At 47.1% G+C, this 273,600-nt stretch overlaps 1 protein-coding gene across 3 annotated transcripts; it reads right to left on the bottom strand.

Moving 5' to 3' along the window:
* Positions 1-39,227: 39,227 nt before the first annotated feature.
* On the bottom strand, positions 39,228-235,011 carry ZBTB16 (zinc finger and BTB domain containing 16). 3 transcript variants are annotated; one of them, XM_004052158.5, is made up of 7 exons: positions 234,684-235,011; positions 230,001-231,358; positions 138,514-138,611; positions 107,899-107,985; positions 52,550-52,720; positions 47,517-47,684; positions 39,228-44,867 (listed from the first exon to the last, which is right to left on the bottom strand). In XM_004052158.5, exons 2-7 carry the CDS (start codon positions 231,266-231,268, stop codon positions 44,638-44,640), a joined length of 2,022 nt encoding a protein of 673 aa, XP_004052206.1. In that variant the 5' UTR covers positions 231,269-231,358; positions 234,684-235,011; the 3' UTR covers positions 39,228-44,637. The 3 variants fall into 3 exon arrangements, with proteins under 3 accessions (XP_004052206.1, XP_055212542.1, XP_055212543.1); XM_055356567.2 differs by having other exon boundaries at positions 234,424-235,005; XM_055356568.2 differs by lacking the exon at positions 234,684-235,011 and adding an exon at positions 233,984-234,340.
* Between the last annotated feature and the right edge of the window lie 38,589 nt (positions 235,012-273,600).

Raw genomic sequence — 273,600 nt, 5'->3', positions numbered from 1 at the left:
TTTCTTTTCTCCCTCTCTTTGTTTTTTGGTTGCTATTTATTTTTCTTTTTAAAAACTTTTTGTGGGTACAGAGTAGGTGTATATATTTATGGGTTACATGAGATATTCTGATAGAGGCCTGCAATACAAAATAATCACATCAGGGTAAATGGGGTATCCACCACTTCAAGCACTTATTTTTTGTGTGTTACAAACAACCCAATTATACTTGTCTAGTTATTTTTGAAGGTACAAATAAATTATTTTTTACTATATTCACCCTGTTGTGCTAGCAAATATTAGGTCTTATTCAATCTTTCTAACTTTTTTTTTTTTTTTTTTTTTTGAGATGGAGTCTCACTCTGTCACCCAGGCTGGAGTGCAGTGACGCGATCTCAGCTCACTGCAACCTTCACCTCTTGGGTTCCAGCGATTCTCCTGCCTCAGCCTCCCAAGCAGCTGGGACTACAGGTGCACACCATCACGCCCAGCTAATTTTTGTATTTTTAGTAGAGACGGGGTTTCATCATATTGGCCAGGCTGGTCTTGAACTCCTCAGGTGATCCGCCCACCTCGGCCTCCCAAAGTGCTGGGATTACAGGCGTGAGCCACTGCGCCTGGCCTCTAACTATTTTTTATACCCATTAATGGTCCCCACATCCCCCCACCCACCTCACTACCCTTCCCATCCTCTCGTAACCATCCTTCTACTCTCTATCTCTGTGAGTTCAGTTATTTTAGTTTTTAGCTCCCATAAATAAGTGAGAACATGCAAAGTTTGTCTTTCTGTGCCTGGTTTATTTCACTCAACATTATGACCTCCAGTTCCATCCATGTTATTGCAAATGACAGGATCTAATTCTTCTTTATGACTGAATAGTACTCCATTATGTGTATGTACCACATTGTCTTTATCCATTCATCTGCTAATAGACACTTAGAGTACTTCCAAATCTTGGCTGTTGTGAACAGTGCTACAATAAACATGGGAGTGCTGATAGCTCTTGGATATACTGATTTCCTTTCCTTTGGGTATATACGTGGCAATAGGATTGCTGTGTCATTTGGTAGCTCTATTTTTAATTTTTTGAGGAACATCCAAACCGTTCTCCATAGTGGTTGTACTAATTTACATTCCAACCGTGTACAAGGGTCCCCTTTTCTCCATATCCTTGCCAGCATTTGTTATTGTCTGCCTTTTGGATAAAAGCCATTTTAACTGAGGTGAGATCATATCTCGTAGTTGAGAAATGCAAATCAAAACTACGAGATATGATCTCACCTCAGTTAAAATGGCCTTTATCCAAAAGACAGACAATAACAAATGCTGGCAAGGATATGGAGAAAAGGGGACCCTTGTACACTGTTGGTTGGAGTGCACACAGCTCTATTCTGGCAATTCCAAATGGTAGCCTCTGCCCTTGAACTTAGATCAGTCATTGATCCTGCTCACCAAGTGTGTTGGGGTGGGGAAAGGGAGTAAAGGAAACCTGTGTGGTATTAAGAGTGCCCATTGCAAGAAGTTGCATGTAGCAGGCAAATTGTCTCAGATTATTGCAACTGTTGTATCTTCAAATGTCAATTCACAGACCTAGGAGATGTAGAATGGAAGCAGGGTGTCTTTGTGGACTGACCCCAGGCACTGCTGCTGGAGCACAGACACTCCCTGCTTCTGCTGACTGCCCTAGTAATGGAGCACAGCAGGAGGCATCCAGAAAGTCCAAAGACATAAGTTGTTATCCTGGTTTGCTACTAGCAATTTGTAAAATGGACAGCTGGAAAAACTAACTTTTGAGACTCTTAAGCCTCAGTTTTGGTGAGTAAAATGGCCTTAACAGTATGTATTTTACTATTCAATCTGAGGTATTGAGGAATTTCAATGATAGCTTTCCTTACATTGAATCCTTACCTTGGGAAATGTGCCTCATTCCCACTCATGGGTCAATTTACCAGGGAATTTTAGACATAGTGGTGATATAGCATATATGTGGCCTTGATATTGTACCCCTTTCCCCTCACTCCATCACTAATTTTTTTCTACCCTCTCCAGAAATTTCCAAGATTTACAGTCAGAATCAGATTTTTTATTATAGATAGGAATCTGTTTCCTTGTAATGACCCTCTACCCACCCTTAAATAAATGTTTGTTATAAGTAAATAAATGCACATATAAGGGAAGAAACAAAGAGTGAGAAGGAAGGCAAGAAGAAAGAAAAACATGTTATTTCCATATTGTCTGGGTATTTGGTTCACTGGTGGCTGTTCTTCCCACATGGTCTGCTGGTAAATAATTTGATTCATCGTCCCAGGCTATGACCTCATGAGAAAATAGTGCTACAATACTTAATGCACAAAAAATCAATGTAGTGGGGCATTCTCCTAGAAAATACCTCACTCTAGACTCCAGAGATGCTACATCAAATCCATTGCTAGAAAATACGATACAAACCAAAAGTGTAAACACCATCATTGTTTATGTTTGCTGGAAGAAAAGATTCCAAATATTGACATATCAGGTTCCAGTAATATGTCTGGCTAACTCTCAAGATACACCCTTTTCCTGAAAGCCTAAAATGCTAAAAAGCTAAACATGCTGATATATAGATATAAAATACCTTGTATATATTAGCAATAGAGGAGTTTGACAGAATGTTATATGTAATTGAATAGATTTGTAAATAGGAAGATATGCTAAAAAAAATTATCCAAAATGTAACAGAGGGCAAAAGAGAAATAGAAAAAGTGAAAGAGAAAGCTAAGAGACATCGAGCATAGAGGAGAAAGATCTGCTCTATGTCAGACTGGAGTTTCTGAGAGATAAGAGAGATCAAATGGACTAGAATAATATTTAAACAGATAAAGACAGAGAATTTTCCAGAACTGATGACAAATACTGTATCAGAATCCAGTCAGGAGACAGAAACCCACCTTAAACTTGAGTCAGAAATTATTATTATTATTATTTTTTTTTTTTTTTGAGACAGAGTCTCGCTCTGTCGCCCAGGCTGGAGTGCAGTGGCGCGATCTCGGCTCACTGCAAGCTCCGCCTCCCGGGTTCACGCCATTCTCCTGCCTCAGCCTCCCGCGTAGCTGGGACTACAGGCGCCCACCACCACGCCTGGCTAATTTTTTGTATTTTTTAGTAGAGACGGGGTTTCACTGTGTTAGCCAGGATGGTCTCGATCTCCTGACCTTGTGATCCGCCCGCCTCGGCCTCCCAAAGTGCTGGGATTACAGGCGTGAGCCACCGCGCCCGGCCAGAAATTATTAATATAAAATTTAGTATAAAGAATTGACTAAGTAAAAAGTGGTTAACAGCTAAGAGAGTAAAGGTGGACTCTGGAGTGTAACAGAGGTGGCAAATGCAGAAACTCACTGGGCTGACAGAACAAGGAAACCAGGAGAAACTTAGAAACTTAGAGGACGAGTCCACAGAACCAAGCATCAAAAAGCTCTGATGAGAAAGCACAGCTGCTGCGGGAATGCTGGACACCTGAGGAACCCAAGGAATGCCACTGCAGAGATGAGCCGTGCATTGAGCCAACAGCTGCATGAAGACAACCATTGCCAAGATTGCTCACAGGATCATAAGCCCACAACCAGACCTCAGAAACAAAACAAAACAAAAAACAAACAAACAAAAAAACAGGACATGGTAAGTCCCTTCCTCCTCCTCAAGCCTTGCATGTCCCTCCAGAATCTCTCACTGGTGGAACCAACATAGAGGCACTGGCAAAGGAAAGTTGTGTGTGCAAAATCCAATTTGTAAATCTGTCCAATTTGCAATTGGAGGATAGGCTAAAAGAAATTATGCAAAACGTAGCAGAGGGAGAAAGGGAAATGGAAAAAATAAAAGAGAAAGCTAAGAGACATAGACTAGCTCTCACACCACAGAGTACAGAAGGGTGGGTTGGAGCTATGAAGGAATGTATTAAGAACTGACACAGACATCAATACTCAGAATCCAAAATAGGTAGTATTTATTGAGCACTTATTTGTGCAAGTACTGTTCTATATGTGCTTTACACGTATTAACTCATTTAATCATTGTAACAGTCTAGGAAGGACTATGTTTAGAAGTCCAGTGAATCACAAGCAAAATATTTGAAAAGCAATTCCCTCCTAGACATTTTACTGATAAAAAACTGCAACATCAAAGACTACAAAATATGTTAAAAACATCTAGAGAAAAAACACAAGTGATAGTTACACTAACAGCTGACTTTGCAGGACTAGGAAGGAATGAAGAATTAACTGAGAAGGCCAACATGTGGGTGATTCTAATAGACATAAAAAATAATGCCATGTGTGGTTAAAAATAAGAAAGATAGAATTAAAGTGGCTGAGCCCTAGTTTTCCACATTAATCCCCCCTGCATCAGATTGCTTGCTTTCCGGGTCTCACTTCCCCATTCCCTCACTGGTGCTTAGTGGGATCCAAAATAAAATACTTACCCTCCAATTTCAGACACCACAAAATAATATAATCAAAGTGTATTAACTTCCAAATTAGTAGAGCAGAAGAACTAGAATGACAAAATACCATCAATTCGAAAGAAGATAAGAATGGAGAGAAAAAGAAACAGCTCTTTAAGGACAAATACAAAGCATAAAATAAGAAGATATTTGGTTGAGGATTAAAAACAGACAAAAGCATCAGGTAAAATATGTATTACATGAACAGCAGGATTAACCAACTTGATTTAATGGACATATACAACATAATGCACCCAAACACCCACTGCTATGATTTGAATGTTTGTTTCCCATCAAATTCATATGTTAAAATCCTAATGCTCAACATAGCAGTATTAGGAGGTGGGGTCTTTTGGGAGGTGGTAGGTCATGAAGGTAGAGGCCTCATGAATGGGATCAGTGCCCTTATGAAATAGGCCCAAGAGAGCTCATTCACCCTTTCACCACATGAGGACACGGTGAGAAAGTGCTATCTACGAAGAAGGAAACAGGCCCTCACCAGACACTGAATCTGCTGGTGCCTCAATCTTGTACTTCCCAGCCTCCAGAACTAAGAGAATCAAATCTCTGTTGTTTACAAGCCACCTAGTTTATGGCATTTTGTTAGAGCATCCCAAATGGTCTAAGACACACATTTGTTCCAAGAATACATAGGCCCTTAATAAATTCTTACATACTAGCCCATTAAGCAAGCCTCAACATATTTCAAAGGGCTGAAATGATATAGAGCTTGCTGTTTGACCAATGCATTTAAGCTAAAAGTAAAAAATAAAAGATAACTAAAACACCCTTATTTGTTTGGAAATAAAGAAACAAACAACCTATGGGTCAAAGAAGAAATCATAATGGAAATTATAAAATATTTCTAACTGAGTAGTAATAAAAATACTACATATAAAAACTCATGAGTTGCAGCTAAGGCAGGATTTAAAGGGAACTCTAGTCCTCAAATATGCATACTAGTAAAGAAGAAAAACTGAAAGTTAATGAGCTGAGGAAGTTAAGAAAGGAGCAGCAAAATAGACAAAAGTAGAAAGAAGAGAATCCTGCAGAGCACAAAAGCTAAGAATTAATGGGAGAATCAACAGGTCCAAAAGTTGGTTCTCTGAAAAGATAAATACAATTAACAAATTTCTAGCTAGAATGATCAAGGCAAAAAAGAGAGAAGGCTCATATGCCCAGTGTCAGGAATAAAAAGAGGAACCTCATGGCAGACGCTGCAGACATTTAAAAGATAATAACAAGATATTACAAATAACTTTATGCCTATACACTGGAACATTAAATTTAGAAGTTTCCAAATAAATATATAACACATATAAAATCTGAATTGCCTTATAACCATTAAAGAATTTAAATGGAAAATTAGTTTCATACAAAATCTTCAGAGCAGATGGCTTTACCAGTGAATTCTACCACATATTCAAGTAATCAATAATTCTAATCTTACACAAACTCAGAGAATAAAAAAAGAGAAAATACCCCTCAACTAACTTTATAAGTCTAGCTAAAGCCTAATATCAAGGTTACTTATGAGAAGAAAAAAATTACAAGCTAAAAATCACCCATGGGCATGAGTATAAAAATCCTAAACAAGTTATTGTCTGGTCAATAAAGTAGCAAATATGTATATGGTGCTTACTATTTTTCAGGAACTGGTTTAAGCATTTTGGACATATTACTAAAATTTACAGAAGTTTTGTGAGTTAAGGGCTATTATTATCCCCATTTCAGCATATGAGAAAATCAAGGCACAAAAATGTAAAGTAAATTGCCCAGGTCACACTGCTAGACTATAGCCAAGTTTTAGACCCAGACAATCTAACTCAAGAGCCTAATTTTCTAGCAGCTATACAATGGCCAAGGTGAGTGTTTCCCAGGAATACAAAGTGATTTAACGTTCAAAATTCAATTAATACAAATCATCACATGTACATGTTAAAGGAAAAATACCTTCTGATCCATTCAACAGATGCAGGAAAAAAAAAGAAAAAGCTTAAATTCTATATCCATTCACAACAAAAACAATTCTTGCCAAACTGGGAATAGAATAAGACTTCCTTAATCAGATAAAGATTACCTACAAAAACCTCAACAAACATCACTCTTCCCGATGACCCATTTACAAGCTTTCCTTTCAAGTTGAACAGAGACAAAAATGTTAACAAGTACCAATTTCATTCAACATCCTGGACTGCACAGCAGGTTAAAAAAAAGTTAAAAATGTAAGTATTGAGGAGGAAAAAGAAAAAACTGTTATTATTAGCAGATAACATGATGATATAGAGAGAGAATGAGAAATAATCTACAAGTAAATTATTACAATATAAGAGTTTAGGAAAATATCTGGATATGAAATCAATATAAAAATTAAATTCATTTCTAATCAGCAACAGCTATACAATGAAATTTAAAACAGACATTGCCCACAATAGCACTGAAAAATATGAAGTACCTAAGAATAAATCCAGCAAACTATGTATAAGACATTAATGCAGAAAATAATAAAATTTTATTGAAAGACATTAAAGAAGACCTAAATAAATGGAGAAATACGCCACTTCATGGATGGGGGGACTCCACATGGTAAAGATGTCATTTGTCTCCAAATTGATTTATAGACTCAGTAAAATCCCAATTAAAATCCCAATAGTTTTTTGGTGAAACTTGACAAGCTGGCTCTAAAATTTATATGACAGTGCCAAGGGCCAAGAGTAGTTACTCTTAAAGAAGAAAAATAAGGTGGGAGGACTTGCTCTACCAGATATAAATACTTATTATAAAGCTGTAGTAATTAAGACAGAGTAGTATTGGTAGTAGGATTGACAAATAGACCAATAGAACAGAGTAGAGAGCCCATAAACAGACCTGTACTTTTATGAACAGTTGATATATGATTGAGGTGATAGCTTAGATCAGTGGGGAAAAAGATAGACCTTTCAATAAATAGCGCTAAGATAATTGGGTATCTGTAGGGAGGAATAAGGAATTAGAACCCCACCTCACATTATGCACAAAAAACAATTCAGGCAGATTAAAAAACTAAATATGAAGGGCAAAACTCTAAAGATTTAGAAGGTAATGTAGAAGAATATCTTTATGACCTTGGGTGCAGATAACGATTTCTTATACCAGACACAAAAGCCATGAATCATGAATAAAAGATTTGTAAACACTAGTATATTACAATTAAGAACGTCTGTTCGACCAAAGACACTTTAAGAGAATGAAGAGACACTCTACAGAGTGGGAAAAGATACTACAACACATAAAACTGACAAGCAAGAATTTATGAATTCTGACAACAGAATTTACAAAGAACTTCTGTGAATCAATATGAAAATAAAGAAAACAAAAAACTTGAACAGACCCTTTCTGAGAAAGGAAATCCAAGTGACCAATAAACCTAGGAAAAGATCCTTAATCTCATCAGTGGAACGCAAATTAAACCACAATGAGATACAATTATGCAGCCATCAAACTGGCAAAAATCACATCTGACCAGCACCAAAGGCCTTGACCAATAGATGTCCTTGTGTATTTCTAGCAGGCATGTAACTTGGTGCAGCATTATGGAAAACAGTCTGGCATTGACTGGTAGAGTTGAGTTGCTGCGTACCCTATGCCCAGTAATTACAGTCCAGGTACACACCTAGAGAAAAATCTGGCACATAAACATGAATGTTCTTAGCAGCATTGTTTGGAACAGCCCCCAACTAGAAACAACCTAAAAGTCCAACAATGGTAGAATAAATTGGAGTGTACAGCAATGAAAATGAACCAATTAGAACTACAAGCATCAGCATGGATGATTCTCCAAATGATGTAGGGCGAAAGAAGAAAGTCCCAAGAAAGATTTCCTTTTTATTCAATCTATAAAGTCCAAAAGTCCAAAACAAACAGAAGTAAATTTTATTATTTAGTGATGCACAAGTGGGTGGGAAAACTAAAGAAAAACAATGAGATAATTACATTAGATGCCAGGATAGTGGTTGCCTGTGGGTGACTGGGGAGGACGAAGTTGTGCTCAGGTTACAGAACACAGGGGGAAAAGGGTGCTTCAAAGATCCTGCGATGCTAACCGGTGCTCATGCATTTTATATTAACCTTTATGTTCTATGTAAATGTTCTATGAACTTTTCTGTAGATGCATCTCACAATTTAATAAACATCCTGCATATCCAGATGCAGAGTCCCTCGAAACATGCACAAATTTAGAGATCAAGTCTACCTGATAATATTGGTCTTCCCAAGTTTCCTCTCTGAGGCAGGACCTAGTGTTTCTTTTTCACTCAATTTTACCCAGTGGGGCTAAATGGTACTCAATGGTACTAAAGGATAAACAACGATCTCTGCAAAATTGGGGCAAGGATGGAGGAGAACATTACAGAAACTGCAGCTGAAGCTTTCCCTCCAAGCTTTTCTTTCCAATGCTGGAAGAAGTCCTTCTGTGCCTCAGATGACATCAAGGCCTACTGTAGATCAGAGGGCCCCAGGATGCTTCAGAGATGACACAGACTTCTGTAGGCAGTGATCTCTCATTTGACACTCCTTGCCTTCTGCTTATCTCCAAGAAAGAAATGTACCCCTGGGTACGCCACAGCAATTAGGAGCCTGCTCCCTTCACCTCTTCCTGCTGCAATTGTGGGTGGGGTATTCCCATATGTTGCAGAGAAGCAACTACTGAGCCTCTTCCTCTTTCGCTGCTCAAACCATACCTTGTGGCAGGCGTGAGTCCCCAGGAAAGAATTCCAAGGCAGAGCCAAATTAAGCAACTCCTGGAGTAAGAGGCATCAGTAATTTGGGAGCATTTCATGTGCTTGGTAATTAATAACAAATAAACAAAATTATCACCAAAACTATAACCCATCAAATTTGATGTGCTCCCGCAGGGCCTGCTCTAGATTTTAGTGGATACATATGGTGAGTCCAAGGCTGATTAATATGAGCCTTAATTGCAGGAGGTAGAGAACCCTTTCTTGGAGTCCACAACCTGTCAGCTTCTCTCTTTTGTCACTCTTAAGTCATGGCTACCTTTGGGGTAAAAATGAGGCTGCAGACCATAAGGGCGTCACTGTATGTACGCAGAGGGCTGCCTTCTGCCTGGTTCTCACAGTGTGCCCTCTCGTAGAGCTTTGGGTTGAAAATCCATAGCCACAAAGACACTGATTCAGCCAGAAACTCTAGTTATCTAATTATCTGGGTATCAATACTCCAGCATCTCAAATATTATCACTGGCTTCTAAATTCATTGTTCAGGTTACAGAAAGCTTTGAGAAGGATGCCAAGGAGGGAGGGAGAGGAAGGGTGTAAGGTGGCAAGCTTCTTGGCTAAAGGAAGAAGAAGCGTGATGGGAGAAAAGACATGTTGGGGCCAGGCACGGTCGCTCACACCTGTAATCCCAGCACTTTTGGAGGTTGAGGTGGGCGGATCAGGAGTTCAAGACCAGCCTGGCCAACATGATGAAACTGTCTCTACTGAAAATACAAAAATTAGCCAGGCACGGTGGTATGCACCTGTAATCCCAGCTACTTGGGAGGCTGAGGCAGGAGAATCACTTGAACCCAGAAGGTGGAGGTTGCAGTTAGCAGAGACTACACCACTGCACCCCAGCCTGGGTGACAGAGCAATACTCTGCTCAAAAAAAAAAAAAAAAAGATGGCCGTGCACAGTGGCTCACGCCTGTAATCTCAGCACTTTGGGAGGCCAAGGTGGGCATATCACAAGGTCAGGAGATCGAGACCATCCTGGCTAACATGGTGAAACCCTGTCTCTACCAAAAATACAAAAATTAGTCGGGTGTGGTGGCATGTGCCTGTAGTCCCAGCTACTTGGGAGGCTGAGGCAGGAGGATTGCTTGAACCCAGGAGGCGGAGGTTGCAGTGAGCCAAGATAGCATCACTGCACTCCAGCCTGGGCAAGACTCCATCTCAAGAAAAACAACAGCAACAAAAAACAAAAACAAACAAACAAACAAAACCATGTTGGGGTGAAGGTGGTTGAGGACTACTTGGAAAGGAAAGCAATTCCTGAGCCTCAGCCAGGACCAGTTTCCATAGTCCAGCCACGAGGTGTCCAGCCCTGACCCACCCCTCCTACACAGTTTGTAAATTGCAGGCAGATGGCATCCGGGGTGATAGGGCCTTTGGCAGAGCCAGGTACCAGCAGTGTTGCTGTGGCAGGTGGCCAGCTTGCTGGAGATCCACATCTGCCTGGCACAGGGAGGCTGGAAATCAGGGTGGAGCCTCCCCAATATCCTGCTGGCAAAAGCTGAAAACCTGAGTGGCTTCTGTGCTATTTGCACTATTTTGCTTTGTTTCCTTTCCTCCTCGGCTTGTTGCTCCTTTGTCACATGCTTACTTACAAAACTTACTGGGACCTGATTTAGGGCTATCTGCTCTGTTCCATTGATTTTTCTTTGCTTCCTACTAATTGCTGTAACGGTACGATACCTATTTAGGACATCTGTCCTATCACTACTAATGCTATACAAATATCAAGATAATGAAGTTCACTCTTCTCCCTCTGTTTATTACCTATGTAAAAAGCAAATCGTTTTATGTTCAGGGTAAAAGATGTTAGGACTAAGATTGGATCTTGTAATTCTCTTCTTCCTTTATTGTTTAGTTTAGTTTTTGAAAAAGCATGAGGTCAGGTGGTTAAAAGAAAATGCTTATTAAATTGAAAAAAAAGCAACAAAGGCAGAATATAAGCTTTTTTAAAAATTGAGGATAGATGTAATAACCTCATGGAAATAAGATTCTGTAAAGAAAACTAAGCCTCGGAAGTAAAACAGCTGTGATTGTCAGTCTTCAGTCTCTTGTCAAAACGCTTTCGGAATGAACTGAGAATCTGTACAGTGGAAGGAAATTCACTCATATGATTATATTTTCTTCCTCCCCTTTTATTTTCCACTCTCATTTCCCTTTCATAGACAACCATCCCAAGGTGTTTGATGTCTATTCTTTATGTGCATTTTGGTAAAATGTGTGCCGCTGTTGTGTATGCATATATTTGTATTTGCATCATTTTCACTATGCATTAAAGCCCTATCACATTACGTGTGTATGTGACCCACTGCTTCATGCCACTGCATCGTTCTTCATGATTTGCACCCCTCATTTATTTATCCACACCCCCAGGAGCAGATACGCAGATTGTTTCCAACTCCCCAACACAATGATTCCAGAGACATCCATGTCTCCTTCATATAGAGACCTGTGTGAGAATTCCTATGGGGTGCATTCCCAGGAGTAGAACTGGTGAATCCTAAGGTATCCACATATTTAATTTGAGTAAGAACCACCAGATTGCCCCCAGCAAGGCTATACCAGTCTACACCCCCATCAGCAGTGCATGAGGTTCCCTGTATCGCCACACCCACTCCCATCCCTACCATCAATTTTTAGAATGATCTGCTATACTAATTTTTGCTAGTCTAATGAGAATAAGTGAAGTTGTACACTTTCTCTGATGAGTTTGAGCACTTCTAAACATGCATATCAGTATCAGTGAGATAAGCTAAGTGATGTAACAGACCTCAAACCTCAGTGGCTTAACAAAATAAATGTTTGTTTTCACATCACAGACCATGGTGGGGGGCAAGGGAAGGGTACTCCCCCAGTGGTCTTTTGGGCATTCAGACTTCTTCCATTGTGTGGCTCTAGGGCCCCAGAGCCTTCCATTGGATTCTCTGCATCCAGCCCGCAGAGGAGGGGAGAGAGCTCTCGGAGGAGATTGGAACGCGAGGGTTTTGAGGACACAGCCTAAGTAGTGCCATACATTAATCTGTTAATATTCTTTGGGTCAGAATTCCATCACATGGCCTGAGGCAAGGGGGCTGTGAAATACAGCCTGGATGTGTGCTGAGAAAAGGACATGCAAACTGGGGAGGAGTTAGACAATCTCTGTCACAAAATACTTGCTAGCTTTTGGAGTTTCCTCTTCTATACATTTCCTGGTCATATTCTTGCGCCTTTTTGTCTTTAGACTTTTTCCTATTGTTGATTTGCAGTAGTTCCTTGTATATTCTAGAAAATATCTGTCCCCTGTCGGTTTTATTCACTGTAAATATTTCTTCCAGTCTGTCCACCTGATCACTTTAGCAGGAATCTAATTATCAAGCAGGAATCTAATTTTTTTATTGTTTTTGTATTCGTTTACAATTCTGGGGGATTTGTTTGTTCGTTTGTTGAGACAGGGTCTCACTCTGTGGCCCAGGCTGGAGTGCAGTGGTGCAATCACAACTCGTCGCAGCCTCGACCTCCCAGGCTCAAGCCATCCTCCCATCTCAGGCTCCTGAGTAGCTGGGACTTCAGGTGCATGCCACCATGCCTGGCGTTTTTAATTTCTAGTAGAGTGGAGATCTCACTACATTGCCCAGGCTGGGGTTTATGATCTTAATCTCTGGATTCCTCTTGAGTGTACTTTGTATCAGGCACCGAAGTCTTTAGTCACTTTACCTTCCTTTGTCAATTTCCTCATCAGTCTCTAGTTCGCAGAGGAGTCACTTGTTCAGGCACAGCGAAGAAGACATTCCCCCAGAGAAAAAGGCCTGCCAGAAAGCTAATTTCCCTGCCTCTAATTCTCTTTTTTGGCATCCAATTTCCCCTAATCCTGTAGTCCCTAGCCTAGAAAAACTCAGTTCTCCAAAGCCCCTGTGGAAATGTGCAAACCTGTTCAAGAAGCCCTTTCAACTGGATGAAGAGGGAGACAAGAGCCAGCTCATGGAGCGTGTATCTATTAAAATGGTTGCAACAGTAAACAGTGCCAAACTGGAACTTTCTCAAACACACTGGAACTTCTAATCCCTCTCATGTCGTGTCTTGACTTTGATTTCTTGCTCACACTGTCTGACCCTTTGCCTGAAAAGCCCTCCCTCCCTTTGCTTGTCTAAATTCTTTTATCTTTAATAGTCAGCTTGGGCATGAATTCCAGGAAGACTTCATTGACCTCCCTCCACCATACCCCCAGGGCTAGGTTAATGGACCTCTTCTATACTCCCCAGTGCTCTGAACATCTCTCTCTCACTAAACTTGCCACATGATGCTGCAATGGCCATTTGTCCACTAGAAGGTAAGCTTTTTGGAAGAGCCTGAATCCCATTCATCTTTGTATTCCTCCCACTTGCATGGGCCCTAACGCAGGGAATGGCCTTAATAGCCATTGAACGGATCTAGTGAGCTAATTGTGCCCCATCTGCTGCAATTGGTCCTACTGCCCCAGCTTCATGGGCTTTAAGGAAGTTTTTACTACAGCAGAGAGAGGCTGGAAGAATTCTCCTCCAGAGGCCAGCTAGTGTGCCTCTCCCTTGGTCTGTCATCCAGGCAGCATATGGGCTAGCCTATGTCCCTAGTGGGACCCTGGGCCAGCAGGTCTGGGTTGGCTTTCCTGGGCCTCAGCTTCTGTAGTGGAGGTGAGGCAACATGTAGAATACATGGCCGGGTGGAGGTCAGGACACTCTGCGCTGGCTGCGGCCTTCCTCTTCCTGGTTCCCGCATTCAGTGGTCAGGATCTGGGAGAACAGGAGTGCAGGCTGCAGGCAAATGAGCAGGCCGTGGATAAGCAAAGGAGGGAAGAGCCCTCCCACCCCACTGGCCCTGCAGCCCGCCAAGCTCAAGACTTGGCTGCCCTCTTGTGCTCAGAGAGCGAAAGACAAGGGAAATAATCCAAAAACAGGTCTTGGTCAGGTGCCTGCAGCCATCCTGCTGTCCTTGTTCCTCTTTTTCCCAAAGGGCACATCACAGAGACACACATTCAGCAGGATGACCTGCCTTGTCCCCAAGAATGGACCGCCCACCCCAGTCACTGCCTGTACCTTCCCCTGAAGGTCTGAGTACCTAAGACCCTTCTCTGGAAGGGAAAAAGGAAGGGTTTGAAAATGAATAAGGGGATTCTCTGGGGCAGGGCGGGCAGACAGGGTGTGCAACCGGCAGGATCAGCTCCTGTCTGCCTGTAGATTCTGCTTTCAGAGGTGTTCTCTGCTCCACCTTTGGAGAGCTCTGGTCCAGTGAAAGGGTGACTACTGGGCTTAGCACCCTTGCCCCAGGGGCTCCCGGCTCACACACCACCATCTGGCTGTGTGAGCCCAGCCCAGGTCTGTCTATCCCAGGCACTTGTACTCAGCCCTCCCTCCAGCCCTCTGCCCCAGGTACTCTCCACAGTGCCATGCTTTCTACTTTTAGGGCTTCTCCCATTCTGAAAGTCATAGCCTCATCTTTATTTTATTTTTTCATTGTCTGCCTTCCCTTCCCTTCCTAACTAGAATGACAGCAGGGCCCTCCCTGTGTGACTCATTCTCCGTGGCCTCAGAATGCAGAATGGGGCTTGGCACATAGCAGACTCTCAGTACATGTTTCCTGATCGAGGTTTCCCAAACACGCTCAACATCCTTCCATGACCCCACCTTTGTCACGTGGCTTCTTCCACCTGAAACACCTTCGACACCCTAGTCCACCACCACCTTCATCTCACCACCTGCCTGGCAACCTGCTAGTTCCTGTTAGTTCAAACTCAGTGTGGACATGTTACCTCTTTGTAAAGACTCCATTATCTCCCCCAAATTAGGCATTTCTTTCTGTGTGCTCTCACCTCCTATAAACTGCTGCCACTACTGTCTGCAAGCCCAGCGAGCGCAAAAATTGTTATCCTCACATTCTTAGTACCTGGCAAATGATATATGAATACTTATTGGTGAAGTCTGATTGCGGGGGCTCCTAGAGCCACGCCTGAGCTACCTTCCTAGCACTGTCTCCTTCTGCTCTGGCATAGGGAGCCCACCCTTGAGCCAAATGAAACATCACATCATTCACCCAGCATCTTCCTAAACTCCCCTTGGATGGGATTAACACTCAGCCTCTGGTCCTATCTGCTGCAAGCTTCTTCTGGTATCCAACTCCTGATCTGACCCCAGCACCATGCTTTTAGCATGTTGTTTCCTCTAGCAGGAATGCCTTTCCAACCATCACCCTCCTTTAAGATTCATCTTCGCTGCAGCTTCCTCCATGAAGTCTTCTCCGGTTCCGCAGCAGGAACTAATCCCTTCCTCTTCTGTGCTTCCCATCATCCCCTTGTATTAGAATTAGCAAATTCTGCCTTGTAGTAGAGTCCCATGCCTACTCAGTGGGGACTTAATAAAAGCACGCTGTGTGTTTTTTAATAAATTCAGTGAATTGTAAGCTCTTCACTGTCACTAGCCGTGCCTTGTACATGTCAGTATCACCCTCTCTCCCGTGAGGCCAATAGCAATACCTACTCACACTGGGCCCACGTGTATATGGTGACTTGAGGATCAAAGGAGCCAATAGTCTCCCAATGTGAATGTTCACATAACTAACACCAGGTCCTTAGAAGAACCTATCGCAGGACACGCACCCTCGTCCTGGGTGGCCCAGGCTGGTCCATCCTACTTTATGCAGCAAGGGGAGCACCAGGCAACCCAGTCTTGCGTAGGGCACCTGCCCTGGAAACCCTGCACATGTGCCTGGCTGCCTTGTTCTTTGCCTTATGTCTTCCCATCCCATAGCAGCTTTCTGGCTGCACACTCCTGTATACACTTGGAGCTCCCCTTGGACGGAGTTAACACTCAGCCTCTGGTCCCATCTGCTGCAAGCTTCTCCTGGTATCCAACTTCTGATCTGACCCCAGCACCTGGGATACAACCTCATTCATCACCCATGTGGTGACACCACTGACAGATCTAGCCACTCTCCACTACCTGAATCACCACACATACATGTGCACACACTCACATATGCACACATAATACACACACACACACACACACACACATATGAGTATTAGGTCCACCTCCCACCCCTACCAACAGTCACCTCTGGTACTCTCTGCCTGCTTGGAGCACTGGCCTGTTCTATCACACCAGCTGCCCAGAACATTAGTAGGGCCTTCTAGGGACAGTGCCACAACCTTTGTACCTAAGTACAAAGAGAACATTCTTGATGTAGCTGATATAATTTGGATATTTGTCTCCTCCAAATTTCATGTTGAAATGTAATCCTTAATGTGGGAGGTGGGACCTGGTAGTAGGTGTTTGAGTCATGGGAGCAAATCCCTCATGAATGGCTTAGTGCCATCCTCACAGTAACGAGTGAGCTCTTTCACAAGAGAGCAGCTCGTTTAAAGAAGCCTGGCACCTCCTCCTCTCTCTTGCTCCCTCTCTCGCCATGTGAAATGCCTGCTCCTCCCTTCCGCCATGATTGTAAGCTTCCTGAGGCCTCAACAGAAACTGAGCAGATGTTAACGCCATGCTTGTACAGCCTGCAGAACCATGAGCCAAATAAAGCTCTTTTCTTTATAAATTTACCCAGTCTCAGGTATTCCTTTACGGCATTGCAAAATGGACTAACATAGCAGCCAACATATTTCTTCTTTTAGTAATGGGTAAAGGATAAGGTAAAAACTACCGATGTCAGAACTAACGGAGAGAAAAAGAGGCAGAGTAGGTGCATGAGGCAGAATGTGGTCAAGGGCTTACGTGTTGCAACTATGTTTAGCATGAGGACCAACCCTGGGCAAAGGTTCTGATGCTGAGCTTAGCACTGAGCTTTACAGAGTACTCCACAAATATTTGTTGAATGAATCGATCACTTACCTGCCCACCACCCATGCCTATCAACAGTTACCTCTGGTCCTCTCTGCTGGCTTGGAGCACTGTCCTGTTCTACCACAGCCTTAGTAGTGCCCTCTAGGGATAGTGCCACAATTACATCTAAGGTTCTTTCACTTTTCTTGAAGTTCACCTAACATAGTATGTTATTTCTTCTCCAGGTCTCAGCATGTAGGAATTCCTGCTCTTCACCCCTCAACCCCATTCCTTCACGTGGCTTACCCTTAAATATCCTTTACATCTCACCAATGTGCTGCTACTTCCTTCAAAAAGTCTTTCCCCAAGTGCCTCCTCCCTGCCTCAGACTGGGTTAGATGGTTTGTGTTGGATCAAGAAAGAAGACAGCTTATCCAGCTCTCTTTAGAACCACTCATTTCATGCATATATATAAAGTCAGCCAAAACTCTTACATACCACATCACACACATAATTATTTACTAAGTGCATTCCTATTATATCTTTGGGGTCTTACGATAACCCTGGAGATAGGTATTATTATTTCCATTTCTTTCTTTCTTTTCTTTTTCTTTTATTTATTTATTTACTTTTTGAGACAGAGTCTTGCTATGTCGCCCAGGCTGGAGTGCAGTGGCACGATCTCGGCTCACTGCAACCTCCACCTCCCGGGTTCAAGAGATTCTCCTGCTTCAGCCTCCCGAGTAGCTGGGATTACAGGCATGAGCCCCAACGCCAGCTAATTTTTGTGTATTTCGTAGAGACGGGGTTTCACCATGTTGACCAGGCTGGTCTTGAACTCTTGATCTCAGGTGATCCACCCGCCTCAGCCTCTCAAAGTGTTGGGATTACAGGCGTGAGCCACTGCACCTGGCAATTATTTCCATTTCAGAGATGAGGAAACTGAGGCTCTGAGATGTTAGTGACCCACCAAAGGTCACAGAGCAAGTAAGTTAGAGAGCCAAAGAGGAAAAGCCATGTCTCCTGATGCGGAAACCTGTGTTCTTCTCATTTCATGGGGTAGGGCTGCAGTATTCGCAGGGGTGAGGATGGAGGTGCTGAATGGGCTCAGAAGTTGTGTGGTGACAAATGGCCTAAACTAGGAGATCATGGGGGGCTCTCCCCTCTTCTCTCTATGCAACCCTGCAGAGCCCTTGAAACAAGAAGAAGCACAGCTTTATTTCTCTGGTCTCATTCTTTCTCTCCCTCCCTGGGCCATGAGTGGAGCATATTATAAACCTCTCTGTTTGAGATCAACATTCCTATTTACCTGGCAATCATGTATAATAAGACTCTAAAAGCATTTGCTGGTAAGGTTTCTAAATAAAACAGACTAAATGAAGAGGAAAGCAAATGAGGTAGCAGGATGGCAGCTGGAAATCCTGCCCCTGTGCACTCCCAGCTCCCACTAAGTCTGCTGCATCAGTCGCTTTGCCGGGCCACAGAGAACATCTCTGGGTCAACTGGGCAGTCGTGGAAGTGGCTCTCAGCTGCCTGCTGAGCCTTCTCCAACTTCTCCAAATCCAAGCCTGTCTCCTTCAGGGGCTCCTGCAGAAATTCCTCTCTAGGGGCAGTGTGGAGAACCTCTTGTCCCCCACCATGTAGACGCTGGTCTCAAAGCCTCTGCTTGCGGCATACGGTCCCTGGGTTGAAGCAGGGTCCCAAGTTGGCACAAGGTGTCTTGGCAGGTACCCAGGGTGGGTGGGGGGGGGGCAGCCAGAAACCACAGGGAGAAAACAAGGCAGTCGGCCAGGGGCAGGACTGCAGGTTTCAGAGGCCATTCTTTCCAAATATCACATGCAAGCACATTTGAGTAGCTTTCCTTAAACACTCCTCCTTTTCAGCCCACTTCTCTCTGGAAAGAAGGAAATGGAAAGAGTGGCCTGCTGGGTCAAGCTTACCTCATGGGACATATAGATCACTCCTGGTCATTTTCTGCATCTCATACACACACTTGCAGGATAACAGAATATTCTAACCCTAATCTTAACTGTAACCCTACCCTTAACATATACACAACTCACAGGATATCAGAATATTCAAATCCTAACCCTAACCATAACCGTAACCCCTATACACTCACAAGATATCAGAATATTCTAACCCTAACCCTAACCCATACACACACTCGCAAGATATCAGAATATTCTAACACAAAACCTAACCATACCCTAACCCCAAGCCATACACAAACTCACAGAATCTCAGAATATCAGAATCAGGTCGCTCCTTTTACAGATGAAGACACTGAGTCCTGGAGATGCAGTCATGACATCAGCTATTGGCACGGGCAAGCCTAGGGCCCGCCAACCCTGCAGTCAGTGCTCTTTCCACTTGCCGGCTGTCTCTGCAATGTGCTTCTCACATTCAGCCCATTCTTTCTCTGCCTGGTCCATGACTTAAAACAAGTCAGGCAAGTGCAAAGGGAAATGGAAAGTCTGCCTGGAACCAGCAGAGCAAAACTGTCAATGCAAAGTGAGCTTGGTAGATGTTGTTGAGGACATCCAGTACCTCCATCATCTTTCCCTTCCAGTGGCTCCTGGCTACACACTCCACTCAGTTGTCACATTCTCTTCTTAAATACCTATTATAGGCTATGAGGCTCATTCATACTGAGGTATGAATAAGGACTAGCACTTAAAGGGTTACTCTTTACAGCTCTTCAATAGTGTATTACAAATGTTATTGTCTTAAGCAAAATGAAGAAGGACCTAATGAACAACTTCAACCTTCTTACTTAACTAGGATGTGGGGTATTTTGGGAGTGAAGATGCTATGGAGAACTTTCCTGGTGCCTGAAATTACTCAAGGTAAGTAAATTCTATTCTGCCTCAAAGTTAGATTGGTCTTAATTCCATTCCCAACTCCAATCCCAGCGATGGCCTTCTCTGTGTTTCCCTGTTCCCAGCGGTGAGAGGTCACCTCAGGAGACCCACAGAAAGCTTCCACAGTTTTAGGGTCAAAAGTCTGGAGGTTGCAATTGGAACAACAGGAACACTGACCAGTCAGAACAGTTGCCTGCCATCAAAAGCCAGCTGACTGTCATCCTGCCTGTTATGCATATGCTTGGGCTCAGATGTTGGCATCTGGGACAGTTTCTTTCTGGCTCCAGGCTTGTCTCTAGCCATCTACTTTGGTTCCCTCCTTGGGGCTTTATAGAACTCACTCTTCCTTTCTTCTTCCTGCAGTTCCACTGACATCCTTCTTTCTTAGTCTCCATCTTTCTTGCCATTTCTACATGAGCCCCACAGAAAATTCTTAGTTCAGAGAGCCACATGAAGCTCTGGCATCCTCAAGGTGCAAAAACAAACACCGAACTCCTTGCCTAATCCCTTCAAGCTCACATACATATTTTACCACTGGAGACCAGTCAAATGACTGCAGCCTCTGTATCTGCTACCTGTTCAGCTCCAGGCCATTCTTGTCCATGTAGTTGGAGGCAATGGTCTCCTAGAAAGACTCACAGGCAGAGAGGAGCTGATAATGGTGGCCTCAGGGCCAATGCCAATTAGTCACTTTCCTATCAGCCCACCTGTTTTAGAACAAGAATATTTCTAAATCGTCAGTATCGAAGCATGGCTCTGAGGTCCACCTTTCCCAAAAGGTTCTACTTTCTCTAAACTTCTTAGAGAGACACGCTTGTTTGGGGTGTAGAGAGTCAACCACTTCAGAATGCAGACTCTAAGATTTGGAATTTTATCTGCACTAACAGCCTTAGACACGACTGAGCACAGTCCCCAGCACTGAGCAGGGGTAGGAGGGGAATGTTAGGAGCAGGAAGGCACTGAGGGGTGTGGCAGCAACTAGTAGAGAACAAGCTTTGTCACTTCAGCTGTCAATTGACCACTGTAAATTACCTGTTCAGAGATAACTGGTCACATTCATGAGGACACTGGCTTTCCTATTCCAATCGTTCTTCACTGAAGTGCTGTATGGCCCCACTGAGACCATCTGTAACATGGTCTCAAACTTTTTTTTTGAGATGAAGTCTCACTCTGTTGCCCAGGCTGGAGTGCAATGGAGCGATCTCAGCTCACTGCAACCTCCGACTCCTGAGCTCAAGTGATTCTCCTGCTTCAGCCTCCCGAGTAGCTGGGATTACAGGCACATGCCACCATACCCGGCTAATTTTAGTATTTTTACTAGAGACGGGGTTTCACCATGTTGGCCAGGCTGGACTTGAACTCCTGACCTCAGGTGATCCACCCACCCGAGCCTCCCAAAGTGTTGGGATTACAGGCATGAGCCACCGCACCTGGCCTTAAACATTTATTAAGCATCAACTGTGTTCTAAGAATCTTGCTTGGCAGCATGGGGACTAAAATGAGAATATAGGGTCTGCGCACAGAACTCTTGGTCTCTTATTCCTATCTTGACCTCTCTCCAGCTAGGGAGAGACTGGGTTGACACAAAATAGCAATATCATTTGGACTCTGGCAAGGGGCTTCCAAAATGAACAAGGCAGTGAGGAGAGAAAACAAGCTGAATCTGTTATAATTCCTCCTCTGGCCCAGCCTCTAACCTCTTGTTCAGCAAGAAGCGCCTCTCGCCATCTGCCTAAGCTGGAAGCTTTCACCCTCTTATCCCTGAGCTGTAACTGGTCTTTAAATGTCTTCAGATGGCAGAGCACCTGGAAATCTTGGTCCTTTTTGTAGAACGACAGGAAATAGTCATCTCTTTAATTCTAATACACAAATTATGAACAATTTTGCCAGCAGGAAACATACCACACTACAGTAGTCAGGTCCATAGGCAATATAAAATCAGAGGCACATACGTGCAGATCCAGGAAAACACAGAAACACAGGCTATTGAACTTAGCATGCTCATTCACTCCTGGGTTCTGCTGCTACTCTTCATTTGCTCCCTGCTCATTTGTTTTATCTGTAGGGTACAGTGGCAGATAGGTTGAGGCAGGCATCAGAGGTTTAAGAAAAGTTTATGGCAGAAAAATTGTAAGTGGGAAAAGTCTATCTAGTGGGTTATGTTATTTTTTCTCCTGTTAATCATGAAAAGATACCCATTATTTGATTTCAACGGTCTAACCTGGCTAGTACCATTGTTTCCCTAGGAGCAAATCTGGAAGCCATCCACAACGATGTTTTCATGAGCCACAGTGGTGATGGGCAGAGCAGTCAAGGCCACCCTGCAGGTGGAGAGAGGCTTCCTACTTTCTGATGCCTTCGCAGCTTCACTCAGGACCATCAAAGATACAACTCTTAGACTTTATGGGGGCAGGAAATCTCGACCTCAGAAACCTCAGAGACTTTGAGGGTCTCCCACCATGGACCATGTATCAAGTGGAACTAAAATTTTCCCTTAGGGCAGTTCCACACACTCCGAAGGTCCAACATGTCTGTCAGTTACCTGGTGGCTCTCACCCACCTCCCTCTCTAACCCTGCCCCAGGGTTGAAGTAGAGCTGCACCTGATTTAAAGTTTTCACAGCTACCCTGAGCACCCACAGACCTCCTTCAAGGTTGGAGGAGATCAGCATCTGACTTAATCATGTCACTGTAGTCCTTCCACAGGAAATGGAGGAATCCATTTCCCAAAAGATTCTGGCTGGATTTGAAGTAGTCCAGGCGGGCTATGGGCTCACAATCCACCCAAAAGATGTCAGGTGCTGTGGGTTCCTGAAGAGTCATGGAGGGCAGGGAGTTTGTCCAGGAAGGAGCAAACCATCTGATCCCCCGGGCCCTTCTTGACAGAGTTCAGACTCAGTAACCATCCCCGCAAGCCCAGCTCCACCTCTAGACATTTAGGTGAAGAATTGAACAGCCAATGAAGGAAGTTTCCTGAACCTTCCTCTCCCAGGTATTCACCTCTGCCACAACCACCTCTCCCTCCTTCCAGTTCCTTCTCTGCACAGATGCCCCCCTCAACCAGCCCCCAGGCTTTTTAGCAGCTTAGGGTTTCCCGTGTCTTCTGCTCCACTGTACTTGCACTCTCTTCTACAGTGGGTTTTTAAGTAGCACACCTAATTAATTTTTAAACAAAATCTCCTGTGAACCCCCAGGAGCTGTGAGATACTAGGATGAAGATGTCTTCATTGGGTTTTAGTCTTTAGTGTTTTCAGCTCCCGAACACAACACCCTGGTTTCTGTCCCAGACCACTGAGTGGATGCTGGTAATTCATAAAGTAGGGAACACAGGAAGAAGAACAGGTTGAGATGAGGGCGAAGAGGGTGACATGATGAGAAATGAGGAGTTGCATTTGGAGCATGCTTGGCTTGAGGCTAAAAAATTGAATCTAACCCAGATGCAGGTCAAAAACTCACAGAGAGACCTGAGCTGGAGCCACACATGTAGTGGGGATAAGTGTGCAAAAAGCACCTGCTCTATAACTGCACTGAATTTCTTCTTCAAGTCCTCATTCAAATGGGTAGTAGACATTAAATCTCAGTCATTTAGAGGCTCCCATCACTGGGGCTGGGGTGGGTGGTACTTAGTGCCAGACACGAGGGCTGACACTTTTCCCTACTACTGGCACCTACTGAGATTATATTGTATAATTTGGTCTGAGATCACAGATTTTAAAAGGTTGCAACATCCCCTTTACACAATCTCAATGTCTTTCTCTCTTTTAAAACAAATTTCCCTCTTTCTTCTATTCCCATTCTCTACTTTTATGGACTGAATTGTGCCTGCCTCCCTGCCCACTCCCAAAATTCATATGTTGAACTCCTTGGCCCCAATATGACTACTGTATTTGGAGATAGAGCCTTTACAAAGGTCATTAGGAGCCGAGCATCGTGGTTCATGCCTGTAATCCCAGAACTTTGGAAGGCTGAGGCAGGTGGATCACTTGAGGTTAGGAGTTAAAGACCAGCCTGGCCAACATGGTGAAACCCTGTCTCTACTAAAAAAATACAAAAATCAGCAGGGTGTGGTGGTGCATGCTTTTGATCCCAGCTACTCAGGAGGCTGAGACAGGAGAATTGCTTGAACCTGAGAGGCAAAGGTTGCAGTGAGCTGAGATCGTGCCACTGCACTCCAGCCTGGGCAACAAAGCGAGACCAAAAAAAAAAAAAAGAACTAAACAAAAAGGTAACTAGGGTTATATGAGGTCACAGAATAGGGCCCTAATCCAGTAGGATTGCTATCCTTATCAGAAGAGGGAAACACATACAGAGAAAAGGCCATAGGAGGACACAGTGAGAAGGTGGCCATCTGCAAGCCAAGGAGAGAGACCTCACCAGAAACTAACCCTACTGGCACCTTGATCTTGGACTTCCAGCCTCCAGAACAGTGAGAAAATAAATTTCTGCTGTTGAAGCCGCCCAGTCTGTGGTCTTTTTTTATGGCAACACTAGCAAACTCATACACTCACACGGGAGTAAGGGAAATCACTCTCCCTCTGCTTACGATACTCTGGGCTGTGAAACAACCATCAAAGCATTGCTTCTGCTCCAGCACCACGTTGAGAATAGAGATGAGTCTGGAGTCTTGACACTTTCTAGGCTATGCCCAGGGAAAGGGCACAGGTTTCCTCTGTTCACACGTTCCTAAGTAAATGAGAATATAGAAGATATTAAAATGTAATTAATAATTCAAATCTAGTTAATTCACGTATTGAATGCTCTAATCTAAAAATAGAAAATATACCTTTTTTTCAAGGTACCCATGGAATATTCACAAAAACTGACTATATAAAAAGCCTCAAAGAAATTGTTTAAATTCTCAAAAAGTAGAAATAATACAAAATATTCTCTGATCAAATTGCAACAAAATAAATATTCATTACAAAAACAAAAGACTCTACCACCCGGAAATTTTAAATTTTTTTCTTAAATATTTTTGGACCAAAGAAGAAACCAAAAAAATTGAAAATTATCTAGAATTTTTTAAACTCTACACATAAGAATCTATAGGACACTAAGGAGAGGAAAATCTATGACCTTAATTAATTATATTAATAACAGAAGATAATTAATACATGAATTAAGCATCTAAACCAAGAAGTTAAAAAAAGAATAACAAGTACATTTAAATAACATGCAATGACAAAATTAATAAAGATAAAAGTCGACACTAGTAAACGAATAAAGTAATGAGTACAGAAGCCAGAATGCAGTGATGGAGTGAGCTGGAGGTGAGAGAGTGGTGAGAAAGTGCAGACAGAAAATGCAAACAACACCTCTGAAAGCTTGGCTGTGAAAGGGAAGAAAGACAGGGCAGTAGCTAAAAGTGGATGAGCCTCTGATAGAGAAACACTAAATATTTTGACAGTGGAGGAAAGGCAAGGACAGATGCCAAAACAAGTCAAATTTATAAGGGATGAGTAGAAAACTGAGCTGAAAATGATGTTTTTCCTGAAAATAATGAATAGGGAGTTGCAGGTGTTTGAGATTCGGACAAGAACTCTATGGAAAACAGAAGGCAAAAACTAGGGAAATACAGAATTATTAGGGATTGTTGAGAGACCAGATAACTTGACAGGAACTCAGTCTGCCCAGAAGTTGGATTTTCTGCAGTGTGCTGAGACGTCTTGGTGCAGAAGAGAACACAATTGATTAAGGTAAGGTTGAGACTTTTCTGGCAAGGAGAACAGAAGTTAAATGGGTAAGAAAGATAGAAGAGAAAGCCTTCACTGCATTTATCCAAAATACATTAATTAAGCAGCTATTATGTAAGATAACAGGTTGATGTATAAGAGCACAGAGTCTGGAGCTAAACGGCCTAGATTCAAAATCTGGCTCTAGCACTTACACAATGTGTCCATGGACAAGTTATTTAGTCTCGTTTTGCCTCAGCTTTTTTTTTTTTAAATGTGTGAAAACACAAGGATAATAATCTACCTCTTAGAATTGGTGAAAGGATTAAATGAACTAATTCAAATTTAAAAATCAGAACAGAAATTTTTCTTCTGGCCATGACAGAGTAACAATTACTGGAATTGCCTTTCACCATAAACAACTACGAAACTGGACAAAACCGGACAAAACCTATGACACAGCTGCTTTCAGATTCCCAGGTAGCATGCCCACAAATTCTCATTCAGGAGCTCTAAGGCAGGGAACCAGCTGTTTCAGTATTTTTTTTTTTTTTTTTTTTTTGAGATGGAGTCTCGCTCCGTCGTCCAGGCTGGAGTGCAGTGGCGCGATCTCGGCTCACTGCAAGCTCCGCCTCCCAGGTTCACGCCATTCTCCTGCCTCAGCCTCCCGAGTAGCTGGGAGTACAGGCGTGTGCCACCACGCCCAGCTAATTTTTTGTATTTTAGTAGAGGCAGGGTTTCACCTTGTTAGCCAGGATGGTCTTGATCTCCTGACCTCGTGATCGGCCCACCTCGGCTTCCCAAAGTGCTGGGATTACAGGCGTGAGCCACCGCGCCCGGTCTGTTTCAGTATGTTTTTAAGCAATCATAAGCTTGGTTGCACGGCTGGTTTGGGAACCATGGTAAGTCCCATGTATGGAGGCTGACCCTCTCCTAACAAGCTCCAGAGGATGCAAGATAAAGAGGGAACTTTGTGAACAAGTGGGAGGACTGTACAGATGTTCTGCCTAGCTGGGAGAGGCTGGAAAAGGGACTAAAACAAAAGGTACAATTAGCGCATCTGTGAGGTTCCTTTCACTTGTCACACTAGGGACCCTGTAAGAGGGAACAAGGCCACTGTTGATCTTGTAGCTCCCAGGTGTCTCAGAAAGATCAGCGATGTCGCCACTCCACTGGCCTAAAGCTGGGTTAACCAGATGACTCTGCTCCATAAGGTCTCTTCAGATCGTTTCCTCCTTTTACTCCTACTACCCAGCCCCATTTCAGGCCCTCATCATCTCATAACTGAATAGATAATAATAATCACCCCTTTCTACAACAAGTTAACAGCATGGGGAAAATGAAACTTAAGAGAAATAACAAATCGATGCAGTATGTGGGTATGATTTGGCTCTTCATTCAAATAAATCAACTTTAAAAAGTTATTTTTGAAGCAATCAGGAAAATCTGAATACAGACTGAGTGAGGATATGGAGGAACCATTCCTAATTTTGGAAAGATATAAATGGCACTGAGGTTAAATGAGAAAAATTCATTTTGAAAAATGCATGAATTGGAGTATGTCGTGGTGAAACAACATGATGTCTGGGATTTTCTTTAAAATATTTCAGCAGAAACAAAAGACAGGAAAAAGAAACGAAAGACAGAAAAGGAACAAAAGACAGAAGAATAGGTGAAGCAAGTGTGGCAGAATCTGGATGATGTTGAATCTGGGTGATGAGCATTATGTGGGGTTCATCATATTATTCTATTTTTATGTATATTAGAAATATACATAATTCATTAAAAATATTAAAATATTTTTAACAACGAACTAATACGGTGGCTGGCATACAATGAGTATTATGTAGGTATTGGCATTTGTAGTCATAACAATTGTGTGGCAAGCACAGTTCATAACATCAAGGATATGGTGGCAGACAAGGCCCTGGCTCTCACAGAGTCCACATGCAGGAGACTAGGACATGAACCATGACAAGTAAACAAATAAAGAAGATCATATCAAACAGTGGTAAATGCTAGGAAAAACAAACTTGATTTTTATTTATTTGTTTATTTATTTATTTGAGATGGAGTCTCACTCTTGTCACCCAGGCTGGACTGCAGTGACATGATCTTGGTGAACTGCAACCTCTGCCACCTGGGTTCAAGCGATTCTCTTGCCTCAGCCTCCTGAGTAGCTGGGATTACAGGTGTGCACCACCACGCCCAGCTAATTTTTGTGCTTTTAGTAGAGATGGGGTTTCACCATGTTGGCCAGGCTGGTCTCGAACTCCTGACCTCAGGTGATTTGCCTACCTTGGCCTCCCAAAGTGCTGGGATTACAAGTGTGAGCCACCATGCCCAGCTGAAAACAAACTTTAGATGGGATGGTTTCTCAGTCTATTTTCTCTTGTTATAACTAAATATCATTTTTCAAAGAATAAAAGTTTATTCAGCTCATGGTTTTGGAGGCTAGGAAGTCCAAGGGCATGGCACCAGCATCTGGTGTGGGCCTTTATGCCGTGTCATCACATGGTGAAAGAATTGCATGGCAAGACAGAGCAAGCAAGCCAGAGAGAGCTTGTTTTTCTAACAAAGCCACTATCAAGGTAAGAAACCTACTCCCATGATAATATTAATCCATTCATGAGGGCAGAGGAATTAAGTTTCCAACACATAAACTTCTGGGGGACACATTCAAACCATAGCAGACGGTCAGGTAAGACCCCACTGAGAGGCAATATTTGAGCTGAGACCCAAATTATATGTGAAGGAGGCAGCCATGCAAAGATATGGGGTGGGACTGGGGGTGGGGGTGGGCAAGGAGCTCTTGGCAGTGGGAACAGCACATGCAAAGGCCTGTCCTGTTCTGGAAACAAATGAATCACAGTGAGCCTGGGTATAGAGGTGGGAAAAGAGTGGAAGAAGATGGTCAGAAAGGTAGACAGTGGCAGGTTTATTTAGAGCCTTTGCTGGCAGAAGAAGAGCAAGATAGCTAGTTAGAAAGAGCCCTGTGATAGGCATAAGTAAAACATTTAGGAAAACTCTTGAGTGCAACAACTTAAAAGGTAGACTAAGCCAAGTATATACAAAGCCTATAGCTCTAAGGGAAACAGCGAGGTGGGGTGGGGGACATAATATTAGTACGTGTTGATTGCTCCTCAGCGTTTGTAGCAAGATATTACTATGAAGAGATGTGTTCAGGTAATAACTGACAATTTCCCGAGAAGAAATGAATGTAAGTAGGAGGAATCCAAAAATTTGGGTTTTCTTGGATATAGGAAAGCTAACTGCTTCTGGACCCTAAATTACAGGAATGAAACTGGAAAAGGCTTCAAGCATTAAAGGCTCATTATTAAAAATTCTCTTACAAAGAGACTCAGTACTGTGACAAACATCAGATTAAAGGTGTTGCTTTTCCCACCCAAGCTGACTCTCAGATGACCCCAAGGTAACCACCAGGAAGTTGACAAGGAGACTTGGTGGTGCAGAATAATAATAATAATAATAATAACAGATTGGACAACTAAGTCGAGGAAAGAACTTTAATTGTGGTTAATGGGTTACTGGCGTAAGAAATCGATTGGAAGCAAATACAGCAAAAGGCTATTTTCGGAGAAATTGAATTGCCAAAAGTCCACGAATCTGGCCTGATAACGTCTTTGACTCTCAAAGCTTAAAACCACACTCAGTCTCCCAGACTTGCACAAGCAGGAATTGGGCTGGTCCTGAAAGCCACACTGTCCCAAGGCAGACTCAATCCCAGGGCTCACTTCAAACGTGGCCAGGGAACAGTTAAGGAATAATCTCCCAGAGGTATACCCTAAAAGCAACAGAAATAGATGAGACATCAGGGTGGGGGAGAATGTAGCTAGACAAAGTAAAAGCATCAAGGAACTTTTCAGAGACTGTCTAATATCCAGAGCTCCAGCAGAAGAAGATGATGGGGTGAGCCAACGAGACTGAGAAGCAGCAGCCAGTGAGGGAAGGGAAACCAGAAGTGTTTCCAAAAGGAGCAAGTCAGTTGTGTAGAAAGCTGTTGGGAGATCAAGGAAGATAAAGCCAGCTGTGATATTGTGAAATATATATTTGGTCTTCGTCCCTGTCTCTTGGCGCACAACTCCTAAAATCCTTGAAATCTTCAAAGTGATTTTATGTTAAAAAGTGCCTTTTCATATGCGAATGAGTTTACTGAGGGGTTGGCAGCCCATAGGCAGCTTCAGGATGGGGGCTGGTTGCTGGAAAGACCAAGGCAGAATTAGAGGGTTGGGACTTTCAACCCTACCCTGCAACATCCAGGGAGGGGAGAGGGGCTGAAGGTTGAGTTGATTTCCAATGGCCAGTAACTTAATCAATCATGCCTATATAATGAAGCTTCCATAAAAACCCAAAAGGACAGGGTTCAGAGAGCTTCCAGACTGCCACATCCCTGTAAGTTCCTGGAAAGTGGCACACCCAGGGAGGGTATGGAAGTGCCAAGCCCCTTCCCATACTTCGCCCTATGCATCTCTTCAACTGTATCCTTTGTAATATCTTTTATAGTAAATAGGTAAATGTAGATGTTTCCCTGAGTTCAGTGAACCACTCTAGCAAATTAATCAAACCCAATGAGGAGGTTGTGGGAACCCTGATATATAGCTGGTCATCAGAAGCACGGGTCAAACAACCTGGAGCTTGTGATTGGCATTGGAAGTGGGAGGCGCTTTTGTGGGACTGAACCCTTACTTAACCTGTGGGATCTGATGCTATCTCCAGGTAGGTAGTGTTGGAATGGAATTGAGTTAGAGGGCACCCAGCTGGTGTCAGCTACTGGAGGAGTGCTTGCTTGGCGTGTGGGGAGAAGTCCCCTACATTAGGTGTCAGAAGCTGTGTGTGACTATGTTGTGAGAGGGTGGCAGGAAGAAACTGAGTTTGTTAATCCTATATTTTCAGATCAGCAAAGAAGCCATTGCATTTTGCATGGTGGAACCACTAGTGAACTTGAAAACACAATCTTAAAGGAATAACAGACATAAAACTCAAATTGGAAATTGTTGTAAGAAAAAGGAAGGAAGACAGTGTCTGCAGACAGCTCTCTAGAATTTTGCTCTTCCAAGGAAGAGAGAAATATGGGTGGAAGCTAAAGGGGGATGTGGGCTCAAGGAAAGGTTTGCTAAAATGGGAGGTGTTCTATGCTGATGTGAATAATTAGGAAGAGAGGGGGAAATGGATGTAGCAAAGAGAAGACAAGCACAGGAGCAAAGGCTTGGAAAGACTGAGAGGATATGATCCAGAGCCCAAGAGGAGGAGCTGACTTTAATAAGAGGATGGACACATAGTCCATTAGAAACAGGAAGCCCACGTCACTCTGGGTCTCACTTTATCAGGCTTGTCAGTGGCAGGGATTAAAGACAGGCCCTGTCTCCTGAAAGCAGGCAGAGAACCAGGCAGGAAGGCATGATATGGGAGGCCCATGCTGCTGCCTGTGAACCAGATGATCTAATGTTATGCTGTTCTTGGTGTAACCAAAATGGAGGTTCAGTTGCTTGCCACTTGTAGAGTTCAACTAACAAGAGGTCTGGTATAAAGACACTGACTTTATTCCAAAGTTTAGCTTAGGGGAGGAAGTCCAGGCTTCTGCCTTTAAGGCTAGCACTTCACTTTTGGGGCAGAAATTCAGGACTTTTAAAGAGGGACTTGATTTGAATGGCATACAGGGGAGGGAGCGAGCAGGTGTGGGGTCTACGTGGTTTGTGCGTTATCTACAGGTGGTTGAGCTGGTGCCATCGTGGGCAGAGCTAGGTTATAAAGTGGCCATGATTTTGAGATACTCTTCAGGTGGGAAAGAGTTTTGTAATGGGCACCCTTCAGGTTGTAAATAATTGACTGCTGTCTCTCGACGCAAGCTCCTGGTAGGAGAGAGCTCGGCTCTGGAGCTGCTAAGTAAGCACACAGTCAGATAAGCTTGCCCAGAAGGGAGTGTCTGGTGAAGGGAAGGTAAAGGTTATAACCATTTCTAAAGAGTTAAGTAGGAAGCAGGGAATAGGAGAAAAGAGAAAAGAGAAAAGAAAATAATCATAACTGTAAAAATTAACTTTTTTTCTCTTAGAAACAGGAGGGTACTCAGTTTCATTGGTGCTTGTTTTCTTTTGCCATCCTTGAGACTTCAGAGAAATCTAATTTAAATATCCCAGGCTGGTCTCAGCTGTGCCAGAGAATTCAGGAAAAGCATTCAGCTGGTGTCAGCTGTGGAGAATTCAGGAAAAGGTCAAGTACCCATGCTTGGGATGGGGGTGAAGGAGGAATGGTAATCGACAGATTTCTGAGAGTAAGGTGAGTATTCCTCAAGTTGAGCTGGTGAGGGCCAGTGTCCCCACCTCCCCTGCCATTTGTGACTCCCTCCTTTCCAAATGGAGAGTTATTAGGGAAGATCTTTCCCTTACCTTGTCCATTGGACGAGCCGTCATGATGCACTTCCTCTTTCCCTCCAGCTCGTGTCACTAGAAGCTCACTCTATGCTGAAGACCACACTGGTCGGCGTGGAGGGGAAAACAAAGTGAAATGCTGCTGCTTTAAAAAGTGCTGACAGGTGATAGGGAGCCAGGGGTATGTGTTTTTCTGAGGATCTTTATAGTTGGCTCTATAGTAGAGTCCCAGAGTCCCAGAATCCTAGCAGTTTTGTGTTGGAGGGGTTTTCCAAACCATTTAGTTGCATCCATTTGAGATGGCTGGAAGCGCACAGAGGCAAGGAGAGTGAAAAGATGACCTGTCCTAAGATCACTTCCAGTCAAATCATCTGTAGGCCGAGTGCAGGGGTTGGCTGGTCAACTGGTTCTGAGAGCTGAAAGTGGGGTGTGGAGGGTTTAGGACAGGCACCAGTCTCACTCACTGCATTAAAAGGGCAGTTCGACAAAAAACCAAACACCGCGTGTTCTCACTTATAAGTGGGAGCTGAACAATGAGAACACATGGACACGTGGAGGGGAACAACACACACCGGGGCCTGTGTTGGGTTGGGGGGTGAAAGGGAGAGCATGAGGAAGAATAGCTAAGGAATGCTGGGCTTAGTAACTAGGTGATGGGATGATCTGTGCAGCAAACCACCACGGCGCGTGTTTGCCTATGGAACAAACCTGCACATCCGGCACACGTACCCCTGAACTTAAAAGCTGAAGATAAAAAATAAAAATAAAATTTAAAAAGGGCAGTTGGATTTAAAGGCAGGAGCTGACTTCAGCGACCCTCCATTATGGGTTTTCTAGGCTTTCGGAAGGTTCAGGACCTCAGGAAGTAAGAGTTTGTCCCATTGCCCTGCAGCCTGTTACTGTCACGTCCCAGGGTCTCAGTGACCCAGCCCTAGGGGCACTCTGGGCTCCTTCTGCAAACCCTTCGAGGCCTGCCTGCTTCTTAACCAGTCACAAAGCTTTCGAGAAGCTGAATTCCATCTGAGGTTGTTCTTCCCTCAGTGCAAGATGAGGCCTCGCGTATCCCTGGGGTTAGGGCTGACTGACAGCAGCTTCCCATTCAGCTTTTTAGGGATGGGAGGAGTTGGATTTGATATGGCCAGTTGGTGGATGGGAGAAGAAAAGTCAAGAAAGAACTATTGACTCAGGAAGACTTCTGGAAAGGCCCAGCGGAACACCGTCCCCCAACCCCGAGTAGTTTAAAGCGTTTCTTCTCTGGCACAAATCTGAACCACATTCCCTCCTTACTCAGCCCTACCCTGACCTCGGATAGCAGGGGACCCAAAGGAACCAAGGCAGCTTTTTGTTTGTTTGTTTGTTTTGAGATGGAGTTTCGCTCTTGTCGCCCAGGCTAGAGTGCAATGGCGCCATCTCGGCTCACCGCAACCTCCATCTCCCGGGTTCAAGCGATTCTCCTGCCTCAGCCTCCCGAGTAGCTGGGATTACAGGCATGCACCACCACACCCGGCTAATTTATTTTTATTTTTAGTAGAGATGGGGTTTCTCCATGTTGGCCAGGCTGGTCTCAAACTCCCGACTTCAGGTGATCCACCCGCCTCGGCCTCCCAAAGTGCTGGGATTACAGGTGTGAGCCTCCAGGCCCGGCGGAACCAAAAGGCAGCTTTTTTTTTTTTTTTTTTTTTTTTTTTTTTTTGAGACGGAGTCTCGCTGTGTCGCTCAGGCTGGAGTGCAGTGGCGCGATCTCGGCTCACTGCAAGCTCCGCCTCCCGGGTTCACGCCATTCTCCTGCCTCAGCCTCCCCAGTAGCTGGGACTACAGGCGCCCGCCACCACACCCAGCTAATTTTTTGTATTTTTAGTAGAGAAGGGCTTTCACCGTGTTAGCCAGGATGGTCTCGATCTCCTGATCTCGTGATCCACCCGCCTCGGCCTCCCAAAGTGCTGGGATTACAGGCGTGAGCCACCGCGCCCGGCCCCAAGGCAGCTTTTAAGGGGATGTGCAACCCCAGTTGCTTTCCAGGAGGCCTTAGCAGCAGAAGCACCTGCAGTCAGTGCCCACTAGGTGGAGACAGAGTCCCGGAGATGCCGGCAGCAGCCTCACTCACTCCAGAATCTCACGCTCCTGGGTCCCCGGCTCCGTGTGCTCCTGTTCTGGAAATAAATGTCTAGGACCCCAGCTCCCCTTCCAGACCAGCCAGAGCCTGTCCCCATTGATAACTCACGTTTATAGCATCGTGGTGTTTAGAAAGCTGATTCACGTCGTTACTCTAGTTGGCTTCACAATTGTCCTGAGGATGGGTGGGCTAGGTATTTGCTGACCCCAGTCTTATGGTTGAGGAAGTGAGGCCTTCGGGAGCCTTTGAGATGCAGTGAAGGTCACGCGGTGCACAGCAGAGCTGGCCTCAAACCCAGGTCCCCTCGACTGAATCCCAGATTCTGCCAAATCTCAGCTGCCCCTCTTCCTCTGGGGTGCACCGCACGGCAGCCACCAAGCTATTTGGCATCAGAGTAGAGCCTGGGTACTTGGTTCCGTGGGTCCGTATGCTGCACCCTGATGGGGCCCATCTGGCCTTCAGAGAGCTGCTGTGCCCTAAGGCCAGGGCCCAGCTCTGCCTCAGGGGATTTGAGGGCACTCAGAGATGCAGGCAAGGACAGTGTTTATGGGCACCTCTGTACCCCAGAATGGGAGAACCAGCGGGGCTTGACCACACGGGAGCCCGGAGCGGGCCTCCTCTCCCCAGACATCCCTGGATGTGTGAGTGCTGGAGGGAAGTGGGGATTGGCATCGAAGGTCTGACTTAGACCTGCTTGGTAAAGGCTGAGAATGAAGGAAAGGCTCTATTCCCAAAGTTGCCAGCAAATTCTGGACAAGCAGGTGAATGAGGCAGAAAAGCTGAGAGCAAAAAAGCAGTTTCAGTTCCACATAGGGAAGGGCTTCCTTTCTCGTGGCAAGGGGTAGAAGTTATGGGAACACACAACAGAAATTGTCAAAGCTGGCTGGGTGGGGACAAGTGGGGCGGCCATCTCCTCAATGGACAGCATGCCTGAGATACCACCTACCAGCTATGGAGTCACAGCCTCAGTTTACCCATCTGTAAAATGAGGCCAGCGCTCAGCATCTCATCCCACAAGTGAAGGCTGAAAGGCAGCATTCTGAGTGTGCTGTGAATAGCAGACCCCTCTGTTTGGTGAGCTGTTGTGTGTTGTATGTTCCCACTCTGTCACAGAGTCAGAATAAGAGGAGCCCCATCGGGTCCCAGAGTAGGTATGGATGAACTCAATGATTTCTCATGTTGTCTGGCCCTGGAGATTCAGTCAGGGTGGTGGGTAAGGGGGCCTTATGCCAGGCTGCATCTCTCCACCCTGCCTCCCTGGGAAGACATGAGGGAACGGGTGCAGCCAGCCGGTGTACAGTTGGGAGCGGCTGAACGCAGCGTGGCTTTGCCATTAATGTAGTCAGTAAATAAATAAAGGAGGGCTTAAGCTTAGTGTACAGCAATCAGTTTAGAACTACAGGGTAATTAGCGCTGCAGGGGGCTGCAGGGCGGCAGAGTCAGGTTTAAATGAGAGAGTTCACTTTCACTGAGGCACCCCCTGGGTGCAGAAAACGCAGCCTGGAGAGGAGCCTGCCCTCCTGCCAGCCCACGAGTGGAAGTGGGGATGGCGGCGGGGCTGGGCCTGAAACCACACAGAGAGCTGGGGGATGGACCTGCCCCCATGGGCCAAGGACCAGGTGCCTACATATGCAACCCCCCAGCCCCTCTCCTGCCCCGCATCCTGCCCAGCAACACCCAGGCAGCTCCCAACTATGAAGCGCCACTGCCCTGTTGCCTCCTGCTCCTTCCTCTGGCATGTGGCAGGCACGGGTCAGGTGGTCTATGAATCGACATGAGCACAGGTGTGGGGATGCAGAAGCCCCCCCCACCGGGCCTCTGCGTGTGTGTACACGTGTCCTGGGGAGGTGCCCGAGTGGGCATGTGATGTTCCTCCTTCCCTGCTCTCACGTGCCCCTGACAACTGCAACATGAGCCCTGGAGTGCTAATTACCTCTCTGTTTCCCTCCTTCTCCCTCTCTTTCTTTCATCTATTTATACAACAAAGATTTACCGGGTGCCTATCATGTGCCAGGCAGCATGAAGCTCTGGGAACACAAAGATAGACAACACACAATTCCTGACCTCAAGGAACTGACAGTCTGGTAATGGTGACAGTTAAGGAAACAGGTGACTAAATGGTACTATAGAGACTCTATGCCTAATTCAGCTTCAGGGGTCCAGGGAAGGCTTCCTGAGAGAAGGTTTGAGCTGAAAAGTGAAAAAGGAGAAGTTGAGAGAGCCAGACAGAAGGGGTGTGTGTGTTTGTGTAGCTCTCAGAAGAGGAAACAGCACACGCACAGGCCCACAGGGGAATGGAGCTCGGTGTGGCCCAGAACACCCATGGTCCCATCGGCTGGAGCAGAGTAGGGGTTGGCCAAGGGGCTCAAGAGTAATCTTAAGACGAAGTTGGGTGCTGAGCAGGGGCTCTGTCACTCAGGGTGTCTTGGAACTTTGTTAAGGAGTTTGAATTCCATCCTCAGAGTACTGAGGAGTCACCAGGGACTCTCATCCAGGGAGCGACATGACGCTATTTGCATTTTTGGAAAATCGCTCGGGCAGCAAGCAAAGCAGAGGATGGAAGTGAGAGAGGGTCTGGGCTGAAGCAGGGCACTGAGGCCAGTCATCTTCAGATCCCCAATCCCCTCCCTTCCTGGTGCCAGGGGCGTGAGGGGCTCCCACATGGGAAGGCCTGGCCGTGCTGAGTGGAGGGAGGCGGCCTTGGCCTTGGCTTCCCTTATGCCTCTTCTCACGGGCTGCAACTTGCCTGAGTCTTCAGCAAACCTGTACTGGCGCCGGGCCTCAGCTCTCCACTTTGGTCAGGAGAGGAGTTCCTCAGAGTCACTGGGAGGAGAGCTGCTAAGGCTGAAATGACCCAAACGCCTCCTTGAACCCAGCCAAGACTACAGGGCATGCGGGGAGCTCCCGCTTAAGGTCCCTGGAGAACACCCTGCAGCCCCATGGCGGCATCCTCCCAGCCCCTGCCTCGGTGCCTGTCCCCTCTTCTGACCCCAGCAATGTGCCCTCCTGGTGAGTGTGTTCTGGAGGAGGCTGCCCACAATTGCCAGGGTTGGGGCAGAGGGCAGTGGCAGCCGGGGCTGGCAGGGGGCGGCAGTGGGGCCGCCTGCCCCAGGCAGGGAGGAGAGGGGTTGAGTCAGGCCACGGAGGGAGCATTCTCAGGCTGGCCTGGCCAGGGCCCCTTTCTCTCCATGAGATCATATCTGGGTCAAAGAGCATGTAAAGCTGGCAGAGCTGGCGGTCACACAAAGCCCATTCAGCCCAGCCCCTATTCACTCACCTCCTCTCCCCCAGCGCCCGCGCCGCCGCGACCCCAGCACAGCGCCTAAGCCCCAGCTTTGATGTCCAAGAACAGAAAACGGCGATTAAATGTTGTTTTAAAGAGGGAGTGCTCACTGCCCTCCCATCTGTCAAGAGAAAGCTGAGGCCTGAGGGAGGGGAGGGGAGCTGGGGGAGGGGCGAGGAGGCTGTGTGTGTGTGTGTGTGTGTGTGTGTGTGTGTGTGTGTGTGTGTGTGTGTCAGGGAGTTGGAGTAGAGTGTGGGGGTGAGTAAATAGGCAGGGGCCCAAGAAAAGCCAGGATCAGGACGGCTTGGGGGAATGGTGGCAACCGCTCAAAATCAAAACACAGAATTTGGTTAAGGACTGGTTTCCCAGATGAGAAATATGTGGAGAGGGAAAATAAGGTGGGACAGAGAAACAAAAGCAAAAAGAAAGGAGAAAAGACCACAGATGAGGAAGAGAGGGGAGGAGTGGAAAGGAGAGAAAAAAGATTGGGAGAGAGGAAAAAGATGAGGGGCAGGAGGGTTGAAGAAAGCACAGCAGACGGCAAAGAGGGAGAGGAGAAAGCAAAGACAGAGAAGCAACTTCTAGGGGCTGGAGGCCCCCAGGCTGCACCTGTTCCTCCTCCTGGGAAGATTGTCCGGCGGTAGGGGTAGCTCCAGGTGGTTTCTGCTCAGCAACCCCAGGGTCAGACAGACGCGGGCCTTGGCCCCAGGAGAACAGGGCTGAAAGGTAACCCTCCCAGTGCCACCCCTGGCAGGCCAGGCCTTGTTTGGCTCCCCAGGTGGGTGGCGGTGGCGCGTGGGGTGATGGCTCCCTGAGACTCCTGGTGATGCTGGAGGCCAGGCCTGATGCTTGGTGTGGGTTTACCATACCGGAGTGACCCAGCACGACAATCATGGCTGTGTCCCCTGGGTCTTGAGGAGGAGAGGGGTTATTTTGGTCAGAGACAGGCAGTGAGGACGGCCTCAGGCAGAGGTGCTGAAGCACCATGTCTAGGATTGAGTGGCTTTGGTTTTACAGCTAAAGATAGGGTGATGCTTCTATCCCCGATAAGAGGAACGGGGAAAGGGCCAGAGAAGAGGGCTTGGCCCAGACACAGGGAGATGAGACAGGGAGGGAATCGTACCCATTGAGTGTTGTGGAAATCCTTTATTCTGTCCATGACAATGCAGAGCTTGCACGGCCACCTCCCACCCATCCCCTCCCCTGCACAAGGCCACCTGCTCCAATCTCCTTTCTTAACAGCTCTTGGCTGCTATAGACGCAGGCAGGGACCTTTGATTGTGTGGAAGCTTCTTGTTGAGAAATTTCTGAAGCTTGCTTAGCCGCTAAGGAGTCAGTTGAAAATGTCTCTCTAAAGACTAAAGAAGACGTGAGACCCCCGCTTTGAGAGCTCTGGAGTAAAGGAACCTGGCCTGGTGTCAGGAGAGGTGGATGGAGTTCTGACTGCTGCTCACCAGCCGTGCAATCCTGAGCAAGTTATCCTAACACAGCCACGGATTCCGACTCAGCGGCCCGCTAGCATGGTAGCCCCAGGGCGGCCAGGGTTTGTCTGTTTTGTCCTTTGCTGTAATTCCCAGCGCCGACAACAGTAACTGGTACATGGTGGTCTTGCTGAATAAGTGAACAAGTGCCTACCTAGCACATTGTACCAAGGATCATACGATATTAACGTATTTAACATTTTTTAACTAAAAAGTATTAGAAAAATGTTATTCAGTGCATATGTGCCTTGTAAATGTGGCATAAAAGTGACACATAGATAAGTCTAAATATGTGTAATACAGAGCTTTCTTTTTCCCAGTCCCCACACAAAAATCTTAATTCCTCTACCATGCTCCCCACACAAGAAAAGGCAAAAAAAAACAACAACAACAAAAAAAACCAAGTACTTCAATAAAAAGGTGGGACGCTTCAAGCGAGAGACAACTGAATTAACTTTATTCTCTTCTAACTGCAGATTCAAGGTATACAACTGAACATTGCTATTTTTCTTATGAGACTTATAAATAAAAATACAAAAAATGTTCACTACAAAAAAATCTACCGTTAGTAGGATGTAAAAAATATTCTCTTTGCTATAGAAGGCACAAACTTCACTTAGTGACACATGGAGAGAGAAAAAAACCTGCAGCAGTAAATTCATTTTTTCTTTTTTTTTCCTTTTTTTTTTTTTAAATCTTGTCAGAAACACTGAAATTACAAAGAAACGCGTCAATCTACACGAAACGAAGGCAGATGCGGAAAGCTGCAACCAGGACTGCACAACTTCGAGTGAAACTGCTTCGGAACTAGAACAGATAAGGAGCAGCAAGCACAACTTGGGGAAGTGGGCTGGGGAGGGGGCAGCAGGAGGCAGGAGAGAGGGAGAGAGAATGATGCTGACAGAAATGAGACGGGGAGCCAGAGGGAGGAGGGGAGGGCGGGAGCGGGAGATGGAGAGGGCAAGGGTGAGAGGTGGGGAGGAGAGAAAGAAAGAGATTGATTTGTACAAAAAAGTAACCAGTAAAATTGAAGAAACAAAATTGGGCAACCCCCTAAAATTAGGCTAAGAGGAGGTGCTGAGGTAGACATTAACTAGAACATTGATGAATTAAAAACACTATTCTGTAATACAGAGCAATCCGACTGGCACTTGTGCTGTCACGACATAAGACAAGCCACAAAAACAAACAAATAACAAAACAAAACATAATACCCAAACCAAAAGGCTTAGTTTTGCTTGGTCCAGCAGGGCAGCAGGGCCCTCAGTGCTATAATTTACATACATATATATATATATTTATCTTTATATATATGGGTCGGATGTCATGGTGCACCACCACGGCTTCTTAACCTTACGAAGATCATGCATAACACTATGTGAACAAATCCTATGATACACACCAGGAGGCTGGTACCCTGTCTGCGAAGTTGGATGCCAAGGGCCCGGGGAGGCCGCAGCTGCTGGCTAACCGGCCTGCAGGGCCTGCACCCCTCTTTCTCCCCACCCTTTTCCCCTGACCCAACCTCTCTGGTTTGTCCTGCGCCCCTCGCCTGGCCATATCTGCCTTTTTCCTCTCCCCATCTGTCCCACCGCATAGGGTGAGTCTCGCCTTTCATCCTCCCACTGAAATATCCAGGTAAGTGCCACCATTACAGCCAAGCCGGCAGAGGCTCCAGGAAGGAGGAGGTATGATGGGAGGGGGAAAGATGACCACAGGATGGGCCTAGGAAAAGTGAATGAACAGAGTCTCATCTTCTGCTTTTCTGTTTCACATCCTGGTGCGTCCCCAGTTTTCACCCTAGCTCGGCTTGCCGGGAAACAGGCCCAAAAACTACCCTGACCCTGCCACCCCTCATGGACAGAGTCGAAAGGCTGCCCCACCTCTGCTCTCTCCCCTATAGGGAGGTAAGCTCAATGGCCCTCTTTCATCCACAGCAACTGTACCAATAGCATCCAGAAAGGTACCATACACTTGTGAAAAATTGCAGCAGTTTTTTTTTCTTTTTTTTCTCAACATGGAAAAACTGTTCAGGCACAAAGATTAAACAAGCCCGCGTTGCATCCCTTGGATTGTACTGAATCACTGGGTCCCCCAGCCTCCCTACCCACCCCTGCACCCCAGATCTGCCTTCCCCATATTCATGGCCTCCTCCTCCAAAGCAGCCCAAAGCAGCAATGATATTTACTATTTTATATCAATCTCTTGCTATATATATATATCTATATATCTATATATTTGTCTATCCTATATATACATAGGATTTTAATGCTTTGAATGAGTGAAGGAGTGAATAGGGAAACAGCACATGAGTGAGGTGTAAATGTCACCAAATGCATTAAGGGACATATTTGTAGGAGCTGGACATGGGAAAGGGACTATTAACCAACGTGGCCTTGCCAGGCTGGAGAAGTTTTTCACTGTGCTGGATAAGGCAGTAGCAAGCAGTTGTCAGCAGTACCACAGCTAAAGGCAGCCAGGGGGCCGAAGGAGTCAGGTGGCATGAAGAGGGGAGGACAGATATTCAGATCCCACCTGGGGAGAGACCCCTGTCTACCCTCCTCCTCTCCCCTTAACTCCAGACACATATAAAGCCTCCAGACAGCCTCTTAGCTTGCCCCCTGGCCACTAGGCCGTGCAACATTAGAACTGTTCTGTTGTTGTAGGTAGGAAGTTGGAGAAGAGGCATGTTAGACTCTATTCAGGTGTCTTCATGGGGAGAGGAAGGTACAATAAGTTCAGAGGTGTCCCCAGACAGTAGCCCTCAGAAACCACACTCCCCTGAGCTCTCCCCATACCTCCCTACTGGGGTCTGCAGGGCCCATGGGGTTGGGTGGGGCATCCAGGTGCTGATTTAGTACCATCCAATGCTGCAACACCAGATTACGACAATACTGCATGATTTAACACACAACCACACACACAAAGCACACACGCACACGCACACACATGTACAAAGGGATATTTTGGTGGTGGTGGATTTTTTTTTGTCTTTTGTCTTCCTATTCACATTACAAAAGGAAAGGGCAAGGTTCTGCAGAACTGACGAAGGAACTAACAGATACTACAAAAATATTACAATTTGTAAAGATTAGCTCAACCCTCTCAGCTTTTATGAATGGAGCTGGGAGGGGCCCAGGCTGAGTGGGAAGGGCACGGGAGTGAGGGGGCCAGCTAGTTCTATGGAATAGTTTGATTTTTTTCTCTTCCTTCCCCACCAATGTTGAATGACATCTTGCTGTTTAAAATACTGTTTTCTGGGATTTACAGATCCCCTGAGGGCCAGCCAGTCCCCGCTTCTTCCCAGACCAGAGGAGGAAGCCATAGTGCATAATGATTTCTTACAGACGGCCCCTCCCCCAAATGATTTCACCCTTTTCACATTATAAACATGACAACTGTTCTAGTCACGTATTTCAAGTTTAACTTCTTTTCCTTTCCAAAACACTAAGTCGTTACTATAGTTGCAAAATAGCATCCTCCCTACTTTACCATCCCTAATCCACAGTCTAGTGACACCGTCCTCCCAATTCACATCCTCCCAACACACAATTTTAAGGCCTTCAGATTTGGTGGATGAGATTGAAGGGGAGGGCAGGAGGGCTGGGGCCGAGGGACGGGGGGTCGTCGCAGCAGCACCCATCCCTCCGGCTTCCCTGCATTCCTCGTGATCCTTCTCCCCAAAACCGCTTCCCTAAACCACTTTGTAAAACCTAAGATCAAAACGCAGCCACAACTTTCTCAGAGAGAGAAAGGAAAGAAAAAATAATAAAAAACTCTTACACATAAAGCATGAGATGAAACGGAGGGTCCGTCCCAAAGCAAACACAAATATTGCAAGTGTGCTTTCCAAAATTCAGGAGGGCCGGGGGAGGTTGGGGAAAAGAGGGAGGAAGAGCAGCAGAATGGGAGGCGGGAAAGGAACAAAAGAACAACTGGACAAACATAAGAGGTAGCTTTTAGAAAAACAACACCCCCACCCCAACACAACAAAACAAAGGCTGGATCCCGCCCCCCTCCCCAAAGACCAGCCGTGAAAATAGACCAATTCTGGCAATGAGAATGCACGCACAGAGGTGAGACCACACAGTTGCAAGGATCCAAACACAGGCCCTCAAACCTCAATGGCCCAGCAAATTGTAAGAAAGGTGGGATTCTCTCCAGAGTGTTTTAGGCGGAACGGATGGTGGCCACAGGTGACTTCATGCACCAGCGGAGCCAAAAGTGACTCCCTAGTGCCCTTTGGGGACCATGGACCCCAATGCAACATCCCCTCCCCACCCACGCTCTTCGCCCTCCTCGGCCCTCACATTCAGATCCTGAGTATTAACTCCTCCTGCACAGTTCCTGCCAGCTGGGAGGCTGGTCTCCAGGGGCACGGGGAGGGTCTTGGCCAGCTGAAGTCTATAAAAACAACTATTAATTTACACAAGAAACAGAAAAGAACACCCTCCCCATTCCTCCAAGCCCCAACCGAAAAAGAGATACAGAGGTTAAAAAAGCTCATGAGGTCACAAAAAACTGAGGTAATTCAAGTACAATGTGCTAACAGGGGACACAGAAAAGAAGCAAAACATAACACAAGGCCAAAGCGCTTTCAACTCCTCCTCCTCCTGCAGCTCCTCCCCCTCCTGCAGCTCCTCCTCCTCCTCCTCTCCACTGTGGACCGAGGGGCGCTGTGAGTCAGGAATTCTGTGCGACTCTCTCTGGACCTGGCTTTTCTTTCTGAGCTCACTACATCTGGGGTCCCCAGTGTGACTCAACAACTTTCTCCCTTGCCCAGCTTCCCTCACCCCACGGGCTGGGTGTCCTCTTTTCCAGGTGTGGGGCCCCTCTAGAGAAAGACATCCACAACCTACCCTTGGAACCTCAGCCCATTCATGGATTCCTTCTCCTGGGACTGAAGTAGGGCTACGTAGGGACTGTGGTTTGTTTGGTAGGATATCAGGTATTTAGTTGTGATGCTTTTCCATTTTGGAAGCAGCGCAGCAGGAATCTTGCTCACGATGGTGCTGGACTAGGGTGGGGTATTGGATTTGTTTTGTGTTCTCAGAAGGCTGAGGGTAGGAGGGGCCCTGAAGTCAGAGGCAGCTATCCCACTAGGGAACCGGAGAAGGATGGAGACACCGCCAGGTCCCTGAGGGGCCGGGACTCCCCTGGGACTTGGAGGACAGGAGTCAAGGGGAGGCTGGCAGCAAAGAGCTGGGGGAGGGGCAGGGGTCCTGAGGCTCTCAGAGACCACCAGGGGACACCCAGATGTGGCAAAGCAGAGGAAAGCAGCAGGTGGGCTGAGTGGTGGGAAGAGAAACAGAGCCCTTCCCCTCCCCAGTCAGCCGCCAGCAAACTAGAGCTGCCATTTTGAGCAGCTAGAGACCCAGCCCAGACCCATCAGCAGGGGAGCGCCCTTCTGGCTCCCCTCCTCCCTCCCTTCATCTTCTGGGGGTCTTGGTGGAGGAAGGCCGGCACAGACCGTGTGGCTCTGACCAGAGGACCTCTCACCTGCTTTCTAGCCTCCATTTCTGGACACATAAAAGAAGGTCTGGGTGAAGGGAGGAGAAAAATGTGCCACCATTTGAGTGAACAAAATACCCCACCCCATCCCAGAAAATCAGGCAAACCTCCAGCCGGGAGAGGAGGGTGGAGGCCCCCAGAGGAGGGGCAGTGGCTTGGCATCCAGGTCATCTGGAGCCCAGAGAGAATCCAAGGCCAAAAAGCTACCAGGTTTCCTTTTCCTTCTCTTTTTTTTTTTTCTTTTCCTTTTTTATTTGTCATAGTCCTTCCTTCATCTCGCTCCAACTCTTCTTTCCTGGCTCCCCGCTTGGCTCCACCGCCGCGGGCCTCCCTTCACACATAGCACAGGTAGAGGTACGTCTTCTCTATCCTCCAGTCGGGTGGGATCTCCTCGGGCTTGTGGCCCTTCATGTGCTTCTGCATGGAGGAGAGGCTGGGGCAGTACTCTGTGCAGATGGTGCACTGGTAGGGCGAGGCGCCGTTGTGCGTTCTCAGGTGCTTGATCATGGCCGAGTAGTCCCGGGAGCGCTGGTGGCAGAGCTTACACTCAAAGGGCTTCTCACCTGAGGGCGGAGGGACAGGGCAGGAGAAAGTGAGGACAGACAGAGGGCGGTGAGGGCACCATGTCACCCTCAGGCGTGCCAGGGAAGCTGGGTTCCTCCAGCTGGGCTTGCTCCAACAGAACTTTCTGGGACAATGAAGGCACCACCCAAGACGGCAGCCACCAGTCACACATGGCTATGAATGAGGCTGGTGCGACTGCAGCTCTACAGTTTTCTAATTTTATTTCATTGTAACTAATTTAAATAGCTACACATAGCTAGTTGACTACTGGATTGCCCAGCTCCTTGTCTTACTATTCTTAACTCTCCCAAGGCCACAGTGTTTTCCCTTTCTAATTAAGAAAATGGGTGTCTAGAAAGAGAAAGGCCCCAAAGTCCTCAGGAATGGCTCTTCAAGCCACAGTTCCATCCAGAGAGCAGGTGGATCGAGACCTTTCAGGGCTACAGATGGTGGGGAGCAGGGGTGGGGGAAAACTGAGGGAACCCAGTCCTTCAAATATGCTGCACCTGGGGACACCTATCCTGCTAAAGCTCTTTTTTTTTTTTTTTTTTTTTTGAGATGGAGTCTCACTCTGTTACCCAGGCTGGAATGCAGTGGTGCAATCTCAGCTCACTGCAACCTCTGCCTCCCGGGTTCAAGTGATTGTCCTGCCTCAGCCTCCCAAGTAGCTGGGATCACAGGTGCCGCCACCATGCCCGGCTAATTTTTGTATTTTTAGTACAGACAGGGATTCACCATGTTGGCAGAGCTGGACTTGAACTCCTGACTTCAAGTGATCTGCCTGCCTCGGCCTCCCAAAGTCCTGGGATTATAGGCATGAGCCCCCCAACCCGGCCTATCCTGCTAAAACCGCTAAGACCTTGCCCTGGACCCTGCCTCCCTCCTGAGGCTGGAATTGGGGGTGGGGTGGGATGGGAGGGATAAAGAACCTGGGAGTACACAGCCACACCCTAGCGTTCTATACCCCAACTTTCCTTCCATAGACTCCCCTAGAGCTGAGCAGAGGATGTAAGGGAACCTTGTTTCAATACAGTAATTAACTGGCCAGCCATCTCGCTATCAATACTCCCCCGCACACAGGCCCCAGCAAATAATGAAGTAATGAACAGCCAAAGTGATCTAACTATCGACCAGCTATTTACAATAGTCACTGCCAATACAGTTAATGATCCACCTGCCAGGTCACATCCCCAACAAGGGGCTAAGGAAACCCCAGGGCTCTGGGAAATCCTCTCGGCCACTATAGTTGTCATCAACGGACACCCAACCCTCTCCTTGTGGGCTCAAACTGGGGCACGAAAACCGAGCTCTGACAACACATAGCTCTGCTTACTGCTCCTTCTGTCCACCCTTCCCCTCCAAAGGCAACGTACTCTCCTCTAAGCCAGCAGGACCTGCCTGAAGCCACCTCTCCCCCTTCCTCTGGACAGGACAGCTGTCTCCCCTGATCAGAGGGGGTGTCTTTGTTTTCCAGCTTCCACCACCTCTCACCCTTCTGTAAATCAGCCTTCCCCACAACCAGCAGTGTGCTGGTGGTAAAGGTTTCATGACTGGCTTTCCAAAAAGCCCTGGTTTGTAGCATCTGCTGATTGCTATGATGTGAATACTCCTACAGTGGCCAATTTTAAGCAACTAAGGTGGTGTCACTGAACTTGAAGTTGTGAAGAAATGTGAAAAATTAGCTTTCACAAGCAAGCTCCAGGACTTCACTGCCCCCAACTTGGGAAACTGTGGAAGACCCTTCACTTGTTTTGTCTTTTGACCTCAGGGAAAACAGTGGCCCACATTTCTTTTTCCAATACAAAAAATAATGTGGACGGGCACGGTGGCTCACGCCTGTAATCCCAGCACTTTGGAGGCCAAGGCGGGTGAATCACTTGAGGTCAGGAGTTCGAGACCAGCCTGACCAACATGGCAAAACCCTGTCTCTACTAAAAAAAATACAAAATTAGCTGGGCATGGTGGCACACGCCTGTAATCCCAGGTAATTGGGAGGCTGAGGCAGGAGAATCGCTTGAACCCAGGAGGCAGAGATTGCAGTGAACTGAGATCGTGCCACTGCACTCCAGCCTGGCCAATAAGAGCGAAACTCCGTCTAAAAAAAAAAAATTGTGAAGGCACTCTGAAATGGTAAAACATCATATGCATACAGGGATTATTAAATATATCTGCTCTTCTAATCTCAGAACCAAACACAATCTAACTTTACAATTTCCCAACCTTCATAACAACCTAATTCAATGTATCCTAATTCTTACTCTAACCCTTGAGTAACATGAAATTACCCTAACCTTCACTTTCAGCTAATTGGACCAACTTACCCCTAATTCAGGACTCATATACAGACATCATTTTGCATGTCACCTCTGAACTATTGGTATAGCTGCCTGGAGGGCTGATGGGGGCTCACTGGGAAGTGTGCTGGGATTGATTAGTAATGTCTGCCTTGGCCTTGACTGGTGGCCCTCAGGCCACCTTGACTGGGGTGTGGTGGCCCTCAGGCCACCATACCAGCTCTTAATAGAACCTCTTCTACTCTTTGATTCAGCCTGGGATCATCCTCACTTAGGCTTCTCTAGGAGACTATCTGCTTCCCACCTCCGCCCAGGTCCCAGAGCCAGCTCAGGCCCCTCCCTGGCCTTCGGTACCTGTGTGCACCCTATAGTGCGTCTCCAGCTGATGCTTGAGGCTGAACTTCTTGCCACAGCCATTGCACTCGTAGGGTTTCTCACCCGTGTGGATGCGTTTGTGGCTCTTGAGTGTGCTCTCATCCCGGAAGCAGCTGCCACAGAACTCACACTCGTAGGGGTGGTCGCCTGTGGAGACAAGGGGCTGGATCAGGCCTTTGCCTCTCCCTGCCCCCTCTTCAGGGGACAGTAGGGCACATTCTGTGCATGAGAAGGATGAGACGGCCTGTATTCACCACCTCCAAAGACAACTTAAGGATCCACGGCCACACCTCCATTGAATAAACAAGCAATACCTGTCTTCACACATGACCATACTTTACTGTGGCCCCATAATCATCTGTGGGGCAAGGGCCAGTCCTGGGAAAAGAGAGCCCATTTGGTTCAGGGATAGACAGCAGTCCCCAGAAAGCAAGCCCCCTTGTGGATACATGAGACCTCACCATCTTGCTTCTCAGATGACCTCTTCTCCCCTTCCTTTAGGTTAAGGGTGAAAGTCACTCCAGCCTGACTCCCCAACCTTCAAAGAAATCTCTCCAATTTGGGGAACTTCACATTGTCCCCCAAACACCTTCTACAGTCCCCAATTTCCTTCCTCCACAGTCTTACATAGCTGTTTCCTCTGCTCGATTTCTTCTTTTCTCCCTGGTGAACTCCTAATCATCCTTCAAAGCCCAGCTCATATGATACCCCCCGGTGGACGCTTCCCTTTAGTTCCCCAGGCAGAATGAATCACACTTTCTTCTGTGTCCCCAAAGAGAAGAAATGCCCAGAATTTTGTTCTGTTATTAGTGTGGTATCATTTTTATGGCACTTTCGCATTAAAATGGGCTACATTTCCTGAGCACTCAGATGTGTGATGTGATCGCATCAGATGATCATGGCGACAAACTTAAAGAAATATATTAGTCTCATTTTACAGTTGAGAAAAAATGAGATGCTTCCACGTCATCCCTAAGGTGAAACAGCAAGTAAGGAGCTGAGATGGGATTCAGGTTTGGGTCTGGCTCTAGAGTCAGGGTACCATATACTTGTCAGCTTGCTGACACACTATGCTGTATCTACTGGCTTGCCCACCATACCTCTAGCATGGAAGCACCACCAGGATAAGAAGCAAGCCTCACCCATCCTTGTAGCCTCAGTGCATCGCACAGGGAGGATCCAGAACAGACCCAGGAAATGGTGGGTCTATGAAACTTGGAGAGAACTGCCTTTTCTTTTTTGAGGATCCCACTCTTAAATCTCCAGAGCATGAGAGGTTGGGGTGTGAAGAATAACCATCTTGCCTTTCATATCTGAAGTGGGGGGCTTGGGGGATGAAAGGTGAGGACTCCAGCTACTTATTTATTACAGGAGTGAAGGCACAGACAATAAAGATAGATTGATCACCCCAGACTTTGTTCATGAATATTTAAATATCGCTGATTCATCTTGTCACTGTAATTACAATTTCTCTGGGCTGCATCTCCAACAACCACAGTTTATGGTAAAGAATGGCCCACTGTATTTCACTTGTCCCTCTGCAGATGTGCGGGGCTGCCAACCGTGTAATGTCCTCTGCATTTCATACATTTTCTTCAGCTGCTGAAGGTTTAAGTCATCCACAATGACCTACGTTTTTTCATTATCCCCATGTCAAACTGCGCTCGTGCCTGGGCATAAATTGTCCTTCTCGTTATAGACTCGCATGCCTGTGCCTTCACTTCCTTTTTAAAATGATATTTTACTCTCTCCTATCTCTCCCCTCCTCGGGCCACTAACCAAAGCTCCCCCCTCCCAAAGTTAGGCCCCTGTACCCACATAAATTCTCATCTGTTCTGATGGCTCTGAGGGGTTCTTAGGGCTCTGAGGGGAGCGGATGCTGGGGTCTGATCAGTGACTTTCTCATGGGTGGAAGATTTGCAAGAAGCACCCACGCCATGAGAGGGGCACTTCCATCAAGGAATCAGATGGGAGAAGCTCAAAGAGTGGCATCGTGCCTTGACACCAGTTCACCCCAATCTATGGGGTGTTGCACTGGCTCAGAGGCTCGGCCAGCAAGTCCCTCACCTGCAGATCTGGGGATGGGCCAAGGCCCAGGGTTCTCAGCTGGGGAAATTGCTACCTGCCCATCCTCACTGTCAGAGCCATGGGGACTGCCTGGCCCCCAGCCCCATCAAACTCAAGGGAGTGGAGGCCTGTGCAGACCCTGGTACTAATTAGTTGTGTGTCTAACACAGTAAGGGCCAGTCTGCGTGTGCACCTGAACCCACTCTCTCCGTGTGTCTGCACTCACAGCCCTGTCTGGTCTGACATCCAACTCCCCCTCCTTACTGAATCGGCAACGATTACGACTTTAATCAAAGATTCAGTATCCTCATTAAGGTATAAATAAATAAATAAAGCCAAGGCCACGTGAGACTTCAGCCGGAGCCGGTAATTAAAACGTACATCGGCAGCCACCCAGCCGGGTGGGGGGGAAGGCGGCGGTGGGGGGGAAGGGGGCGGCTGCCTGTGCCTTTCCCCTCCAGAGGGGTCCCTAACAATTTAAAAAACAAAGGGTTAAGACAGAGGAGTTTGTTTGATCCGATTTTTAGGAATTTAATTATGAAGTGGAGCACATGTTATATGAGTTTAAATAGGAAATTCTTGAGTCTGCCCAGGGAAAAGAATAAAAAGAACTTAGAAGGAAAAACAAACAACAACAAAAAAAAAAGAAAGAAAAAGTCACCAACACACACGTATCCCCATCCCGATTTGGAAGCACGGTGCGCACCTGGCGTGAAATCCTCACCCTGAGAGCTGATTGTGTCAGTGTGGCCATAATGTACACAAAACTGGCTGCAGAACTCAAAATCCAATTTGTGGTATGTTGATTAACTCTGTAGCCTCTTTAATGAGCTTGACATTAAGTGCAGGACAAACGAGACTAATTAGAGCCCCCTCCAGCCTGCCCGGTGCACCTGTGACCCCCCCCACACCCCCCCAATCTGTCCTTACTTGGTGCTTTCTCTGGCACCGGCCAAGCCCAGTGTCTGTCGTCCTCCCCACCCCAGCCCCATCCTGCTGGCTCCTCAGGCCCCTCCCTTCCAGCCCCTCCCTTCAGCACAGCTGAGAGTTTATTATATGATGAGCCGTGTGAATCAGGGATCCATCAATGCCAAGAGCACGGCTGGACTAACCTACCAAACACAGCTGCTGATGCTAAACACCCGGCCCCAGCAGCAAATGGGCCAAGAACAACGGAATATTAATGAGGCATTGTGTGTGGGGTGTGCACAGCCTGTATATGGCTTGTGTGCACAGTGCCTCGCTGGTGTGAAAATTGATGGGTGTTTCTCTGTGTGTGCATAGGCAGCACACATGCTCCGTGTTTCCTAGAATAAGCAAGAGCTTCTCCCTAACTCTGGAAACAGCCCCTACCCGTGGATCTGAGCCATGACTGACACAAGAGCATGTGACATTTTCATATCTGAGCTCTGAGAAGGTGGCATGGTCAGAGCAGGGCATATCCTGGGTGGATTTAGCAGGACTGAGATCATTCAAGTCACATGAAGCCAACTGATTGGACCCAGTGGCATGCTCAGAAGTGGCTGAAAGGTATCTAGCCATCTTTCATAAGACCGAATCAACCTGGGGACCTGTTGAGGGAGGCGTTCATAGGAAGGTGCATATAGCTGCAGGGGAAATGCTTACGCAATCGCTGTAGAGAAAGTCCTTGTCAACATCCCACTCTCCTGGGCCCTTCTTATTGAGCCCACCTCTCTGGGCCCTACCTCCGTCCTGTCCCAGAAATTTTAAGTAGTTCTGTGCAAATCTAGTGATGCTAAGACAATGTGCTCCCCTGAACAAAATGGCATCCAGAAGTGAGAGCCAGGAAGGCTCCTTAATGAGGATACCTGCTGCTGGCTGGCCAGGCCAGCTCAGTCCATGAGAAGTAAAGCTCTTCCCTTATTTAGCAGAGCCTGCCACCCATGCAAGACCTGGTCTGCATACTCAATCTCTGAGCTGTGACAAGACTCTCAAAATGAGGAGAGGGCCTACTGTTCCTTTACGTGGCATGCAGAGGTTTTTACAAGTATACGCTCTGTTACATACCCAGATAGAGACCTGACCCCAACCCTCCCTACAAACACAGCACACAAACGCAGACTCAGAAATGGGCATTCCTTTAACCAGGTAGTTTCAGCAGAGCCCCAGTTTTGTCATAGAGAAAATAAGGAATTTAAGCCATCCACTCCCCTGTTAGGGAAGACTGGGAGCTGCTGCAGGAAAGCAAATGCCTCTTGGCCATCAGGGACCAAGTGTCCCCATCCCTGAAGCCCTAGAGGCTGGTGGCAGGGAATGGCCAGCCCCTCAGCACCTGGCCCAGCCTCCTTACCTCGTAACCCCTCCCTTGTCCCATCACCTGGAACTGGCTGAGCAGCGATATTTCATTGCTCATCGTTTAAATGCCCTCCTTGTCTTCCCTAAACAGGGTTAAGGTCCAAGTACAGGCCTTTGTTACTGTGGGGAAAGTAGGATCACTGCTTCAACTTGCCCTCAGAAGCCCGAAGCTGACTTCAGAAATGTGTATGGATAGAGCGGCGGGGCATCAAGAGTGGTGGGAGGCAGGGCAGACAATGTTAAGAGACCCAGCAGGTCAGTTTTTCTCAAAATTCATTTTGGGTCTACCTACATGAGAATCCCTTGGGAATACATATTAATAATGCTGAATCTGGGACCCCACCCTGGACCCATGGAATAAAAGGTTCTGAGAGTGGGACCCAAGAGCCTGCCTTTTTAATGAGTATCCTGTGTTGAACACGGAAAGACTTTGAACCGACAGTCCACAGGAGGGGACTGGGAGAACTGTCCACATTTACCCGCACGACAGGCAGCCTCTGCACGTCCAAGCCTTGAGCAGAAGGACTGAGGGCTGACTCAGCCCACCACCTCCACTTTACGTCCTTGGAGGTAAATATAGACGCTGGCTCCCAGAGACCCAGATCCACCCATCAGCTGGACTGACCTACCTGTATGTGAGCGCAGGTGGCGTTTGAGAGCCGTGTGGCTGGGGAAGGTGCGGTTGCACTCACTGCAGATGTAGCTGCGCACACCCGCGTGGACCTCCATGTGCTGCTGCAGTGCGCTCTGCGCCTGGAAGCGCTTCCCACACAGCAGACAGAAGACGGCCATGTCAGTGCCTGTGGGAGACAGGAGAGGGGGTGCCTCAGAAAGGTGGGAATACAAGGTGCATTCTTTACCCATCTGGAGTGAGAGCGAGTGTCGGGACTCACACCTCCAAATCCCCATGCTCAGGGGCAAATCCAGAGTGGGCCCAGGCTATGCAACACTGAGCACCCAGTATGTGGCCCCAGTGATGGGCAAAATCGACGTCGTTCCCGAGCTCTGGAAGCTAAAGCTAAAGGATAGACATTGATCAAATACATCGCAACAGCAAGGGTAATGTGCAACTGTGTCGGGTGGTATGTAAAAGGCGGCAAGGTACTAAGACAGCATATACCAGATGGACTTCACAGAGTACAGGGCAAAAAGTGGGGGAGGCAAGGTAGACCCTGTGAGAAAAAACAATAACAAAGATACTATGGGCCAGCCATTGTTCTAACATAACTAATATAAATCCAAAACTCAAAAAGCTAGCCTCTGTTATCCTCATCCCTTAGACAAGGAGACTGAGGCACAGACAGATTAAGTACTTTGGCCAAAATCCCACAGAGCAGTGGTCCCCAACATTTTTGGCACAAGGGACTGGTTTCATGGAAGGCATGAAACGTATGGTGGGGGGATGGTTTTGGGATGATTCAAGCACATTACATTTATCATTAGACTCTCATAAGGAGTGTGCAACCTGGATCCCTTGAATGCACAGTTCCCAATAGGGTTCATGCTCCTGTGAGAATCTAATGTCACCACTAATATGACAGGAGGCGGAGCTCAGCTTCACTCGCTCACCTCCTGCCGTGCAGCCCAGCTCCTCACAGACCATGGCCCGGGGGTTGGGGACTCCTGCCATAGAGTTCGTAAGTGGCAGGGCTGGGGTTCACACTCACACACCCTAGATTTTAATGCTTTCCCAAGACTAGCTACAGATCCTGTTTTGTTTTGTTTTTTTAACTACTTCTCCACTCACTAAAGCATGAATCTTAGGTCCATTCACTCAACAAGTATTATTTGGTGCCTTCTACAAGTAAGGCTGTCTTTTTGGCACTGGGGATATAACCAAGGAAGAGCATGCAAAGTCCCTGCTCTCATGACCGACGTTACCCAGAACACCAGGTGAATGGCGGAATCCGGAAGATGGAATAGTGTCTGTGCACACTCTGGGCCAGGAGGAAACATGGCCGGTGGGAGGATCAGACAGAGGAATGGTGTAGTGCAGCTGGGGAAGAAGAGGAGGCTCAAGGGAAAGGCAAGGGCCAGGCCATGCAGGTTCTTGCAAACCATGTCAAGAGATGTAGTTCCATCCTAAACCCGATGGGCAACTGTCAAAGGATTGAAAGCCAGCGAGTGATGTGAGATTTTCATTTAATTCTAACTGGCTGTTCATCCCCAAAGTACCCCACACATACAGGCTGCCCTTTTCTGTTTGTTACCAATCCCTTTCTGACACTGCTCTGGAGCCATGGCCGAAATTTCCAGCTGAAGCACCACAGGAGGAAGTATCTGACCTTGTGTCTGAGTCCTAACTGGCAGCTCAGTGCCCACCCTTTTGGGCTCTGTTTTCCTGGGCACAGGAGCTCCCCAGCAGGCCCATCTGTGTGTCTCTGTGCTGGTGCCTGGGCAATATCACCTGCACTTGGCCCCACACCACTGTCTCCTGTGTGGGAAGGCACAAGCAGGAAACGTAAGTAGGCCTAGCATCTGTCAGTCCAGTCCAGAGTGGGTGGGGGGAGGGGGTAAAGCTTTGGCTGCTGGAAGCCATGGGCTGCTCAGCATGGAATCGGGAAGTGTCTGGTGGAAGGTAGGGGGAAGAGAAGGGATGGCACGAAGAACCTCCCTGCCTTCCTGGCCATCAATGGAGATAGCAAGTGAGAGGTCTGGTCCTCACCACCTCCGTCCCACTCATGGCTGGGTTAGGATGGACTAGTAGGCAGGCAAGGCCCACCTCTCACTGTCCCCCACACTTCTGTGCCCCTCACACCCACCCTGATATCCCTTCCCTTTGCAGACACTGAAGTCTAAGCACCTGGAGCCACGCCCCATCTCACCAGCAGTCAGGAAGGCTGAGCAGGGAAGGAGAATAACAGCCAGCACTGGATTTTGCTCCTGGCCAACAAAAAGCAGGAAGGAAGGGGAGCAAATCTAGGCGTTATGCTAGGTGCCTTATCTATGTTGTCAGTTCATTTAAAACTTGCAATCCTACAAAGCAGGCATTCTTATCCCCCTTTTTACCAGTGTAAAAGAAAGATTAAATAACTTGCCTAAGATCACACAGAAAGAGGCAGAGTTGGGATCTGAAAATATCTCGGTTTGTCTTTCAGAAACCACGGGGCTGGACTCAATGCTACCTCTGGAGCTGACTGCCCGCCTGTCTGGGCTTACACTGGAAGAGGCCCAGTAAGGACGGTACAGAGGACTCCTGCCTCTAGTACAGCTCCAGCAATGGCTAGAGAACCCCTGGCCGGGAGTGGGCAGTAGCTGGAGCTGGGTCAAGGCATAGCTCTCTGAGGCCTTCCAATCCCACTGGGAGCCACCAAGGTCTCTCAGAAATGCTGAGTAGTCTACTCAGCTTCACTTGCTGGAGGGAGACATAATGAGAGATCTATCTTTCCGGACAGAAGCAATGCCAAGAGTTGACAGTGAATCTTCAATGTCCCTCCCTGCTTGGCCGACGTACACAGGAGGACAGTGCATCTGCAATGTGTTCTGTGCCCGGTGGCCCCCACTCCTTCAACTTGAGAGCCCCCAGCATCTACCCCCTCTCTGCCCTTAACCCCCACCCCACAGAGAGCCCAAATTAAGCCAGGTGTTCAAACAGCTACCTTAAATCAGTAGGGTTGAGTAGGCTTTGGAGGCCAGCCATGCCCTTTAAGAGCCAAGGCTTCTCCTTATGCATCCTCTGAGATCCCCCGCATGGAAGGAACCTGGGCAAAGGGAACATGAATGGCATTCCCAATAGGACATCTCAGCCTATACAGCCAGACCCACAGGTGCTCTGAGTGTCAATACCACCCAGCAAGGCAGACCGCAGCACTCTGCCCCCTTGGTCTTCCCAAGGCCCCTCGATGCTGCCCCACTATGCTGTCCCTACTTCTCAGGGTGGCCTGAACCCACTTCATGTCCATTCAGCCAACTCACTGAGCCACTACCAAGTGCAGGCACTGTGCTAGGTGACCAGGGGCAGGCTAAGGCTGAGCAGAGAAACTGGGTCCCAGACTAGTGGGAGATGCCGAGTTAACAACCACCCAGAGGGTAAGGCAGGGCGACTCCAAGAGCTCCTGAGATTTTGAGTTAGGCTTTTAAAAGTTGAGTATCTAAGAAGCAAAGGACAAGAAGTTGGGACACATGTGCCAGGCTAAGGAGAGAGACACCACTGGCAAATGTCAGAGCAGATGGGGCCAAGGTCAGGCCCTGGGGATGGAGACAAGCTGGGAGGGTGATGGGAGTCAGATCAGAGGGCTGCATATGCCAGGCAGGACAGGTTGGACTTTATTCTACAGGCAATGCAGTGCCATGAAAGGACCGAGGGTTGCTATGATCCTAATGTCTGGGTCCCCCTCTGATTCCTTTTTTGAAATCCTAACCCCTAAGGTGATGGTATTAGGAAGTGGGGCCTGGGAGAGATAATTAGGTAATTAAAATGGAATGAGTGTCCTTGTAAAAGAGGGCCCAGAGAGCTAGCTAGCCCCTTCCACCACGTGAGGACACCGAGAAATCAGCAGTCTGCAACCAGGAGGAGGACCCTCACCAGAACCTGAACATGCTGGCACCCCAATCACAGACTTCCCAGCCTCCAGAGCTGTGAGAAATGCATGTCTGCTGTGTATAAGCCACCCAGTCCGTGGCAGTTTGTTATAGCAGCCTGAATTGACTAAGACGAGTGGTGCTAGCACAATCTGACCTGTGTTTGAAGCCAGTGACTCTGGGCACACATGGGGACCAACAGCAGCAGCAAGCGGTTAGAAGCAGTGAGAGGGCTGATGGGCCACTGGAGGAGGGTAGGGACCAGACCAGGGCAGAGGCTGCCAGGGCAAAGGGAGAGAGAAAATCCTAGAAAGGTGGGACAGCAAGGGAGGAGTGGCACGCACAAAATCCCAGATGGCCAGTTCCACAACTGCCCAACAGGCTGGAAGTTATATGGTCACCAGCTGGAAAGGAAACGCTATGATGTCCCTACAGTGGTCTCTCTCCCTTTCCTGGGACATTCCACAAGGTGCAGGGGTGCTCCTTGGTCACGTATCCACCAACCAAGGCTCCCAGGGGAAGAAAGGGGAGCCTCTGAGACTCAGCATCCACTTTCCCCATTTTTCTGCTTAGAAACTAACAGCTATGATGATAGAAAAGTATTTTTAAAAAAATGGAAAAGGGGGGGGAGATGTGGATGAGACACAAGAAAAGCTATTGGTGCATGCGAGTTAAAAATCTAGAGACTAGATGTGAGTTATTAAACAATTTGCTGGCGTTTCAGCCTAGCTGATTGTTCGCATGTATGATGAGTCAGGGCAGATTCTATTACACTGGGAGATTAAGCAAATAAATGCTAGCTTTTGGAAACACATTAAAATGTGGGACTATGGAAATAAAATTATCTAGAAAATTGTATTAGCAATTCATTAGCTGCAGTGAGATGTGCGGCAAGGCAGGGGGGCCCGGCAGCACTGGAACGCTCTGCTCCCTACAACGCCTGGGTTCCGTCCTCTGCTATGGAGAGACGTCAGGCCTGGTACCACCGGGGAGAGGGGAGGTGCTCTGACTGGATAAACGAGACCCTCAGAAGTCAGATGGTCCACACGACACAGGGGAAGGAAAAGCAGCACAGGGGTCCCAGCTCTCCCACATACTTGCCTTGTGGCCCCGAGTAAGTCATTCTTTTCACCAGATCCATTTGCTCCTTATCTGCCATTGTGGTTATCAAGAACATCGAATGAGATATCCACACGAAAAAACTTTATAATGTGGTCACAGAGCCAAAGACGGCCAAACAACACCTTCATCTGAATTAGAAAATCACGTCTCCTCCTCTGGCCAGCCCCACAGACCTGGCTGCATATTTATGGTGAGTACAGAGAGGGCAGGGTTTTGGGATCTTCCCTCCTCAGCTGGGTACCCTTGTGCAGTGAACGACCTGGATCATGAGTCATGGCAGCCCTGCACAATACACACGCCTAAGCTGTTTTGTTGTCTTTGGGCTGCTACTTTCTGGGAAGCTGACCCTAGAGAAGGCATCTTTGAGGAGTTACACCACTTAGGATTCAGTGCCAACAACACCATCTTCCTCTGAGCTCTGTTATATCACGTAAAGCCCTGTATTGCACTTATTTTGGACTTTCAGCTCTGCCTAATAGATTGTAAGCCTCCAAAGTAGGAACTATTGTATTCATCTTTATATTCCCCAACACACAGTACACAGCCTGATATAGAGTAGGCACTTAATAACTGCATGTTGAATTAGAAAATAAATAAGGGGTTGTGAGACAATCACAAAGGGTAGGGGAGGAGGTATGAGGAGAGTCATGGTACAGACAGAGGGCTAGGGATGAGGAAAGTTCAGACTACAGTCCACAAATGAAACCACTACTAAGAGCATCCAACAAGACTCTCCTTGGAAATCAGTAATGACAAGTGACCCACAGGCAGCGGATCTCACTGAGGCCCCCCGTGTCTGTCTGGTGGGCTGGACAGGACTCCTTCGTTGTCACTCCATGTCTGAGCTCTGTTGCTCAGAAGCAAAAACCCAGACCATAGAAGGATCAGTTTTGCCATATTACACAGTGAAACAGTCCAAAGATCCCAATTCTGGCCCAGAGGTACAGCCCTTCTTGGATTTGTGATCCTAGTCCAGGCAGCGGTTGTCCTTAACCTTGGTTTCTTCATCTAGGATAAGAGAATTCATAACTAACCTGCCCTTTCCAACCCTAACTTCATAGCCCTGTTATGATGCAACTGACAAATGTTTTTGATTACGTAAATCCTACAAATGTATTGTTTTCTATCAATCTGTACATTTCAATGTAAATCAGATATATAAGTCAGCTTTGACCCAAGAAAATAATTTTTCAGGTCAAGGAATTAGCACCTCTGCTCTTCTGAAGAATGAATGGGACTCAGTCTTAGCCTGGACTCCCAGGGTATCTGCTCAAAGGGAATCTGAAGTAGGAAAAGGGGATGCATGTAGAAAGGATGATGCTATCAAGACTCAAGGAACATGACTCTTAGTAATATGGGCAGGATCCACGCAAATATCTGGGACCACATTTGCATCAATTCTATCTCCAGAGAAGGTGAGCCACACCAGACCCCCCAGTGGCAACACTGCCAGTTTTGACTACAGGGCATGTATGACTCAAAGTCTTCCAATTTAAAACAAGCTTAATTTTAGAAAAAAAAAAAAAAAAAAAGGAGAAGGAAGGAAGGAAAGAAAAGAAAAGAAAAGAAAAGAAAAGAAAAGAAAAGAAAGGGAGAGGGAAAGAAAGAAAGAGAGAGAAAGGGAGAAAGCCAGGCCAGGGTGGAATAGTAGGCAGAAGGGGTGACACAGACCTAGGGTATTTCACCCAGGTGATGACGGGGTCTGAAATTATGAAACACAAAACCCCTCATGTTTACACCTGTGCCATTTCCATACCAATTATCTCTTTAATAGGTGGGAAGGAAGAGGATCAGAGGGGTACACAGCTGGAGAAGATGTTCAGGTGCTACACCTTCTTGGAGCAAAGCTCTTATTATCTCCTGCTATAAGCAGTTTCTTAATCAAAGGAGCAGAGGGATCTAAATATACTCCAGCTTTTTTTGGTAAGCAGGCTGGGACTGCTGTGTGTGCATGTGCTGGGGTGTGTGCATGCCCGTGTGTGCTCGTGCATGCACATGTACCCCGGAGGGGCTTCTCACGTCCAATCCTACCCAACCTCACCCAACAAAGGAAGGACTGCCTCCCCTGCCACCCCGAAAGCTTCTTCTCCCCACAGAAAGAAAATATCAAATTTAGGAGGGTGTGAAAACCTTGATTTAAACTAGAAACTTCCCCCTCCCTCCACCCCCAGCCCCCAAATCCTTCAGATATGTCTTTCTGCTCCCTCTGACATCCTGGGGGATTACTCTTTACTAAGACACCATCTCCAGCATGGGCAACCTTCGTGACCACACACTCAAACCATCATATAAACTGATGCCTTTTCCTTTCGCCCATCTTCTCCTCCCTTTGCCCCCAGGTTGCTGCTGAAAAAGGTAGCAGGGCTGTACCATCCACTCTGCAAGAGAGAAAGAGAGGCAGAGACAAGCAGCACCAGGCTGACTCCCACCCAAGGCAGGAAGGCTCTGTCTGCATCTTAAAAGGATGGAGAAGGCTGGGGTGGGGTGAGGAATAGACAGAAAGGAACAAAGTCCAGCCCTTGAATCTGAGTGGCTCCTCCATTTTGACTTCCCCTGTGCTATCATTTAGGGCTCACCTCCTTTTCAAGGAATCTACTGGACAAATGGCCAAGAGCCCTCTCTTTAGTTCTCTAGTTTTCAGGATCATTAGGGATGCACTACTGTACTCCTGGCGTTCCTCAGAAGGCTAGCTATGTGGGCAATGAAGGCCAAATCAGCCCACCGAACCCTGGAAACTCCAATCAGCTGCTGGTGAGTGGGAGACAAGTTCCCCAGTTCCTTTTACTGGGGTAGAATACACAAAGATACCATCTTCGAAGACTTGTCTCAAACTCAATTAGCTTTGAGCTCATGCATGGGTGTTTGTCTCCTGCATATAGAGTCACCCACTGCTGAGGCGTTCAGTTCCATCTTCCCAAACCAAGCTAAGAGCCAAAAACCTTAGCATCACTTGTCAATTTCATCCTTGTCAATTTTAGGTCTCTTTATCCAGCCCTCTCTGCCCCTTTTTCCTTCCTTTCTTATCTGCGTAGAATCATGGAAGGCATCTATACATCTGTATGACATTCCATTTCCACAAGAGAAAAAGGGAATGTTATGGTTTCAATACCGTCAGTCAAGGGAGCAAAAGCATCTTCATTGCATAACAAAAAAGGGGAGGAGTTTGAGCAGCTGATTCAGATTTGTTTTAAAACTAAGCAATAGATGAGAGAGTGATTACATTTTTCAAAACATATGCACACATACAACTTTCAGTCTCTTGGGTAATGTGGCTGTGTCCTCAGGCAGCAGCAGCTAGCAGAGCTGGCTCCCGGAAAACCATGTATTTGTTTAGCAGTGAGCTGCAGACACAAGTGCATTTCATTACTCGGCACCTCCAGCTACAGTAAACAAATTTGTCAGCTCACTAGCTCATTAAGGTGCGCCCTGGACATGAGGGATTTATTGAGACCTGCACAATAAAAGTAACATGAATGGATTTACTAATTTTGTCAATCACTCCAACAAACCAGCCCAAGAGGGGGAGAAAATGAGGGAGGGGGACAAGAAAAGGGGTGGATAAAAAAAGGAAGGAGGTTTTAAAAAAAAGGAGGAGAGAAGTTTGGTTTGCAAGAAGAGAGAGAATAAACAGGTTAAGAGGGGACAAGATCTGCATTTTCGTACTGGGCTACAAAACCACCTTCACATTCAATCTACCTCCTACGCTGCGTTGCCCTTTCTAGGGTGCAGGGGCCTCTGGCAGGAAGGGGGCATGCTAAGTTGCAAGATGCCAAATCAAGTCCTGGTTCCCTGGCAGTGCCACACCGACAGCAACATCCTCCTCCCTTCCTCCCAGCATCAGATATGGAACTAATGAATCCGAGGATTAAAAACCACATTCCGGGAAGTAGCTGCTTCCAAGCACATCAGCAGAGACTAATATCCTCGGCTGGTACCTCCCACCTGCCCCAGCAGCTCCTTCTTCTTGGTTTCCAGTCCAGTGGCTGGACCCTTCCAGACATTCCAGAATGAATTAAAACTTCTCCAAGAGCAAGCAGAGGAAGAAGGAAAGGGAGTGCGTGTGTGTGTGTGTGTGTGTGTGTGCGTGTGCGCGCGTGCGTGTGTGCAGTAGAGCGGGTGGGGGGGATGAGTTGGGGTGGAAAGTAAATCCGGAGAGGTATGCAGCCCTCTGGTCTGTAACTTTCAAAATGACAGCAGGACTAGGGCAAAGGTCACGGGGTCCAAGGCCTTAAGCACCTCCGCCAGCTGTGGCAGAGAAGCCTGGAGCCCGCAGGACGCCTGCCCGTATAAATCAGCAGTAAGCAGCACCCGCTGGGGGTGAGGACAATGGGCCCACACGGGGGTGGGAGGCAGAACAATGGGGCCTGGCCAGTGCGCAGGCCCGGAACAAATGTGCCCTGGCACCACGGGGGCCCCCATTTGTGAAACTAATTGGCCCATGATTGAAAAATCGGACCAACTTCAACAACCCAGAGAGGAGAAGGGCAGCTTGCAGTAGCCTAACCTAGCCCAGCTCTGCAGAGCAAGCCTAGCCTAGCCCAGCCCAACCCAACCCAGCCCAACCCTGGGTGGGGCATCTGATGTGGAAGCCTCTCTCAGGGACTGCCCGTTCTGGCAGAGAGGTGCCTCTGAGATGGGATCAGGCTGGGAGAATGATGGACTGTGGGATGGAGCAAGTAGGCAGGGTGCCGACTTGAGGGCCCCGTGCTCAACAACTTCTCCCAAGATGCAGAGAACTGTTTTCCTCTGTTTCTCTACACTGCTTGTTCTGTAGAAATAAAGTTCAAAGGAGAGAGACAGGCACCTGTTTACTCTCAGGGTTCCTAAAGCCAAAGGGCTCCCTACTTCCTGCATTTGGGGGTAGGTGGGTAGCAAATAAACCAAAAGCTACAATCAGTTTCTTCCTAAGTCCATTCCCTGGCATGTATTCTGCCTGTAACCCTCTGCAAGGTTGCATGAGCACTGCAAGAAATATGGGTCCCTTGGTCTCGAATTCAGCTGATCTTAGAGGCTTCCAGGAAAAGAAGCCCCAAAGCGGGTGGGGGAACATCGTGATGGAGCATGAAAGGGCAGGCCAGGATCTTCACATCCCAGCCATCCTCTTGCCCTCACGTGGCTTTTTACTGCAGACTCCCAACTGAAAACAAGAGTAGAAAACCTGGCCTCAAGTCCTGGCTCAGTGACTAACTCGCTGTGCACTCCTGGGTGGGTTACTAGACCTTTCTGGGCCTCAGTTTCCTCATCAGTAAAATGAAGAGGGATATAAGTGATCCTTAAAGGGTTTTTCTCCACTCCAATATTCAACAATTCTATTGAAGAGGGTGCTGGCGGGTTGAATGGTCCTTTCTCCCACTGAGATGGACGTCAGCATTTTCTCTTTCAAAGTCAGACTTCACAGCCTTCTTTTAGCTAAAGAGAATCCCTTTAACTAAAAGGAACCACATTCTTAGGCTGACAGAGGGACAGTCACAGACAAGGCAAAGAAAGGATCCAACATTGACTGGGCACCTGCTGGGTGCCAATCTAGGTTCAACCTTTCTCAAGCAGCACTGTGAGATGGGGATTTTTAGGAAGATGGGAAAATTTCACAGGACTTGGGAGAACCTCTAGGTCCCTTTTCTAGGGGACTACCAGTTAGCAGCTTAAGACCTCCTAAACTGGCTGAACACTCACAGAGGCAATTATTGAGTAGCTGGGTCTGAGAGTACCTGAAGCCTCTCTGTGCCAGGTGAGGGCTGAGCAGTTGGGATGGGGAATATGGAGGGGGAGCTTTCTCTCCCAAGCCCCCAGCAGCAGAATGATAGAGAAGACCCCCAAGAAAGCCCATATAGAGAGCAAATCAGAGAACCAGACCCTCTGAATCTAGCAGTTTCATTACAAGAGCACAGTGTCCAACACATAGTAGGCATTTACATTCTGGCTGTGTGTCCAGAGCTTAACGGGAGGCACGGAGCTTCCACGTGAAGGTAAGACCCAATTTCCTTGTCTGAACAATAAGTTATCCCCAGGACTCTTTCATCTCCCGTATACTTCACGTGTAAAAGATGCTTTCTATAGATGGTCACTCTCTCTAGTTTCAGACATTCCCAAAGTAATCCTGAGGCCCCTGCAGAGAAACTGCAGCCCAGGAGTAGGTTCTCTGGGGAAAAAAACCCAAAAACCTCAGCTAGGCTCTCATGTAAAATTTCCAGTAAACCCCAATGTATTCCAGAGATAGGGAGGTGGAGGCAGAGGCAGGAGGCAGGAGGAGACCCAGACAGAAAAGAGAGAGAGACAGAGGCAAGACAAAGGCCCAGGGAGACAGAATGGAGTGGGGAGGGGAGCAGGGGTTGGGCGAGACAGAAATTCAAAATAAAACGAAATACTGATTGTTTCAGCGCCATTTAAATATCTCCCAAACACTTGGCAATGAAAAGAAAAACTACCCCATATAAATAAGCAAAACAAAATAACAAAAAAGGAGAAGATGTATTCATTTTACTGACATTTTAATGGCTCCTCTCCTTCCCCCCCCCGCCCCCCCACAGAAGATGATTACAAATTAAGCAGCATTTAAACGCTTTTTACTGTCAACAATTAAAAGGAGGGCTGTGGGCCTGAGAGTGTGGTGGCCATTCATTCCCACGGTAACCAGGCTATCAATATCAGAGACACCATGCGGCCTTCCCGTACTGTACGGCACACAATAGCCAAAAAGGGAAAAGTGCAGACAGATACTGTTAATTCTGCAGGACATTCAGAAGCAAATTAAAATATAAAAAAGCGCCCAGCGCATACACAGATACCAAGAACGAGGGCAGGGCTCATGGAGTTGGTCTTAGCAACGGCAGAATGTACGCACAGCCTGATTACACCTGATTCAGGGCTCCTTGCGTTTGTTTCATGTACCTGCATGTGTGTGCATCTGTGTGTTGCACATGCACATTACAGGAAGGACCAAGGACAGAGGTTGTTTTGCCTTCCTAGGGTCAGAGGAATAAACAATAAATCGAGCCCAGGAGCTCTACGTCAGACCCAGAACCAGCCAGGGAGTAGAAAGAGGACACACCCACTGCCCCAACCTGGGCTTCAACCGAGAGGGTGGGACCACCAACATTCACCCTTCCAACACCTGCCCCACGGCCTTCTCCGCTGGGCCATAGGTAGAAATCAGGTGATTCCGATTTCACTGCGTTCAGAGGAAAGGATTTCATCATTCCAGGTGAACCAAAGGAACACATTTGATTTTTCAGAAATTGACTCTTTTTTCACAATTCAAACTATCATTACCAATTCATGCCCAACCCCTGCCTGCCCCGGCCCAATACCACCCATCTTCACATCCTTCTAAAAGGCTAAAACCCAGTCTGTGTTAGGTCCTGGTAAATTCTGTTGCCAGAACTCTCTTTTAGCTAACTCAATATAGTTTCTAAGCATCCATGTCATCACAGGTATCTTTGAAAATAATGGAATAATGAAAAGCCAATTCCAGAATAAAGGGGAAGAAAAGAAGAGGGTTAAAAAGATAAAGGAGCAGAGAATGCAGCTACCAATTTCCTTTCCAGTCCTTCAGAGAGGGAGACGGAAATCACAGAAAGTGAGAGTGGGCTACCAGGTGGAGGGTGAGAGGCTGGATTTAGAAGCAGTCGGGTATACTTCTGTACCGTAAAGTTTAATATGCAGGAGGGATGACAGAGAAATAAAAGAGACACGTCCCCTTTAAAAGGAAATATAATTTACAGTGTGCAGCCAGGCGGCCCATAGTTTCAATCTCGTTTACTATAGAGAAAACTCTGCTAGCTGTTCTCTATCCCACAAATCCGATTTAATCAGACAAGCCAGCTAGCGTGGCTTGGAGTAAAAACGGATAATTAGTAAACAGAGAGCTACTCCAGTGCTTCATTGGCATTCGAGTTGGGCTACTGTGTCGCATTTAAAATGCAGTCTGATGAAGTTTACAAAATCAAACCATTTGTTACTCCTATTGAAGAGGCTTCAGGCCACTTGCAATTAAATTGGAATTAGTGCTCAGAATGAGACACAGCAAATTCATACTAAAAAGGGATCTGACTTTGAGACATTTGACTTCACTTCAACAGTTTTCTGTGTGAGTGTGTGTGTGGGTGTTACTGAAAGACTCCTTACTCACCCCGACTCTGCAGGGCTCCCCGACTCCCCACAACCTGCTACTCTCTGGGCTGGCTATGGGGGATGGGGCGCCAGGGAAGGGGAGGGACAGCTGACACCAGGGCGCCCGCCAGGCCTGCATTCACACCAGGAAGATACTGTACTAGGGAAAATGTGTCCACAAAGGACCATATGGCTCCCTTCTGCATTGAGCCCTTGGACAAGAGGGTGGAAGGGGGTGGGGGAAGCTGCCAGAAGGCACACTTCTAGGGGGCACCGGCCCCGCCCACCTCAGACAGCAGGCTGGCGGCCTGGGGAGAGTGGGGGCACCTTTTCCCCTTGGCTGGGCTCCTGTGATGCCCTGCAAAGGGACTGCTTCACTCACGACATCCTTCGGATCAGCACGCTCCCAGCCCCGTGCACTGTGCACTGCCCCTCTAGGCAGAAAAGGGGAGTGAGCTCAGGTCTAGGCACGGCTTCTTAACCTGGAGTCCACGGAACCCCTAAGCTGTCCAGGGACAGAATTCAGGAGATTGGTGAACTCAGAGAGGGGAAAAAAGTGACATCTTTATTTTCACCAACCTCCAACTGAAATTCAGTAGCTCCTTCCATTAGGAATATAAGCAACCAGCCAGTCATATGGGCAGTACTGGTAACTACTTGGTCACCGGTAGACATTACAGGTATTTTCACACTGCACTAGAAATGTTGCAGTCATCTCAAAATATCATCTATGCAAGCCACTCCTGCAAAAATATGGTAGTTATTCAATTACAGCCTGATGTTATTGGTTAATGGGATAACAAAGAATCACACATATTACTATATTACAAATGGTTTTTAAAAAATATTTTGATATTTGTATTTCAAGTTTCCATGACAATTCTATGTATTTTACTTTCTGCATTTAGAGACCTGATTCTGAGGAAGTGTTCAGGGGTTTCGCCAGACTGCCCAGGGAGCCAATGGCACAAAAAAGTTAAGAATCCCTGTCTAGGAGCCAGGGAAGGAATGGGGAGTTGGTGTTTAATGGGTACGGAGTTTCTGTTTTACGGGATGATAAGAGTTCTGGAGATAGAGTGTGTTGATGGTTGCATGACAATGCTAATGTATTTAATGCCACTGAATTGTCCTCTTAAAATGGTTAAAAACGCAAATTTTGCATTACATATAATTTACCAAAATTAAAAAATCAAAAACCAATCCTGGTCTGAAACTACCTGTACCCTTCTGCCGCCCAGAAGTATCTAGTCCAAACTGATACTTATTCCCTCAAACTTCTCCATCTGCAATGGAGAGCCAAACTAAATGCTTGGCCTCCCGGGAAGCAGGGAGTATGGGGCCTTGCAAAGGACACTACAGGAGGCCCAGCCTTAGTCTTCAGCTGTGACACCCAAAAGACTTAGAGACTTGCTTTAAGTTCAAGGTTTACTGTCTTCCCCACCTGTCAGAATGAAAGCTGCATGAGAGCTGCGACCTCACTTCTCTTATACAGCACTGTATCTCTTGGTTCTGACAGGTGTTCAATGAATATTTATTGGATGGAGAGAAGGACGAATAGATGGATAAAGGATTGCACAAATGAATTTGATTTCTCTGGACTTCAACTCGTCTGTAACATGAGGGGGGATAGGCTTTGTGATCCTGTGAAGCTCCTATTGTTCTAAGGGGCTCCGTCAGCATGACATCCTCCCCTGTCTGCTGACCACACCTTCCCCAGCACATGGGGCCCAGGAGGTGGATGGTGGGGGTGTGCATGGTGCACACAGGTGGGGGACACCTGATGTGCAATACCGGGGGTGATGGGCCACTGTCCTCCTGGGCCCCAGGACTTTCCTGCAGACCTCAGGGACAGCGCTGCTCCGGGGGCTGCACAAAGCAGTATCCACCTTGCTGCAGTCCTGCTGGAGTCCACTGGGCTCACCAGGCCACCTTCCCTGCCACAACAGGCTGGTGGTGATGGTGGTGGACAGGGGACAGTAAATTTATAGGCTTACTGAATAGGCAAGCAATGAGAGGGAGTCCGTAGGCCTGAGGGAGAGGCTTTTAGGCAACGTCAGGCGGCATGCAAGGGATTTTAAAGCCTGGAAGGAAGATACTGTCCTTCTTGCTATTTGGGGAGGGAGAGAGAGGAATATGATTATGATAAAGAAAAATAGTAAAATAAAAGACCACATTGCCCACTAGCATTTCCCATTACCCCCACATCTGGAACTACCCTCCTTTCAAGTAGGTTGCTCTCCTGATTCTATAAATCAGTTTCAGGGAAGGAAGACGAGTGTCTGGTAGGCATCTGGCTGGAGTTCAAGGTCAGGTTAGGTGGTATGCATGCTCCTCATGGGCAGCGTGGTCCCTCCCAACACCCTCACACGTTCAGACACGCCAACCCTGGGCACTCTGAAGGAGGGTCTGGAGAGAAACCCCAGCCTCAGATGCCGACACTAAAAGGAAACGTGAAGTAGAATGTCACTTCGTGGTTTGGGGTTCTCTCCTCCCACGTGGGTTTTGTTTCTTAGGTAACTCCCCTTTCAGCTCCTCCTCTGGAGTTTTTGGGCCACTGCCTGACAGCTCTGGAGCCTGGGGTTGATGCTGGGGCAGATGGAGGCCTTAGGGCTGACTCTCTCAGGCCAACCACAGGCTGTCCAGCACCCTGGTTAGAAACAGTAGTGAAGAGAGACACCTCTGTTCTAGCTACCCAACACCAGCATCGCTTGATGGCCAAATCTTTCTGCTGTTCCTTTCTTCTGTCCAGTGCTCTTCATTTCTCTCTTTGGGTGATGGTGCTTTATTTCCCCTGGGGAACAGCATTAGAGAGTTACTTTATGTACCCCTCACTCAGTTACTCACTGACTCACTGACTCACTCATGCACCTCAAATTTCTTGAGTCCCAATTCTGTATAGGAATCAAACCCTGAGGCTACACAATGATAAGAAAATACTTCTTGGCCCCAAGAAGCTTACAGTCTGAGAAGTACAAAGCAAAGAGCCTCGGCGTTGAAGTCAGACCACACCTGGGTTCAAATTCTGACTCTTCCATTTATTTACTAACTACATAATCATATGCAAATTACTTAGTATCTCTGGGTCTTAGTTTCCTTTCTGTATTAGAGTTATAGTACCCACCATGCAAGGTTGCTGGGCAGATTAGAGATAATATATGAAAAATGTCTACCACAGTGACACATGATTAGGGGACGGAGAAACAGTAGCTGCTTAGAACACTGATCCAGTGGCTGGGTGAAGAAGGGTGTGGGGTACAGATATTTAAATCAGTGGGCTGTGGTGTTTTAACTTAGGTACTTCTACGGTTTAAATGTGTCCCCCAAAGTTCCTGTGTTGGAAACTTGATCTTAATGCAGCAGTGTTGGGAGGTGGGGCCTCTTGGGAGGTGTTTGGGTCATGGGGGCTGTGCCCTCACGCGTGGATTAACGTCGTTCTCGAGGGAGTGGGTTCCTTAGGAAAAACTGAATCTAGTCCCCTCTTGTGCTCTGCTCTCTCTTGCCCTCTCGCCTTCCACCATGGAGTGGTGCAGCAAGAAGGCCCTTGTAAGACGCTGGCACCCTGATCTTGGACTTAGCCTTCAAAACTGTGAACCAAATACATTTTTGTTCTGTATACATTACCCACTCTCAGGCATTCTGCTACAGCAGCACAAAACAGACTAAGACAGGTACCATGAGCTGCACTTAGGCCCCCTCTAGGAGGTGCTTATAGAGAACACTCCATGTCTTTCATCACCAAGAAGAGCTCTATCTCTACAGTGTTATATTCAAACCTCATTCCCACCTTTTAAATTCTCCCATCCAGTTACTCCCACCAAACCCATTATTTGATCTTCAAAAATCTCCCTAGCATGCCTTTCCTTTCCTTACTTCTTTCATATTCGGCCCACACTTCAAGGCCCGTCGTCTAACTCCCCACTGACTTCTGGCCAATTCCTGAACTCCCCTGCCTGGGATCCTTCAATTTCACCAGCCTGCTGTACCCTAAGCTTGGATCGGTCTAACTAACCACCTCCTCCACTCCTAGAGCTGCCTACCCACGTTGCCTCTACCTCCCAATTGCTCACTAACTCCTCAACCCACTGGAATCCCACTCCTGCTTCTATCATTCCACTGACACCAAAACTGTTTGCCTTTGATACCCAGTGACTCCCATGTCACTAAGAGCAACAGACATTTTTTAGTCTTCCTCTTAGGGGACTTCTCAGCACCATCTAAAACTGACTGCTTTTTTCTTTTTGAAACCTCTTCCTTTAGCTTCCGTGACACCACACTCTTCTGGTGTCCCTCCTATTTCTTCCAGCAACTCCTCAACCTCCATTGTGGATTGGGATTGTTCTGGAGGGGTGGAATATGTTGGGGTTCCTCTGGATTCTATTCCAAGCTCTCTTCTCTTTCTATACTCTCTTGTTATATAAACTCACCCAGTTCCAAGGGCTTCAATGATCATTTATATGTTGATGACAACTCCAAAATGGACATATCCAGTGGGTCTCTCTCTTCTGAATTCCAGATACGTCTGTATACCCACATTCCTCCTAGGCACACCCTACCTTTGGATGTCATGCACACCTTGCTACTGTAATATGAAAACTGTTCAGTATCCTAACGATAACAATAAAAAAAGCTCTTTTTTCTTGTATTCTTCATTTCAGTAAAGAACTCCACTATCACTCAGTTGCCCAAGCAAGAAAAGCAGGCATTATCCTAGATTCCTCTCTCACCTCTCGAAAGAGATCAATTACCAAATGTTTTCGGATTTCTAGTATCTTTTTGTGCATTTATTTATCCACCCCCTCATACAGCGACACTGGTTCAGACTACCATATTCTTTGCCTAAATGATGGCAATATTATCCCAATCTCCCTGCCTTCAGCTTAAACCCACCAGTTGAGTCAAAACCAAGTAGTCAAAGTAACTTTTCCATGACATCACCTGATGTCCCTCCCTTGATTAAGATCCTTTCGTTACTTCCCTATTGTCCCCAGAAAAAGGCAAAAACTACTTAAAATGGTTTTCAAGGGCCTTTCACCATTTAATGCCCATTTACTTCTCCAAGTTCAGATCTTAGCCCTCCTCCCCACTCCCATTTTCAGTTCCATTAACTTGTCTTACTCTCTCCCTACTCTGGACATTTACCTACGTTGACTCTCAGCCTGGCATTCTTCCCTTTCTCCCCCATTCCTTCATTGTCTTAACTTCTTCTCATCCTTCCGATGACAGCTTAGATGACACCACCTCCAGGAAGCCTCCATCCAAGTTGGAGGTTGCTCACGTGTGCTCTAATAACATCCTATACCTCCAATATAACAATATTTATCCTGTATATGACTTGCTTATTTTCTTATGTGTCTCCCTAGAAGGCATGAAACTCATGAAGACATGGGTTCTGATTTGCTCACCACTGTATTCCCAGAGCCTAATATACTACTAAGTAAGAATGGGTGTTCAATAAATATTTACCGAATGAATTAATAAACAAATAAATACATTAAAAATAATCTATTAATACTTCTGCGTGCTTGAGCCAGAGCTCCAGGCAAGTCACAATTTTCAGAGCCTACACCATTAATATCTGACTCTGACCAACTTCAACTCAAGTAAACATGCTGGCTTACTCTCCTCTCTCAAGCCACCCACCCACTCACCATCCCCAATTCCCTATGAGTTGCAGGCTTCTGAGTCCGTATATTCCCATATCTTTTAATACGTGCGATTGTTAGGTGTACGCTCATATCCACATGTGTTAGGAGCAGGGCACAGGCTTTTGTGGGTTTGGTTTCTCCTCTCAACCTGGAAGTATTCATTCATGTGGTACTCAGTGCAGTGCTACCCAGATGTCCCTTCCTGATGAGGAGTCATTCACAATTGAAGACACAGATCTCTAGAGAGGCCTGCAGAATGGCTATCACTCTGTGGCCAAAGCTGTGAGATTGCAGCCAACGAGCACCTACAGTTTGGGATCTGAAGTCAAACCTGACAACAACTTCTGGGCACTGGTGGAACATGTAGATGTCTCCTGGTGCACACTTCCTATCTCTTTCTCCTCCAAGACCAGGGCAGGCTCTCAGCTATCCCTGCAGGGCCTGCTGTGAGCTGCCCTCAGGCACACAAGCTGACCTCAGAGTCTGAGCCCTCTAAACTCAAGCAATGGGCCCCCACAAATCACACTCTTGGTGGGTTTTTGTCCCTCCTCAGATGGTGATATATATGATATACTGTTTTGAGATCAATTTTCACAGCATATGGGGATTCTCTAGAACAGGCATGCTAATGGAAATGCCAAAAGCCATGTCACTAGCATGCTCAGAAATCATGACCTCCAACACCCCCCTGCTAGGAAAATAAAAAGGGGCTTCTTTTAAGAGGTGAACAGGCTTTTGTCAGATGTGAGTTGCTCTCAGTCCTGGCCAAAGATCCTGGTTCTTGTGGATCTAGAGATGATCTGGCGGTGGTGGATACAATGCCAGGTGTCCTCGAAAGCAAATGTGACAATACAGGCAGCCCCCAGGGATTTACCAGCTCCCGGACAAAGGATCCCTCGTCCTTGTCGTATCCATTCAGGTTTCTGCCCAGAATCACTTTGCTCACTCCTACACTTCCTGATTCCCCCTCTCTCAAAGAGCCCCTAAAAATAAGAAAGACAAGCCATAGTGTTTATTCAATCACCTTCAGGCTTCTTTCTTAACTTATATTTTGGGGGTTGGGGGAGCTGTGACTTTCAGGCTAGTCCAAGAGGCCACTGAGAATTAAACAGCGTGGATGGGCCGGGCGCGGTGGCTCACGCCTGTGGTCCCAGCACTTTGGGAGGCCGAGGCGGGCGGATCACGAGGTCAGGAGATCGAGACCATCCTGGCTAACACGGTGAAACTCCGTCTCTACTAAAAATACAAAAAATTAGCCAGGCGTGGTGGTGGGCGCCTGTAGTCCCAGCTACTCGGGAGGCTGAGGCAGGAGAATGGCGTGAACCCGGGAGGTGGAGCTTGCAGTGAGCCGAGATCACGCCACTGCACTCCAGCCTGGGCGACAAAGCAAGACTCCGTCTCAAAAAAAAAAAAAAAACAGCGTGGATGATACTTTCTGTTCATTCAGGTTAGAGTAATTGTGGGCTTGGAGTCTTCGGGCAAAAGTCATTGAGAGGAGTGAATTTGAAGAACTTTCTAAATGTCCCCATTTGAACCCAGATGGAAGTTCTGTGAAGTTTTCAGCGCCTCAAGGATCAGCATGAAAGACCCTGTGATTCAAAAGATGCTTCCATCAAGCACGATTCCACACCACCCCTCACCCAAGACTCACTTGTTTCATTAGTGTATTCTCTGCAGGCGACAGCAGAGCCAAACTGGATGGTCACTGCATGATCATGGACACTCTGTAACATGGGTCTCCTCTTGCCACGTACCCATCCTTTATTCCTCCTTGGTTCTTCCAGATTCCAAAAGCTCCTGGGCCATACATTTCACTCATCCTATTCCCCTTTCCTTCCTCTTCCTGAGTCATTCAGTTGCAGTTGTTTTCTGAAATTGCCTTTTAAGAGAAGACTGTTGTTTCCTAGTAATACCAGCACAGTCAGAGAATGCTAAAGACTACCTCCCTCTGACAGGCCTGGGAAATGAAACACCCAAGAAATGGCCCAGAGGACCATTCATGATCTCAGACATGAATGGGAGAGAAACAACCCCCAAGTCACCCAACTCAGCCACTCTGGCAGCCTGAGTCTTGGGTCTTCTGAAGCACCTTACAGTGAGTGGAAAGTCAGGATGGCATGACAGTGGGGTGGAGTGGAGAAGGGGAATGTGTGTGGAGTCCCTGCAACCAACATTCTCTAACTGAAATGCTTCCAGGCCTAAGGTGTCTTCAGTGGCCTCCACTGTCATTTGCTTAATATGCACTTAATTTTAAATTTTAAGACATGGCAACTTATTTAATCTCCCAACAGGCAAGATCTGGCTTGATTCTCCAAAGGAGCTTATTCCCCAAAGGATGAAAGACCCCAGTGATCTGATTTAGGCAGAGCTGGATCAGCAGTCACACACGGTTGGTACAGAAAGTCTGCCTCAGAACACCAGGACAAAGCGTTCATATTAATTAAGATCTTCATAGAAAGAAAACTCTCTCCAGGGAGTATCTGTTTGATTATTCCTATTTACTCAGCGATATTGCTGCTTGGCTCTTCCCTACCCTCTTTCCTAAGAAGCTGAATGGGTTCTGAAGGGAAAAGGAACTAGCACAGCCTTTGAATGGAGACTGTGGGGCATCAGGGGGAAGTGGGTAGGCTCTTCCACTGAAATGTTGGCCACCATGCCAGAAAAACCACCACGGATCACCGTGATGCTCACACGTATTCTACGACCTGCACATGCCTGCATGTCTTCAACCAGGGAAACTAGGGAAGCTGTCTACCTGGAAAACTTTTATGACAGAAAGTCCTGCTTCAAAGCCACATTATCTGTGGAGTGTCCCAAGTACAGAAATAAAGGACCTGCACCACCCAAAACTCTATGTAACTGCTGTGGTGTGCATCCCCACCCCAGCTCACTCTGCCCTCATGACCGTCCCTAGAGGGAAGTCATGAGAGGAATAGCTGATACATTCATTTACTTATATACTACTTAATTAACGGGGGCCGTGACTGCAAGGCAATGGAGAAAAATAAGAATGTTGCTACAACTTTCCTCCATCTATGTCTATCAAGCATCCATCAGCACCTGGTCTGGGGAAACACTGATGAATCAGACTGACACAGTCCCTGCCCTGGTAGAGCTTCCCATCTACTGAAAGAGACATTAATCAAATGACTCCAGTACTTACGCAGCTTTCAGGGTTGGAATTTAAAGTTGAGAAGGGCTCCAAGGTAAAAATCTCCCTGTACCAGCTCCTTACAACACAAACACTCATCCACTCTTCTGTAACCATCGGAGGCTAGAACATGACATATTTACACACACTCACATGCATGCATTGCACACACACATCCCCCACTCCAACACCACCGTGGAGGCCTGAATGGCTGCTATTCAGGGCCAGGGGCCTGGGCTATGTCATTAGAGAATAGCAGGCAAGCAGTTGCTCCTACTTCCTTGTACTGGAAGTCTGCTTCTGCCTGAGCTGATTTATTCCAAGGACCATCTGGGCCCAGAGAACAATGTGCTCTCCTATCTGAATGACCAGCCTATTAGTCATACCCTCTTAACTCGACCCCTCCGTCCACTAATCTTCACACTTTCCTTCATTCCCTTTGACGGAGGCCAAGGACTGGCTCTCTTTTCTCACCTCTCTCTAGGCTGGAGAAGTTCGTCTGGGACAAAGAGCTCTGGCCTCATGCCTGTGGGTCCAGCAGTCAAACTGGGACAGGCTATGTGAAAAGGGACCCGCAGCATTCCCCCTCACTCTCCCAGTCCTGTGGCCTGGTTTAGACACGGGGGTGAGCTCACCCTGACAGTGTTCACCCCAGGCTTTCCAAGGCTTCCAGACCCCAAGCCCAACAGACTGGAGAATTAGTTCAAGGCAACTCAGGCCTAATAGCGCCCCTTGAACTCACCCCACACCACTCTGCACGCTTCCCAGAATGTCTGCAAACAGCTTATACAATGCCATCACATCCTTACTCACATTTGTCTTAAATTGTCCTCTGACTGTTTAAAAGACTTTTTTTTTTTTAAGCTTTTTTTAAAGTTCCTCCAGAGCAAGAAAAAAAACAATCAACTTTTATCTCCCTCACAGCCCAGGACATAGCTAGGCCCAGAGACACAACTCGATTTTGCAGTAAGAATGAGTGACTTCAACACAGAAACCCTAAATCTTCTGATTGGAATAAGGAGCCTAAGATGCTTCCCATCCCACTCCCCAGCACTCCATCCAAAGGCGGGGCATCTCTGGAATGGGAAAGACCCAGCCACCCACTCAGACCCCTAATCCAGCATCACACACTTGCTCAGGGAATTCTTTTTTACATTTTAACTTGGATGCTACAGGTTGCTGTTTATGCTCATGTCTGTGACCTGGAGTGTTCTGTTGGTTGGTTGGTTGGTTGGGGCTTTTTGTTTTGTTTTTGTATTTAACTAGAAAGGGTGATGAAAAAAGGGAACTCTGACCCATGGGGATGTAATAGTCTTCAATTCTTCCTTCCCTACCCTGGTTCCCACATGATGCCTCCCTACTGTTGTCTCCTCCATTCTAATGAGGTGGAGGTCAGTGAGTGCATCCACCACTCTGCCCCAGCCCCACTATACATATACACGCACGTACATGCACACACATGCCAGCACATGGGCGTGCACGCGCACACGCACACACACACACACACGGCTCTCACTTTACGCCTTGTGCCAAGATAGAATTGATGGTGATGAGCAAAAGAGACAGGAAAAAACTCAAGCGGACGATTAGCTGGGTGAGGTTTATGGCAACAGGCAACAAACTCACTCATTTCATGTTTTGCAGAATATAAAAGCACTGAAACATTTTAATTTTAAATTCTTATCATTGAATTTACTGCTTTTCTCTCGCAATGATTTGTGTTGCTTTTTAATTTTTACAGTCTCTACAGAAGCCAGATGCTACTGCCTGAGGACAAAATAATAAAAACCTACTGCAGTCATGAGTTACAGAACAAAAAAGAAACAAGCAGTTGACAGAAGTTAATATCTCAATTTAACAGTGCTGCTTTGCTAATGATCCTTTGATATGTGTTTATTTAGAAAGGTCTGATCTTGACCTTGAAGGCAAACTCAACCACAAAGTCTTTATGAGAAAAGAAAAAGACTTTATTTATAGATTGGCTTTATGTCAATCACTCCAGCAGCTGGTCCCGAAGTGCCAAGCCACTGGAGGAGGGTGTAGAGGGAGAGCGGCCACCCATCCCAAATGGAGTGCTCATTCCAGGATCAGTGTGGGACAGGGAAAGTGGAAGAGGGGTTTCAGGAAATGTAAAGCCCCAATGGGGCAGGACCCAGGGCCCTGAGCTCCCCTTCTTTGGAAGGAATCAGGGTGCTTGTATTCCCTCCAGACAATGAGACAGAACCAAGCATGATGAACCTCAGAAAAGAGACATGTGCAAAGGGATGGTATGTGCAGCAATGGAACCAGCAAGAAGGGTTCACCTGGGTTGGACTTCCAGGAAGGTCCGTGCAGCAGAGCAGGGCCTTCTCTGAGAAATTTCCAACAGCAGCCTGGAGGACTGCCCATCCAATCCCCCTGGAAGCAAGAGGGTGGATCTGCAATCCCCTAAGTCCCCACCAGTTCTGAGATTATTCTTCAGCCTGTCAGCCTCTTCTCTCCTACCCCAGGGCCAGGGCCCTGTTCACAAGAGATCCCTGGGATTTGAGAATGCCAGGAGCTGGGCCAGGAGAGCGCTCCTCACCCTGGAGAGACCCATCTATCTGCAGGGATCCCCACACCAGGCCATACCTTGAGAATCCGCCTCTGAGAAGCCCTCTGCACCTGAGGTCCCATGCTTCCTGCCTTCCTCACCTTCCAGGGAACCTAAGGAGCTGGCTGCAGGAGGCCCTTCTCTGCTGAGCAGTGCCCTTTGCCCCAACTCTCATCCCCACCATGGTGTTCTGCCCTTAACTCATGACGCTTCATGCCCCGCCATCTGTCCAGGTGAACTCTACTCTCACAGTCTCAGTGACCACCAGGAAGCCAGGAGGCCTCCAGCCTGGACTTCTCTTCTGGGCACAAAATCCATACACCTAGCTGCTCCCTAGATGTTCCGCAGACATCTTATATTCAACCTGAATATCCAAACCTGGAACCCACATCTTCGCCTCTCAAACCTGCTTGGCCTGGATCTCCATCTCAGCTGTCAGCACTAACATCCTCTTGGTCACTCGAGCTAGATGCCTGGACGCCACCCCGAAGGCCTCTAGGTCCTCTTGCCTGACATTGGGATTGAGATACCCCAGTCCAGCTCATTTTCTATCATGTAAGCATCCCTCACCAGGATAGCCACAAAAGTCTCCTAAACACAGCTTACCTCCCTCTGATCTCACCTGCACAGCACCGCCAGTGCGACCTATCCAAAATGTATCTGATCTCATAACTTCCTTTTTAAAGGCTTCCAAGAACTCCTTGTCATCTGTGGATAAAATCTAGGCTCCTAAACACAGCCTAACAAAGTTCTGTGGCCTGGGCTTGCCTATGCCTCCAACTGTATCCGCCACGTTCTGTCTCAGCTGAGCTACTCAGGCCACAGCGTCACTGTTTCTAAACACATACAGTTCCATTTCTTCTGTCCTTCTCTCCCTTCATCCTGGCTACTTTCTACTTCTTGAAAACATTGTGGTGTCTTCCTTTCTAGAAGCCTTATCTGTCCCCTGGGTATCTGCTGAGCACCCTTCCTCTGGGCTACCACAGTATCCTGTGTATAAATATCTCTTATCGCTGCACTCAGCATTCTGCATTATAATTGCCTGTTTATGTGTCTGTCTTCCTCTCAACTCTGAATTCCTTGAATCAAGAGACTGGGTCTAGTCATCTTTCTATTCCCAGCATTTAAGCACATAGTAGATATGCAATAAATGTTGAATGAATGAGTGGCAAGCCGTCTTGGTTCTTCTGAAAATGATAGGGAATAGGGGATCTTTTAGTGGCATGCCAACTCAGTGAGAATAGGGGGTAAGGGGAGGTGACTTCTTATTTCCCTCCATCTCCAGTCTCCTGTAAGTCAAGAGAAATGTGTATGTGCCGCAGGCTGCGTCCGGTGTGATGAGTTTAGGCTGATAGCACTGTCTTGCCAGAATGTTCCTCTGGGCCCCAAACCAGCTGGGTGTGCATTCCCCCACAAAAGGTTACCAGTGTCCAAAGGCTGGGCTTGTGCAGCAGCCCCTCCCCCTGTCCTTGTCACCAAGCCTCCTTCTGACCAAAGATAAGGGCTGGGTCAGAGCCCCTGTTGACCAGAACAGCAATTTATCAGCCTAGTAAGGGTGGGACAAGGCAGAAGATGGCCCACCAGCCAGTCTGAGCACAAGGCCAGCAGAGGTAAGACTCAGATCATGAACGACAAATGTGCCAGTCCACCCCCCAGCTCTGCTAGGAAGTAATCAGCACCCAGAACAGGGACACTTCTGCATTTGTCCCCACTCATCCAATAGACCAAAGCTGCAGCCTTTACAGGTGCCTGTGTGTGCAAGGGAAAGGGTGCACTGGGAAGAGAGGATAGGAGAGCTCGTATATGTCCTCTTCACAGCTCAACAGCCCCATGGAAAGGTTCGCTCAGAGCTGTAGGGCCTGTTCTCACTCAAGATAAGCAGGAGAGGTGGTAACAAATGAAAACCACAGCCTTATCTTGGCCTTCCTTCATCAACGCTCCCACACCCCTACCCTGTCTGCTCTGTTCAAGAGCTTCCCTCCTCCAAAAGCCCTTCCATTTCTAGGCTGTCTCCCTGAGTGCTGTACTGGCCTGTGAGTCCAGGCTCCTGCCCCTGACTATTGCAGATGGGAACAGCCAACCTTTCTCAAATAGCCATCAGAGAATGCCTGAATTTTGCACCCAACATCTACCTGTAAGATCTGTAATCACAAAATAATTCAAATTAAACTTTCAAAACATAAAAAAAGACAAAAGCTATAAAAAGATAAGGGCATCTATATATGTGCCCACTCACAACTGAAGCAGCCCTAGAGATGGACAGTTATCAGTCTCTCTTAGGAACATCTTTGCAACTCAGGAAGTTCTCACCAATGTCTAACCTAATGCGGCTGCTGCGGCTGTAAAGCTCTTTACCTCTCGTTGTAGGGTAAAGACAAAAGGAGTCTTTCTCTTAATTTCTCTTTTCTTCCTAGCACACCGGGCAACTTCTAGGTAGAAGCAATATGCTGCACCAGAGAGACATCTGAATGAGCCGCCATATCTTTCCCTTCCCCTTTTTGGAAAGAGCCAATGAGATGTGAGGTCTTGGTCATCCTGGACTGGCAGCGAAAGTAACCCATCTCAATCCACCAGAATGAAGAACCCGAGCCTGATCCTCAATGAGAAGAGGGAGCAGAGAAGGGAACAAGTGAATCCCTGGGCCACTCAAGAGAAGCAAGAAGGCCAACTTCTAAAACAAGTTATTTTACGGCAAGCGGCCAGTGTAGGTCCAGACTGAGTTATGTGTCCTTTGTGTTGAACAACTACTAGTTATCAGGTAAGTCATAAAGGAACATTCGTAAAATTAGATTCACCACTCGTTTTTATAGCACTCATTAAGGGACATAAAAGACAATTCTTTTCAGTGTTTTGGTGCTGAATTATAAATTCAATTAACTGGACACAGTTAACCTCATAGATCCAGAAATCCTTATATTAAAGAAGCAACTTCCACCTATAAGCAGGAAAAAAAAAAAAAAAAAAAAAGATTAGCTCCTCTCTCTGGCTTCCAAATCCCTCCACCCCAACTGAGCAGACTTTCTGCCATTGTCACTCACGTGTGCCTTTTCTCCTTCACTTGTGCCTTCTTCTCTGCTTTAGGAAAAAAATAATTTCAAAATCAAGAAAAAACAAACAAACAAACCACCACAGGCTGGCCAACATGGCGAAACTCCGTCTCTACTAAAAATATAAAAATTAGCTGGATGTGGTAGCACATGCCTGTAGTCTCAGCTACTCACGAGGTTAAAGTATGAGAATCGCTTGAACCCGGGAGGCAGAGATTGCAGTGAGCCAAAATTGCGCCACTGCACTCCAGGATGGGCGACAGAGCAAGACCCTGTCTCAAAACAACAACAACAAAAAAGCCAAAAAAAAAACCCCCAAATAACACCAACCACCCTGAGACTTTAAATCCTCCAGCATGATACAGAATCTCTCTTCAGCCTAAGTTTACTCCAGGGATCGTAATAGCCATAGGGCTGCTGTGAGAGTTAATACAACATAAATAATAAACTTAGCTGAGTACCTGGCCAGTATGCCATAAAAGGTAATGCCATTAATATCATTTTCAAAAAACTTCACGAATATCACAGTTATTAATATCATTTTCAAAAAACTTCAAGTCCCATCTCCCCTACTAACTCTTTCCCAGTAATCTAATCAGTACTTATTGAACATATAATGTGTACCAGGCCCTGAGTTAGGTCCCAGAGATGGAAAGATGAGTAAGGCACTGTCCCCTTACTATGGGGGTCCAGACATGAGACTAAATACTGTGTCCTCGTTAACATATTCCTTCTCTAAATTCCTCTCCACGCACCACCCAGGCTGGCATCTGATTACACAGTGACCTTTTGCTGGTCTCTGGCTGATTTATATATGTCTATATATAGCGTCTCCCCAGCAGATTTATGTCAGAATAGTAGGAAAAGACAAAACAAAACATGAGCGCCAGCATCAGGAAGCTCTACAACTTAAAGAGGTGGAGCAGCAAGTAGTTCAAGTGTCAACTCTGCAGTCATTCATGGTGGATCAAACCCGACTTCACCACTTACTACTGCTGTGTGACCTCAGGTAAGTTACTTAACTCCTCTGTGCCTGTTTCATCTAAAACCAGGATAACAACAATCCCTGTCTCACAGGGATTTTATGTGGATTCAATGAGATGACGTGTTTAACATGTTTAATACTACTTATCTTAAAGCAAATTATACCCCAGAGAAGGCTACCTATGTCTAGCCCTGATGTTCCTCATCTGGACACAGGAATGTTCATCTTGGAAAGTTAATATGAGGACCAAATAACACAGTCTGAGGTAAGCACTGGCACAGTGTGTGGCACCCAGAGACTTCAGTGAGAATCTAATTACTGCTGGGGTCTCCTCCCATGAGCAAGAAGCAGATCTTTCTTCACACCTTTTTCACAGTGGTGCCCTATCAGTCCAAATTAGCATTCGCTAATCTAATTTGAATGGGAATGGAGGGAATGGAAAGGAATGAGGATTTCTAAAGCTATTCTTTAGAAGACAATTCTTTGTATTGCATTTTTTAAATGAGGAGGTGGTGGGATAGAGAAGACAAACAACACAGGATACAGGACACGTGAATTTATGCGAGTCCTACAAATACCTATCTCTTGGCAAATGATTTTTCTGCCCAGTGTCCACCTTGGTTCAATGAGTTGGAAGCGATGGGCAAAGCATTTCATCAAGGCCTCACGTCACTGAAAGCCTGGGTGAGAGTTAAGAGGGACAATGTTTCCCTACAGCAGCCAGGCCATGGTGGAGCAGCACAGTAGACTGAGGTGTCCTGGCCAGTCACAGCTCTGGATGGCCTCCTGTGGGCACACAGGGGGTCAGGGGGATGGGGGAAGAGACAGACAAGCTTCCACGGGTGGGCCACTCCTGAGCCACAGAAGGAAGAAACAAAGTCAGCTGTTCAGAAGGATGTCCAGACCATCCAGTGATGAAGGTTGAAGGAGGGGTGCTGGCATTTTCTACCAAGCAGAAAACATAGAGACTTCCTCTGCAGATTTTTAGAAAAGGGACCCACAGCAATTCCTCCGGGACACGTGAGCACGGACTGCCTGCTCCGAGGCAGGCGATGGGGGATGTGGGGATAAGCCAAGTGGTCCCTCAGGGACCCTTCCAGCCCAAGGAATTTAAGAGTGGTACCCAAGTCTCAAACATCCAGGACTGAACGACAGCAAAGGTATCATTACGTTTATCTTCACTTGGCATCCAAAGCAGCTTCGGGAAGCAACCTGGCATGCTCAAAGGAGCACTAGGAAATACAGAGAATCAGAGCCCAGTGCCTGACTCTGCAACCGTGTAGCTGTGTGACTCTATAGTGAAGTCTTTTCACCTGTCAAGGCTCAGTTTCTTCATCTATAACAGGAGAAAACTGGAGCAGAGAATCCCCAAGTCCCTTTCTAAATTTGTGTGGCTATGTTAAAGGAGAAGAATGACCTCTTCCCTTCCTGCTTTCCCAAGCAGGGTCCACACCAGACAGGAGTGGACAAGAACTCCAGGAAACTTTGAAAATGCCTGGGGGAGGGGGAGAGGCACAACAAAGCCCCTTACTTACTTTCTTTCTTTCTTTCAAAGTCACTCCCAGCTTCTTGGGACACAAAAGTATCTGTTAAGGTAAGTTAAACCTTCTCAAGATGAATTTTCCTGCTACTTTTAATTAAAAGTTCTTTAGAATTTAAAGAACACTATTCAGAAAAGGCTGAAAAAAAAATTTCATTGACACTCCCCCCTCCCCATCCCCCCTTTCCCAAGGAAAAGAAAAAGCTGTTTTGTGCACAGCTCGCCCGGTCCACACTGTACAAAAGGAGGTGGGCTGGCGGCAAGACACATGAGATGACCCTTTGACCCCAGACCGCTGACAAGTCCTCAATGGCATAAATACCAGATAATCAATCACATGCCAGGAGGGCGAGTCCCCCTGCCCTCGCCCCAGCGTTGGGGTTTATGAGAGATACACTGTAAATAGACACTGGCTTCTTAAAAGAGGCCCCCCTCAGCATTCCAGGGGCCGGCCATAATCCCGAACCAGGCCTGGCCAGATCCTTGACCATCTCGTTTTACAGCTTTCATCGCGAGCTTATAAAGCGCTCTGCCCTCCCAATCCCCCACTGCAAGCTGGCCTTCCTGGTATGAAATGAAGTCAAACTCCCCACTGCGAACACAAACGGGGACTCCGAAAATCACTGCAAAGAAGGTGAGGGCAGAGGACAAGCAGGAAATGGGGCAGGTCGCCAATAACACCCCAATGCGGGGGAGGGGGAAGGGAGCCAACCAGGACCTGGGGAAGTGACGAAGAATCAATAAGGATGATACTGATGACAATGGTAACAACTGTGGTAACAGTAGTTAGTACTGGCTCAACACTTAGTAAGCACCGAACCCCACAGTAAGCACTTCATGTGTATCCTGTTATCTATCCTCAAAAATAACTCTAGGAGGCGGGCACTATTATTGCTATGCCCATTTTACAGATAAGGAAGGTAGGTGGGGGGCTCAGAGTTCAAATAATTTGTCCAAGGCCACAGTGACAGTTAATGACAGGGAAGATGAGATTTAAACCCACAGAAGTGGCTCAGGTCTAGATATACCTCCACCCCACACCACCAAGTCTATGGATTTCTGCCTGGAAGGAGAAGAAGCTAGAAATCAATCTGCACTTCTAGGTCACTCACTTGGCTCATGCCTGTAATCCCAGCACTCTGGGAGGCCAAGGAGGGTGGATGAACTGAGGTCAGGAGTTTGAGACCAGCCTGGCCAAAATGGTGAAACCACTGTCTCTACTAAAAATAGAAAAATTAGCTAGGTGTGGTGGTGCACACCTGTAATAATCCCAGCTACTCGGGAGGCTGAGGCAGGAGAATTGCTTGAACCCAGGAGGCGGAGGTTGCAGTGAGCCGAGATCAAGACACTGCACTCCAGCCTGGCGACAGAGTGAGACTCCATCTTTAAAACAAAACAAAAAAAAAATCAACATATCATCTGAATAGTTAAATCTCCAAGACAGCCAGAAACTAGGCTAGTTTCAGAGGAGAAAGAGTTTTTACATCCAACTCACAAATTTTGAACCCCACTGTGGTATAAGATTCTCACTGCTGTCCTTTAACCCACCTTAGACCCCAAGAGCCCTGGCAGTGAACACCAGGCCTGGGATGTCTCTAAGGTAATGATGGCCTTCCAAAATTTTGCTCTTGCTCTGAAGAAGTTTACCAAGATTCTAAACTAGCCCCGGCAAACAGGGAAGTGGGGGTGAGGAGAAGAAGACAGACGCTCTTGGTAAATAATTTTGATAATGCTTTTGTTTCGGGGTCAAAGGTTAAATATGGCCACACTAATCCGCTTCTTCCAAAATTAAAGCACAAGGGAGATTTTTCCGTAGCTTAGCAAGAGGGCTTTTTCTCATTGCTGGGGAAATGGTACTGATCCCGCCCACTGAACGGGGATGCTCGGCTGTTGCAGACAGAGATTTGTGCTAATTTGGACAGAACATCCCAGCTCCTGGCTGCAGGGTTAGAGTTATTTATTATTAAGACCAAAGTGAAAGAAATGCAAGGTGATTCTTAAAAATTTTAATAGTCCCTCTGTCCCACCCCACCAGCTTTTGAATAATGCTTCCTGAAATGTCCTAGAAAGGAGAGAGGAGAGTAAATGCTTGGGAACCCGACACTCACAAACTGTGTGCGCGCGCACACACACACACACACACACACACACACACACACACACACACACTAGCTTTGGCTGTAAGAGAAAACATTAATGATCAACCCGCACATTTGCAATGTTTCACAGAGTGCAAAGTACGCCTCCTTCATCTGCTCTTCTCAGCAGGCTCACCGGGCAAGTGGCTTTTTGACCCTCTTCTACCAATGAGGAAACCAAGCTTCTGAAAGGACAAGCAACTTGTCTGAAGTCTTGCTCCTAACAAGTAGCAGCACCAGGGCTAGAAATTTCTTTGTTCCTGTGGCTGCATTCCTGAGACTGTAGCAGACATACAGATATCCTTCATGAAGAAATATGGGGTCCCCTCAACAAACATGAGACCCACAGCAGGATGCCAGAAGGAACTCTGATCAGAAATGCCTCTCCCGAACCCATTTTCCTGAAGCTTATCCCTGGGCTATGGTGTACTCCTGAAGTGGCAAGTGAGAGAGGGGTGAACATGCCTGGGGGCCTGAAATTGAGGATTCTCTATCCTTGCCTCCTGCTCTGACCAACAGTTAATTTTTCTCTTCCTTAACCCTGGTTGGGGGAATAGTCACCACCCTAAGGCAGAGGAGAGCCCCCCAGGGAGGCAGTTGCCTTGCAAGAAATGATTGTCCAAGTGTCAACAACCTGCTGCTTCCCAGAGCCTCAGGGTCAGAGGCCAGGAGGGAGCACAATGGCTTTCTGGAGCTGAAGGGTCTGGGGAGAGGGGCCTCTGGGGATCTCCGGAATGTGAAGGCTCTGAATCCAGGCACCGGGGTCTCCTGTTTTTGCCCTTTTATATCCTTCCTCCCTCCACAAATCCCAGACACCACTAACCTGAAAAACAGTAGATCAAGAAAGGAATGGAATTAGTAACAGCCTACATACACATGCATACACAAAAAAGTTTATTTCACAAGAAATGGCCAGCAAATCCTTCTCCAGCACACAAAATAAGTGCACCCCAAAGCAGCTTTGAGTGTCTCCTCCTCCTGCTTCCAAACCTTCCCCGCCCACTCACCCCACCAGAGTTGGGTTATCCACCTTTTCTGCATCCATGATGCAAGCCACAAAGAGACCTCCTTTGTCTCTGCCCTCTTCTTATCTGCTGTCTCCTGGGGGCAAGTTATCTTCGGATGCGGGCACCTGCACAAGTGGTTGGTTCTCAAATCCCATTGAATGAATGAGATTTACAAGGGAATTACACAGTTTGGGGAATCTCTTCCTTCTGAAACTTTCTACTCTAGAGGTTATGGATCTGGAATGGTTTGCCTGTGGAATCTGTCTCATTGATCCATTCGGATGACGCCTAATCAAAAACCTTAAGATACCTCTCTTCCTAACTTCTGCCTACCACCTAACACTGAATACTTAATTACTGAATACTTAATCACTGAATGGACCAGTCTGTTTCCCTCATTATTTTCTCTATCATTCAAAACAATAGTGGTTAACTTGCTCTTGTACAGCATTTGTGGTGGTGGTACGTGCAGGGAGAGAGCAAGGTAGGTGTAAGATTAAAGAAGCCAACAGAAGAAAAGGGCCCAGAAAAGCTGGGATGGGAGGCTGTGCAGAGGGCACAGACTGGGGTGCATTGGCATTGCAGGGCACCCTGAAGCCAGAGCCCATGACAGGAAACCACAGCAAGAGGAAACATCACAATGACATCACCTTACATCTGAATCATGCTTTACTGCTTGCAAAGACCCTACCCTGTTCTAAGACCATTTTGGTCCTCACATCCCTTTTCGAGGTATAAAGGGCAGGTATGGTGTCCTAATTTTTCAGACAAGGAATCTGAGACTTGCAAAGGTTGAGTGACTCTTCCAAGGTCCTTCACCTGGCAAGTGAAGAGCAAAAATCTGAAGCCAGACAAGAACAGATTCTTCATTCCTGCTTCTAATCAGGAAGCTCCCTTTTCTGTTTTTGATTAATCATGCAATAAACATTTATTGAATGATTATTTGAACTAACACAGTAGAAAGGCCCAAGTCCCCAAGGTGGTTCAATCTTCACCCTAACTCACGGAGTGGCAAGATAGCTAAGGGCAAGTGGTGTACATCTATGGTGCTGGAGACCAGAAGGAGGGTCAACTGTGAAAAGGGTGTCATAGAGAAGACAAATGAGCTGAGAAGACTCTATTAATACCAGGCAGGCAAGGCCAGGCGTGGTGGCTCACACCTGTAATCCCAGCACTTTGGGAGGCCGAAGTGGGCAGATCACCTGAGGTCAGGAGTTCGGGACAAGCCGGGCCAACATAGTGAAACTCCATCTCTAATAAAAATACAAAAATTAGCTGGGCATGGTGGCACACGCCTGTAATCCCAGCACTTTGGGAGGCCAAGGCAGGAGGATCACTTGAGGTCAGGAGTTCGAGACCAGCCTGGTCAACATAGTGAAACCCTGTCTCTACTAAAAATACAAAAATTATCTGGGTGTGGTGTCTCATGCCTATAATCCCAGCTACTCAGGAGGCTGAGGCAGGAGAATCGCTTGAACCCAGGAGGTGGAGGTTGCAGTGAGCTGAGATCTTGCCACTGCACTACAGCCTGGGTGACAAAGTGAAACTCTGCCTCAATGTGTGTGTGTGTGTGTGTGTGGGTGGGTGTGTATCAGGCAGATAAGACACATGAGAGTGTGGGGGTTAGTGGAAGATGCATGGAGGAGAAAAACAGCCAGGAGAGTCTGGGAAATTCTAAGTGGCTCAGTGTACATGCATCATAGGGGGTGACAAAAGATGAGGCCTGTGACTCTGATTGTGAGGAACCTTCTGGGCCATGCAGTAGAGTCTAATCTTATCCCATCTGGAAATTCTAAACCCTGGTTATCCATAGGAATCTCCTGGGGAGCTTGAAAATACATCCATGTCTGAGCCCCATGCAGGAGGTTCTGATTCATCCGGGTTGAGGTGGGAGCCTTTGCTTGCTAGTAATACTTTTTTTTCATAAAGTTCCTCTAAATGATTTCACTGTATAGCTGGGGTAAGACAATGAGGATCCTTTGAAGGATAAGAGAGAGAGATGCAAGAGCAGGTATGGGTGTTAAGATGGCAGAGACATCCTTACCTAGGATGTAACACATGAGGCCAAGCACCAAAACTTGGGCTGCAGCCATCAACTCTGCATCCACCCTCCATTGCCACCTTTGTCTTACAGGAATGAGGCAGTCGTTCAAAAACAGAGCAGGCCGCCATCCTGGGGTCTTATGTGATAAACCTCTCACTAGGGTCCTTTCCCAGTGTCACTTACCTTCAGACCAACAAGCTGCAGCTGTCAAACCAAGGGCACCTGAGAGATCAAACAGAGAAGTAACATGGGGGAAATGCTGTGTGCAGAAGCCATAGGTGTCTAGCCACAGCAGACTGGATTTTGGGCAGACAAAGGGATGGGGAACCTAAAAACATCACTCCTCAATTCTTAGTGCAGGTATATCACATCCAATTGCCTTGTTTTATTACTTATCTTTTTAGATATGTATGTTTTCCTCCCTAGCAATAGTTAGCTTTCTGAAAGCAGGCTGAGCCCTAATTTTCCTATTTTGTAAAAATGTACAGAATGCTTAGAACAGCACAGCTAGCAGGCAAAGTGAGGTTTGAGGAACTCCAGGCCATCAGCATCAGGCTTGCTATGGGGGCTCCTCAGGCCCATACAGAGCCCTGGTGCAGACCCTGACTCACAGATGGCCAAGGAGGGCTGCCTGAGGGCAGAATCTCCTACTCTGGGGATTTCCAGGAAAGGGAAAGAGGAGCTTTTCTGGAGATGGCACAGAGTTGTGGGTAGAGGGACAGAAGCAGTGGTCTAAGACCAGGGATTCCTGGGTTCTAGCCCACAGTGTGTCTCTCTAGCCTGCTGTGTGATCCCAGACAAATCACAGAACCCCTCTGAAGCTCAGCATCATGTTCCCTAAAGCCCCTTGCAACAGTTCTGCAGTCTAGGAGTCTACAGATTTCAGAATTCTAGGACCCCTAATTAGTGTCTCCCGATGTGAAAACACCCCAACACTGGGCTCAGTATATGTAAATGGCAATTCCAGACTCTACTTTTGAAAGGTTGGCGATATGGCACCATGACTCGGTACTAGATGAGACAAGTCCTCTTTCTGAGTAGCAGCAGGCTCCCTCTTCACATCCAGGAGCTTAAGATTTGGGGCCCAGTGGGTGTCCCAGAACAAGGAATCTAAGCTAGGGAGCCAGATTGAGGTCAGTGGCCAAGGCCTTGCCCTCTAGACCACCTGTCTGGAGACAGGGGATCCCGAGCCATTTCAAAATAGAAAAACCCTTGGTGCTCATTCATTTGTCAAAAGCCTCAAGTGTGTTCCCCAGAGGAGAGCAGTCAGAGTGACTCTAGGGCCCAAGGGGCAGCTTTCAGATGCAGAGTCTCCCCCTTGTCAATTCCTGTAACTAAAATGAATATGGAAAAGATAATTACCTTTAAAACATACTTAATACTTGAACACATTATCTCTACCTGCAGAAAAAGGATGTTATCTGATGGGATCTTCCCCATAAGCTTAATCAAATTGCTATCTTAAAACTCTCTGGAGTCCTGTGAAACAGTAATAGAAAATCCGAGGCAGAGGCTGGAAGCATTTTATATTTGTTTGGTTGAGGGGAACGTGCGTCCCATCTGACAATGCACACTTAAGAGACAAAGTCATTTCCAATCTGTAATGGATCTTCTCCTACTGGGGGCAGGGAACATTGCGTCTGACCCAAACCTACAATCCCTCTGTTAGCTAACTTCTCCTAAGGTTCAGAGAAGAAATTGTTTTTTGTTTTTTGTTTTTTTTTTTTGAGACGGAGTCTCACTCTGTCACCCAGGCTGGAGTGCAGTGGCGCGATCTCGGCTCACTGCAAGCTCCACCTCCCGGGTTCACGCCATTCTCCTGCCTCAGCCTCCTGAGTAGCTGGGACTACAGGTGCCCACCACTACGACCGGCTAATTTTTTTGTATTTTTAGTAGAGACGGGGTTTCACCATGTTAGCCAGGATGGTCTCGATCTCCTGACCTCGTGATCCGCCCACCTCGGCCTCCCAAAGTGCTGGGATTACAAGCATGAGCCACCACGCCCGGCCGAAATTTTTTTTTTAAATGCCTATTTCCTAATGCCTGGTTGGGGCTCATCAGCTCCAGGAAATCTTCCCTAGTTGGGCCTGGGATACTTAATGTATGGAGATGCTTAACTTGTTACTTAACTCTGGGTTTTAACGTGGCAAATGAATTGATGCCTATATTTTCCTCAGTCTGCCCGACCTCAGGGCAGTGCCATTCGTTAAATTAGTAGCGGAAGTAAATCACCTGCCCAAATCCAGCTCAGGGCGAGTGACCACTTGCAAGCCTAGAGAAAACCAAAAGGGAAACAGTTTCTAAGAAGACTGAATGTGGGGACTGGATATGTTCCCAGCATCTCAAGCTTGCCTGGGATGGTCGAGTAAACAGCTACTGCAAAACTGCTTGGCGGGCCCAGTTTATCTTGTGGACAGAAGCAGCAATAGGTGAGAGGTGGTAATGAGCTGCATCTCTGTTAGCCACTTCTCCTGCCTGGAGCCCCTGAAAGGTCCTCTGGATACAGGGTCTGGTCCCTGGTGCACAAGTAAGAAACATCAAAGATCATGGGGAGAAAAAAACGAATGGGTGTAGGGAGAACACTGGGAAACCATTAAAATGATCATCAAGACATAGGTCTGTTGGTAGGCAAATCACAGATTACAAAACAGCATGCACTGAATATCATAGCCCCATTTGTGAATAAAAGAAAAATGAGACCGGGTGTGGTGGCTCACACCTATAATCCCAGCACTTTAAGAGGGTGAGGTGGGTGGATCACCTGAGGTCAGGAGTTTGAGGCCAGCCTGGCCAACATGGTGAAACCCCATCTCTACTAAAAAATACAAAAATTAGCCGGGCGTGGTGGTGCATGCCTGTGAAGGCTGAGGCAGGAGAATCGCTTGAACCCGGAAGGTAGAGGTGGCAGTGAGCCGAGATCGTGCCATGGCACTCCAGCCTAGGTGACAAAGCAAGACTGTGTCTTGGGAAAAAAAAAAAAAAAAAAAGATAGTGGGACACAGAGAACATATTTCTTTTGTTTGTAAGTATTTTCTAATTTCCCCACACTGAAGCCGTATTACAGGTATGATTTTTCTTAAAATGGGGTGCCTGGGTCAATACCATCCATGTCTTGCTTTTGACAAGAGTGACTCCTCCCAGGCCAGATGATGGCTGGCTTTTCTTCTAGAAATCTACACAGACGCAACCAGCCCGTCTCCTCCTGACTTTGCAGATGTCAGACTCACTACTTCACCAGATCAGAGTTCAGACCTGATCCTTCCTTCCTGTTTCTGAAAATGGAGCAATGGGGAGGGCAAGGAGGCATCCCAGAGCCACCCCTACTCCCTGCTGCCTTCTGTGAATAGAATGATTCTAAAGGTGCCACAGTCTCCTGCACTGTCTGAATGGTCACTATGATGCAAAGTGTTACCTGCAGTCCTGTGATGCCGCAGGTATAGGAGATTGGGTTAAGTCTGTAAGAACCAACAACATGCCTGGAAGTTGTTTTTTATTTTAATTGAAATATAATTGATGTACCATAAAATTCCACCCTTTTAATGTTTTTGTTGTTGTTTTTGCGGGGGAGGGGGGTGGTGTTTTTAACAGGCAGGGTCTTGCTCTGTTACCCAGCCTGGAGTACAGTGGTGCCATCAAAGCTCACTGCAGCCTCAAGCTCCTGGGCTCAAGTGATCCTTCTGCCTCACCCTCCCAAAGCATGAGCCACTGTGCCCGGCCCTTTTATTGGTTTTTAATGTATTCATAAAGCTGAATACCATCACCATCACTATCGAATTCCAGAATATCTTCATCACTCCAAAAAGGAACCACATACCCATTAGTAGTCACTTCTCATTTTCCCCAAGCCTGTGGCATCCACTAATCTACTAACTGTCTAGAGCTCTCTGTTCTGAACATTTTCACATAAATGGAATCATCTAATTCATGGCCTTTCATGTCTTGCTTGTTTCACTTAGCACGGGATTTCCAAAGTTCATCCATGCTGTAACATGCATCAATATTTTACTCTTTTTATGGCCAAATTATAGTCCATGGTATGGATATACCACATTTTGTATATCCATGCATCAGCTAATAGGCAATTGGGTAGTTTCCACTTTTTGGCTATTGTGAACAACACTGCTATGAATGTTCATGAGTAAGTTTTTATGTGGACACATTTTCAATTCTCTTGGGTTGCAAGTTACTTTTTGAAAATAAATTCTTGTTATTAGGTTGTCATTTGTCTCTCTCCCACATTAAAAACAAAAAGAGCACAGGATAGTTAAAAAAAATCTGAGACTTCCAACTACTTGGGTTCCAAATAAGTGATACCTGCCTGTCCTTGCCACACTCCAATCTCACACACACACTTTTACTGCATTCCCCTCTGCCCCCTCACCCCGGGGCTCCGCAGGACTGCATCCTTAACCCACAACCCTCACCAGCCCAAATTATGCCTCTAAGCAGGAATCTTCACTGCAGCACATGAAATATTTAAGCTGCTTTTCTAAATATATACATTATTTAGCCTACAGTCTATAAAATATTGATATTATTTGTTTCTCCCACGCCCAAATATCTGCATTATTTACGGTACAGTTGGGGAAACATTTTTCCTATTCCCTGTGTCACTGGGGCACACACATATTGGAGAGAGGCAATAGTGACAGTTCTCTCGCCCAGGTCACACAGAAGGCCCTGGGAATGCAGGAGATAACAGTGTCCAAAGCCAGATGGACAGCACTGTAGTCACCTCTGTGACCTCGTGGTACCATGGGAACAGGGAGCAAACACCCCGTTATTTCTCGAGGGCAGTTTTGTAATCCAAGCTCAGTGCCCCACTACTGTTGATATTTAATTGATCCCCAAGTCTCCCACATGGGGAGTCACTCCCACTTCCAGCTGAGCTCATTCTTATTTGTGGCCTCTGTCACCCCCTCCAGGTGTGACCTCAGTCCTTATGTCGGTGTAAGAAAAAGCTCTCTTCTTACTCACTTCCTCTGTCAGGCCCATAGTGAACAAGACAGCAGCCCTGACCTCTGAGTGCTGGCACAGGCCCATTCCCCTGTGCTGCATTCTCCATCTGGCATTTATCTGTTCTAACAGTGGGAAACTGAGGCACCTGCCAGTGTGGCTGAGATACTGATGTCCATGAGCGCTCCCAAAACTCATTTATTTGTACTTGCAGCCTTTTCTTTTTAGAAGTCCTCCTTCCATACACAGAATGAGACTTGAAGGTGATATTTTTCTTATTTATAAAGTGACTTTAATTTTTAAAATTATGTAAGTGATATGTGCTTGTAAATCATCATTATTATTACTCAAAAATAGATAAAGCAGAAAGTAGAACACCTTTGCCCTATAATCCCACTTCTAAAGATAATCATTGTTAACAGGTATAGAGCATTACAGAGTCTTATAGGGTGGCTTCAGTATTTTATATGAAATGGGACCACACTATATAACCTGATTTCTCTAACCAGCTTTTATTATGCAAAACATCATGGACATCTTTCCATACCATCATTAACAGATTCCTTACTTTTGGATATTTAGGTCATTCTCATTGCTTTGCAATTATAAATAATGTTGCAATCAGCATCCCTAAGGAAAGCTTAGAAACTTTGGTACATAAAGGCCAAAGTCGGGGATGAAACGCCAAGGGTTTCTGAGCATTTGCCACACTGTCTCAGGGGCCTGCTGATAACAGGCCCTACTGCCACAGCGGTCAGTGGTTGAGACACTGGATTCCTCAGGGAGCAACCCTGGGCCCAGCTTGGTGGCACGTACCTCCTTAACTTAGACACCTCCAATGAGATGCCAAGGTGTGCAATGAACTTTCTCCTCTCCTGGCTGTCTAACTCAGAAGAGGTGGTCTCTTTCTCCTCCTCCTCCTCCCCCTCCTCCCACCTCCACTCCCTTTGGGTACCTCTACTTACCCTGCCTCTGTTTTGAATCTCTAAAATAATGTGACAAGTTAATGATGGTACAATTATCTAAATGTTTAACAGACATGTTATCTAAGTGAGTCGGATTGAGATTCCATCCTGCTGACAATAAACATCAATGGTGGAGCAGAAAGCGATAGGCAAATTATAGCAAACCCTGCAATTTCAATGCTATTAACTTTGGAGGAATAACAGCCTTGAGGCCTGTAAACTCTGAATAAAATAGGCCCTTGTGTTTGTCCAACTATTAAATCAAAATGCTACCAACATCCTAGAAAAAACAAGGCGATTTATGGCCTTTCAAGTTTCAGTTACACATTGGTTTTTATTAACTCCTTTCTGTCATTGGGCAGCCATGGCGTCACTAAGGAGAAGGGTGAGAAGTCAGAGAGGAAACACAGGAGTGGACAGTGGGAGAGAGAGGGATAAAGGAGAAGCTTGAGGGGCTGAGCATGGGCACGAGGGGAGACGAGTGGAAACCTGAGATCAAGAACTGAGGTTGATTATTCAGGACTCGGATGTGGGGACAATTCTGAGAGTGAAGGGGCAACTCAGACAAGTGAGGACGGTGAGTCCCGCCAGATCACCCCAAGAAAACACCAACCTGGAATCCCAGTCCTGCCACTGGATGAGTCGTATTATTTAAGCCTCTCTAAGCCTGTGATTCCTCATCAGTGATGCAGACAGTGAAGCCCCCCTTAGTGGTGTCCTGATGACTATATTGGACCATACATAAAAAGCCACAGTGCTGGGCACAGACCACGCTCTGAATAATAGTCCTCAAAGATCAGACTTTATCCTTTCCCTCCAATTTCTAGAACAGTTTTTAAGAGGCAAAAGATCTTCATCTTTAATCCCTTCTTCAGACACAGTAGGTATTTAATACACTGTTACTGAATAAGCTACTAAATAAAGTGGAGGAATTCTTGTCTACTGGTGAGGGACAGAAACCACAGGCCTCTAAAAATAACAGTAGCAAGCAGCTACCACTTATGCATACATCAGTCCTCCTTCCCAGGGCTCAGGGCTTCACATGTATGATTTTTTTTTCTTTTTTTCTTTTTTTTTTTTTTTTTTTTTGAGACGGAGTCTCGCTCTATCCGCCAGGCTGGAGGGCAGTGGCGTGATCTCTTCTCACTGCAAGCTCCGCCTCCCGGGTTCACACCATTCTCCTGCCTCAGCCTCCCAAGTAGCTGGGACTACAGGTGCCCACCACCAAGCCCGGCTAATTTTTTGTATTTTTAGTAGAGACGGGGTTTCACTGTGTTAGCCAGGATGGTCTTGATCTCCTGACCTCATGATCCGCCCACCTCGGCCTCCCAAAGTGCTGGGATTACAGGTGCGAGCCACCGTGCCCAGCCCCACATGTATGGTTTTATGTAGTTCTTACAGCAACCATTCTGATTATTAATCATAGTTTGCAAATGTGAAAAACTAAGGCTGAGAAAAACACAGACCATCAATGCAAGATCAGAATCTTAGGCTGTCCTTGGAACCACAGAACCCCCCAAACAGCACTTTTCTTGCCCAATTCCTACACCCTACCTTTGAGAGAAGCAAGGAAACGAAGCCATTTGTCCCATATGAAGCAAGTCCATAGCAGAGCCAGGATAAGAACCTAGTTCTCCTTCTCCTAATTCATTATTGCTTCCAAACACCATGCTGCCTCCACATCCCCAATGGTAATTTGCAATCACATTTCCACTAGGGTGGGAGGCCGGGGAAGGGCAAGGTCTGTGTCCTGCCCACTGCCCAGCGGCATCCATGGCCGGCATCCCCATCCCGGGGCCCAGCATCCATGTCCAGCATCCCCGTCCTGGGGCCCAGCGGCATCCATGTCCGGCAGCCCCGTCCCGGGCCCAGCGGCATCCATGTCCGGCATCCCCGTCCCTGGGCCCAGCGGCATCCATGTCCGGCATCCCCGTCCCTGGGCCCAGCGGCATCCATGTCCGGCATCCCCGTCCCGGGGCCCGGCATCCGTGTCTGGCATCCCGGTCCCAGGTCCCAGCATCCGTGTCTGGCATCCTGGTCCCAGGTCCCAGCATACATGTCCAAAATCCCTATCCCAGGACCCAGCATCCATGTCTGGCATCGAGAAACACTCAAGATGTCTGTGGAGGAAATGAGCTTCAGCCCTTTCTAATCCAAACCTGCCTTGCTTAAATTCTCCTTCTCCAATCCCAAAAGAGCCAAACACCACTGATCCCCTCAAATCACTGTCCAGGGCAGTGATGCTTCATATAAAATGTGCTGGGGTGATGAAAGGGCAGAGCACAAAGGACTTTCAGGGCAGTGAAGCGGCTATTCTGTATGATACAAAAATGGTGGATGCGTGTCCTTACACATCTGCCCAAATCCACAGACTGTACACCACCAGGAGTGAACCCTCATGTGAACTGTGGGCCCTGGGTGACAATGATGTGCCAGCGTAGACTCACCAATTGTAACAAATGTACCACCCATGTGGCGTGGGATGTTGATGGTGGGGGAGGCTGTGCACTTGCGTGTGAGGACGGGGGTACAATGGGAACTCTATACTTTCCATTCCATTTTGTTATAACCTAAAGCTGCTCTTAAAAAAATGAAATTTATTAATTTAAAAAAGAGTATCGGGGGCCCCTCCAGAAGGTGGCCAGAGGGGCCCTGGGAGCCACTAGGGTGAACAATGGAGAGAAAGAATAGCCGGTCTGGGCCAGCAGGAGATGGCTGGGTTGTTCCTCCCTACTCTACAGCAAGCAGCTCCAGCACAGCCGAGAGCCCTGTGCCTGGAAAATAAAACTCTATATTAGGCATCAAACATGCCTTTATAGTAACAGCATGAAATTAGGTCAAGAGTAAATCTATGCTGGGGCACTGACTGTACAAACAGCAGCACATGACCCTCCTCCCAAAGTGCCTATGACGTTCCGTGGCCGTTCTTGAGCCTGAGCTTTCTCATGTTAAATTCCTTGGAACAGAATGTGAAATGCTATACAAATCACCTCTGATATTTATAAAAGTCAAATGCTATTATGTTTTCAATGGGGAGGTCACAGCAAACCACATGGAGTCTGCCTGTCCCTCTGATGACTCACTGTCCTGTCTTCCCCGATACCCTCCACCTTGGACAGAGGTTTGAGGCTCGTTTGGATTTTTTGTTTTTTCATGTAAAGTTTAGGTAGATTAAGTTATTTGTCATCATCTGGCCCCCTCCCAGCTCCTCTGGGACCAGCCACTGGGAGGCTGTTCTTGAGAGCAGGAACTAGAACAGTTGCCAGTTTTCCTATCATTACAGGACTCCTTGGTGCCCAGCACTGTCCCTCGTGCCAAGCTCAGGGCAGGAGGGGGCAAGGCCAGCAGCTATCCTGAGGGAAGGAGCGTTGCTGCTCACCCTTTTAAATCCTCTGCCTTCTGCACTCCAGCCTGGGCGACAGAGCGAGACTCTGTCTCAAAAATAATAATTAAAATAAAATAAATCCTCTGTCTTGCCTGCTACTCCCACCCCACCCCCTGCCCCCACCATGATCACCCACTACAGAAAATTCTCCAAACAAGGACTTCATTTTCTACTCTGAAGTTCAGAGCCAGGGACTGTCCCTGAAGCTTCCTCCAAATATTATTAACATATCAGGAGAGAGGGGCCAGTGCAAGCAGGCAGCCAACGCCAAGGTTGGAGAGACAGTTCTGCACCTCCAAAGGGGGAGGCCACACAGTGCAAAGAGAGAGAGAGAAAGAGAGAGAAACAGAGAGTTGGGGGAAGACAGAGTATATGCCTCCTAGACTCCTTCACACTGAAACGAAGAGGGCCCTTTGGGTGGGGTTCCCTCCAATGCCCACTCCCTGCTAGAAGGGAAGGGCAGAGTCCACAGCATGGACCCTCAGCCGCCAGAGGTATGCTGTTTCTGGACTGCAAGACTCTTGCAGCCGACAACACAGTGGATGAGAACCAGCATCTCAACATTTGCATCTGGTTGAGTGGCTTCCCCTGTGACGCAGTAATGTGGAAACGAAGCAACTTTTTCTAGGCCAGTAAAAGAAAGTACTTATTTTGTAGTCACAGTGGAGAGAACCTTGGGCTGAACTCGTGGGCCCTAATTCTAGTTTGGATTGTGTGTTCTTAACTGACCCCCTTTTTCAAATAGGGGCTTTGATCCATTGATCCGCACATGAGAGCTGATGCCCAGGCCCCCACAGGGAGGGAAGACAATGCTAAAATGTGGGCTCTGGGGTACAGAAGCCCAAGGCACACATTCAAGTCCTGCCCCAGATTGGTCTTCCTTAACCTTTCTGGGACTCAGTTTTCTCTGGCAAAGATTAGGGAGGAAAAAAGGTCTATATTTTTGGACTACAGTGAAGACTTAATAAAATAATAACTCAAAAGTATCCAAAAGAGTACAGCTATTGAATTATCTGTACCTAAGGCAAGTTCAACCTACATGCTCATTTCCTTCACAACACCGTAACCTTCAGGAAGGCAGGGCCCAATTTCTGTTCACTATTATGTATTAAGTCCACAAAGCACAAAGCACCTAGCATACAGTAGTACTTAAAAACTCAGAGAATGAGGAAATGAAGGAACTACAGGATAAGCCAGCTACACAGGCTACTCTCACAGCAAACTTGAGTCACTAACCTGGCAGACCTTGCAGGGCAGGTTGAGGGCTGGAGGAGAGAGCTGAATTCCTCCAGGGTAAGTCTAGGGTCTAGTTCAACCTAGTACCCTGGGCCTGCAGAGGGTGCCCTTAAGCTTCCCAGCCTCAGTACTTCTAAACCTAGGAATGACCTTAGCTATCTTTGTCTGTTTCTTTGCCTCTTTTTTCTTACTGGCGAAAAGGTAGGATGAGGTGGAAGGTTCTATTTGAAGAAGTCAAGAGATAGGGAATACCCAGGTTCCTGGTGATAGCAGACATGGTTCAGGACCCTACCAGGAACCCAAAATTCCTGAGCCTTTGAGGGCACCAGTCACTGAAGCCTCCTCTTAAGATGTGGAAGGGCACAGGCCTGGTGCTCCTGGAGGCTGGTACACCTGCTTAGTCTCGATTCCAGTTTTGCGGCCTGTCTGGCCTGGGTTTACACATCACCTGTTTAGACACCAACAGGGAATGGTTCCTTTGGGACGCTTTGGGCATTCCAGACCTCAGGGCCTTAAGATCTACCAAATCTGCTCCCTGAGATTGCTCAGAGTGTGGAGCTTCAATCTGCCCTCACTTCTTTCAACTGCACTGAGAGGGCCCCAGTGGCTGTTAACTCAGTGGGCACATTGCAAATGTCCTCTTGGCCGGAGGACATAGTTAGGGATCCTGGAAGACCTCACCATGGCCTTGCAAAGCAGGTGTATACTGTTCCTATTCCTCCAACACCATCCTCACTGACTTGGCCCCGTCAACCTACCCAGTGGGGGAAATCCATGTTCTCAGAGGCCTCTGAGGAAGACCAGGATGATGCGATGAGAGAAACTGGCACCTCCATTTCCTGAGCACTTACTCCATGCGAGGCCTATATTGAGATTATCCAATCTGTGATGGGGCTGGAATTGGAATCTAGATAGTCTGACACCAGATCCCAAGTTCTGGGTCACTGTGCACCAAATACCCTGCACTTGACACTCTGACTTTAGGCTTCATGGGGTTCCTCTTCCCTGCAATCTGCATGACAAACCTGCACCACTCTGTTAGGGCTCAAACTTTCCTAGGAAGTAATGTCCTCTAGAGATCATCCCATCCACTTCCCTGCCTTCAGGCAGGTCTCTTGTCCCCAGGCAGTCATTTGCCCATCCCCCTTTCCTGCTCCCTGACTCCCTCAGTCTCTCTGGCCAGGCCCACACAGACCAGCCCAGGTCCCAACTCCCCCATGTTCACATTACAAATAGGTGGCTGCTCTGGGTCCCCTATAGATGGACTGAAAGAGTTGAAGGTTCCTACAGGTCACCCTCATGGCCTCTTCACTCAGACCTCCCATTTTCTCCCGAGGGCATGCTGAAGACTGCCCCGCCTCCTACCCTGGAGCTCAGCAGCCAAGTTATCTCGCTGCCCTCTAATTAACACCACCGGATCCTGTCTGTTGCCCCCAGGCCTGTTCAAGTCCCAAATGGGGATGTACAGTGGCTTGAACAACATTATGATTTGTAAAACCCACTCCTAATTAGTTTGACTTTGAATAAAGAGGGTAATTATTTTTAAATTTATTAACTGCTGCCTGGCCAGAGAAGTTTCCAGATCAAATGACATGGAGAAGCTATTTCTGCTCAGTGATGCAGCAATTTATATTACTGATCGGTCATTAAAACCTCTGGCACAAAACCACTTGTGTTTCCTGAGCCAAGATAGTGTCCGTGTGTCAAATTTCAAACCCAGAGAATAAATTAAGCCATTAATGGTATTTATCAGTTTATCTGGACTTAAAGAACTACTTACTAATTTAAGACATTCCTGATATAGAAGCCAGGTGGTGCACTGGGTGTGCATGGGGGTGTGCACGTGCACGTATGTGTGTTTTCTCACTTTTATTTTACTGAACAGTGTAAAAAAAATTCTGATGTGTAAATGAAGTACAAGCATCTCGGGAACTGCCTAGCTGTTAATTCCTCACTGCTCTGCAACCCAAACATTTTGGAAGCAGCAGTGTTTTGCAATATGTATTTGTCATAATATAAAAGGTGTAAAATGATCTCTGTTTATCTCCTCAAAGCCTTCGTTGTACCAAAACAGAAAACTGAATGTGACAACAAAGCCTGAGCCCAGCCCAACCATAAGCGTGGCCTCCTAGAACACCAGCTTGAGCCCGTCAAGATCTTGAGGGCAGGGGGCAAGGAGGGGTCACACACACCAGGACAGAAATCCAGGTCAAATAGGGTCAAAAGGGTGAGATGTGAACATGCCATTCTCTTGGATAGGCTGGAATTGGAAATAGTTTCCATTAAATTCATTTTCCAGTTTCAAGAATACCTGTACGACACCATAACCACCTGCCCTATGCAAAGCCACACGTGAGCTCCATGAACTCCCACATGGCAGCCTTGGATATGAAACTGATCTGATTCAGGCAAACTGTATCCTACTCCAGGAGGAGGATGTGCACATCAGGGTGTTGGGGCTTCTTAGTGCAGTGGGGCCCAGGGTTCCAAAAGAGCTCTTCCCAGGCAGGGCCATGAACTCAATGACCTCTAAACAGGGTCACCCTGAACCAATCAGCCTACAGACTCCTGGACAACACTCAGTCAGTGCGGAGGCAGCCAGGGAGTAGTAGAAAGAACACTTGAGTTGGAGTTGGGTCAAGTTCCAGTTCTCCACTTCCTAGTGGGTAGTGTCTAGGCCCCCATGGTCTCATCTGTTAAATGGGTGTAATCGAGGAAATCGTTTTATAAACTAAGGTAGCAAAAATATCAAGTGGCATTGGCAGTATTTTTACTGTCCCAGGGTCTCCATTCCTTCTCTTTTTCAGAGCTCTTCCCTACCTACTCTCCCGTTGGCTTCCCAACGGTACCTGGTCTCCCACCTGGCTTTTCCCACTCCAACAGCTTTAGTGACATTTTCAGCGCTCCCTGTCATCAGGCAACTCCCTTCCTCCTGGGACCCCTTTCCTGGAACAGAGAGGGCAAATAGATTTCAGATTGTATTCTCTCATTGATTATTAGGGGAACTAAAAATCCACCTGAGTTCAGCAGGAAGTAGTGCTATGAGTGATGAATGAGCTCTGCCACATGTCAGAAAGAGTCACCATGGTCACACAGGACCCCTCTTTGCCAGCCCTATCCTGAGGGTAAAACTGCTGTCGTATCTCCCCTCGGCACTGAGCACGACACCTGCCCCACACAAGGAAGTGGCTCTTCCCTGCTGGGGGAGCTAGCCCACAGCTCACACTAAGGCTGGCAGGGAGCCCTTCTCAAAGCATCCACCTTGGTCTCTCACCCCTAATTTGGATTCATTTTCTCCATTCCCCATCCTTTCAAGAGCTCAGTTTACTCAATCTTTATTGAGCACACCACATGTGGCCTATTGAGCAAGCCACATTTTACCTCAACATCAGCAGGGGGCACTCAGTAGCTGACCTCTCCCTCCTCCAGCTGAGGAGCCCCATCCACAAGATCTCTGGGGAAAAAACAAAAGGCCCAGACCACCACATTCAGACCTTCATCTTCTTTCAAGAACAGGGCATGTGCCTGAGTTGGTCACCATCATATCCCCAGCGGGTGCCAGGCACACAGGGGGTGCTCCATACGTCTGGGGTCTGCCTAGGAACAACCTCCACAGCTGCTCATCCCTCGGGGACTCAGCTTGCTCCCCTGCCCCTGGCTGAGAGGGCAGCTGGCTCCCTGCTGCTGCAAATTTAATCTGGATGGACAGAATTAAGCTGCTTGGCAAAGCTGGCTCACAGCTCATTCCCCCAGATTAGAACTCTCAGAGTGGGATTCTCAGTTACATGCGGTCTAGCAATAAGAAAATGGCTGGGACCCTGGGAGACCCGGTTCTCCCCTTGCTTTCATGACAACCACCTCTGGAACCCTGGGCAAAATAACCTAGCCAGGTCACTTTCTCTATAACTGAGCTAGGGAGATGCTGACTGGAATGACAGCTCACCCGTAAAGCTCCCCTCCCATCATGACAGGGCAAGGCCCCTCCAGACCAAAGCTCAAGATGCGAGTCAGGAGGCATGTTTTCCACTCAGAAAAGGCAAGGACAAGAATGCTGAAATATTGACGACAATAATCTTAACAGGAGCTGACTGGTGTTCCTCCTTCTTCCACTTTAGTCCCCTGTGGTAGCTTGTTTCCAAAGATGACTGCCATCAATTCCTCCTTCCCTATAGGTTTCTGTCACTTCCCTACTGAGAAGGAGAGTCCAGCCTTCCACCGCCTTCAATCTGGGGCTGACCTATGACTATCTGATTGATGAAATATGGTAGAAGTAATGCTGTGTACTTCCAGCCTAGCTTTTAAGAGGGCTGGCAGTTCCTGTGTCCTGACTCCTGGAAACCTGAGCTGTCACACAACAAGTCCAGGTTACTCTGCTGAAGAGAGAAGCCATGCAAAGGAAAACTAAGACTCAGATAATTGAGTGAAGGAGCCATCTTGGACATCCAGCCCAGTCGAGTCTTCAGATGACACCAGCTCCAGCCATTACCTGATGGAAACCACATGAGACCCCAAGTGAAAACCACCCAGCTGAGCCCAGTTACCCAAAGAACTGTCAGAGACAATAACACTTTATTGTTTTAAGCTACTATTGGAGTGGTTTGTTACATGACAACACTCTCTATGGTCAGTCCTCAACACAAGAGCCAGAATAATCTTTTAAACACATAAATCAAGTCATGTCATTCTCCCAGTCAAAACCCTCCAATGGACTACTTTTCCCCCTTCTCTATAAATGCACATCTGTGTGTGTATATGTATTATATCTCAGTAAAGCTACGTATGCGTGTGTGTGTGTGTATGTGCATGCATGCATGTGTGTACAGTCAAATGTCACTTAGTGATAAGGATATGTTCTGAGAAATGTTTCATTAGACAATTTTGTCTTAAATAGGGCACAGGGAGCCAAAAGAGCCCTGCCCATGACGAGGCAGTGAGCTAAATGATCCTGAGCCTTTTAGCCCATGGACAACACTCAGTCAATGTGCAGGCAGCTGGGGAGTCATGGAAAGAGCACGTGAGTTGGGTCAAGTTCCAGCTCTCCACTTCCTAGTGGGTAGCTTCTAGGCTACACCCTAGAGCACACTTACATAAGCCTAGATGGTACGGCCTTCTACACACCTAGGCTATATGGGACAGCCAATTGTTCCTAGACTTCAAACCTTTACAGCATGCTACTGTACTAAACACTGCAGGCAATTATAATACAGTGGTAAGTATTTACATATCTAAACACATCTAAATGTAGAAAAGGTACAGTAAAAATATGGTATTATAATCTTATGAGACCACTGTCATATATGCAATCCATTGTTGACCAAAATGTTATTATTATATGGTGTAATATAGTTTGGATATTTGTCCTGCCCAAATCTCATGTTGAACTGTAATCCCCAATGCTGGAGGTGGGGCCTGCTGGGAGGTGACTGGATCATGGGGGTGGATTTCTCCTGAATGGTTTAGCACCAACCTCTTGGTGCTATTCTCATGACAATGAGTGAGTTCTCTTAGACAACTGGTCATTTAAAAGTGTGCAGCTGCTTCTCCCTCACCCAACTCTCTCTCTCTAGCTCCTGCTCTGGCCACGTGACATGCCTGCACCCCCTTTGCCTTCCACCATGATTGTAAGCTTCCTGAGGCCTCCCCAGAGCCTGAGCAGATGCCAGCATCACGCTTCCTGGAAAGCCTGCAGAACTGTGAGCCAATTAAACCTCTTTGTAAATTACCCAGTCTCATGCATTTCTTTACAGCAATGCAAGAACGGCTTAATACACGGCACATCACTCTGTTTGTGTGTGTATGTATACACATGTGTGTATATATATGTGTGTGTGTATGTATACACATGTGTGTATATATATGTGTGTGTGTATATATGAGAGAGAGGTGGCATGAGTGATGCCAGTGACTCTTCCTGACACTGGCAGAGCTCATTTATATACATGTACACACCCTCGCCGCTTTTCAGAGACCTAATACACATACCATTTAATATAAAATTCATGTCTTTTAAAGTGTACAGTTCAACTAATACACAGAATGGTCCCCGACTTAGGATTTTTCAAGTTTATAATTGTGGGAAACCATCACAGTTTCGAAGTAATGTACAGGATATAATAAATTCCATGAGATCTTCAACACTTTTATTATAAAATAGGTTTTATATTAGATGATTTTGCCCGACTGTTGGCTAATGTAAGTGTTCTGAGCACATTTAAGGTAGGCTAGGCTAAGCTATGATGTTCAGTAGGTTAGTTGTATTAAATGCATTTTCAGTTTATTATCTTTTCTACTTATGATGGGTTTATCAGGACACAGTCCCATTGTAAGTCAAGGAGCCTCAGTATTCGAAGCTGTGCAAACATCACCACAATCAATTTTAGAACATTTTCATCACTCCATGAAGAAACTCCAGCTCCATCAGCAGTCACTCTCAATTTCCTCGCAACTTCCCCAGCCCCTGGCACCTACTAATTTACTTTCTGTCTCTATAGATTTGCCTATTCTAGATATTTTACATGAACAGAATCATTTTGCATCTGGCTTCTTTCACGGAGCATGTTCAAGTTCATCTGTGTTGTAGTATGTATCAGTGCTTCATTCCTTTTTAAGGCCAAATAGTATACCATGGTATGAATATACCACACTTTGTTTATCCATTCACCAGTTGATAGACATTGGGTTGTTTCCATTTTTTGGCTATTATGAATAATGCTGCTATAAACATTCATGTACAGGTTCTTGTGTGAACATATCTTCTCAGTTCTCTTGGCTATATACCTAAAAGAAGAACTGCTGCGTCGTATGATAATTCTGTTTAACCTTTTTTTTTTTTTTTGAGACGGAATCTCACTCTGACGCCAGGCTGGAGTGCAGTGGCTCAATCTCAGCTCACTGCAACTTCCGACTCCCTGGTTCAAGTGATTCTCCTGCCTCAGCCTCCCAAGTAGCTGAGATTACAAGCACATGCCACCACACCCAGCTAATTTTTGTATTTTTTTAGTAGAGACGGGGTTTCACCATGTTGGCCAGGATGGTCTCGATCTCCTGACCTCGTGATCTGCCTGCCTCAGCTAACCTCTTGAGGAATTGCCAGAATGTTTCCCAAAGTGGCTACACCATTTTACACTCCCATGAGAGTTCTGGTTTTTCCACATCTTTGACAACACTTGTAACTATCTGTATTTTTTATTGTAGCCACATTGTAGTGGGTGTGAAGCAGTATCTCACTGTGGCTTTGATTTGCATCTCTCTGATGGTGAATGCAGTTGAGCATCTTTTTCATGTGCTCATTGGCTATTTGTCTATCTTTGGAGACACATCTGTTCAGAACCTTTGCCCATTATTTAATTTGATTATTTGTTTATGTTTTTTGAATTATAAGACCTCTTTCTATTTCTAGCTATAAGTTCCTCATCAAATATATGATTTGCAAATATTCTGTCACCCTCCAAAGGACTCAGCACATGCAGAGTAAAACCCAAATCTTTTACCAGGGCTAAGAGACTTGACAGATCCTGTCCTCATCCCTCACCACTCTCTACACGTCACTCCCAGCTCTCTGGCCACCACTGCTCTGCGTGTGGGTCCTTAAACTTGTCAGGCTTGATCCAGCCTCAGGGCTTCTGCAAGTGCTCACTCCCTTTGCTTAGACATTCTTCCCAGAAATTTTTGAGTGGCTCACTCCTTCACTTTTTAAGACTCTGCCCAGATACCACCTTCTTGGAGAGGCCTTCCCTAACCATTTTATCCACAACATTTCTCCCTAAATATCCACAATATTTCTTTTCTCCCTATTATTCTCTACTCCTTATCCTTTTCTAGTAGCACTTAATATGTATAAGCAGACATGATATCGTATATTTATTTGCTGATTCTGTCTCCCAGCTAGAAGCTCAGTTCCATGAGAGCAGCAATGTCGTCTGTCTCATGCATTACTACATCTTAAATGCCTAAACAGTGCCAGCACCTTGTAGAAACTCAATAAATCTCTATTACATTAAATATACCTACTACTATTTATTGAGTGCTTACTATGAGCCAAACACTCCATGAAATACTTCAAATAAAACACCTTATTTCATCCCCACAACAACCCTAATGCTATGAGGTAGACACTAATATTACTCCACTTTTCTAACAGATGAGAAATCTAAATTAAGAGAGTTTAAATAATTTATCCATGGCCCCACAAATAGGAAGTGGCAGAGTCAGGATTAAACCCATGCAGTCTCAGCTCTGAACTATAAGACTCTACCACGCCTGTCCCCACTACCAACTCCAGCAAGTCACTTTCCCTCCTTTCAGCCTCCGTTTCCTCATCTATGACATAAGAGTAGCTTCCAACCTTACCTTACAGGGTTACTGAGATTGGCCAGATGGGATCACATAAAGCAGTGGTCCCCAACCTTTTAGGCACCAGGGACCAGTTTTATGGAAGACAACCTTTTCACATACAGCAGGGTACAGGAGGGTGGTCCTGGGATGATTTAAGCACATTACATTTATTGTGTACTTTATTTCTATTATTACATTATAATATATAATGAACTAATTATACAACTCACATAATGTAGAATTAGTGGGAGCCCTGAGCTTGTTTTCCTGCAACTAGATGGTCCCATCTGGGGGTGACAAGAGACAGTGACAGATCATCAGGCATTAGATTCTCATAAGGAGCATGCAACCTTGATCCCTTGCATGCACAGTTCACAGTAGGATTTGTGCTCCTATGAGAATCTAATGCTGCTGCTGCTGCTGCTCTGACACGAGGAGGAGCTCAGGTGGTAATGTGAGCAATGAGGAACAGCAGTAAATACAGATGAAGTTTCACTTGCCTGCCCACCGCTCGCCTCTTGCCATGCAGCCTGGTTCCTAACAGACCACCACAGACACCAGTCCATGATCCCAGGGTTGGGGACCCCTGACATAAAGCACTGAGAACAGTGCCTGCCTCACTGTGAGTGTTAAGTGTGAGCTGCTGTGATGATGTGATGACAACGACTCTGATCACAATGATCAGATGACTTTGGTGCGGTGAAATCAATCCCTTTGAAATCAAATAAAGCTCTATCATCGTGAGTTAATATTGTTCAAATGCATCCTGCGTACACGCTGATTTTAGACAATGTCTCAGCTCTCGCAGAGGGAGGACCAGCCAACTGTGGCCACACGAGGGTTTCAGTTTCATCAGATGGGTGTGAGAGATTTCCTGACCAAGGGAGGAAGATGTTTTGATAACAACACAGACTAAGGCCTCAACAAGAGCATACTAGATACCTCCAAGAACATGAGCTCTCAGTGGCTGGTTAGAGACAGATCTCGGCCTAATCTAGGACAGCCATTCTCATGGGGCCATGTCATACTTGTAAACTTCTGCTGGGCCAGCCACACAGACAAGAGTAGCTGAACGTGGCAGAAGCCCATCCTACTCACAGCTCCCCCAGGAAATTACTGGATGTCACATTTGCTAAAAAGAGGTTGCCACCCAGACAGTTCATGTCCATGTGCTACCAACACTGTGGAAAACCTGGAGAACAGGAATCCAAGTCAACTCACCAGTATGGGTCTGTCTGTGTGTCTCCAGGGCATCCTCCTTCGAAAATTGTGCACCGCACTGATCACAGACAAAGGCTTTGGCACCCGCTGAAAGAAAGGAGAGGCAGTTACCACTAGAGCAATAGTCCACTGGTGAGCGGGGAGGTCCTGGGCCACAACTGTGCAGGTAGACACTAGGGGAGGGGACTGGACACTGCAAAAATCCTGAGTGAGGGATCATCCATGGCTCAGACCCTCCTCCAAGAGGTGAGCATTCACCCAACTGAATTCTGAATGCCCTTGTCTAGGGCTCTTCTAGAGAGAAGGAGAAACAAAATCAGAACAACCAACATAAACAGAAATGGGTTCCAAGTTAGATACCTCAAGAAGAAGGAGGATCTGAAGACCTAGCTCCAGGTGATGGGAGGACAGGAGAAAAATGATACCAACACAGGGAAATGTGCCCTGTTGCCTAAACTGTACTTTATGGGAAGGTAAGAATTGCTGACATACCTCAACCTGGATGTCCATGGGGACCTCTGACTCGGTGTGTCCAAAACTAAACTCATCGTCTGTCCCCCAACTGCCACCTGCATCTGACCACTTAAAACCCCTGAATGGCTCCCCAGTGCCTGGAGAACAAGGTCCAAACTCCTTACTGTGACTCACAAAGCATTTCTGGGTGTGCTCCTCTTTCCTGCTTCGTCTCTCACACCTCACTCTTGCTCTCTTTTCTCCAGCTACACTGAACCACGCGGGCTGCCTGGAGGAACCGTGTTCTTCCTCATTGCTAGGCCTGTGCACATTCTTCTGCATGTCCTCTGCCTCTGACATTCTCCCATGCTTCTCTGGCTGCTGTGGTGCAGTTGGAGCTCCTGTTCGTCATTCATGCATCAACTTCAACCCGGGCCCCCGACTGTAGGTGAGGCAATGCTCCTTTATGCTCCCATAGCACCTGATATATTCCAGCTCTCGGCCCTTTATGTGCTCCATTTTAAATGCCTATGGCCCTGTCTTTCTCTCTCACCACACCGTAAGCTCCCTGGAGGAGGGACTGTGTCATCTTGTGCACAGCTGCATCTGCCTGACACACAGTGGAAACCTATTACTATACATATTTGTGGAATAAATAAAATTAATTCAGTGCAACTCAATTTAATAAACTTTCTCAGAACTGTTATTTGGAAGGCTTAAAGTGATAATGCCACCATGTCAAGATGAAACAGTACTTTTTATCATTGGCTAATAGTCTTCATGGCTCTACTATATTATCTGATCCAGGGGTCAGCTGTCACAAGTCTTGGCATTTTTCCTTCAAGATGTCTGGTAGATGCATTCTTCCACTGCGTTGGGTGCAGTGATTCCACTGCAATCACCACCCCATTCAGGCCCTTGCTGCGTCACACTCAGAACACTGTAAGACGCAAGGTGGTTTCCACACCACCAGCCACCCGCAATCTACTCATCAGATGCAGGTTCCTCTACAGCCACCTGATTCCTCACACGTTCTTACTCAAGAAGATACAACGCCTCCCAATGTGTACTGATTCTAAATTCCTCTACTTGGCTTCAAGGCCTTCCATAACCTGTCCTGGTTAGCCACCCACCTCCATAGGTAAGCTGTCCTCACCGGCCCTCTCTGGGCACCACTTACCTTCCCAGAGTCTCTGTGCCTGAGCAATGCTCAGTCCCATTCCTCCATCTGTTCGAATCCCACTTCATTTTCAAGGCCACAGTTTGTGGACATCAAGCACTCCAGTCCCTTACTCTTCTGTCCTTTCCAATCTGCCACTGCACTCTGTTCCTTTCAACACGTCTTAGCACTTTGTTGTTGTTGTCATTGTTTTTGAGATAGGGTCTCTGTCTGTCACCAAGGCTGGAGTACAGTGGTGCCATCATAGCTTATGGCAGCCTCAACCTCCTAGTTTCAAGTGATCCTCCCACCTCAGCCTCCTGAGTAGCTGGGACTACAGGTGCACGCCACCATGGCTGACTAATTCTGTTTTTTTGTTTATTTTATTTTATTTTATTTTATTTTATTTATTTATTTTAAAGAGATGAGGTCTCACTGTGTTTCCCAGGTTGGTCTTGAGCTCCTGGGCTCAAGCGATCCTCCCACCTTGGTCTCCCAAAGTGCTGGGGGATTCCAGGTGTGAGCCACTGTGTCTGGTCATCTTAGCTCTTCTTCAAATATGCCTGTGTTTTAGTTTTGTATTGGAGCCTCGTACGAGCCAGAACTACTTGTTACACAAATTTGTAGCCCACAGTGCTGTTTCAAATCACCTCAGATTTCCTGAGGCTTGACTATATGCCAGGCATGACGCTAAATGCTTAATATGTATGGTTTGTCCCAACAACCACCATTTATAGTACATGCTATCATTACCTCCATGTAGCAGATGAGTAAATTCAAGCTCAGAGAGGTTAAGCACTTTGCCCAATGCCACACAGTGGTTAACATAGTAAAGGTGAATTCAAACACAGGCAGCCTGATTTCAGAGCCTGATTTCAGAGTAATCCTCGTACCCTTCGGCCTCCCTGGGGTTCCATCTGCAAAGATGTTTTGTGGATAAGACTCCATGGGTGGGGTCTGAGCTCCCATCTCTGAATGAAAATTCAATTTACCTGTTTTACACATCAGGGCTTTGGGGTTGGAAAAATGACTCCACTACTTTTCTAGAAATTTGAAAACCTCTGCCTTGGAGAATCAGCACATACTGAAGGAATGTAACTCCAAATACAAGCTGTTCCAACACAGGCTTCAATACCAATGAATGCTTCTTGCAGTGAAGAATATGAGGACCCTAGGGAGGTCTAGAATGTGGGGTCCTCTGGGGGTATCGACTTTCTCTATCTCACTGACACCTATCTTCTACTGATGAGCAGGATATACTCTAGTAGGTGCTCAATAAATGTGAGTCGACTGGCTGGATAAGTGGGTGATAAAGTACCCCAGGGAAGATATGAACTCACTTTTCCTGAAGAGCTTTAAAAATAAATATTGTCATTTGCCTTAAGTGGCTGGGGTTGAATCTCACCTGGAGGCAGGGAGAATCCCATGGTGACCTCTGGGTGTCCCTTCACGCCACAGGGCATCCTCAGGCCAAGCACCTGGTACACGGCTTAAGAGAGCTTTGAAGAAAGAGCCAAGAAAACTTCTAGCCCCCAGTGACAGCAAAGCAGTCACGACGTGTGTTCACAGGGGTAGCAGCCAAGACTACCTTTCATCCATTTACACTGGAAATGCAGAAAGCACCTCCAAGAGCAGAGTGGGCCTGGATGGGAAAGCTGGGGCTGGATGAAGTCACAGCTCCCTCACAATTAGAAACTGCCCCCAGTCCCAAATCATTAGCCATCAGTGATTTTTCTGTGGATCTGTAAGGAATCTGATTTTAATTGTATTTCTTCCTTGGGTTCTATCTGCTCTCACAGCTCCCTAAAGGAGAAAGGGGAAGCAAAGGCCCGAAGAGGGAAGCACCAGCTGGGAAGGGGAGGGCACTCCAATCGGCGAGAAGCCCACCATGCCACAGGCTTCCAAGGGATGTGGCGCGGAGGGTTCTTAGAAAACAGCCATCTCTGTGGGCTAGAGGAGCTTCTCGCTTTAATGACTGAGAAGCAGAGAGAAAGGAAGGAGGCCAGGTAGGAAATAAAGGGCCGGATGTGTACCATCAGACAAGTACAGAGGAAGATGACGACAGATAAGCACACATGATCTAGTAAAGGCGGCTGCCTCGGCCCAAGCCTGACCACATCTGCTTGCCTTCAAAGTCCCACCACTCCACCCCCACCTCGCTGAAGTCACGACACTGAGCTGAGCATGTGAAAGCCCCTGTCCTCAGTGACTCTGGGCCAGGTCCCTCCTTACACGTGGATAACACAAACGTCAGCTCCCATTGCTAGCCCCCACTCACGAAGCCCCAGTACTCCCACGCCCACCCGGACAGGCTCTGACTTCCCCCCCAACTCTCCAGGGTGAGAGCAAAGACAGGCAGTTCCATGGACACGTGAACGGAGCAGAGCGAGACAGACAAAATCCTCTCTCCTGAGGAGGCTTGTGCCTTTAAATTGCCTCTGTAATGGCTGGCTCAGAGGCAGAAATATTTGGCAGCCCTGAAATTAAAAGTGATAAATTTCCTCGCCAAGCTTTGATCGATAATAGAGGCCTCATCTGTTAATCAATAAGACAGTCTCTGCCTGTTTACTGTGCATATGTTGTTCACTGCTGCCTTCAGTATGATGTCAGGTTTGCATTCAAAGCAACTCAAGTGTGTATAAACCACATGGCTATTCCCAAAATGCATTACGGTGACATCATGCAGCCACTAATACATTTATAAAGCATCAATGGGAGGGGGCGAAGTGGGAGGGAAGAAGGTCACACCAGCTGAACACAGCGGGTGTGCATGGACCTAGCAGCAGCATTTACACCCACAAAATTTCCTGGGGCTCAACCTGGAGTAGGGAGAACTCCAGGGACACAGCTCCGGGATGGCCATGACTTGCCATATCCTTCCTATACACGGGGGCTGGTTTTTGAATGTCCAGTAACTATAGGCCGAGAGGTGGATTACAGGAAATAAACAAAAGAGACGAAATCCCTGCCCTCAGGGAGTTTATGTTCAAGAGGGGAGGGCAGATTTTTAAAGAGCGAGTAAATACAAAACAGGCCAGGTGGTGCTAAGTGATAAAAAGAGAAATAAATTAAATGAAGAGGGCCGGACACAATGGCTCACGCCTGTAATCCCAGCACTTTGGGAGGCCGGGATGGGTAGATCACTTGAGCTCAGGAGTTCAAGACTAAGCTGGCCAACATGGTGAAACCCCATCTCTACTAAAAATACAAAAATTGGCCAGGCATGGTGGCTGATTTTAAATCCCAGCTACTCAGGAAGCTGAGGCAGGAGAATAGCTTGAGCCCGGAAGGCAGAGGTTGCAGTGAGCTGAGATCACACCACTGCACTCCAGCCTGGGAAACAGGAGTGAAACCCTGTCTCAAAACAACAACAATAACAACAACAAAGCATTGAGTAAAGATAAACAGAGAGTGCCAGGGGCTGTTCTTTTACACAGCGTAGTCAGGGAGGCCCTCGCTGATGCACTGACGTCTGCATAGAGCAAGGCCACCACGTGAGAACATCCACGCCAGGCAAGGCAAGAGGAGCAAGGAGGCCAGCTGCACGGGATGGAGTGACATGGAGGTGGGAGATGCGGGGCTGGGGGAAGTTAAGGGATAGATTGCGGGAAAGAAATTAAATAGCAGAGGGAGAATAGCAGAAGATAAAGTGCGCTAGACCCTTGCTAACCACAGCAATCACAGATCCAAGCAAACCGAGAACAATAGCAGGATCTAGAGGTGCAGGCACGAGATCCCACGCCTAACTTGGCCACTCACAGCTGTGGGCATCACACTAGTCATCACACCTTGATGAAATGATTTCCCAATCTGTAAAATGGGCATAAGCCTATCTGTCTGCCTCCCTGAGGCTGCTGTGAGGAGCAAACAGGATAATAGACATAAGTGAATACAAAACTCCTTGTCAATCACAAAACATTCTGTGGATAGCAGAGGTCCTTGGTGCCATTTATACCTCAGGAGGCAGTGCAGTGTGGTTAAGAACTCAACATTTGGGTCAGACAGATCAGAGGTCAAATCCCAGGCAAGCTAGTCACCAGCTGTGACCCTCAGCAAGCTGCCAGTCTCAGGGAGCCTGTTGCCTCAGCTGTAAAATGGAAGCAGTAAGGGGAGGTCCCTTGGAGAGCTGCGACAAGGTGGGGAAAGTGCTCCACCCTACAGCTGGTGGGTAGATATACAGAACCAGTAAGTCGCAGCTACCATCTTCTCCAGTCACTTTTCCTTTAAAGAAAGAGCTCCCTTCATGCAATTAAAGTGTGACTGATTTTACTGGAATTGGATGTACAGTTATTTGGGGGCCATTTATCTTGTGTAAAGTGAGTCTCACATTCATAAAGACGTACAGTACCACACGTGCACATACATGAACGCACACACGCACACCCCACCTTGTTCCTCTAATTTAAAGATGAGTGATTGTTTTGTTGAGGGGAGCAGAAAAATCTGCCATCGAACCAATATGTCAGTATCAGCAGCTATTCACCAACCTGGCTCTGAAATCTTCTCTAGACAAGCCCCTGGAGCCCCATTCAACTGTCCTGTATTTGGAGCTCTCTTCCATCTTCTCAGCGGACTGTAAGCTCTGTGAGAGCAGGTTCCCACCTGTCTTGGGCTTTACCATATCCCCGATACCCTGCGCCATGCCTGGCATACAGTCTGTGCCCACTAAATGCTTGTTAAACAAAGAAAGACCCAGGCAGGTTCCTGGGTGCAGAACTCACCTGGGAAGGGCGCAATGGCCACTCAGGGCACTGCCAAGCTGTCTGTCCCCTAGGGGGTGGCAGAGTCCTTATTCTACACACTCCGTTCTCTACTACCCCCTATTTAAAACTCAAGGACATGGTCTCTGGCTAGGTCTCAGGTAGTTGAGAGGAAAAGGGAGGAAAGGTTAGGAAGTGGGGCTGTCTGCTTCTTCTGGTGTGAGACCTCCCTCTCATCAGCATGTCTGCTCCCAACCCAGTCCAACACTCACTGTGGCAGCCAACAAACAACCCTTCCCTCCGCTACAGCCAGTGAGCCTCCTGCCCCCAGGCAGTGATCTGCCGAGTGACTACTCCCTACCCCAGGCACTGAGTTTATCTGAGATTCCAGGTACCCAGTTGTGAAAGAGACAGGCAGACATCCTTGCCCCTGCCAGTCTCCCAGGTACCCTGCAGATGAGGGCTTTGGGATGTTCTAAGCACCACCCTGTAGGGAGCTCCCTGACCATTTTGGGTTCTCCAGACCCCTACTCTTCTCCCTTTTTTCCCTGACTTCCCAACACCTCCAGAAGGTTGGGGATAAAGGAAGGAGGAAGGTTCAAAGCCAGTTAAAGTTTGGTGGAAAGACAGGACGCACATGCCACAGGCGGGACTGAGGCCTCCGTGTGTGGGAGCAGCTCTCCCTCTGTGCCAAGGATCACCCCAACTCACAGGAATCAAAGGAGGGAACAGCCAGCAGGGCACTTTCAAAAACATAAAGCTTTCTCTAAATGCCCAGGATCCCAATGACAATAAAGCTGAAATCCAGTGGAAGCCATGACAAGCTCCCTGCAGCTGCCCTCTCCCCCTTGTCAAAGAACCTCCCTCCCTACCTGCCCTAACCAGAAATGAGGCTGAGGGGGTCCCGGCATCCAGAAAGGAAGCAGAAGACACTGAATGCAATCAGATATGGGGTGGTGTCTCTCTGAAGGAAATAAGGCAGAAGCCAATGAGGGAAGAAAAAAAAAATCCAAATCCCTCCCTCTCCAAAGCCTCTCCCACCCCCATGCTAATAATAAGAAAGGAGAAAAAAAAGAACCACTGAAAAAACACCTAATGTTTGCCAGCATCTAATGTTGAGTGGTGTGTCCTTTTTTTCAAAATTCCTTGAGATTTTAAAATAAACATCTTGAATGTTCTGATGAGATCTGCACGCCTGCTTACATAAGGAAGTACAGAGTGTACCAAAACAGCAGACCCAAAAAAAGCATAAGCTGTCAGAACAATGAGTACAGACGCAGGGCATTTTACAACAGGCCATGGTGTACAGTTTTATTTACAGTACCTCTTATCAGACGGAGAACAGCACACTGGCTGCCAATTCCAAAGGCCGGCACTGTGTGTTCTTTCCCTCAAGGAGATGTGTACTCCCAGAGAGGAGCTTGAAGGCTCTCTCTCTCTCTCTCTCTCTCTCTCTCTCTAGCTCTCTCTCTTGCTCTTTCTCCTTTGTCAACAAAATAAAAAGCTGATCCAGAACCAGAGTTTCTGGAAGATACACAGATTCAGGGAAGAGGGAAAAGGGAAAGCAGGTGAGCAAATCCTGGCTGAAAGAAAAACAACCAGCCCCATTGATAGGTCCAGGATATGGTTCAAGGGTAGCTGTGGTTGACAAGGCTGTGGGGAAAGATCCTCAGAGTTCGGCCTCACTCACTACAAGATGGGAGGGTGAATGAACTAATGATACAGGATCCCACATAAATATAGGATGGAGAAAGACACCAGGAAATTCTCCTGGGCTGAGCAACAGAACAACAGGAGTCACCTGGGATTGAGGACAGGTGGTTTTTAGATCTCCAAAAGCCAGTGTCCCACCAGTGACCTGGCAAATGACTGACACCTCATGTGTGGCTAAATATCCACTCTGCAGAAGAGGAAACCCTGGACTGGGTCAGGAGGAAATGCTGAGACATCTCTATGGCTGAGGGAACATTTCTTATCCTACCTAATAAATGTGATGCTACTAGGAAGCTGCATGGTGCCCTTGTCTCTTACTGGGATCCTGCAGTTCCTCTCTCAAGTCCCACAGGGAGCACACAGGTCTACCTTGTCCCTTATCCCTGCAACTCAATTCTCAGCCAGAGTGGCTTGGAAAGCTCTTTTGTTACCCCTTTTAGCACCAGCGGGTAATCCAATAGGCTTAGAAACACTGTCCACAGCCAGAACACACACATGCACTCAATATTAAGCTGCACAGTAAGGTAGTGAAGAGCACGCTCTCTGGAATCAAACAAACTCTGGTTCAAGTCCCAGTTCTACCATGTCTAGCTACCACCCTGCAGAAGTGAATTATCTCTTCTGGGCCTGTTTCTTACCTAGAAAACTGGGCTCAGAGTGTTTATGCCACAGGGTTGGTTGAGGGATTATTAATTTAAATAATATATGTAAAGTGTTTAATACCCTGTCTGGCATACAATAATAGCCCAATAAATGCTAGTTGTCATTAAGACCAACATCATCATTGACATCAGGAGATAAAATAATAGCACGGTATAAGACACACACAAACATCAAATGCATGCAAGAGATATATCACACGATTTAAAATATTCTTACCTCTCCAGCCAAAACACACCAGTAAAGATGGGGTCAGATCATTCTTCCCCAGGAGGAGATCAAGGAAATGACACCCCTACCGTCTGCTCCCATCATCACTCATGGCCAGTGTTTAATGGTATTATTACCCTCCTACTGCCTACCCAGAAGGGAACCAGGGAATGCAAACCAGTTTGAGATGATTTATGTTTTTAAAAATACATGAGTGAATTATTTTAAATAAAATGCAAGTAGGATAGTAAATTTGTTGCAGATTTTTTAAAAATACAGGCCAGGTGCAATAGCTTGTGCCTGTAACCCCAGCCTGGGTGACAGAGTGATACTCTGTCTCCAAAAAAATATATAAATATTCCTGAAGTCTAAGAGTAGTGACTCAGGGGTTCACCTTACCATTGCTTCTAATCTCTTTCTTCTCCTGGCAACTTCTATGACTGAGCAATCATGGTATTGTGGTAGTCAGCACAAGGGCACAAAATCTCTCTTACTACAGGAATGTCAGTCCCTGCTGTGATGAACCAGACTTCCTTCCAGACATGCTTTGCCAACTGAGAGATCTCTCGGAGGTTAACGGTCAGGCCCCCTCAAAATGAAGTCCCGGGCCGGGTGCGGTGGCTCATGCCTATAATCCCAGCACTTTGGCAGGCCGAGGCGGGCGGATCACCTGAGGTCTGGAGTTGGAGACCAGCCTGACCAACATGAAGAAGCCCCATCTCTACTAAAAATACAAAATTAGCCGGGCATGGTGGCGCATGCCTGTAATCCCAGCTACTCGGGAGGCTGGGGCAGGAGAATCGCTAGAACCCCGGAGGCAGAGGTTGTGGTGAGCCGAGATCGCACCACTGCACTCCAGCCTGGCGACAGCAGCAGCTCAAATCCAGAGACGGCTTTAAGGTTCTACCGGTACGGTACCAGCATCAACTTCGCAGCCTCACTTCCCTCCTGAAAATGTAGCTATTCACCCTCATATGATAGCTTAAACAAGAAACTATATGAAGTACCTGGCACATAGCAGGTGCTCAAGTCACAGTCATTATCATGATTATAGAATAATTTCACTTCATCAAGCTGATGAGCTCCAGGAGGACAGCTCCTGGCCACAGCCTACAGGGTATGCAGCCCATAGTATTTCCAGTCCCACAGCTCTGGGAGAAGCCCAATCGCAATGAGTAAATGGCCTGCATAAATGAGACACTATGTTCTCTAAGGCTCTCGTATACATGATATTATGCTATCTGGAATGGGAGACAGGACCACCCTTAGGTAAGACAGGGTAGATAATTGGCTCAAGGAGGGTTCTGCTGGCCAGCGCACCCAAGATTTTCAAAAGTACCAAAAGAAACTGACTTGGGGTCCTGACTGTCACTGCCTAAGCTGTGTAACCCTTGGTGAATCCCTTTATCTCTCCATCTTGAAATGACAAGTTTTAAACTGGGACATCTCTAAGGGAGAAAGGATGAACAGGTGTTCATGAGAAGCTGGGCGCTCATGGCAAAGAAAGTTAAACGTGGCCGTACACGAGAGCTCAAATGCTTACAACCCTTGGTGTTTGGAAGGTGCTGTTGAGACCAAGCGAGGGCTGGGTTCCCCGGTTCAGCCAGCAGAATCCTTCTCAAGGTGAATATTCTGCTCTATCACGCAGGTAGAATGGAACAGAGAGTCCAGACATTGGGAGAATCATTAGCCAGAGTCAGGCTGGGCCAGCGCGGCTGTGCCAAAGACTGACCCAAGTTCCAGGGAATACCTGGGCTTTCAAGTGTTCATAACTTTGTTTTGTTTAAGAGAGATAGATAGCTTTGCAACCTTGGCATTTGTGAGAGGCTGGATAATAAAGCCAGGGATATAAGAGTAAGGGTTTCTGCCATGATTTTATTGGACATCTCCGCAACTCCTAAACACCAACAATCACCCTCCTCCCAGGTCTCCCCTTGGGGATTCTCAGGAGAGAAGTTCAGAATGAAAAGAGAAGTTTCTGTTGGCCCCCAGCAGTCCCAAAGCTCAGCCTGTGATCTGAGCCTTCGGTCTCCTCTCATCCTCATCTATTCTGCTCCTTTCTTCTGAAGCAACTTCAGAATGCTCCGTCACAGGCCCCCACCCTAAATATGGCATGGAGGATTTTACACACACACACACACATGCACGCACACAAACACACACACACCTCTCCCCTGAGTAGGATTCACAATACTGGTTGGGCAATGGAAAAAAGAAAACTAAGACCCCTCCAAGGGTGGTGGCCGGGATCCAAGTGCCTACTCCACCCATTTCAAGCTGATACCTGGCCCTGCCCCGGTCCCCCAGCATCTCCTGACACTCCTGCCAAATGACATACCTCATTGGAGGTATTTTAAAGGGAATAGGAGGCAGCATTCCTCAGTCTTGATGGCATTCTTGGCCTCCCTCACTTTCTCCAGGCTGGTCCCTGCCTCCCTCATTTCCCACTGACTGAAGAGAATGCCGAGTCCTCTCACAATGCTGAGATCTCTTTGGCATCTCAATATTGATAATTCCTTCATTGCTTGGGTCTCAGAATCCCCTGTCCCCTCCCAGCTACTCGGGAGGCTGAGGCGGGAGAATCATTTGAACCCGGGAGAGGAGGTTGCATTGAGCTGAAATCGCGCCACTGCACTCCAGCCTGGGCAACAGAAAGAGGCTCTGTCTCCAAAAAAAAAAGTTTGCACATGTATAAAATGGGGGGTAATCTTAGAGTTGTTGGGAGAATTAACTGGTATATTGCATGTAAAGTAGTTAGCACAATGCTTGCATCATAACGAATGGGCAACACATCTTATTAGTATTTTTATTGTGATGACTGTCAACACTATGGCAGCAGCAGCATTGTGACTCCTCATTGCAGGGCAGCCTTTGTAGGATCCCTGGAAGGGAAGGAGTGAAAGTATTGGTGTTGTGTGCCTGTTGAGCTCCACTTTCTGTGCTGGGCACCTTCATGTGCATCATGTTGTTTAAACCTTCAACAACCTTACAGTCCCATTTCTGAGTGAGTGGTGTCACTGCTGTTGTACAACTTTGAAGTCCTGCTTTTAGGGTAGGAAGTATGTATCATCATCTCTTTAACAGGTGAAGAAACCAAGGCTCAGAGAGTTAAGCTGCTAACGCTCCTGATTTAGCTAGTGGGTAGCTGAGCTAACATCTCAGTTCTGTCAACATCCAGCCCAGGTTCTCCACTAAACTGCCTGTGATGGGAGCACGGGCCCAGCTTAGACAGCCTTCTATGCCTACTGAACCCTGCCTCTTCCCTGCAGCTTGACCTGGATGTCTTTGGGGTCTATGGCACTGCTTCCTGGTGGAGTTTCCAGGAAAAGAGAAGCTCTCATCTGCAGGGCTTGTACAGCTTACAGCCAATTGTCAGCAGATAACTTGCATACAGAGCTCTGCCAATTGGTTTCTTGAAGAGTGCAATGATTATCACATTTGTGACAGCATCAGGAGCCTTCTAAAAGGCTTTATTTCTTTCATTTGTTGAAATATTACCTAGAGATGTTTTATCTTAGAAACAAAATACACACATACACACTACAAACACAGTTGCAAGTGGCATTGGAGAGAGATGCTAGGAGGTTCATGCCACCACACCCGGCTAATTGTTGTATTTTTAGCAGAGATGGAGTTTCACCATGTTAGGCAGGCTGGTCTCGAACTTCTGATCTCAGGTGATCCGCCCACCTTGGCTTCCCAGAGTACTGGGATTACAGGCAGGAGACACCATGCCTGGCCTTAGATATGCAAACTGAAGTTTAAAAAGCTTAGTTCTCTTGCCCAAGGTCTCATAGCTAGTAAGCATAAAAGAAAAAAACAAAACAAAACAAAACAAACAAACAAACAAAAACCTCAGTCAGAATGGCAGCACGGGAAGCCCACCTAACTCTCTTCTCTGAGTCCTTTGCCTATTAAGAAAAACTCTCACCTCCTGGTCCAGGCACGAAACAACACTGTCTATCCGACAGAGCCTGGGCTGGGAGCAGCACAGGGTCTAGACTTGCCTCTGCGCAGACCTCAGTGTATTCTAAGATCCTACTTTTCTTGGCCTGTTTCTCCATCTACAAAGTGGAAGTCACGTTCCTTGCCCCTCCCAGCACTTAAAGCTATTATAGAGAGGAATGAGTTCAAAGGTATGAAAACATGTACGAAGGAAAAGGTACAAACGATCTTCTAGAGTGACTTATAATAAAACTCTAGGCATATACCTCCATGCTTAACTCCCTTCTTAGGCATTCTCCTTTTGACTTCTAAGCAGGCAAGATGTTCTATCATAAAAAGACAATCAGTTGCATTCACTGAAAGTAGAAAAATGGACTCTCACATTGATGAATGATAGCAAACGACAAAGGCCGATATAGACAAGGTTTCCTGGTTAACCTCCAGTTCACCAAAAAGTCCTTTGATTGCATCTTCTCTGAGCATCCTAGTTAATCAAGGCTTGCTGAGCAGATCCTCACTCTCGGCTGTAAAGGCCTCTGCTCTTCCCCATGTCCCTCTTCTTGTGCCCCTTATAGTCTGCCCTTTACTCACTGCCCAGATTGGACTCCTTCTCCCAGAACAGCAGGTAAATTCAATTATCTTGGGGCTGCGTACGTAAATTTTAGGCCTAGGCATCCCTCCTAGAGACTCCGGAGTTGTCAGTTACTTTAAAGTCATTAATACACATATACGGGTACGGATGTGCTTCCACTGCGATTCCACTCTTGGTGACAGCTGGGAAAGAGGCCTCACCACCTGACCCACCCGTCACAACACCCACCATCCCCATCTCAGACACGGAGCTCCAGAGACTGCCACCCTCCCTTTCCCTCCCCTGGGCCCCTCAGTGGTACCTCGATGCTGCCAGTCTCTCCAGGCCTGCTGTGGCTTTTAGAAAGCAGAGCATGTCTATTTTTAGCCCTTCTCAGCCTAATAATACTCCCCAACACCCATTCAGCTTAATCACTTTATTGAGGACAAGAAGCGGGCTCTCTAGCCCGGGTGCTTCTGATGTTAGGAAGTAGTAAAATTTTCAAACTGGTTAAAAATGACACTCATTGGCTTGCCTTTGGTGTTTCTGAAACCTTAATTGTGGCTCAGGCTGTGGATCTAAAGAGCCTTGCAGGTTTCAGAGTCTGGCTTCCTTACCCCCTGCACCATAATTGAGGTGTTACATTACAACTACGGCACTGACATTTGCAGGCTCAAAATTCAGCAGCCTTAAGATGCCACACTTTTCAAAACAGAAATATTGCCTGCCACACTTAATGCCTATTCTAAGTACGAACCACCTCCCTGCCGGAAAAAAACAAACCAAAACAAAACAAAACTCGTCTTTTCTGGCTCCTGCCATGCCAGAGGTCCAGGTGGGAAACTATTTGCCATATTAAGCCCATAGCTGCTTGAAAACAGAAAGGTTTGTTTGGTGTAATTAGAAGACCTGCGAGTTTGGCGTGTGCAGGAAATAGACTGTTGGCAGCTCTTCCGCGTGCACCTTTGAGACCGTGACTTCCAAAGCTTCAGGGTGAGCATCTGCAAACGTGCAATCTGTACCACGTGAGCTGTGGGCTGGGAGAAATGGGCAGCCTGGAAAGGGGATGGAAACAACTTTGCCTCAGAGGTTAAGACCAGGGGCTTCAGGGTCAGGCGGCCCTGGGGTCACAGCGCAGCTCTGTTTCTTACTTGCTAGGTGATCTTGGGCAAGTAAACTCAGTCTCCTCATCTGTAAAATGGACGTCCTAACAGTACCAACTTGAAATGGGTCTTGTGAGGCTCAAATGAGATGACGAAGTAAAGCAATCTGGCACAGTACCTGGCACCTGTAGGCCTCCAGGAAATGTCAGCTGCCACTGTCATTATCTCTGGTTTCCTCCTTTCTACCATGGGCTCCTTCTAAGGCAAAGTGTTCAGTTTTTGTCTCTTCTGCCTTGCCCAGGACAAAAAGGAAATCTGGGCACTAGAATGGCTAACCATGGCCAGCTGTGTGCGGTCGCGGGACATTCTTGGACATGTAGTAGGGAACTCCTATGGACTCGGAGTGGGTAGATGGAGCTGGACCCACAGCAGGAGGATTGAAGGGATGATTTCTCAGGTTCCATTCAGCTAAGTGAGTGAAAGGCACGTCCAAGGCCTGGAAACTCACCTGGACCAGGCTCTTCTACACCCCTGGGCAGCTTCCCCTGCTGCTCCTGTCTCCCTTTCCTTCCTTCTCAGGCAGGGTGCTTTGAAGCACCTTCATAAACGTCCTGCTCTTCAGCAGGCAGAGGCGGAATGCCTCATTAACTTTCCTAGCTAATTTTACAATTTAACCAAACACCACATTCCTGCTTCGATTCAGCCAGCCTCTGACTGTGACAAACTTTTATAATGTTGAGATGGAGGAAGGAAGCAGATAGTCCGTGCCAGAGACTGAAGATAAAGTTCTGAAAACTAAAGTGGGAGACGGAGAGTAGGAAAAAAAAATAGCTCTGTGAACTCTATGTATGCTCCCAAAGCAGAATTCTAGGCTGTGCAGGGCTGAGCAGTAGGGAAGAAAGCCACGCCAGCCTTGTGGTGTCAGAAAGATGGAGTACTCCCGTGACAATGACTCTTCCTGTCACCTTGGGGGGCCGGGGGCTATATCGGGAAGCACAGTTACATGCTGTCCTCTGAGGGGCATGATTCAATGCTGATGGGCAGCAGGCCAGAGGTGAGGCAGGCCACCCAGAGGACACGTTCAGCTTGGCAAGGCCCCAGGGCCCCTTCCAAAGGGCACTGAAAGGCCCTTCCCAGCCCACTGAGCCGGCTCCTAGCTCCTGATAGAGATTCTGGATGGGGGTGGAGTTCAGTGGGAGGACTGTATGTCTAGGAATGTTTCCCCATCAAGAATCCTATGGGCTAGAAAAGATCCCCAGGGTTGTCATCACAGTCCTACATACGCTGGTCCACGCTTTGCTCGGCCAGGACAGACAGGACCTCATTAGAGACAGAGAGTATCATTCGGCCTCATTATCTATAATCAGACCCTGCTCTTGGTGCATAGATAAGTAATGAAGACAGTGCACTGTGATTCTCTTTGCTCCCGGGTCAGCTTCAAAGGCTGCACCTGTCCCTCTCGAGCCTATACTCCAGAGCTTCTGACTCCAGACCCCAAATCTCAATTAATGCAAAACTGGCCCCCCAGCAGTGCTCTCTCAGATGTGCTGGATTATGTCCATTAGGCCCCACTGAAGGCACTGGGAGATCTGGGATATTCAGGCAAGATAGTAGCCTCCCAAAATATCTGGTCTCTGGGCCTTTATCCCGGGCTCATATTAGCAAAGGCAACTGAGGAAGGAAGACTCCTGCAAATCCAAAGTTTCAGAGAGTTCTGTCTTTACCCGGAGTTACCTCGTTATTGAAAATGACTGTGGTCTTTCATAATTACTCCAACAAAAATGCAGCCGCCAATGAGCTCCCTGTGCTCAATTAGCTTATAATAGTCAGTAAGAGAGCTGCTGAGGTTTAATCCAACTACCCCAGAAGACTTTTTATCCCAACTACCTAATGAAAACTTTAGAATTTGCTTTTTTTTTCCCCCTTGTCCCAGGCAAGTGAAAGAATTCCAATCAAAACGGGACTGGTTTGGGGCAAGGAGGAGGGAGTGCGTTAACTACTGGGGAAAAGTCTGGAAGACATGTCTTTGTCAGGTTGAATCCTGGAGAGAGCCAACAAAAGGAGCCCCTGACTACAGAGGCATCCGCCCCTCTCTCCCACTGGCTTCCATCTATGCGGTGAACAAGCTCAGTCTTCACTAAAGGCATACACAGGGGCTTCACCCACATGGTCCGAGGAGGTGGGCTGGGGCACGTCCTGAGACAGTCCTCGGATGCTTCCTCCATTGGCCCTCCAGGGTGGCCAACTCTGTCCTCAGCCTCACCCAGAGGCAGCCCTCTGACCTGTCTTCTCAACCTAGGCTTTGTGGGGTTCTAGGTACTCGTAACATATTTTTTAGTCCATCAAGTCCTATATGAGAAATTTACAATCTTCTGGGTCTGCATCCAATTTTAAGCCTTGCTTTCACATGTGTTTGTTTTGTGGATGCCTCAACTTGGAGGGGCCCCCTGAAGTGGCAGCTTTTCATCTTTAATGCAGTGTTTCTCAACCTCCAGGCCAAGGAGGCCCACAGCCATCACAGGGATTGGAGGACTCCCAAGTGAAAGAAACTGGGCTCTAAGTCTCTGCCAGGTGGCTATGGGCGGAGGAGGATGAGGAGGAAAGAGATGCCTGCCTGGATGGTTCTAGCTCACAGAAGTTCTTGCTTCCTCTTGTCCAGAAAGGTAGGCCACTCCCACCACAGCACTCCTTCTGGATACTCCAGCAGCAAAGACCTCATCAAAATCCCATGAACCTCCTTCCCGAAGCTTTCCTCATCCCCCTGGTTCTTAGGAGCTTCTCCCCACTCTAAATGCCTGCAGCACTCAGTCTTTCCTCTTGCGGTCACAATGAGCACACCCAGCCTTGCTCAACGCCTTCTCTTGCCAGGGGGCTCATGTCACCCTCTCGGCCAGACCACCAGCTTCTTGCAGACAAGGACACTGGCTTCAACCCCTCTGTCCGCCCTGCCAAGCTTTGCACACCACTGGCCCTAGGTTCAGTTGCTAACTGATGAATGACTTCACAAACGATTTCCCGCAAAAGAGGGCCACACGTGTGACCCAGAGTAGTCATCGAGGTTTCTCTGCTGCTCAACCTTCACCATCTGGTTCCCATTTGGCTGATGTTTCGCTCCCCAGAGAAAGCTCCAGCATCCCCAGCGCATGCCTGGGGAAGATGAGGCTGTCAGAGAATGGACACAACCAGCCTCATGTCAAGTGGTCCAGCTTCACTGGACATAATCTGAAAGGTCAGGGAGGCCCAACCTTCCTGATGCATCATACTCCAAGACGCTTGAAGTCTAAGGCGCTAGTAATAGCCCAAGTGGTCACAGCTCTCACATTTCTGGGCTGCAGCACAGGTCGGCTGCCCCTTTCACCCCACCCCAGCATCACAGGGTGCATCTACCAGAAGCAGAGCACCCAGTTGCGTCGCCATGCAGGAGGGACCACAGGCAGCTCTCTCCTCCTACCCCTCCTACTTGGCAGGATAGTGGAAAGGAGGAGTGGGGGGCATGACACAGTCAAGCTCTCCCTGGGTGGGAGGGCCACACACTAACCCACAGACCCTCCTGCAAGGCTCCCAGAACCCTCCTATCCCCAACCCTACAAGGCACTGAGGAGAAGTCATAGCCACAACTCACAACCACTGAACACATGCTCCTCTGGCAGAGCAGGAAGAGGCTAATAAGCCACACCTGCTCCTGGTGGCACAGGTGCAAGGCACTCAGGCAGCAGCCAATTACTATGCCACCCTCCCCACCCCCAGGACCCTTGGGCACAGGGCCTTCCTGGTCTCAGCTCACCAGTTTGAGATTGGTTAGCTCTACAAACAGAGAAGCAGGCATTTAGGCACTCAAACAGCACAAGGCCAGGGCTAGGTATAGCAGCATGCTATACTATAATAGAAAAGCAAGACACAGGGTGGAAGGAGAGAGAAAGAGAGGGAGATTGAAGTCCAGCTCTGCTACTTTCTAGCTTTATGATCTTAGGCAAGTTAACTCTTTACTGTCCTCATCTGCAAAACGGAATCAGCATATCTGTCTTCCAAAGTTGAAGAAAGTTTGAGTTCAGATATGCAGAACACACAGCACTGTGCCTGGAACACAGCAAGTTTCAATAAATGTCTTTCTCTCCTTCCTGCAGCCAAACCATGCATCCTGAGCCCTTCACTTCTTCAACAGATATTTCCTGAGAGCCTGCTATGTGTCCGGCTGTGAGGATGCAACAGAGCACACTACTGACAAGGTCCCCGCCTTCCATCCTTGTCTTCTCATCCAGATTGCTGACTCCTGGGGCTGGAGGGAAGCAGGCAGCACCTCAGGTCTGTTCCTTACCATGTGCCCATCCGCATGCCTGCTCACTCACCCATTAGGTTATTTTTCAAATGACTGAGTTATAACCACCATTCAGGTTACTAAGCGAGTTAGTATAGGGGACACAAATAAATCACATGTTCTCAAGAAGCTTACAGTCTAGTAGGCAAAAAAGGCCAAGCAAATAAATAGCTATGTAACAAAGAAGGTGACAGGTGCCATAAGAGGGGATAGATAAATGGCTAAGAGCGATCAGATGGAGGGCGGCCTCTTGTCCTGCCCAGACAGACACATCCTAGGGCTGAGTCGGCTGACTTTGCAAAAGAGAAGAGAAAAAGGAACACTCGCCGGTCGGGCACCAGTCCTAGCATGGGAAACAGGCAGGACCTATTTAAAACAACTAGAGCCAGGTTAGAGCCTTTTCTGGCAAGTCCCAAAACTCCTGGAGCTAATCAGATAACCAGATAGAACCAATACTGTCAAAATCCTATGGATTTTAAAAAATCATTTAGCTGTTGCCGGGATGATAAAAGAATCTTGCCATTCAAAGGGAAGGTGCAGGCTCAGAGGAAGGAGGGGTTGCTGGGAGAGCAGGAGGGGGCTGGGGAGAAAAGGGAACGCCCTACAAATACAGATCAGGGTTAGGGAGAAAAACCAGACGGCCAAGGACATTTATGCACTGTAGTTCCTTTACTACCTAATTAATTCAGTAATTTCAAAAACAATTTTATTTATGTTCCATTTACCACATCAAAGGTGAAAAAAATCCTACTGATGCTAAAATAATACCTCAAGGCATCTATTTTTAATCAGTTAAAAAAAAAAAAAGCAAGGGGTAGAGGGAGAATTTAAAAAAAAAAAAAACAAACTCGCCCTGGTTTCTATACAATCTCTCCTGGGCAGACCACCAACCCTGAGAGAGAGAGCGAGAGAGAGAGAAAACACAGCCAAGCCCTCTCTGAGAGCCTTCCTGGCTGCTGAAAACCAAGCTTGTCAAAAAAAAAAAACAAAAAAAAACCACAAATCCATAATGGCCCGAGGCTCCTCTCCAATCTATTTTCTGCTCAGCTGGTTTTAAATGAAGTTATTATGAGTCATTAAAACACCCGCAAGCCAGTGGAAGTCAGCCAATTACAATTTTAAATTTAGCCTGTTCTCTGCCCCATTCTCTTGTTTTCTTCCTTTGCCCACAGAATGCTGCTGCTGTTATTTTTTCCCTCCCTTCCTTTACCCAAAGTGAAAGAGACAGTTATGAAAATGCATAGTATTGCACGGAGCACAGAATCATTCATATGAAACTCAAATTATTAGACAAAAAAATGCAAACTTCTGCCCCCTCCAAAGTCAACCCAAGCCTTGCCTCAGCCCGCTGGATTCCTCGGAAACTCCAGTCTGAGCCCTAAAGGTCATGGGGCTATTTTTAAAATGAAAAGGTTCTTCAGTGGGGTCTTGTTGAGAAATGTTCACATCCATCACACAAAATCAACATTTTCATGGCTGAATCCAAAAGGTAGAAACACACCACCACCATCTGAGAATTAATAACAAACAATGAAGTTGAAATTCAAAGGTAAAGCAGGCTTTGCAATCAAGCATGAAATGTCGGTAGAAGTCACTCGATATGATGAGCTCATTTAGTTTTTAAATCTTCAAGGTAATGGTCTGTGCGGGCCCATTACAGCAAAGGAACAAATTTGAGTATTTCATGTAAATGCTTCTTCTCAATCTCTTTTTTTTCCCCATGCTTGGACACACAAACACACACATGCACACATGGTGTTCTGATTAGGACTGTGTCCTTGATTTCTAGGAGACACTGTAGCTTTTCCATACCCTCCAACAAGTGAGTCCCTCTACCCAAAGGACTGTCCAATCCTGCAATCTTCACCAACCTCACTTAATGGATGAGTCTGCAAGCTCCACAGAACAGATGCCCAGATGTCTGCAAACACCTTCCATCACCTCCAGGCCCCCTCTCCCTCATGGTTACACACACACACACACACACACACACACACACACACACACGTAGACCAGTCCTCTGCCCCACGATACTTGCAGTTCTATGCCCCAAGAACACAGGAGAGCCACAGCCACAGACCTAGGCAGTTGAACACCTGGGAGAGGAGTGGATGCCATGCCATTTCACTGACAGTCACCGAGGGTTAGTGTGGAGGCCAGGATGCTACCAAGAGTGGCTGCCTACCTGGTGGCTCTGGGTGAGCTGGAACTCAGGGTCCATCCCTACCAAGCAGCCTCACTGAGAAGAGCATGTGAAATACCATGATGTTTCCAGGCCCATTGCGACCTGCAGCCATTTACCAAAGGCAGTAGGATTTGGCTTGACCTCTATGGAACATAAACCTGAGGCCTGTGAGCACAGATGTCCCAGGTTCTGAAGGTCCCCAGAGCTGGGCAGATGTCACCCTCCTATCCTCAGCCCTGAGCCACCCCACTAAGTAGTTCCAAGTGAGACCCCTCAACAGCAACCTTTCAAGTGGTTCACCGAGGCCTGTTCTCCCGGAAGCCAGTAAAGCTGAAGCTTCAGGCCTCTCCCTGGCACTGACCCCTTTCCTGGGAGAGGCTCTAACACCTGGTATTTATAATCCTTTTCTGAGAGACAGCACCCAAAACTGAGTACGCTTCAGGCCCCACCAAACCCAGATCTGCCCTAGTAGTACAAACACTTTTATAACAGGATATTCATTTATTTGACAAATACTATCAGTGCACAACACTCCTATGTACCAGGCACTTTGCTAGGGCATGAGTATGTGAGGGCAGCTGCTGAGTCCTGCACTCAGGTGCACAGTACTGGCCCAGGAGAGCACAGTACCAGCAAAGTCCAATAAGGGCCTTGTAAAGCCTAACCCTGCTAAACTACTTGCCCATTCTCAACACAACTGGGATTTGGGGGGAACATCCAGGGACCTAGGAAAAGCAGGGGCCAAGCCAGAGAAGCCCCACTCTGGCCCCTGAGAGGCAAGGGACAAGAGCACATGAGATTCTAGGTGCTGGGAGCATTCTAGGGACACTGGCTCAAGAGTCCTCCCCTCTGGGGAGACCTCTGGGCCAGAGTGACATTTTGTTTTCCATTCCAACCACTGCCCAGCTTCCAAGCTAAAAAAAACTTTGAGGTGGTGGGTTAGGACAGGGAGACAGGGAGGCAGGGAGAGACAGAGACAGAGACAAAGACAGAGAAAGAGAGAGACAGAGAAAAGACCAACGAAGACAGATGGAGACAAAGACAGATGAAGACATAAGAAGGAAGACAGAAAATACACAGGAGTGTCAAGAAAAGGCCGAGGCTGACACAGACACAAAGGACAGGGACAAAGAGATGAAGTGAGATGAAAGCAGATTGGGGAGAAATAGAAGGAGAAGAGAAGAGCTGAAAAATAAATACCTGCCACCACAGAGACCTGGACGAGAGCACTGAAAGTAAGGGCCGCAGTAGCATGATGGATGCCTAAAGCAGGGTGGGGCCCCTCAGGCACAGCCCCGGATACAGATACCCAGGCCCAGCCTGGTTAGAGGGCTAGGGAATGGGGCTGAGGGCAAGAGAAAGCACGGCCAGGCCTCCTAAGAACGATTCCGGCAGGGTGTGTGTCTGAGAAGCCAAGGGAAGACGAAAGGTCCTGGAAATCAGAAATGGCATTGCCATTATCAGGTTGATCCCATGTAAATATCCCTCCCCAGTAACCCCATATCTATTCATCCTCAGACAATAACAAGGACCAGCAAGGCAACCCAGAACGTAGGAAGGATGGCAGGAGCAAAGGAGAGGAAAGGGAGACTAGGAGAATAAATGGCAGACAGACAGATGTCCCAGCATCCATCCCTCTAGGGCACCATTCATTTCCTAATAAGACCGTCATCCTCTAGCTGTGCAAAATCATGTGGTGGCATGAGACAGGGTATGTGTGGAAGAAACCACCCTATGCTGAGATAGAAAAATCATCGAGAGAGGGAGAAGGAAGAAGGTTATTACATAATTTCCACTTTCTTCCCTCCACCCTCAAAGTAATGTTCTATCTGACAGGCTCCTCTCTGAGGGGGGAAAAATGACAAATCCAATCCAAAATTCAACAGCCTGTGTTCTGTTCAGAGAGCACACAGTGTACTGTACAGCCCATAAAACTCCAAACAGCCTCCAGACACTGCCGCAATCGTCCTCCATCAAAACACTTTGTCTTGCATACAAAAATAAGATACAGCGCTGAACAGAATACAAAATCAGCCCATTACAGTACAGGGAGACTGCTACTTAGCAACGAGGGGGCTCTAAAGCCTCGATGCTCTACAGGAAGCAAAATCTGTCGAGCCTGTTGGGCAAATGATAAACATTAGCAGTATTAAAAAACACAAAAGCCATGTAAATGGATAGACATAATGTGGAAACGAATTTATAGAATAAATTGGGATGGGGGATTTGCGGGGTGGGAGGAGATGCTGGGATCCAGAGGGGTAGATGGAACGAGCTTCCCCGACCCCTGCTAAGGCACCATATGGAGACAGAGACATGTGTATTTGGGGACAGGGACATGTGAACCCCCTCTTCACGCAGGGGCTTTAGGTGAAGGGGTGGGAGAGAACTGGTGAAAACACTGTTTAAAACCATGACCTGCAATGAACTTTCCCAACTTTCTCGGTTCAGCTGGCCTGACTAGGGCCGGGGGACCCAGGCACGCAAAACCGCAGCACTAAGGTGGCAGTTATGTGGGGGATTTATCTGCCCTGGGGCCAGCATCGCACCCAGCACCATCATGGAACCTGATACTTGCTGTAAACAAAATCCCTGGCCAAAAAACAAAAACCAAAAAAACAAAAACAACCCACACAACAAAACCAAAAACACCCCATCTGGGCTGGAAAATCAGTATATTTCATCAGGTAAAGGGGAAAAATACTCTGGCTGTGAATCAGCAGCAGGGTTTCGGATCCCAGCCAAAACAGGAGCTAAAAAGCAAAACCATATTCTTCTGGTCTCCGTTTAGGCTCTTGAGGCAGAAAGCGAGAAGGGGTGGGGGTGGGGTTGGGGGGGACTGAGGACGGGTTGGGGGGAGAGTAAAAGGGGAGAGGAAAGAAATGTATTTTTCATCAGCCAGTGTATAATTTATAAACAGCATTAAACAGTTTTTGTTTTCTTTTTCCTCTCTCCCGTGTACAGGCTTGGACGGTAGTCAAGCCTGCATTAATTTCTGCTTTGGGTACAGTGTGTTCTTGGAGGCGCATCTGCAAGCGATCATAAACTCTCTGGAATGCTGGCAGAACATCCAGACCTGCCGGCAGGCCAGTGACGACACCACTCTGGGAAAAAGTTCGGGAAGCAAGCCAAATTCAGAGTAGGGAGAGAGAGAGAAAGAGAAGTGTGTTCAAGAGTGAGCTGGGGGAAAGTGGCTCCCTTCACCCTTTCCACTCTCTGCATCCGCATCACCCATGTGGACCGAAGGGAGGGCAGCCTGGCCTCTGAGCCACCCCCATCTGATCTTCTCCACTTCCTTGACCCAAAAACCAAAGGCGCCCCCACATAAGGAATGTGGAGGGAGTCAAGGAACATGAACGAAGTTTCTTCCTGGTCATCTCCCGGGTTTGCCCTGATGGTAGGAAGCTAACCAGAAGGGAAAGCTGGTATTGACTGGAGAGTGGGCAGAGGGTGCATGGATTGGCCATGGGCTCTCACAAGCCTGGGCAGCCCCAAGTCTCTTGCTCTGAGCAGATACCTAATCTGGGAGGAGAGAGGTGAATGGGAGGAGAGACAAGGTGAGGGGAAGCCATCTTTGGACTCAAAGGCACCTCTCCCATCATCAGCGTGGGGACCACCTCACACTGTCTCCTCCCAGTCACAGGGAATTTTCCAGCAACCTCTCTTCCCCCATCTTCTCTGTCTTTGAGAAGAAGAAACTGAAACCCACAGCTCAGTGCTCCAAAAAAGAATAAATAAATAAAACAGAACAAGGACAAGCCACAGATCTTTGCCATCTTGTAATGCTTTTCTTCTTCCATCCAACCGCGACAGAGGAAAGCCTAAGAGATCCAATCTGAAGGACTCCTCCAGCCCTTTTCCCTGCCAGGAGGATGACCCAGGTCCCAGGTGATAAGCCCCAGCCACTCCATGCTGCTGCTGAAATCAGAAAATCTATCAACGAAAGCCTTCATTCTTTCCCCATGGCTCTAACTCTGGGGAAGAGCCTCGTCTCAGGGATGCTTCTCAATAGCCAGGGCCTACAGTGCCTGACAAGGGCAAGAGAGGAGTGGAAGGATGGGGCCTCCCACCTGGCAGAATGGGGCCACATGGCCCTAACCAGCACAGAAGGCACAGGCCTCTCAACACTCCAGCCACACCCCAACACAGACGGCCAGTCTTCACGTTCTCCAACAGGTTTTATTCACCTTATATTCTAGCCTAGTCTACATAAAAAAAAGCCCAACAGTCCCTTCTATTCCAGACACAAAAATATGTCACCCTCTTACTCAATCCTTCAGTGGCTCTCCAGTGCTCCAGGGAGAATGCAGATCATTTTGCTATTCCTTCCACAGATGTATCTCATCCATCTCTTCTAAACCCTGCACTCTGCTCTCTCCCTGCAGGTCCAGCCTACACTCGCAGGTTACACCACCCACTTCCATAGGTGGCTTGGGCTTCCCCTCACCGAGTCCTTTCAAAATGCCGTTCTGTTACCCTCTGGCACAAAACACTCTCCTACTCCGAATTTCTCCTAGATTTCTTAGCACTTTGCACACATTACCATCTTGTATGATGACTGTATAGTCATACTCATCTCCCACTCTAGACTTAAGCTCCTTGAGGGCAGGGATGTTGTAGCAGTCTTCACTGTTAAGTGCACAGAGCCTGACACACAATTCGTGCTTATTAAACATCCTCTGGCTCCAAAAATGAATGACACTCCCAGAATAGGAGCAGGCCACATGAATACTCAAACCCTAATCGTATGCAGCCGAGTCAAAAATAGGGACAAGCAGTTCTAGGCATGCTCACTTATAAGCCACCAGGATGTTAAGCCAAGCTGTGGGAAATCTACCTAATGGGAAACCTTACACTGGCCCATCTCAGAACCAATTTGATTCACTGCATGTGTCTGTGGTCTCTGCATGGACACCTCAGAGCTAGGAATCACTTCTCGTGTTACGACAAGGAGTGGCGAAGAGACAGTGGATCAACAGATGCTTCAATGCCAGATCCCCAAAAGGGGTAAGGTAGCAGAGGGTGAGGAGGGAGGTTTCAGAGTCTTCCTGGGACACAGGAAGGGGAAGGGCCACAGTCCTACACCCAAGCTTCACCCTCCATCAGGGCTAGCTTTGCAAAGCCTTGGAGGTCATCTCTCTTCCCACCCCAAGCCTCTTACCCCAACACGCAAACCCTTCTGACCCCCAAAACCACCTCTGAGAATGCAGGGCCTGGCCAGATCATCTCATTAGTTAATGAGTTTGGTTACTCATAGTTAGTTTAAACTTATTGTGATCATCAGGTATAGCCCATAAACACTTGATTAATTCACACATTCGAACTGAAATTAAAACTTCAATTAAACTGAAATTCACTACTACCATTTAGGGTCTTTTAAAAACCCTTAAAACAGAAAAGTAAGGGAGAGAGAAAAAGGGAAGGCACTGTCTCTCAGAAGGGCCTCCTACAGGGCAAACTTCTAATTAAACAAATTGTCAATTTCAACACAATGAAAACTGATTTAGCAGTGTAAATTTAGTATTCTAGTCACTGAAAATAAGACCTGCATTGTCGATCTCCTGCAGGCTGATTTCGCGTGATAGGGAAATGAAGAGGAGAGGAGGACGACAGAGAGAGAAAGGAGGAAAAACTGTGAAGGAAGAACAAGCCGGAGCTCCGTCTCCCTTTCAGAAATGACATCTCTGCGGAATTCAATGCGGCCTATTCTCAAGCATCGGAGAAACTCTTTTCTTGCCTCCTCCTTCACCCCACCCCAACCAGATTAGAAAAAAAAAAATTAATCGTGTATGATGACAAACTTGGCTCAGCACTCACTGTACATACTGTACCCACAAGTCTGGCCCGCAGCCAGGCCTGGCCTGGAGCCAGAACTACAATAACAAACACAGGCGATGCTCGCCAAGAGGGGGTGGGGCAGCACACAGAGCTAGCCAGGAAGTGAGAGCCGTTCAGCTCCGCCGAGCAGAAGAAAACAGCAGGAATGTGCCAGTGCAAGGGCGGCAACATTTAGGGGGGCAACCACAACCCCTATCCAGATCCTGGACTCACTTCTCCACAGCCTGCCCCTTTTGAAAAAAAATGCTCGCCCCCCCGCCTCTCCCGCCCAGGGTTCTGGAGCAACTACTGTTCTTCCAGGCTGTAGGCTGCTTGAACCCTTGGTCATCTTCTGTAAAATGGGTCTACTCTACAGACCTGGCGCACCCATTCTCACTGTCAGCTTTCTTCATGGAACCTTCAAAATAGAGCAGCAGGAAAACCTCACATCATCTAATTCAATGTCTCTTCTAAAACATCACCTAGTTCTGTTTTCAGGCATCAGAACATGTAAACCACTACTGGAATCTGTAAGAAGACCCAGCGCCACCAGCCCAGCCCTCTGACCCCAACTCCCCAACAAGTCCAGGTCACTCCAGAGGCCCCCAGGGCCTGTTTAACAGTGGCCAAACAATTCAGGAAATGGTCTAGCCTCACTAAGCCCTTTGTGCTATTTTATTTTCAAGACCTCTCAGCACGGAGGTGAGGAGTATGCCGGACAACAGAAAGAAAAAAAAGAATAGAAGTATCAGAATATAGGCCGTGAGCTATCTGCAAGGGTGAATTAAAACACTACTATGACTCATCACACCTGCCTAATCATCAAATCATCCTTTCCAAGGGCATTGGCAAGTGACTAGCAGAGGGACAAATCATTTGACACAATCAGCCTTCAGTGCCCAGTAAGACAGGCACGGAAAGGAAAAACTAGGAAAACAGGACCCAACTCCCAAAGCCTGTGGAGCAGCCATATGAGATCAGGGGACCTGGAAGCAGCATCTCAGGTGGGACCAAAGTCAGCTTCCCCAGGGAACCGCCAGCTCCGCAGGGCAGTTGCACAGTCACACTCTTGTCTGAACTGGGGACACCGGGCCCACCTGACATGAGTATGCAAGCAACCCTTTCTTTTCTGCAGCCGCTTCCACCAGCCCCACCAATGCTGCTGATGTGTGATTCACAGCAGAGACACTGGCTAACTCACACGGGGTCACACTGCCTGGAAGAGGGATACAATATGAGCCAGGGGCTCCTGGCTGCCCCCTCCAGTGAGTCCTTAGGACATAAACAGTTCCTACCACAGGAGGGACTTGTCCGGAGAGAGGAGTGTCCCTGTTCATCGGCATCCCAGGCTGCATCATTCACTCAACAAATACTTCTTGGCACCAATAATGTGCCAGGCAGTGTGCTGGACATAACGTGGACAGGATCTAACCCCATGACATGTTAGGTATGGTGGTATGTATTCAAGGTGAGCCTCACAGCTTCTCTGAGATAGCGTTAAATATTTTCATTTTATAGATGAGGATACTGAGGCTGTAAGAGCTTACGGTTCTTGCCCCAGATCACATCAGCAGTAGGTACGTGTCCAAATTCCTTCCACCATGTAACCCCGCCTCCCAAGTAAGAGAGATAAGTCCATAAATAACTGTAACACAGAAGAAAAACTGCACCCAAAGATAGCTTCAAATAAAGAAACATGGGCACAGAAAAGGCACGACTGCTTCTGGCTGGAGGTGGGGAACAGCTGGGGATGGCATCATGGAAGGGACCTTGGAAGATCTGGGAAGATGGGAGATGGGTTATTCCAAGTAGACAGAACGGGGCAAACAAAGCCACAGAGCCCAGAAAGCAACAAGCCCATAAAGCAAACCAAGAAAATGAGTCTGGCTACAGCACTGGACTCAAGGAAAGAGCAATAAGAAAGGACGCTTACTGCGGCTGAGAGGGCAAAGATGCTTTACCAACAGGCTAGAAGTGCACTGCCCCAGAAGTGCCCAGTGCCACACAGGGGTCTAGGGCAGGACGCACCACACTCTGCAGTAAGGCAGTGGTGGGCTAAAGCAGAAAAAATCAAGACCAAGAAAGCAAGGGAAGGGTAGCCAACCTGGTAGGCAGATAGTTCATGAAACCCGCCACACCCTGAACCTTAAGTAGCGTACAAAGCTGAAGGGAAGCATGAAGATACAAGGTGTAAGTCCCTAAAACAGAAGAAAAAGTATACGTGAGTGTCAAGCAGATCTGGACGCAGAAATGCCTGGAAGTTAGGGCTCTGGGCTGAGGTGAGACACATGGGCAGGAGGAGGATGATTCAGTGGAGCCAGGGGCAGGGTGGGGAGGACCCACAGTAAGGAAGAACAGAATGCATGAAGACATGGGGACAGTAGATGCGCTGAGAGAGATAGCTGCCAGCTGCCTGCTGTGGACAAATCCGTGCGCCTGGAAGAGGGAAGAATGGGAAGTGAGAAGGAGTTAGGACACTTTAGGAAGGGCCATGAGGGCCGGGGGAGAGACCACATCCAACACAATGCGGAACCACATGGGCCCTGCAGCAAGGCAGTGGGGAGCTGAAGCAGAAAAAGCGAACGAAGAGCACTTCCACGACTGTACCCATGACGGGCTCGGGGGAAAGAGAGTACTAAACAGCCAGGCAGGCAGGGAACGAGCGGATGGGGACACGCCCCCCGGGGCAACAGGCTCAGAAACAAGGATGAGGGAGGAAGGTGCAAGCAGAAACCATTAACATTTATTAAATGCCAACTGTATGCCAGGGGCTTACTACAGATGCCTTCAACGTATATTCTGTCACTTAATCCTCCAAAAAATTATGTAAGTTAACAACACCAGCACTTGACAGATGCAGAAACTGAGGTTCACAAGATGAATGTTGCTAAGGTCACACAGCACATATTACAAACAGGATTTGAACCTTTGTCTGCCTGACCCCAAAGCCCATTTCTCAAATGCCAAACTGCCTGGAGGGCCAGTTTCTGGAGCCAATATGGGGAAAGGAGAGGCAGGCCTTGGCCTACATGAGGAGAAGACAAGACCAAATGAAACAACAGCCCTCTCCTCTCCCCTAAAAAATGACTCCAAGGTTGGAAGGCAAGGGAATTAAAGGGAAGAGACTATGCACCTGGCAAAGAAGAGTTGAGGCCTCCACAACTAAAGTCAGGTGACCTAAGCCTCAAAGCCACCGCATCAGACCTGCTAGATCCTTCCCTCCACCAAGAACACTCGGGCCTGCCAAATGTCAGGTGCTTCTCCCCATTCCATGCCTCGTGGGGCAGAGCAGCTTTGCCCAAACATGAGCAAAATTACCAGCAGCCACACAGTCGACCTCAATAGAATTGTATAAAATTAACTTGCAAAAGACAGCACGCTATAACTAGCTTTGTGTTCCAACCTTTCTATATCTATTTAATTAAAGGCTCCTGTATAATGTGAACCCAATAGTCAGATTCATTAGACAGCGAGAACCTAATTCCACAACTGTTCCACTAATGAAACTGCAGTCTACTTTGGAAGGTAGATCACACGGGGCACTGGTTGCCACTGATGCCTGGGAAACCCAGGAGAGCTTGAAGGTGGGTTCATCCAAGTGGCCCCGCCATCAGGATGGATCTTCTGTGTCATAAGCCTGGAGGGAGGGTCCAGGGAACAAGATGGACCAGGGCCCCAGCTGGCAGTGGGGACATGCAGGCCACAGCAGGCTCTGAGTAGGGGTAAAGGCAAGCAGGAGATGGTTGCCTGTATCTGAACGGGCCACTAAGGCGAACTTGCCTACCTGAATGAGCCAGTAAGTGCATTCTCAGCCGCAAACTATCCAGGAACCGCTTCCCGCAGAGCTCGCACCCGTACGTCTTCATCCCACTGTGCAGCTTCCTGTAAGGGAAAGGAAAAGAGAGGTTGCTGCTGCTCTGGCTGGACAAGAGGCAGGGCCATCCCCTACCTGGGGGCTTGGCCGCCATCCCTCTGGCAGGTGACAGGCGGAAGGGAACAGGAGGGCACCGATGGAAACTCATCCCTGGATCCTCAGAGAGCATAAATCACGCCCTCTGCCCAGGGACTGCAGCCAGTGAAGCACCCATTCCTGGTCTTGTCCACGGGCTTTACCACTGGCACATGGACCAAGAAAAAAAATCAGATCCAATTCCAGAGGGAGGAAGGACGAAACACCCAGGACAGTCAGACAGACATAATGCTCACTGTCAAACTAGCACAGACCTCACAGGAGGCCCACAGCCTCTGCTCACCTCTGTGTAGCACTGCCTTTCCCAGGTGGTGACTGTGAACAAGCCCATTGGACCCAGGAGGGCTACACCTGTATCTTTTCTCTCTCCTACCTCCAACTTCCACTACAGTGACTGACACAAAGGAGGCTCTGAATAAGCCTATGAATAAATTGATGCCCTTATAGACACAAGATACTTCTCTGGCATAGAGATGTTCTTAGGACTGCAATCACCCACCCCAACATGCACACCTTTCCCCTAAGGCCCAGCTTTGGAAGTGTCTTCCCTCTGTCTTGCCCCAACAGAAAGCAAAGTTTCAAGAAACTGAATAACATCATTCTATAAATGTAGGGTGGTCATAGTCATCTGCAGCTCTTCATACACATGCTCTCATTCTGCCATTACTGTGATTCTGTGAGGTGGGCTGGGCCCATGTTATCACCCCTGGGAAGACCAAGGTCCCAGTAACAACCGGTCACAGGCCCAACCTACAGCAGTGCTCCCATCCCAACTCCCAACCCGGGGCCTCTCCCACCAGACCCCTGGCTCAGTCACGAGCCAGCACGGGAGCTGGTAAGATGCAGGGAACCGGGTGGGCTAGCAGGGAGCCGAGCACTGGGGAGAGGCTCCAAGCTGCCGCCCACCCACACTCCTGTTGTCAGGCCCATACATGCTATTGCCAGATCCAGGATCCGGCCTCCACCTCCGCCCCAGTCTCTGCGCCATCCCCGCAACTTCCCCAGGGGCCTTGGCCCTCAGGACAGGGCAGGCGTGGCAGCCAGAAGCCGGATCTGTGGGCGGTGGGGCAGGCAGAAGGGAAAACAAGGCCCTCTATCTCCAACAAAATGTTGATGTGTTAAGACCATAGTAAAAGGCTGGAGAGCTGGTATTGACAACAGATAAAACTGCAGGTGGGGAGAGGGAGTATTACACACTCAAGCTGGCAGTATCTAGATGGTAGCAAAACCGAGCCACCCACCCTTCCAAGTCCCAGAATGAGAACCCAGCAGTGTGTCAAGACCATGTGGTGGACCCAGGTGAGCCTCCTTAGCGCCATAGTCAATGGGCTCCCACAGCATGAGGACCAGCATATGGTATCCACCGTGTATGGCCTTCTGATAGGGATCACACAAAGTTCTCTCAGCAGAGCTCTTTCTCAATCACATTGTTTTGTTTGCATGCTTTCCCTTTCCCCACTTGCCAAAGACAAATGATTTCTCAATCACAAACATACACACACACACCCTTATCTATGACACTGTAGGGGTACCACCCCCCCCATGTTCTCTTGCTCCTTACCATGCTGATCCACCCAAATTGAGAAATATTAACAGTACAGAACATTTTAACTGAACATTCTTAACTCTAAATAGATTTCACAATGTTGGGCACTGGGACATGTCCTAATAGCATTTTGGACAAAGTATCTTTTAAACTACGTACCTAGGTATGTGAGTGCATGCAAACACACATGATGGTGGAGTATTCCTGTCACTTGCCCGGGTATGACAGATACTTGCTTTTCTAAGAGATGTTCTATAGAGTGGCAAAGGCTCTATTCATAAGGGGTTTGGCAGGTGAACTCGCACACAGTCATGGTAAAATCTGGTGGATGGCAACGTAAGGGTTTCAGTTTATTTTCATCCTTTTCTTCACCAGGGGTTTGTTAGCTCCTGGAGTGCCCACTTCTCAAGGGTGGCTGTCAAGAGGAATAGGAGGATGAACACCCATTTGGATTTATTTTCCAAAGGGACACTAGAGTGACCGGTCTTCAGATTTGGGAGCCACCACCAGGCTAAACTCCCCTCTGGGGCTCCCATCTCTTCTCCATGAGGGTTCCAAATCAAATCCCTCACCATGATAAACACTCTTGGTTTGGGTAACACCACTGCCTTTTCTCTAGGTATGAATGGATTTGCTTGGCAGTTGGTGGAAGTGGCTTATCTTGGCCAACTGGATTGGCTTGGTGTGAAAGATGACAGGCACTTGCCCTTTTACTAAAGAGGTGGCAGGGTACAAAGAAGAATGCCCAGCCAGCAGCCAGAAGACCTGCATCCTCCCACCTGACTCGGCCATTAACCTTGGACAAGTCATGCTATCACAATCTCTCTGCGTTTGATCACCTATAAAGTGATGAAGATCACATCAAATATTTTGAATAGAGACAAAATTTTATCATTCAAAAGTCTTACCCATATCCTTTTACCTAGCCTACCAGGTGGTCCTCTAAGGGGCACTATTATTCTCCCTGAGCCACGTCCCACTTCTTACGGTGCATTGTGATGTCCTCTGACACTGAGGCAGCCAGGCTAGGATCGCCCAAGCAAACCTCTAGACCCAATCCCAGCAATCTAGTCATTTAAAATCTAATCCAAGTGGCCTGAGTTTCCTCCTTTACTCACTTGCTATTTATCTTTCAGTGAAAGAAACTTCCAGAAGTTACCACCAGCCTGTCCTCGGAATGACTCTGTTGTCATGCATTTCCCTGCCTTCAGAGACCCGGATGTCCTATCCTGTCTAATCCTCAGGGTAAGGTCACTGCCCTGCAACTGACCCACTAACTCAGTGCCCCATACAGGTTACCAGAGATTAATATGGTGTCCATGTGATTTCACATGAAGTACAAGGGCAAAGGTCTTTCCTCACTGGCAGAGAGACCTGGGCAAAGCACATAAAGTTCATTAGAGAAAAAGGGAACAACCTCACAGGCCTGGGAGTTCAACAGAGCCCAGCACTGGTTTGCTCATATCTTTAATTCTTGTTCATCTACCAAAGGAAGAATGTGGAAAACTGAAGGCTTCTCCTAATTCAAAGAAAATAATGGTGGAGAATTTCAGTACATTTGAGGGACCTGGCTACCAGTAGACTCTCCATGGCACAGTCTGCAGAACAGCCAATGTGGAAATAGAATTCCAACCGATTCCTGGAGCAAAAGTGCAAATTTGTGTGAACTCACAGTCTATTCCCTCTTTAGACCACAACCTCCCACCACTACCATCACCACATTATGCAACTGCAAAGCATTTAGATCAAAATGGAAATTCTATCCACCTCCTTCTTCCTTACCACACACTCACATCTTCCCAATCTAGTCCTGTCTTTTCATAAGGTTTAATTGCACGTGGCCATCTGAGATTATCAGCCTCCACTGTGACAGGAAAGGAAGGAAGACATCTGGGGACATTTTTGCACCTTTCTGCACACTGCCTTAGTTGGTGGTAGAGTTTTCACACACTCTTCTCTGAGAAGAAGCTACCTTGCTGAACACCATTTTGAAAGTAACCCAGTTCTAGTACAGCCCACGCATCTCCATCCTATACTCAGTGGAGATTCCATTGCCCCATATGCTTCAGGTCCTCACTCTCCACTCCTGGGGAACAGACTCAAGTTCTCCCCAACTCTTAGTCGCTCATTAGGTAAACTCACCTTGCTTGTAACAGATTTTCACTTATGTCCAAAAAGACAAAGAACACATTAACCTCTAACAAGTTTCTATTGTCTCAAGAAAGCTGAATCATTATGAGAAATTCAAGCTAAACAAATCTGAACCTCTTGACAAGAAACTGAAGAGAAGAATTCATTCCTTCTCACTGGTTTTCAACCAAACAACTCTCACTAGTAAAACGAAGCTAGCAAGATACAAGCTCATCTTTTGAACCATTTCTGTGCTATTGTTGAGTCTACAAACTCATGAAGATTTCATCTGGTTTAGAGAGCAAACTCCATAATGGCAGAGACCGTGCCTATATTTCCTTTCCTCATGAGGCCTCATTCAAAAGGGATTGATCAAGGATGCTGGAGAAATCCCTCTCTGTAAAGTGGCATCTATGGCATTCCTTTGCTCATCCTAACAATATTCTAAGTACAACAGCTTCATAGACGGCCTCCAATTCAAAACTGGACCCTGTCCTGTGGCTCCTAAAGTCCATACAAAGAAGGCTAATGGCTACTGCATAGAAGCATGAAGCCATTAGACCAACCTGTCATCTTCAGGGTAAGCCTTTCTCAACCTAGCCTACCTAGAACAGCAACAGCAGCATAAAGGGCAGCAAGGAGAGACCCAAGCCATACTCCATCCTCCCTACCTTCAGCTTCCAGAGAGAGCTGACCACAACAGCTGAGCCCCAAGGGGGCATCCACCATGTCTACTCTCTGCAGGGTAAGCTCGGCCCACTTCCATCCTATGCAGCCAGGGACCAAGGGGGAAAGGCTATGAGAAGAACTCACTGCACTAGCAGATGTCACAGGGAAAAGCCCAGGAGCACTACCTAACTGAGAGAGAAGGGTTCATGTCCCAGCACTGCCAATGTCACATGTCTTCCCAGGTTCCTGAGCCCAGAGGCAAATGCTCAAGTTGGAGCAGACCAACAGGCAGGGAAGGTTTAGAGAAAAAAACCTCAGTTCCAATAATCCAAGGGTTGAAATTGTCTGACCTGTGAGTTTTGCTGGAAAGACCAGCATGGGGAACTAGGACCTGTAATTGGGAAAAGTGAATGGGAGGGCTCCACAGCTGGACTACCCACTGCTCTCTCCTGCCTTTGAATGAGGAAAAATAAAGTGGGAAATCCATCCTGTAAGGGCATTTATAAGACGATGTTGTCCTTGTTTTAAGCCTAACTGAGCCATCCTCCGAACCAACACTCAGACCACATCAATGCAGTAGTACATAATCCTTCCAAACTCACCCTATTGTAGGTATGAGGCCACTCCACATGCAAAAGTCACCCCAATGCTTTGGGTTTTTGCTTTCTGATTCTATGACCATCAATTTGACCTCATCAGTGCAAAAGTCACCCCGATGCTTTGGGCTTTTTGATCCTATGACCACCCCTTTCTGATCCTATGACCATCAATTTGACCTTCTCAGTGCTTCAGAGGGGTACTCAGAATAGATAGGAAGCAGACGGGAGATTCTGTAAGATCCCAGCCATGACCTAAATGATCCTCTCTTCTCCAAAAAGTCTGCCGCCCCCATGAGAACCAACACTCTCCAAGATCATCTACTTACCCAGCCATCATGCAAACTTCCTGGTCCTGTCAAGCAGGACCTGGGCAGTTGGTGCTGACATGCAGCCTTGGGCCCCATGTGGGGACAGCATAAGGTAGATCCCTTTATGGAGCTCTGCCAATGCTCTCAGCCTCAAAAGCAACTGACTCTTAAGCTCGGTGATAAGAGAACCTTGCCCTAGCCTCATTCACCTTTCCAAGTAGACACAGAATTGAGTAAAGGGAAAGCTTATGTACTTTAGCAATGGGCTCACTCTTCCTCCTTAGACCTTTAAGTCAAAAACACACTTTCAACGTCCATTTACCTTTAATTCAAATGACAAAGGAAAGGTGAAATAGTCAATGGCATTCTGTGCTCTAATTTTAAGACGAAGGGATGAATGCAAAGTTATGAGGCTACCAGTATTTCCTCCCCAAAGCAACTTCCAGGGAGACTGCAGAGTGTTTCCATATTCAGTCCATTCTCCTGTACTTTCTTTTTTAAATAATTGTTTTTAATAGAGACGAGGTCTTGCTATGTTGTCTGGGCTGGTCTTGAACTCCTAGGCTCAAGTGATCCTCCCATCTTGGCCTCCCAAAGTGCTGAAATTACAGGCATGAGCCACCACGCCCAGACTAGTTCTCCTGTACTTTCTATGTGTCTTTTTGTGTAAAAGGAATACTCTAAACAGAGCCTGTTCTACTAGCGGCCTCTACCCTAAGCCAGACCATGTTATTCATAGGGCATCAGGGATACTCTGGGGAATGTTCCCTTCCTTCTAAGGGTGACATCATGTCTTCCCAAGGAACGTCTCTTCATGCCACCAAAAGTACCACATTCCAGGCTAAGTAGGCCATTAGTCACACCCAGTGTCATTCTCCTTATGTATTTTGTAGGAATATTAAGTTCAAGATTCAAGACTAAGCCATTTATAAGTTCCTTAAGACTATATACTCTGTGGGGGCAAGAACTATGTCTTTATCTCTGTCTTTTATGGCCTCAGCACAGATCCAGGCAGCCAGAACAGACATATGAGAAGCTATTGCTAATAAGGCAATTTCCAACCACCCTAAGACAAAGGGATACCTAACCACTCAAATCTAGCCATGGGACTGCCTGGAACCAGAAAGGAGGCCTGGTATCCCAGGGGAGAAAAAGAAGCAATCATTCTAATGTTGGCTGGGGAATGGGTCACTTTCATTTTCTCAAGGCATAAGGGAAATTACCCTTTTGCCCACTTTTTTTTAATGTTGAGATTAGACAGTCATTTGACAAGCTGTGAATGCTTAGCGGGTATTACCACAAATTATCCTTCTAGCAATAGAGTTCGTTGCTCCCTGACTAGTCAATATTAATAAACACTACCGAATGCTTTTACAACACAATTTATTTTTTAATACAGCTCTTTATGTATGCCATAAAGTAAATATACCAATAAAAGCCAAGGATTTCAAACAACAGATTAAGAAAAACAACCAAGAACTAACTGAGTGCTAGTTAACACCTTCCATGCTGCAGGTTTTGGGAGCACACAGCAGGTGCCTCTCTGCTGGGGATCCAGACCAGGAGAGTTAGGGAAGACAGTGGCCATTTGGTTGTTTTGGAACCGTTTAAAGGGAGAGAGAGAAAATACCAAACCAGCTGTGTTTTCTTAAGAATCACCTTTAAAACAGTGGTATATTGACCACGTATATATGTGTACATATATATACATCGGGCTGAGTGCAGGGGACCTGGCTCTGCAGATATCCATTAAATAACATTGGCCAGACTACTTAGTTTCTCTAGATTTCACTTGACACCTCTGCAACAATGCAAAGGTTGAGCTAGATGATTTCTTAAGTTCTTTCCAACCAGGTTTACAAAACTGAAAGGCTGTGGGGCTGACATGGGTCTGTGCTGGCTGGATTATATCTCCTGCATAAGGGTCCATACCAGATTCATCCTCTCAGTCTTCATCACTGACCTCAGAACATGGCAGGGGCTCATTTTTGTTGACTGAATGAGCAAACAAACAAGAAAGGGAATCGGAAGAGAAAAATGTAGAGGTGGAAAAAAACTCACCTTGTCTACACACATATGCGGATGCACACACACACACACACACACACACACACCAGTAAAAAACAGTTGCCCCTACTGTCCAAAAGAGAAGCTCTCTATGGGGTTCTTAGAAAGAAAGCCATGCAGGCGGGCGTGGTGGCTCACGCCTGTAATCCTAACACTTTGGGAGGCTGTGACCGGCAGATAACGAGGTCAGGAGATCGAGACCATCCTGGCTAACATGGTGAAACCCCATCTCTATTAAAAATACAAAAAATTAGCCAGGCATGGTGGCAGGTGCCTGTAGTCCCAGCTACTCAGGAGGCTGAGGCAGGAGAATCGCTTGAACCCAGGAGGCAGAGGTTGCAGTAAGTCGAGATCGTACCACTGCACTCCAGCCTAGGTGACAGAACGAGACTCCATCTAAGAAAGGAAGAAAGAAGAAAGAAAGAAAGAAAGAGAGAGAGAGAGAGACAGACAGAGAGAGAGAGAGAGAGGGAGGAAGGGAGGGAAGGAGGAAGGAAGGAAGGAAGGAAGGAAGGAAGGAAGGAAGGAAGGAAGGAAGGAAGGAAGGAAGGAAGGAAGGAAGCCATGCATCCTATGCATCCTGCCTTGGCCTGGATGAAGGCCAATCTGGAGCTGACTGAAGAGTGGAGGGAACTGTCCTGAGCCTTGAAAATATGAGGAAGGACAATGGCATTCCCTGGGGCCATGACCACACCAAATACAGCACTTGCAGATAAGGCTGCCTGCGAGTGCTAAAACACAATGTCAGAAATGACAAAGGGGCACACTAATCTCCCTGCAGCAACTGCTCAAGGAGGGATCTTCGTGGCTGTGGAGAACCAAGAGGCCTGGGCTTCTGGCTGTTATGTAACCGGTCCTTTGTTTTAAAATACTAAGTTCCCCTAAGTCATTTGTTTGAAATATCTCTATCAACAAATTTCACCAAGAACAAAAGTTTTTCATTTGTGCACTGGGCTATAGGATGATCTTATCGCACACAATCTCATACAGTCTCTTTCAACAAGGTCTTAGCGTGCTTATCTGTGAAGTTCCTGGTAGCCAAATATGATTGAAATGTTCTATTTATGCTCACTGGATTAAGGAGATGTTGCAAAACTGCACAAAAACCTGGCAGATGTAAGCAAGGTATTACAGCCAGGGCAGTTAAGATCCTAGGGGAAGAGATCAATACGTACTTTTGTAGTTTTTTCTTTTTCTTTTTCTTTTAAGAGACCAGAAAAGTTGTGCTTTTAGAAAAGGAAAAGAAAAAAATAGTAAAATGCTTTAAGATTTATAGCTTCTCTGAGCTTTTTCCAAACCCAAAACAGGGCACCATGATGCATGCTTGATGATGTCAGCCCAAGGGAAACAAAAATAAATCCAAAACATTCTCTCCAGATCCTAAAAGGCCCTATAAGGGAATTAAACTATGGTTATGGATGAACAGGGTTTTTGTTCTCCCTCTCCCGTACAAGGCTTTTAACCAGCACAAATAACCGATTTCTGGGAAAACAGTTTTCAAAAAGCTACAGACTTTTCCTTTATCTCCTTGTTCTGCCTGGATACATGCGAAGGAAATGTTGTCTCCTGGTTATCCAGGATCATTTTTATATGTTTCCACTCTAGCCAGGGAGACACAATGCTACCTTCAGATCCCATGGACCAGCCATGGAAACTCAGAGATTGTTGAGAATAACTGAGGTTTATTAAAGGCCTAAGAAGAAAGTTCCTCTGGAATTAAACCATTCTGAAAACGTTTTTAATGTATATTGCCTCATTCTTTCTGCTTTGGTACACTGAAAATTAAATTACTTTTCTATGAGGATTCTGAGCTGGAGAGCTATCACTCTAAACATCAATTATGAACACAAGATAAGAGATTGAACGGATTACCTGTACGGGTACCAAATCACATTGTAAACATTATTGTCATTTTAATGAAGAAAAAAAGCAAAAGCCAAACAGATATTAGCTTCTTTACTGGTTCTTTCTTCCTTTCTTCTAGAAAAATGCAAAAAAGAACATCTAGTCAACCCAGGTTTTGGTTTTTTTTTTTTTGAGACAGAATCTGACTCTATCGCCCAGGCTGGAGTGCAGTGGCGTGATCTCGACTCACTGCAACCTCTGCCTCCCAGGTTCAGGCGATTCTCGTGCCTCAGCCTCCAGAGTAGCTGAGACTACAGGCACGAGCCACCATGCCCAGCTGATTTTTTTTTAATTTTTAGTAGAGAGGGGGTTTCACCGCATTGGTCAGGCTGTCTCCAACTCCTGACCTCAAGCGATCCACCCGCCTCGGCCTCCCAAAGTGCTGGAATTACAAGTATGAGCCTCCGTGCCTAGCCCCAACTGAGGTTTTAATGATAAAGAAGGTAATGCATTTATAGATCATGTCTGACTTTGAAAGGGCTTCCTGAGGATCATCTCAACCACCCTGTGGCTGACATGGACAGTATAGAGCCCATTTTGTGGATGGAGAAAGTGAGGCCACATGACTTACTTGCCCCTATAAACAGGCAGACTTCGCCAGACTTCTCACCTCAGGGTCTGCCTTCATATTCCTACCTAAGCCAGAGTCTTTCCCTGAAAGGGGCAGGAAAACCAGCAGCTAAAAAGGAGTCACCGAGAGCATTCCTGGGATTTTCTCCATCTAATTGAATAGAAGCAAGAACAGAGAGGCCTCTAAGAAAAAAAGTAAATTGAATGATGGTACCCAGAGTCTACTGACAGGCTGTGGGTCTCACAGGGACTTCATAACCTTCTACAGGGAAGGCAAGCCGACTCATGCCCCACTGCTACTCACCCTATATCTGTTAAGCGCCTACTGTATGCTGGACTCCAGTAAAGTCAGGCTGCTCCTGACCCACAGCCCGTCTAGGTAGGTTGTCCATCAACGCAATTTTCCATCATTGCATTTTGTTGATTTCCTTTATAACATTTAACACAATTTTCAGTTATATATTAGCTTTTTATTAGCATTCTTTATTTCTACTAGACTATAAGTTACATTAAGGCAGAAACCATCCACTATAACCTCAGAGTATGCCAGGGTGTGCTGTACAGAGTAAGCATTCAGTACACTTTTCTAAATAGCTTTACTGAGGTATTTTCCACGTACCACAAAATTTATCCTTGTCAAGTATACCATTCACTGGTTTGTAGCATATTCATAGAACTGTGCAACCATCATCACTATCAAATTCCAGAATATTTTCATCACCCTGAAAAGAAACCTCGTACTCATTAGCAGTCACTCTCCATTCCTCCCCTCAACCCCCAGCCTTTGGCAACCACAAATGTACTATCTTCCTCTACAGATTTGCCTATTTTGAACATTTCATATAAATGGTATCATACAATATGCACCCTTTGGGGTCTGGCTTCTCTCACACAGCATGTTTTCAAGCTTCATTCCTATCATAGCTTGTATCAGTACTTTGTTCCTCTGTAGGGATATACCATATTTTGTTTATCCATTCATCAGCTGATGGACATTTGGTTGTTTTGACCTTTTGGCTATTACGAATAATGCTGCTATGAACATTTGTGTACAAGTTTTATGTGTGGACATATGTTTTCACTTCTCTTGGGTATATACCTAGGAGTGGAATTGCCAGCTCATATGGTAACTCTATGTTTAACCTTTTAAGGAACTGCCAGACTGTTTTCCAAAGCAGCTATACCATTTTACATTCCCATCAGCAATGTATGAGGTTTCCAATTTCTCAATACATTTTTGGACTAAGTGAATAAATGAATAAAGATTTCCTCTGCTGTAAAAGCCCCCAAAAAAGGGGATACAGTTCTGAGGCTTCTTTGGTAAACTAGCATCTTCATCTGCAGACATGACATGCTACACTCATGTTTAACAGAAACCCCAAAGAATGCTATTTATATGTAGTTGCTTTTAGAGAATCAAGTGAAAAATGAAGAAAAGGAAAGAAAAACACCAGACAGCTCAAAGTGGGCACTAATTTCACGTATGTGATTTCAACCCCTACCCTCCAGCCCACGTCTAAACTCAATAATTTAATAATGCACATCCCTTGAACAGATTTAGTTGAAAATATAAGAGGGATCCCAGCTCAACTGAAGCCAGCTTTGATTTGGTCAACAGTGAGGGAAACATGATTTGACAGCCCTGCTGTCTCTGGTAGAAAGCTTGAAACTATACTTAATAATAATTAAAACATAAACGCATGAACAAAAATATCCCAGGCAAGCTCCAGGAGTGGGACCCACGGTGCTGGAACCTGCTGAGAAGACAGCCAAGGGCGAGAGCCTCTCTTCCTGGCCTTGTTAGAGTGGGCATGGTGTCCCACAGCAGGCTGCGGCAAGAAGCTCTGTTAAGGGCTCCCCAAACTTCTTTTTCTACCCCCTTTTCTTTTTTGTAAAAGAAGTCAGCCGTATTCCTTTCTGCACAGACTCCTTGCAAAGAACAAACAAACAAAGGCTGGGACAGAGCAAGGCCCTTTGCAAGCTGCAGGTAATTAAAACGGCCTGTAAATGCCCCAGCAGAAAGCACTTCAAAGAGACAGTAATTCCAGCAATGGCCAGTCAAGGCTGTGTGGTGTAAAAATTATGAGTTTTCCCAACAGGCAGCTTTGTGTGAAAAGGACAGGGGTTGGTGGCAAAAGGAGGGTGAGCCACACAGACGAGGTTTACAATTGGTGTCCATGCCCAGTGTGCATGGGAGTGTGTGTGTGTGTGTGTTTGTGTCTGGCAAACCCACAGGCCAGAGAAAGGGGATTGTGTGCATGTTTGTGAGAGCACACATTTATCAATGCTGAGACGGTCCAAGCGTGTGGGCATGGAGATAAAAGGAAAAATAAAATAAAAGCAACAAATACGAATCCTCTTCCCTGCTGGGCCTCATTTTCATGGGGAAAAGTACCAGGCAGCTTGCGTGCTCCTCTTGCTCCTTACATGCAAGGCTCCCGAGCACACAGGAAACGCATAATACCAGTGACTCGAGGCCCAACGAGCACAGAGGCCAAGCAGCGGCTCTCTGGAAACACCCACACTTTCAGTCTCATGGTGCAACACAATACCCAACAACATACTGCATGCTATGTAATCTTGAAACAGAATGAAGAGATCGATTCTTAACCTTGACTCTGACTGCATTTGCTAAGCCACCTGTGCTACCTGCCTGGGTGCCCTGTGCTTAGATGATGCAGCGACGGTCCATGGCATGGAGGAGAAGAGAGGCTGGAGCCTCAATGCACAAGGACGTTGGCCCCACTCTTACAATACACTGACACACATCAGTGATCACCTGACGACAACATCACACATCTGGGATGGAGGGAGGACCTGTCACTAGCGTATTTTTTCTACATTTTTGTGTAATCTCCCTGCGGGAACCTGATACTTCCAAAAGGACATTTCACTAGGCAAGAGGGTCAGTACCATCCCTAGAAGCCTTCCCCAGTAGCTCCCCTCTGTCCCTTCTCAAAGCTGACCCCCTTTCCCCCCCAGCCTCTGTCTTTTAAGTGTGTTTCTGTTGGAGCAGATGTACTCACTAGGGTGCATCTGCTTGTTTCTCTGTCTCTCCAGCTGGATGGGCAGCTACATGAAGACAGGGCTTTGCCTCATTCATCTTGTATTCTCAAGCCTTGCAAAGGGCACAGCATTAGTGGATGGATGAGGGGCGGATGCATCTTGGCTGTACAGTGGGTAATAAATCAATCGGGATTTGGATGGAGTAGAACATATTGCTTAGAGCCGTGCACCCACCGCTCCTCACCCTCATCAGCCAGCACACATTCACCGTGTGCACAGGAGCCTCGGAACCTGGGAGGGTAGGTGGGAGCAAGCCCACGCTCACCAAGGCGGCAGAGAAACCAACGCTGGCCAGGGGCTTTATTTCCCCATAAACAAAATCCTGTTCTGCCTCCCTCATAGCCCCACTCACTAACTCCTCCCTGACATTGCTGGTTTTAAGCCCACACATAAAAATGTCCTTTACTATTTTTATTTAATGAGCTTTCATTTTTCCTCCCCGTTTTTGTAAATGAGAAAGGAAAGCCCACCTCCTAATGGGGATGGGGGAGGAAGCAGAGTGGAATCTTTTTTAAACGGGCCATAACTTCATGAAAAGCTTTCTCCTCCACAATCCCCTCAGCTCCCCCTCCCCAAGGCCCCATGCTCCTCCATCCTCCCTCCATCCTCCCTTCCCACCATTCAAAACAAGATGCATGGATTTTGGACATTTGATTACTTTTAAGTATATATTTTTCCCTCAAATAGACTGAATACAATGGTTAGGAAATGTGACAGAAAACTATTCTGAGCCATTTATTGCCTTAATACCCACCTTTGTCCAACAGGCAGTTTTGACAACAGCGATAAATTCCAAATTTATGTCAACAGAGCATATGTTGAACACCTCATTTCTGAGCTAAAGCGGCATGCTGCCCTATAAATCACCGTTCTGTTTGAAATGAAAGTAGATTACAGGCCTGTGTTATTGAGCAGTTAGAGCTATAGTCATATAAATCAGAACTTTTAACTCTAGGCAATCCGTTGTGCAATTAACTAAAGGGTGCTTTGTCATTTCAAGGCTTGTGCACAGACTTGGCAGGGCATAGAGCTACCGGGGAAGGGGGTGGGAAGGAAAAAAAGTTTTTAGGCAACAGGAAGGTTGTCGGCTGCAGCCTCCACCATACTCCACACAATGCCTTAATCCCTAACCACCAGTGCCACAAGAACCTGCCAAGCCTGAATATAGGCAAAGACAACCTCATAATGAGCATCTGCCACAAAGACAACATCACACTGAGCATTTGTCACCAAGTCACCTCCAGAAGCCCAAGGCCTTTTCAGTCATTCATTAAGCATTTCCTGAGCACAAGCCAAGAGCATAACCTCATCTCAGGTGCTAAAATGATGTCAGAGACACGAAAAGTGATAACTGTAATACCAACAACATTTAGATGATATTGGTGATGAAGAAGAATTAGAAGCAAATCTGTACAAGACATATGTGAGCACTTACAATGTGCCAGGCACTATTCTGCGCATTTTCATGCCTTATCTCATTCAATCCTCAGGACAACTCTATGAAGCGGGTATTTTTATTTCTATTTCTTTCTGAGGCACAAGGAAATAAACAACTCACCCAGGGTCGTTAAGCTTGTAAGTGGCAGAGCCTGATAACAACTAGTTAGTAGAACGGGAAGTTTAAGAACTTAGGCTGACACAAGCCCTGTCTGCCAATTCCCGACCTACAACTTGCTAGGCTCTAAGACTTTGGGATCCTCCAAGTCTCAGTTTTCTCATCTGTCAAGTAGACTAACAACACTGTTACCTCAGAAGGTAGATAAATGAGACTGTGCATGTAAAACAACTTAGCACAACACTGAGAACGTAATGTCTTTATGATAAATGTGTAGCTAGTGTAAGACTAAAGAAGAGAAAGGCCCCTGTCCCTGGCCAGTCCATAACCTAGTGGACAACAAGACAGAGCTGGAGAAAGAGACAGAGGAGGATGTGGTGATGTGCCAATATGTCAACAAATGACTATGGGTGTGCAGAAGAGGAGCAGATCAACAGTAGCTGCTGTCACTGCAGACGGTCTGAGGACATGGTGAGATTCAGTTGGTCCTTTCGGGGGCTCTAGAAGCTCCGAAGGGTTCTAGCTACCCATGTTTGGAAATGTTAAGAATGGAAAAGCCTTGGATGAGACGGGGAGCATCATGTGATGGAGGCATCACACGAGCCAAGACTTGGTGTTAGAAATGAGCATACCCTGCCGGGCAAGCCTTCAGGAGGCTGGCCTGGCTTATCCACAGTGGGCAGGTGGTGAAGACAGCGGCGAGGAGCCTGTGGAGGCGGTAGAGTGGGCTGATGATGCGGAGTCCTGAGACTGATGCTGAGGACTTTGGTCCTAGTGCTGCAGTCATCGAGCAGCCCCAAAGCCCTTCTTGAAACAATGGAGCTGGCTGGGTGTGGGAGGCTCAGCGTGGGCAGGAACCATGGAAGGAGACAGACAGAGAAAAGGGCCTAAATTCTAAATTGAGAAGGAGAATGTTTCCAAAGACAGTAGTTAGGTCAGCCTTCCAGAACAAAATGCCAACATGGTATCACTGTCACACATCTACAGGACATTGCTATTCCCTAGGAAGGTACAAGAAAAGAGAGACTGGAACAAACCTCCTATCTCTATCTGCTCCCGAGCACAGGTGCCTGAGTGACTCCATGGAGTATGAGTTACCATGGCAGGGAACTCAAAAGAGCTGTTGCTTCTGTTTGTTACCTCCAACCAACTAAACATGCCATCTTCTACTCATCAGAATGCAGATGGCAGCAAGAATGGGCAGCCGAGGAGCTACACTTCTTTCCTTCGGCACCCTGCACTGGCTACCAACTCAACATGGCTAGGAGACAGGTCTCCTCTGTTCTGGGCCTAGGCAAGTTGAGAATCCATTGACTGATTGATTGATAGGTATTTATTTGGCATAGTGAAGGATACAACCAAAGCACAAAACAAAAACCTACCCTCCTAAAGCTTTAGTTGAAGAGGGAAGACAATACACACTATAACAGAAACCAGTACTTACATGTGCACGTCAGGTCCTGAGGACAATCTCAACACCCAGCCTGAGTGGGAATCAAAAGCTCAGGCCTCCCCAAGGAGGGGGGATCATGCCTGGGCTTAGAAGATACCAAGGAGGCAGCAGACATAGAAGAGGAGGTGGTTGTTTCAGATGAGAGGAAAACAGGCACCAAAACAGCATCATTCCAGAAAAAGGGGCAGCCAGCCTGGGGCCAGGCAAAGGAGAGGCGAGGTGAGTGTTGTGGAGGGGTGTCAATAATGAGTTTAGACCAGAAAGCTAATGGAGAAAAGAGGTGGGGCTGAAAAGCAGACAAAGAAGGAAGCATTGTTCGTTCTTGACCGAGGATGGAAGGGGGCATGAGGATTACAGAGTTCAAGAGCTGAGGTCTGACATGCTCTAGGAGCCCTCGGTGCCGTCCTTCCTATCCTGACATATGGTACTACAGAACATCTGGCCTTGGAGGCTCGCCAGCCACTTGCTCCCCCGGCCTCCTCCACAGCCGCCCATTCACGGATAAACAGATTCTTTGCGTGAATATCAGGGTGACGGGCCTTCCGGACACTCACTCTGTTTGGTCACTTGCCAGGAGGCTCTGTCTTGCTCCGTAGTTGGATGCCAAAAAGGCAAGAGGATGCTGCAGAAACTGGCACCTTCCATAAGAATCCCCTACTACACACACACACACACACACACACATACACGTGGACCGCGGGCACATACCCACACACGCCATCTCTCGCCATCTGTTAGAGCAAACTGCTGGTCTTTGGGCAGGGGGAGAAGGAAACCTCTTAGAGATATTTGTTTAATATCTGAGCAGTGGGGGAGCAGATGAAGTATGCGAGTTTCATTTAGAAAATCGTCAAGAAACTATTATAGTAAAATGAGGCTTCCAGTTTCCAAATAAAGCTGAAATGATCACATGGAACAAACTGGCGAAGCCGGAGAGTGAAGAAGCAGGAAGGAAGTACAATAAAAATAATAACTGGAGGAAAACAGGAAGTCATGAGATGCCAGGGAATTAGCGGCAGCCCTCATCCCCTTCAGGACTGGGGATCAGTGTGAGCAATTGGCAATGGGAAACCCGCAAATCAAAAGCGACAGCCTGGAAAAGGGTCTCCTTCCATCTTCAGAAGTGTGGTCTCCATGCTCCAGCAATTCCTCTGTTCCTAGATGTCCATTTGCGTCTCAAGACTTGCATTGTACAAATCCTCACAAAATCACTTTGGAGGAGAAAGAGACTGGCATCCATCTCTTACCTCTTTTTTTAGAAAACTGGGCTGAGAGAGCAGGTGAGGCGCAGGAAATGAGTAAGGAGCCTTGTAAGAGGAAGGGAGTAGGCCGGGCACAGTGGCTCACGCCTGTAATCCCAGCACTTTGGGAGGCAGAGGCGGGTGGATCACTTGAGGTCAGGAGTTCGAGACCAGCCTGGCCAACATGGTGAAACCCCGTCTCTACAAAAAACACAAAAATTAGCTGGGCATGGTGATGCATGCCTGTAATCCCAGCTACTCAGGAGGCTGAGGCAGGAAAATCTCTTGAACTCAGGAGACAGAGGTTGCAGTGATCCGACATCGCACCACTGCACTCCAGCCTGGGCAACCGAGCAAGACTCTGTGTCAAATAAAAAATAAAAAATAATTTAAAAAATAAAAATAAATTTTAAAAAAGAGGAAGGGAGAAAAGAGTGGTAGTTGACTGAAAACTCAACACAAACTTATTGCCTACTAAATGCAGGGCATAGCATTAGCCACCACAGAGAGATTCAAAGAAACAAAATACACAGGCAGTGCCTTCAAGGAGCTTACAATTAAGCAGGGAATGCAAGACATATGTATGTAAAAGACTTTAAAACAGTGCACACTAATAATGTATGACAGGAATAAGGGAGATGCAAAACTTAGTGCTAGATGAAGAGGACTAAAAGTTTGGAATGTAGGCTCCAGGCAACCTAAGTAGAAAATAACCTCTCCTCTCCGTGAAGTTGATTGCCATCGGGGAACACCACAACCACCTCCAAACACCTGTGCCTCTGTCCTGCAGCTCTCACATCCTCTCCTGGCCTCCATTGCAAAATTCTACATCTACCAAGCTCAAAATATGAATAATATGAATGCTACCTGCTCCTCAGTCACATGGCCTGTTTTACTCTAAAATGGCAACCCCCATAACTGTCATTTTGCATCAAACCCATGACCGGTCCTCCTGCCCTCCCTCCCTCACCACTTGCCTCTCTCTCCAGCTTGGGAACAGAGCCTGGCGGCTGGGGCTGCCAACAGGTCCTGTGCACCCTTTCATCCCACTCCATGACAGACTCTGCCCCAAGGGCCCCACAGCCCACACCTTGCTTCTTGCCTTCCTAAGAAGCTGCCAGCACAGCAACACCTGCCTGAGCGGTCCTCTCACCGATGCACAGCATGGGGCTGGCCACACTCATCACCAACATGCAGATGTGCACAGAGCAGTCAGGCAGCACCTTTCCCACCTCTGTCCTATTCCCTAGGGGAGGAAGGAGACTCTGTCCGGGTCCCAGAAAGCCCCTTACTCCAGTGTGGACATTTCTCCATTGCCTTGCTACACTGTTTTCTCCAGAGAATCCATCCTATTCCCTCTGCCCAAAGAAAAGGGCATGGTCAACCTTAATGAAATAAACTTGTAATAGAGTAGGCAGGGAACTTCATCTCCCTTCCAGAAGACACAATCTAATTCACACTCTAATTGTCTCGCTGGAAGCCTCCGGGCCTCTCTCCACAAGTGGGCTGGAAGGATTTGGAAGTGTCATGGCCTGGAACTCCTCGAGTCTAGTCATATAAATACTTAATTGCCACTGGAACATCCACATTGTGTCACTTTGGTATACCCAACCAGTGTGTGGCCAAGTTCCTTCTCCGGTGAGGCTGAGACACGGGAAGTGCCATTGGCGGCCTTTTCATCTTTCTCTTTCCACTTCCATTTCTTTCCCAAGACACTTCCATCTTGGAGAGCTCTTCCTCCTGAGAGCTAGGGAGAGGGCAGCGGTATGAGTGGGAAGAGCAAAGGCTTCTTTAACTGCTGTTGGCTGTGACCTTAATCATGACAATGAAGTTCAGTTTCTCTTTTGGTAGAGAGATGAGAATAGCAGACTTCAAATGGTAGAAAAGGGTCGGTCTCCTGAACAATGTACCCCAAAGGTCACTGCTGCATGCAGGAAACAAGAGAAGACACAGATGCAATGTCTGTTTCCATAATAGTTTAACCCTCTAAGAATCAGAGGGCTCAGAGAGCCTGGGAGGTCCCTGGGCCCTCTATGCATACAGGAATAAATGAATGTACTCAAGCATTCCAGACAGATCCCCCAGAATATTTTTAAAGACCTCCGGAAAAGAAATGCTATATAGAACCTGGGATCATTGTGGTGATCTTGGTGGGGCAGGAAAATGGGATAGGAAGTGTGAGTATAGGACACGTGACTAAGGAATGAGAGCTCAGTCATAAACCCCAGAGACAGCACAAGGTGACCTACAAGGGAGCTAATGCCCTGCAGTTAAAACTACACTTGAATCTTAAAAATAAAATGGAAGCCCCAAAGACAAAGTCATCCTCAGTAGAAATATTCTCAAGTTCTGTGACGAAGAGTAAAACCTCCCCCCAAAAAAACCCACCCCTTTTAGTAGGCAGTGATCTGCCCGATGATTACTTTCATTCATCTCTTGCTGGGGGCACACTGGAAAGCTCATCTCTGTAGCTACCACAACTCATCTACAGCCCTCAAACTGATAATAGAAGGTAAGAACCTCAGAACATTCCAAATGTTGCAATAGTAGGGGGGAACAGCTCTCAGACTCTCACAAACTCTCTGTAAGATCTTGCATGGACCACTTATGCTCTCTAGGCCTCAGTTTCCCCATCTGTAAAATAAGATGCTCTTTCCTACTGACAGCCTGTGGACAGATCTGTGATCTATGAGCTCAAGAGTCCCTAGCTTATATGCACAACATCTGGAGAGACTGAAGTCAGACTCTGTTTCCACAGTTGCTTTTGGGTGGCCCCCCATAGAGCACCCTCAGCCCCCAAACAATGGGGGCTTTAACCTTTGCAAAATGCCGAGATAGTACTTGAAGGCTCATGCTATCTTTAACACTTCTAGGAGAATTCGCTTATTTTAAAAACTACACCCAGGTTGTTCACAAAAGGAAGACAAGTTACAAGAAGGACTCCAGCAAAGGAAGGTTGAGAAGGACATCAGCACCCCAGGCAACACTCTTGCTAGAGTCCAAGCTTAATGAATTCAATGGCCTTCCATGCAACCCTCATCCTTTACTCAGAGCCCTTGCCATGAGATTCCACACCGCAAAGGGAACTCACCGCAGAAAAGGAACCTCCCCCACAAGAAGGAAGTGAGGGGTACAGAGAAGATGTGGGAAAAAGGCAGACGTTCTTTCCTTTGAGCTGAATAGAAGCTAGGCTGAAAAAGAGTCCATCCTCCCTGGCATTTCAGATAAAAAAGGACTTCTGCAAGTCACTTCTTGTTGCAAGAGCACCCGAGAACAGTAAAAGGATCAGCACTGGCTCCCATTTGCCCAAGGATGAACCACTCAGATTTCTTCTGCCTCACTATATTAGTTCCCTTTTGTTGCTATAACAAATTACCATAAACTGAGTGGCTTAAAATGGCACAAATCTTATAGTTCTGTAGGGAAGGAGTTCAAAATGGGTCTTGCTAGGCTAAAATCAAGGTGCTGGCAGGGCTTTGTGGCTTCTGGAGGGTCAAGGGGAGACTGTCCCCCTACCTTGTTCAGTGTCTAGAGGCTGCTCTCATTCCTGGGCCCATGGTTCACTCCTCCTCTGACTCTGACACTGACACTGACTCTTCTGCCTCCCTCTTCCACATTTAAAGACCGTTGAGGTTATGTTGGTTACAATGGACCCAGGTGGATAACCCAGCATAATTTCTCTATCTTAAACTCAGCTGGTAAATAGCCTTAAGTCATTCCTTTGCCATGTAATCTAACATACTCATGGGTTACAGAGACTAGGATGAGGACATCTTTAGGGAGTCACTATTTTGTCTACCACACTCACAAACTGTACATCTTCAGGAGTGGGTGTTTCATTTCATCATGGCAGCCACAAGCTGCCATAAGGAGGTGGAGTGTCCCACGGAGGGACTCACAAGTCACCTTCCTAATACCCCAGGCACAGTATGCCAGGAATTTCTGGAGCACTGCAATGTATAGTTCCCCCTGGCATGATCCACTAGCTGTATCTGTCTCTGTGTGTGCACACATGGGTATACAGGTGTGTGATCTCAACCCCCAAGAGAAGGAACTACAGCCTATATGCATTCTTGCATCTTCCATGGGATCTGGCACAACTCTGGAGTCTGAATGACTCAATGAATACTGGTGGCTTATCTGATCCTAGGGCCAAATAGTCCCAGAACCAGGGAATTGCTAAATCTTAGCTTTGGAATTAATCTGAAAGGTATTTATTTAAAAGAACACAGCAGTGTCTATCATACAATAGGCACTTAATTAAAGTTTTTCTCTCTTGCTTCTCTCTCTGGTTCCACTTCTTTTATCCATTTTCATTGTTTAAAAAAAAATGACTTCACAGATGAGGAGGATGAGTTAAAATATGAATAAGGACCAATAATGAAGCTTTTAGCACATTTGAGGATTTTCAGTTCTTCGAGCCTTACCTATCTCCCACCCATCAACTTCATGGTCATAGGAACCCTAAATTTTAACTGTGCTAATTACTTCAACTGTGCTAATTAATTTCAACTGTGTGGTCAGTCCTAAGTATAAAGGGCTATATCTAGTTTCTCCAGTAAGCCATTGGCTGACCCCATTCCCATTTATCAAAAATAATAACTAACCCTTTCCTTACCCTCACATCTTAAGAGACAAATGAGCCTCTAAGCCTGTGATACCAAAAGCTCTCTATTCCCCACCTTGCCTTCTGCTACCACCAAGTTTGGATACCAAAAAGTAGAAAAGAAAAAAAAAAGAAAGAAAGAAAAGGCCCAGTACAAAGCTGTCATGTGAAAATACAGCTCTGTTTGGCAGTAATGCAACCAGAGTTGGGAGATCAAACCAAAGCTGCCAGAGGTTTGCAAATCATTTTTTCCCTTTACCTACTTTGGCGCCAAGACAAACACCAGGGGCAGAGCAGAAGGCAAATGCAATGATGCTGGTGAGCTCGCAGAGTCCTACTAAATTAAGTGTGGAGCCCACATTCAGATTATGTTAAGCATTTTTCACAGCCCTGCCCATGCTAAGAAAAACTGTCATGATCCAGTGTTGAGACACAACCAGCTGTGCTCCCGTGCGTCTCAGGAGCCACACTTCATACCTGCCAAGCTCTCCACTCTGGGCTTTTTGGGTACTGGTAAAAAGACGAGGCCACTGAGCCCACCTCCATGGGAGATGTCAACATTTCACTAGCCTGTGGGGGCCTCTAAGGAGATCCATGAGGGATAGCTGCCTGAGAAAGGTGTTCTTTGACACTGTAATCTGGCCATCAGCCTAGTCTGCGGTCCTGCTATAGTCGTAATAGGTTTCTGAGGACCATGGGGCCAACCCAGTGGAACACCTGTGCCACGATACCCTTGGGCCACCAGGGGAGCAATTTCCATGGATGCTGACCTGCCAGGAGACCCATTTCCTCTACTTAAAGTCCCTGATCTAGTAAACCAGGGCCAAGACCACTGAGGCCCCATTTTCCTGCCTTATGCGTGGTGTCACTAAAGGGACCACAGGAAGAGGACCTGAGAGGGAAATCTTACCAGCCCGATGACTGCTCTGTGCCAGGGCTTCAGCCGAAGCTCAAGCCTTAAAATTTAAAAGCCCCTCAGGGGCCTGTTGGACCTCAAACTCACCTGTTGCTTTTTGAATTCCAAGATCAGAGTGAACTTTGGAGAGGTTGGGCCACCTCCACTCAGCGGCTAGTGGGCACGCAGGAAAGGGGCATGGCAGAAAAGGCAGATGGAGACCTTCAATGGAAGATCCAGTGGGCACTCTGCCAGCAGGCCCTGCTGGGGCTGACCAGCACCACAAGGTGCCAGGAGGTGGGGCAAGGCTTGGGAGGAGCCAACGCCTCTGGTTTAGGGCATTCACTAGGATTGAAAACTGCACCCCCCATATTTTGTAAGTGGACCCGTCCACCAAGAGAATCTGGACACCTCAGCAAGGCAGGACACCACTCAATTTTGTGAAGAAGGGAGTAGAGAGATGGACAGGCAGCAATTTTGATTTTGGCGAGATTTGGAAGGTTACCAGCCCTGTGAGTAGCTGCACTATAAAAAGAGTCAGACACTAAGTATTTCCTTTCCCATAAAATATTCATTGCCGCATGGAAGAGCCAAGAAGCCGAAACCTCAAGCATTTCTAACTTTGTACTGCAGTAATAACAGAGTTTTATAGGAACCTTCTGAATGTACTTACACCAGGCTATAAATTCACTTCTATCTCAGAGAAAGGAGGGGAGACACATCTAGACCCCCTCAGAGTCTATACTGTAACAAGAAAGACCCCAGGTACCCCCACAACTCCATTTAGCATTTTGGCTAGCAAGCAGCAGATGGAGTAATCCGTGATAACAGTTCTTAAAGGAGTGCCTGCCGGGAGGCTCCAGCCCCTCTCACGAACAACGCTCGAGATGGACTCAAAACCTGGTTTATAAATGGTATTGCCGTTGCTTAACAATGGAACAATATCCAGAGCACTTGATATTTACTCAGCTCTTGGCAATTTACAGAGGGCTTTCCCATCCCTTTAGCCTGAAAACAAGCTTACGAGGGGGCAGGATGGAGGCTCAGGGAGGGTAAGCAACTTGTCCAAGGTCACACAGCTAGAGGGCAGCGGAACTTCATCCCTCTGACTCTACCCCCAGGCCTCTGGTGCTGCCATTGTCCCTACTGACAGACATTGTAAGGCAAAAGGCTAAAATAAAACTTCAGAGATGAAGTGTGTTTGGGCTGCATGGCTGCCCTTTGTGAGTGATTTAGAAAATCAATCAGTCTTGCAGGCATAGTTTTTTCCTTTTTAGTTTATATGAAATAATGAGCCCCTGCCAGAGGTTACCATGATAGGTAACCTGCACAAATAAATCAAGTATTGAATGGTGTATCTCTAACTACTCATATGCATTCACCAGACACACACAGACTTCATTTAACCAGTCTTGTACAGCATTCTAGACCTATACCTATACCTATACCTAATAGGTATAGGTTAACAAAATGATGTGTGACAGTTCCAGAACATTTGACATTAAAGTTTCATTTGAAATTAAGTTTAAAAGATTTTTGTTTACTGTCATAAAGGAGGTCCTTCAGTCTTCCTAACTTCCCCCGCTCCCCCTTTCACACACACCCAGTTAGATTCTGCATAAGGCTTTTTTGGTATGTGAACTCATTGACTCCCAAGTATTTTCTCAAAGAAAGTCAAAGATACAGAGCATGCAAAATCTCCCCATTTTCCCCAAGATGCATACATCATACCAAAACCAGACAGATTCTGCCGAAGACTCACTTAGAGCCATTCAAACCAATGAACATGTTTATATATTCTGAAAGCATTTCTAAGTCTGCCATCGTCAGATTGTCTCTGACCCGCGGTAAGCAGAATAAACCTTGCATCATTAGAAAGTGCTACCGGAAGCCTCCGAGCATTTTAGTTTGAACTGCAATGAAAAAAAGGGGGGGAGCTATGTCCCCCCTCTCGGATTGTTTATTCTGCCTAGCTCAACTTAAAGCTAGTGTGGCCCTCATGGTTTTTAATGGCCCTAAATAACTGAATGAATTTGGGCATTCACTGGAGGGCCATCTGGGGACAGGCCTGCCTATCTGCAAACTGGCAGGCTTCCCTATTTGTTCTGTGGAACAATAAACGTCAATGAATTCGAAGTTTCAATTATTCAGAACGTTTCCAGCACCTGACCCTTAAAAAGAAAAAAACAGAGAAAACAAAAGATTTTATATGCAAGAATTTAGTAAAAATTTTGGGACAAAAATTTTGAAAGGGTTTCTCAGCCTCAGCACTATTGGCATTTTGGACCAAATAATTCTTTGTAGTGGGGTGGGGGAGCAGGAGAAGGAGACTGTCCTGTTCACGATAGGAAATTCAGAAACAGCCCCAGCCTCTACCCACTACACATCAGTAAACAACCTCTTAGGTTGTGACAAGCAAACATGTCTCAGGCACTGCCAAATGTGCCCTGGAGGATGAAATTGTCCCCCATTGAGAACCACCATCAAAGGGTAAACATGAATCCAAGCTAGTTCTCCATCTCCTGTATGCCACTGTGCAATCACAAATGATAACCAAAATACCGGCCCTCGTGTGCTGCAAGATCATGAAACATCAAAGGATGCAATTACCTCACTACCTTCTACTTACAAAAGCAGGAAAATATCCTACTCTGTTTTGCAAAGCATTTCAGCAGCGCTTGAACTAAAAGGATTTTCCAGTTAAGCCTCAGTTAGCCAGAAAATGTAATGAATTATCATCGCTCTATCCTGAATATTCCAGTTAACTGTTTCATTTTCTTTACATGAGCATACACACACATGCACGGTATCACCTTAAGCCACGCTTACTTAGCCTCATAAAGAAACTCAACTCTCAGCTGAAAGCATCTATTTTATTTAGGAGCAGTTGGGAGAGTGAATTGGGAAAGCAACTGCAGAGGAGATGAAATGAAGTTTTGATCACCTCACTGGATGCTGTCTTTTTGGTTGTCCAGAGCTCGCTAATAAAAGCCACTGCAAGCCTAGGGACTGCTGCCTACCCACATTCATAGCCAACCCATATACAAAGCTCATACATATTTGTAGATGCGTGTGCTCGCAAGCACACATGCCAATACACAGCCAGCCATCGATGCTGACACTTATGAATTATACACAGTCATGCCCTTGGGGCACAGCATCAATCCTAGATTCACAAGTGCCATGTCTCAACCAACCTGAAATATGAAAGTGGAAGTGGCCAGGGAGAAGGCCACTCTCCAACCAAGACCCTCCACCCTGCAGGGTGCACAAGGGCCTCCAACATGCCTTGAGAGTTTTTCAGCGCTCTCCAAAGACAATGCAGCTGGCAGAGTCCAGAGGGATACATTCCCTAACGCTCTAGGCGGTCACCTGGATGATGCAGTCTTCTCAGGGATCAGGACACACCCTTGGGACATTTGCTGTTTACCCCCAGAAAGAGAGTGTGCCTTCAAAGCAAACAGGCCTCCCTCCCAAGCTAACAAGCAGAAACTTTTCGTAAGTGAAAGAAAAACAAAGCCTGCTCCTCCCTAGGCATCCTGTCTCTCTCTAGGACTATCATTAAGAGACACTTGATTTCCACACACACCTTGCTCGTCCAAGGAGATCAATATGAAAATCAATTCATCCACTGATATATTTTATCAAGATACATGTGGCAATGCCACATTTCATTTACAGTGCGGCACTCAGAGAAGCCAAGGTCACTGGATAGAAAGCGGGCCGCAGGAGAGAAGGAGGGGGGAGAAGCCCATATTCTGTGCTGGCTGCAAATAGAAAAATGAATGAAATAGGAACAGAGATAGAAAAGGGAGCCTAGGGATGCAACAATTACTGTATGTAGGAGGCGCAGCGTCATTGCGGCTTGCCAGCTTGTTTAAATGTGAAATAGTTGGTAGATTTAAAATGCTAACTATTTTTCTTCTGACCATGGCAAATGGAAAATGGTTTCACAAGCATGCCAGTCAGTAGAATATGAAATATTTCTGAGCAGGAAATGAAGAGGGAGGAAGAAGAAAAAGGGGCGGAGGGCAAGAGAGACCAGACAGAATCTGGCCAAGACAAAGAATGAAAGGGAACAGGCAGGTGGGCCAAGGGGCGCGTGCTGGGAGCCTGCGTAAGGCAGGAAGCAAATGGGCATTTCAACAAGCCTTGGGGAGGAAAATTATGATATCTGCATGGCTGCAAAGGGGCATATTTTTAGTAAATTTGAAAGTGATTTGCCACACACGACACCATCCTACTCCAAGGGTTCTCTGCCGGCTCCGGTGGCTGCGCCACGGATCAAATGTACTCAGTAATTGCAGAGTCACTGCTACCCTCTCACCTCTAAACAGAGCAGATTAAAATAGCATGAACAGCTATAATAACAGGTTTGGGATTCAGCTTTTTACAGCCAGAAAAATGCTTATGGAAATAAGGATTTTGCTGACTATTTTCAAAGTGAAGCAAAGGAGAGAAAAGTAGCCACTGGAGCTGAAGACAAAATTGTACCTGGTGCCAAGTGGGTTCTGGGCTACCACACGCCCCCACCCATGCAGACCCAGATGAAAGTGGCCAAACAGATTCTGGGCACCTGAATGCACATGGGGAGCTGTGCTCTGCTCCCTCCCAACCCGCCACTGACACTGGGGCCTGTCTCTGTCCCTTTCCTTCTTGCTCCAGAGCTCAAGAGGTCCTGCAAACTCTATTTGGGGTCTTGGAGACTCTATTTCTCCCTGGTGTTTGCAGTAGCCTCCTCTGGGCTGCTTCTGTGCCCCAGGGCTTGGCAGGATAAACAGCACATCAGGGGCAGGTGACAGACGTGTGCCCACCTCTAGGGAAGGCACTAACTTAAAACCCTTCTAAACCACCCAGGCCTTCAATGGCCAGAAGCCACAGCCAGACACCACTTGTCTCTGAGGACCTGAACTTCACTTTACAAGATTACAAGTCTCCTCCAAACACACCCAGGAACAACAAGCACAGCTAACCCTCATGAAGTGCTTACTGTGTGCCAGGTGCTAATAAGGGTTTTATTGGCTTCACCTCACTGCATCCCATAACACACCCTAGGAGCTAGTTGCAGTTTTTACCCGCCATTTCGCAGGTGAAAAAACTAAAGGTCAGATGTTTAAGCAATTTGCCTAAGATCCTACAGCTAGAAGTGCTGGAGCTCAGATTCAAACCCCAGACTGTCTGAGCTCTTCACTTCACCCCACCGTGCCCATGTGGCCACGGCCATGCAGAAGTAGTGGGTGGCTGTCGTATCCAGGAGGTGCTCCCGGGTGTTCAGGCTGGCATAGGGCAGGTGCCTGGGCAAATGGATCCTGGTCATGCAGGGTCATTGCCCTTCCAAACCACCAACACCTTGGGATCCCCCCCTAGGCTCTCCTAAGGAAGAGACATAGCTCTAGTGGCTTCTCGCCCATGGCTGCAATGGTGGACACACTGTACTAAAGCCAGGGACCAGACGGGACTGAGTTCCCAGAGAGACAGAGATTTTCCAAAGTCTATCAAAACTGAGCAAGAAAGGCTTAGATCCAGACAACTCCCAGCCCTATACCCTTCCCACTGAATCTTTCTTAACTTGCTGTGAGTCACTAGCAATGCAGTCAGGAGGCTGGGGATGGAGGAAGGACTTCCTTACTCTCAGTGCCAAGACTCTAGCCTTCCAAGGAGGAGACGGCACCAAGATTCTGCAGCTCCACCCCAAGACATGTGCTGAGCTTAGCTGTGCTGTCCAGGGCAAAAGGCTAATCACATAACCCAAAGCTCCTCTCCAGGACTGTGGAGGAAGCACATACGGCATCAGATGGGAATCAGAGTCTGCACAGCCATGTGCTAACAGTGGATGGAAGATTCAGGCTTCACCAGCAATGCAGTAGGCCCCTTTCTGAGTTCTTCTGACTCCCCAGCCCCTAAGTAACCCCATTCTGAGGTCCCTTTTCTGATCCTTCCCTCCTCTAACTATTGACACAATTCCTAGTCAAGAGCTCAAAATCAGGCACTGCCTCCTACCCATCCACAAGCACCTGAAAAGCAAAGTATTCTTAGCAACAACAGAAGCAGCCATTTAACAGAGTGTGTATGTGTGTGTGCATGCATGTGTGTGTGTGTACTGGGGTGGGGAGTGTGAGGGACATCAGACCATTACAGTGGTTCTCTAACTTTAGTGTACATTGGAATTATCTGAGGGGGCTTATTTAATACAGAGTTCTGCTCCCACTCCAGGAATTCTGATTCTGGCCCATCGTGTGGGCTGAGGAATTTTCATATGCACACCATGGGAGTCCAACGCACGTGGCTCAGCAGGTCACTTTAAGAACCCTTGATCTGCAGTGGAAGAGAAGAGACGTCTAGGATGGGGATTCTCATGAGAGAAGCTGCACCAGGAGAGCACATCACACAGGAAAGGCTTTGAAAATGCATACGACCCCCTCCCACCATCATGCTGAGATGAAGGGGCTACACTGCTGTCACCAAGCTCTGTGATCCAGGGGAATAGTGGAGTTGGGGGGCAAGGGGGAACTGCAAGAGCCAGGGAGTGCTAACCCTGGGGCCCAAGGCTGGGTCCAGAGTTCAGCATTCCCTAACCTCTGCTCCAATGGAAGAAGAAAGGACAAGGTCCTGGCCTTCAAGATGCTTACAACCTGCTGCAGAGAAGAGACTATTACACCCAAAACAATCAAGGAACATGACAAGCTGATTTCAAAATAACCACAATTTCGTCAGGCAGAGACTCCATTCTAGAGTTGACTGGGAAGTGGAGAAATCAGGATGGCCCCTCGTAGGTCAAGGAGCTCACTGGGTCCTCAGGCCATGAGTGGCTTCTCTCCCAAGGTCGTGTGACCTGGGCCTCTAGTTTCAGCCAAGGACACACAGGGTCTCCCTCCAGTTTGTGAAAGTCTCCAAGGAACAGACTTTCAGAACCTCGCTCAAGAGACAGTAATGTCTGACCATCCCTTCAACCTCTCATCTCACCAGTGTCACTGCAGCCGGATCCCTAACCCCATTCTTGATGAAGACAATGCCAGGGCCACTCTCAACAACAATACTCAGCTTCCTTAAAATGGATGTGAAGGGCCTCACTACCTTCTCTTAGACTACATCCACCCAGCTCTACCCAGGACCAACCCCAGAAGACCCAGTTGAACAGGCTGGCCCAGATCTATAGTCACCCACACCAGTACCACCTCAATAACTTGACATGTCCCAGAGGTGGGAATGAGGCCAGAATGGACAGCTGCCAGGAAAACTGCATGGATAATGAAACAGAGAGAAAGAGTTATTAAGGTTCCTATTTTATGGCTCCTTCTAGATCACATATTTCAATACAGAGCAGCAGATTCACCTCGTTTTAAGACCAGATGGGGCAGAGCTGGCATTAGACAAAAGCATTATCCACGCCTGGGCAAAAGAAATGGATTCCAATGAGAGATCACAGAAGCAAAAGGCTCAGTGCCAGAAAGATCCTAAAAATGGCAGAACCTATGGGGCACAGCTTGTTCCAACCTTTCCATCTAGGAGGACACATTTAACAGGAGCAGGAGGCTGTGGATATGATGGACGACTTGCTTCCCAATGTACTCCAGAACTCTCCTTTTACAAATAAGGACACATCACTCCAAGAGTTGGAGCGTGCAAACCCAGATCTGGCTCCAAAAGGCAGTGATATTTTCACCTCTTCATGAGAAGGCTGCTTTGCTCCTTTTGTTCCCTCTGTTGCCTCTTCATGTGAAAACAGATGCGTATTGTGGAGTGAATTTCCTTTATGGGGGTCAAGTAGGACCGTAAAAGACCTCCTCTAGCTGTCTGAAACGAAAAAGGTCTAAAGCAAGATGGCGCTCCTGCAACAAACAGCACCTGGACCCCCTCCAGCCAGCACCGCTTCTGCCCTAGAGCAAAAACCAAAGGAGGCCAGGAGGTCTGATTGATCTGGGGGAGGAGACTTGGAGGACACCTTTCACCTCCTACTTTCCTGCAACCATCTCCTCCCTGTGAAGGCAAAACAGGCCCCTTCCGCAGGCTCGATGAAAAAAAAAAAAAAAAAGTCCTACAAGGAAAGACAAAAATGAAAACAAGAATGACATCATGGGGAATTTGTGTGGGAAACCTGTTGTCGGATAGTTAGATAACCTTGGGCACACTCCTCAACTCCATGGGCCACAGCTTTCTCACCTCTAACACACAAAAAGATAATACCACCTGTCTCCTACCTCGAAAGGCTGCTCTATGGTTACATAGATCAGGAAGGAAACCAGTGGGGCAAACTATTAAAAATCAGTAAACTCCAAATGGGTAAGGTGATATGGGTGCTCTCTGTATTATTCTTGAAACTTTTCTGTAAGCTTGAAATTATTTCATAAAAATAAAGCACATTCATTTCCCTAGAGGAGAGCTGAAATGGAGAGCAAATAAGGAATACTGTTAATTCTTTATAGATATCTTTGTACCGCCTCTCTTGTTAAAATGAGTGTGTGTTACTGACACTGCTGTCATTTTTTTTTTTAACTCCAATAGAACTATAAAGGAAAACAGGCAGATGAGGAAGGTAAAGGATCTGGGATCTGTGGCTAACCCCAAGAAGAGGGTCAGGCCAGTAACTATCTGCCTCCCTCCCACCCTTTAGCCCACTCCCTTTGTGCTGGGAGAGCAAGAGAGTGAGCATGACCATGCCTCCCCAAACACAGTGCAAGCTTCCTGAGGTCAAGAGACTGCTTCTCTCTTCTTGCTCATGAACTCTCCTCCTCCACAGCACCCTTGTGCTGCACTCCACACTCAGTGGTCATTCAATACCTGCGTCCAACTGACAATGAGAGCAAGTGAGAGGCTGGAACAGGTGTACCCTGCACAGTCATTAGAACGGAGAGATTTTCATCAGCCTGACTTGGCTTAACTGTCTCCTTCTGGTACATGAAGCTCAGGTTTCGGGGATATGGCCAAGAGATGCTGATTTGCCAGTGGCCGAAATGGTGAGGTCTTCTCAGTGCTATGGACCCAAAGGGTTAATGTTCGGTTGGTTTTTTTTGTTTTGTTTTTGTTTTTTGTTTTTTGTTTTTTTGCCTCTTCCCCCATCCCCTTTCCAAATGACTGGCCTTAATCCCAGAGCTTAGCAAGGCTGGAATTCCAGAACACCTCAATTCCGGACCTTGTTTGGTAGGGGGTTGGGGAAAGAGGTTCAGGGAGAGACGCTAAGAGAGAATAGAGGGTGGGAGAAGCATTTGGGGGTAAATCTGAGGACTCTGTTGCATGCTGTGGCCTTTTCAGTCATCATAGCCATGAACACATGGCCACCCAGAGCCCCTCTTCTTCTAATAACCCCTGGCATAAGCGCAGGTGACAGTGATGTATTAAAAAATAAAGAAGGCTGTTTGCTTCCATGAGTTACCCTGACCCCACAATGAGGGCCTCGCATCACACTTACGGTGACTGCTAAATTGAGCAAACATGACACAGATGTCCTAAGAGTCACAAAGAGAATCAGGCTGGACCTCACTCCCCATTACCCCCGACCATCTCCGCAAAGCAGAGTGACCTTAAAAGCAGAATACATCTGCTGAAACCCTGTTGAAATTATTCATATGTTTTGATTCCTAATTCAGAAATAATAAGTGGTTCATGGGTTCCAAGTTTAAAAATATATTCATCATCTGGTCTCTGTTGCGGCACGTATCCCACTGGCACTGGAGGTGACGCCACAAAAGGCTCCCGTAGCAGCCTGGTGCCCGTATATCCATTTAGCCACAGGTGACAGGGGTGGGTGGCTCCACTGCTCCTCTTTTCATTTTATTAAAACCCTATTTTAAGGCCATTGTCAAGAAGAGTGACTTAATTCCTTTGGAACATAGAGCTAGGAGACTGGCAAACTGTAAATCTGGCTCTTTCTTGACTGTTCCTCAGAAAGTACAAGAAATGGGAATTTAGACTCAATTTCAAATACCATGTGTAAACTGACACACAGGGCAGCTCATTAGTAGTGTGTTCACAGCCAACAGGAACCCAAGGCCACCCTCAAACATTCCTTTTCCAGAAAGTCCTCTCTAATTACATACACACACACACACACACAGACATGTGCATACATACATATGTGTATATATATGCCTGTACATATGTGTATATATGCACACATCTCGTATATGGATACACACACGCACAGCAGGACTATTCACCCCAAGTGCAATGTGTCTGAGTTCTACAATGAGGTTTAGATTCTAATCTGGCACAGGACATTGTCTTGGCAGGGTATTCAGCCTTTTCATCTGCACTGGTCTCCTTCTGGGGGAGCCAATGAGACCCATTCTATTCCCAAGGCCCAAGAGCGGATCCCAGCAGCCATGTTATCCTACATGACTACTATGGACTGAATTGTGCCCCTCTACAATTAATATGTTGAAGCGCTAATCTCGAATGTGACTGTTATTTGGAGACAGAACCCGTAAGGAAGTAATTAAGGTTAAATGCGGTCCTAAGGGTGAGTCTCTGATCTGACAGAATAGTGTCCTTCTAAGAAGAGACACCAGCTCACTGTCTCTTTCTCCACCCTGGGAGTACTCGGCGAGAAGGAGGCCATCAACAAGCCAGAAAAAGAGCCCTCCCCAGACACCAAATCTGCTACCACTTTAATCTTGGATTTTCCAGCCTCCAGAACTGTGAGAAATAAATTTCTGTTGTTTGAGCCACCCAGTCTGTAGTATCTTGTTATGATAGCCTGAGCAGACTTAGATAAATAACACTCACCACAAAGCCTTTGGTGAGTGCTTGGCCAAGAGTGGATAACTATCCAAGCTGCATCAGACAGACTGTGTCTCTTTCTAGAATTTGGGATACACACAGGGAAAGCTGAATCAAGCCTGGTCACATGTAAGCCTGGGAGTCCTGGGGTGGTCATTTTTCGACTCTGTGGTCTGCAGAGAGGTGAAAATGGAAATACGTGCAAAGACTAAACAAGCATGAGAAAGAGAGAGAGAATTCCACCTAAGTTTCTAACAGTTCATTCTTAGTTCCGCTCACTTGCCTTTCAAAGATGGGGCCATGCTCCTGTCCCTGGGCTCCATAAAACCCTCCTTTATTATGATATTAAATCCTCTTGTTTAACTTAGGCTGGCATAAATTGGTTATTTTACTTTCCACCAAAAAAAGCCCTATGTAATACACATTTACATAGACGTCGTGATCTTTAAGAGCCAAGCCAGTGTCTTCTCTCTGTTTATTAGCCACCTACCCCCACAGTAAATGTGCATATTCTGCAGAGACCAAATGACAAACATCCACTGAATTGAAACCAACAGGTACATCTGCCAAAGAACATGCCACAAACCAAACACAGCCCAACTCAAGCTCCAGATAAAAAGCAGTCTGAAGCAACACGTATTTCTTTCCTGAGCCATAGATCTATTACAGATTCTAAGGATGCCATGTTTTTCCTCCTATATGCCTCACATACAGGGCGTGCATTCAGGAAGTGAAGAATAAAAGGCCGTTTCCATTTTTGGTCCCACCCTCTCTGCCAACCATACCAGGCACACATCTGCTAGAATAAATGGTTGCTATAGAAATCACCATTTTTGGAACAGGCAAACTCAGTGTCTATGAAGAATGCAGCCATTTCAGTCCTCAGTAAAATCTGTGGACTTGGGACTCAGGAAGTGTCTTAGAGGACAGCCAGTACCTTGCAGCCAAACTTACCAAACACAGGGTCATGACATCTCACTTCTCAGGAAATGCATCTTGACAGTCCAAAATGAAGTGTTGCCAACAGGAACAAAGGTTATGCTAGAAGACCCTGCATTGAGAGTAGACTCAGAATTTGGAGATGTCTGTGAAAAGCTACAAAACTGCGAGTATAATATACTGGGCAAGGATTTGGGATCTGGGATCAGACAGTCATGATTTCAAATTCCAGTTCTACCACTCAAAGGCTGTAGAACCCTGTGCAAATTACTGACCCACTCTGTGCCTCAGTTTCCTCACCTGCAAAATGGAGATAATACCAGTCCCTATGTCATGGGATTACTGTCATGACTAAATGAGATAATGGATGTAAGCATTCAACCAACGGCAGCAGTATGAGTGGGATCCTGAAATAGCCATGGTGCTAGCCACAATCAAGAACCAGGCATGAGAATAAGAAAGACAACACAGCCAGGGTTTTGTGTTTTGATTTGGTGAGAAAATGACCTTCCCACCTTACCAGCAGCCCCACCAAGGATTCAACTTCCACTCTAGAGCCTAGCAACTAGGACTCCTAGCGCTTCCACACTTGCGTTCAGAAGCCACAGTGCCCTGGAGCTGGCTCACACCACTGTGTACACCTTTTCTCAACTCCGCCTTCAGTGACCACACCAGCAGCTTGGAATTAGCCATGGTGGGAGTATTTACACCACAGAAATCGCAAACACTACCAATCTGGTGTTTCTCACCTGGATTAAACATTTCCTAGCACATCAACAGAAGAATAGTCTCACCAGGAAAGTGGGATCTGAAAAACCCAGTTTGATACCTAAGGTTCTGTACAATTCTATGGTGTCTCTAAACATGGGTCAGGCAGGATTCACACGAAATGCAAGTGAGCATCCCTGATTGGCTCTCCAGTCTTTTTTCCAACCATTTAACTATGCAGACTGACTCCAGAGTAGGTGCTGCCCAAGGAGGCACCCTCTTGAAGCGGCCAAGGCTGTATGGCTTCCCAGGAGAGGGAAGGCAGAGTCCAAAAGGCTGAAGAGGAGACAGGTCCAGCATCCACGCTGCCCTGCCCTCCTTCCCCTTTCTTCTACAGTTCCCATTGCTTCACCCCGACTCCAGGCCAGTCACCATCCCCACAACCTGCAGATTCTGACAAAGGCCCTCTGCTCCCTCGATGGGCCCTAATGTGACACTGCCACCCTTTAGACCCTGTGTTCAGCTTAAGTAAATACAGCATCCGAAGACATGCAGAGAAAGTGTGCGGGAGGGTCTCAGACTCAGTGGTTGCCAGTGGTGAATGTGGAGAAGGGACAGAGGGGAAGAAGGGTTGAAGAAAATGGGACAAATTAGAAGAGCAACTTTCATCTCACAGGACAGTGATCTAAGGAGTCAGGATTTCCTTCTTTCCTCTTCAGGAAAGAGGATTCGGCTTTAAAGGATGAGATCCAGGGTGGACTGAAGGAAAGGGATGAAACCGCAGAAGAGGTGAAGGGAGTTCAAGATGAACAAAGCCAGGGGGAGCCAGGGGAAGTCAGGTGGAAGGGAAAACTCGCCAAGGTGGTCTTTAACCTCACTTGCTTCCAGCCTGCTGCCCTGCCCCGTGTCCCCATTCATCCCATAACATCAGGATGTGTTGTTGGCTCTGCCTGGAGTGGTTCTGAGAGAACCTCAGAAACAAAGGCCTGAGGAGTTTGGGGTGGCTCCTGGGAAGGTATGGAAAGATACTCTCTGGCCTCAGCCAACCACCTTCCAAGTGATCGAAGGTAGAGTCCCATCTCCTCTCCCTTACAGATTTCCCTCCTGAAAAAGCTCCAAGAGGCCACCTGGCTCATTCCACTGCCTCCATACAAGACCCTCCAGCTGTGTCCACTAGGACTCTGTCCTTCTTGTAATGATTAGAGAAGACTCTGCAATCTTTCTCCAAGAAATCCCTTCTCTAAGAAAGGTGCTCACTCTAGAGTGAACAACTCCCAGCGGTGAGAGCTTTCCTCCCTGAATGCTAGAAGGAGGCAGCGTGCCATGGAAGTGGGAAAAGCTGCAGTATTAGTCAAGATCCTCGCTCCACCGCTTCCTAGCTGTGTGACACCAAGAAAAGCACTTAACCAGTCCAAGCTTCCATTTATCATCTGTACTCTGATTTAACAATACCGCAAAATTGTGAGGATTAACAAAACTCTGTCTTTTAAAGAACCTAACACAGAGACTGACACGATACAGGTGCTTATGAGATGGCAGCTGCTACTCTGGTTGTCAAAATCCACATTGCTCCATCACTGCAGAGACCCAAACAGAAGTTTTCTATCCATCCTTGAGTGCCCCACCAACTCTAAACTTCTCTGATCCTACAACCCCCATACAAAAAACACAGCACCTGTCACACTTTCTCTTTCCAGTTTCACCAGGACAGTGCTGGGCCTCATTGAGAACAGCAGTGGGCACTGCATTGGAGAGCTCCTGGTGGGAAATCCAGCAGGCCAGTCCAGGTCAGCAAAGGGGAAAGCAGTGGTAGAGAGTGAACCTGTACACACATGTGCACACACACACAGACACAAACACACACACACGCGCGCACACACACACAAACTCGTATACAGTACCCCCTAACAACGCCCCCTAAATTCTTTTTTTTTTTTTTTTTTGAGACAGAGTCTCACTCTCTCACCTGGGCTGGAGCGGAGTGGTGTGGTTTCGGCTCACTGCAACCTCCGCCTCTCAGGTTCAAGCGATTCTCCTGCCTCAGCCTCTCGGATATCTGGGACTAAGGCACCCACCACCACATCCAGCTAATTTTTTGTACTTTTAGTAGAGACATGGTTTCACCATGTTGACCAGGCTGGTCCCAAACTCCTGACCTCAAGTGATCCGCCTGCCTCAGCCTCCCAAAGTGCTGGGATTACAGGTGTGAGCCACCGCACCTGGCCCCCTCTAAATTCTTTGTAACAAAAGTCAACCTGAAACGTCAACCTGAACTCCAAGTCACTGTCTGAGCCATCTGTGCATCCTCCATTCCTCACTGTTGTAATCTAGAGCTTGTTACTTTCAGACAGGGAAAACCATGAAAGCCAGAACACTCTGTCTCATCACAGAGACGCAACCCTCCTTTTATTAAAAACATTTGTCTCTTCATAACCCCTCGCTCAACACAAATTATCTTTTACCTGTTCTCCTAGGGGTGAGAGTAGAAATGCAATATGAAGCAGAAGGCCCTGGTTCCAGTCACTTCATCTCCCCAGGCCTAAGTGTCCTCAGGAAAGATAACAAATTGTGTGATCCCCAAGTGCTAAGATTCCATAATAGATATTTGAGAATTACTCATGATGACTGATAGATAGGTAAATAAATTAAATAAATCCTTTCCAAGACTGCCCAAGAAATAAATAGATAAACAGATAAATAAATAAACAAATCCTTCCCAAAACTCTAGCCTGGGCCAGGCACGGTGGCTCACACCTGTAATCCCAGAACTTTGGGAGGTGAGGCAAGCAGATCACTTGAGGCCAGGAGTTTGAGACCAGTCTGGCCAACATGGTAAAACCCTGTCTCTACTAAAAATACAAAAATTTGCTGGGTGTAGTGTCAGGTGCCTATAGTTCCAGCTACTTGGGAGGCTGAGGCAGGAGAATAACTTGAACCCAGGAGGTGGAGGTTGCGGTGAGCCAGGATCGCACCACTGCACTCCAGCCTGGGCAACAGAGCGAGCCTCTGTCTCAACAACAGCAACAAAAATCAAAAACACCTCTAATCTGTTTTCTCTAGACCCTGTGGATTTTAGAAAGTAATCAAATATGCAGTTAGATTCAAAACACTCATTTCAGACACACACACCTGGGGTCGTGTGATAAAGTCAGTTGTGCCTCTACACCCAAGGATTAAAATTTCATAGAGTCATGATTTCATCAGTCAGTAACTACAAAGGATTAATTAGGAGCAAGGGAAGAGTTTATAGCTCACAAACCCAGACCTAAGGAAAATATCTATCTCTGCTCTCCAGATGTCAGCACACACATGAATGAAGGTCTTTGATGAAAACACTTTACATTATTCAAGGGACTCCAAAAACACTGTTTTCTGCCAGGAAATTAAGATACTTCTCATTCTTGTTCATTCTAAAATATCATCAGAACTCAGTGAATGCAAATGAATTAGTATACTGACAACTTCTGCTTATCAAAATATCTTTCCTTCAAGACCCACTGCAAATATTGCAGACTACCTCTATATAGTTTTTCCAAGGCCTCCTCAAACTCCATGTCCAAAACAGAGACTTTGGTTTTCCACCCAGAACTCCTTCTCTATTCCCACCATCCACCAGTTATCCAAGCCAAAAGCTCAGGAGTCTCAACCAACTCCTTCCTCAAACTTCACCCCCAATCAACATGACCTGTTCATTTCCCCCTACAATGTGCCCTTCCCTCTCCACCTCCTTTGCTACTTCCCTACCTCTGCTTGTTCTCTCTCACCTAGACCACTTGACGGGCTCCTAGGTGGTTCCTCTGACTCCCACATATCCATCCCCAATGCTGTGCTCGGGGTGCTCCACGTCATAATTCCTATTATTTCACTCCCGGGATTAAAACCTTTCAACACCTTCTCCCAAATTACAGAATAAAAGGTCGGCTTCTCTCTCTGCTGCACAAGCAAGACTTCATGATAGGCTCACAACCATACCTCCAGCTACTATCTCTACCAACCTCTTTATATATCTCAAGCTCTGGTGAAACCAAATGGCCTGCAGCTCTCTCTCCCTCCTTCCCCCGGCCTTTGCGTGTGCTGTTACCTCTACCTGGAATGCCTTTCCCTCTGGTCTAACCAGTGATCTTCCTCTCATCTTTTAAGATCTTGCTTACAAGTCACCTTCTCAGCAAAGTCTTATCTATAGCCCCTCCCAAAACCTAGTCAATTGCTGCTTCACCTCCATTTCCTCTACACTTTGTTCTACATTTTATTACCACTCGTATTCTACTATAAAGTGCTGCTTTGTCTCAGTGTCTGCCTCCCCTACTAGCTTATTAGATTCTTGGGGACGAGGGTCAAGTTTTTGGACTTCTGTATCTCCATTGTCTGGTATACAGTAGGACTCAATAAACACTCATTGAATAAATAAGTCAGATGTGATCATTCCCCGCTTGGAGCTTTCACTGCATTTACCAATTGTCTTAGGGAACATGTTTTATTCTATCTTTCATTACAGCCATGTGTGTACTAGTTCTAACCCCAAATTAAGAGCTAGGAACGCATTACGCCTCACCATGACTTCTCCAACAGAGCCAAACACATCTAGTACGTATTCAGTAAATATTTGATGAGTTGAATAAAGTGAGTTCAAAGCTGCTCCCCAGTGGACAGGACCTAGCTTTAAAAAAAGAAGACGATGACGCAATGACGCAATGCTCAATCACCGACTTAGGAGGCCCTGAGAGGTTTCCAAATGCCCAAATATCTATCTTCTGAGCTGAGGGTTACAGAAGGTCAGATTCCAACCTAAGCATGAGGAGAAGTTCAGCAAAGCCTAAACTTTAGAAAGTAATCAAATATGCAGTTAGATTCAAAACACTCATTTCAGACACACACACCTGGGGTCCAGTAATAAAGTCAGTTGTGCCTCTATACCCAAGGATTAAAATTTCATAGAGTCATGATTTCATCAGTCAGTAACTACAGGAAGACTGTACCATTTCAGGTCAGTGGCTCCCCAGCTATTAATGTCCCCATCACCCCTCACTTCACCGAGGCTGTCCATTAAGCACACTTAAACACATGTACCCATATTCTTATTTCTTCTAGAGCTTTCTGCCCCCAATTTCAGCAAACCTTGAAGCTGGGAGTGAAAACCTTGAAGCTTGAAATGAAAATTTTCTTGCAAATAAAAGACAACCTAAACCTATCTATCTGCAGTAATTGCTTCCAGTGGTTTTGATTCCCTGCTTCATGCACAGGGTGGGGAGGGGGTATAGCCAGCTGCCCATGGCTCTGCACGAAAATGTGAAGCCCCGGGCACAGTCCCCTAAAGTTAGCACATGAGCGCATGCTCGCTGGGAGCCAGTATGGAGATCCCTACTGCAGGGCAGGGGCAGAGCCTGCCTCTCTGTCCGTCTCCCCTCCCCTCCTCTGGGAAAGATAAATTAGCGGGCTGTCAGCGGAGGACAGCCACAGCAGTTGTGTTTCTGTAAAGGGGCAGTGGAAGTGTCTTTGATTAATGAAACCTTAATATGTGGCTGTTAGACAACCTCTCTTCAGCTGCTCTGAAGGAAGACAGATCCCTTCAGACAGGCTTCAGAAAGACGGGAAGGAAAGCTGGTGTACACCCAGTACCCCACTGGGAGACGTCCTCAGCAAGCGGCCAGAGAAGAGGCGCAGCGCGGGAACTTCTGCTCTAGGGGTAGGAATGTGATGGGACCCATCTCTCTCCCTGGAAGAATGTGGGACTCTCGCCTGCTCACTAAAACCAACACCTGCCGATGTGCTAAGAGTCCTCTTGAAGTCCCAACAATAGACATCAAAGCTGATGTTTGGAAGTTCAGATAACAAGGAAAGGGAGTTTAAAAAAAAAAAAAAAAAGGAGGAAGGAGGGAGGAAAACAACACCAACATAAAGTCTGTCTCACCTTTGACCTCTGGAGAGGCAACAGACCAAACACTTTAAACTATGCTGGAGGACACACACCGTCCCTGCTCACCTATAAAAGCAAAGGTTCTTTTCTCTAGAAGGTCTTTCCCAAAGATGGTAGTAAAAGGCTCCAGTGTCTCAGGCGAGGGTAGAGAAATTAAAGAAGTATACAGGTTTGCAGCAATATTCCATCCTTACACAACCCTCTCCTACCTCCCTCTTAACAAAAGAAGAAAGGAAGAAAGAAAATAATGAGTGCCCTGAGATTTTTATTTCTGTGCCCCTGTAGCCCATCAGCATGGAACGACCTGGGCCGGGTACAGTGGCTCACACCTGTAATCCCAGCACTTCGGGAGGCCGAGGCGGGAGGATCACTTGAACTCAGGAGTTCAAGACCAGCCTAGGCAACATGGCAAAACCCTGTCTCTACAAAAAATATACAAAAATTAGCTGGGCGTGGTGGTGCACACCTTGCAGTCCCAGCTACTCGGAAGGCTGACATAGGAGGATCGCTTGAGCCTGGCAGGCAGAGGTTGCAGTGAGCCAAGATTGTACCACTGCACTCTAGCCTGGGTGACAGAGTGAGACCCTGCCTCAAAAAAAAAACACACACACATAGCATAGAATGATCTGTAGGACCTCTATGCAAATCAACTCAGGGCTAGAACATTCTAGAGAACATATTTACTTCCATCCTGATTTCCATCCCATATAATGAAAAGTATTTTCTGTTCCTGGAAAGAACTTTTTGATAAGAACTGAAACAAACTCTTTTTACAAACACTATGCCTTCAGTCATCTCCCTGTTCCCTTTATTGAGCTAAGCCTGGAACTCAGCAGCAAAGATAAAGATCAACCAAGTAGGAGAATAACAAGAAACTGTTTAAATATTTCAGATGCTCAAAAGGTCTAACAAATGATAGCAAACTGCTCATATACACTGAAGCCCTGTGGTCCCTCCCCAATCAGGTTTCCCTCCCATCCCCGTCATCCCAAAGTAACATCTCTTGTAAATTTCCTACCTTTGGACTTCGACTTCATCCATTATTCTGTCTTTCAACAGACATTCACTGCTTCCCAACATTGTGGCCAACATGGGCGAAGTCTCAGGGACATGTTCTCCAGAAATCATTGCCAACTAGAATATCAAGTTATTCTGGACCCCAGTATCTCTACTTATTTCCCGAAAATAAATCATGGAGATAGAAACAGCACTATTTCTACTGAATGACCTGGAGGTTCTAAGACAGCCATGGGATGAGTTTTTATCCCTACCACCCATTACTGCCCCTAAGAAATCAGCTTTCTAATAGAAAAGAAGTGGGAGTTTCGCCTTACCATGGATTTAAACTTGGCTAATTTAGCTAATATTGATTGTGCAACTTTGTGTTGACTAATTGAATAAATGAATATAAAAATAAAAGAATGAATTCCAGGTTTCAGTTCAGGACTAACTGGATGATTAGATGACTAACTTATATCTGCCCCAGTAACCTCCATAGAATTGATTTTGAAAAAGCCTCCACCAGCTTCATTTAGGAAGAGGAATAGACAGCAGTAGTCAAAGTAGAATAAGGGATTTCAAAGAAGGGTCATTTACAGAATGTCTCTATTTTTTAAGCCCTCTTCCTCAACAAATTTTCTAAATCCCAAACTGGAGAACAGCTTCAGAAGGGCAAAGATCTTTACTTACTCCTATTTGCCCTACAGTGCCTCACTCAAAGCAAAACACTTGTCAGGTACTCAATAAATATCTGTTGAATAAGCTGCCATGAACTCACCTTTGGGAATAGGTCATGATTACAGGGTTTTTAGATTGAGAATACTCTGAAATCAATGCTACCAGCTCTGGAATTCCTTCTTCCTTGGTTCTCTCCCCTTCATTCTTCCCAAAATTCCAACCAGTTTCCTCAACCTAATTTATGCCAAATACCCGAAGTGTTGGACTTCAAGGCCCCAAATATCTCTTTTGAAGAATGTCCCAGAAGAATGTATAGGAGGAAAGAATGGATAAGAATTGACCTGTCTGGTAAATCACTTATGTACTTACAAATGGTTGTTATACACTGCTAAAGACAGTATAGAATTCAAAGACGAGTGAGACAGAAGACAGCGTCTCTGCTATCACATGACACTCTAAGAAAGATTAGACATGCAGAGATGCATCTTCCATAAGCCAGAAAGCAGCAGGTACCTTGAGAATAAAAATGAAGTGTGTGGGCTGGGTGCAGCGGCTCATGCATGTAATCCCAGCATTTTAGAAGGCCTAAGCGGGAGAATGGCTTGAGCGCCCAGGTGGTCATGATCAGCCTGGGCAACACAGTGAGATCCCATCTCTAAGAAAAAATTTAAAAAAATTTAAAAACCTAGGTATGGTAGTGCATTCCCTGTAGTCATAGCTACTTGGGAAACTGAGGAGGGAGGATCACTTGTGCCTGGAAGGTCGAGGCTACAGTGAGCTATATAATCAGGCCACTGCACTCCAGCCTGGGTGATAGTGCGAGACCCTGTCTTAAAAAAAAAAAAAGAAAATGAACTGTGTGAAAATAGAAATGGCTTTATGGAGCCTACATTTCAACTAGGTCTTAAAGACTGGGTAGAGCTATGAGAGAGAACAGTAGGACTGCCTTCTGGACAGGTAACTCTTAGGAAAGGTCTCCTCAAGTAGAGAAATCTTTATGGTTCAAGTACATGCCAAAAGGACAATATTCCCCTTAGACAGAAGGGGTGTTTTGACGACAGCCAACTTTTTTACAGGAAGAAAAATCAATCTTTTAACATCATTCATTCTCACCAGTCTTTCTCCTCTTCTTCATCCCTCCCTTCCTCATCTTCGTGCCCTCTCTACCCCTCCCTTGCTCTCCCTCTACCTTCTCCATCTCTCATTATCCAAATACTTTTCCAAAATTTAGATTATAAAATATGACCATCAGATGCTTTATAAAATCTACGCTACAGACATCACTGTGACATTTTTTAGTTAAATAAATAACAGAAATGTTCTGTGATGAAAGGAACCATAATCAAAACTGTAGGACAAATGATAGACTGGGAAGAATCTTTGCCATGCATTTGACAGATAAAAGATTCATTTTTCTGATTTATATTGAAAGAGAACCAACAAATGTGCAAGGAAAAGGCAAAAATCCGAAAGAAAATCATGCAAAAAGTTTTAAATTTTTGATGTGGTCAAATTTACACATCTTTTCCTCTATAACCTTTGGGTTTTATTTACAACCTTTTACATATCTATTATATTATTTAAAATATATATCCCCCACAAAAAAATTGACAAATGGACACCAGAGAGAAATTCTTTCTTTATTGAAGTGCGTCTGGAAGCCTCAAAAAAAAAAAATGTTTAAAACAGACTTGGGGTAAAAGGGGAAGAGGAAGAATGTGTCTCAACAGTAGCCAACAAAAACATTCAAGATAAATAAATTCAGCATTCTGGCATCTGTGGACCCAGAAAAACTAGGTTGCAGATTAACTTAATTAGGAAAACCACCCACAACAAACCAATAACACCAGGAGAGGGAGACGGAAAGAAGAGACTGAAAGAATGAAGCTTTGTCAAAACAGAGGTGTCAGAATCACAAGTAAAATAACTCCCAAAGGAACTCTCAGCCCTTCATAGGACATGGTGGTCTCTGCATCTCATTCATAATGTTTGCCTTGGCTGAGGTTCTAAACCACAAAAACATCTGTACAGAAGGAAGCAACCAATTTCAGTGAAATCATACTGGAAACTTTTAACATTATTTAGAGTCATTTCATGAGAGGACAATGCAGTTAATGTTCCCCACTGGAAGGACTGTCTTGCGGTTCGCAGCGCTAGGCAGTTTCTCTCTTTCTCTCTATTGGTTTAAAAGTGAAAGAGAAAGAAAAGGGGAATTTCAGAAATGGAGGGAAGAAAGAGATAAACCATTTAAGGAGCACAGCCAATTATATAGGTTGGCTTTAATTTTCAAACTAGTGCTTAAATACCAATGGTATTATTGCCTTTAGCTCTCTGGAAACTACAGTGTAATTAGGTTCACTCAACTTAACTTAAAACATGCCCAGTCATTAAAATTTTTCTTGATCCAGCCAAGTTTTCTCGCGCGGGCACACACACACACACACACACACGCACACACACACGCGCGCGCGGCACAGATCTCTAAGCCAAAAGTACATCACGTCCCCAAGAAACGGCAAAAACATGTCACTGCTTTTCGGAAATCATGCTCATGTTTTGTGACCTTCCTTAAAGATAATGTTCTCACGATTAATTAATTTATGAATAGTTTTTCCCCCAACATGCACAACAGGTTCCATGCAAATTCTTGAGCTTTTAAATTATACTGTTAATGAAAGCAAATAAAGGCAGTTAAAAGGCAATTTGCTCAATTGGTGTTAATATTTAAGCACAGCATGCGTAAAAACAAGATCACAGAATTCAGTTTTTACCAAGAAAACTTTAACCCAACTTCATTTCCAAAAGATTAAACATGTTGCCAAGAATATTTTTTCCCTCTACCCTTCAGCATCAGGTAATGAAGCTTTTTATTAAGTAAATATTTCACATTAACCTCATCAGTTTCTATCACTTATAAATTCCAATCTATAAAATCAAATCAGCTTAATCATGTTTAGATTAGATCCTGCATCCTGAAGGCAAACTAAATTATTTACATCCTCACTCTCCTTGGCACATTCAAGCACCAAGACTTGAAGACATCAGAATAGAAAGGTTTCCTCTGCCTTCCTGTTCCCGAGGTCTCACTGGCCCTCCTTCTTTAAATCTGCATCAGTGAAACCAACAAAGCAGCCTTGGCATCGGCAAATTCTTCTAAACCAACCTCACACAAAAGCCCTAAAAGTTTACTGGCTGGGCAAAGGCTTGGCCGTGGCTTTCCCTGGAGTATTTCTAGATTCCCTATGAAAAAGAAAACTTCCCAGGTCAGATTAGTAACAGTAACTTCCCTGGTGACCCCAGATTGCTGCCTTGGGGGACTGTGCACAGGTTGCCACAGAAGACTGCTCTGTGACTGATCTTTGGCCGTAGGGTCTGGCTGAAATGCTCCACATCTCCAAGAAAGTCTGAGCCCTTCATAGGGCTAGGAAAAGGGGGTGGGGGCACAGTGGAAAGGGTTCGCTTCTCCATGACATGAGGGGCTCCACCAAGAGCCCTAAATACCGCCCCCCAGCACACACATTTGCACCTAAGTCCCCCACATTCTTCACGCCCCTTCTCTGAGAGTCTAGTCCCCTCAAAATAGAATTTCAAAATGTTACAACGTTAAATAGATGTTGAAGGCCTTCAAAGGAGTTGAATTGTGGGCTCCTTCCAGAAGTCCTCCTGTGGCCCCCGTCTGCTCTATCCTCCGGTCCTGCTCTTCTAACATACTTCAGTTTCCCTTGCTGCTCTGCCCAGCTGTTCAGCCAAACCATGATTTCCTTCCTTTCCCTCAACATACCACACTGTCTGAGAGAACCAAGTTCCCTAAGAGAATCATTCCAGTTTGCACCGCACCAACTCCATGAAGCCAGTTTTCTGTCAGGACTGCTGGAAGGATGGCCCCCAGACAGCTCTCTCTGAGTTCAATCCCTAAATCTCTCCCCTCCCCCAACTCTTCCTTTCCTATCTCCCCCACCCCCAAGTTGCTCATCCCTCAAACCATTTCTATTTGATTAAGAGGATGGCCTCCGCAAGGATGTTTACATTAGGCTCACTTCCAGGCCATAACCCATCCTGCGGGAACACATTCCTGATCGGGGCAATGGAAGGAACTATGCAAAAGATCTCGGCCTCACTGTGTTCCCCAACTCCAGCCTTGGAGAACTCCACCAACCTCCAGGTCTCTCCAACAGTAAGGAGCAACAGGGCATGGTGGACAGAGCCTGGCTGCAAGAATCTGAGATGTGAGGAAAAGGCGCAGACATTTGTAGTCAAGCCAAAGACCTGACTAAGCCAAAGAAGATGTCACACCTCAAGGCACAATGACCCAACCTCACTCACCACAGACCAGCTATTATTTCTGGGGAACCAGCATTTTCTATAAGAGCAATGAAGTCAGATAGTGCTAGGACAAAATTCCTGAGACAACTGCCACATTCAGATGGAGAGCTACTGAAAGGCCAAAGTGAAGTCCACTAGAAGAACAGACATCTGGAGGATGGGGCATGCCCCATGCTCCTCTCCTTCTTCCACCTGACTGCCCCCAAAGCCTCCGCTCCTGCAGTGCCAGGTCTCAGCTCCATTAGGCCTGTTATGGATTAGGACACAAATCAGCCCCGTCCCCACTCCAAAAGTGGGACAGCCCCACTAGGGAAGCACACGCAGGAGGTAGGCAGAGCGGCAATTTAGTGAAGCTAGGACCGGCTGGGTACCCTTACCTGCCCATCAACACTGAGGCCAGCCTGTCCCAATAGCCACAAAGAAAATCCAAGAAGGCATTAAGAGCTCAGGCCAAGCAATCGGGAAAACCTGCATTTGATTTCCAGCTACCGACCTTAAAAGCATGAGCTGAACATCTAACCTCTTTGAACTTCTCTGTAAAGCTGAAGTTTCTCATCTGTAATGCCAGGATGCCAGAGGCCTGTTGCAGGGACTGAATGGGGCTGTGTGTACCATCGCCGCATTCAGAGGCGGGCAGACGGTAGGTGTTCAACCCAGGCAGCCACCCCCATCTAGCCTCATCAGCCCAGACTGGAAATTTCTTAATAGCTGCAGGTCTTTTAGAGAGTTGAGCAGGGAAGGGGAATGTGGAGGGGGAAGAAGGGAGATGAGCTCAAAGTTTTCACCAGTGTTAACAGAACTCCTTCCAGAACAAGAAGACAGAGAGCAATTACTAAGGAGACCTGCAAATAAGCCCATGGCCATCAATTTCACTCTAAAAATCAGATACTGTGACTACTGCTGCAGTAATAGAAGCTGGCTCACAGATTCGCACTGAGCTTTTTAGAAAAGGAAAAAGACCTGAAAAGGGATTCTCTAGATGCTGGAGATGATAGGTGTTCCAGCTCCTGAGTTGAAAGACTCGGGAGCAGCTTTCTAACGGCTGGAAACATTCTGCACACTCAGCTGCTCTGTGCACCCTCTTTTGTCCGGGCCTGGGGTCTCAGAGCTAATGCAGGCACCAAAAGACCATCTGGGGCTGCCGTCTTACACACAGAAGTTTAAATAGCTCAATGAATGAACCCAGGAATTAATGAATGATAAAGCCGTATGGTCTCCTCATCCTTTCCTCTCATAAGCAGCATTCAAACCCTCCCAGCGTCTTTTACAATGCTTCCTAAGTACAAACTAATAATAATAATGATAATAATAATCATAATAAAGGTGGGAGGAGAGGAGGTGAAAATGGGATCCCACTATAAGGAACACAGGCTTTAAAAAAAAAAAAAAGTCCCAAATTTCCACTGTATTTTCTGTTCACTCCAAATTAATTTGAAAATCTCTCTCCTCAGATAAAACAGAAAGCAAAAAATGTAGACTGCACATCATCTCCAATCCAAGCTCCACTCTTCTCAGCCCAGCTTTGTTCCTCTTTGAAAATTATTCATCACCAAGGTCATTTTTACCAACATATTATAGAATCAGACACATATTATGCATCTCCTCCCAAGATGCATATATCTCCACATCACACATTGAGAAAAAGTCAATGTTGCGCACCCACCCTGGGAAAAGAAAATAATCTTTTAGTCGCTTCTCACAGCTACACAATAGTTCTTCTAGGGTGGAAATTTTAGCACAGTAATCACTTTGGTAGGCTCAGAAATCATGCTCTTTGGAGGAGAGACACCAAGGGAGAAAAGATCCCTTTGAAAAGTGACCTGCACAGAGAACCCCTTGGCAGGGTTGCTGGATTTGTTCACTCTAGACAACCAAGCATTTCATCACTGGGGAGGACAGAACACAAGAACACAGGCTTAATCTGAGACTTGAGGGAGTGAAGTTAGATCTAAATGCGAAGTGTTTTATAATGCACATTACAAGGTCTAAAAAGTTCTTCTCTGGATATCATCAGAAACAAAACACAAGCAGGCTTCAAGGCAGGTGAGGCTTATACCTCCCATGCACCTGGGAAGTGGATCTCATTCTGGCTATGACCCTTGTTGACAGCGTGACCTTGGGCAAGTCACTGATCCCTCTGTGATTCCATTCCCTTATCTCACCTAGAAAATCAGAGCGATCACCAGGGCCCTGGCGCCTCGTGGCTGGGATCACTCTAGCAGGTTCCAGAGCTGTCTTTCTCAGGGGCATCTATATGTATGTGCATTTATCTCCATCTGCATCCTGCCCCTTCCCAAGTCTAACTGTTGAAAATAAAACTCGTCGAAACTACTGTGCTTTCAAAAATAAAAAGCCCATCTAGCAGGGACTGGGCTATGAGAGCTGGTATGAAGGGAAAATTCTGGAATCAGGGGAACTTCCATTACAAAATAAGAAAGACCAATGCCACAGGGAAGTCACAACATTTTGGAAGCAGGATAAAAAGGAATGAGAAAGCTAGATTTCTTTTCCATCAGAAAAGAGAAGATGGGACAGGCACAGTGGCTCATGCCTGTAACCCCGGCACTTCGGGCGGCTGAGATGGGAGGATCACTTGAGGTCAGGAGTTTAAGATCAGCCTGGCCAACATGGTGAATCCCCAACTCTACTAAAAAAATTTTTTAAATTAGCCAGGCGTGGTGGCGCAGGCCTATAGTCCCAGCTACTTGGGAGGCTGAGGCAGGAGAATCGCTTGAACCCAGGAGGTGGAGACTGCAGTGAGCTGAGATCGTGCCACTACATTCAAGCCTGGGTGCCAGAGCAAGACTCTTTCTCAAAAAAAAAAAAAAAAGAAGATCGTGAAATCATAGACCAATGTATACAAGTTTCTTCTAATGAAATTATTCAAAAGAAACCAGAGCTAAATGTTGGGGTTTTATTTTCTTTTTAATTTTCCCATGTAATCCATCATAACGATGCTTCTTTAAAGGCAGCAATGTGAATAGGAGCCACAGTGACCCCCAAAAGAGGGTAAATATAGGCATGAAACAGGCCAAGGGGGAAGGGATGAGTAGTCTCTTTCTTACAGAAGCTACAGAACACTTCAGAAAGGCCCGAGGCTGTCGTGCTGCTGTACTTGGTTGGTGGGAAGGGGAGGCAGAGAGGCACCATCCAGAACAGCGTTTTCCTCCTAACAACCCTCCGCTATGAAAGGTTAATACAGGCTGGAGGGGTGGGGGTGAACGCGGGGGAGAGGAAGGGGATAGAAAAGCATTATGCAATATTAGAATGCTACTTTTATTTTAAAAGCCATCATGTGTAAAGCATTAGTGTTTTTGAAATTGCATTCTTGAGTTAATTAAATGGACAATCTTTTATACATAAAAGTGAAAGAAAGCAATTAAAAGCTAAATGAAGAAAAACCACTTTCCCCTGGTGATCTGGGCTACCCCAATCCCTCTGTATTAACATGAAGCAAAGACAAGGATCTCCCCAGAACTACTGTCCAAATGTCTCTTTTATGGTACCCTCGGTGACAATTTGATAAGTATTTGTCTTCCTTCTAAGTTTACCTATGAGACTGTTAGGATAAGAGGAGGAGAAGAGAACAGCAGGGTGATGGAGGAACAGGGGAAAAAGTTCATTTAAGCAGTTTACAAACAAACGAGGGAACTCAGGGAGGGGACAGATCGCTGTCTCAAATGAAACTAAAATCAATACCTCAACTCTTTTTTGTTACCTCCACCAAAAAGCAGCCCCACTCAGCATGTCACTCAAGAGAATTGGGTCAGGCGCGGTGGCTCATTCCTGCAGTCCCAGCATTTTGGGATACCAAGGCTGGTGGATTACCTGAGATCAGGAGTTTGAGACCAGCCTGGCCAACATGGCGAAACCCCGTCTCTATTAAAAATACAAAAATTAGCTGGGCGTAGTGGTAATGCCTGTAGTCCCAGCTACTTGGGAGGCTGAGGCAGGAGAATTGCTTGGACCCAGGAGGTGGAGGTTGCAGTGAGCCGAGATCGTGCCAGCGCATTCCAGCCTGGGTGACAGAGCGAGACTCCACATCTCAAAAAAAAAAAAAAGAGAGAGAGAGACAGAATTAATTCAGCGTTTTGGGCTGTCGAGCCAGGCTCCACTCACAGGCTTTTTCAAAAAATCAGAGAAGTATATTCGGATTACAGCAAGAAAAACTAGGTTAGTTAACAGGAGGAACTTCCTCAATGTACCACTATGTCTACCTAACAAGTGCCAAATTAGCAACTGGTCTATTGTTTTGCAAATGTGCCTTCCACAGGTGAGTGGGTGGCGAGGGGTTAAGTAGCTGGCCTGCTCTGCAAAATGGGTCAGGAAAAGGCAAGTACCACGGCCTGTGTGGTAACAACAGCAATGACACACTCCCCTTCCAATGCCCCAGTGGACTCAATCTTTACTCAAAATGGTTGCAATGACTCTGGTGCCCCTACAAGAACATCTAGATGACAACAGACACCACCTTTCTCTTTGGTACCAGAAAGAAGAAAAGCAAGAATTGGTCTATGTCCATTTAACAGATGGTTTTCCAGTGGAACATGGAAAACATGATGCAGAAGCTACAATGATGTTTCCTATTTCGCAGGCTGAGTCCTGTGGTGAGTTGTTCCCAGGGCCCAGGCCTCTGGGTTCCCAGGCCACAGGATCTCCTATCTCTCAGCTTCCTGCAGGTCCATCCCTTCACTGAATCTGATAGTCATCCAAGAGAGATTTTGGAAAACGCACAGCAAACCACAGCAAAACAACACCAATCCACTCTTCCCTAGAGGCCCCAGTGCTGACTGCTGGCTGCTTGGGGGTACTTTCCTTCCCCTTCCTGCCATGAAAGGAGGAGGTAGGTGAAAGAAAAGGCAAAGCAGAGATAGCCTGATCCAGGAAGAGTAAGAAATGTTTACATCTTGGGTGCTGGGAGTGAAGACTGATGTATTTCCCCAGCTAACTCCGTTTTTCCCCAGTAGCAGGCAATGTCTACAGGCTCGCACATGCTTGGTATTTACTTGCAGTTATGGTAAACCACTCCCTATGCTACTTTTATCCTTTCTGCCTTCAAAGTAGCAATGCCCGTAAGACTGAAGAGAAGAACATGGTTAGGTCCCAGTTTTCTACACACGTTCACCCTGGGATAAAAGAGAAAATCTAAAACTCTGCATAATCCAAATACACCATTGTAGAAAAGAGCCTTGTGTTGCCAGACAGGTGCCTAATTTGGTTTCTACTACCTTCCCTACTCACCTTTGGCAAATGAGCTCAAACTGGGCACCCTGGCCAAAATGCTGGTCTGCGAGGAAGGAGAGAGGATGAGAAGAGAGAAGAAACTGATGTGGATAACCCACACATTCATTCAGCCCACACGTGAAAAAGAATAGTTTGTTAGATTTCTCTTTGATTCCCCAGGCTCCAAACCCACACGCTAGGGTCAGGGAGGGTTGTTCAGTGCACCACTGATGCCACCACAAGCCCCCACACCTCTGTTTGAAATAGAAGGCCCAACATTGTTTGCTCCAGCCAAGCCTCCCTCTGCTCTGTGGCTGAGTTCATGAAAGGAATCCAGGATGGGTTAAACGTTACCTCTATCTCCACCCCGCATCTTCTAAAGCATCTGATAAGCGCTAGAGAAAACATCCTGTGTGCAGAGGTTTAGATGCTGACACAGGGTGGGGGAGCACCAACGACCCAGGGGCCACGAGGAGTTAATCCCCCGAGAGATAGGGGCCTACTCTTTGGAAAGTTCAGAGAAAGCAAAGAGAAAAAAGATTCCACCGGCTGTTACATGTGGTTACCAAAACACAAAACACAAATGTAGGTAGAGACTCTGTAGCCCAAAATTAAGAAAACAACGACCAAAACTTCTTTAGTCCAAGCAGACGGTACACACAAAAAAGGAAAAGAAAAAGTTTTTAAGCAGGGTGTTCAGCCAACCGCTAATTCTGGGGCAGTCCCTTCCCTCTGCACATGACCCATGACAGAGTTAAACTGTGCTTTGGTCTCAGGCTGGGGGGTGGTGGGGGTCCACCTTCTGAATTCCAGGTCACCATCTATCTTAATTCCCTCCCTGCACACTCCACACCTGTCTCTCACTTATAACATAGGCCTGGCCTAAAGGCAGGAGAATGCTTTCAATGGCCTCAAGGCTCCCTCGGCCCTTACAGTTGAACCTCCGTAATCACAGTGTTGTGGTTCAAAGCAGAAACAATTATCAATGCAATGAACTGCCATTGACAGACCTCCAGTTTCAGCATCACTGATACAGTAATGTTTGCCTTCAAATAAGGTTCTTTTAATGTTCCCAGCAGCCGAGAGGAACAAGACATAATGGTTTGGAAGGGTACCCACATTTGATTAGATGGGTTAATATGGGCACACACAAAGAAAGAGCTTTTGCTGGCTCTATTGTCCCTTCCCAATGTGTGGGTGGCATTGGGGGCTACTATGAATGTTGGCGAGCATCAAAAACTTCAAGCCCAAGAAGGGAGCCACACAAAAAGCTCTAGGATTGGCCTTTTTTCTGGAATAGCTCTAGGCTCTCCTGCCTATAAAATTCTCCAGGCACCCAATAAATAATTAAATGACTGTTCAGCTCTTATTAAACCACACCTCAGGATTACAGGACCAATGCCTGGGCTATCAGCAAAAAGCACCCCTCTTACTATATATGCTAAAATCATCCCAGAAACACAGGCCCATGCATTTCCCAATAGATTCACTTCCCAGAAAATGCGGAAGGGCAGGGGCAGCCGGTGGGTGGGGGGGACTTACCTGGAAGAAAAAAAAACTTGAACAACTGATTCTACCTTCTCCCTCTAACCACTGTTACCACTGCTGTGATGAATGAGAAGAGTGATGATGAATGACAAACCTTTCTCCTGAAAACCCCAGAGTAAAAAAAACTCACCAAGGATCCAGAAGACGGTCTATGCATAAAAACACAAGAGCATGTTAGGAATAGCAGTTCAGCAGCCTCAACCCCCAGTGAGATTTAAACCCAAACTTGGCTGCCAACAACCCACCAGCACCTTACAGCCACGATAAGAAAGCCTTCCTAAAGCATTTGGTTAAGGATTTTTTTTTTCTTCTAAAGGGAAATAGCTACTGAGAACAAGTCTGCAGGGCAAAGCAGCTGAGACCCATGTTTCAGAGGTCTGGGAATTAGTATGTCCCAGAGGTCTGGGAATGAGGACGTTCCAACCACCATCGATGTGTTCACTGCCATCCCTGGCATGCTCAGACAAGACCCACACCAACAGAAAGAGGTCCTCATTGCAGGAGCCAAAAGGCAAGGGAAAACGTGACCATCCCAGAAACATCTATTCCCTAGAGCCACATCCAATTTCATAAAGAAATTAAAAGCCAAGGATAAAACCTTACCTGCCCCTCCCCATCTGGGATACCATCAGTTTCCTTATCACCACCGTAACACATACAAAAATGAGCAACAAATATATGAATGTATCTCCCTATGGGCAATGACATGAAAAATGCAAGGAAATAAAATCAGGTCTTCGGCTCTCAAAAAGAAAATGGAGGATAAGGCAACTAGCATTTACTGGGCACTCCAATAATAGCCAGGAGATCTACGTGTATTTTTTCATTTGATCTTTGCAAGAACCTTACAAGTTAGGCAATATCGTCCCCAACTCACAGGAGAGAAAACTGAGTCTCAAAATGTTTATGGGGCTAAGGACACAAAATTTTAAAATTGGCCAAGCTCTCCATCTAGGCCTGTCTTGACTCCAAAATTACAGATCTTTCTACCAAATCACACCATGTTCCTCTCTTCAGTCACTCAGTTTATATCAAACCCTTCACAAAAAACCTGGTTAAATACACGAAGCAATCAGTCTTGGAAAAACATACTTCTATGGCCCCAAAGAACCTCAATGCTAGAAAATGCAGGAAAGGCTGGATCATAAATGAGTGGGTATTCTAAATTACTTTACAGGTAATGATCCATAAAACAAACAAACAAACAAACAAAAACACCAAACAAGGCCTCGCGCTGTGGCTCACACCTGTAATCCCAGCACTTTAAGAGGACAAGGAAGGAAGATTGTTTGAGCCCAGGAGTTCAAGATCAGCCTAGGCAACGCAGTGCAACCTCATCTCTACAAAAAACTTAAAAATTAGCAGGCTGTGGTGGCATACACCTGTAATCCCAGCTACTTGGGAGGCTAATGTGGGAGAATTGCTTGAGCCAGGGAGAGCAAGCAAGGTTGCAGTGAGCTGAGATTATGCCACTGCACTCCAGCCTGAGCAACAGAGTAAGACCCTGTCTCAAAACAAACAAACAAACAAACCAGCTTGCAACGCTCCTGGCCATGAACCCCCCGGGGACCCCCGAGATGCTTGCTCCCGTGAGTGTCTCCTCATTAAAAACCACTCTAGGGTCACTCATCATACTAGGGGCTGTCTAGATTCCCAAGTCAGCCTTAAGTTTTGCGAAAGCTGTAGATCGCTGATCTTTAGAAGAGAGGATTCTGATAGTCACTGTCTGGTCCTGCTGTAAGTTTGTAAGTATCCCAGTCTTACAAAAGGTTAATAATTCCATAAAGCGAAATGTGCCACATCTCACAAAAGGGTCCTCATTGAGTTTCATCTTTTTCCATCTGTGCCTGAGTAAATGCAAGAGGAAAGGGGCCAGACTTGCCAGCACCTCCAAATCCCCACACCATTCTATGCCCATATTCTCCCGAGAGGGAGGATAAAATACTTGCTCAAATCGGTCTTAGTTTAAACACTTTTGTCATCCAGCCAGGCCAGGGCTACAAAAATTAGATGAAATATTAAATACATACTAGTCCCTTCAAAATAAGTCAACCCCCACGCCTACTATATTACTGGGGAGTAGGGGGCATAGAGGGTGGTAAGGAAAGAATATTTTTACTTGAATCCCTGGATCACAACACAGCCTTTCAACCAGCTGTGCAGACACAGCTTCAGTTTCCCTGGGTTTCACCCAGTGCCACCAAAATCACCAAGTCTTCCTACCCCAAGCTACCTCCATCCAATTTTAAACGTCACCTCGGGCTGACCATGAGCAGAGAGAGATGACTGGATAAGCCATTTAGCATTACGTGGAGAAAGGAAAGAGACATTTTGCCACTACTGACTAAGGAGAACCTGCCAACCTGGGTTAAAAAACACACAAACAAAAAATCAGATCTCAGAATATATTAGTGTCATTAAGAGATCATGTTCCCAGTCCATGGGAATCCCAGTGCAGGGCACCAACTCAAGAATGCAGCTGCTTCGGGGTGCTCTAAAAGGGAGCTCATGTTTCTTTTTAAACCTTTTAAGGAGGGTTGACTGTGTATGTAGCAATCCACTAGACGTCAGAGGACACACACTGGGGTTGAGAAAGACAGACACCTCTTAGGAAGGCACATGAGCATTGAAGAGTGTGTGTCATGGGCACCCACAAGTGCACCAACACAATCCATGTTTTACACTTTGAAGTTCAATGACTGTAGCGCAATGTGTTTGGAAATGTATTTTTTTCTACTGAATCCCTTGGGGAAGAAGAGAAGTTGTATCATCGCTTCTGTTTTCCAAAATGGAAGGCCACGTGAAGAAGACCCAAGCTGTCTCCCTTCTCTCTCTAAGGCTGACTACCTCCTCATACCCCCTCACCCTCCAATGCACACACACCACACACTGCTTCGCTCACTTGAGCTGACACCACACAGCTTTAAGAACCATTGACTCACCAGCAGGCTAAGCCGTGAGACTACAGTATCATCCACTGGTTAAACTAAAACCACACTGGAGACTTAGATTAAAATGCATGTTTCCCAGCAGCTGCTATGTTTCTTGTTACTACTTTTTTTTTTTTTTTTTTAAGCCAGGTGCCAAGAGAGGAGATAAATCTAAATAATACCTACACTTCCTTATTATACACTACACTCCTTTTTTAACTGACCACATCATAAACATTATAAAATAGATTTATTTTATATATGTGTGTATGTGTATACATATATTCAGAGTATCTACATCTCCTCCTCATGGGGAAAAAATCACAGGCTGTAAGACCACTGTTTAGAAGTGTAATTCCATACTTAGAAAAACTAAAATCAATATCTGTTGTAGCACCTCTCTCTCCCCCAGTAAGATCACGGTTGTTTTAGGAGGATACAAGCTTCTGAAATGCAGCTTTAACAAACAGAACATTGCTCAACTGTTCTAGAGGCAGGTGTCATAAACAAGCAGCCACATGGCAAACATATTGATTTCCCAGCCCTTATCTCACAGCAACCAGTGCTCAGTTACCAGGCTACTTTAATATGTAATTTACTGCAGGGAAAGGAGAACAGGGCTGAGGATGTCTGAAATATTTACTGTAGAATTCGGCAGTGCCATAGAAGCTTGCAAGCAAATATGAAGAATTCTGGGCTGAAAACCACAAATAATCATTAGCATTTCCAAACTGTTGAGTGAAAAGACCCCTCCCCCATTTCCTTTTCCCCTCACCAAGAACCCATTATTTGATATTATTGCTCTTCAGCAACCATGCTTATGCTATGAAAATCCAACCCACCACTACCTTTATCTAAATACAGATGCTTAATTTCTGCCAAAACAGTCCAAGGAAATTACCTCCATCCATTAAGTATGTTATACTGGACTCTTCCCTTGCTTCTTGGCCCACCTGACTCAAGATAAAAATAAAGAGGACGAGGAGGTTAGAATTTCTAAGGCTCCCGTGCTGGTTTTTGCAAGACTCGTGAGAATGTCAGGAGTTAGCTTTTTTTTTTTTTAATTTAAGTCAGACTTTTTATATATCCCAAGCTGCAAAACACCAAAAAAGATCCAACACTAATTAAAAGCAATCAATGTATAGTTATATTAAGTGGGAAAGAAGCTCTGTGTCTGGCGTTAAAGGTTGTAAGTTTAAAATAAACCTAGAAATGCCAAACTTAAGCTTTTTCAGATCCGTGCCAGTGCGCCCACACGCCTGGTACTATATATATGGTGCGCCCCTACCTTCACATGCAGGCCATTAAACCTTCAAAAGCACAGAACGAGGCTGCTGGCTATGATACCACCACGGGGGCAGAGGAAACTTCCATTTCCAGAACTTATATTTTCATCTTGAGATCCTGACTTATTTGGGCATAGATTTTCACTTTGAATTTCCTTATGGGTCTTTAAATTTTCATGTGAATAAAAACCAAACAAAGAGGAAGGGAAGAAGAGCAGGAAAAAGATGCTGTTGAGAAGCTCACAAAATCTCTGGCTACATCTGCCACCAGTTGCAGGAGGAGACAAGGCCCGTCACAGATGGTGAATAGAAAACCTCTGAAAACCTGACCACATACGTACCAAGTCTAAAAGCAGAAACATCTCTCCCATAATTTTCAGACATTTTGCAAACGCAGTTGAATTTTCTTCCTCACTGAAACCTCCCTGTGTTGTAAGGCCACAGATATTATTTAATTATTTAAGTGCAGAAAGAAAAAAAAATCAGAGCGGAAGATTTTCCTTAACTTCTCTCTGGGAAGAGGTCAACTAGAGAATGTCTCAGAGCCAAAAAGGGGGAGATTTTTCTAGAATCACATGACAAATACCAACACAAGACCTCAACAAGTAATCATACCACTTAAGAGATAGCACTTAATAAAAATCACTTTAACAATAACAATAATGACAGTTAAAGGGCAATGCTAGACTGATCGCTGATACTCAGGAGTATAGGCGATGTGTGTTTTTTTAAAAAAAATTTAGCAGAGGGTTTTTATCAGTATGGTATTCTCAGTATTTTCTAAGAATTTTTTCTCAAATGCCAAGTATTGCAATTAACATAAAATATATTTTTATTGTAGTAAAACTATGTAACTAAAATTTACCATCATAAAGATTCTAAGTGTACAGATCAGTGTCACTTAGTACATTCCTGATGTTGTGCAACCATTACTACCATCCAGCCACAGAACTTTTTCATCTCCCCCAACTGAAACTCTGCACCCACTCAACCTTAACTCCCCATTCCCCTCTCTCCCCAGCTCCTGGCAACATCCATTCTAGTTCGTGTTTCTACAAATTTGCTTTATATAAGCACAGACACCTCATACAGATGGCACCATACACTATCTGTCCTTTGCTATCTAGCTTATTTCACCTAGTACAATGTCCTCAAAGTTAATCTCTGTTGTACCATGTGTCAGAATTTCCTTCCTTGTTAAGGCTGAACTGAATAATATTCCACTATATGTATATACCACATTTTGTCAGTTTATCCATGGGTCAATGAACATTTGAATTATTTCCACCTTTTGGCTATTTTGGCTAATGCTGCTATGAACATGGGTGTGCAAATATCTGTTCAAGTTCCTGCTTTCAATTATTTAGGGGGTGTGTGTGTGTGTGTGTGTATACACATAACACTCCCAGAAGTAAAACTGCTCACAAAATATGTTTTTGTTCTTTCAAAAGGAATCCATCGTTTGTGCTTTGGTATCCAACACTCTCGTCAAAACCAAAAAAGAAAAAAAGACAGAATTAGATTAGAAAACTGAAGTCAACAATGTTGCTGAAGCGGGAAGCCACGCAAGGGTACACAGTCGCAAAAGTGCCCGTAAAATGCTGGGCTGCAAACCCCTCAAGTTTCCTCATTTGATGGGGGTGAGCAGTTTTAGTTCAACCCCAGAAATGCACCTTAATAAAGGGTTCCTCGGGTGCAGGAAATGCAGCTGACCAGTCTATGAACAGTCTCAATATGCCATTACTGCCCAGCACACTTATGAGACAACGATGTTAAAAAAAACATAGGCATATGTTTTGACACAACCTTATTTAAATCTGCTGGGGACCTACTGTACGAGGCAGCACATGAAAACCAGCATGCTGACATTTTAGGACGAAGAAGCACACAGGAGACCACAGAGGTCTATTCTCCCATCTCTCAACGGCTTAAAAACTTAACATGCTAAGATAAAATTTGTGTGTATCTCTTTAAGATAGCATATTTTAGAGGCTTATGTCTTACCACAAATCAGAAATAATAGATAAGTCAAAACCTCCGAATTTTAATGAAAGCCGAAACCACACCAGCTCTCCAATATCCAAAGCCTGGCAACATATTTCAGAAGCTCAACTGGAGATAAAAACGAGTGACAAGGGAAAAGGCAATTTTAGGTGCCTCCAAGGGAAGTCTGGAGATTTGATATTAAAATACCCCTGGTTGCTCAGACCATGAGGAATTTGCTTTTTCATAGAATAAACTTTTCCTTTATACTCCTTTTTTAATACAGTGTCTTAAGTAGATCTTTTGGAATTTACAAGATAAATACTGGTAATTTGATTCTTATCTTCTCTAAATCCAATTCTAAGCCAATTTTGTGTAAAGGACACTAATTATAGCCTACAGGGAGAGAAAAGGTAACCTATCAGAGAGAATACACTTGAAACATTTAAAAGCTAGGGGACCCTGAAAAGTTAAATAGATTTCAAATCTATTGGAGTAAGAATAATAATTGATTCCATGGAAATTATTCTCAGAGCCTGGTCTGCTTCCCATGGGCACTTCAGAGACCTTGTCAACACAGCACCCAAGCACGCTAGGGTGAAAGGGATTTAGGGTTTACTCTCCTAACCCCTAGGCCTGAGCCTCGCAGTTGTTTAAAAAGACCCTGCCTTGGTGACTAAAAGTATGAGAAAGTGGGCGAGTGAAGAAGGTCTTCTTGCAAAGGTCCCAATTCTGCCTTGTTTGCACGTCTCTTTCTCCCCGCTCCATAACCTATGTATAAGAAATTGGTGGCCGGGCGCAGTGGCTCATGCCTGTAATCCCAGCACTTTGGGAGGCCAAGGCAGGCGGACCACGAGGTCAGGAGATTGTGACCATCCTGGCTAACACAGTGAAACCCCGTCTCTACTAAATATACAAAAAATTAGCTGGGCGTGGTGGCGGGCGCCTGTAATCCCAGCTACTCAGGATGCTGAGGCAGGAGAGTCGCTTGAACCTGGGAGGCGGAGGTTGCAGTGAGCCAAGATCGAGCCACTGCACTCCAGCCTGGGTGACAGAGCAAGACACGAGACTCCATCACAAAAAAAAAAGAAAAAAAAAGAAAAGAAAAGAAATTGGTTACATAAGACACGACACTGTGGTTTTCCAAACTAAACCCTAAAGAGCGCATTGACTGAGACTGCAGGGTGCGTGCACGTGCATCTTCATTCCTCACCACTCCTACATCTTTGTGCTATTTTTCTTGGCCTTGGTCACAAGAGACAGTCATGCTAAAAGGGTGCCATAAACCCCCTCTCACGTTTGCAGGCAGCTTTATGGATGCCAGAACACGCAGACAGGCCCCCAGCTTCTATGGTGTGGGGCCACAGTGACCTGCAGCCTAGTGCGAAGCACCCTGGAGGGGTATCTGGGCTAACAGGACACATAAGCTGGTTGAAGGATCAGTGAAACTGATCCCAGAGGCCTTGGCCTTTGGAAACTTGGAACTGATAGCTCAAAACATCTCACCAGAACAGCTTTCGGCTGACGACCACTCCAACCATGGAAGACCCTTGGGCCAGGGACCTCCTGCCTCTGATTGAGGGGCAAACAGGTCTGAGATCCAGACCCAACCAGCTCACCGTGGGATAGACCCTAGTTAAGAGCCACATCCATCCACAACAAGGGTGCTTTTTCTAATTCACACGAAAGCACTGTGTGGACCACTAGCAACCATGCTTGAGCCCAGAAAGAAACCTCTTGAGCCCCAGCAATGGCTCTCTCTGGAAGCTACCTCCTCCTTCCTACTGCCTGCACACCCAAGTTTGCCACCATCCCCCAGAAGCTGGATGCCACCCAAACAGCCACAGCATTGCAATCCATGGGGTGGCCCATGCCCTTCATCAATTAGAGAAACCTTCCAAAGTGGCCTATTCCAATATCCCAATGTTGAGATGAATCAACATCTTAGACTTTACACGGACTCGTTTGGTTTTTGTTTTACTCAAAAAGTCAATTTTTTTATTTTTTTTATTTTTTATTTTTTTGAGACGGAGTCTTGCTCTGTCTCCCAGGCTGAAGTGCAGTGGCACAACCTCGGCTTACTGCAAACTCTGCCTCCCGGGTTCACGCCATTCTCCAGCCTCAGCCTCTCGAGTAGCTGGGACTACAGGCGCCCGCCACCACACTCAGCTAATTTTTTGTATTTTTAGTAGAGACAGGCTTTCACCGTGTTAGCCAGGATGGTCTCGATCTCCTGACCTCGTGATCCACCTGCCTCGGCCTCCCAAAGTGCTGGGATTACAGGCGTGAGCCACCGCGCCTGGCCCTGAAAAGTCAAAAATATTTTTAAGGGCTTATACCGAAGAGCCTAACCAGAAGGGGGCTCAAAGTCTGAACCAATGACGTTGTCACTGTTCCAAACACATGAATACAGAAAGAAAAAATGTCCGTTGACAATTCAGTTTCATTCCACCCAAAACCAACAGTTGCATATGACATGTTGTCTCAAAGAGCTGGTGTGATGCCTTTTTTAGAAACTATCTAGAAAATGGACATAGGTTAAAGGGCAGAAATAAAGTTCTCGACTGTTCTTACAGATTAGGCCTCCTGAGAAACCAGGCAGCAGATAAATCAGTGCTGGCTGAATGGGAACATTTCCTGTACTATGTCTTTCCCATCTTTCTTCTACAAGCTCCAGCTGCTGGACACAGAAGTGGCCCAAGAGGCAAGAATATGGTAAACAGAGCCTTGGAGGCTATAGTCTTGGTTCTACCTTTCAGGACAATGCTCCACCATCCTTGGGCCACACACTCATCTCCTTCTAGGGGTCCCGTTGCTTCTTCTTGCCTTGGTGTTTATTCACCGCCTCTCTCAAAGATGGGCAAGGACAAGAGAGGGAGTTGTCCCTTGGAAGCAGCAGCAGGGCTGAGTGTAGTGGAGGAAGAGAGGGGAATCGGGGAACAAAAGGCTGAAAAGGAAGCCTGGCCTTTCTGTAGCAGGGAAACAGCAACATCCCCCCCCACACCCCCAGCAATATGGTGTTCACCTCTCCACAATACAGACCACCCAGAACTTCACAGACAACCCAAGCCTCTCTGGGATAGGCCTAAATTGAACCATTCTGTGCCACTGCCAAACTGTGGCTATGATTTCTGGTTCTGAAAATATGGTCCTGAAGATACAATTAAAGGGCAAAGGCAAAAACACGTGGGGCCTTAACACCCCATGTAGACTCAGCCACTGAAGTCAGGCAGGTCAGTAAAGTCAGCATTATGAGGCTTGCCAGAGTTTACCAATGTAGGGCAGGCACTGGTGGTTTTTTAATCTTCTTTAAAAGGGTGATTTTGTGGTGTGGTGTGGTGTGTGTGTGTTTTCACATATTCTACAACCTCAAACTTTAATCCTTCAAATATTCTTCTGGAAAATTTCTCTTCCCTATATAATAATGGAGACCAGAGGCGGACATGCCCAAAGAACTCTCAAGAGCCAGGGAAAGGTGGGAGGAAGATTGGGGATACTAGAAAGTGAGGTCTTCATTTTGGCTCTTCAGACTCATAAAAGGACCATGGCCTGACCAGTCTGAAAGGAGAGAGCCCTGTGCAAACCAACCCCATGAGTTATGGGACCTAAGCCTTATGACGGCCCTATATATTAGGTACGGGCTAGCACCTCCCAGCCCATTTTAGAGATGCACAAACTAAGACCTAGCAAGATAATACAGGGAGAAGAAGAATTGAAAAATGAAAGCTACAAGGAACAAAGGCCCCACAGAAGTCTATTGCTGTCCCTGAAACTTCTCTTTGGAGAGAAAAGGAGGGGGAGCAGAGGACAGCGGGGTCTTCTCTGCATTGTATCCTCAACCACAACGGATGTGAGGACAACGGAACCATCTGGAGAACACAAGAAGAGAGGAATCACTTTGCTCCACACAACAAGAGGATCGAGGCAGTGTACCCCGCCCCAACCCCAGACCACAAAATAGGTTTTCAGGAGCAGCGTGGAGCTGTCTAAACAGGCACTTGCTCACAATCCTAGAGGCGGCTCCCACACTGGCTCTCCCTCGCTTCTCCCCTAAGCCAAACTGCCAATGACAAAAAGCCCCTTCAGTGCTCCGGGTGCCCCCACCTTTGTAGCCAGCCCTGGAAGGCCTGAATGCACAAACACAGTGCCCTTTCACCGGAGCCTCTCGGGTCTCCTGTTTCAGTGAGGCCGTGAAAGAGAGCACTGTAAATAAAAGAGGCCTGTTTGACCTGCCCCTCTGGCCAGGACCTCCTTCCACTCTACTGTAACAGAGCTGCCGGCCAGCACAGCCTCGGCCCCTCTGCTCAGTCCTACTGCCCACGCCCACTGGGCACCGAGGGGCAGCAAGACAAAAGGGTGAGGCCCAGCCTGGTCTAAGGGTGTCAGTGAGAAGGGGCGCACAGGCCTGGTCATTCCAACGACTCGTAAGCATCAAAGCACTTGTTTAAATGGTTGCAGGGAAAATCATCCGAGAATACCACTGCTTGACCGGTTTAGGAGAGGGGGAGGGGAGGCCATTTGGTTTTGTTCTCTTTGTCCAGCCAAGTGGACAAAAACAAGGGGAAGGGGAGTGGGCTGGGGCACTGGAACCCACCCTCAGTCGCCGCATACAGAGGAGACTGTCCCAGCAAGTCTGAGGAATAAATAGGAACTGTGTCATGCTAGGTGCAGCCATATACTTTAAACAGGAAAGCAGAAGGAAGGAAGGGAGGAAGGGAGGGAGGGAGGAACAAAAGATTGGGGAAAGGAAAGAAAAAGAAAGCACAAAGAAGGCCAGAAGTGGCAACCACCCTCACAAGTATAGAGAAAACACAAGCCAAAGCCCCAGGGGCTGCTCGGACGTCTACGGTGACCACCGAGCACCAGCATTTATAGAAACGGACATCCACAGGCTAAGAGTTGAGAGTTCATGCCAGGGGGTGGAGGAGAGGAAGGGAAAGACAGGAAAACATGCTTTTTTTGTTGTTGTTTTGTTTTGTTTTGTTTTGTTTTGTTTTGAGACAGGGTCCCACTCTGTCACCTAGCTGAAGTGCAGTGGTGCAATCTCGCCTCATTGCAGTCTCCATCTCTCAGGTTCAAGCACTTCTCGCGCCCCAGCCTCCCAAGTAGCTGGGACTATAGGTGCATGCCACAACGTCCCGTTAATTTTTATATTTTTTTAGAGGTGGTTTCACCATGCTGCCCAAGCTGGTCTCCAACTCCAGGGCTCAAGCAATCCTTCCACCTCGGCCTCCCGAAGTGCCTCCCACCGCACCCAGCTGAAAGGGTCTTTACTAAAGAAGGTTCATTGCCTTAGTCTGTGTCACCAGGTGTGAGAATGTACGGCTCTTTAACCATCCCACTACACACACACTGTGATTTGCACTAGCCCCACCTTAGGGCAGGGGGAAGGGGTGGAGAAGGATGAAATCTGAAACTCAGAGGGGAAAATAAATAAGTGGAAACCAAAAAGCCATACATATGTTTCTTAAAATTTCCCACAAAGACAAAATGCTACAGAAAAAAAGGAGAAACCAACAGAGAGTTTGGGAGGGATATTAGTGTCTTCCAGGAATAGGGCAGCAGGGAACCCATGGGTACACACTCCCAGCCTGTCCAGGAAACTGAAGTGGGTTTCAGGCCTCTCCACAACAGCCCAGGGCCTGCCCACATAGCATCCAATAGAATGAAGTCCTTTTTTAAGTTTTAAAATGAGTCTCCCAGGATTGAGGGATGAAAAGGCTGAGAATCAAAGCCACACATTTGGAAGCTCTTGCCTGCCTAGACCTCAGCCCAGCCCTCCAAAACCATCTTCTCACCACCAGAAAGTCCACACGTGTTTATGATGGGGGTGGAAAGAGGGGCAGCAGAGGGGAGAAAGGCAGCTCCCCTGGCTAGGCCAGGCATCCCTACCCTGCTTGCCATGCCAGCAGCCTCCCGGAGTTGGCCAGACAAGGCCTCAACTCAGAAAGATTCAAAAGTTCCAGAGGCCATTCTGTCTTCCTCCATCCTTCCCCCACGTTACAGCCCTGGGAATAGAACCAGGACATTCCCCAACACCATCAGGCCTCAGACGCCTAAGTGACAAGAATGGCCTCACCCCACAGAAAATGCACCTCGTTAGCTGAGGCAAGACCCCTCCCCTAACCATCCACAGAATATCCTGGCAGGGAACAGAATAGCAGGGAGCCACATTTAATGGCTGGAATAGCCACTCTGCCTCTGCAGGCCTCGGTCACTTATCCATAAAGTGGGCATGAGAGCAATAATGCTACTTTTCTTGCCTGAGAGCCGTGAGATGACCTAGATGACCTCTGTATGTCCCTTATGGAGCTAAGATCTTAATTGTAGGAACAATCGCAGCAGCAGCAAGCAAGAGCAGCCAAGTGACCCAGAATCAGCAGCTTCCTGCCCTGAGCCTGGCTGGCTGCCCCAGGGAGGCTGCAAGCAGGGGTAGAGACCGACATGTGCTATCTGGATGCCTATAAAACCTCTGAACCTTTACGTGGCACACACCTTGGGATTTATCTGCGAAGTCTAGAGGGGGAGCAGCCAGACCTCCTGGCCTCTCTCACCTCATACCCATACCAGGTTCACAAATTCTGCAGAGAATGCACAGCACATTGACTAACTCAGATGCAAAAAGATGATTCCCCAGTGGGCGCATGAGGACCGTAGCTAGGTCATCATCTTCTTTGCCTCTTCGCCAGCTACTTCAGCAGCCTCTGTCTCCCACTGGCCAGGCCCAGGCTGGAGAGAGGAGGATCCCCAGGCAGTCTGGAGAGGACTGATATTCTGCTCCCATCTTTGGAATCAGAGGCCCCCTCTACAATTCAACCTATTAAACATCGTGGATCATTGCGCTGTGCTACCTGCCAGGTTGGGTACTGGGGTAGAAAAAAAGAAAAGGTCACAGTCCCTAACCTCAATGATCTTCCAATCTTCCTAAAGAAAATGGCATGAAAAATCAATATCGTGGTATAACAACTGGGTTAACCAAATCAGCAAGAGGTACTGAAGCCTATGATGCACAAATGAGACATTATGAAGCCTAAGCCAGCAAGAGGTACTGAATACCTATAATGTACAAATGAGACATCCCTGCCTGCCAAAGATCAGACACCTGTCTGTCCCTCCAGGATCTACCCTTCACAGGACATCATCCATAGGAAAGCCCCAGCTTGAACCAGCAATGCTCCCCGCAGATCCCTGCCCGCCACTCCCAGCAAACGTCTTCATGAAGGCTCTTCCACAAGGACTGCTTGTTACTGGGATGTGGCCCAATCAGGTGGGTACTGGGTGGGGGTGAGGAAGGAGAAAAGAGGACCCAGCTGTAGGCCTCATAGTCCTCGTCCCCAGGCCTTGCTCGTGGTCACCCTGCGGGTGCACACAGGCTGCAATGTGTTCATACCTATGCCTGCACAATCAGGCATTGTGTGGGGGACCCCCAGGCCACCTCCCTTCACAGACTTCACACTCCCCCAGCCCTGCCTGGCCTATTCCTGCCACAATAAAGATGCCAATTAGGACAAGGTTTCCCCCAATTAAAAAAGAAAAGAAAAGATGAAAGAAAAAACTTCAGAGCAAAGATGACTCTGCTTTAACAATACCTGAGTCTGGGCCTGCTTCTGGGGCCCTTCCCCACCAGTACTGCCTGGGTAGTTAACCCTTACCACAATGCAGATATTCAAAAAGCTCAGCCACCCCTGCTTCAGAGGAACACCCTGGCCATCAGGCATCCTCCTGTTCCTAAGCCAGCAAGAGGTACTGAATACCTATGATGTCCAGGGCACTAGACTCTGAAGGGGAGCAGTGGATGAAGCGGGGCTGTATAACTGAACAGGATTCCAGGTCCTACCCACAAAAACGCGGGGTTTCTTAGGGAAGAAATGAACAGAAATACGAACAATAAAAGATCCAGGCCGGGCACAGTGACTCATACCTGTAATCCTAGCACTTTGGGAGGCTAAGGCAGGAAGATCACTTGAGGCGAGGAGTTGGGGACCAGCCTGGCCAGCATGGTGAAACTGCATCTCTACTAAAAATACAAAAATTAGCCAGGCATGGTGGCGCATGTCTGTAATCTCAGCTACTCAGGAGGCTGAGACACAAGAATCACTTGAACCCAAGAGGCAGAGGCTGCAGTGAGCCAAGTTCATGCCACTACACTCCAGCCTGGGCAACAGAGTGAGACTCTGTCTCAAAAAAAAAAAAAAAAAAAAGTATCTGGCTTTATCTATACCTCTTCTGGTGTGGGAGCTCAATGGAGGGACATATTATTTCCAACTGGATGCAAGGAGGAAGAATGCCCCAGGAAAGGATGCTTCAAGGAGAGGGCATTTACACTGAAGCATGAGAGATTTGGCCCTGTTGCGATGACCAGAGAAGGATATGGCATGGGAAGGGAAGCATAAGAGTTTGCTCAACAGCAGCATCTGCTGAGTTGCCATATGCTAGAGAGTGGACTAAAAGGTTGTAACACAGATGTGAAAAAGATGGTCCCTGCCTTCAGGAGTGTACATTCTAAGAAATATGCAGAGAAAGGGACGAAGAGTGAAAATGTAGCTGGAATCTAGGATCCCGGATGGCTTTGAATGCCACGCTAAGAATTCTCTCGTTTCTTCTCTAGAATAGGCCATAGTGAGCCACTGCAGGGTTCAGAGCAGGACAGCAACCCCATCAGAGCCCTACTCTGCTCAGGGAAGTGGGGTGATGAGCCTTGCAGGGGTCCACTGCAGGAAGGCTGGTGAGGAAATCAGGACAGCCATCTGGTTAAGTAGGCTGGAGAGGCAAATGGTGGATATGGAAGGCAAAGGGAAGACAGGAGCCACAGATGATGCCAAAGTCTGCAGTTGGGTGCCTGGGAAGAGGGCAGAGACCACAAAACATGAGGACACAGGAGACGATTCGAGAGGAAGGTGTTGAACTAGCTCAAACACATCACATTCTAGATCCTTGCAGGACTGGTGTGCCCATGAGGCAACTGGAAAAGAATGTGTGAAACACAAGAAAAGACAAAAAATGAAAAACAACTAGAGGTAGAGATCTGGAAATCACCCACAGAGGGGTGCTTGTGGAAACCACAAGATTGTCAATAAAGACACCGGAGAGACAGGAGAACTGCTAAGGTCATCTTCTTCTACATTCAGCAGAGAGGGTCACGGTTTCAACAGACATCGATGAACAACCACCATCTTTCCCGTGAGAAGAGAAACTACCAGCATTTTGCAGACGATGAAACAGACTCAGGAAGAGGGGGAGGTGGCCAAAGTGTTTGCCACTTAGAAAGTGGCAATGTCAGGATTCAAACACAGATCCCAGGGAGTTCCAGGCACCACATGACACTGACCCTAGGGAGGGAGTTCCAGGAAATACCAGAGGAGGAGGGGGAGAAGTTGGCAGGAACAGGAGGGGTCAATGGAGCCAATACTGGAGTCTGGGAAAGTATTAGTTGGCACAAAAGTAATTGCAGTTTTTGCCATTGAAAGTAATGTCTAAAATAGCAATTACTTTTGCACCAACCTAATACAGTGCTCTTGAGAACTAAGAGGTCACAAGCAACCTTTGAAAGAACAGCAGCAACAGAGTTGAGGAGCTCTCAGGGCAAATGAAACGAGAAGTCCAAAGTTGGAGAGAATAACTCTGAAAGCACCCAAGTATTCCTTTTAATAGGACTCACCTCACAGGTGGTTGTGAGGATGGGATGTGTTAATGCAAGTAAAGTGCTTTGTCCATAGTAAATGCTCAATTAGCTATTATTTACTGAGTACCTACTATGTATTCAGCATGGTGTCAGCAGACAGCTGAGGGAGAGAAGATAAACAACAATCACTATCCTCATGGAACTTAGGTTGTGGTTGGGGGGATAAAACTTAAACTCAAACAAGGCAGCAGAGCTTATACTCAAACGGTGCAAACTGGAGATGGCACAGGAGACAGAAGAGGAAGCCAGCAAGCACCAAGACAGACAGACAGCGCTTCCCAGAGAAGCCTGACTTGAGGAGGTCTTGAAGGCTGGACAGGATGAGAGACACCAAGGAGAAAAAGGACAATCCAAGTGCCCGTGGGGGTGGGGGAGTAGTGAATGCCAAAAACAAAAGCACTTCCGTTCCAAATCCCACTCTCCTGGCCACGCCTGGCCCCTCTGAGGCCCAGGGCTGAGTTTGCACTGCTGCGTAATGTTTGCAAAGGGTACAGCATGAATGTGAAAAAGGACAGGTGTGTGACTAGCCTAATGCCCCATTCAGCAGGCTCCACAGAGCAGGGCAGGAGTTAGTGGGCGTTAAGAACTTCAAGCAAGCACCCAAGCCAGGCTGTCTGCAAGGCTCTTTACCACCACCACCCCCATCACTAAATACGTAGAAGGCTGACGACATCAGAGGGGCTCTGCATTCTGAGCAGCCACATGGTCTCACACCCTCCCCAGTTTTGTCTTCCAATAATATCGCAATGATCCAACCCCTATCAAGTGCGCCTTACAAATGTCCAGAAAGCTAGCTCGGTATTCAAATCATTCTAGGACCTGGCCCCCATCCACTTTACCTGCTTGATCTCCCATCCTACCCCATGCCCATCGCCCCATTCCAGCACACTACCTTGTATACAGGCACCTGCCCCCACCCATACACTGCCACACCTTAGCTCATCTCCTACCTCCAAATGGCAGTTCCTGTCTCCACTTGTCCAAAGCCTAGCCATTCTCTAAAACCTGGCCAAATGCTACCTCCTCCATGAAGCCCTCCTGAATCTTCAATCAAAATTCAAAATTCAATTCCTCTCCTCTGCTCCCCCATACCTCACTTATATAATATTTGAACATACAGTCTGATATACACACACACACACACACACACAAAGTCATACACATCTGGCTGTCATTTCTGTTTTACAGTGAACTCTTACAGGGATTTATTAATTTCTCTGCATTACCCCCATAGCATTTAGCAACCACCTAGTACACAGTGATGCTCAGTAAACGCTTTCTGAATTGAATACCTATGGCTAAGGCCTCACTGTTTGGGGGACCTGCTCGAACCATGGGTGGCAATCCATTAGCGGGTCTTCATTAATGTTCTCAAATGAAATAAGATAGAATGGAAGAGAAGATACCAGAGCATATAGTAAAGATAAATAGAGTTTCATTGAACCTTTGGTTTGAGGTACGTTTGTCCATGCCCTGGGCTGAGATGGAAAATGTACTACTTGCTGTGGGCCACAGCCTCCACTCTAGGATAAACCAGCAAATTAAAAACCCAACTTATCAGAGGTATCGTCAAAATCGTAACTTCTGAAGAATTCCTGAGGGTCACTACACACTCCACTCAATCACCGCCTGCCACAGCTTCAGAACAGCATCATCACAGTAGGTTTTTGGAATCTGGACAAGAGTCCTCAATCACTGAACATGCCACAGGTCCCCTAGACTCTGCCCACTAAGGCAGGAAAGCACAGGGCTCCAAGGTGGGCAGATCTGAGCTGGCTTGATGACTAAAAACGGGATGCAGAATTTAACCCTTTGCTAACCAGACCATGTGCCTGAACAGCAGCTCATCTAAACATTGACTGTATTTTAAACCCAGAAAGCAACATTCCCAGATGATCCTGAGCAATAAGGCCTCCTCCCAGGATTTCTAACTTGAGGCCCCACGTGGAGAAGGGTGTCTGATCTGGGCTTGGAGGAACAGGGCTCTGGGATGATGCACGGAGTGGGGGCTCCCTCCCCTGCCTGACCCTGGCACCTGCTCCTTCTCACCCCTCTCATCAACCCCCACCCCCTCACCTGCTACCTGAGAATCACACAGCTGGCCACAGATCTCTACATTAGTTCAAAAAACCCTCCTCCTCTGGAGCTCTTATCCCTCTAAATAATGAATTTCTCAGCCCTAATTAATGCAAGAAAAGGGATGATATACATTTCTCTGTTGCTTTAAGTTACAGCTAGTTGGACACTTTGAGGGAAGAGCAGCCTCTAGCTAAAGGGTTAGATAAGCTAAAATCAATGTCAGCCACCGCCTCCAAATCTTTTAAACCACCTTCTCTCCCCCGACCATCTCTAAGCCAGACCCCTACAGTGGGCATGGAGCAATGTGTAAGCCTGGAAATGACCACCCATTCAAGCTAAAGGCAAGAGAGAGATCAATCCCCTACTCCCACCAAAAAATGAAATAAATAAAATAAAATAAAATAAAATAACTGCAGCCTCTGGGAGCAATCAGACAGCCAAGAACAAAGGAAATAACCTGAGGGCATGCAATGGAAACAATAGGATGGAGACACTCAGTGGACAGATTAGTAGAAACATAACATCTTAAACAATGGAGGTGAGAGCCTGGTTCTTCCACCAACGGATTAAAGCCACCTGTTTATGTCATGAAATATAATCACCCTGATGTGATCAGATGAAACAGTGATAGAAGATTTATCATCCTGGAAGTATCTGAGAGAGGGTTATAAGAATCATGAGAGGAACTAAAATCACAGAAGAGAAACTGCTGCCTAAATAAGGAAGCCATATAGTTACCTTATAAGTATCACCCACAGAGCAGAATTCTTGGCGGTGGGGCGGGGGGGTGGCATCAAGAATACTTTGAAAATGAAATGTCCTGCTCAAAGAACAGTTACTTCCCTCTGCTGGCTGCGGGGGTGGAGGGATCCAAGGGGAAGCTGGGTGGTACAGAACACGAGAGAGCCTCCGAAGTCCCTTCCAGCCCATCTCCCATCACAGTAGAACAGGGCAACCCCAGATGTCAGGGTAGTGGATTCTATCACCCTAAGAGGGCAGAGGGGAGAGGGCACAGTGCTAGGGCTCAGCTCATCTGAAAGGGCTGTGGGTGGCTGAGGAAGCTTGGAGGGGAAAGGCAGCTGAAGTACAATATATGTTCTACCACGGCCCCCTGGAGCCAGCGACTGGGACGTGAGACAAGTGGGCATGGCTCCTTTTCAACCCAGAGTCTCCAAAACCAATTTCTTAAAGCTAGCCTCCAGTGGCCAGTGGGTTTCGGGCAGGGAAGGAGGATGTCTATACTGCAGGTTGAAGTTTAATTTATATTTAGGAACTGTTTGTTTTATTTGGTTTTGGGTTAAAGGTGGTAGGTGCCAAGCAAGACTATCCCCCTTTCAACTTCTTTTTTTAAAAAAAGACAAAGAAAAGAGAAAAACAAAACAACCAAACACCCGTAGCCCAAGGCCATGCTGCGCTGTGGGCGGCCTACATGAGCTTCCTTTATCCAACCACAAAAAGGCATCCGTGGAACCAGCGAGGGGCCCTGGAACGGCGTTTCCAAGGCCGGCCCGCTCCTCCGTTGAGGTTAGCAGTTACCCAGGGGCCAGGAGCCACTCGGGCAAACAGCCCATGCCCCTCGTTACACAACGTCGGGGCCCTTATCTCCCTGTGCCACTGTCGGTTTGCAGACATTGCGTAGTGCTACGACCACAGCCGAGACTGGCCCGCGGGAGATAGCGTCGCTGTTCGCTATCAGGGAGGCAAGAGGGGAGACTGGGTTTCTATTAAAAGAGAGTTAGAGAGACGGGTAACAGTCCGGCAGACCAGCTTCAGAGTGTCACTTCCTTTGATCCTGACAGCTGAAGACCCCCTCTCCCCAGGCCCCTCTCCCAGCTTCCCCGCCCACTGAGAGGTGGCAAGGGTCCATTTCATGTCCTTTCATCAAATCTTGGTAGAGTGCCAGGTACAAGATACAGGGGAGAGGTCTCCTTAGGAGCTGATGATCACCCACTAAACTCCTTTTCAGATGGGCTCGTGAAGGCAGGGAAGGAGCAGGGGGCAGTCAGACACATGCTTAGTGGATGTCACATCAGTATGGAGCACTCCAGTCACGTCACTCTCCTTTTCAAATGCCTTCCAAGGCTCCAACTCTCCCGGGATAAAGTCCAAAAAGAAACAGCAGTTAAAACAAACAGCAGTTATATTTATTGAGCAACTACACTGTTACAGGCACCGTGCAGGGTGTGCTAAGTACACTACCCCAAATCCTCAGACTATCCCACACAATAACTGCACTGTAGGAATGAAGAAGCTACAGTTCATGGTGTGTGTTGTTGTTGTTGTTTTGAAATAGAGATAGGGTCTCACTTTGTTGCCCAGGCTGGAGTGCAGTGGCGTGATCATAGCTCACCACAGCCTTGAACTTATAAGTTCAAGCCATCCTCTCTCTTCAGCCACCCAAGAAGCTGGGATTATGGGCGTGCACAGCTGCATTTTTAATTTTTTTTTTTTTTTGTAAAGATTGTCTCGCTATATTGCCCAAGCCAGTCTCAAACTTCTGGCCTCACGCAATCCTCCTGCCTTGGCCTCCCAAAGCACTGGGATGACAGGTGTGAGCCACTGCACCCAGCCAGTACATCACATAGTTTGCAAGTGGCAGCATGAAAATCTGAACCTGGGTCTGCTCAACTTCAAACTCATTTTCTCTCCATTCTTCACGCTGCCTTCTCTAATCTCTCTCCCCGCATTTATAGCACCACAGTCTGACCCCAGCCTACCATTCCAGCATGAATCACCCTCATTCCTGCCAAAGAAAGTTACTCCTTATTTTCTCCCCTGGCCCTGACCACAATTTTCCTTCTTTCTGTCCCCGTCTTCAAAACCTACTTATCCTTTAATATCCTACTCATGTGCTACTTCATTCAGGCTCCCAACATGTATCAAAATCACCCTTACACAGTTACGGACAGGACTGCTAGCTAAGTAAGGATCTTTCTTCCCCATTAGGAAAGCCCCAGGAGGGTAGACGTCTTGTCTATCTTGCTCATCACAGTATTCCCAGGGCCTACCCAGGTGCCCAGCAGACAGTAAGTGCTCAACAAGGTTTTAAAATTTAAAATGAATCACTCCAGACAGAAGTCATTTCAACTCTGAATATATATATCATAGTCTTTCCATTTCCTATTCTCTGTCATAGATATCAACATACATATTTTAACTCAAAGTATAAGCTCTTCAAGGAAAAGTCCCATGTCTTAGCAATCTTTGGGTCTCAAAACCCCCAACATAGGGCATTGCCTGTAAATCCTAAGGAGCTGATGTACATTGGTCTGCTCAGGCTCAGCAGCAGAGAGGTTAATGAGTGTCCCAGGAGGCAAGTCACCATGCCAGAAACCCCCCAGCATCCCTCACAGACAAAGATCTCAAACTGCTCTCAAGTCAGATTCTAGTCTTGCCTACCCCTTGGTAGAAGCAGAGAACAGACCTGGGCAGTCACAGGCAGGCTTGTGAAGGAAGAATTAAAGTGGGCTGGGAGTGAGGGTCCTGGTTTTGCCACTAGCTTGCTGTGTGCCTAGGGAAAATCACAGAACCTCTCTGGACCTCCACTTATTCCTCCCAAATGAGCATGTTGCAATAAATGATTCCAAGGGCCCTTCAGCTCTGACTTTGATTCTTGGACACATTGAGAGCCCACGCCTGCAAAGCAGGTGGAGAGTGCCTTCCTCAACAGGTGGCAAGAGGAGGAATGGAGACAGAGACACTTAGACAACTTCTCTGTGCTATTCCTCAACCTTCCGAAAATAAACAAACCTTAGCTAGTGAATAAGCCAGTCCCTCTTGTTAGCCAGAACAACAAGCGTGATATGAATATGGATCTGAAGTAAATAGAAGGGAGAAAGCAGATACTGAAATGGATTTTCAATAAATAACTTCCCTCTAGTTAAACCTGAATTTTTTCCCACATATGTATGCTTTCACAGATCCAGTTTGGGAGCATTCAAATTAGCACAACCTGGCCTTAAATACTGCACAGAACACATAGTAAGCATTTTGCTTTTATTTATGTCATCAATGGTTTCAATGGGAATGACTCATCCTTCCTCTTTAACACTCTGTTCTAATATGGTTTACTATAAATAATGCAGAGAGAGAGAGAGAGAGGGAGCACCAGCGAGAGCGAGCATGTGCAGCTCAGCACAAGGCCCCTGCACTGTTAGGTCACGAAAGAGCCGAGTCCAACAGACAATCCTAAGGTGAATCTTGGGCTCAGTGGATGGGCGAGTGATGGTTCAATGGAGAGGAAAAGCAAACATTCCTCTCTCCACTATTCAAGTGTTTGGGGCATGGAACATTGTCAGAAAAGGGGAAAAAATACATGCTGAGTATATGCCAGGTACCAGGCTAAGATTTGAACACACAAGCTCCTTTAACCTTCCAGAGCCTTCCAAAGAGGCAGAGCCAGAATTCAAACTCAGGCCACTGTGCCTCCCAGGCCTCCCTACTCCCCGGGGTGTAGGGGGTCAAAACTCAATCCATTCTTTCTAGCCTCAACCAACATCTAACAGTGACAGTCCTGGTGTTTTGTTTTGTTTTGTTTTCTTTTCTTTTCTTTTCTTTTCTTTTAACAACAGAAGTGCCGCCCCGGAGCCCAAACTCACAGGAGGCCAAACCACAAATGCAGAAACATTACAGCAGTTAAAAGGAGTCTTCCCAGTCCCAGGCAATCTATGGCAGCGACTCCTTCCTCACTGGGAGTCCAGCCACAGTAGCTGGAAATCAAAAGCCCCTTGGCCTTGTCCACTTCCCACCTAAGAAGCGAGGCCAACACTCACCCCAGTGCTGAGCCAACAAGCCTTCCCCACACACCCCTTCCAGAATCTGCCTTCCGAGTCAGACACAGCAGCCGACAGTGCTTATCACTCACTATAGTCACCAGATTTGTTACTGCATTATTTTGACCATTTCCAATAGTCACATCTACCCTCCCAAAAGGCAAAGCAAAAGAATGCGGCACACACTTCAGAAAGAATTCCCAAACATTCCCAAACTCTGTGGGGCTGTGGCAGCATCACAGGATTAAGCAATCATTTATTAGAAATGTGGCTTCTTTAGAACAGCAGTAGCACTTCGCAAATGGAAACTTTTATATTCACAATGTACTAACATTATTCACCTATTATTTCACCGGCTGGCTGCTAGCACAGGGTTAGTACTATCATCAATTTAGCAGTGCCCAAAACAAAAGATTTCACTGGTTCCTTTCATAGTTTCTCCCCGGGCCATAACAGGGCTACAGCACAATCACACGTGTCTACCCAGTACACCTTCACTCCGCTATGCACTTTACACGTTTTTTATCCTCATCACCATGGACAAGGTGGTCATTTTCAAAAGAAAAGTAAACAGGGGCTCAGAGAAGCTAAGCCACTTGCCCAAGACATACAGATAGTAAATTCTGGAGCCTGAGTCTTCATCCAGGGTGCCTCCTCCTTCTTCTTCTTCTTCTTTTTTTTTTTTTTTTTTTAATGAGACAAAGTCTTGGGCTGGAGTGCAATGGCAGGATCTGGGCTCACTGCAACCTCCACCTCCTTCAAGCAATTTTCCTGCCTCAGTCTCTCCCGACTAGCTGGGATTACAGGCACCTGTAATCCCAAGCGATTTTCCTGCCTCAGCCTCTCCCGACTAGCTGGGATTACAGGCACCTGCCACCCAGCTAATTTTTGTATTTTTAGTAGAGACTGGGTTTCACCATGTTGGCCAGGCTGGTCTCAAACTCCTGACCTCAGGTGACCTGCCTGTCTCAGCCTCCCACAGGGTGCCTCCTTCTAAAGCCAACCTTCTTCCCTTCATTCCATACTGTCCCTAGAAAATACCACTCCCGCCCCCTCCTAGAAAGTCTCCTTCTTGAGTGAGGAACCCCCTCCCCCTCAATTCCTGGGCTGTATTTCACTATCTTTAGCATCTCTTGGACTTTGAGCTAGCTGTTTCAACTTCCCAGTGAGTCTGTCCCAGTAGATGCCCCCTGCTCTAAATAGCACCCTCTGCGATCCGCAAACATTACAAGGACATCAAAACAAAGCTATCAGCTGGGTTCCTAGCTTTAGCAGCCAGTCTAAACTCTTTTGTTTGTTTCTCAGACAGCTTATTGACTAGGTGATGAGGTCAGAAGTTTTCTTTTCTCCTTGGCTCTTCAAGAAGCACCTGCAAAGTCAGGGCAGGTAGAAAAAGTCCACTCATTTAAGATTTCAGATGAACATCATTTTTCTGAGCATCAACTGCTTACCAGCCAACAACTTGTAGGGGTGGGAGAGGACCAAGGGAGAAAAAGATGGGAACTTAAAAAGCAAAGATAACCTCCACCCTTTCCCATCTTGTATTAATGTGGGCATAGGCAACCCACTTGATGAAATGTTCTCAGAGACTCTGCATGTCCACATGAAGGAGGAGAAAAGTAGGTGAGGGCAGAAAGCTGATCAACCGTATGATAAATGCAGCTGTTGTATGTGACAAGCTACCTGTTTTCTTTCATCAGGCTCTTTCACACTTCTCCACCCCATCTAAAAGAGGGTCCTGGCTCCCCACCTGTCCCCTCCTTCATAACACACCACCCCTCACCCTGACCCCAACAGTTTATCTTTGCATATTGGAAAAACTGGCATTTATCAAGTAATCTACTCCTCATAGGTTGTTAAACAGACCACAGGGGTTATCAGTGGGGCTGATACAGGAAGATAAACAGCAACCTCTTATGCAAATAGCACTAAGAATGTGGGACTGGCTACAGGACAAAAGCAGAATTTAGGAGAACATGAATCTTAACACTTTTCTTCAGTTGCAACCCTGGAAACCCACAGGAACCTGAAGAAGGGTCTCTTGGGTGGGATTTCCCCTCCCTTTCTTGCAGGGAGGGGCAGGTGTGTCAGGAGGTGCAGCCTGCTTTGCAAGGCAAGGTGGCGGCTTCACGTCTGATGAGGCAACTCCTTTCTGTGGCCACAACCTTCTCCTCTGCGCACCAGCCGTTTCATGTTTTCTGAGATTTCGGACCCACTGGAACGTGCTTAGTTCAGGCTGAGGAGGTGTCGGACTAATTGAGAGAAAGAGAAGGTGTTCTCCAAGGTGAGAGTCGGGGGTCAGAGGGCAGTAGGAAAAAAAAATGCACAGAAAACCAGGAGTTCTGGGTTCCAAGATGCAACCCACATGACCAGGAGATGCTCTTCAGATCTGCCTTTGCTGGGAAAGAGGCGGGAGGTGGCCTGGGATCCAGGTGGCATCTTTTCAAACCCTTCTCATTATTTTAAGGGCAAACTCACATCAAGAACCAAGAGGAGAGTGGCTCCAAGTGACAAAAGAATTACACTTAGAGGAACAGAGCAAGCGGCTTCTCACACCAGGCTGCAGGCTGGGGAGGGGGAAAATGGGAGCAGAATGACAGAATCCAGGGCTGGCCAGAATGAAAGACTGAATGGAATAGGCTAATTTACACAGGAAGTAAGCACTTACCAGACCCTTCATCTCAACACACAAAACCCTCGGCCATATCTGGAAGCAATTACATCCAGTTAACATGATCTGCTTGCCACTAAAATTAACTGCAAACAGAAATATTTTTCACTTTTGCAACAGGGGATGCCAAGGTTTGGCCTATTCTCCCCCCCTAGCCGTTGAATCTGGCTGCTGGGGAATATTTAGCAGCTACTCAGCTCAGAAAAACAAAAACTACTCTTGTAGCTGTCAGGACACAGAAAGTAAAATAGTGGATAATTATGAAGGGGGGAAAGGCGCGGGAGAGGTGGCAATGAAAACCATTGTGCTAGAAAGTGAGGAAAGGGGCCGGGCACATGGGCCCTATATAGGTCTGCATCCCTGACAAGTCCAGTCTGGTTTTCCACACTGAACTTCAAGGAAAGAAAAATGTTTTTAGAGTCACTCGATTTAGCAGCCGCTTCACATTGTTTTTAGGTACCATCTTTATCCCTTCTGCCAAGGGGGCGGGGGTGGGGGTGGGGGGGATGCAGGGAGGTAGACTCACAAATGTTAGCGGATCCTTAATTTAGCAGATCATTTAGGGGACAACTGTCACGATTTAACTTTTGCATTGAACATTTCCAATCCCTACTCTACAAACGCCTTCGAAGCAGCTTTCACCGGCTCTAAGCGGGGCAAGAGCTGCTTTTAATTTGAGACGTACACAGTTTTTCCACGTAAAGTGAAGAGAAGCCCACAAGGAGGTGAGAACTTGCCTCCGTGAGCGTGCATGCCCAGAAATGAGCCAGTGGCCCTTTCTCCAAAACTCCAGATCCAGCCACCCGACTCGCTGGCCACTCTAGTCCTTTGACTTTGCAATCAGCCCCGCAATCAGATAAGAACTTATTTTTATTTTTCCTTGAACTGCTGTCAACGATGCCATAAATGCCAGAGACAGATGGACAGATTTCTTTTAAAGTTCCTGAGGAGGCGTCATCTCCAAACCCTTCCCCCAGCGGCCCCTCTTTTCTGGGCCAGATTCCGGCATGCTTTCCCCGAAAGTGTAGTTCACTCCTTTGTCACCAGGGGCCTTTAAAACGGCAGCGGCAGCAACAGCAGCAAAAGTAACGCATCCATTTGCCAGACAACTCACAAACATTTTTTCTCAAGAAGAGGCAGGCAGAAAAGTTCCCCTCAAGAATGAGGTCAGACACTGCTGTTCTCTGCAAAAATCACACTTAGAAACATTACTCATGGGAGAAACAAAAGAAAACGAACAACTTAAGTAGCCTTTCTTTAGGACTTTGGGCTATGATGGGGGGAAAACTTTTGGTCTTGATCTGTTAAAGAGCAAAAAAGCACTATGCCATTCTTTTTAATTTTTAAAAACTTAGGCCAGGCGCAGTGGCTCACGCCTATAATCCCAGCACTTTAGGAGGCTGAGACAGGCAGATCACCTGAGGTCGGGAGTTCAAGACCAGTCTGGCCAACATGGCGAAACCCCATCTCTACTAAATATATATATATATATAAAATTAGCCAGGTGTGGTGGTGCACCCCTGTGGTCCCAGGTACTTGGGAGGCTGAGGCATGAGAATCACTTGGACCCAGGAGGCAGAAGTTGCAGTGAGCTGAGATCGCGCCACTGCACTCAAGCCTGGGCAACAAAGTAGGACCCTGTCTCAAGAAAAAAAGAAAAAAAAACCCTTAATTTTACAATGGAAAAAATACTGAAGTATACACATCCTTTCAAGTATACAACCTGAGGCCACACCACCGGCCGGACGCTGGGCCATGTATTCTCTATACATCACCTACTTAACAACACTGCTCTACCACCAGTATGAATCAGAAATTATTAATTTCATCTCACAGATGAGGAAGTGAGTGGTGAGGAATCTTGCCACGGTCACACAGCCTCTAAGAGACAGAAGATTAATTCGAACCCAGGTTCAATTCCAGACACAATGCTCTCCAGCTTCTTACCACTTTGCAGCCAACAATCGCAGGAAATTTAGATGCTGCAAGAATGCAGGAAAAAGAAAAAAGAAAAGGAATCCTCCCATGAAATCCATTCGCTCCCAGCAACAGCCCCTGCTAGCACGTGGGGGTCTCTCCTTCCCCTTGACCACCCCACACACACACGTACCTAGGCACATACGCTCACAACACGGCTCTGTCACTGCACAGCTGTCCAGGCATGGAAACGGTTAAGTGGCCCTCACTGCATAAATCAAAAGTTCAAGGCTGCAACATACCACAATGATTCCCTCTTTACATATGACAAGAACCAGAGAGGGGCTGAAATCCCAAGCATCCTGCACAGGGTCTCCCCGGCCCGCACAGGTTATGCCGCCAGGGTCAGGGCCGCGGACCTTTAGCGGCAACATTCATTTCCTGAACAGGACAAGTTCTCCTGACCATAAAGCTAATAGGAACTTCCTCGCACGGCGAGCTCCGGCTGACAGGGCTACTTGTCACTGGCCACGCAGGAGGAGAGCACTGGTTCCCATTAGTGGGTTATGATGCCAGGTGCTACTAATAAGGTACATCGGCAAGAAACAAGAGCCTGCTAAGTTGTCTCTCCAGCTCTGGAAGTAATCAGGCCTGGGCTTCGGTGTTGGGGAGGGACGTTCCTTGAAGAGATGGGTGGGGGGAGCTGAGGGTTTTGCCATAGTAGACCCCAGCAGCACCTAACCTGCTGAACAGCTTAAATAAATTTCCAACAATCCCTCCACATTTCCCCCAGCTACCATAAAAAGCTCCCCCAAATTAACACTAATAATGGTTGCCCCAGCACTGTGGGCCCGATGGATCACCCTAAGGGCCATTATGGTCGGCCACATCTGCTTCTCACTATGGCCAAGGAGAGCCGTGCCAACAGGCCTAATGGCATTAAGATCACAACGCTGAGCTAATCCACTTAGAGCACAACGCCGGGTGAGGGTGGCAGGGGGCTCAGCGGCTCCCTTGTCAGGCTGGGGTCATGAGAGAAGCGGGAAGTAGGGAGGTGGCCTCACACTCTGTGTGCTTTAGGTTACAAGTGATCTCATTAACATACTTTAAAAACCACATTGAGAGGTAGGGGCTAACCTCGCTTCACAGAAGAGGATACTGCTGCTTCACAGAGGTGAAGTCATGTGCCCAAATTCACCATGGAGCGCTAGTATTCAAACCCAAGTCCATCAGACGTCAGTCTTTCTGCCCCTGCAGTCCCACCCCATCTCCCACTAAGACGATGGTTTGATGGCACATTCGACTTGTTCTCAGCAAGCCTGGTGGTGGTGGTTTATGTGCGTGTATATGTCTTTTCTTCTTATTTCTGGGGGAACCGAATGGCCCTAAAGAGGAAAGAACTCTAAAAACCACTTCAAATGGCCCAGAATGTCCCCCCTTCATCAAAATGTCTGTGACAGTCTTCTAACAACTTTCTCAGCGACACCCCAGTGTCTCAGGAAGTCCTTTCTCTTACCTAACGTGGACCCTTTCTACTGCAATGCTGAACACAATCTGTTCACACTGAAGAACATCAGGTCCCGAGGACACAGTTGAAAGTGAGCTAGGAATTTAGAATTAAGGTTTTTCTAAGTATTTAGCCGAAGTTTCCATGCTGACAATAAAGTACCGGATCCCCTCCTTGCAGCTGCAGAGATAAGCCTCACGTAGGCAAAACCCAACCATAGTTTTTCCAGACTGCACCAGCATAATAAGGACACCGGGGCTTTTAAGGGGAAACAGTAGAAAGGGGAATTTCTGATTATGCTGGCATGAAATTAACAGCATGGGATTTTTATTTTTGTAAATGGGTTTCTTTTTTCTCTCTTTTTCTGTTTTTCAAGTCAGCATAAAAGGCCTCTATCACTAGAAGCTGATCTCTCTGTGTTGGTAAGAGATGACGTAGTAGTCCTTGGATCCATGCGGCCTGGGCCCCCAAAGAGCTGAACCCTCTGCAGTAACCTTTCTCCTCGCAAGAAGCCACCAGAGGAACTGAGGAGGCCAGAGCTGGTGAAGCCATGAGCCCCCTGGTCACCCAGCTGCAGAGAGCACGGAGACAGAAGACCTGAACACAAATCCTGGTACAACTCTTTTTTTTTTTTTTTTTTTTTTTGAGACAGTCTCACTCCTTTGCCCAGGCTGGAGTGTAGTGGCATGATCTCGGCTCACTGCAAGCTCCGCATCCCAGGTTCACGCCATTCTCCTGCCTCAGCCTCCCGAGTAGCTGGGACTACAGGTGCCCCCCACCACGCCCGGCTAATTTTTTGTATTTTTAGTAGAGACGGGGTTTCACTGTGTTAGCCAGGATGGTCTCGATCTCCTGACCTCGTGATCCGCCCGCCTCGGCCTCCCAAAGTGCTGGGATTACAGGCGTGAGCCACTGCGCCCGGCCTGTACAACTCTTTACTAGAGAAAAGTCCACTAACCTCTTGGGCCCATCTGAGAATGTGAAACTGATACCCACCTTACAGGACAGCTAGAGGGCTTACAGAGATGCTGGCTGTGAGTGCACTTAGCACAGAATCTGACATGTAGCAAGCACTCAAAACAATGTCTGCTGAGTCCACATTTTAGAAGCATCCTGCACTGACAGGCAGGAAAGGGAAGGAGCTCTGGAACCCCCAACACCCACAAGCCCAGCCCCAGGACCCCCAACAGTAAGGTGGTATCTGTGCTCTTCATCTCTCTCATAAGCACAGTGATGTGCACGCCTGGCCACGTGCACAGGCAACAGGACACCGCATCAGTGAGCCTCCCCGGCATTTGGACCCGATGGCAGTGGAGCGCTGCCCGGCTAAATTTAAACGAGAACTGGAATGACTCACCAGGCCTCAGGTCAATGGGACAAAGAGTACCCTGGCCACCACAGTACAAGAGATCAGCTTCTGGGGAAGACGCAGAAGCAATGTCTCAGCCCCAAACATGAGGTGCCCGAGGCAGCAGTTTTACAGCACTGTACGGATCGACGCCTATGTAGAAGAACGGTCTCAGGGAGAAAGCAGGATCTGGACCAACATGAACACATTCTTCACCCTGCATGGCTAGCATGACCTACTTCACACAATGACAAGAAAAATACCCTAGCAAACACTTATGGAGCACTTACTTTGTGCCACCGTTCCTCACACAGGATAAATATTTTCTGATGAATCCTTATAACAACCCAATGAAGTAGGTACTACTATTATTTCTGTTTCACAAATGAGCAAACAGGCACAGAGAAGTTAAGTAACACAACCACTGTCACAGTTAGTAAGTAGCAAAATCAGAAGTCTGACCTGGACAGTCAAAGTGCTCATTTCCTATCTGTAAAACGTGGGGGTGGGGAAGAGTTGTAGCAAATTTCTTACTACTTAAATAACTGCCAGAGAGTAAGAGCTTTCACCCCACACACCCAGCCAAAACAGAATAGAAAATCTTTAGTTATGGAAAATTCAGAAACCCTCCAATGGACAAACTGAGGCACACCTGTATTCATTTAGTAAGACTCTAAGTCATATATACTTGGGCTTTCAGCAGGGCTTGCTTTAAATTAATAAAAAAAAATTAAAGTGATTGGAAAAGTTTCTCTCCTGAATTAGCAAGAAATCAAAGAGCTGTGAATAGAATTTGATTTTAACAGTTTAGGATAATCACTATTTTAAAGATTCATAATAGTTTTCCTAGAACGAGCAGGAGGAAAACGTGTTGCTAAACTATAGCTTTCTCCCTCCCAGCAATTAGCGGCTCCATCCAATAGTGACGGCAAATTAAAATGGGACTTCTCACTGAGATGAAAGAGTGGGCAACTTTCCTCCATTGAAAATAAAATAAAGGAAATCATCTTCAAAAGTTCCAAGAGTTCAGTCTAGATCCCAGATGGCTCAGTAACCCTAAGCAGGTTAAAGTATTTAAAAAAAAAAAAAAAAAAAAAAGTCAGAACACACAGAATCAAATCAAACTGACCCCCTACTTAGCTGGCTGAACTGCCAATCCAGATTCCAAAACAGCAAAATTCAATTAACCAAAAGGACTTCATGAAGATATAAGTGGGTACACAAAGAATAAAAGAATTTTTTAAAGAGTGCAACAATCCAGAAAGAGCTCACTGAAGTGCCTAGTTTTAAAAATGAAGAAGTTAAGGCTCCCGATGAGAAAAACGATGTCAATGGTGACAGAGCTGAAAAACGCAGAGCTGGGTCTAGACCTGGCCTCACCACTACAAAGCCTTCTGCCATCTTCCTATCTTCACAACCAACAACCTCTCTCCAAAAGACCAGATTTCCAGGAGCCCAGGAGATTATAAACTTGTCATTCATCACCCCTAAAAAGGATACTTCCTGGAAATGGAAATGGATTCAAAAAGGATTTTGGCAAATCTGTGAATGACAAGGCAGCCATAAATAGCTACTAAGAGAAGCTGGTATACACCTGACCTTTAGGATTGACGTCAAGGAAGATGGCTGTAGCCTCCAATGGTGGTATCTTAGGCATGGTGATGGCAACCAAAGACTAGGTCAGATGGATTTGACCCAGAAGAGCAATGCCCATGTTCTTATATGGCCTGGTGCAGAGCACCCAGGACTGTGAATTAGAAGGCAAGCTGAGTGCCTGGTTCTACCCATTTATAGCTGTGTGACCATGGGAAGTCACTTACTTGCTCCAAATCTCATTTTCCTCATTTGTCAATAGAGAATGATAATCGTTCATAATCCCTTATCCAAAACCTTCAGGTGCTTCAACGACCAAAACTGTTCAGACTTTAGAAAGGTACTCTGACACCTATCGTGTATAACAGCCCCAGCAGAGTCTAGGGCAGCACTCTGTAATCAAACACATTAATATTTTTGCAGCAAAACATATGAATATTCAAACTAAGCAGGATAAATATAGCCTCACATCAGTTCAGATCAGGTTTTGCCACTAAACGAGTTTACTGCAAACCTTTTAGTTTTCAGAGCTTTTCAGACTTCATTATCACAGATACGGGATTATGGACCTGTACCCCCTCAAGGAAGGCTGTGAGGGCAAGAGAGATAAAGTCATTAGAGGTGCTTTGCAAAGAAGAAAACGCTGCAACCGATAAAAGGTATTATTAATATTATTGCTGTGGCTATCATTATTCTACAGCATACCCTTTTCCAAACAGAATTTAGTTTGACATCAGAGGTTCTGGACGGGATGATGAAAGAAAACCAAGAGTCTCAGGAAACCTCAAAAATCCCAAAAGTAGCCTAAACCAAGGTCAACACCTGTTGGCCTTCTACATGATCAACCACTAAAAACAGAGCAGCTGACCATCTGAGAGAGACCAAGGCCAAGGGCCAGGCAGAACTCTGATATCTTAGCCACAAAGCTCATGCACCGTACAGCTGGCTCCACAAAGCCTCTGGGAAGGGCTGTACACACGGATCCAGAAAGCTGGCTCAGACACTCCCTGTGGTTCCTGAGAATCCCTTCAAGAACCAGGCAAGAGGCCGGGCGCGGTGGCTCACACCTGTAATCCCCGCACTTTGGGAGGCCGAGGCAGGCGGATCACGAGTTCAGGAGATCGAGACCATACTGGCTAACACGGTGAAATCCCGTCTCTACTAAAAATACAAAAAATTAGCTGGGCGTGGTGGCGGGTGCCTGTAGTCCCAGCTACTCGGGAGGCTGAGGCAGGAGAATGGCGTGAACTTGGGAGGCAGAGCTTGCAGTGAGCTGAGATCGCACCACTGCACTCCAGCCTGGGAGACAGAGCGAGATTCCAACTCAAAAAAAAAAAAAAAAAAAGGAACCAGGCAAGACTTGCGACGGTGTCTGTGCAGGACATCCACTGCAGCTGACCTAAGTGCTTGTCTGTATAAGATCCAGAAACCAGACCCCATTGTGCCTCTGCAGCACTAAATTCAGAAACACATAAAGACCAAGCTGTATGAGCCATGGGAGACTAGGGACTATAAATGAGAACTATGTTCACACTTAAGTCAACTATACTGTTCCCTGCAATCTTATCGCATATGTACGTAACTCTGAGAATGATCAGGTGCACCTGGCCTGGATGAGCTGGTTCCTAGACCATTTCCAGAGAAGACTACATGCAGAACTTCTCCAGCCTTTTGGAATAAGAAAGGGAGGGCCCAGTGTTCCAGAATCCTGAGATGATCTTCCCCTCCCTCAGGCATTATCCTCTGTAATGTGGATGCACTGGTGAAGATTTGGGGGCCCAAAGCTTGCTCCTTCATCTGCCTGCAGAATACTGCTTATCTATTAGATCTTCCCACTGTTCTGACTTTCTTCTGGTTCATTTAGGTAAGTCAGTCCCATTGGATTTACCTGTGTGGTGCCTTTGTCTGGTCTTCCCACCCATCCATGACTACACTTGACACTGCATCCCTTTTACAGCACGTCATTCCTGCAGTGGACGGCTTGTACATCTTGCTGTCCGCTGTAGGAAACGGGATCTACAACTCCACTAAGTTTGATTCTCACTATCTGTTGAGCCAACAGGTTACCCTTCACTCCACACCAGCTTGGGATCAAATCATGGGGAAACTTACCGATGACATTCCATAATAAACTCCCTGCCTTCCTGCCTCACTTACCAGCAATCCACCTTCATTTCCTCTCCATTCCCTTCTGCCCCCCACCCCAAGAAGAAATGCAAGAAGGATTGCTGGGTATCTAGTCTTTACCAACACTCAGGCCTATTGACTTAAAAATAAAATAAAATAAACCCTGTAGCCTGTTATTTTATCACTGATATATTTCCAGTGAATGCCACGGCTTCCTGGCCTCAAAATCTCCCCTTCTGATTTTTTTTTTTTTGTCTTGGCTTTTTGTTTGTACTGGTTATAGGGCTGTTGTTTTTTTTTTCCACCACAGCATTTCTCAGACTGCTGATGGGTTGGGGGGAGACAGAGAACAGTAGAAAAAAGGGAATAGCACATTAATCCTGGAGTTTTGAGGGTGAGGGGGAGAAAAAAAGCCTTCTACAAAGTACATCTAGCTGGGACCCGAGGGGCTGTTGATCTGAGTGAGGGCTGAGCACACGCAGGATTATTTTCTCCCCTTTCTGATTTCTTTAGACCCCCAAGCTTCCCATCAAAGGCACTGCCCCTGGCTCTAACTTCTTGGGCTGCAGCTGCTGACTTTCCACCCTCAGTCAAAAGCACATTCTCGGCCCAGCAGGGTGGCACGCACCTGTAATCCCAGCACTATGGGAGGCCGAGGCAGGTGGATCACTTAAGGCCAGGAGTTCCAGGCCAGCCTGACCAACATGGTGAAACCCCATCTCTACTAAAAAGACAAAAATTAGTCGGGCATGGCGGTACACATCTGTAGTCCCAGCTGCTCAGGAGGCTGAGGCAGGAGAATCACTTGAACCCGGGAAGTAGAGGTTGCAGTGAGCCAAGATCATGCCACTGCACTCCAGCCTGGGCGACAGAGTAAGACGCTGCCTCAACAACAACAACAACAACAAAAGCACATTCTTCCTGTCAGCAGCCCACATGTGACACGGAGGATTCCAGGGCCAGTGTCTTGCTGTCACATGCTCACAAGGACAGGGACATTCTCTGCACCACCTCACAGTCAACACAACCCCCATGGAGGGTAGCACTGTGGACACAACACACTAGAACTCAGAGCCAATGAGGACCATGCAGAGATGAGGCCTAAACAACACAAGGGACAGATGGTCAGTTCTTCACCGCTGCGGTGACTATGTGCCCATCACAGCTCTAGTGATTTCTGGATCTCACTTCATTAATTCAGCACCAACCCTGTTGACCATCTCCATTTTAAGAAGTGAGTGAAGGCCGGGCGGGGTGGCTCACAGCTGTAATCCCAGCACTTTGGGAGGCCGAGGTGGGTGGATCGCAAGGTCAAGAGATCGAGACCATTCTGGCCAACATGGTGAAACCCTGTCTCTACTAAAAATACAAAAAATTAGCTGGGCGGGGTGACAGGCGCCTGTAGTCCCAGCTACTCAGGAGGCTGAGGCAGGAGAATCGCTTGAACCCAGGAGGTGGAGACTGCAGTGAGCTGAGATCACGCCACTGCACTCCAGCCCGGTGACAGAGCGAGACTCCGTCTCAAAAAAAAAAAAAAAAAAAAAAAAAAGTAGTGAGTGAAACAAGGCCCAGAAAGGTTAAATAAGTATCACAGGCTCTCACCACTAAATATGGCCAATTCCAATACCCAGGCTCTTTCGAATATAACATGGCCAACCTTCCCTCTCTCCCCAGAGGAATGAGGGTCTTGCTGAAGGGGAACTTGGAACTCTCAAGAGAGTGGTATCTTTTGTGGCCCTCTCGGGTAAAGAAAAGCAACCAGGAACCAGGACCTGATGAGAGCCAGAAAAACAATTACTTCCCACCATACCCAGTTCTCATAGCACACAGCCGAAATAATTCACATCCGGAAAGATGATACATCTATCTGGTCAACTTTGGGGAGCGGGTTTCCTCTTTAGGAAAGTTTGAGCAAAAACAAACACAACCTCAGTCTATTTCTGAGCGGTACAGGCATCAAGAAGACACACCTTAGTGGCGGTTATTTTTCGCACCCACTGGAAAAAGTCGGCTACGTTTAGCTCTGCCGCACTTTCCACAAGGTAAGCCTCTGAGCTGTCGAGGAGGCAGGGTCAGAGCAGATTCCGGCTAGGGGTGATGAGATCAACTTCCAGATATCCCCACCCCAACCCCTCTCACTCACATCCCCCATACCTGAACGAGCAACAGGGGAATGGGGGTGAAGGGGGAGGAAGTGGAGAATCCACCCAAGATCAGCAAAACAGCAGACCACAGGGTGTGCAGCAAAATGCTGTCGTCAGTGACAACAGAAAGCTGGATTTCTTGACTCCATTCATCTGACCCAGAAACTAGAGGGTAAAATGATGGGCACATGGTTTATGACAGAAGCAAGGAAAAAAAAACAAACTCGCTACTGATCCCCTCTGTTATTTACTCCACTTCCAATAAGCAATCTTCAAAACCCTCTGTTCCATAGACATGATCCTCTTCAAGTCTAAGTGACTCCAAGAGGCAGCAAAGTACCAGGGGGTAAGGACCTAAATTTGAATCCAGCTCTGCCTCTTACTATCTATGTGACCCTGGAAAAGAGACTTGACATCTGAGCCTTAGTATTGTTCCATGTAAAAGAAGGACATTACCAGCTGGACACGGTGGCTCATACCTGTAATCCAGCACTTTGGGAGGCCGAAGCAGGCCGATCACCTGAGGTCGGGAGTTCGAGACCAGCCTGACCAACATGGTGAAACTCCGTCTCTACTAAAAATTCAAAATTAGCCGGGTATGGTGGTGCATGCCTGTAATCCGAGCTACTCGGGAGGCTGAGGCAGGAGAATCACTTTAACCCGGGATGCAGAGGTTGCGGTGAGCAGAGTTCACACCATTGCACTCCAGCCTGGGCAAGGAGAGTGAAACTTCACATCCAAAAAAAAAAAGAAGGACATTACCTATCTCAAAGGGCTGTTGTAATGAAAATGCAACTCATGGAAAGTGCTTAGCACTGAACCAAACATGTCATAAGAGCTCAATGAATGGTTATTTCATAGAGAAGGAAACGGAAGCCGGAGGGAAGCCAATGCTAGCCTGAAGCGACATTTAATTCAGTGTGAGCAGAGATGGGATAAGAATGAGACTTCACAGGCTGCAAGACCAAGACTCTTATACCCATCCTTTCCCCTTGCATTTAAATCAATTCCCCCTAAATGCATGTGCAGGATCAGAGAATGAGAAGGGAGACAGAGCAAGGAGATTAACTTTCACCAGGAATAAGGTTTGGAACCTGCAGCTGCTCTTGTGGCTTAAGCAGCCTCCAGCCCCTCCCATTCTCCCAAGCTGCAGAAAGGGACAGCCTGTCTTCACAGGGACCACTGCATGGGAACCCGAGGACCTGAAACCTAGTAACATGGTCAGATGCAGGGCACAAGAGACCCTCATCCCACTCCTTTTCTCCTTCTCTCCATTTTATCAGTCACTCCAAGCAAAGGAGAACAGACCAAACAGCAGAAAAAACAAACAGGGGCCCAAAAGCAAAAAACAAAGGGAAGGGCCTATTAAGAAGCTGCGCCCATGAGTGTCCCCTGGTGCTTTTTGGAAAGATCCTAGGCCCCCTCACTACACTCTAAAAAATCTGCTCCCCTCCCCCCCAGAACTTTAGAAGAAGTGTTCTGGTTTTTTCACAAATTGCCAAGACAGGGGAGCCAGGCCCCTAACTTGGGAGCAGCCAGGGTGTGAAGGAGGAGTGTGAGGGCCTCAAGTCCTACATCAGGTGCGGGGCTGGAGCGGGGCCTACCTGTGCTGCTCCACAGCCTCGTTATCAGGAAGCTCGACCCCACACACGCTGCACTGCTCCCCGATGGTCCGGCTCTCTGACTTCATGCCCACAGCCAGCTCCCCCAGCTTGCTGAACAGCTCCCTCTGGATGAAGCCCTGGGGCAGCAGCCCCCCATAGGTGCTGAAGTCCATGGAGACAGCCAGGGCAGGCTGCACGTGGAGGCCAGAGGTCACGGAAGACGGCATGCTCAATACAGCATCAGCCTTGTGGTTGGGCAACACGGAGTAGATGCCCAGATGCTTCTCAGGCAGGGGTGCTGGGTGCTCAGGTCGGCCAGTGGGGGCCTGGCCAGCCTCAGCTGGGGGTGGCAGCTGCTCGGCACTCTCCTCTCGCCCATAGTGTAGCTCCCTAGCACTGGTGATGACGCTGCTTCGAGTCGGGGTCCCAGGCCCCTCTTTGCCTCTTTCCTCAACCTTGTCCCCCATCCCTCCTGAGATGCTGGACTCGGCTGCCCCAGGGCTGTCCTGGCTGGGCACCTCATCCACCTGCATCATCTCCGTCTTCACCTCAGCCACCCCAGGGTGCCGCCCACCCCCAGCCAGAGTTGGCTCCTCGGGCCCTGCAGGTGGCTGAAGAGTTCCCTGCAGGAGAGACTGTCCTATGGTCATCAAACTGTCCACCGCAGCCTTGGTGGGACTCATGGCTGAAAGACCAAATGAAGTGGAGACTGAAGGGCTCTGGTCCACCATGGGCCCAGGGAGGCTCTGTCCAGCCACACTGGCATACCCACTTTCCTCGCTGGAATGCTTCGAGATGAAGATGTTCTTGAGGTACCGAGCCTTGCGGTCCTCTTCTTCCTCGGCCCCGCCATCAGCCATGGTGGCCTCCGTGTCATTGTCATCTGAGGCCTGGATGGTCTCCAGGATCTTCAGGCACTGCTCCTCCAGGTACTCGATCTCCAGGATCTCGGCCGCATACAGCAGGTCATCCAGGTCCTCCGCCTTGGCTTGCAGCGTGGCTGTATATGCATACTCCAGAATCTGCTGGAAGGTCTTTGGCGAGAGGAAGTCCAAAGTATAGTGTTGACTATTGCGGTGGAAGAGGATCTCAAACATCTTGCTGGTGCAGGCCAGCACCGTCCGGTGGGCGTGGAACTCCTGGCTGTCCACCATGATGACCACATCGCACAAAGTCCCGGCCAGCCGCATCTGGTTGGCCTTGCACAGCAGCCCCGTGGGGTGGCTAGGGTTCTGCAGCTGGATCATGCCCATTTTTGTCAGATCCATGGTGCTCCCCTCGGCTCAGGCATGAGGCTTTCTTTCCTTCTGGGCTCTGCGTGGCGGGGCTGGGTGGGCTTCCTGGGCCAATAGAGGAGGCTAGGAGAAAGAAGAGGGGAAGAAGCAAAAGAGATGAGAGAACAAAAGACAAATTCATCAGTGTCCCTAAAAGTAAGAATTCAACCACTACAACATGCCCCCTCCTCCCTGTTGCCAAGCCCTTAGCAAAAGGATCTTAGAGATTTTAATTGAAGTAGCTTCCTAGAAATCTACAAATCTGCCTTTCAAGCCAGGGATGCTGAGAGTAAAAAGAAGGTTCTGCCACAGCAGATGCCTAATTCACTACTCTATGACATCTGTTAGATGAAGTGAAATGAAAATTGTAGTGAAGTCCTATAAGTCCTCAGCTTTCTCTGTGTCTGAGAGTAGGGGCTCCCTAGGCAAGGCCAACATTCATTATGACGAAGTGCACTTACTTAAAATTAGCAAGACTTTAGCCCCTTCCTTGTCAGCTTCACGCCAGCCCCCTGGATGTCAAACCTTATCTTTAAAACAGTTTTTCCAAACTCTGCCTCACTACAGGAGCCCCAGAAGCAGAGTCAAACTCATTGGAGGCCAGGAGCCTGTAGCCATGGCCACAGAAATCTATGGACACTGGGCTCTCCTCCGCAAAGGCTATCCTCTCACCATTAGCCTTGGCCTCTGGCCTTCTACTGTTCTCAGGGCTGCAAAGCACTGGCAGACCCAAGCCCTGTCCCCATCCCTAGGTACTAACAGGAACACACACACAACCCACACACTAACTTGGGTCATTTCTACCCATGGAAGCCTCAAAGTTATTGTATGTGTAATATAAAATCTGAACTGTGTGTATGTACACCAGCCAGAGACAGACAGAAAGAGTGTGTGGGGCAGGGCGCGGTGGCTCACGCCTCTAATCCCAGCACTTTGGGAGGCCCAGGCAGGCGGATCACCTGAGGTCGGGAGTTCGAGACCAGCCTGACCAACATGGAGAAGCCCCGTCTCTACAAAAAATACAAAATTAGCCAGGCGCGGTGGCACCCGCCTGTAATCCCAGCTACTCGGGAGGCTGAGGCAGGAGAATCACTTGAAACCGGGAGGCGGAGGTTGCCGTGAGCCGAGATTGCGCCACTGCACTCCAGCCTGGGCAACAGGAGCAAAACTCCGTCTCAGAAAAAAAAAAGTGTGTGTGTGTTTACACACACACACTTACATAAGGTGTCGTACCTACCCTCCTGCCCACAACTGCCCGGTGGACAGGAGGATCTAAAAAACGAAGAAGGATGGGTCATTAAGGTATGGAGAGAGACCATAGTTAAATATGGTCCCCTACAGCCAGGAGTGCTCATGCTGGGCTGGGTGTGTGAACTCCACGTGTGTCCCACAGGCTCCAAGGAGTCTGCAAGTCCTGTGACCAGGGGCAGCAAGGGATGCTGGACATGGCTCAGAGGCGCTGGAAGTGATATTGGCACCAGCATCTGTGCTGTGAGTTACAACCAGTACGAAGGGAAGACAGGGCTAGGAAACAAAGGCCTCTCCCAGAGCCTGTTCGGGATCAATAAGAGGGCTCCTAGACTCCAAACCTCGCTTAAAGGAGTGTTAGAAAGACCGCGCAGGCCCAGGACCCTCCCCGTGTCTGTCTTACAGCGACCAATATTGCAGTGAATGCACTGAGAGCAAGAAACAGCAAGGTCTCTCCCTCACTCTTCGAACACTGCTTGCTTGCCTCCACCCCCAGAAGGAGCTCTATCAGTTCAGGAGCCACCAAGCTCACGCAGAAAGGATTCACAGGACGGCTGGTCAAGACACTTTTGCTGCCCGCCCCGGGGTGGGGACGGAGGCCGTCAAGGGTGGGATGACCATTCAGCCGAGCCGAGCCACCGCGTGCTTTCCCGCAGACATCGGGGTTTCTGAGAACTAGGAGGGAACAGCCAAAAGAATGGAAGCTTGGCGCCCTGAAACAAGCCTTTTGGGTCCTGAGGGAAATCTGGGCGCCCACGGGCAGCCTTCTCCCCCACCGGCCGCTCGGCGCCCGCGATCCGGCTGGCGCTGGCTGCAGCGTCCTGCCGGGCGGCGCGGGGAAGAGCCGGCGATAACCCCCCCGAGCTCCGGGGATCGACCGCGCTCTCACACGCCCCCAGTTCCCAGCGACCCCCACCGAGACTTGGAGACGACTTCAGCAAACTTGGGGAAGCAACTTTTCCCGAGGAGCTAGACTCCTGAAAGAAGGAGAGCTGAGCTAGGGACGAGGGAAAGCGAAAGAGACGGGGAGGAACGGCGACAGTCCAGGCGGGCTGGACTCCGCGGCGAGAGCGGCAGGGGAGGCGGACCCGCCCCGCGGCGAAGGGGAAGCACAAAAGCCCCGCAGCGAGTTGTGGGAGGAAAGGCGAGAAGGGGTCTGCCCGCCCTCCCTCTCCGACCCAGGGCCGTGACCCCCCGGGAGCGACCGGCTGGGTCCCAGGCTTCTGGCCAGCGGCGCCAGCGGCCGGCGCGCCCGGCCCAAGCACGGTGCGAGCGTCTCGGGGAGGCGGCGAGCGAGTCGGTGCGGAGCGCTCCGTGCGTCCGGGTGGGTCCGCGGGCCGGCGGGACTGTGCGCATTTGAAGCGCGTGCGGGAGTGTGCGAGGCGCTGTGCGAGCTAGCGGCGGGCGCGCCAGGGTGGGAAAGGCATCCCGAACGCATCAGGTGCAGAGACCGGCACCCACCGAGAGCGGCCGGGAGCGCACGGCGAGCTCCGGTGTCACCGCCGGTCCCGCCGAGAGCCGAGGAGGGCCCGCAGCGCTGGAGACCCTCTGGAGCTTCCCTCCCTCCCCTGCAAAAGCGGGGAGGATCAAGTCCAATCAAGAAAAAGCCCACCACGTTTTTTCAAAGAGAAACAAAACGTAAGCAGTCCCAGTCCTGCTCCCCTCCGCCCCCAGATCTACTCGTCAGCTCCTCCGATTCTAGCTTCCCAGCCGGCCGGCGAATAAACACACAAATAAATAAACCACAACCTTATCTCGCGCCCGCGCACCGGTCCGCATACATAAGAGCACCCACGGGCTCTGTTCCTCCGCCAGCCCCTGGCGGTACAAAGCCTCCGGATCCCCGACCCCTCTGCTCACGCCCTCAGCCCCCGCACACCGCTACGCCCCCCACCTCTCACCCCGACCGTGCCCTGGAGAGGAAGGGCTGGGGAGGCAGCTGCGCCCAGGCTGACAGCCGGGGCTCCCCCTTCTAGCCGACCCCCAACCGGTGGCGGCGACGGCTGCAGCGGCAGGAAGGGAACACGCCAAATAAAAAAGGCACAAGCCCAGCGGCCGAGTGGCCGAAGCGAGCGCGCGCCCCCCAGACCTCTCCAGCCCCGGGGAGCCCCGGCGCGCGGCGCTCGCTGGGCGGTGCGCCTCTTCCCGGCCCCTCACTCACCGCAGCCGAGCCGGGCACTGTGGGGTGGGTGTGCGTGCCTGTCGGGGGGTGTGTGCCTGTGTCGGGGAGGGGTGTTGCTGGGGAACTGTTGCTCTCCGTATCACGGCGGCAGCGACAGCATCGCCCGGCAGTTCGCAGTACCCGCTCTCATCGCCCTCAACTCCTCTCTGCTGCGAGGTTAGCAAATCACCACCGGCTGCTGCGCCTCCGCCGCGTCCCACGTCAACGCCGAGCCCCCTCCCCTGCAAGGCCCCGGCGCCTCTCCATCTTTAGTGCTGGCGGCCGAGCCCGGCTCCCTGCCCACAGCTGCCCCCCTTCCCTCCCCCCTCCCGCGCCGTCCCCGGGCTCAGCCCGCCTACCACCCCGCACTGGCCGAGCCCGCGCGCGCTCCCCGCCCCACCCCTCCTTTCCCCTCCCCTCCCTTCCCCTCCCTTACCCGCGCTCCGCGCTCCGGGCTTCGCCTGACATCTAGCTGCTGCTGGGGCGCCGGCGGCCGCCTCTCACCGGCCGAGCGGAGAGGAAGGAAGGAGCCAGAGGACAGGAGTGCATGGGGACTCAGAATCCTTAATAGGGGAACTGAGGGTGAAGGGCGCGCAGCAGCCCCCACCTACTCCCAAGATTTTAATTTCCACTGGATACGGGTGTTGTCCCCCCCTCCCCGCACCCCGGTGCTCAAGCACGCAGTTTTGTCTCCTCTTCCTGTTTACCCCAATTCAGTGCGTGTCATCTCGCCTTTAACTTTTTTCTCATGGCTCGGGGCTGCATTCCCCCGACATCTGTTTTAAAAGGCCGCTTTCCTAGCCCAAACCCGGGCCTCTCATCCTCCTGGCTACTGCGCGCCTCCCGGCTTGAGCATCCGGATTTCAATAAGTCTCCCGAGGCAGAGTTCGCGGGCGCTAGTGAACCAGGTGCCAGAAGGTCCGCGGGGATCTATTGTCGAAGCGAGACACCCCTTTTTAGCTGTCGCGATTGCTGGAGGCCAAGGTCGAGTCCTGGGAGAAACTTTTCTCTCTCCCAAACTTGGACAGCCTCTCGGTTCTGCCCTCATCCCACCCCCCCGCCCCCCAGCAATCTGGGTGAAAACAGTTCCCGAGAACTGCGCCCAGCTCAGTGCACAGTCTTCAGGGGGCAGGGGGAAGCTTGGACAAGCTCTGGGCCCCTCAAAACTGTGTCCTCCTTCAGCTGGCCGCCCTACTTTAGAGGGTAGAGCAGCCAAAGAAAATGTACTCTTCCTCTGACTGCAGAAAGCTGCCCTCTCCCCTTTTCCCTGGAGCTGAGCGAAGGTAGGGTGCCAGAGGCGGGAAGCGCTCTTCGGGCACGGGCTGTGGATTCTGACCGAAGCCCAGGAGGTTGGGGTGGGAGGTGGGGGTGGCCGAGAGCGCCATCCAGGGGTCTCAGGCCAGTCAGCCCTCGAGGTCACGCGGTTTTAGCAATGCGGAGCTTATGTCACCAAGGCCTGAGTCTGCATGTTCTGTCCGTGACTCGCGGGTGGGCCAAAGGTTTTCCGCAGGACTCACCTAGAATCACACCTCCATGCGTACCTCTGGCACTGCCCCAGACCCAGTCCCATGAACTGTAGGGTCACCTTCCAGGTGGCAGAAATCTGTATCTGTTCGCTGAAGGCCAGGCTGTAGAGTTTACACATCGGAACTGATCCGGGTTCACAAGAGCCGCTCATGAGGCAGACCCAAAGACGGGTCATTCCATCCCAGCAAGAGCCACTCCTGACTCTTAAGAGCAGGGAAAGCTCAGCCCAGCAGGAGTCTGCGGAGAGAGCTGGGCAGGGGAACACACTTGAGTGAAGGAAGGGCTCCTCTGATAGCACGGGATACAACCACATCAAACCCAGGGCAGCGGAGGGGAAGCCCAGTCCCTGGGTATTCATTTCATTAACAATAAAGAGCAATCCCATTTAGAGACTACCTATTTTTCTAACTAAGGTCTATACACCCTGTTAGAGGAAAGGGATTTAAAGAAAGTTAGGAAAGAACTGGTCTGCAAGGAGAGCAAGAGTGGAGGGATGTAAGGAGAGGAGAAAAGACCCTCCTGGTGCCTCACCAGGGAAACAGAAGAAAGAATCACTACACTTGTTGAGCTTCTGCCTAGATAGTGCCTGCTGGAGGTTTCCGCTTTGCTGTCCACATCCACCTACCAGCCTCTCCTCAGTGCAGTAGCAGGAGAAGCACACAGTTAACCCCTGATCCTAATCTCCTATTAATCCTCAAATCAGAGAAAGAGAGAATCTCTGGAAACAATGGGAGAGAAAGCACAATCCTCTATGGCCCTGGCCTCCCCACCCCCGTGCCATATTCACTCTATGTGAAAATCTCCCTTGCTTCATAAACTCTGCCCATTAAAAAGCCCAGCCCTTGTTAGTAAGTGTTAAAGAGAGATTAATGTCTGAATTTAAGAGGTGGAGAAGGTAACAAAAAGGAAGAAGGCAGGCGAGGCTGTGGGCTGAATGCCAGCCTTGGGCTCCAAGCATTTCCACTTAGCGCTGAAGGCTGGCTGCACAGCAGTTTGATAAGGTTTATTGGGCCCAGATAAAGCAGCAGCAGCTCCCCCACCAAAACTGGCACCATTTATAGCCAGAGCTATGTCCTTGGGTCCTGGGAAGGCTGATGAGAATCCTCAGTTCAGAGATTTCATATGGCAGCACCTAAAAACAAGCAGGATGGAAAATTACAAGAGAATACTCAATCTCTCGCACGCGCGCATGCCCGCTCTCTTTCTGTCTCTCTCATGTTCGTGTATTTAGAGTGATTTTTCTTTTACATTTTTTCTTGAAGGGTCTTTTAAGGGAAACCTGAGTATCAGTTCTAAAAATACAGGAGATCTCAATCTTAGGGGGAGATCATGCTAGAGACAGAGGAATAGATGAGCTGGCCTTTGCATGGAATTCCATTGCTAAATCTTACTCCCTCATCTCCCTCTTTACCCATGTCCCTCCCACCACTGGCAGCCTTTCAGAGCTCAGTTAGTGGAACAGGAGGGTATAGCAGTTCTAAGAGATCATACAGGAAGGAGACAGCGAAAATAATAACTCATTCTGAGCACTGACTACGAAACTCAACACATTACCTATGTTGTTTTATTTAATCCACATAACAATCCTATTAATGCAGGTGCTATTATTTTCCCAATTTCTGTGGACATGAAAACTGAGGTTCAGAGAGATTAAGTGCCTTACTGCAGACTGTAGATCTATTAAACATCAGAGCTGAAACTTTAAATCAGACCATTGTGACTGCAAAGCTCATGCTCTTAACTTCTAGATTATGTAGCCTCTAGTGAAATAGATGAAGGAAGCAAGGGCTTTTAATTTTCCTTCTTCTCTTACTCTACTGAGGCCAAGATCTGTGCAGCAGCCAGCCAAGCTGAGGACCAAATGGTTCTCAGCTTGGTCACCAGGTAAACAGACTTAGATCCCCCAGGATCTTACATTTTTCCTCCTCCCTCAGAATCTCAGGCAGAAATTGGGGAGGGGGCTTTGAATTACAAAAAAAACTTCAACTAAAGAGATAGGAAGAAGAATACAGTGGTGTTTTGAGTATCTGAGTATGAATGGAATGTTGCAACTCTTTAAGTTCCAACTCTTAATTTGGAACATATATTTAATTTTTTTATTTCAAAGTAAACTTTTCTATCATGATTAAAAAAATCAAAGATCCCTACCTTTTGGGGAGAAGATGCCACTTTGCATTTCCCCAAAAACTTGTGATGAGTGGAAAATGAAGCATGTTCAGGGAGAGATGCAGGTAGTGACGCCCCTGAGTAGAGGAAAAGTATTCTCTGCAGTTGAGAACTCCAGATTGCCACTGGGGAACGTACCAGGGCATCAGACCTTTACCCTGCCAGGGACTGTTAGGGGAAGACACTGCAAGCCTATTATGTCCATTTCTGGAGTCAAAAAATCTTACAGTCTTACAGTCCTTCAGATCATCATTCCAGACATCTACTATAGAGCTGTAGGTGATGTCAACAATTGGGCAGAGTAGGCTGGGCGCAGTGGCTCATGCCTGTACTCCCAGCACTTTAGGAGGCCGAGGCAGGCGGATCACTTGAGGTCAGGAGTTTGAGACCAGCCTGGCCAACACGGTGAAACCCTATCTCTACTAAAGATACAAAAATTAGCCAGGCGTGGTGGCACGTGCCTGTAATACCAGCTACTTAGGGGGCTGAGGTGGGAGAATCACTTGAACCTGGGAGGTGGTGGCTGCAGTGAGCTGAGATTGCACCACTGCCCTCCAGCCTGGGTGACAGAACAAGATGTCATCTCAAAAAAAAAAAAAAAATTAGGCAGAGTAGAATTTACTCCTGTATATGTTGACATTTTGTTTTTGTTTTTAAATTTTAATTCTTTTACATTACGTCCTTAGATGCCCCCTCCAAAAAGCAGAGGGGGAAAGAATCATGTGATGTACGCATTCCGGTTAGTTGAGGCTCAGCAAACCAAATAAGACAGCTTCTTTGATTAGTGATTGCCATCATCCCTCATCCCCCACCCCACCACTACCACCACCATCACCGCCCCAACCAACAGAGACCTGGTTAGTGGTGTTTACAAACTTGAGTTTCTCTCCCAGGTGCCAAGTATGCCCTTCCCTCATCTGTAGAGCAGAGAGTGACTTTTCAAAAGGGTAGGAGGAGGGATTTTTTTTTTTTAGCTCCTGAGGCCTTGCGTCACTGTGACCCCAAGATCTTCGTGATTGAGGAAGAAAAAGCTTTTTCTTCTCTCTCTGTGTCTTTCCCCAGCATATTGCAAATGGTGTTGGGACCTAATGTTGTCAACTCAGATAGCAAATCTGAGTTGTTATTAGTGCAAAGATGCCCTAAGGGGGTAGGCACTGAGGATGAGATCTGCAACGAATGTTATGGGGAAGTGTGTTTATAATTATAATGGGATTTAATGTACACTGGGACCAGATGATGGCAGCCATTTAAAAAAGAGATGCTTAATAAGAGAGGTCCCTTAATGACAGGCAGCAGGGCTCAGGATATTATGGAAGAAGCACGGTGTTTCACTGGGTGTCACAAACCATGTGCCAGGTTTTATGGGGTTCCTAACAAAGCTTTGGGATGAAGCATAGCAACCATTGATCGCTGTCAGCTATCGGGCATAATGTTTGAATATTGTCTTTGAGAGGGGCATATGCACTTAGAGGAAGGCATTTTCTCCCTTTCAGATACACATACTCACCTAAGCACGGACACACAGGCTCTAGGCCAACATTGAATAGTTTTTGGTGTTTCTGGGAATCTGCTTTGTTCTGCAAAAGCTAGCCTCAATTTCAAAACTAAAATTTCATCACTAGGGAAGGGTGCATTTTCCATATCGTGTGCATGAAATGAAGCAGCATGAGTCCTATTATGGGTAATAGGAGTCCCACAGATGAATCCCCAGACACCATGCTGAAAATTAACCCCAAGTCCTCATGGGGAGACATGGGCTTTTTTAACAGTTTGCTGTTTCTTTGTTGGGGGGCCAGGAAGAGGGGATAGGTAACAGTTTCTTATGCTGTTTAATAGCGGACTGCTTAACTTTTGAGTTAACATTATGGATTTCAATCCACGGCAGCTATTTTATAACAGGAGTGTTATAGTAATGGACAAAGCCATGCAAAAGGAAAACCATGCTCCTTGGAGGTGCCACCATAGTCCAGAAATACAACTCCACGTCCTCTACCAAGTTTATTATTTTTTTTCTCTCTCTCTCTCCTGATGTGAAAGAAGCGTATGAAAACCTCATTCATCGAATACAGGCCTCAACCATAGTTACTGTGTTGGCTGTTCACAAAACATGATATGGCCAGACTTAGGGTCCTTAAAGCAGAATATTCCATTTATCCTGACAGGGAGAAAACGCAAGGGGTAAGCAAACACTCACCTTCCAGTCACGTACTCTCAGACGCTGAGTTTCTGGAGAAGCCTCTTTTCAAATAGCAGTGGTATGTCAGGGGCACACAAGCCATAAGATGAAACTATTTTACTTGATAACAGGTAATTTATGCCAATCATATTAAAATTATAGCAAGACAAATGCTCGTATCTTGTGGAGTGGAATTGCAAATTTGTGTGGATTTGTAAGATGAAATGAAAGACGTCTTTGGAGTTCTCCCTTGAGAAAAGCTCAGTGCCTTTCCCTGAAAGGACTGAGTGAGTGGAAGACCAGGAGATGCCTGTGAGCCAAGGCTGTGGTGGGCTTTGAGCCAGACACTTTGACTCTGCCTCCCTTGCCAGGCCAGGTTCATTTGTCTCTTCTGGAAGTCATTGCTGGATCTTGGATGTAATCTTCTCCACCCACCCTTGAGTCAGAATTAATTTCTCCCATTCTCCATAAGCCCCTTAGCACTATCTGAACATTTATCATAGTATTTACCACCATCTGCCTTATATCTGACTGAGTCATGTGCATTCTGACCACCCACTCCTTTGTGAGTTTCTGGAAGGCAAGGCCTCAGTCTTATTCAATTTAGTATTTCCACTCCCAAGCCCCAGAGCCTAGCACACTGTCAAACAGAGTAGATGTAAATGTTTGTCGAGGAACTAACTGAAAGCATGCATGCATGAATGAATGAATGAACATAGAGACCAAATATTTTAGGAATTAGGGAGAGAGGGGACCATTCTGTATTCAAACATTTAGGGCAGAATTCTTTGTGCTATGAGGTTTTCACCAACCTTTGAAAGATGAACGGGATATGGATAAGGGTTGAGGATATCTGTTGAATTTAATTGTATACAGCTAATTGAGAGTATAACTGGGCTGTTTCAGTTGATGTCTTCCCCAGGGGCCTAGAACCAAGCTTTTCTCAATATCCTAGAGGTTTTAATAAATATTTATTAAATTGTCTGGGCATGGTGGCTTAACGCCTATAATCCCAGCATTTTGGGAGGCTGAGGCGGGAGAATCACGTGAGCCCAGGACTTGGACAGCAGCCTGGGTAACATAGTGAGACCTCCTGTCTACAAAAAAATAAAAAATAAATGAGCTGAACATGGTGGCATGCACCTGTAGTCCCAGCTACTTGGGAAGCTGAGGAGGGAGAATTGCTTGAGCCCAGGAGGCTGCAGTGAGCCGTAATGGCGCCACTGCTCTCCAGGGTTGGCAACAGCATGACAGCCCGTCTCAAAAAAAAAAAAAAAAAAAAAACCTGCATTGAATTGAAGTGAAATGAATTTGTTTGAATCACATTGCTTATCATTCTCACAATGGCCTTGTCATCCCAGTCCGAAGTAGCTAACCAGTTCAGGGCAAAGAGGAGAGCATCTGACCCCTCCTAGGGACCCCAGCGGATGTACGACTGCTGACTGAATCCAGCACTAGCATATGAGACACGCATTAGGCACGAGTACTGACAGATTCACTCTGCTGTTACCAGGTGTGGCAGAGACTGGCTAGCTGTTCCCCAAACTTCTTCCTGGGCACACCTACATTTTTCTGGCTTAACTTGCAGTTAGGTGCAGGCCATGTGATTAAGTTCTGGCCAATAGATTGTGAGCAGAAATCCTCTGTGCCACTTCCAGGACTGGCCCATAAAAACTCCCAAGTGGAACTCCACATTCCCTTTTCTTTCCTGTGACTTGACCCCATGAGCATAGAGCTATCTTAGAAGCTGAGCAATGAAAGACAGCAGGGCCAGGATGGACAGAACCCAGAGCCCTGAATTACGCTTCGAGAAGAGCTGCCCGCCTACTAAAAAACATCTATTTTGGACTTTATATAGATAAGAAATAAACTTTTGATGTCTTCCATAGGGCTGCCAAATAAAATAAATTAATGAAAATGTTAAATTTGAATATCAGATAAACAATGAATAACTTTTTAGTTGTCTCAAATATTGCATGGGACATAATTATACTAAAAAAATTGTTTATCTGAAATTCAAATTTCAATTGTTTTTTGTTTGCTTTTATTTTCCTAAATCTGGCAACCCTAGCTTTTAGCTATTACATATTTTTCAGCTTATTGTAGTAGCTAGCATTACCTTAATTAATACACCTTGGTTTCATTTGTCAGAAGCAGCAAGGATATAACACCTGAGCTGGGATTTCACCTGGGACAAGGAGAGGCCTCCAGATCCACTTGACCACGAGGAAGTGATGCATGGGGCACCCTGTGTGGACAGGACCAAAGGGCAAATGAGGAAAGATCCTGACAGTTTCCAGTTTACCCTTTCTCCTACGAGCCTCTTTTTCCTTAGCAGCCTCTTCCACCCAACTGGGTTTCTATGGGTACAAGGATGGGGGCAGAAAGGAGGGCGTCATAATGTGGACCTATTCAAGACCTTGGTCAAGCCAGTGATCTTCCCATCTTCCGCTTCCTCCTTTGACCATAAATACCCAGTGTAGCATAAAGGCTGAGAGCTTGGGCTTTGATTTAATCAGGTGGGTCTATATTCAATACGTCCACGACATTGGTCCTGGGTGGTCTCAGGAAAATTACTTAAGCTCTCTGATTTGCAGTGCGCTCGCCTGTAAACTGAGGACAATTAGAGTATCCACCTCACTAAAGTTTCTGTGCGAATGCTCAAGGAGTGCCTGGCCCACAGTAAAAGATCTGAAAACGTTAGGTAATATTAGTGTAGTCAGGTAATCTCTTTCTTTCTACCCTCCTCCTCCAAAATAACATTATAAATATTTGGAGTAAGGCATTGTAATTAATTTTATTTTTGTTTTGTTTTGCTTTGGTTTTTGAGATGGAGTGTCGCTCTGTTGCCCAGGCTGGAGTACAGTGGTGTGATCTCAGCTTACTGCAACCTCCGCCTCCCAGGTTCAAGCCATTCTCCTGCCTCAGCCTCCCGAGTAGCTGAGATTACAGGCACCCACCACTATGCCCAGCTAATTTTTGTATTTTTAGTAGAGATGGGTTTTTGCCATTTTAAAGAGGCTGGTCTTGAACTCCTGACCTCAGGTGATCCGTCCACCTTGGCCTCCCAAAGTGCTGGGACTACAGGCATGAGCCACCGTGCCCGGCCAATTTTAAATCTCTTTAAAAGAATGAAGCATGACCTGTGTTTCTTGGCTTCTAATTGCAGCTGAGCGCAGCTGTTTGTGGTCCTGTTCTCCCAGGCTCGTCTCGTTCATTCTGTTGGGAGTGAGGTGAGCAGGCAAATGGAGAGCGAGGCAGGGTGTGCAGGGGGTGGTGTTAATTTTCACCTCGTAGCATGACATGTTTATTAGTGTGTACGTACGTTAAGCGCAGCAGCCTGGTTTCCTTGAGTTAAATAGCAGTCATGCCCAACTGGCTCTCCATGTACCATTACTCCAAGTGATTGAGCCAATTTCTCCCTCTGCCATGAGTTTAAGTTGTAAACCTCTCAGCCAGACAGGGAGGCAATGATGGGCTGCCTGTTGTGATTATTATTAACCTTTAGCATTACACTTACAAGACCAGGGGGGTCTGTAGAGACGCCCAGGGTGACGCAGGCACAGACTACAGGCTCCCATCTACCCACCTCGGTTCAGCCTGCATCTCTTCTCGACAAGAAAGGCAAGCATGTGAGTGTTCACTTTGGCCATGCTGGGAGGCTCCAGCCTACCAATCTGGGGTGAGAGATGGCTTGTGCTGGGTGAATAGAGAAATGTTGGGTGTGCTCTGTTCCATTTGGGCAGAGGAAACGAAAACACATGGCAGGAAAGCTGGAAAAGAGATTTCTTTCTTTCTTTCTTTCTTTTTTTTTTTTTTGCCCAGGCTGGAGTGCAATGGCACGATCTCAGCTCACTGCAACCTCCACCTCCCAGGTTCAAGCGATTCTCCTGCCTCAGCCTCCGGAGTAGCTGGGATTACAGGCACCCACCACCACGCCTAGCTAAGTTTTTGTATTTTTAGTAGAGACAGGGTTTCACTATGTTGGCCAGGCTGATCTCAAACTGCTGACCTCACGCAATCCACCCACCTCGGCCTCCCAAAATGCTGGGATTACAGGCCTGAGCCACCGTGCCCAGCTGGAAAAGAGATTTTCTAGAGGTGCCTGCATATTCAGAAATCATTTGCCAGCCAGAATTTTTTCTCTTTGCCATATATTTGTCAGCCAGCTGCTACGTTATCCAGGCAAAATTTGCAGGGACAACAGCTACCCCCTAGCTGTTAGCTGGTTGACCAAGACCACATATATTTAGCATAATTATACCAGGAACTTGGAGTCACAGAGGGCTACACGGAAGGAGAAAGTGTTAAGGAGGCTGTCTATCCCAGATCCACCACTCTCCGTGACTTTCCCCCTTCCAGTCCATATTTCTTTTATTTTCCTTCAAGGAACCAACCTTCTTCCTTGTTGATTAATCACGAATTGGCAGAGATGGCAGTTCCCTGAATGTGGGCAGCTTGTTTTGCTTTTCTGAACAGTTTGGTCTCTGAAAATCTCTGAGAAGAAAAAAAGTCCACCACCCAGCCCTAGGGTGCTTGTGTTGCTGCTCTGTTAAAAATCCGAGGGTGGTACCTTTGGGCTGGCACTGGGGGAAATCTGCAGTCAAAAAATAATTCTGCCCTCAGGAAGGTTACTGTTTAATAAGGAAGGCTGGAATCAGGAAGGGCAGGTGGTGGGAGGCCTTGTGTTACTGTTGTTTCCCAAAATGAAAGAGGATGGGGGAGGGGGAGGTGTTTGGGAGGACAAGCACCACACAGAGCCGGCCTGGGTCAAAGGTAACAGAGTAACCATTGTCTGGCTGAGCAATTTCCTACAGTCTCTTGGAGGGGCCCCTGCCAGCAGCTTGATAAACTCCGTTGTTTATGTAGAATGAATATTGATTTGATAGGTATAAACAAATTTAAGCCATACCTTCCATTTATCTTGGCCATGACATTTATTGAATACTGCTTATGAGGGAATAACCTATGGCTAACACAGGTTGAGGACTCACTCGGCGTCAGGCTCTGGCTCTTGACATGTGTCATCTCCTTTACTCATCCAAATAATCCCATGAGTTGTGGACTGTTGTCAAACCCATTTTACAGCTGAAGAAAATGAGACAGAGAGTTAAAGCAGCCTTCCTGAGGCCACACAGCTAAAGAGCAGCCAGCTCTCACAGACTCCATGCCTGGACTGCTTGTCCTTATACTTCCTCTTTGGATTAATTTCCATTCCTGATGGCGGAGGCATTTGGTCCCGCATCAAGAGAAGGGAAGGAGATGGGGCCAGGCTCATGGCTCACGCCTGTAATCTCAACACTTCAGGAGGCCGAGGCAGGCAGATCACTTGAGCTCCAGAGTTTGAGACTAGCCTGGGCAACATGGCAAAACCCTGTCTCTACAAAAATATATATATATGTAAATTAGCCAGGCATAGTAGCGCGCCTGTAGTCCCAGCTACTTGGGAGGCTAAGGTGGGAGAATCAGTTGAGCCCAGGAGTTTGAGGTTGCAGTGAGCTACGATCACACCACTGTACTTCAGCCCTCTGTGACTCCAGGTTCCTGCTATAATTAAGCTAAATATACATGGTCCTGGTCAACTAGCTAACAACTAGAGGCTGGCCATTGCCCTGCAAATTTCTGCTGGATAACTTAGCATCGGGCTGATAAATAGATGGCAAAGAGAAAAAAAAACTCTGGCTGATGAATTATTTCTGAATATGGAGATACTCCTAGGTCTCTTTTCTGGCTTTCCTGCCATGCCCCTTCCTTTCCCCTGCCAAATATAACAGAGGACACCCAACATTTCTCTCTTTGATTTTTTTTTTTTTTTTGACAGAGTCTCACTCTGTCGCCCAGACTGGAGTGCAGTGGCGTGATCTCGGCTCACTGCAGCCTCCACCTCCCAGGTTCAAGTGATTCTTCTTCCTCAGCCGCCCGAGTAGCTGGGACTACAGGCATGCACCACCATCCCTGGCTAATTTTTGTATTTTTAGTGGAGACGGGGTTTCACCATATTGGCCAGACTGATCTCAAACTCCTGACCTCAGGGGATCTGCCTGCCTCAGCCTCCCAAAGAGCTGGGATTACAGGCGTGAACCACCGCGCCCAGCCTCTTTTTCTTTCCTCTAGGTTGAGGAGAGGAAATGGGGCGGTGGGTTAATATGAAAAATAGATAGACTGGTAAAGCTGTTATGTTCATTTCTAAATGAGTACTCACCAGGCACTCATGCCTATTCGTATACATTATGTATAACTAGAAGACAAGGCAGTTCACTTTTCCGTAAGAATGCAAGAGTTTGCCCTCTTCAAAATAGTTGCCCTCTTCAAAATGCCAGATAGACTCTTAGAAGCAAAAGAGACTTGAAATATCAACTAGTCCTAAGGTGAGTGGTGGGACTCGACTCCAGAGGCGGGGCTCAGACACCAGACCAAATTGAGGGCTAGCTAAAACACAGACAGGCAGAAGCAGCTCTCCATAACACAGCCCACCTGTGTGCCATGTCAGTTTACCATTGCCATGGCAATACTTGGGAGTTACTGCCCCTTTCCTTGGGAATGAACTGTTGACCCAAAAGTTACTACCCCTTCCCTGGAAACTTCTGCATAAACCACCCGTAATCTGCATGTAATTAAAAGTAGGTATAAATATGACTGCAAAGCTGCCCTGAGCTGCTGCTCTCTGCCTATGGAGCGGCCCTGGTCTGCAGGAGCAGTCACAGAGCTTAGCACCACTGGAGCTATAACACGGCTGCTTCAGTACAGCTGTTTTCTTCTACCTCAGCTTGCCCTTGAATTCTTTCCTGGATGAAACCAATGACCCTCATGGGCTAAGCCCCAGGTTGGAGTTCACCAGCCCTGCATCAGTCCAATCTCACCATTTTACAGGAGAGGAAGCAGAACAGAGAGGTGGCACAGCATTCCCAAAGCCATACGGCCAATGAGAGCCAGGACTTGGGACCAGAGCCAGTTTGGGGCCATCATGAGGATGTCATGGAAGCCATTCAGCCATTCTTGGAGATCTTTTGGTATTGCCTTCCAAGTACATAGCATTAATTTTTTTTTAAATCTTCAGTCATGGCATGTCTTGCCCATAGAGGGAAGATTTGATTTTCAAAACTAGCACCGATATCTCAAGAGGGTGGTGAAGCTGGGTAATAAAATTTGAGGTCACAAACAAGGGGGACTAGGGAGCAGTAAAGTTGAAATCCTCCTGTGGCTGATAACCCAGCAATAACAGCAACATAGTGATAAGAATTCTATTCTCAGGGCCGTGGCTCACGCCTGGAATCTCAGCACTTTGGGAGGCCAAGGTGGGTGGATCACCTGAGGTCAAGAGTTTAAGACCAGCCTGGCCAACATAGTGAAACCCCGTCTCTATTAAAAATACAAAAATTAGACAGGCGTGGTGGTGGGCACCTATAATCCCAGCTACTTGGGAGGCTGAGACAGGAGAATAGCTGGAACCCGGGAGGCAGAGGTTGCAGCAAGTTGAGATCACACCACTCCACTCCACCCTGGACAACAGAACAAGAATCGATCTAAAAAAAAAAATTATATTCTCTTTCTCAATGTGTAATGTATATTTTCTCAACATGTAATCTACATTTCGAGATATATTATCTCTATATCTGTTTATATATATACACCTATGTGTGTCAACACCCACGCAGGTGTGTATAGTCATTCTGACATACTAGTTTAAATGTCAGAATCCTGTTACTTGATAGGGGTGATTTCTACGTGTACAACCCATTAATGTTTTTCTTTGGAGTGAGAGATGATTCCGTGGAGAAGCAATGTGCGGTGTCAAGGTCTAGGCTTTGAAATCATACTAACGTGGGTCTCAATCCCAGATCTATCATTTAATAGCTATGAAAGTTTGGCAGATTTCTTAAGCCTCAGTTTCTTTACCAATATAATGATGATATCTAAGGTCTCTGTAACTTTGAAGAAATTAAGGAACATGGCCAAGATCTCCCATTCATAAGAGACAAAGCTGGAAGTAAACCTAGGTCTATCGGATTCCCAAAGCTGGCCCTTTCCTGGATGCCCCTCTGACTGCACCCCATGCATAGGGAAGCAGAGGGCATTTCCCTGGGAATGAATACTACTGTTGGATTGGAGATGAGATGCCGATCCTGCCCGATCTTTTCTTTTTAAAGCTACCACTTTTGCCCTGTGTGAAAGCAGCCAATAGGTTAAGATTACGTATGTTTCTAGTGATATGTATATTAGACTCCAGTAAAAAAAAAAAAAAAAAAAAAATCCTCACCCATGACTAAAAATAAAATGCCAAAAATATTGCCAGGAAGAGAAATTTGGTGAAAAGCAGGAAAGACTATAAATTGACTACAGTCTACTGCAAAACATGGATTTCTCCAGTTTCTTCGTTCTGTATAAACTCTCAGTCATCAGAAGAGATTTTCTTTCAAGGGAAAGCATTCAAATAAACTACACCAATATTGGGCTGTGTAGAAGTTCTTCTCAAAGAAAGACAATATCCAATCTTTCCAGAAAGATGATTTTCCTTAATTGAGTTTACTACCTGCTGAGTGCCTTTAGTAACAAGAAAAAAATCATGGAGGGGTGGTAATTTTTTTTTCTTCCCCAGCATCTTTTTGGAATGTTCTGAAATATTTACTTATTGATTTCCATCAGACAGATTGGAGAGAGCATGGCGAAATGATGAGAACATTACATTTCCACTCAGAAGGCCTAGATTCAAGGTCAGCTCTGCCAAACACTTCCTGCGTAGCCTTGGGCAAGTCACTTAACCTCTCTGTGCTTCAACATTCTCCTGTGTAAAACTGGAGATATCATACGGAAAAAGTTTTGACCAGTTTAAAGTACTTGCTCAGTTCTTTGAGAAGAGCTCTAAGACTAGTCGCTAACTGACTCTGAGCTTCAGCAAATTAATTCCCCTCCTTGGGTTCCTTGTGGAGAACATGAAGATGTTGAGCTAGTTTTATTACTAAACCTGCTCTACCTAGGAAATTCTCTAATACTCTGTGAACTCTATCAGATACACTGAAATGAGGTGCTGGTAGCTGCGGATGGAGAGATGGTGTGATGTGGGTGTTCTTAAAGAAAGGTCTCTTTATCACAACCTTGCCCCCCGATCCTGAGGGTGCTCAGGAACTGAGAGGCCTCCACACACAGGAGCAGAATGAGGAGAGTGAATTCAAGCTGGGCTTCAACTTTAGCAGGGAATGGGAAGGTGCCTCTGCCAATGATGGCTCTCTGTGGCTCTGGAAAGGAAACAACATAGCAGCAGTGAAGCCATGGTCAGGTCATACAGGAGGGAGTAGGAGAGGAAGGCATGGCACCTGTGATTATGGAGGCTTTAGCTGTGACCCAAATAAGGAACATGGTATAGAGGGGGATGATGAAGAACTAGAAAGAGATATAGGTAATGCTACTTTGAATGAGGTCTGCAAACACTGTTCCTCCCTTGTTCAGAGATCATTTCCAAACAGCATATGCCTGACTCAAAACAGATAACATAATGAAAGATGGCTAGTGCCCACCTCAGGGCCTTGGCACTTGCTGCTCCCCCTGACTGTAGCTCTCTCTGCAGCACACAATACTCGTTTCCACTGGCCCTTTTCTCAATATCTGCATCAAACAGCTCTTCCCCGCTGAGAGCCAGAACACCTCCCTACAGCTGCCCTGTCTTGAGCTGTCTCCCTCTCCTTCAGGCCCTCCTCTGGGCTTGATTGTTTTTATAGCGCTTGTTACTCCCAGAAATGGTTTCCTTTGTGTATATGACCTTGTTTATTTCCTGTCGCCGCCCTTCCTGGAAACTCCCTAGGGCTCCCCTCTAGTTAGTGTAAGCTTCATGAGGGCAGAGGGCTGGACTGTGATTCATTCCGTCATACCCCAAGCTCCAGGACAATGTTTGGCATAGAGAGGCTCATAATAAATATTTGTTCAAAGAATGAAAGAACAAAACAAGAAATGTGCTATTTTTTTTTCTCCCCAGGAAGACTTTTAAACAAACAGGCAGCATGTTCTTGAGAATGTGGGATTCAGGCCCAAAAAATTAACAGCTGGGGAAATGAAAGGAATATGTCCTTCCATCAGCTCTGAGTAGAGATTCCATTTGTGTGTTATGGTTATTTTCATTGATACTGCTAACCGAAAGAAATAGCCTCGTGCATCATTATGTCCCTGCTGTCTGAGGGTGGGTCAGCCAGGAAGAAGGCTGGCTGGGCACAGTGGCTCATGCCTTTAATCCCAACACTTTGGGAGGCCAAGTTGGACAGATTACTTGAGGTCAGGAGTTCGAGACCAGCCTGGCCAACATGGCAAAACACCGTCTCTACTAAAAACACAAAAATTAGCTAGGCATGGTGATACGTGCCTGTTGTCTCAGCTACTTGGAAGGCTGAGGCAGGAGAATCGCGTGAATCCAGGAGCTGGAGGTTGCAGGGAGCCACGATCGTGCCACTGTGCTCCAGCCTGGGTGACAGAGTGAGACTCCGTCTCAAAACAAAAAAAGAAGGCAAAATGAATGATAATGTCTGAAATTTGTGTGGACCTATACCCAGTACTTTTACATAGCAGTAGCTTGTTTTACCACTTTGTAAAGTATAGAGCTAAGACCTGGATCCAGGTCCACCAGCAACATCAGCACTCTTGCCTTTGCATTTAAACATAGTACAAATGAACACAGGCGGCGGGGTGTGGTGGCTCACATCTATAATCCCAGCACTTTGGGAGGCCAAGGCGGGAGGGTCACGTGAGGTCAGGAGTTCGAGACCAGCCTGGCCAACATGGTGAAACCCCGTCTCTACCAAAAATACAAAAATTAGCCAGGCGTGGGGCAGGCTGCCTGTAATCTCAGCTACTTGGGAGGCTGAGGCAGAATTGCTTGAACCCAGGAGGTGGAGGTTGCAATGAGCCGAGATCGTGCCACTGCACTCCAGCCTGGGCAACAACAGCGAAACTTCATCTCAAAAAAAAAAAAAAAAAATGAACACAGGCTTCCTGGCTCCCCATGGAGAGGTCAAAACCGGAGCCCCTGTAGATGGGGCAGGTGATGAGAAGCTTGCTAGCAAGGCCAGGACTAGGGTGAGGCAAGTGAGGCAGCTAGGATGCAAAATTCAAAAGGTATCACTCTCGGAGCACTTGCGTGATTCTAAGTGTGATGCCTCCTTACATTTTGTACCATAATGCCACACACTGCCTCACCCAGTCCTGGCCCCGCCCATTGGAGTTTTTTGCAAGTTCTCTGTCCTTTTCTCTCATGTCATCTGATGCTTCTTTGTCTAGAAATAGCATTGAAATAACCAGAGAGTGAATTGATCTTGGAGGAGGATTTGGCCCACTTTGCCAACTCGTTTCTAGCCACCTCTTGGCAAGCTCCTCTCCAAATGGCCGATGGAATTATTTTCTAAAGGACAGATCTGTCACTCCCCTTCAAGGGCTCTTTTCATGACCTACATTTAAAAAAAAAAACATCCTAAACAACTTGGCATGGCCTTTAAGACCTTTACACGTTGGCAGCATTCTCCTACCCCAGTGAACCGCTCCCCACTCCCTGACTCGGCCATGCACTATCATGCCTCCTCAGCTCTGGACAGACTGTGCCTTCTACTCGAGGCACCCTTCTCTGTCTGTCTAGACCAAAGTCATTTCTCCTTTGAAGTCTAACTCCAAGGTCACCTGTGCCCAGCACACTGCCTCGCTTTCAGAAAGTCTGGAGAACATTTAGGTGGACAGATGAGAGGAAGAGAGAAGTTCCAAATTAGGAGAAGTGCAAAGATACTGAGACTTTTGCAGCACCTTAGATTACAGATTTCCTTCGGCACGTTGCCACTGAGAAGGCTAAGGAGGAGGATGGTGAATGTGGTGAGGAGAGATGAGGGATGAATATAAGTCCTTGCACATGTGTATTGGGATATGGCGGACCAGTTGACAGCCAGCGTAAAGGTCCTCTTTCCTCATTAGTCCTGGGAAATCCATACGTGTGCCATGGAATTTTAAAAGGCCGGAAGATACTACCTCTGGCTGACAGTTTGTTTGGGGTGACCCGCCCCCATCCTTCTCCTTTGGTTTCCTCTTCGCCATGATTGTCTCAGAAATTGGAAAGAATCGGCCAGACGCGGTGGCTCACTCACGCCTGTAATCCCAGTACTTTGGGAGACCAAGGCGGGCAGATCACGAGGTCAGGAGATCGAGACCATCCTGGCTAACACGGTAAAACCCCGTCTCTACTAAAAATACAAAAAATTAGCTGGGCGTGGTCGCGGGCGCCTGTAATCCCAGCTACGCAGGAGGCTGAGGCTGGAGAATGGCGTGAACCCAGGAGATGGAGCTTGCAGCGAGCTGAGATTGTGCCACTGCACTCCAGCCTGGGTGACAGTGCGAGACTCTGTCTCAAAAAAAAAAAAAAGAAAGAAAGAAAGAAAAGAAAAGAAAAGAAAAGAAATTGGAAGGAATCAGGCCAGTCAAGGTGGCTCACACCTGTAACCCCAGCACTTTGGGAGGCTGAGATGGGCAGATCACTTGAGGTCAGGAGTTCAAGACTAGCCTGGCCAACATGGTGAAACCCCATCTCTACTAAAATTTAAAAAAAAAAAAAATAGCCAGGCATGGTGGCGTGTGCCTGTAGTCCCAGCCACTCGGGAGGCTGAGGCATAAGAATCGCTTGAACTCAGGAGACAGAGGTTACAGTGAGCCGAGATCATGCCACTGCACTCTAGCCCAGGCAACAGAGCGAAACTGTATAAAAAAAAAGAAAAAAAAGAAATCCAATGTGAACCCAACTCATTCCTGGTGACCAGAGGGGTATCCAGATCTAGGAGGTTAGTGCTAGGCACAGGGTTGGGATCCTACCAAGCCAGCCAGCCAGGGCCTCCCAGGACTCCTGCCCTACATTCCCTGCGCAAAAGGGGGTTGGGGAGTTATCTTTAGTACTTAGCCTGGGCAGAGCTAACTTTATAGCCTGGCTAAGTGTGAGTCACTCTTTGAACTAACTTGTTTATATAGTATTTTCCCGTGACAACCTGGATCCTAGTTGTTGGTTGTAAAATGAAACCAGGTTTCCCGGGACCTCCCCAATCTACCCAGGGCCCATTTTTAGACTTTGCCTTTTAGCATTCAGGCTTCCTCAAGCCGCCGGGGTCAGGGATATGTAACTGGTTTGCAGGCTTAACATGCCGGCTGTACAGAGCCCAGACTCTGGCGGCTCGCCTCCTCCCCATTTTTTGTCTAAGTTGCCATCTATTTGTTTCCCCTCCTCCTCTGTGTTTTAACTTTTCTGTCTTCTTTGCATGATCTTGAGAATCAAGCCAAAGTCAGGCTGACATTTTGGCCTGGTCTCCCCAAGGAACTCAGATCTGAGATCTTTGTTCCTGGAAAGAAAGTTTATGTATGTGTTGGTTCAGAAGAGGCTTTGGGGGAGAAAGGACAGACATGAATGCTGTGATAACAATAATTATAGTCATAGATAATAATGATGTCTACATTTACAGAATGCTAAGTCCATAGTAACTAGGCTGAGTGAGTGATTTCTCATGCTTTTTCACAGTTAACTTCACAACAATCCTAGAAGATGGGTTTGGCTGCTATATACCCATTTTAAAGACGTGTATTTCCTATAGTCTGAACGTTTATACCCCGCCTCAAATTCATGTGTTGAAACTTAATCACCAAGGTGATGATATTAGGAAGTAGGCCCATTGGGGTGTGAGTAGGTCATGAGAGTAGAGTCCTCATGAATGGGATTAATGTTCCTATAAAAGAGGCCCCACAGAGCTGCCTTATCCCTGCCACCACGTGAGGACACAACCAGAAAGCACCATGTAGGAACCGGGAAATGGGCCTTCACCAGAATGGAATCTACCAGCCCCTGGATCTTGGTCTTCTCAACCTCCAGGTCTGTGAGAAATAAATGCTCAATGTTTGTAAGTCACTCAGTTTATGACATTCTGTTATATCCACCCCAAAGGAGGAAGACAGTATTATACCTATTTCCAAATGAGAAAATTCAGGCTCAGAGAGTGACATTTGTAGCTAAGTTCACACAGCTAATAAATGGCGTTGGTGTCTGGATCAGTCTTAGAAGCTTTAGCTCTTACAATTTGGGTGACCCTAAGCAAGTCACTTCATCTCTCTGAGCATCAGCTATATTGCATCTGTTACCAAAAACAAACAAACAAAGAAAAAAGGCAAGAGAGTCCTACTTACTTTACAAGATTGTTAGGATGGTTGCATAGGATGAGGAATGAGAAGAGCTCTTTAAGTGTTGGTAATCATCCTTATGAAATCTGAAACCCCATGAGATCTGGGATAGAACAGAGTAGCATAAGAGACTGGGAATTTTTTTCACTTATAAAAATTATTTAAATGTTTTCTTGTTTTGATTTGAGGCCATCTCTTCTGTTTTGAGAGATTATCATCCCAGAACTATCTCTCCTTGTTTTTTTACAATCCAGTCTCCTTGGATAGACCACGGGACTTGATGCTCTTTAAAAGATGGTTTTATTTGAGCCTTACGCCTATCTTGGGAGTTAAGTAGGACAAATATATCATCCCCATTCTGCAGACAGGAAAATTGACATAATAAGCGGCTGTCAGGAGGTTGCTCAGAGCTGGATTTATTCTGGTCCTCCTTGCATTCCTTCACATTTCTATTGTAGGAACCTGGGCAGGTGACAGGGCCAGGTGGGGTGAGGGAGGTTTTGGTGGTGAGTATCGTAGGGGAAGATCCTAGGCGCTCCCTTAGAGGCCACCACCAGCTTATCAGAATGTGCATATGCCGCTCATTAAAATCGTTTCTATAAAACTGCATAACATGTGAGCTGTGTTAACTACTTTGTCACAATGTTGTTTTGTTGTCATTTCAATAAATGTTTTTAAACCTTTCAGTTTCATCATTTTCTCTTTGCATTTTGGAATCAGTGCAATTTTTCAGGTGTCAGGCAGTTTCATAGACCTTTGTTGGCCCTAAGTACTTTGTTCTAGAACGCTTGGACAGAATAATAAGAGGCTTTACCTTTTATTTTGTTTTAAGGTTGAGCATTGGCCAGACAGATGTGAGTTCAAATCCCATCTCTGCCACTTACTGGCTGTCTGTCCTGGGCAAATTGCTTAAACTTTCTGGGTCTCATCTGTAAAATGGAGCTGGTAATACATATGTGTGGTATTTTTCAAAGTTGGTATGAGGTTTTTATTTTTTTTAGACGGAGTTTTACTCTTGTTGCCCAGGCTGGAGTGCAGTGGTACAATCTCCAATCTCAGCTCACTGCAACCTCCGCCTCCCGGGTTCAAGCAATTCTCCTGCCTCAGCCTCCCAAGTAGCTGGGATTACAGGCATGCGCCACCACGCCTGGCTAATTTTGTGTATTTAGTAGAGGTGGGGTTTCACTATGTGGGTCAGGCTGGTCTCGAACTCCTGACCTCAGGTGATCCACCCTCCTTGGCCTCCCAAAGGGCTGGGATTATAGGTGTGAGCCACTGCACCCAGCCTAAAGTTGGTATGGTTTTAATGTAATGTATATAAAGGTGCCTAGTCTAATGTCTGGAACATAGTAAGTGTTCAATTATGTAGCTATTTTAATTATAGCTTTTTTTTTCTTTTGCCCTAATCTAGATGGGATCATGGAGATGGCTCGCTGCATGGCAGCCTTTTTGACAGTGTCTTTGTGAGAAAAGAGAAAGGGCTGTATCATCGTGATCTGTGGCTCTTTGGAGAAGGTTTCAATGGAGATCCAGGCGGTAGCCAGGCGGGCCCAGGTTGCTGGGTAACACAGAAATTAAACTCTAGGTCCTCAGAGCCCTCTTTCCACTGGCTGCCCCTCATTTCTTCACTCCATTAAGGGCCAGGGCAAGACCCAGAACCACATCCACAAGGGCCCCAAGTTTGGTCAACAGGTCAAGTTTCAAACAGCCCCACAATTATCCCATAGTGGGGTGTGGACCCAGAATGTTTGCCCTGCATCAGCTCCTGGGATTGGTAAGGAGAACCAAGGAAAGGGGTAGCATAAATTAGGAGTTAGGAGAAAAGACAGAAGAGCCATTGAGAGAGAACCAGGCCAGGTGGAGAGGGAGAGCCGCCCTGATGACCTCGGCGCCGGAACCAATGAGAGCGGCTCACAGCTCATCCTGCTAGGAGGACAAAAGGACTGCAGCCCCCTTAGAAGTGTCAAACCCCATCCTAGCCTGTCTCCCTGGACCAGAGCTGAAGTCAAGGCTATAAAAAGAGCCTAGCCTGGAGATGGGGGGCAGCAGAGAGAGAATGCACTCCCCCTTGATAATTTCAGAATCACCATTCTCAGTTGTTACAAATGTAAGTTCCTGAACCCCACCCTAAACCTACCCAATCACCGTCTCTTGGGAGGGTAGGTAGGATTTAGCAAACTTCACCAAACATTTGCAGGTTAAGAATGGGGTCTTGTGGCCGGACACAGTGGCTCACACCTGTAATCCCAGCACTTTGGGAGGCCAAGGCGGGGAGATCACCTGAGGCCAGGAGTTCGAGACCAGCCTAGCCAAGATGGTGAAACCCCGTCTCTACTAAAAATACAAAAAAAATAGCCAGGTGTGGTGGCAGGCGCCTGTAATCCCAGCTACTCAGGAGGCTGAGGCAGGAGAATTGCTTGAACCCGGGAGGTGGAGGTTGCAGTGAGCCAAGATCACACTACTGCACTCCAGCCTGGGCAAGAAGAGCGAAACTCCGTCTCAAAACAAAACAAAACAAAACAAAACAAAAAAACAAAAAGAATGGGGACCTGTGTAGAGCTTAACAGAGAAGGGTCTAGAAAAGTTTCTCTCTGGGTTGGTTTTACATATTAGACAAGTTAGATTGAAGACAAGATTGACAACAAACATTTTGGTTTAACAAATGTTTATTGTGCACCTACTATGTGCCCAGAACTTATTCTGCCATCCAGCAGCCTCACAATTTGGAATGAAAGGTGGACTCTATAAGAGGAATCATAATACCCTGTTATGAGCAGCACTCACTAAGAGTGCAAATGCGCAATGTGGTCATGAGGTGTCCAGGAGCCAGAACTAGGAAGGAAGAACCTGGAGCTGATCAGGGAGGCCATCTTATTTTTCATTTTTGAGTTCAGGTATCTTCAGTGGTAGATGAGTCTTCTTTCCATTTCTCTTAAATTGAAATGTGGAGAAGCCGATCCTATGTGCCCTTGGGTGTTATTCTTTTTGAAGATGATGAAGGAAGATTGAACCACTGGTCCGCTTCTATTTGCTCATCAGAAATTCGGGCTCAGGGCAGTTATGTGTGCCACATCTTAGCCAAAGTAAAGGAACTTTCTGTTTTACCCTTCTCCAGCAAAAACAGCAGTGAGTCAAAATAAACAACCCTTGGGATCCAAATGCTGGCTCCTCCTACGGAAAAGACAGAATAGTTATTTTATACTTATGGGGGCCCTGGAGTGCCGGGCTGGCTGTGAGTGCGCGTGAAGCTCGCGCCCACCCGCGCACAGGGCCAGGCAGTGACCAGGTCAGAGAATCCTGGTGCAGAGAGGCTCCCGCTGCGGAAGGGTGGGGGCGGGATTGTGAGGCTTCAATCTGGGATGCTTTTTAAAAACCTTCCAAGTGAAGTTGACTTTCTGCGGCTCACGGGCCTGATTTTGCCAGCAGGCCGCCCCTGCCCCCTTGCGGTGTCCCCTCTTAGCCCGGGGCCAAGTCAGCGCCTGACCTCCGTCCGCTGGATGCCAGAAGGGGAGAAGGCTGACGGTCCCGCCGCAGCCAGAGCGCAGCGCCGGGCGGGGCCCTGCTGGGCCACCCGCGGCCACGTCCTCCAAGCCCTGCTGACCTCTAGTGGTCACTGGGCAGAACCGAACGGGCGCTAGGCCAGAGTGGGAAGGAAGGTACCTCTCAAGGCGCGTTCTCAGCCCTGGTTTGCACATTGGGATCACCTGGGAGCTTTGAAAACTACCACTGTGCAAGCCCCACTGCAGGCTTTTGTTCAGAATTAAGTCAGAAGCGCCGACTGTGGGACCTGAGCGTGGATATCGTTGTTAAAGCTCCCTTGGAGGCTGAGCGCGGTGGCTCCCCCCTGTAATCTCGGCATTTTGGGAGGCCAGGGTGGGTGGATCACTTGAGCCCAGGAGTTTGAGACCAGCCTGGCCAACATGGCAAAACCCTGTCTTGGCAAAAAGTACAAAAATTAGCCGGGCATGGTGGCCTGTAGTCAGTCTCAGCTACTAGGAGGGCTGAGGTGGGAGGATGGGTTGAGCCTGAATGGTGGAGGCTGTGGTGAGCTATGATCGTGCCACGGCACTCCAGCCTGGGCGACAGAGCAAGACCCTGTCTCAAAGCCCCCACGCACCCCCACAAAAAAACTCCCAGGGAATTCTAACGTGCAGCCTGATAGAGAGCCATTGGGCAAAAGTGGGCATTCGTTCGCCTCTACTGTGGATGTCTGCGCTGGGTGTAATGTCAGTGTCTGCATATGGCTGGCTGTCCTTGATCCAGTCTGTCCCTGCATCCAGTGTCAGACACCAGTGTGGACTTCGTGCCTGCCTGACAGTGTGTGTGTGTGTGTGATGCTGATGTCTGACTGTGGTGTGGGTCCGTGTGCCTGCATGGAGTGAGTGAGCTGAGGTGGAACTCATACACTAGGTGCGGACTCAGGAGGCGAAGGGTCCTACCGATGTCTCTCTATCCTTAAGAGTTAGAGAAGATGGTTTGCAGCAGCCTTCACCTATTCGCATAGTTCACACTCTTTGCTGTTGGGAAGTTCTTCCTGTTGTCTCACTTCAGTCCCCTGTCAAGAGGAGAAACGTCTAGATTGAAAAAGTGCCAGTTTTCCCATCTTCTCTGGTAGCAGCCATAGGAACGGGAGGAAGTCCGGCCAGGAGCTGCATACCCAGGGCTGCTGGCTGGCGCGGCCGGGCTGTCTTCCTCGGTCTCATCACTCCATCAGGCCCTGATGAAACGGGTTTGAAGGGAGAAGAGCCAGCACCAGCACAATTAAATTAATTTCCAGCAGCTGCATGGGATTAAAATTACCCACTTCTCCTTTCTGGCCTCTGTCTAATGTTCCTGAAAATGATCTCCTGATACTCTGCTTCTCCTCATTTCTCTTTCTTATGGTCTCAGCTTTTGACACATCCACTCCTGATTGCGTTGCCTGTCCCAAGCTGCCCTTCCTTCCCCTACGTGTGGCTGTAGATCAAAGTCCTGGTGAGACCCCTGTCCCCCAGGCCTGACTGGCCTGACCCTCTCCTTCCCAGACTGCGGGAGCTGGGCAGAGGCAACATCCTGAGGCAGAGTGACCCTCGGGAGTGGGACAGTCTGTCTTGGTGCCTCAGCCCTCACAGAGGTCCCATGGGAATGGAGACTTGCACTCCCCATGCCTGTCCTTTCAGGAGGCAGAGGAAAGGCAACACCTTATGGTTGAGTGAGCACCAGACTTAGAGTCCAGGCATATGGGCTCCAATGCCTGTGTTTCCATGAGTAACTCGACCCCTCTGAGCATGCCTTGCCTTCTGCAAAATAGAGAAGAGAATATCTATCTTACAGATTGCTGTAAAGACTAAATGAGAAAATATAGGGAAATATGTGTGTGTGTGTGTGTGTGTGTGTGTGTGTGTGTGTGTGTGTATATATATATAATGTACATAGATAGCTAGATAGATACTAGAACCTGCCCCATGGTAGATGATCATGCATAATATTAATGAGTACAGTAATAGCTAGTATTTATTCAGTGCACACTACAGGATGATGTTTTAAGCTTTGAATAGGTTGTGTTTAATCATCACTGCAGTACTTTGAGGTAGAACCTTTGATGACTCCCATTTACAAATGGGGAAAGATGAGGCAGAGAGGTATCAGGAAACATGCCCAAAGACACACAGTTCTTGGGTGATAGATCAGGAAAGTGACCTCTGGGAATCTGATTACATGTACTGAAAGAAAAAAAGAATATATCACTGAACTATGCACATACCTAGGTATAGTGTTTGCTTGTATCTGTGCATGTAGGAACACACACCACACACACACACACACACACACACACACACACATCTTTGCATATTATCACTGCATAACCCCAGGCCCTGCACCCTCCCTCCTAGAAGAATCCAGGGGAAACAAACTGGTCAGCTGCAACTAGTAGGAGAAAACTAGACAGAAAGGAAGCCAGGTGCCTACGGACAGAGGAAAGCTTTCCGAGGAACCTGCTGGGCCAACTGGATAGGGCAATCTGTATCACTCTCACCTCAAATGATGAAGCAGGCTCATGAAAATGGGAATAGGCTTTCCTTTGACATTGTTCTCACCCAGAGTAACCTGAAGGACTCAGGTTCAGCAGGTTGGGCATGAGGGGCAGCTCTCCCTGCATTGCTGTGCTAGAGTCAGCTCATCTCAAAGCCTCATCCACTGATTCCAGCAATGAAGCCTGATCCCTTCTGTGCTTTGCATGTGATTGGCACTTAATGGAATTCAATTTCAAGTTCTCCTCTGCTGCACTCAGATCCCTTCCTCACTGGTCTGCTGAGTGGAGCTGGAGGATGGGAATGTATTCTAGGGACTGTCTTCTGCCCTCTCCCTGCTGTATAATGGTGGCCTCATCACTGCCTTCTCTGGTCATCTCTAAGGTTTCATCCAGCCTGACATTCTGAGTCTCTGATTCCATTCAGGTCCCCAGCAGCCTTGGCTGCCATGGTTTGAGGGTAGGGGTAGTGTGTGCAGGGGAAGTCATGTAGCTGTAAGCCCCAAACGACACATGGTCCAGTGGAGGAAATGATGTGGAAATGGGGGAAATGTCACCCTGGCGCTGCCCCTGCCCACATGGCTTGACCTCGGGATCAGAATCAGGATGTGGGATGATGCAGTGTGATTGTGGAATTGGGAGCAGTCCACCCTCCCAAATGCCTCAAAGGGATAAAAGGAAACATCAGAGCAAAAGAAAGAGATGGTTCAGGCTAGGCACGGTGGCTCACACCTGTAATCCCAGAACTTTGGGAGACCAAGGCAAGTGGATCACGAGGTCAGGAGTTTGAGACCAGCCTGGCCAACATGGTAAAACCCCGTCTCTACTAAAAATACAAAAATTAGCAGAGCATGGTGGCTCACACCTGTAGTCCCAGCTACTTGGGAGTCTGAGCCAGGAGAATCGCTTGAACCAGTGAGGCAGAGGTTGCAGTGAGCCAAGATCACACCACTGCACTCCAACCTGGTGACAGAGCAAGACTCTGTCTCAAAAAAAAAGGAAAAAAGAAAAGAAAAGAAAGAGATGGCTCAGTAGAGCCTTCCCCAATCCCAGCTCTCCCCTGTGTAGCACTTGCCTTGTGTCAGCTACTGTCCTAGGCCCTTAAAGAGACCAACTCATTTAGTTGTAGGAATGACCCTATGGCAAGGTACTATTTTTATCCTCGTTTTACAGATGAAGACACTGAGCCATAAAAAGGTTACACAGATAAGTAAATGGTGACACTAGGATTTAAAATGAGAGACTCTAGGGTTTATAATTTTAACCATTACATTTGATGGCTTTCCAAAGACAGTTGCCATCCAGGTCCAAGGAGTCATTTGAGAAAAGGTAAAGTACAAGGTACTCTCTGGAACCTGCATGGGAATACTGCCCAGGCACACCCTTCATTCAGAGGATGCTGCAGCTGGGAGATGAGGGGAGCCCCTCACAGCTGGAGGACCTGCTTACTAAAGAGCCCGTCGAGTTCCTGCTGTAGTTCTTTGCTTGTAGCCCCAAGGCAAATGCCTTGCACTTCTACATCCAGGGGATAAAGAACAGGGAGATGCTTCATCCTCTTGAGATGGCTTTGTCGGATTGGCCCTAGGAGGTGCATCTCTCCACCCCTCCTGAAGTCTTCTCTTCCTGCTCAGACCACCCCGGCCCCACCCTCCACAGTGGGAGGACTGGCAAGGCCTGGGCAGCAGAATGCGTTGCTCAACAGAGGGCAACATTGGCACATGCATCCATTTCCAGTTTCTACTGAAAACACTGGCTGAAGAAGGCAGAACAGGGAGACAAAGCCCTGAGGCGGGATTAGAACCCAGCAGGCTGCCAGGGCCAGGGGGCTGGGCTGTGATGGACCCCAGGAGCAGATGAATTGGGAGAATCCCGAGCGCATCCGTCACCCCATCAGCAGCAAACCCCCAGGCCTTGGGGTGGTGTGGGCTGAGATTGACCTCATGCCACAGAAATAAAGAAGTAAGAGGGGAAAGATGAAAGTGAAAACAACCCCAAAAGACAGCGGGGAGGAAGATGAGTGACAGTCCCAGCTGATGCAAATATTGACATAACCATTATGAGGGTAAATAAAACTCCCATTTATGTTATGCAAGTGCTCTATTCTTTGAATACTTCTGTCTTGAGGAATTTTTTATTTCGCCATAGAAGAAAAATGTTTTCATATTCTCTCCCGCTGCTCAGACCCAGAACCCAGCGAGGCCTTGTGCCCCCGAGAGCCATAATATTATTTGTTAACATTTTTATGATGCCAAATGGTCTGTAGGAGAACGGGCGCCATTCTTTAGCTGGGAAACCATATGGCACGACGAGTAATAAATAAGGTATTGTGATAGTTAATGAACCTAATTGCCAGCGAAGGCTTTAATACGGAGACTGTGCTGCTGAGAATTTAGCACCACATTCGGGATGCTGCGGAGCTCCCCTGACTTCTGAGGCTTAATTTAAGTTCTATATTGCAAACTCCAGAAAATAATTCCAAACCCTCCTGCTGGAAAAGCAACCTGCTGGTAGACTGTGATTATACCGAATTACTAAAATCGCAATCAATTTTATACACACAGTTAACCCTTGCCAGGAAGTACTCCCAGAAAGGAGAAGGATCAAGATTGTAGCCCATTCTACTTCGCTGCAGACTAAGAAGGACAAGAGTCAGGAAAGGTGTGCCCAAAGGAGGGGACCAGTTAGTTCTAAGGAGCCTTGTTAAGCAAAGAGAGGACGTACGGGAGATGCTCGTAGCAGACCTGAGCATACTTCTCCAGTCCTACAGGGTCTCCTTCATTGAAGGACAAGAAGACAGAAGGTCTTGGAGAGCAGGGTCTATGCTCACCCACCACTCCCAGCAGCAGGAATCCCTGGCAGGAAAAGAAACTGAGCCATTGCTGCTATTATTCCATAAGTCAAGGTTATTAACTAGAGAAGATCGAATCCTGGCAGTCAAATAACCTTGCACTGTGTAAAATGTAAATGCCGAACAGCTGCTGCTGAACTTTCAGTGGTGCCTGGAAGGTTCCCTGGGTGAGAAGAGCACACCACAATGCCAGGGGGAAAGGCATTTCTTCCCAGCTCATTTTCAGAGCTTGTAACTGGCCCTCCAGCCTTGGATAAGATAGAGGAGAATGGTTGGCTGTAGAAAGGGAACTTCCTGGGAACAGGTCAAGCCAGGTGTGACGAGAGAGAATGCTTCAAGACCCTGGATCTCCCTAGAAGATGCCCGTGCCAGGGCACCTCTCATCCACCAGGCCACCTCCCATGGCAATGCCGCAGGCTGTGGTTTGGAGAGCTCAGAAATTTCCTTTCCAGAAGAGTACTCCGAAAGAGATGGGAAACCCCACTTGGCACTCCCTGTGCTAAACTTTCCTGCATTCAGAGAGAGGCCAAGTGGGCAGGTTGAGACGTGGGAGAGGAGATTGGAAATAAGGAATATCTGCATAAGTCAAGAAGACAATGGGAGAAGCTTAGGTTGGAGAAGCCAAGAAGGCCAAAAATGTACAGAGGAGAGTTAGGAAGGTCTTGAGACCAGGTAAGACCCAGAGGCAGGTGTAGAAGAGGGGTCTGGCCCAAAATGTGAAACCCTGCAAGGGATGACCATGAGTGGCCATGTCCCTCCTTCCTCAAGAGCTAGGACAAAGGCCCTTTTCCTACTGTGGTCTAAGGCACATTCAGCCTCTTCTGGAAGGCAGGGATCTTGGGTAGGCTATGGAAACCTAACAGTAGGGTTTATAGGAGAGAGGCCTCAGGAGCTTTGGCATTGAGAAGTTCTCTACATAAGGCAGAGGCTGAGGCTTGGGAGTAGGATGAAGGATGGGGCATTGCTATAGATGTTAAGCTTCTAGAAGGCAGGGAACCTACCTGATCTTAGCAGCTAGCCTGTATGCACTTGGGAACCTGAGTGAGATGGACATCAGAAAAGTATACTCCACAGGTGACCAGGAGAGGAAGCACTGTGTCAACCCAACTTGCCAGGCAGCCGGTGTGGGTGACGGCTTCTCCAGGCAGTGCTGCCAGGATACAGGATCGCCATGGTCCTGGTTCAGCCCCATTCTGGGTTTTCGACCTTCTCTGCTGCCCTTGGTTTGTCCCGAGACTGTGGTACTCAGCTGCTGCTGTGGTCCTGAAGTGGAGTCTAGTGGTCCTGAAGTGGAGTCTATTATCTGCCTTGTTTATAATTCCTACCATCAAACCCAGTGATAGAAGCTGAGACCCCAAAGGTATTACCAATTCCTACCTACAGAGGTAGAGGGTGAGGGAGAAGGGCCATAGGATCCCCACATGGCCCTTGAACTCTGCTGGAGCTTCAGAATCAACTGGGGGCAGTCTTGAAAAACACAGACGCAGGGACCCAATCCCCAGAGGCTCCAATCCAATGGATCCAAGATGTGCCCCTGGCCTGTGCAGGTGTTGAAAGCTCCACAGGTGTTCCTGATGCAAAGCTGAATGGAGAACTATTTCCCCTGGAAGGTCCACATCCAGCCCTCACTCTAAACTTCCCCTTCTCAGCTCCAGATGGTGGAAGGAGAAATACCTACACTCTCCCTGGTAAGCAATTGAGGAACACAGAGATTCTGCCTGAACTACAAGCAAGACACAGAGGCAAAAGGATGACATTCTTAACTCCAGGGTGGTTAAGCCCTAGGTAAGAACACAGGTAAAGTTGTTAAGTAAAGTTGTTGAGATCCCCCCTCTGGCAGCCTTTCCAGGTTACACAGATACCCATCTGGGAGCAGAAGGTTGAGCCAAATGACCTTTAGATCTTTAGCTTTTGTAAGATTATAAGTATTTCCATATTTTATAGATGAGGAAAATAAAGGCCAGAAAGGTTCTGTGACTCTGTGAAGGAATTGACTAGAACCCAGGTGTCTTGACTCTAAGTACGTTTTCTTTCTAGACTATTTTTTGCATCTTTTTTATTCCAGTTATATAATCTGGGCATTGAGAGAATGAAAAAAAGAGCAAAAGAAATTCCAGGATTCATAGTCATACATTGGATGTAAGGAGGACAGCGGGACCCCTGAGGAGGCTTCCAGTTCTGAGATTGTAAGATGCTACAGGGGCTTGTCATCTGGTTGAAGAGACTTTTAAATATTTGACAAAGCCATGTATTAAATACGCAAGTTAATATGAGCATCAAGGACATGGAATGAAGGACCTAATCTGCCAATGCTTCCTAGAAAGGGGCTCAAGGCAATACCTATTTACTGCTCATCGTAAGTTGATCACCCAACTCTGTGCTTAAGGCTTTGGGGAAATCAAGAGAGGTGGATGATCTTGTGCCTGTCCACAGGGAGCTTTCTGTCTAGTTAGAGAAGCAATGTGCACATGAAATGGCTGGAGGACACTAAAGCAAGCAAGTCACCAGGACCCAGACACAGATGCTGTGGTCTACTAGTGAGCTCTCACTTTCTCTAGATTCTGAGAAGAGTGGGGAGTTGGACCAAGTTGGACCAAGACTCCCATGGCAAAGGAGGCTCCCTGGGGATTCTGGGCAAAGATGCCAGAGGCAGTGGAGGAATGGCTGCTTTCTCCAAGTCAAGGTGTGTTGAGGGGAAGCTAAAGCTAAACATAGGCTCCTGAGATGGTCTCTCCATACCACTGGGGCCTGTGGCCAAGCCAGTGGCCTCAAAAACCCCAGCTTTCCCTCTCCCAACAGGAAGTAGTGGGACCTCGTCAACCCCACCACGGACAGAGCTCTGTCTCATCAGGCAAGTGCTGTGATGAAAAGCCACGGAGTGTGCATTTAATACTGTATATAAATACACTTTACAATCACGAAGAAGACTTTCTACTCAGAGGAGACCACTGGAATATTTTATAGTGATGCAGATCAAGTGAAAAGAAGGAGAATAAATAAAAGGGAAGATAATTATCCGATGGAGTTCTTTCAGGATATGCCACAGCAGGGAATACTTACAAAGAATACATATTACTAGAGAGACACAGCTATTCAAGCATCAAACTAACCTATAAATTGTCAGACTCGAGAATGAGAGGAAAGGAATGGGAGAGATTTGGGTGCCCATCACGCCATTAGCACCGGGTTCCGCGCTCCACCTTGCTTGCAGCAGCTCTACGCGCCAGCCGCAGCACAGTCCCGCAGAAGGGAGACGCCACCTAATAAATGTCTCTGGAAAATTACGACTGTACTGCTACAGTAAAAAGATGGCGCCGTTTATCTCAGCGCCATCTGCACAGGCTCATTTGTTGCTCCTGAGGCAGCCCACACGCACCCAGCAAGTTTGCAACTCTCCAACACTTGGAGTGTTTTCTTCACCAGGATGCTGTGGGACTTGGAATGCGAATTTCTCTCCCGGCTCTGCGAGGTCAGCAGGAGAGATGATGCAAGAGGCCTGCAGCTCGACCTCCTGGCTGGTACAAGTCACCTGCTCCAGCATCCGATCTCAAGGTAGGGACCAGGAGCCTGGAATCCTTCTCATGCCAGTGAAAGGAAACATGAAACATCGTTCATTGTCCATCCATTCATTCAGCTATTTAACAAACAACATGGAGTAGGTGCTACATGCCAGGCACTGCAATGGAAATTAGGAGTACCTGCATAGCTGGCTCATACTTCCTGCAGGTTCTTATTCAAATGTCATCTTCTCAAGGAGGTCTTCTCTGGACCTCCTTCTCTAGAATTGCAACACCTCCTTTTTATAGCAGATTCAGTCCTGCTCTGTCAATATCCCCTCAGATCCCTTTGCCATTTTCGTGTGCACGGACTCCCGGCGTGTGCTCATTCCCAGTAGCCAGCACCTGTGTCCCTTTGTAGATTGACTGTCTTCAAAGCTGCTGGAACCTACTTTGCTGTAGGTGCCCGGGAATCTATACAAACTGACTCCTACCCACCCTGGAGGTAGCCTTTAAATATTCATTGAATTCATGTGTACAAATCTATCAATACTTGCCCCCAGTGGCTACTACATTGTGAGGTGTTGGGTGTTGTTGAAACATAAAAGACTGAGGAGGGGGTAGGCAGTTATAAAACTAGGAATATACAACCTCTGCATTGCACAGGAACTGTGAGCTTTTAAAGCATATGCAGTGAGCTCATTTCAATGACAGGGCTAGAGGCGGCATTGCTGAAAGCTGGCAGCTGAAAGGGACAAGGTGTTGGTGTGGCTGGATGAGGCCACACTTTCTGCTGTGACCCCAGCCTATTTTCCTATCCACCTGGAAGACACAGGCTGCTTTAGCATCACTTGTAGTCTCTGCACAGCAGCAGCCAGACCACAAAGACCCCATGACCACAGTGGCCTACAGGATTCCTTCCTTCTCTTTGGTAGGCTCCCCCTGCAGGTACTGAAATAAAATCCCCTCTCTGCTCCCTCTAGGCTTTCCTCTGGTTTCCTCCATACCCAGCCCACTTTTCTATATGCAAACCCACCTTCTTGCCTTCAGGAGAAAGAAGCACTGTTCTTGCAGAACAGAATCCACTCCCTGTTGGGCTTTGCTTTGGGACTCATTTGAGCTAGTTATGCCACTGGTGGAGAGAGTGGACGCTGGGGAAATAGGGACCTGATTATGATGAAGCTTGGTTGGGCACTTTTCAGTAGGCAACACAGAGCCAGTGATGGTGTTAATTGTGGAAGAGACCTAATTGGAACTGCAGGAGGGTAGAGAATGAACTAGCTGAGCCCATACAAGAGGTGGGAAGTCCAATGAGGGGCTCTTGGACGTATCTGGGTGACTGCAAGTATAGGCAGTAATGCTATGATCCAGGAGCCTTGGAAGTGGCACTAGAAAGAAGGGAAGAGCTGATGGCTATTCAGGAAGTTTAATCAACAGAAATTTGTTGACTGATTAGATGTTCACGTGGGAGGAGAGCAGATTTTTGTGGGAAGGAGAGATGAAGGACAGAGATAGAAACTGAGAAGGGAGATAGGCAGAGAGAAAGGGCAAAGAGAGACTAAAAGGATGATAGAAAGACAGATGGAATGATGACACTGAGAGAGATGGAAAAGGAGAGTTGACAAGACTCTTAGGGAGACTTTTAACTTATTTGGAACTAATTTTAGACTTACAGAAACATTGAAAAAATAGTACAGAGAATTCCCACATACCGTTCACCCAGCTTGCCCTGAAGTTGGCATCTTACATAACCATAACACAGTTATCAAAACCAGGACATTAACATTGGCACAATGCCATTACTCAAGCACAGACTTTATTCAGATCTCACTAGTTTTGTAGTGAGATGTGGTGAGTGAGAAACATAAATACAGAGAGCCAGACAGGGAGAACGAAGTTAGACACAAGTTCCCAAGTCCCTCCTCCTGGGAGAAAGTTTACAGAGTTGACACATCAGAGCCTGAGGGAACAGGCTAGCTGTTTAGCATGCGCCATATATTAGGTGCCTCATACATGGCTATTTAATAAATAAATGGAGTCAAGCGCTCTAGGCACAGAAGCATAGGCATTGCAATGAGTGTCCACATACAACCAACCCACAGTTCTTTGTCTTTTCTAAGCTTCCATAGAATCCAGGATCTGGGGCTTACAGCAACAGACATTTCCAAAAGGCCTAATGCCAAGAGCATCTTCTGTTCAGTTCATCAGCTGAGCTTCATTCTCCAGAGAGAGGTTCCTTTATTAAAGCCCTTTACTGAGCCTTTGCCCTTAAATGCCTTTCTTACAGCACAGTCATGGCTGCCAGGATCTCCATTGCCTCCCTTTGAATTTTATAATTTTTAAGAGCCTAGGGGGAAGTTGATCACTGTTCTACAGGAAGGGAAGGAAGACTTTTAACCCATCAGTGGGATCCTGAGCAATCTTGTCCCCTTAATTTAGGAACCAGGCAGCCTAGGGAGGGGTGAACTGTCAATCACCAGAAAGTTCATTGATTTGTCCCCTCCTGGGTCCATCCAGCATAGAGAGGAGCCATCCTCAGCAGACAGCAAGTGTGGAAATGGCAGTCTAACCAAGGCCCACCATGCCCTCTTCCCAGGCCAACTCCAAAAGCCTGTAAGACAGTCCATGGCCAAGCCAGCCTGCTTCCATAACAATGACACACTCAGAGTCTTCTTTAACAAGTCCCAGTTCTGCAGGTCTTTGTGGCATTAAGAGAAACACACCTGCCATTTTGTCCCCTCTTGACTTCCTTATTTTTATCCCTAGTTATTCAGCAGCCCCTGGGGTTTCTTGATGGCCAACAGCAGCCCTTAAGTGGTAGTGTCAGAGGAAAGGTAATGCAAAACTTTCCCCAGCAGCAGATAGCAGGTGCTGTGACGTGTCCCCAGCACCAAAGGACCCATGATTCTGGGCCAATCGAGATTGCCCTTGGTGGAGCTCCTAGACCATATCAGAACAGATGCATGTGTGTGTGTGTGTGTGTGTGTGTGTGTGTGTGTGTGTGTGTAGAATGGGGGAAGGGAAGGGACTGAGGACACCCATGAGTTGAGGGATATCTAGATAAACTTGGATAAAGTTACATCTCACATACCTCCAGGCACCAGGAGTGGGCCCTGCAGGATACTTGCTTGTCCCAGCCCTTGAAGACCTTCCCCTGGCTCTCCCATACATTCAGAGATAACTCTGATCTTTCTCCCAACTGGTGGAGAGATGCACGGGAGCAACAGACAGAAAGAATCAAGGACCCAAAACCATTTTTTCAGGTTTTTCATGTTACCATATTTGACTCAACTCCCTAAATAATGGAGGAAATCACTCATTAGTCCACTTTTATCTTTTTCCCTAATAAGAAGGATAAGAAATAGCTAGCTTATACTGAAGCAGAAGGAACTCAGTTCAGCTATAGTGCCCAGCACAATGCCTGGCACATAGTAGGTGCTCAAAAATATATGCTAACTGAGGCCGGGTGCAGTGGCTCACGCCTGTAATCCCAGCACTTTGGGAGGCCGAGGTGGGAGGATCACTTGAGGTCAGGAGTTCGAGACCAGCCCTGGCCAACATGGTGAAACCCCGTCCCTACTAAAAATACAAAAATTAGCCAGGCGTGGTGGCAGGCACCTGTAATCCCACCTCCTTGGGAGGCTGAGGCAGGAGAACCGCTTGAATCCAGGAGGTAGAGGTTGCAGTGAGCCGAGATTGCGCCACTGCACTCCCAGCCAGGTGACAGAGTGAGACTCCACCTCAAAAATAAAAAATAAATAAATAAATAAATAAATAAATAAAAATAAAATATATGTTAACTGAACAAATGAACAAGTGGTGAATATAGGAGAACCCTTAGTAGCTTATTGTGGAAAGACCTTTGAAATCAGAACCAAGTTGATATTCTGGACCTGCTCCTTCTTGTGTGCCCACGGCTAAGTTGTTCACCCTCCATCAGCCTCAGTTTTTCTCACTTGTAAACACAAAGATGAATAGCTTGCTCCTTCCTTGCTATGATGAGGATTGAACAGATACTGGGTGTGCTAAGCAGCATGCACAGCACAGTGCCTGCCATGAGGTAGATAATAAATAGTAGCTACTTTAATGGTTTTTTATGTAGTTAGAACCACTCAAACTGAGAAGGTTCTGAAGAACATTAGCAAAGAGAGCAGATTTAGGGGTTGTTCGAGAACAGTCCTGCCCCGAGGCAGAAGGATGGACACTTGAGGTGAAGATCTGAGGCCCAAGCCTGCCTTGGGGTTCTAGGTTTCTGGGTTCCCATTGCCCGTGGGATGTAGTTGTCCCCTAATGACTGGGGAGAGCCAGGTGCTGAAGCATAAAATAAGCAGCCATGTCACCTGTTTTGTCCGTGTCTTCCAGGAGATTTGGGGGTCTGCAGCCCACCCATGTGCATGTGGCTACCCACTTCTCTCCTCCTCTCTTTCTCACAAAAGTCTAAAGATTCCCCAGGGCCACACCGATGCCCCGCAGTCATTCAGCTACCAGTGCATCTCCAGGTGAGAGATACGGGTTGTCTTTGGTGCCAGAACACACTTTTCCTCCCGGGCTACCAGCCTGTAATACTTTAGAGCAAGCTTGCCCTATCCACAGCCTATGGGCCGCATGTGGCCCAGGACAGCTTTGAATGCAGCCTGACACAAATTCGTAAACTTTCTTAAAACATTATGAGATTTTGGGAGGATTTTTTTTGTTTTTAGCTTGTCAGCTATCATTAGCGTTAGTGTATTTTAGGTGTGGCCCAAGATAATTCTTCTTCTTCTTCCAGTGTGACCAGGGAAGCCAAATATTGGACCCCTCTGCTTTAGAGGGAAGTGAGTGTGTTTTATTATTGCTGGCACTCTGCACACAGTAGGTGCCTAATCAACACTTGTTGATGGCGCAGATGAGGAACAAGGGTGTTTCAACAAAAGGGCAGGCAAGATGAGGAGGCTGTGACAGGCTGAGTTAGATACCGTGCTGTCTGGAAGCAGCAACATGGACAAGAAGACTTTCTACCTGGTTACAAGTTCACAGCCACAGGGGTTTCCACAAGTAGGTGACCATTGGCACCAAAGTCAACTAAATAATTGTCTATGGCCATTTTAGGTTTACCAATCGCAACTTCGTCTTCTCACTCTCACCTTCTGTCTTCTTCTTTTTTTTTTTTTTTTAGACAAGAGTCTCACTCTGTCGCCCAGGCTGGAGTGTACTGCAACCCCCACTAAACTTCCCAGGTTCAAGCAATTCTCCTGCCTCAGCCTCATGAGTAGCTGGGATTCCAGGCGCACACTGCCACGCCCAGCTAAGTTTTGTATGTTTAGTAGAGACAGGGTTTCGCCATGTTGGCCAGGCTGGTCTCGAACTCCTGACCTCAAGCAATCCACCTGCCTTGGCCTCACAAAGTGCTGGGATTACAGGCATGAGCCACTGCGCCTGGCCACCTTCTCCTGTCTTCTTCTGATCTCTTACCTGGTTTTGTTTTGATTTCTTTCTTTTTCCTTCCTACCTGTGGCTTAGTAAGACCTTTGGGGGCACCTGCTTACTCAGTGTCTCTGGTCCTTGCTGAGATGGAGTCTGGCTTTAGAATCCCTCAAAGCCTGAGCCACATGAGAGGCCTCCCTCCTCCACAGAAAGAGTAAGGGCTGAGGTGCCGGGTCCACCCTGGATCCTCAACCCTCCACTACAGCCAACACTGCAGAGCCCCTTGTGTGACAAGATGTGGTGCCAAGAACTTCATGCTGTCTCCCTATTTAACGCAACAACCCTGCAAACAGACTTTTTCTCCCCATTTACCAGATGAATGAAAGTAAGTCTCAGACAAGGGAAATGACCGCAGGGTGCTCTGCAACTTGCGTGTGCACTAGATTCACCCTAAGAGCTGGTTAAAACACAGTGTGCAGGGCTCCAGTTTGAGTTTCTGACTCAGTAGGTCAGGGGTGGATAACCGGCATTTCAGCAAGTTCCCAAGTGATGCAGATGCTGCTGCTCAGGGACCAGACATTGAAGCCACTGACTTCAGTGGTCATGGCTGGTAAGTGAAAGGCCCAGGATGGAAATTGGAGGCTTCTGGCCCCCAATCTACTGTTCCTTCCCCTCCACCACAGCTGGCTTCCCTCTGCAGAGTGCCTGGGTAGGATCTCTGTCAATGCTCTGAAATCTATCCACGTGGAAGTCTGGAGGTCCTACAGATGGTCTGGGGTCCCCTGTAAATCTACAGGGCCCCTGGGACATGGGGTAAAGCAAGCACCGAGTATGCTGGGTTCCAGAACCAGGGGAGAAGATCTGAGGACGGAGGCCCCAGTCACAAGCCTGGCTCGCTGGCCCCTAGAGCTTCTTTAACAGGGTGTTTTATGGGGGAGTTTTCAGTGCCAGCATCAGGGCAGGCTGAGGAGCTGAGCCTTGCCAGAGTAAACAGCAGCCTGTTCAAACCATGGGGGCTCCCACCTCAGGGCAGTTTTAAATTGCTACTGTATTTAATTGTTAGCCAAGCTACTCCATTGGTTGTGGGAATGGGGAAGGTGGAGGCAGGCAAGCTCCAG

The sequence above is a fragment of the Gorilla gorilla genome, chromosome 9 (genome assembly GCF_029281585.2).
Source record: "Gorilla gorilla gorilla isolate KB3781 chromosome 9, NHGRI_mGorGor1-v2.1_pri, whole genome shotgun sequence".
Lineage (NCBI taxonomy): Eukaryota > Metazoa > Chordata > Mammalia > Primates > Hominidae > Gorilla > Gorilla gorilla.
This window is presented reverse-complemented; position numbering and strand designations above follow the sequence as displayed.

What these genes read in the sequence shown, in the direction of transcription:
- ZBTB16 (XM_004052158.5), bottom strand. Translation starts at nt 231,268, where the DNA reads ATGGATCTGACAAAAATGGGCATGATCCAGCTGCAGAACCCTAGCCAC. An exon ending in GAGGCTGTGGAGCAGCACAG is followed by an intron (nt 138,612 to 230,000) that starts GTAGGCCCCGCT and finishes TTTCCCTTACAG; the next exon opens with GAAGCTGCACAGTGGGATGA. An exon ending in CCACCTGCGCTCACATACAG is followed by an intron (nt 47,685 to 52,549) that starts GTAGGTCAGTCC and finishes TTGTCTCCACAG; the next exon opens with GCGACCACCCCTACGAGTGT.